This window comes from Pristiophorus japonicus, chromosome 15, assembly GCF_044704955.1.
Source record: "Pristiophorus japonicus isolate sPriJap1 chromosome 15, sPriJap1.hap1, whole genome shotgun sequence".
In the NCBI taxonomy this organism is placed as follows: domain Eukaryota; kingdom Metazoa; phylum Chordata; class Chondrichthyes; family Pristiophoridae; genus Pristiophorus; species Pristiophorus japonicus.
The window spans coordinates 4,358,748-4,647,105 of record NC_091991.1 but is presented as its reverse complement, the minus strand read 5'-3'; the positions used below and the strand labels follow the sequence as shown (position 1 = coordinate 4,647,105).

General features: G+C 49.3%; 2 protein-coding genes across 6 annotated transcripts; one reads left to right on the top strand and one right to left on the bottom strand.

The window, feature by feature from the left end:
- Positions 1 to 73,513: 73,513 nt before the first annotated feature.
- Positions 73,514 to 242,114, bottom strand: kitlga (kit ligand a). Of its 5 annotated transcripts, none has more exons than XM_070901528.1 (10): positions 241,886 to 242,114; positions 172,044 to 172,157; positions 167,059 to 167,121; positions 163,980 to 164,138; positions 160,593 to 160,755; positions 104,936 to 105,061; positions 86,716 to 86,867; positions 85,554 to 85,615; positions 77,597 to 77,674; positions 73,514 to 74,808 (listed from the first exon to the last, which is right to left on the bottom strand). In XM_070901528.1, exons 1-9 carry the CDS (start codon positions 241,898 to 241,900, stop codon positions 77,617 to 77,619), a joined length of 912 nt encoding a protein of 303 aa, XP_070757629.1. In that variant the 5' UTR covers positions 241,901 to 242,114; the 3' UTR covers positions 73,514 to 74,808; positions 77,597 to 77,616. The 5 variants fall into 5 exon arrangements, with proteins under 5 accessions (XP_070757629.1, XP_070757628.1, XP_070757631.1 ...); XM_070901527.1 differs by lacking the exon at positions 241,886 to 242,114 and adding an exon at positions 174,218 to 174,262; XM_070901530.1 differs by lacking the exons at positions 104,936 to 105,061; positions 241,886 to 242,114 and adding an exon at positions 174,218 to 174,262.
- LOC139280548 (protein TsetseEP-like) lies at positions 199,604 to 200,215 on the top strand (the record flags this gene model as incomplete). Its single annotated transcript, XM_070900033.1, has 2 exons — positions 199,604 to 199,684; positions 200,123 to 200,215. Coding segments are annotated over 2 exons (174 nt in total), but the record flags the coding sequence as incomplete, so codon positions are not given.
- Positions 242,115 to 288,358: the final 46,244 nt, after the last annotated feature.

The following is a 288,358-nucleotide window of genomic DNA, read 5'->3' as shown; positions in this document are numbered from 1 at the left end:
TAGTTCACTATGACATATCTAAGGAGATTAAGCTAGCATGTGATGCCTCTCCATATGGAGTTGGGGCAGTGATCTCTCATGTATTAAGTAGTGGGGAGGAGAGACCAATTGCTTTTGCTTCACGCACTCTCAGTGCCAGTGAGAGTAATTATGCTCAAATTGAAAGGGAAGCTTTGGCATTAATTTTTGGGGTCAAGAAGTTTCACAAATACTTGTATGGTCGTAAATTTACCATCGTTATGGACCATAAGCCCCTAACAGCAATCCTCCATCCAAAGTCCCCAGTTCCAACATTAGCTGCAGCCCGAATGCAGAGATGGGCTTTGATTTTGTCAGCATATACATATGATATTGAATACAGACGATCAGCTGGTCACAGTAATGCTGATTGTTGTAGGAGGTAGGCACCTTTAGAATATACCAGAATACTAGGCATTAGGCACCTGCTAGATATATCTAAACACATATAAGTTTAAAGTGGACACACACATAAAATGGCTGCCCAGGCATGATGGGAAATCAGGTAGTCAAGCTGTGAACTGTTGAACGTTCAATGACCGAGCAATAACCCTGTGAGGCCCACTGTAGGAATGCCTGGGATGCGGGAAGACAGAGATAAGAAGGAAACCATCTCCTGTGAACAAGGTCATAAACCAATTAATTCCCCAGGAAGAAAGATAAGAGGGAAACCATCTCCTGTAAACAAGGTCATAAACCAATTAATTCCCCAGGAAGAAAGAAATAGGGAGAGAACCTATAAAGTCATCGATCAGCCCAAGCTGACAATAACCGAACATATGGTTCCCTGGATACTGGGGGAATTCTATTGGGTTAAAAGAACCTATATATAATCTATAATCGTTGTGATTGGCTTGTGTCCAGCCGTGATGGGCTGTGTAGCTGTAGTAAACTGTTTTGTAACTGTTGTGAAACATATAAAGGTTCATGTAACCCTTTGTTCGGTGGAGATAAACCTGGATACGGTCCTGAGTTTTTCCTCCCCGCTGAGCGTAATAAAAGCCGCATCAGCATTGGAACCGACTCTGAGTGTTGAGTGATTCTTCTGAGAAAACACTAACGCTAACAATGGCGTAGTCGACGGGATTTCCCGGAGTCGCTGGGCGCCCTTGGAAAAAAAACCCGGGTGAGTATAAAAAACAATTTTTAAGTATAAAGGGTGCGGAAGGTGGAAGCTGGTTGATCGACATGAGGAGACGGTCTAATATCTCAAACGCCTAGCCTGAGCCTGAATTAAGAGGACTTTTGTCCCACGTGACGGCCAGGAACCAAGTAGGCGTAGGGAACACATTTAGATCGTGGGATCGTGATACCGAGAGACATCTTCCGGACCCAGTAGTGTAATTTGAAATACCCCGGGGTAGCGGCTAACGGAATCCAAACCTGTGAACAGGGTCGGACCAACGGGCTGAGCAGTGGTAGGTAGTCGTTAAGGATACGTAGAGCACTGCGGGAATTGCTTAAACGCGTTTTTAAGAATTGTATAAGTTTGTGTAACAGCAGAACTTGTGACCTGACAGTAGCCAAGAGACAGTTTACTACAAGTCGCGCTATAGAGAAAGCGGACCTCTGAGAGTAGATTCCTAACGGTACTAGTCCTACCCAGGAATGGCCATGAAAGCAAGTAAACTCGAGTGGGGACCAGAAGGGTCGCTTACCCGCCACCTGGCGGAAAAACAAAAGAGGCTAATTGAAAAAATGATTAAAGCAGGGTGGAATCCTCAGGAACTAGTTATGTGAGGAATTATTTAGATAAAACTACGAATTCCCTGAAAGGTCATGGATCCAAAAATAGAGCCGGCCAAAACAAGAAGCGAGACTGTTGTAAATGTCTGATCGTTGAGTGAGAAGTGTCTGTGTGATTTTTGACTGCAGAATGAATTTTTTTATGTTTTCATGTTCCGAAAGCCTGGTTGGAAGAGGAATGCAAGTGTCTGTTTATTTTAGAAACAGAGTGAAAGTCTTTTTTTAACTCTTTGTAATGTTGTCCTGTATGTGGGAAGTTTTAAGACATTTAAGTTAGAAACGCAGGTGTGGATTTATTCGGATGATAAGTTACGGAGCTAGGAAAATAAACAAATAAAGGATAGGTTTGTTGAGCAAAATATTTATTTGACACGCTCACTTACTTGCCGAAAGAAAACATGCAATGATTGATTGGGTTGAAAGACATAAATTTAGTCTTGGAATGAGATAAAGAATGCTTTAAAAAAAAGAGCTTCTAAAAAAAAAGTTTTAAATAAAGATTGAAATTACAAAGTTTGAATTGGGATTTTGAGATATTCAGAGAAGGCACAGGAAATACTGAGGTGGATTTAAAAAAAAGAAAAAGATTAAATTAAATCTGATCAGGTCAAACTCCTGGGCAAGTGGCGAGCTATCTGCGAAGGTGTAAAAGGAACTTTTGGAAAATGTTAAAAAACAGCAAGCTTTTAACGACTTTGAAACTGGAGCATTTTGAGATAACGAAAGGCAGCCCTCAAACTCTCAAAGCTGGACTCCATTCCAGTTATGAAAAAAAAGAAAAAGATAAAGACGCCACTTTGAAAGTAAACAAATGATTTTAAATTAACAACTTTATGGAGTTACGAACCCTCCGTGTAAAATACAAAACCTAATTTGAAGAAAGAAAAAAAAGATGTAACGGACTAAATGGAAAAAGACATAACTTACTAAATACTAGTTGATGTTTGCTGTGAAAAAGATATTGGTTTAATTAGAAGGAAAAAAAAAAAAATTGGAATAAGTAAAAAACACTCTACATGGATTCGAATTTTCAATTATGAAAAAGTTTCAATGCAGTTTGAAAAGATTTCCAAAATGGACAGTGTTTATCAAAAATGTCCCGAACAGTCTAAACAAGCAGGAGGGTTTTGAAGATAACGAGGAGAAAGAGAGAAATAAAAAAAAAACAGAATTGAATTTCAGTAAACAAAATTGCTATTGTATGTGTGGTCTTGTTTTAAAACAATTAAAAAAAAAAAAATTCTTTGGCAAGTACTTGAATTAGAAGTTAAGAAAACATTGGAGTTTACTCTAATGATTTATGCTGTTTTTAACGGATTCCTAATTTCGAAGCCAGTTTTGAAGGCACAAAGACTTTTTTTTTTCAGATGATTACGTGAAGTCACGTAATGACATCAGGTCTTCTTACAAACCTGGAAAGGAGTTAACCCTTTCCATTGACAGCCGTTTTATACTGAACATTATTAATTTGGATTTCTTAATAGGAAAAAAAAGACTCACCTAACAGAGGAAACAAAAATAAAAACAGAACTAGCTTATGTAATAATACTTGCCTGATACAATAAAGAAATAGATATTCAATAAAACAAATTGAAGAGTTAAAAGCTAAGATAAACAGGCTGGAAGAGATAACGGGACTAGACGGATAGTGCAGTGCGCAGCCATAGCACCATCACCTCTGGCAATAGAGCCAATGTACCCCACGGTGAGTAGGTGTAGTCCACAAACCCAACCTAACGGTAAAGCAGACAGCGATGTTTGGAGGAATAGCTTTGGCCTTGGTCATAGGAGTTTGGGTAATATTTAAGTGGGTAAAGACACGGGCGCACGCCTTACAGATTCAGCTCGAAATGGTTCGATTATAACCTTGTGCTTCTGATTTTGCAGGGTGACAGGGACACTCGTAGAGCAAAAAAACTTAACCCCTGGTGACGACCAGGCCGTCTGTTTAAAATTACAGATAATACTTACTGGAATGGGAATACGAAAAGCGCTACTCGTAATATGGATAGCCCTGCGACATGCACGTACCCTGGGCAACACCGACGGACAGCAGAGCACGCTGGAAATAAACAACTACCTGAACTATGGAGTCTTGTTTAATTTAACGGACGGAATGTGCATCCCAGCAGCCAAGGACTGGAGCAAGGACAGGACTTATTTTAATGCATGGTTACAAGTGAATCCTAATAAGAATCCTAATAAGAATAAGAGTATGTGTACAGTGCTCCACGGGTATAAGAAGCAGATGCATTAAACGGAGGGATGTCAAAGGGCCTGATGAATGTACTTTCGGCATAATTTGCGCGCCTCCGGGACAATCCCAGCAATCAGTCATCCGCAAGAAGGGAATGGGGCTGTGTGGGTATTACGAGGAGGCAGGGGCGGCTGCAATATCATTGTATGTATGTTTCTCACCCCCTCCGACACCGCGCCCCATAAGAATCACTACATTGCCCGAGGAACTGCCTTGCCCCATAACTACGAAGGGACCAGAGAATGGGATTGTAATGTACAACGAGGGGGAACTGTTGTATGATAATGTTAAACATGAAATTGTGCCTGTTCTGATCAATATTTCAGGCATCCAGATGCCGGAATACTGTACAGAACAGTCAAGGAAGATGTACAATGTATTAAGTAAAGTTGTAATGCAGCAGGCTGCCGATGCAATGGGTGTCAGTAGGTTCCAGGGACAGGGGTTAGCCCCCAGGATGAAGAGGGAAATAGTTAACGATGTTGCTACCGTTTTCAATACAGGGACCTCCGTAGTGAACTCGATAGACATACAAGGATTAAATGAGAGGGTGGAACAGCTTAGAGGGGTAATGAAGGGGTTATTGGAGAGGGTGGAGCAAAACCAGGAAGACCAAGCCAACCTAGGAAAGGAGGGTGCCAAAATCCAGCTGGATGGCATCTCAGTCCTGGAAGCTCACGCCAGAACCATCAATCACCTCATTGATAGAGAACAGGAAGATACAGGGAAAGCAAAGACAGGGGAAACTCTGTCACGCTTATGGTCTGTGGATGGTGGGACAGATCCGCCACAATCTCGACCAGATCCAACGCGGGGAAGTACCCGATTGGATAGACAGTTCACATTTAGCTCAGTTGGCTAACCAAAGGGGGACACTGGATAATTGTACTCTGAAGGGACTGACCAGAGTATACCCAGCAATTCCAGATTGCCAGATGGGTAGGACTACCGGGATAGGGATAGTCCTGATGATCCCTATAGCCACGCCGGACTCAGGGCCGTTCCCCCTATACCAACGAGAGAATATCGGAATAATACGGGAAAATGTCTCCATACGCTACTACCTGACCACCACCTCTGCCGTTCGTCGAAACAACATACTTACCGGGATTTCCCTAGCAGATTGCAAGCAAAAGGGGGAAATCACAGTATGCCCTCACCCGGTGGGCAGAGGGGAGCGAGACGAGTGCGGGTTTAACCGAACAGACGGGTGTGTACTAGAAATAGTGCCCGCACACATGCACTTCGCGAGGGCAGGCTACGGAGGGAAGGGAAGATACTGCGTCTCTACTACTGAGCGTTCATTCCAGTATAATGACCTGCAGTGCCCTATACCACAGCCAAACGTTTGCTTTACACCACTACGACCTGTCGCGATCGGGCAAGCGCATATCACCCAGGTTAGGCGCCGGAAGTCCGAAGTTATTGAGGTAACCGATCAGCTCCATGATCATTTACAGGCTTATGATGAACCAGATCAGGTCCTTATCCCACATCTAACCGAAGTATTACGAGAGTTGAGGCTCAGAGTGGGTCAATCCGTAAAGCTCTACCACCAACTACAAACTAAAATCAAAGTACTGGAAGAAGATACCGAGGTAGACTTACAAAGTCAGAGTTGGTGGAGAAAGGTCTGGGACTGGGGAATAAATGTGAACATCCACCCATGGATTCGAATAATTTCACATATACTGGTCGGGATACAATTGATCTTAGCAATAACATGGGGCGTAATGGCCTGCCAGGCATGCAGACACCACGCACAACGAAGACGGACAAATCACCGTTCCCCGGATACTAAACAAGCCTGTTTTATAAGGGGGCAGGAGGATTTGGCCTTTGTCAATTCGATTTAAGCAACCGGGACTCCTGAAACCGCGTGACTGGCCAGCACGTTGAGGCAGGGAGTACCGGGCCGTGCACAAAATCTAATAAAGGTCGAATGGTCGGTTAAAAGGGGACTAGGACTAGTCCCTTTACCGAAAGGGGGAGTTGTTGTAGGAGGTAGGCACCTTTAGAATATACCAGAATACTAGGCATTAGGCACCTGCTAGATATATCTAAACGCATATAAGTTTAAAGTGGACACACACATAAAATGGCTGCCCAGGCATGATGGGAAATCAGGTAGTCAAGCTGTGAACTGTTGAACGTTCAATGACCAAGCAATAACCCTGTGAGGCCCACTGTAGGAATGCCTGGGATGCGGGAAGACAGAGATAAGAAGGAAACCATCTCCTGTGAACAAGGTCATAAACCAATTAATTCCCCAGGAAGAAAGATAAGAGGGAAACCATCTCCTGTGAACAAGGTCATAAACCAATTAATTCCCCAGGAAGAAAGATAAGAAGGAAACCATCTCCTGTGAACAAGGTCATAAACCAATTAATTCCCCAGGAAGAAAGATAAGAAGGAAACCATCTCCTGTAAACAAGGTCATAAACCAATTATTTCTCCCAGATGAAAGAACTAGGGAGAGAACTTATAAAGTCATCGATCAGCTCAAGCTGACAATAACCGAACATATGGTTCCCGGGATACTAGGGGAATTCTATTCGGTTAAAAGAACCTATATGTAATCTATAATCGTTGTGATTGGCTTGTGTCCAGCCGTGATGGGCTGTGTAGCTGTAGTAAACTGTTTTGTAACTGTTGTGAAACATATAAAGGTGCATGTAACCCTTTGTTCGGTGGAGAGAAACCTGGATACGGTCCTGAGTTTTTCCTCCCCGCTGAGCGTAATAAAAGCCGCATCAGCATTGGAACCGACTCTGAGTGTTGAGTGATTCTTCTGAGAAAACACTAACGCTAACACTGATGCAATGTCTAGATTGCCTTCCCCATCACAAGTTACACCCGATAGGGAGGAAAATGTTCCTCAGGATGAGCCTCAAATGAGTGTGAAATCAACACCATGTTTGGAAGGTTCTGTTCGAGAGCGAAGGTATCCTCTTTGAAACAGAAAACAAGTGGTAAAGTTACATTTGTAAATATGGAAAAAATAATACGTTTTTATCCTGTGTTGTGTATAAACATGAAGATTATTTATGATGTTTGTTATGATGGCTTTTTCATTAAGGAGGGAGAAGTGTAATGTCTGTAAGCTTGTAATGCTTGTAGCTCCACACTGTGGATGTGGACGTATTGTGTACTGCAACTGCATAGTTAATCATTAAACAACAGGCAGCTTTCCGGAGAGTTCCGAAAGAGCAGCCTGCATGTTAGGAAGCTGTGTGTGCTGTGCTCTGTGAAGATATCACACAGGAGACCACAGATCTCTGCTGCTTTTCCTTGTTTCGTGCCATGGGACCTTTTACATCCACCTGCACAGCTAGAGGGGGTCCCGCTTTAACATCGCCTCCAAAAGACGGCAGCCTAGAAATTTAAATGACTGACTTAAAACGGGCACAAAAGCAGGCTGTGGAGGCTGAGTCGTTTAGTATATTCAAGACAGAAATCGATAGATTTTAGGGCTCTAAGGGAATCAGGGGATTGTGTGGGAAAGTGGTGTTTTTAAAAATTTGGTCAAGGGATGTGGTCATCATAGGCAAGGCCAGCATTTATTGCCCATCCCTAACTGACCTTGAGTTACAACAGTGACTACACTTCAAAATACTCCATTGGCTGTAAAGCGCTTTGAGACATCTGTTGGTCGTGAAAGGTGATTTATAAATATAAGTCTTTCTTTCTTTGAGTTGAAGTAGAAGTTCAGACATGATCTTATTGAAACATAGAAACATAGAAAATAGGTGCAGGAGCAGGCCATTCAGCCCTTCTAGCCTGCACCGCCATTCAATGAGTTCATGGCTGAACATGAAACTTCAGTACCCCCTTCCTGCTTTCTCGCCATAACCCTTGATCCCCCTAGTAGTAAGGACTTCATCTAACTCCCTTTTGAATATATTTAGTGAATTGGCCTCAACTACTTTCTGTGGTAGAGAATTCCACAGGTTCACCACTCTCTGGGTGAAGAAGTTTCTCCTCATCTCGGTCCTAAATGGCTTACCCCTTATCCTCAGACTGTGACCCCTGGTTCTGGACTTCCCCAACATTGGGAACATTCTTCCTGCATCTAACCTGTCTAAACCCGTCAGAATTTTAAACGTTTCTATGAGATCCCCTCTCATTCTTCTGAACTCCAGTGAATACAAGCCCAGTTGATCCAGTCTTTCTTGATAGGTCAGTCCCGCCATCCCGGGAATCAGTCTGGTGAATCTTCGCTGCACTCCCTCAATAGCAAGAATGTCCTTCCTCAAGTTAGGAGACCAAAACTGTACACAATACTCCAGGTGTGGCCTCACCAAGGCCCTGTAGAACTGTAGCAACACCTCCCTGCCCCTGTACTCAAATCCCCTTGCTACGAAGGCCAACATGCCATTTGCTTTCTTAACTGCCTGCTGTACCTGCATGCCAACCTTCAATGACTGATGTACCATGACACCCAGGTCTCTTTGCACCTCCCCTTTTCCAAATCTGTCACCATTCAGATAATAGTCTGTCTCTCTGTTTTTACCACCAAAGTGGATAACCTCACATTTATCCACATTATACTTCATCTGCCACGCATTTGCCCACTCACCTAACCTATCCAAGTCACTCTGCAGCCTCATAGCATCCTCCTCGCAGCTCACACTGCCACCCAACTTAGTGTCATCCGCAAATTTGGAGATACTGCATTTAATCCCCTCGTCTAAATCATTAATGTACAATGTAAACAGCTGGGGCCCCAGCACAGAACCTTGCGGTACCCCACTAGTCACTGCCTGCCATTCTGAAAAATACCCATTTACTCCTACTCTTTGCTTCCTGTCTGACAACCAGTTCTCAATCCACGTCAGCACACTACCCCCAATCCCATGTGCTCTTAATTCCCTTGCTCTTCTTGAAAGTAGTGGTCATGGGATCTTTTATGTCCGCGTAAGAAAACAGACGAAGCCTCAGTTTAACGTCACATCTGAAAGACGGCACCTCCGACAGTGCGGCACTCCCTCAGTACTGCATTGGGAGTGTCAGCCTAGATTTTTGTGCTCAAGTTTCTGGAGTGGGACTGTTGCATACGTAAATAACAGACTAACTGAAACAGGAGAAGTGTAACTACTAACTGTGTCCTTTATAGCAACTCTCAAAATGGTGTCCCCAAAACCAGCATGAACCAGAATGTTTACAGCAGTGTGTGAATAGCTCCCGCAGGGTCCTAATGCCTGTCCAGTGTCCTGTAACAAACAAATAGGACATGAACACAATATATTTCCCCCCCTCTGAAACCACAGTCTATGTACAGATAAAGTCCTTGAGATAGCCAGCCCGTGTTCTGATACCCTGAGATCGGCGTGGAGCTTGGGGTGTTTGATCGAGGTTTTCAGTTGGGAAACAGAATGGTGTCTCTATCCCATCCTGCTGGTCTGTCGGCCTGTGAGTTGGGGTCAGTCTACGAGTGTTCCATCGAGTTCCATCATTGAGCTCATAGTTGTGAGGGCTGAACTTTCGCCCGATCTGTTGTGGAGGTGAAAGTGAAGATGCGAGCTTGTGACTCCGGTTTGGGCGCTTAACTCTGACCCAATCTCCGTTCTTCAGTTGGGGCTTTTGAGCACGTCGTTTTGTGTCAGTGTGTGACTTCGCTTTTCGTTGGCGTTCTGAAATCTGGGATGTGAGTGTGGTTATCTTGGTGCTAGGTTTGGCCGGGGGTTTGAGGATGTCCAGCGAAGATTCCGCCCGATCAGGAGCTCAGCGGGTGTCTTCCCCGTTAGCGAGTGCTTTGTCGAACGGTATGTGCGGAGAATGGTTTGAATCGCTTCGTCGAATGTTTGGCCCACTGCGAGGTTGGCTCTTTGATGACGCGGTTAAATCGCTCAACACCTCCGTTGCTTTGAGGATTGTACCGAGCAGGAAGGCGATGCTCGATAGCATGAGTGAGGAAATCTGCAAACTGGTCGGACACAAACTGTCACATTGTCCGTGATTGTGACCTCTGGGAGGCCCCACTTCGTGAACATACGCTGCAGAATAGTGACAATCGTTGATGAGGTCACTGAACTTGTAGCGATTTCTGGCCCTTTGGAATGCAGGTCATGTACTGCAACAAGGAAACGCTGGTGCTGTGGAGCTGCGTCAACTGGACCGAAGGTATCCAGCTGAAGTTGTTGCCAGGTCTCTGTGGCCATGGAATGGGCTTCATTGGTGCTGGTCGGATGTTTGTGGCCTTTTCGCTCAGACTGCATGCTTCACAGTGTGAGACAGACTCCTCGATGCAAGTGTCAATCCCAGGCCACCATACTGAATCACAACATCTCTGCTTCATGCAGACAATGCCAGGGTGTCCATCGTGCGCCAATAAGAGAACACGCTGTTGAAGCGACTTGGGAATTACTGCTCTACCACCATGAGCTAGGCAGCCATCGTTCCAAATGGAAAATTCATCGCAAAGTAGGTGGAAGGTTTTCAGCTCTTCCGGAAATTGTTTAGGCCCCTCCGTCTGGAGGAAGTGACACATGTTCTGGAGCGTAGCATCACGCTGTGATTGGTTTTGAGTTTGTCGCAGGAGACAAGGTTTCCATTGCGAGAGCACAGCACCCATGGCAGTGCCTGATGCATCTGTGGTGACGTACGTCGTAGCATTGGATCAAAGTGCGCGAGGATAGGAGGGGATGTGATTTTCCCGTTGAGCGTGGTGAATGCCTGAGCCTGGGGATCGGTCCATTCCCAAGGGACGTCCTTGCCCAGCAACTTGCGAAGTGGTTCGACAATGTTTGCGTAGTACGGGACGAACTTCAGATAGAAGTTGCAAGTGGCGAGGAATGATGAAAGTTCTTTGATGTTGGTAGCCTCCTGCAGTCGCTGGATCGTGTCAATGTTGTCAAGTGTCAGCTTGACACCTTGTGCTGTGAATATAGACCAGAAAGTTTATTTCTCCAGCAGTGAATGTATACTTATCGGCATTAAGTGTAATGTTATGTGTAGCAAGTCTAGCCATAACTGCATGAAGTCGCTGGTCATGTTCTTCCATTGTCCATCCATGGATGACGATATCGTCAAGCAGATTGAGGGCTCCCTCTATGCCTGCTAGCATAGTAGTGACAATCTTCTGAAATGCACTTGGTGCAGAAGATAGTCCGTAGGGCATGCATCAGTCGATACTGATACAGACCATCATGCGTCGTGAATCCCATGAGCGGTTTGCTGTTCTCCGCTAGGGGTCTTTGCAGGTAACTGCGGCGCATGTCAAGTTTCGTAAAAACTATTGAGCCGTGGAATTCTGAAGACAGTTCGTCGATGGTAGGAAGAGGGTACTTGTCGGGGATGATGGCCTTGTTGACCTCTTTCAGGTCGATGCACAGGCGGATCTCCCCATTTTTACGCCAAGCAATGACTGAGTTTGAGATCCAGGGTGAGGAGGTGATGCTCTCAATAATTCCCTGAGATTCGAGCCGCGTTAATTCTGCGGATACTCGGTCGCGAACCGTGAGTGGGAGACGGCGAAGTCACTGCGTAACCGGTCTGACAGAAGGGTCAACGCGGGGACGATGACAGAATTTTGTTGTCACTCCAAACCCTGTGAAGATTGAGGGATACTGCTTGTCAAAGTCCACCGTGTACACAGGTGTGCCGGTTGGGTCGTAAACTTTGAACCCAAACTTGTCAAAAAGGTCAACACCCATGAGGCTTCGTCCCATCGCGACATAAAAGGAAAAGTTCTCCAATGTTATGTCCTTGTCGCATATCGGGACAGGTATGACCCCAAGTCCCACAATTGTGGAGTCGGAGTACACAGGCAGAGTGGAAGTTGCGGGCTGCAGTTGACGGTGCGTGAAGTGGGTTTTGTACACAGCCTTGCTCAATATGGAGACTTTGGCTCCAAGGTCAATGAGGAGGCAGCAGGGCGTGCCGTCAATGTTTACATCACAGTCCTTGAATTTGTCCAAACCGATGTATGAAATGTCACTAACGGTGCAAACCATGTTGGGTTCATCGCTATCGGGGTTGTCCACATGTTGAATATGCTGCGATGAGCGACAGACACGAGCAAAATGGTTCATTTTATCACATGTAGACCATTTCTTCCCATGTGCAGGGCAGTGAGGACTCTTTGCTGAGTGTGATTTGTCCCCACAGTTAAAGCAGTGGGAGTTAGGCCCGCGATCTGTCGTGGGTGGCTAATTACTAGTCCTGGGTCTCTGCTGTGATTTCCGCTTTAGACAAATGCCTTGCACATGGGCTGTAGCTGCAGTCTGCTGCACGGGGAGCAGGGGATCTGATCGCTTTTGAATTGGAAAGCACTGATTCGATTCGGATTGTCAAAGTAGTTGCTTTGTCCAATGTCAATTTGTCATCCTCCATTAACAAACGTTCCCGAATGTGGGGGATCATTGTTTTCTCAATAATTTGATCCCTGATCATTTCATCTCTGAGTGCTTCAAAGCTACACGTAGCAGCCAGTTCAGTTAATGAAATGATGTACTGTTTGATTGGTTCACAGTTCCCTTGCCCCCTTTGATGAAATTTGTAGCTCTCCATCATTGTTGGGGTACAAAGAAGACTTCACTTCCTCAAGATGGACTTCCTGATGTAAGGAATCGACGCCCGCCCATCCGTATAGCGACCACGGAATCATTCAGACGAAACCTCGGTTAACCGGTTTTTATTCAAGCATGCTCGGGAAGGATCCGATGAACTTAGCCGAACAAAGGTTTTACAATTACAATTATACATTTTTCGAGGTGTGAGACGCTCCTACAAAGCCACCGATTGGCCGACTGCTATCAGCGAAGTTACATTGATTCATCGCCCCTCATCAGACGGGCTCCGAGTGGCTCTCTCCCACCTGTCCATCTCCCATCACACGTCACCCTCCCGCAATGTGTTATTGAGTGGTGTCACCTTTTGCCTCAGTTCCTCATGACGTGTGAAGTAACCTTGCTTCCCAGGGTTTGCTATGTTTCTAGACTGCCATTGGTGGATATGTTATTCAGTACTGATTATATGTTTTCAGCCTCTATCAGTCTGTGCTAAGGGTCAATGCATTGTTGGCTAGTTATAAGCCCTGCAATCTGGACCTTGTGTCAGATCAATTCACTACCTTCAGTATCCACTTTAGTGACCATCTGTCTGTCTGTCTCCCACTTTAGTCACCGTATTTTATCCCCTTACAATGACGATACTTTTCTTTGGCCCAAAATATTTCTCTAGGGTGCTTACCGCTTTGTTGTATGACTCCGTGTCTTTGATTTGGCCAAAAAGGCATTGGCCTTTGGTGCCGAGGCATTGAATAAGTATTGCACGGCGCTGAGCTTGTGTTATATTGTCGCCGTCTAATCCACTCACCGTGATGTACGTAGAAAAACTTTGTATCCATCTCGGCCACGGAATTGGAGGGTCCCGGGTGTGGAGAGGAAAGTCGGGGGGGGGCGCGGTACGGAGGTTAGTTTGATTCATCCCCGTTACCAAATTATGTTGTGTATGTAAATAAACAGACTAACTGAAATGGGAGAAGTGTAACTAACTGTGTCCTTTATAGCAACTCCCAAAATGGTGTCCCCAAAACCAGCATGAACCAGCATGTTTACAGCAGTGTGTGAATAGCTCCCGCAGGGTCCTAATGCCTGTCTAGTGTCCTGTAATAAGAAATAAGAGAAGAACAGGCATCAGAAAGAATTAAAAAGACGGTTCAGGAATGGGAGAAGATGTTTGAAATGAGTCAGGATAAGAACCTGTATCACAATCTCTGTACCATCCTTTCCCTACCGTGCATGATGATGATGAAGTGAAACCTGGGGTCTTACTGATGCTTTTTGGAGCAGTTCCAAAAACGACCTTGGAGCACGCTTCTCTGCATGGTGATATTAATGTTTGTATTGTTGGAGATCCAAGCACGGCTAAGAGCCAGTTCCTTAAGCATGTGGAGGAATTCAGCCCTTGGGCTGTGTACACAAGTGACAAAGCTAGTACTGCCGCGGAACTGACAGCTGCAGTTGTAAGAGATGAATTAGTCCTTGAAGCTGGAGCATTGATGCTTGCTGATAATGGTGTTTGCTGTATTGACGAATTTGCTAAAATGGATACAAGAGATCAAGTAGCTATCCATGAAGCCATGGAGCAGCAGACCATTTCCATCATGAAAGCTGGAGTCAAAGTTGTCATGTATGTAACCACAATGTAACATCACTGTATTACTGTATACACTCAACCTAGAGGCACACCTTGACCACAAGGGGTGAACTTGTGGGAGACACTCCTTACCTGATCACACAGGTATAAAAAGGGAGGTCCCACACAGGGTCATCGTCTTTGGAGTCCTGTGAATAAAGAGCTAAGGTCACAGAGTGACCTTGTCCCCAGAATGAGCCTCGTGTGGTTTCATGCTGTAGCGTAAGGACTTTACATTGGTGACGAGAAACGGGAATTCACGACCCACGAGTATGGCCACCGGTAGCACAGAGGAACGGTACTGTGTTGGGGAAGACTGGGGCGATTTTGTCGAGAGGCTTCAGCAAAGCTTCGTTATGAAAGAATGTCTGGGGGATGCAGCGGCCGACAAGCGAAGGGCTCATCTCCTGACCAGCTGCGGACCAAAGACTTACGCGCTCATGAAGGACTTACTAGCACCCGAAAAGCTGGCGGACAAAACCTTTGAAGAACTTAGCAAATTGATCGGGGAGCACCTCAAACCAGCGAGTAGCAAACATATGGCCCGACACAGATTCTACACCCACCAACATCGTGAAGGACAGAGCATACCGGACTTCGTAGCGGACCTCCGGCGTTTGGCCAGCCTCTGTAAGTTCACAGACGCCTGCAGGGGGGAGATGCTAAAGGACTTCTTTATCGAGGACATTGGTCATGCGGGAATTTTTTGCAAATTAATTGAGATCAAGGATTTGACCTTGGAAGCGACGGCGTTGATAGCTCAAACTTTCATGGCGGGGGAGGAAGAGACGAAAACAATATACACGCGCAATTCTGCCTTTAACGCGACGATGGATCAGGGAGTCAACATCATCAATGTGCCTCAGAGCCCCGCAGGCAGGCAAAGGCAGTCCGACCCTCCCCAGGCAGCAATAGACCCCAGAGTAGGACTTCAACAGAGACAATGGCAGGCTGAACAGACATTCACGCCATCACAGTGGACAATGCGGCCTGGGATGGGGCCATTGACACCAACCAATAGGGTACTTAAGAGCAGTCAATGGGACAGTCAGCGCGGAGTGCCTGGCCATAGTTCCTTTGTTCCCAACAATGGAAACTTTAACTCATGCTGGAGGTGTGGGGGAAAACACTCAGCCAGATCTTGCAGATTTCAACAGTTTGTCTGCAGAAACTGCAATCTCAGTGGCCACTTAGCTCGAATGTGCAGGAAGTCTGCAACCAGACTAATATATGAGGCGGATGGACCAGAAGAGGGTTCTTTGAGGCAGGATGACTTTTGGGGCAAATCGATGGACGCCGAGGTTCAGCGGGTCCATGTGGCGAATATTCACAGTTCATACACCAGAACGCCAACAATGATGATGAGGGTTTTATTAAAGGGTATCCCTGTACGCATGGAGCTGGACACTGGGGCCAGCCAGTCACTCATGGGCATTCAGCAATTTGAGAAGCTATGGCCACTTAAAGCCAGTAGACTCAAATTAGAACATATTGAGACACAATTACGGACTTACACTAAAGAAATCATTCCGGTGCTAGGCAGTGCAATGTTGGCTGTCGTACACACAATGGGTTAGTGAATCGACTGCCGCTCTGGATTGTCCCGGGCAATGGTCCCACACTGTTGGGGAGGAGCTGGTTAGCCGAGATGAACTGGAAATGGGGGGGATGTTCACGCAATGTCATCTGTAGAGTGAAGTTCGTGCTCACAAGTCCTACAACAATTCGATTCACTATTCAAACCTGGCGTCGGGTCTTTCAATGGCACTAAAGTAGTGATACACATCACCCCGGACGCCAGGCCAGTGCACCACAAAGCCAGGGCGGTGCCGTATGTGATGCGGGAAAAGATCGAGAGCGAATTGGACCGGCTGTTGAGAGAGGGCATCATCTCGCCTGTTGAATTCAGTGACTGGGCGAGTCCCATCATTCCCGTCCTAAAAACGGATGGCTCTGTCAGGATCTGTGACGACTACAAGGCCACCATCAATCGGGTGTCCCTACAAGATCAATACCCGCTCCCGAGAGCGGAGGACCTCTTCGCCACGCTGGCAGGCGGCAAGCTGTTCACCAAGTTGGACCTCACTTCAGCCTATATGACCCAGGAACTGACCGACGAATCCAAACTACTGACCACCATCACCACGCACAAGGGACTGTTCATTTACAGCAGGTGCCCGTTTGGCATTCGATCAGCGGCCGCGATTTTTCAATGAAACATGGAAAGCCTGCTTAAATCCATTCCTGGAACGATCGTATTCCAGGACGACATCCTCATCACGGGTCGAGACACCGAGGAACACCTCCACAACCTGGAGGAGGTGCTATGCCGACTGGACCGGGTAGGCCTGCGACTCAAGAAGTCTAAATGTGTGTTCTTAGCTCCTGAGGTTGAGTTTCTGGGCAGGAGGGTTGCTGCAGATGGGATTCGGCCCACCGAATCCAAAACAGAGGCGATTCGACGAGCACCCAGGCCCTGCAACACATCGGAGTTGCGTTCAATCCTGGGACTGTTGAACTATTTCGGGAACTTTCTGCTGAACTTGAGCACGTTGTTGGAGCCGCTACACGTGCTCCTGCGTAAGGGTTGCGATTGGTTTTGGGGGGACTGTCAGGAACGGGCTTTTGATCGGGCGCGAAACCTACTTTGTTCAAACAAGTTGTTGACCCTGTACGACCCCTGTAAAAAATTGGTTCTGACATGTGATGCATTGTCCTATGGGGTTGGGTGCGTGTTGCAGCAGGGCAGTGCTGAGGGTTAACTACAACCTGTGGCTTATGCCTCCAGGTCGCTCTCACAAGCAGAACGGGGATATGGGATGGTCGAGAAGGAAGCGCTTGCATGTGTCTATGGTGTAAAAAAAATGCATCAGTACCTCTTTGGTAGGAAGTTTGAATTAGAGACGGACCACAAGCCATTAACATCCCTGTTGTCAGACAGCAAGGCTGTCAATGTCAACGCATCAGCTCACATACAGCGATGGGCTCTCACGCTGGTTGCTTATGACTACTCCATCCGGCACCGGCCTGGCACTGAAAATTGCGCTGACGCGCTCAGCAGACTTCCACTGGCCACCACTGTGGGGCAGCGGAGCAAAGCGCCGAGATGGTCATGGCTGTCGATGCCTTTGACAGCGCAGGCTCCCCCATCACAGCCCGACAGATCAAAATCTGGACAAACAGAGATCCCCTCCTATCCCTGATTAAGAAATGTGTCCTGACTGGGAATTGGGCGCCTGCACACGGAGCATGCCCTGAGGAGGTCAGACCGTTCCACAGACGGATGGATGAGCTCTCCATCCAAGCTAACTGCTTACTATGGGGCAGCTGGGTAGTTATGCCCCAGAAGGGCAGGGAGGCATTCATCAGGGAACTCCACACTGAGCACCCAGGCATTGTGCTGATGAAGGCCATTGCCTGGTCACACGTTTGGTGGCCTGGAATTGATTCAGACCTGGAACACTGTGTTCGCAGGTGCACGACCTGTGCCCAGCTGGGTAATGCCCCCAGGGAGGCCCCGCTCAGCCCGTGGCCCTGGCCCACCAGGCCATGGTCACTCATTCATGTTGACTACACGGGCCCGTTCATCGGTAAGATGTTCCTTATTGTGGTAGATGCGTACTCGAAATAGATCGAGTGCATCATTCTGAATTCATGCACATCATCCACCACCGTGGAAAGCCTACGTGCGATTTTTGCAACCCATGGCTTGCCGGACATCCTGGTTAGTGATAATGGCCCATGTTTCACAAGCTACGAATTCCGAGAGTGTATGTCGGGCAATGGCATCAACCATGTCAGGACTGCGCCGTTCAAGCCGGCCTCCAATGGCCAGACGGAACGTGCGGTCCAAATCATTAAGCAGGGTATGCTCAGGATTCAAGGACCCTCCCTACAATGCCGCCTATCGCGTCTCCTGCTGGCCTATAGATCCCGACCACACTCGCTCACGGGGGTCCCACCCGCAGAGCTACTCATGAAACGGACACTCAAAACTCGGTTGTCCCTCATTCACCCAGTCCTGGCCAATATAGTTGAGGGCAAGTGCAAGTCACAAAACGAGTACCATGACCGTAATTCGAGGGGGAGATGTATAGAAATAAATGATCCTGTATTTGTCCTCAAATCACGCCATGGGGCCCAAATGGCTTGAGGGCACTGTAATTGACAAAGAGGGGAATAGGGTCATCGTGGTAAAACTCAACAATGGTCAGATATGCCGTAAGCATCTGGACCAAGTAAAAAAAAAAGGTTCAGCATGGACACGGAGGAACCTGAAGAAGACCATGAGATGGAGCTCACAACACCGCCAGTGAACGAGCAACAAGAGCAATCAGAAGAATGCACAGTCCCTGCGGTCAGCCCGGACAGGCCGGAATCACCACAGGTGACAGACACTCACGTCAGCGTCCAACAACCAGAGCCCCAACTGCGGCGCTCCACGAGGGAGCGTAGACCACCCGAAAGACTAAACCTATGATCCCAATAAGACTTTGGGGTGGTGGGGGGAGGTGATGTCATGTATGTAACCACAATGTAACACCATTGTATTACCGTGTACACTCAACTTAGATGCACACCTTGACCACAAGGGGTGAACTTGTGGGAGACACTCCTTACCTGATCACACAGGTATAAAAAGGGAGGTCCCTCGCAGGGTCAACGTCTTTGGAGTCCTGTGACTAAAGAGTTAAGGTCACAGAGTGACCTTGTCCCCAGAATGTGCCTCGCCTGGTTTCACACTGTAGAGTAAGGACTTTACAAAAGTAACTTGTTTAAATGATATTGAACTACTTATGGGTGTTTACTGTGAACTAGGGCGTGGCAGTCCCGACCTGCGAGAGACCATCAGCGGCAGGTCGGGGCCATAAAAGGAGCGGCGAGCGGCGGCCATGGGCAGCGTGGCGGTGTACCACAGCGCGAGCTGGTGCAGGAGGGCGACGGCAGCGAAGAGGGATGTCATCAAGGTCCAGGTCGCTGATTGGAGCGTAAGCAGATACAACAGGAGCGGCGAGGTCGGGGCAAAGGAGTGGCGAGAGATTGCAGAGCGACGTGATCGGAACCCGGGAGAGGCGTGAGTTCAGGGTCAGAAGAGGCGAGGGGCCCAGGGGCAGCACGGGCCCAGCCCACACTGTGCGATATGTGTGTGCACTAGGTCCGTGCAGCAGAGCTGGTCTCCAGTCGTCCTGGTTAACCCTTGCCACTGGACCAAGACCTCGCTCTGTCAAGCCCGTGTGGTGGCTGGTGTGCAACGGTCACCCCACGTTAAAAAAATCCACCCACAGGCATCTTCCACCCTTCAGGATGTAGTTCGCGACCTGGAATGTTAGGTCCCATGAAATACAAAAGGATAGTATGCAGATACAGCAAGTGATCAGGTAGGCCAATGGAATCTTGGCTTTTATTGCAAAGGGGATGGAGTATAAAAGCAGGGAAGTCTTGCTACAACTATATAAGGTATTGGTGAGACCACATCTGGAATACTGCGTGCAGTTTTGGTTTCCATATTTACGAAAGGATACACTTGCTTTGGAGGCAGTTCACAGAAGGTTCACTCGGTTGGTTCCGGGGATGAGGGGGTTGACTTATGAGGAAAGGTTGAGTAGGTTGGGCCTCTACTCATTAGAATTCAGAAGAATGAGAGGTGATCTTATCGAAACGTATAAGATTATGAGGGGGCTTGACAAGGTGGATGCACAGAGGATGTTTCCACTGATGGGGGAGACTAGAACTAGAGGGCATGATCTTAGAATAAGGGACACCCATTTAAAACAGAGATGAGGAGAAATTTCTTCTCTGAGGGTTGTAAATCTGTGGAATTCGCTGCCCCAGAGAGCTGTGGAAGCTGGGACATTGAATAAATTTAAGGCGGAGATGGATAGATTTTTGAGCGATAAGAGAGTAAAGGGTTATGGGGAGCGGGCGTGGAAATGGAGCTGAGTCTATGATCAGATCAGCCATGATCTTATTGAATGGCGAAGCAGGCTCGAGGGGCCATATGGCCCACTCCTGCTCCTATTTCTTCTGTTCTTATGTCCTTCAATGAAACACTTGTGAACTTATCCCTTTTTGGCGTGGAAGCAAGTCATCCTCGCTTCGAGGTACTGCCTATAATGATGAGTGTCCTGTAACAAACAAATAGAGTATGAACACAACGGGGACAAAGAACCCACAGCCTTCTGGCTCAGGAGAGAGTGCTACCCACTGAGTCAAGGGCTCAGAGCAGTAGCTCAGGTTGCCATGGAAATGCAGCATTCCGATGACTCTGCGGCGTCTCAGGCCCCGAGACTTTGTGCATTACTAATATTTCCTGTTATTGTGGCAAAGGAGCAACCTGCCAGCTTTGACCGAGTAAGGGATAAGCAGCTTGTGAGGGAACACTACAATGAAACTATTCTTAGCAGTGGGGTGACGAGCTGCCCGGGGGCAGTTGTGATATTACACTAACAGTAGCAAAAGTCCAAGGTTAATCACCTGCTCGGTCCCTGAGTCAGGGCGAGGTATGTCAGTCTGGCACACAATCACACAATGATCTCAGCTTCCTATATGCAAAATAGTCCTGGTTGCCCATGGGTACGCACAACGTTCTGGCCTTAAACAAAAGAAATTGCAATCACAGATCCAGAGAACGATCAAAATCAGAGAGAGAAAGAAAGAGGAAAAAGATAGAGAGAAAGAGAGCGGGAGAGAAAGTAAGAAAAAAAGATAGAAAGAGAGAGAAAGAAAGAAAGATCGAGGGAGAGCGAGGAAGGGAGAGAAAAAGAAAGAGAAAAAGATAGAAAGAGAGAGAGAAACAAAGAAAGAAAGAACAAGGGAGAGAAAGAAAGATAGGAAGAAAGAGAGAATGATAAAAAGAGAGAAAGACAAAAAGAAAGAGAGAATGAGAGAGAGAGATAAAAAGAGAGATAGATAGAAAGAAAGAGAATTTCTTACTTACTTACTTACTTTATATTTCTTGGATTATATTTCTGTCCGGATCAGTTGGATTGCAATCTGGCTAGGTGGTGATTGGAGAAAGGTGAGTTTTGTTTCAAATTAGATGATGTAGCAGGAATGTGACTGATGTAGTCGGAGAGGACCAGCTGTGTTGAGGGTGGTGTAGGGGGGCTGACCATAACAAGGACCATGTAGTGGGAGCGATTGTAATGAGAGTAAGTGTGTCACCAATTTGACCCTATTGTTTGCTGGGAGTGTGGAAGCAATTGACAATACTGGCTGGGAAAGAGTTCCACAGGCGGGGAAAATGGCATCGGGAGCTTTGCCACTCATAATCCATCTGGAATTTCAGGATTCGAACCATTAGCACAAGATGAAGCCTTTAAAAAAATTGTTCTCAGGATGTGGGCAACCTGAATGTAAGGCTACACTTATTGCGCATCCTTAGTTGCCTTGTGAACATAAGAAATAGGAGTGTCATGGTACATCAGTCATTGAAAGTTGGCATACAGGTACAGCAAACAGTGAAGAAGGCAAATGGCATGTTGGCCTTCATAGCGAGGGAATTTGAGTATAGGAGCAGGGAGGTCTTACTGCAGTTGTACAGGGCCTTGATGAGACCACACCTTGAATATTGTGTGCCGTTTTGGTCTCCTATTCTGAGGAAGGACATTCTTGCTATTGAGGGAGTGCAGCGAAGGTTCACCAGACTGATTCCCGGGATGGCAGGACTGACATATGAAGAAAGATTGGATCGACTAGGCTTATATTCACTGGAATTTAGAGGAATGACAGGGGATCTCATTGAAACATATCAAATTCTGACAGGACTGGACAGGTTAGATGCAGGAAGAATGTTCCCGATGTTGGGGAAGTCCAGAACCAGGGGTCACAGTCTAAGGATAAGGGGTAGGCCATTTAGGACCGAGACGAGGAAAAACTTCTTCACTCAGAGAATTGGGAACCTGTATCACAGAAAGTTGTTGAGACCAGTTCATCAAAAGGGAGTTAGATGTGGCCCTTATGGCTAAAGGGATCAAGGGGTATGGAGAGAAAACAGGAATGGGATACTGAAGTTGAATGATCAGCCATTATCATATTGAATGGTGGTGCAGGCTCGAAGGGCCGAATGGCCTACTCCTGCACCTATTTTCTATGTTTCTAGGAGCAGGAGTAGGCCATACAGCCCTTCGAGTCTGCTCCGCCAAGATCTTGGATGAACTTCTATATCAACTCCACTTTCCAGCCCCATCCCCATATCCCTTGATTCCATTAGTGCTCAAAATCTATTGATCTCTGTCTCAAATATACCATTGACCACCCACAGCCCTCTGGGGCTGCCCCTCTCTCCAAACCACAGTCCCCTCTTGCCGACCCCTATTTCCCCTTCTCCTCTCCCTGACCCCATTCCCGTTCTCTCTGTGATCCCCATTCCGCAATCTCCCCATGGCCCATCTCTTTCCCCGAGCCCCTGGTCTCCCCCTCCAATCCCATCCTCCGGCCTTCCTTCCCCCCCGACTCCTGAGGCTGTCACTGAACTGCTCGCCCTTTTGTGAAGCCTACAGTGGGCCTTGTTCTTGAATGTTGGAGCCATTGTCTTACACCTGAATGTCTAAACCTTTTCAGAGTGCACGAGGAGTCAATTGCACAGTGTGGTGGTTTCCCGACCTTGAAAAAGAAAGACTTGCATTTATATAGCGCCTTTCACGACCACCGGACGTCTCAAAGCGCTTTACAGCCAATGAAGTCCAATCACTGTTGTAATGTGGGAAACGCGGCAGCCAATTTGCACACAGCAAGCTCCCACAAACAGCAATGTGATAATGACCAGATAATCTGTTTTTGTTATGTTGATTGAGGGATAAATATTGGCCAGGGCACCGGGGATAACTCCCCTGCTCTTTTTCGAAATAGTCCACCTGAGAGGGCAGATGGGGCCTCAGTTTAATGTCTCATCTGAAAGACAGCACCTCCGACAGTGCAGCACTCCCTCAGCACTGCACTGGGAGTGTTCACCTAGATTTTTGTGCTCAAGCCCCTGGAGTGGAACTTGAACCCACGACCTTCTGACTCCAGGGCGAGAGTGCTGCCCACTGAGCTACGGCTGACAACAGCCTTGAAAGATATTAGAGAACCAGTTAGGTTTTTTAAATGGTCATTTTTATTCCTGGTACCAGCCCAGAACTCACAATTGCAGGGTTACTCATCTATTATAACCACTAGACTACCATAGGCACCATTTGGTTGTCCTTGTCTGAATAGAACCCAGGAGAGGCGTGAGTTTGGGAGCCCAGAAGAGGCGAGGGCCCAGGGGCAGCACGGGCCCAGCCCACACTGTGCGATATGTGTGAGCACTAGGTCCATGCAGCAGAGCAGGTCTCCAGTCGTCCTGGTTAACCCTTGCCACTGGATCAAGACCTCGCTCTGTCAAGCCCGTGTGGTGGCTGGTGTGCAACGGTCACCCCACGTTAAAAAAATCCACACACAGGCATCTTCCACCCTTCAGGATGTAGTTCGGGATCTGGAATATTAGGTCCTTCATTGAAACACCTGTGAACTCATCCCTTTTTGACGTGGAAGCAAGTCATCCTCGCTTCGAGGGACCGCATATGATGATGATTTACTTTGTACGGGCGCCAAATGGCAAGGCGTTGGTACTGCTGGAAAAGCGGAGGAAACATCGCAGTGCTCGGGCAGAATCGTCTAGAGAGCAAGGTCAGTTTTTTTCTTTATTTATTTCATCTTCTTTTCATTCATTGGCACAGTGGGGAAGTTTGTGTGTGTGGGTCAGGGAAGTTTGTGTGTGTGTGGGTCGGGGAAGTTTGTGTGTGTGTGGGTCGGGGAAGTTTGTGTGTGTGGGGGTCAGGGAAGTTTGTGTGTGTGTGTGGGTCGGGGAAGTTTGTGTGTGTGGGGGTCAGGGAAGTGTGTGTGTGTGGGGGTCGGGGAAGTTTGTGTGTGTGGGGGTCGGGGAAGTTTGTGTGTGTGTGTGTGTGGGGGTCGGGGAAGTTTGTGTGTGTGTGGGGGGGTCGGGGAAGTTTGTGTGTGTGGGTCAGGGAAGTTTGTGTGTGTGTGTGGGGGTCGGGGAAGTTTGTGTGTGTGGGGGTCGGGGAAGTTTGTGTGTGTGTGGGGGGGTCGGGGAAGTTTGTGTGTGTGGGTCAGGGAAGTTTGTGTGTGTGTGGGGGTCGGGGAAGTTTGTGTGTGTGTGGGTCGGGGAAGTTTGTGTGTGGGGGGGTCGGGGAAGTTTGTGTGTGTGGGGGTCGGGGAAGTTTGTGTGTGTGTGGGGGTCGGGGAAGTTTGTGTGTGGGGGGGTCGGGGAAGTTTGTGTGTGTGTGGGTCGGGGAAGTTTGTGTGTGTGGGGGGGTCGGGGAAGTTTGTGTGTGTGTGTGTGGGGGGGGTCGGGGAAGTTTGTGTGTGTGGGGGGGTCGGGGAAGTTTGTGTGTGGGGGGTCGGGGAAGTTTGTGTGTGTGTGGGGGTCGGGGAAGTTTGTGTGTGTGTGGGGGTCGGGGAAGTTTGTGTGTGTGTGGGGGTCGGGGAAGTTTGTGTGTGTGGGGGGGTCGGGGAAGTTTGTGTGTGTGGGGGGGTCGGGGAAGTTTGTGTGTGTGGGGGGGGGTCGGGGAAGTGTGTGTGTGGGGGTCGGGGAAGTTTGTGTGTGTGGGGGGTCGGGGAAGTTTGTGTGTGTGGGGGTCGGGGAAGTTTGTGTGTGGGGGGTCGGGGAAGTTTGTGTGTGTGTGGGGGGGGTCAGGGAAGTTTGTGTGTGGGGGGGTCGGGGAAGTTTGTGTGTGTGGGGGGGTCGAGGAAGTTTGTGTGTGTGGGGGGTCGGGGAAGTTTGTGTGTGTGGGGGGTCGGGGAAGTTTGTGTGTGTGGGGGGGTCGGGGAAGTTTGTGTGTGTGGGGGGGTCGGGGAAGTTTGTGTGTGTGGGGGGGTCGGGGAAGTTTGTGTGTGTGGGGGGTCGGGGAAGTTTGTGTGTGTGGGGGGGTCGGGGAAGTTTGTGTGTGGGGGGTCGGGGAAGTTTGTGTGTGTGGGGGGGTCGGGGAAGTTTGTGTGTGGGGGGGTCGGGGAAGTTTGTGTGTGTGGGGGGGTCGGGGAAGTTTGTGTGTGGGGGGGTCGGGGAAGTTTGTGTGTGTGGGGGGGTCGGGGAAGTTTGTGTGTGTGTGTGGGGTCGGGGAAGTTTGTGTGTGTGGGGGTCGGGGAAGTTTGTGTGTGTGGGGGTCGGGGAAGTTTGTGTGTGTGTGGGGGTCGGGGAAGTTTGTGTGTGTGGGGGTCGGGGAAGTTTGTGTGTGTGGGGGGGGTCGGGGAAGTTTGTGTGTGGGGGGGGGTCGGGGAAGTTTGTGTGTGGGGGGTCGGGGAAGTTTGTGTGTGTGTGGAGGTCGGGGAAGTTTGTGTGTGTGGGGGGGGGTCGGGGAAGTTTGTGTGTGTGGGGGGGGGTCGGGGAAGTTTGTGTGTGGGGGGTCGGGGAAGTTTGTGTGTGTGTGGGGGTCGGGGAAGTTTGTGTGTGGGGGGGTCGGGGAAGTTTGTGTGTGTGGGGGGGTCGGGGAAGTTTGTGTGTGTGGGGGGGGGTCGGGGAAGTTTGTGTGTGTGTGGGGGTCGGGGAAGTTTGTGTGTGGGGGGGTCGGGGAAGTTTGTGTGTGGGGGGGTCGGGGAAGTTTGTGTGTGTGGGGGGTCGGGGAAGTTTGTGTGTGTGTGGGTTGGGGAAGTTTGTGTGTGTGTGGGGGGTCGGGGAAGTTTGTGTGTGTGGGGGGGTCGGGGAAGTTTGTGTGTGTGGGGGGGTCAGGGAAGTTTGTGTGTGTGTGGGGGTCGGGGAAGTTTGTGTGTGTGGGGGGGGGTCGGGGAAGTTTGTGTGTGTGTGGGGGTCGGGGAAGTTTGTGTGTGGGGGGGTCGGGGAAGTTTGTGTGTGTGGGGGGTCGGGGAAGTTTGTGTGTGTGTGGGTTGGGGAAGTTTGTGTGTGTGTGTGGGGGTCGGGGAAGTTTGTGTGTGTGGGGGGTCGGGGAAGTTTGTGTGTGTGTGGGGGTCGGGGAAGTTTGTGTGTGGGGGGTCGGGGAAGTTTGTGTGTGTGTGTGGGGGTCGGGGAAGTTTGTGTGTGTGGGGGGTCGGGGAAGTTTGTGTGTGTGGGGGGGGGTCGGGGAAGTTTGTGTGTGGGGGGTCGGGGAAGTTTGTGTGTGTGGGGGGTCGGGGAAGTTTGTGTGTGTGTGTGGGGGGGGTCGGGGGAGTGTGTGTGTGAGTGGGGGTCGGGGAAGTTTGTGTGTGGGGGGGTCGGGGAAGTTTGTGTGTGGGGGGGTCGGGGAAGTTTGTGTGTGTGTGGGGGGTCGGGGAAGTTTGTGTGTGTGGGGGGTCGGGGAAGTTTGTGTGTGTGGGGGGGTCGGGGAAGTTTGTGTGTGTGGGGGTCGGGGAAGTTTGTGTGTGTGGGGGTCGGGGAAGTTTGTGTGTGTGGGGGGTCGGGGAAGTTTGTGTGTGTGGGGGGGTCGGGGAAGTTTGTGTGTGTGGGGGGTCGGGGAAGTTTGTGTGTGTGGGGGGGTCGGGGAAGTTTGTGTGTGTGGGGGGTCGGGGAAGTTTGTGTGTGTGGGGGGGTCGGGGAAGTTTGTGTGTGTGGGGGGGTCGGGGAAGTGTGTGTGTGTGTGTGGGGGGTCGGGGAAGTTTGTGTGTGTGGGGGGTCGGGGAAGTTTGTGTGTGTGGGGGGGTCGGGGAAGTTTGTGTGTGTGGGGGTCGGGGAAGTTTGTGTGTGGGGGGGTCGGGGAAGTTTGTGTGTGTGGGGGGTCGGGGAAGTTTGTGTGTGTGGGGGGTCGGGGAAGTTTGTGTGTGGGGGGGTCGGGGAAGTTTGTGTGTGTGGGGGTCGGGGAAGTTTGTGTGTGTGGGGGTCGGGGAAGTTTGTGTGTGTGTGGGGGTCGGGGAAGTTTGTGTGTGTGGGGGTCGGGGAAGTTTGTGTGTGTGGGGGGGGTCGGGGAAGTTTGTGTGTGGGGGGGGGTCGGGGAAGTTTGTGTGTGGGGGGTCGGGGAAGTTTGTGTGTGTGTGGAGGTCGGGGAAGTTTGTGTGTGTGGGGGGGTCGGGGAAGTTTGTGTGTGGGGGGTCGGGGAAGTTTGTGTGTGGGGGGGTCGGGGAAGTTTGTGTGTGGGGGGGTCGGGGAAGTTTGTGTGTGTGGGGGGTCGGGGAAGTTTGTGTGTGTGTGGGTTGGGGAAGTTTGTGTGTGTGTGGGGGGTCGGGGAAGTTTGTGTGTGTGGGGGGGTCGGGGAAGTTTGTGTGTGTGGGGGGGTCAGGGAAGTTTGTGTGTGTGTGGGGGTCGGGGAAGTTTGTGTGTGTGGGGGGGGGTCGGGGAAGTTTGTGTGTGTGTGGGGGTCGGGGAAGTTTGTGTGTGGGGGGGTCGGGGAAGTTTGTGTGTGTGGGGGGTCGGGGAAGTTTGTGTGTGTGTGGGTTGGGGAAGTTTGTGTGTGTGTGTGGGGGTCGGGGAAGTTTGTGTGTGTGTGGGGGTCGGGGAAGTTTGTGTGTGTGGGGGTCGGGGAAGTTTGTGTGTGTGGGGGGTCGGGGAAGTTTGTGTGTGTGGGGGGGGGTCGGGGAAGTTTGTGTGTGGGGGGTCGGGGAAGTTTGTGTGTGTGGGGGGTCGGGGAAGTTTGTGTGTGTGTGTGGGGGGGGTCGGGGGAGTGTGTGTGTGAGTGGGGGTCGGGGAAGTTTGTGTGTGGGGGGGTCGGGGAAGTTTGTGTGTGGGGGGGTCGGGGAAGTTTGTGTGTGTGTGGGTCGGGGAAGTTTGTGTGTGTGGGGGGGTCGGGGAAGTTTGTGTGTGTGTGTGGGGGTCGGGGAAGTTTGTGTGTGTGGGGGGGTCGAGGAAGTTTGTGTGTGTGGGGGGTCGGGGAAGTTTGTGTGTGTGGGGGGGTCGGGGAAGTTTGTGTGTGGGGGGGTCGGGGAAGTTTGTGTGTGTGGGGGGGTCGAGGAAGTTTGTGTGTGTGGGGGGTCGGGGAAGTTTGTGTGTGTGTGGGGGGGTCGGGGAAGTTTGTGTGTGTGGGGGGGTCGGGGAAGTTTGTGTGTGTGTGGGGGGGTCGGGGAAGTTTGTGTGTGGGGGGGGTCGGGGAAGTTTGTGTGTGTGGGGGGTCGGGGAAGTTTGTGTGTGTGTGTGGGTCGGGGAAGTTTGTGTGTGGGGGGGGTCGGGGAAGTTTGTGTGTGTGGGGGGTCGGGGAAGTTTGTGTGTGGGGGGGTCGGGGAAGTTTGTGTGTGGGGGGGTCGGGGAAGTTTGTGTGTGTGGGGGGGTCGGGGAAGTTTGTGTGTGTGGGGGGGTCGGGGAAGTTTGTGTGTGGGGGGGGTCGGGGAAGTTTGTGTGTGTGGGGGGTCGGGGAAGTTTGTGTGTGTGTGGGGGGTCGGGGAAGTTTGTGTGTGTGGGGGGTCGGGGAAGTTTGTGTGTGTGGGGGTCGGGGAAGTTTGTGTGTGTGGGGGGGTCGGGTAAGTTTGTGTGTGGGGGGGGGTCGGGGAAGTTTGTGTGTGTGGGGGGGTCGGGGAAGTTTGTGTGTGTGTGTGTGGGTCGGGGAAGTTTGTGTGTGTGGGGGGGTCGGGGAAGTTTGTGTGTGGGGGGGTCGGGGAAGTTTGTGTGTGTGTGGGGGTCGGGGAAGTTTGTGTGTGTGGGGGTCGGGGAAGTTTGTGTGTGTGGGGGGGTCGGGGAAGTTTGTGTGTGTGTGTGGGGGTCGGGGAAGTTTGTGTGTGTGGGGGTCGGGGAAGTTTGTGTGTGTGGGGGGGTCGGGGAAGTTTGTGTGTGTGTGTGTGGGTCGGGGAAGTTTGTGTGTGGGGGGGTCGGGGAAGTTTGTGTGTGTGGGGGTCGGGGAAGTTTGTGTGTGGGGGGTCGGGGAAGTTTGTGTGTGTGTGTGGGTCGGGGAAGTTTGTGTGTGTGGGGGGGTCGGGGAGGTTTGTGTGTGTGGGGGTCGGGGAAGTTTGTGTGTGTGTGTGGGGGTCGGGGAAGTTTGTGTGTGTGTGGGGGTCGGGGAAGTTTGTGTGTGTGTGGGGGGGGGTCGGGGAAGTTTGTGTGTGTGTGGGAGGGTCGGGGAGGTTTGTGTGTGTGTGGGGGTCGGGGAAGTTTGTGTGTGTGTGGGGGGGTCAGGGAAGTTTGTGTGTGTGTGGGTCGGGGAAGTGTGTGTGTGTGTGGGAGGGTCGGGGAAGTTTGTGTGTGTGTGGGGGGGTCGGGGAAGTTTGTGTGTGTGGGGGGGGGTCGGGGAAGTTTGTGTGTGTGTGGGGGTCGGGGAAGTTTGTGTGTGTGTGGGGGGGTCAGGGAAGTTTGTGTGTGTGGGGGGTCGGGGAAGTTTGTGTGTGTGTGGGTCGGGGAAGTTTGTGTGTGTGGGGGGTCGGGGAAGTTTGTGTGTGTGGGGGTCGGGGAAGTTTGTGTGTGTGTGGGGGTCGGGGAAGTTTGTGTGTGTGTGGGGGGGTCAGGGAAGTTTGTGTGTGTGGGGGGTCGGGGAAGTTTGTGTGTGTGTGGGGGGGTCAGGGAAGTTTGTGTGTGTGTGGGTCGGGGAAGTTTGTGTGTGTGTGGGTCGGGGAAGTTTGTGTGTGTGTGGGTCGGGGAAGTTTGTGTGTGTGTGGGGGGGTCGGGGAAGTTTGTGTGTGTGGGGGTCGGGGAAGTTTGTGTGTGTGGGTCGGGGAAGTTTGTGTGTGTGGGGGTCGGGGAAGTTTGAGTGTGTGGGGGTCGGGGAAGTTTGAGTGTGGGGGTCAGTGCAGTCTGAGGGTTTTTCTTCTTTCTCCCCGTTTCCCAGCGGGCTTGGCGGCCTCCTCCCGATGCGAGATTCAGTCGGCCTCCTGAGCTCCCGCCCGAGAGTGAGTGTGCAGTGCCACTTTAAGTGCTGCTCTCTCAACTTTGGCCGTAACTTTGGGCATTGGGGCCTGTATCTAATGCCCGGAGCTAAAATCAGCCCCAAAGCGGCGGGACCGAATTTTGACCCCTAAAGATCACATTTTAAGTAATTTGGTACACAAGGTGAGAGAACCTCCCTCTGACCTCCCACTGGCCTCCGAAACAAGAGGTTAAAAAGCCGAGTAAGTGCCTTGAGGTGGCCCCACCTCTTCCAGCCTTCAGCAAGAAAGAAGGAAAGAACTTGCATTAAGATAGCACCTTATCATCTCCTCAGGGCAAACAATGGATCACTTTTGAATGCAGTCACTGTCGGCAAGCGTAACAACAACAGGGAATTCAAGGACATCTCCTGATCCCTGAGCTGATGTGATTCTTCCCAGTTTGACGGTTGCCTTGGAAGATTTCCTTAACCTTCTATGAGGCAGTGCTGGACCTCCTGCACAGGCGTATGTTGGACATCTTGGGGAGTTAAGGGTTAACAGTCAATCTTCTTTGTATCTCGGAGCAACAGGCTTTCCAATATGAGCAGGGTGACTTTGAAGTGTCCTGACCAGAATGCATGGCTTGTCCTCTGATAGGTAAAGTGTGCTTGTGTAAGGAAATAAGTGTTAGTAATGACGGCAGCTATGAGTGATTAAAATGTAACTTTAGCAGCTAGGGTACTAAACCATAGTTAGAGGTATTTATTAGCTATAGTATAGAAAGTTAACGGTTGATAAAGCTTATTCTTCGAAGATGTTAGTAATTGTTATGTCAGGAAGTCTTGTTTAGGGGAAGTAGCTTTGAGATAAACAGCTAGCAGTGTTTACATGAATAGGCTGTCTTCAAGGGATTTGGGAACAGGTACTTCATGCAGTCTAATCGATGATATTTTCCTGTCTGCCACAGCTGACAACTGATGGGGAGGCTTTAATCTTCCACCTATGGAGAAGGTGGCAGCATCGACCGTGACCGGTTCTGAGACGGCCAATGGTTGTCCATGATTTGCGAGGAAGGTTGTACTATAAGAATATAACAACATAAGAAATAGGAACAGGAGTAGGCCATACGAGCCTGTTCCGCCATTTAATAATGTTATAGATGTAAACTTGTATTTACTCTTTACAGCCACCAGAGGGCTCATCCCCTGGAGTCCCAAGGGATCCCATAATCCCTTGGGAGCACAGGTATTTAAGGAGGCCTCACAGGTTGGAGAGGCACTCTGGAGACCTGCAATAAAAGACTACGGTCACACTTTACTTTGAGCTCACAGTGTTCAGTCTGACTCTTTCTCCATACATAATAACATAAGATCGCAAACCCAAAGATGCAGAGAACAGTGAGCATCCTGGAGAAATTCTCGGAGGGAGATGATTGGGAAAATTTTGAGGAGCGACTCGACCAATACTTTGTGGCCAACGAGCTAGATGGGGAAGAGAGCGCTACCAAACGAAGGGCAATCCTCCTCACCGTCTGTGGGGCACCAACGTATGGCCTCATGAAGAATCTGCTCACTCCAGCGAAACCCACGGAGAAATCGTACGACGATTTGTGCACACTGGTCCGAGAGCATTTGAACCTGAAGGAAAGCGTTCTGATGGCGAGGTATCGGTTCTACACCTACAAAAGGTCTGAAGGCCAGGAAGTGGCGAGTTATGTCGCCGAGCTAAGACGCCTTGCAGGACATTGCAAATTTGAAGGACATTTGGAGCACATGCTCAGAGACTTTTTCGTACTTGACATTGGCCACGAAACCATACTTCGCAAACTTTTGACTGTAGAGACCCCAACCTTGAGTAAGGCCATAGCGATAGCCCAGGCGTTCACTGCCACCGGTGACAATACTAAGTAAATCTTTCAGCACACAAGCGCTGCTACAAGTACTGTGAACAAAGTGATGTTGTTTTCGAATCGTAACATACAGGGCAGGTCACACATACCTGCAGCTGCATGTCCGCAGATGTCTCAGAGTCCACCATCAAGGGTGATGAATGCAAGGCCATTAACACCTTATTGGCGCTGCGAGGGTGATCATCGTTTCCATTCATGCTGCTTCAAAGGATACGTTTGTAAGGGTTGTGGAACAATGGGACACCTCCAACGAGTGTGCAGGCGGGCTACAAATCCTGCTAAACATGCAAACCACCATGTTGCAGAGGAGGACAGGTCCTGCTTAGCTACCGCACGAGACCCCACTCGCTCACTGGGATCCCACCTGCTGAACTATTCATGAAAAGAGCACTTAAGACAAGGCTCTCGTTAGTTCACCCTGATCTGCAGGTAGAGAGCAGGTGGTTTCAACAAAGTGCATACCATGACAGCCCAAATGTGTCACGCGAGATTGAAGTCAATGATCCTGTATTTGTATTGAATTATGGACAAGGTCCCAAGTGGCTTCCCGGCACTGTCGTGGCCAAAGAGGGGAGCAGGGTGTTTCGGGTCAAACTTTCAAATGGACAAATTCACCGAAAACACTTGGACCAAATCAAACTCAGATTTATGGACCACCCTGAGCAACCCACCTTGGATCCTACCTTTCTTGATCCCCAACATACACACCGGTGGCAACCGGCACCACAGTTGACCACGAAGCAGAACCCATCATCTACAGCAGTCCAGCAGGACCCAACACACCAGGCAGCCCAGCAAGGCCAGCTGCACAGCAGCCCAGCGAGGACCCAACAAATGATTCAACAACACCAGCTTTCACACCGACACGATCAACCAGGGCAAGAAGGGCCCCAGATCGACTCACATTGTAAATAGTTACACTATTGACTTTGGTGGGGGGGAGTGTTGTTAGATATGTGGACTTGTATTTACTCTGTACAGCCACCAGAGCGCTCATCCCCTGGAGTCCTAAGGGATCCCTAATCCCTTGGGAGCACAGGTATTTAAGGAGGCCTCACAGGTTGGAGAGGCACTCTGGGGACCTGCAATAAAAGACTAAGGTCACACTTTACTTTGAGCTCACAGTGTTCAGCCTGACTCTTTCTCTCTTTCTCCATACATAACAAATAAGATCATGGCTGATCTGATAATGGACTCAGCTCCACTTCCCTACCCGCTCCCCATAACCTCTTATCCCCTGAAGAAACTGTCTATTTCTGTCTTAAATTTATTCAATGTCCCAGCCTCCACAGCTCTCTGAGGCAGCGAATTCCACAGATTTACAATCCTCTGAGAGAAGAAATTTCTCCTCATCTCAGTTTTAAATGGGCGGCCCCAGATTCTAAGTTCGTGCCCTCTAGTTCTAGTCTCCCCCATCAGTGGAAACATCATCTCTGCATCCACCTTGTCGAGCCCCCTCATAATCCTATATGTTTCGATAAGATCACCTCTCATTCTTCTGAATTCCAATGAGTAGAGGTCCAACCTACTCAACCTTTCCTCATAAGTCAACCCCCTCATCCCCGGAAACAACCGAGTGAACCTTCTCTGAACTGCCTCCAAAGCAAGTATATCTTTTCGTAAAAATGGAAAACAAAACTGCACGCAGTATTCCAGGTGTGGCCTCACCAATACCCTGCATAACTGTAGCAAGACTTCCCTGCTTTTATACTCCATCCCCTTTGCAATAAAGGCCAAGATACCATTGGCCTTCCTGATCACTTGCTGTACTTGCATACTAACCTTTTGTGTTTCATGCACAAATACCCCCAGGTCCCACTGTACTGCAGCACTTTGCAATCTTTCTCCATTTAAATAATAACTTGCTCTTTGATTTATTCTGCCAAAGTGCATGACCTCACATTATACTCCATCTGCCAAATTTTTGCCCACTCACTTAGCCTGGCTGCTGAAACTGACTGCAAAAGCTTCAATAGATATGTGAAGAGAAAAAGATTAGTGAAAACAAATGTAGGTCCCTTGCAGTCAGATTCAGGTGAATTTATAATGGGGAACAAAGAAATAGTGGACCAGTTAAACAAATACTTTGGTTCTGTCTTCACAAAGGAAGACACAAATAACCTTCTGGAAATACTAGGGGACTGAGGGTCTAGTGGGAAGGAGGAACTGAAGAAAATCCTTATTAGGTGGGAAATTGTCTTAGGGAAATTGATGGGATTGAAGGCCGATAATTCCCTGGGGCCTGATAATCTGCATCCCAGAGTACGTAAGAAAGTAGCCCTAGAAATAGTGGATGCATTGATGATCATTTTCCAACAGTCTATCGACTCTGGATTGGTTCCGATGGCCTGGAGGGTAGCTAATGTAACATCACTTTTTAAGAAAGGAGGGAGAGAGAAAATGGGTAATTATAGACCGGTTAGTCTGACATCAGTAGAGGGAAAAATGTTGGAATCAATTATTAAAGATGAAATAGCTGCACATTTGGAAAGCAGTGACGGGATCGGTCCAAGTCAGCATGGATTTATGAAAGGGAAGTCCTGCTTGACAAATCTTCTAGAATGTTTTGAGGATGTAACCAGTAGAGTGGACAGGGGAGAACCAGTGGATGTGGTATATTTGGACTGTCGAAAGGCTTTAGACAAGGTTCCACACAAGAGATCGGTGTGCAAAATTAAAGCACATGGTATTGGGGGTAATGTACTGATGTGGATAGAGAACTGGTTGGCAGACAGGAAGCAGAGAGTCGGGATAAATGGTTCCTTTTCAGAATGGCAGGCAGTGACTAGTGGGGTGCCGCAGGGCTCAGTGCTGGATTACAATATACATTAATGATTTGGATGAGGGAATTGAGTGTAATATCTCCAAGTTTGCAGATGACACTAAGCTGGGTGGCGGTGTGAGCTGTGAGGAGGATGCTAAAAGGCTGCAGGGTGACTTGGACAGATTAGGTTAGTGGGGAAATGCAAGGCAGATGCAGTATAATGTGGATAAATGTGAAGTTATCCACTTTGGTGGCAAAAACACGAAGGCAGAATATTATCTGAATGGCGGCAGATTAGGAAAGGGGGAGGTGCAACGAGACCTGGGTGTCATGGTACATCAGTCATTGAAAGTTGGCATGCAGGTACAGCAGGCGGTGAAGAAGGCAAATAGTATGTTGGCCTTCATAGATAGGGGGTTTGAGTATAGGAGCAGGGAGGTCTTACTGTGGTTGTACAGGGCCTTAGTGAGGTCTCACCTGGAATATTGTGTTCAGTTTAGGTCTCTTAATCTGAGGAAGGACGTTCTTGCTATTGAGGGAGTGCAGTGAAGGTTCACCAGATTGATTCCCGGGATGGCAGGACTAACATATGAGGAGAGACTGGATCGACTGGGCCTGTATTCACTGGAGTTTAGAAAGACGAGAGGGGATCTCATAGAAACATATAAAATTCTGACGGGACTGGACAGGTTAGATGCAGGAAGAATGTTCCCGATGTTGGGGAAGTCCAGAACCAGGAGACATAGTCTAAGGATAAGGGGTAAGCCATTTAGGACTGAGATGAGGAGAAACTTCTTCACTCAGAGAGTTGTTACCCTGTGGAATTCCCTACCACAGAAAGTTGTTGATGCCAGTTCATTGGATATATTCAAGAGGGAGTTAGATATGGCCCTTACGGCTAAAGGGATCAAGGGGTATGGAGAGAAAACAGGAAAGGGGTACGGAGGTGAATGATCAGCCATGATCTTATTGAATGGTGGTGCAGGCTCGAAGGGCCAAATGGCCTACTCCTGCACCTATTTTCTATGTTTCTATGTTTCTATGTCTATGTCCTTTTGCAGATTTTTTTGTGTCCTCCTCACACATTGCTTTTCCTTCCATCTTTGTATCATCAGCAAACTTGGCTACGTTACACTCAGTCCCTTCTTCCAAGTCGTTAATATAGATTGTGTGTACCGTGGGGTCCTCTGTAAGGAATCCATTCCGTATGTCGCAGTTCTTCCAAGCATTTCACCATCGGCCATCAAGGCTGAAAGGAGATCGCTGAAGGATACAAGCTTCTGGCAGAATAAAGAAAGGGCTGAAATTTCTATTGTCCTGAAAAACGGGATAAATGTTTGTTTTTGGTCAACATTGAAGGAGATCACAGGGATTTGCAAAACTGAGAGTCCGAGTTTAAAAGTGGCAAAAAAAAAGTCAGGCAATCCCGATTACCAGTAGCAAAGTTAACGAGCCAAGTAATCAGTGGGATTTACTCTGTAAAGTCCATCTTAATGTGACACTCTTTGAACTAAGTGTTGCAGAATGAAACCACATTGTACAATCGCCTAATAGTCATAAGTCGCTTGAAAGAAGGAAAGACTTGCATTTATATAGCGACTTTCTCGATCTCAGACCTCCCAAAGCTCTTCCAATGAAGTACTTTTTTGAACTGCAGCCGTTGTTGTAATGTGGGAAACGCAGCAGGCTCCCACAAACAACAATGTATTGCTTCTTTTACTGGCCTTTGTGGTTCCGATCTTGCCCTGAAATTAGTCTCATCTTCATAGACGATCCCTCGAACGAGGATCACTTGCTTCCACGAGAGTTCACAGATGTTTCGATGAAGGACCTGATGTTCCAGTCCTGAACTCCAATTGAGGGGGTGGAAGATGTCTGTGGGTGGATTTTTTTTAACGTGTGGTGACCGTTGCACACCAGCCACCACACGGGCTTGACAGAGCGAGGCCTTTATCCAGTGGCAAGGGTTAACCAGGACGACTGGAGACCTGCTCTGCTGCATGGACCGGGTGCACACACATATCGCACAGTGTGGGCTGGGCCCGTGCTGCCCCTGGGCCCTCGCCTCTCCTGGGCCCAGTACCCTCATTCGCCGCACCCCCGCCACAATGTTCCAGGGCCCAGCGCTCCAGCTCTATTTATAGCCCCGACCTGCGGTGGTGTTCTGCTGTGGCACGAGCCGCAGGTTATCTTTCCATATGCTACTGGATCATCTACAAAGATCAAAAGGTGCCGGCTCTGACTTAATGCTGAGTGCTGCTCCACAAGTTTAAAAGTACCACAGGTAGGTGAGTTTGCTTTGATATTCAATAGGTAGATGGATGTTATATTACTGTCTGCAATCGTTTACTGCTACCACATGTTTTAACCAGTGCAGTCATTTTACAGATCGAAATATTGACCAAGGTGTCAGCTGTGGCTCATAGAATCACAGAAATTTACAGCATGGAAGGAGGCCATTCGGCCCATCGTGTCCGTGCCGGCCGACAAAGAGCTATCCAGCCTAATCCCACTTTCCAGCTCTCGGTCCATAGCCCTGTAGGTTACGGCACTTCAGATACACATCCAGGTACTTTTTAAATGTGAGGAGGGTTTCTGCCTCTACCTCCTTTCAGGCCGTGAGTTCCAGACCCCCACCACCCTCTGGGTGTAAAAATTACTCCCCAACTCCCTCTAAACCTCCTACCACTCACTTTAAATCTAACTCCGAGTCAGAAGGTTGTGGGTTCAAGTACAATTTGGAGGTGTCGCATTTTTAGATAAAACGATAAACCTCTCAGGTGGACATAAAAGATCCAATGGCACCACACAAAGAAATGCAGTGGCATTCTGCCGAGTGTCCTGGCAACTCCTTTTGTCCCTCAACCAATGTTACGAAAAAAAGGATTATCTGGTCATTACCTCAATGTTGTTTGTGGGACCTTGCTGTGCGCAGATTGGAGCCACAGATTCCTTCTACACTTCAGAAGTACTTCGCTGGCTGTTAAGCACCTGGGCATGTTCTCAGATTGTGAAATAAATGCAAGTTCTTCCTTTTACCGGCTCTGATATATAAAACAACAAATCCGTTTTGTCCCTAATCTCAGACCTTTAGATGGAAGTTAATGTGCTGTTAGCTTAGAGTGGCCTAGCGAAAGCTAAGTCAGCTTCAAAATTGTGATCCTCAAACACTCTGGCTGGCTCCTGACTGCCTTTAGCTTCCAATATCCTGTGAGCTGAAGTCTCTGTCCATCAAGCTGTCAATTGCAGAGGGCTCTGGCCAATCCAGACCCTTCCTCTTCCCACTAGTCTTAGTCCAGTTCCCTGGTTGACGGGGGCAGATAATGGAGAGTGGAGCTGTTCTACCCGTTCCCCGTCACCCTTTTGCTAATTTGGGGATTTCCCATTGTTAACGATGACAGGTGCTCAAGACATCTACCCAGACATGGCCAGGTATATTGGAATGATATGGAAAGGACAGGAAAGTGATATGACAGCAATTGTGCTATACTCACACTGGTCATACCTGGTGTGCTAGGGTACATGGTGCTTTTTACATTTTAAGTATCCCAATGGAGGGTGATCTGAGTCGGATTGAATTTGGTTAACTGGCCTCTTTATTACGCATTGTCGGAGGTGCCGTCTTTTGGATGAGACGTTAAACCGAGGCTCCGTCTGCCCTCTCAGGTGTAAAAGATCCCACGGCATTATTCAAAAAATATCAGGGGGGTTCTTCCCCGTGTTCTGGCCAATATTTATCTTTCAACCAACACCTCAAAACGGATTGCTGTTTGAGGGAGCTTGCTGTGCGCAAATTGGCTGCCAGGTTTCCTCCATTTCAAAAGTGACTGCACTTCAATGGCTGTGAAGCACGTTGGGATGTCCTGCGGTAGTGAAAGGCACTATATAAATGCAAGTTATCTCTTTTAATCCACACCTGGTCTTAATGGGTTTGGCAAGTTGACGGCAGTTTTTCGGTCTATGCATTCTCACAGCTCCGTGACCATGTACAAACCGGCTGTATAATGTAAACACACATACTTTGCTCACAGTCCACATTCAGTCACTTGCAACTGCTTGATTCTACTTGATAAAAATGATCAAAGGCTTTAGATGAATGTGAGGTGAAGCACTTCCAAAGAATTGAAACACTAAACTTATCCAACATCTTTAACAGTCCAAGTAAACTATACGCCTCCCAACAGATGTGAATGACATATACATCCATTGGTAGTCCGGGCACTTTGAATGAATCATTCTGTTGTCATTTCCTCTTGACTTGAACAATGTACAGCTGAATCTTTTTCCCAAATTTCATTCACTCCAGGTTGTAAGGAAATAAAAGATCGAGAAATGATCTCATTGAAACACATGAAATTCATAAGGGGCTTGTCAGGGCAGATGCTGAGAGGATGTTTCCCTGGCTAGAACTAGGGGATACAGTCTCAGGATAAGGGGCCATTTCTTCACTCAGAGGGAGGTGAATCTTTGGAATTCTCTTCGCCGAGGGCTGTGGAGGCTCAGTCTTTGAGTATATTCAAGGCAGAGATCGATAGATTTTTAGCCTGACATCGGTGGTGGGTAAAATGATGGAATCAATTATTAAGGATGTCATAGCAGCGCATTTGGAAAGAGGTGACATGATAAGTCCAAGTCAGCATGGATTTGTGAAAGGGAAATCATGCTTGACAAATCTTCTGGAATTTTTTGAGGATGTTTCCAGTCGAGTGGACAAGGGAGAACCAGTTGATGTGGTGTATTTGGACTTTCAGAAGGCTTTCGACAAGGTCCCACACAAGAGATTAATGTGCAAAGTTAAAGCACATGGGATTGGGGGTAGTGTGCTGACGTGGATTGAGAACTGGTTGTCAGACAGGAAGCAAAGAGTAGGAGTAAATGGGGACTTTTCAGAATGGCAGGCAGTGACTAGTGGGGTACCGCAAGGTTCTGTGCTGGGGCCCCAGCTGTTTACATTGTACATTAATGATTTAGACGATGGGATTAAATGTAGTATCTCCAAATTTGTGGATGACACTAAGTTGGGTGGCAGTGTGAGCTGCGAGGAGGATGCTATGAGGCTGCAGAGTGACTTGGATAGGTTAGGTGAGTGGGCAAATGCATGGCAGATGAAGTATAATGTGGATAAATGTGAGGTTATCCACTTTGGTGGTAAAAACAGAGAGACAGACTATTATCTGAATGGTGACAGATTAGGAAAAGGGGAGGTGCAACGAGACCTGGATGTCATGGTACATCAGTCATTTAAGGTTGGCATGCAGGTACAGCAGGCGGTTAAGAAAGCAAATGGCATGTTGGCCTTCATAGCGAGGGGATTTGAGTACAGGGGCAGGGAGGTGTTACTACAGTTGTACAGGGCCTTGGTGAGGCCACACCTGGAGTATTGTGTACAGTTTTGGTCTCCTAACTTGAGGAAGGACATTCTTGCTATTGAGGGAGTGCAGCGAAGGTTCACCAGACTGATTCCCGGGATGGCGGGACTGACATATCAAGAAAGACTGGATCAACTGGGCTTGTATTCACTGGAGTTCAGAAGAATGAGAGGGGATCTCATAGAAACGTTTCAAATTCTGGCGGGTTTAGACAGATTAGATGCAGGAAGAATGTTCCCAATGTTGGGGAAGTCCAGAACCAGGGGTCACAGTCTAAGGATAAGGGGTAAGCCATTTAGGACCGAGATGAGGAGAAACTTCTTCACCCAGAGAGTGGTGAACCTGTGGAATTCTCTACCACAGAAAGTTGTTGAGGCCAATTCACTAAATATATTCAAAAGGGAGTTAGATGAAGTCCTTACTACTCGGGGGATCAAGGGGTATGGCGAGAAAGCAGGAATGGGGTACTGAAGTTTCATGTTCAGCCATGAACTCATTGAATGGCGGTGCAGGCTCGAAGGGCCGAATGGCCTACTCCTGCACCTATTTTCTATGTTTCTATGTTTCTATAAATACTCAGGGAATCAAGGGATAGTGCGGGAAGCTGGAGTTAAGATAGAAGATCAGCCATGATCTTATTGAATGGCGGAGCAGGCTCGAGGGGCCGAATGTCCGACTCCTGCTCCTATTTCTCATGTTCCGAATATTGGCCAGGACACCGGGGTTAACACCCCTGCGCTGCTTCGAAATATTGCCAAGGGATCTTTGACGTCCAGCTGAGAGAGCAGACGTGGCCTCAGTTTAACGTCTTATTGAAAGACGGCACCTCTGACAGTGCAGCACTCCCTCAGTAATGCATGTTGGCTGAACAACGATTGAATTGGGAGTCCACCGACAAAAAGAGGAGTTACCTCTACATTTAATCATTGCCCACTCTGAATGTGCTCATTCATGATTTGTCACTAGCTGAGGGGCAAACATTTGAGCAGAAGGAATGTAATTATTTGTGTGAGAGCCGTGGGCTGATAATTAATTACACCTCATCGTTGTTGTGTGCCAATCGTCGTGAATACAAAAGGCAAGAAAAAATACTTGCATTTAAATAGCCTCTTTCATGTCTTCCCAAAACAAAGCCACAGAATTATTTTTGAAATGAAAGAAAGGGAAAGTTCTATATAGTGTCTTTCAGGACCACCGAACGTCACAAAGCCCTTTACAGCCAATGAAGTACTTTGGGAGTGCAGTCACTGTTGTAATGTAGGAAACGCAGCAGCCAATTTGCGCACAGCAAGCTCCCACACACAGCAATGTGATAATGACCAGATAATCTGTTTTTTTTAGTGATGTTGATTGAGGGATAAATATTGGCCAGGACACCGGGGATAACTTCCCTGCTCTTCTTCAAAATAGTGCCATGGGATCTTTTATATCCACCTGAGAGAGCAGACAGGGCCTCGGTTTAACGTCTCATCCGAAAAACGGCACCTCCGACAGTGCAGCACTCCCTCAGTATTGCACTGGAGTGTCAGCCTAGATTTTTTCCTGTTTTCAAGTCTCTGGAGTGGAACTTGAACCCATACCCTTCTGACCCAGAGGCAAGAGTGCTACCCACTGAGCCACGGCTGACACTTAAGTAACTACTGTTGCTATATATAGACAGAACTCAGGTCACAGTCTCAGGATAAGGGGTCGGTCATTTAGGACTGAGATGAGGAGAAACTTCTTCAGTCAGAGGGTGGTGAATCTTTGGAATTCTCTACCCCAGAGGGCTGTGGAGGCTCAGTCGTTGAGTATATTCAAGACAGAGATCGATAGATTTCTGGATATTAAGGGAACCAATGTTACTAAGGGGATAGTGTGGGAAGTGGAGTTGAGGTCGAAGATCAGCCATGATCTCATTGAATGGCGCCGCAGGCTCGAGGGGCCGAATGGCCGACTCCTATTTCTTATGTTCCTGTGGCCTGACACAGGGTGGTGTCAGGTGATGTTACAGAGGTGGAATTAGGCAGTTTTCCAGATGGAGTGGATATGTAGTCGGAAGTTTATCCTGAACTCTTTATTGGGTTTATTAGTGACTATCTTTTATTCATGACATCTCGTTCTGGTCTCCCCCACAACTGGAAACAGTTTCTCTATGTCTACCCGATCAAACCCCTTAATTAATCCTTGTAAATCTTTGTTGCACCTTCTCCAGTGCCTCTATATCCTTTTCGTTACATGGAGACCAGAACTGTGCACAGTACTCATAAGTGTGGAGCTTGGTCGCAGATCAGCCCTGATCTGCTTAAATGGCAGAACAGGCTCGAGGGGATGAATGGCCTACTCCTGTTCCTATGTGTGGTCTAACCAAGGCTCTGGACAAATTTAACATGTCTTCCCTGCTTTTCAATTTAATTCCTTTAGAAGTTAGTGCACTGGAATCTTTTATAGCCAGTTGGCCGATGGGGCATCTAAAAGGTGATATTTACCACACTGCAGCTCCCTCTCAATCCTGGACTGAAGTGTCAGGCGAGATTATCAGCTCAAGTCCTGGTGTGGGGTCTGTACCTAGAACTTTCATGACTCAGGTGAGAGTGCTATTCTGAGCCAGACTGACACTGATGCCTAATGATGTGAAATGTATTTGCTTCGTGGGGACTTTGCTTAAGAATTCATAGCAACACATTGCTATTAAGAACTAGTTGGTTTATTTGCAAAGATTTAACAATCACACTACACATTTCATAAGAACATAAGAAATAGGAGCAGGAGTCGGCCATTTGGCCCCTCGAGCCTGCTCCGCCATTCAATAAGGTCATGGCTGATCTGATCATGGACTCAGCTCCACTTCCCTTCCTGCTCCCCATAACCCTTCACTCCCTTATCGCTCAAAAATCTGTCTATCTCCACCTTAAATATATTCAATGACCCAGCCTCCACAGCTCTCTGGGGCAGAGAATTCCACAGATTTACAACCCTCTGAGAGAAGAAATTCCTCCTCATCTCAGATTTAAATGGGCAGCCCCTCATTCTGAGACTATGCCCCCAGTTCTAGTTTCCCCTATGAGTGGAAATATCCTCTCTGCAGCCACCTTGTCGACCCCCCCTCATTATCTTATATGTTTCGATCAGATCACCTCTCATTCTTCTGAACTCCAATGAGTACAGGCCCAACCTATTCAACCTATCTTCATAAGTCAATCCACTCATCATCCGGTTTATCCACCAGGCTCACAACCACCTGCCTCATCATGGAACCACCGAACCCAACTGGTTGGGGTTTTATTGAGTCTTGTGAACATCACGTTACTGGCTAAGCCACTCCCAATTCAATAGCTCTACAACTATTTTAATTATAACATTAAACCAAGTGCCCCATTTTGTAAAGGCAGCAAAACCCACAAATTATCAAATAGACATTAGAGGGAATTTTGCCAAATCAAATTCAAATTTGGTTGCCAGGGGTGATGATGCACTCCAGTCCCTCCGGCGCCTACCTCTTGCGGAAGGCCGCGAGCGTACCGGTGGACACCGCATGCTCCATCTCCAGGGACACCCTGGCTCGGATGTAACCGCGTTAAAGAGGCAGGCAGTCGGACTGAACGACGTCCGCTGCCTGGACCGGCTGATGGCCACCTTGGCCGTGCCCAGGAGCAGTCCTACGAGGAGGCCTTCCGACCTGCCCGCTCCCCTCTGCACAGGATACCCAAGGATCAGGAGCTTGGGACTGAAGAATTTGAGGAGCAGCCCCTTCAAGTATTGGAAGAGGGGCTGCACCAATAGCTCTACAAACCTGTGAGCATTCTCACAGGTACATACATTACATGGTGGTTGATAAATTTAAGATACACATAGTCACAAAAATTACATTTACTGCTCAGTTGTATGCAAGGAGTATGAATGATCAAAAGAAAACTCAACGATGAACATTGTTTATCTTCTGAACATTCCAAAAAGCTAACTTTTCAGTGGATCATTCCCATGTCTTATGAAGAGTTTGGAATTAGGATCCAAGAGAGTGAGGCTCTGAAGGACTTTACACACTAAAACCAATTTCTGGCTTGTAGCCCGGTAGGATTATCATTGCACTGTAGACGTATGCTTGTGATCCGGTTATTAATGAGATTCGTCGAAAGCCTCAATAAACACTAAACTGTAAAACACTCGATTAGAGGTGTTGTTGCACAAAACATGCAACAATTATCCATAATTCCACATCGTATGAGTCAATCAAATAAAATGATGCTGAAAAAAGTATTTGCCAACACATGAGATTAATCTATTAAACAGCTGTTTTTTTTATTATTTAAGTCTCTCAGCATTTACACAGCTTCCTACCAGCTCTTGCAGTTTAAGTTCTTGCTTAATTTTTAGAGTCACTTGTCCTGCTCTCTCCTGCATGAAAGTCTCTGGGGATGTTGCATCTTGGAGGTGTTTTAGAATCATAAGGGGTTGTGTCTAACTATAAGCAGAAATTGGCAGAAGGGTGGAGAACCAGAGGACACAGATTTAAGGTGATTGGCAAAAGGCGACATGAGGAAAAACGTTTTTACGCAGCGAGTGGTTAGGATCTGGAATGCGCTGCCTGAGAGGGTGGTGGAGGCAGACTCAATCCTGGTTTTCAAACGGGAATTGGCTAAGTCCCTGAAGGAAGAAAATTTGCAGGGCTACGGGGAAAGGGCCGGGGTGTGGGACTGGCTGAGAGTCGGCACGGGATCGACGGGCAGAATGGCCTCCTTCCGTGCTGTGACCGTTCTATGATTTTATGAAATGGAGAGAGCGGTTTCAGCAGTAAATTTTAAAGTCAGGAAGCTGTGCTTCCGTGAGATTGGCATAATACAACCTTCGGTATCTGCGCGCCTTGTGTAACTCTCACACTGAGTATTATTGGGAGTTGCTGTCTGCCTTCCGAGTGGAAGGGGCAGTTTGTCTATAAAGCCATCGGGGGTTTCACTGCATTTGCAAGGGTCGACAGGTTAGGTAAACAGATTAGCAATTGACAGTTCTTGGTTAAGGAGTTGACTTGCATGAACCAGCAGTTCGGGAGGCCCGACACACACTTCGGGGGCGAAATGGCGCTTTCTTTATAGACCCGTGAGCGCCTCCAGGGGGCCTCCCGGGAAATTGCCACGGAGGTTTGGGAGGCCATGGCTGGGGGCGCGGGGCGCGGGGCTGCCAGGACAGCGCCCCCCAAACCTCCGTGGCAATGGCGGCCCTCGTGTCGACTAAGCGTGGCTGTTTGTGGGAGCTTGCTTTGCGCAAATTGGCGTTTCCCACATTACAACAGTGGCTATACTCCAAAAGTACTTCATTGGCTGTAAAGCGGTTTGAGACGTCCAGTGGGTGTGAAAGGCGCTATATAAATGTAAGTCTTTTTTAAAATTCCAGCTGGGTTCTATACTTAAAAGGGACACTGATATCTGAGTCAAGAACCTTGCCTTTTCCCAGAAGAGCATCAAGTCCGTGCACCTTCTAATTGCCCTTGCTTTCAGTTGAACGGGCTGCACACAAGGCTTACAGCATTGAACCACGTACTTCTGAGAGCAGGTGTATTGGATTTGGGTGTCTGACACCGTGCTTCACCCAACAGGTGTCGGGAATGGGAATTTGGGCACAGAAGGCGCAGGATTTTCCATCCATTCTGCCTGAATTCTTACCAGCAACCTTTGGGAGCAACTTCGCCACACGGACTGCAGCGGTTCAAGAAGACGGCTCACCACCACCTTCTCAAAGACAATTAGGGATGGGCAATAAATGCCGGCGGTGCTCACATCCCGTGCTCGAATACATTGTTTTTAAAAGCCACTCCGATAGGCCCCGCGCTGTGTCTGAATTCCTCAGATGCCTCTCCCGCTGAGTGCGGTACCAAGCTGGGTCACCTACCCACCAATTAGCAAATTGGCAGCACAAGTGCTTCCTCGAGTCTTTGCAGGCTATGTAACTGGGACACAATGAGAATCGGAGAACTTGTTTTGGTGCAGATAGAACTTGTCTGGTGAATCACAAAGAGCGTGAGTCGGGAGATTGGGTCTCAGCAGTTGTTGTGGAACGTACACAATACTCGACAGGACTCACCGTAAACTAAAACAACGGACGGTCTGGAAAGGAACCATTTCCGATTGAATGCAAAGAGACAACTTCCAAGACCAAGATCAGAGCCACATTTAGAAACATAGAAACATAGAAAATAGGTGCAGGAGCAGGCCATCCGGCCCTTCGATAAGATCATGGCTGATCATTCCCTCAGTACCCCTTTCCTGCTTTCTCTCCATACCCCTTGATCCCTTTAGCTGCAAGGGCCATATCTAACTCCCTTTTGAATATATCTAACGAACTGGCCTCAACAACTCTCTGCAGTAGGGAATTCCACAGGTTAACAACTCTCTGAGTGAAGAAGTTTCTCCTCATCTCCGTCCTAAATGGCTTACCCCTTATCCTAAGACTATGTCCCCTGGTTCTGGACTTCCCCAACATCAGTAACATTCTTCCTGCATCTAACGTGTCCAGTCCCATCAGAATTTTATATATTTCTATGAGATCCCCTCTCATCCTTCTAAACTCCAGTGAATACAGGCCCAGTCGATCCAGTCTCTCCTCGTATGAAAGTCCTGCCATCCTGGGAATCAGTCTGGTGAACCTCCGCTGCACTCCCTCAATAGCAAGAATGTCCTTCCTCAGATTAGGAGACCAAAACTGAACACAATATTCCAGGTGGGGCCTCACCAAGGCCCTGTACAACTGCAGTAAGACTTCCCTGCTCCTATACTCAAATCCCCTAGCTATGAAGGCCAACATACCATTTGCCTTCTTCACCGCCTGCTGTACCCTGCATGCCAACCTTCAATGACTGATGAACCATGACATCCAGGTCTCGCTGCACCTCCCCTTTTCCCAATCTGCCGCCATTCAGATAATATTCTGCCTTCGTGTTTTTGCCCCCAAAGTGGATAACCTCACATTTATCCACATTAAACTGCATCTGTCACACATTTGCCCACTCACCTAACTTGTCCAAATCACCCTGCAGCCTCTTAGCGTCCTTGGAAATATTACACTCAATTCCATCATCCAAATCATTAATATATATTGTAAATAGCTGGGGTCCCAGCACTGAGCCCTGAGGCACTCCACTAGTCACTGCCTGCCATTCTGAAAAGGACCCGTTTATCCCGACTCTCTGCTTCCTGTCTGCCAACCAGTTCTCTATCCACGTCAGTACATTACCCCCAATACCATGTGCTTTGATTTTGATTGATTACCACCAATCTCTTGTGTGGGACCTTGTCAAAAGCCTTTTGAAAGTCCAAATACACCACATCCACTGGTTCTCCCTTGTCCACTCTACTAGTTACATCCTCAAAAAATTCCAGAAGATTTGTCAAGCATGATTTCCCTTTCATAAATCCATGCTGACTTGGACCAATCCTATCACTGTTTTCCAAATGTGCTGCTATTTCATCCTTAATGATTGATTCCAACATTTTCCCCACTACTGATGTCAGGCTAACCGGTCTATAATTACCCGTTTTCTCTCTCCCTTCTTTTTTAAAGGTTTGCCATTGCCTATCCACCATCAACCCTTTAAGTATCATTTGCTAGTTTAATCTAGCCAATTCGCACCTCTTACCATCAAAGTTAGCTTTCCTTAAGTTCAGGATCCTAGTTTCTGAATTAACTTTGTCACTCTCCATCTTAATAAAGAATTCAACCATATTATGGTCACTCTTCCCCAAGGGGCCTTGCACAACAAGATTGCTAATTAGTCCCTTCTCGTTACACATCACCCTGTCGAGGATGGCCAACTCTCTGATTGGTTCCTCGACATATTGGTCTAGAAAACCATCCCTAATACACTCCAGGAAATCCTCCTCCACCGCATTGCTACCAGTTTGGTTAGCCCAATCAATATGTAGATTAAAGTCAACCATGATAACTGCTGTACCTTTATTGCACACATCCCTTATTTCTTGTTTTATGCTGTCCCCAACCTCACTACTACTATTTGGTGGCCTGTATACAACTCCCACTAGCGTTTTCTGCCCTTTGGTATTCCGTAGCTCCACCCATACTGATTCCCACATCATCCAAGCTAATGTCCTTCCTTACTATTGCATTAATTTCCTCTTTAACCAGCAATGCCACCGCGCCTCCTTTTCCTTTCTGTCTATCCTTCCTAAATGTTGAATACCCCTGGATGTTGAGTTCCTAGCCTTGGTCACCCTGGAGCCATTTCTCCGTGATGCCAATCACATCATACCCGTTAACTGCTATCTGCGCAGTTAATTCATCCACCTTATTCCGAATACTCCTCACATTGAGGCACAGAGCCTTCAGGCTTGTCTTTTTAACACACTTTGACCCTTTAGAATTCTGCTGTAATGTGGCCCTTTTTGTTTTTTGCCTTGCGTTTCTCTGCCCTCCACTTTTACTATTCTCCTTTCTATCGTTTGCTTTTGTCTCTATTTTATTCCCCTCTGTCTCCCTGCATAGGTTCCCACCCCCCTGCCATATTAGTTTAACTCCTCCCAAATAGCACTAGCAAACACTCCCCCTAGGACATTGGTTCCGGTCCTGCCCAGGTGCAGACCGTCCAGTTTATACTGGTCCCACCTCCCCCAGAACCGATTCCAATGTCCCAGGAATTTGAATCCCTCCCTTCTGCTCAGGCCATGTATTCATCTGAGCTATCCTGCGATTCCTACACTGACTAGCACGTGGCACTGGTAGCAATCCTGAAATTGCTACTTTTGAGGTCCTACTTTTTAATTTAGCTCCGAGCTCCCTAAATTCAGCTCGTAGGACCTCATCCCGTTTTTTACCTATGTCGTTGGTACCTATATGCACCACAACAACTGGCTGTTCACCCTCCCTTTTCAGAATATCCTGCACCCGCTCCGAGACATCCTTGACCCTTGCACTTGGGAGGCAACATACCATCCTGGAGTCTCGGTTGCGGCCGCAGAAACGCCTGTCTATTCCCCTTACAATCGAATCCCCTATCACTATCGCTCTCCCACTCTTTTTCCTGCCCTCCTGTGCAGCAGAGCCAGCCACGGTGCCATGAACTTGGCTGCTGCTGCCCTCCCCTGATGAGTCATCCCCCCCAACAGTACTCAAAGCGGTGTATCTGTTTTGCAGGGGGATGACCGCAGGGGACCCCTGCACTACCTTCCTTGCACTGCTCTTCCTGTTGGTCTTCCATTCCCTGTCTGGCTGTGGACCTTAACCTGCGGTAAGACCAACTCACTAACTGTGCTATTCACGTCATTCTCAGCATTGTGCATGCTCCAGAGTGAATCCACCCGCAGTTCCAGTTCCGACATTTGTTGGTATTATGCTCATAATAAAGGATGAAGCTGAGTACTGTATGCAATGAGTAAGTGTGACCTTAGCCCCTTTAATTGAATTCCAGAGTGTTGGTACAGTGTGGGAGGCCAGCTTATATACAGTGCTCCCAGGGAATGCTGGGATCCCTTGGGACTCCAACAGGTAGGCCCTCTGGTAGTGGTGTGATACCGGTGGCCAGTCGGTACATTAAAGATTGCGTGACATATTGGTGAAGAGGAGTAGTGAGTTCTCCCCGGTGTCCTGACCAACATTTCTCCCTCAACCAAAACCACCAAGAACAAATTGACTGTGTGGGCAAGAGGAGGCTGGTGAGGCAAGTGGCTCGTTATTCATTTCTTCAAATGGGCGGCATGTGCCGGCAGCCTGCCTGAATGATGAGGCCCGAGGCCCAATATGAGGCTGACCTCGGGCCTCCCAGGCTGGGCCTGCACGGCGCCGATTCTGAGCGACAAAACAGGTCCAGGCGAATTTCTACCCCTCAATGCCGGAAATGGAAAGTCAGCACAAGCCAACACCCTGATGAGCATAAACTCCGTGTTGTATGAAGGCATCAATCAGACCTCTAGACTTGACTATTCCAACACACTCCTGGATGGCCTCCCACGTTCTACCCTACGTAAACTAGAGGTGATCCAAAACTCAGCTGCCCGTGTCCTAACTCGCACCAAGTCCCACTCACCCATCACCCCCTGTGCTCACTGACCTACATTGGCTTCCGCTTAAGCAACGCCTCGATTTCAAAATTCTCATCCTTATTTACAAATCCCTCTGTGGTCTCGCCCCTCCCTATCTCTGTAATCTCCTCCAGCCCCACAACCCCCCGAGATATCTGCGCTCCTCTAATTCTGCCCTCTTGAGCATCCCTGATTATAATCTCTCAACCATCGGTGGCCGTGCCTTCTGTTGTCTGGGCCCCAAGCTCTGGAACTCTCTCCCTAAACCTCTCCGCCTCTCCACCTCTCTTTCCTCCTTCAAGACGCTCCTTAAAACCCCCCTCTTTGACCAAGCCTGCGCTAATTTCTCCTGGTGCGGCTCGGTGTCAAATTTTAAAATGTCATAATGCTCCTGTGAAGCGCCTTGGGACATTTTACTGCATTAAAGGCGCTATATAAATACAAGTTGTTGTTGTTGTTGATCATGAAAGGCACTATATAAATGCAACTCTTTTATGTTAAAATATTAAGATATTGACATAAAAACACAGTGTGGAAGGTTTGGTGCTACAGAGGTTTACAGAGTTCTCCCTCGTGGCCTACCTGACCATATCTGTCGCACAGCCTGACTCTAGCAGGAGCAAGGTGCAGGTGTCACTGGCAAGGCTGTATTTATTGCCCATCCCTAGTTGCTCTGAGGAGGTGGCTCAGTCACGATTGGCTGTGGAACTGAGTGTATTTACATGACTGGAGGCCCCAGACCAAATAAGGATGGCAGGTTCCCTCTCAGAAGGACATTAATCAACTAGTTCGGTTTTTATAACAATCTGGGTGCTTTCATGATCATTTTCTGGTGCTTGGCCACAAATCAGCAGATTTATTGAGTTCGATTCCAGAACTTGCCAAGGTGGGAACTGAACTCACAAACCCACAATAACCACGGCACGACAACGCCCGACTGAGGAACCCATATGTACCTACAGCATCTGTGCCCATGGGAAAAGAGAGAAAGACTGAGAGAGAGAAAGAAAGCGAAAGAGAGAAAGAAAGAGAGAAAGGAGAGAGAGAGAAAGAATGAGAGAGAGTAAGAAAGAGAAAGAAAGAGAGAAAGGAGAGAGAGAAAGAAGGAGAAAGAGAGAGAGAGAGAAAGAAAGAGAAAGAGAGAAAAAGAAAGCGAGAAAGAGGAAGAGAGGGAAAGAAAGAGAAATATAGAAAGAGAAAGAAGGAGAGAGAGAGAAAGAGAGAGAGAAAGTGAGAGAGAGCGAAAAAGAGAGAGAGAACGAAAAAGAGAGAGGAAGAGAAAAATATAGAACGAGAGAAAGAGAAAGAAAAAGAGAGAGAAATAGAAAGAGAGAGAGAGAGAGAGAGAAAGAGAAATAGAGAGAGAGAAAGTGAGAGAGAATGAGAAAGAGAAATAAAGAAAGACATCACAAAGTGCATTTCAGCCAATGAAGTACTTTAGAAGTGTGGTCACTGTTGTAATGTAGGAACATTGATTAAAGGCCAATTGTTTAACAAAATGATTCACCAACTAAAGAACAATTTTAAGACATGAAATGTTTTGCCAGTAAAACTGGCAGCTGTGCAATTTGGTTCTTTTCATAGGAGACTGCCTATGGGCCTCAGCGGTGACACACATACCACTGACTGTGCAACATTTGCTCTTTTATTGCTAAAGAAAATAAACAGTATACTTCAATCAGTAAACTGGAGATTGCTCAGTATACTTCTCAATTCATCTGATTTCGAGGCTGCAACTTGTGATGAAATTCATTAAATTACAGGTAAATAATTAAGAAAGCAGGTAAGTAAATCTGATTTGGTCACGCTGCAACATGTTTTATTTCTCGATGAAACTCACTTTTAGCTACAGTTTGAGATTTTTTTGAACAGTTTGTGCCCATAGGCACTTACCATACGCAGACCGACCGTCCGATGCATGCTGTGTAACACAACACAGGACTAACGATGAATGAAGCTCGTTCTGATACAACACTCTGGGCTCCATTATGGATACCTCTGGCTACTTCAGCAGAGAGACCCGCATTTCTAAAGCGCCTTTCACGACCATTGGATGTCCCAATGAAGCACTGTTACTGTTGTAATGTGGGACACACAGCAGGCAATTTGCGCACAGCAAGCTCCCACAAACAGCAATGTGCTAACGACCAGATAACCTGTTTGTTATGTTGATTGAGGGATAAATATTGGCCCCAGGACACCGGGGATAACTTCCCTGCTGTTCTTCGAAATAGTGCCATGGGATCTTTTTTGTCTACTCGAGATAGCCAGAGGGTTAAAAGTGTAGATTATATGGAAAGGCTGCAGTGTTAAAAGAGACAAAATGGATACCTTCCCCCAAATTCACATCAGCGCGGCTTTGAAACTGACCAAACTAGAAAAGATGTTTATTGGAAAGCCATGAACTTAATCAAGGAATGGCACCAGCTATGTATGAGGAGAAGCCAATCAGGAATGGCCTTGGAAATAATACCCAATGCTGAGGCTTTCTGAGAAACAATGGCCGCAAGACGTATAAAAACTCAAGCCAAAGATTGCTGTCTCTTTTCTTAAGCACACGGCAAAAGGCAGGACCTCTCTCTACGGACAAAGGAGCAGGCGGTGTTCTGTGCTGGAGGGATGTGACACATACCTTTTTTATTGCAACACCATTGTATCTGCTGTGACTAAGTAGATCTGTAGGATAGCTGAGGATTGCTGATAGACATGCATGTGTGTGTGTTTAATAAACTATTCAAAGAATCGATCTCGCTGTCAATTTAATGCCAGATATTTAGAAATCTTACAGGCTTCCTTATTTGGAGACCTAAGGCTCGATGATTATTTGGTCTGCGCCTGTTAGCACCCTGGAGGGACAGTAAAGGGTCTCAAAATCTTTTAAAAATTAATTCACGGGATGTGGGCGTCGCCGGCAAGGTCGGCATTTATTGCCCATCCCTAATTACCCTCAAGAAGGTGGTGGCTGTAATGTGTTTGCTTCAGGGATTCTTTGCTTAAGAATTCATAGCAACACATTGCTAGTAAGAACTAGTTGGTTTATTAGCAAAGGTTTAACAATCACACGACACATTACCAGTTCATCCACCAGGCTCACAACCACCTGCCTCATCGTGGATCCCCCGAACCCAACTGGCTGGGGTTTTATTGAGTCTTGTGAACATCACGTGACTGGCTGAGCCACTCACAATGCAACAAGCTCTACAAACCTCTGAGCATACTCGTGAGCCATCTTCCTGAATCGCTGCAGTCCGTGTGGTGAAGGTGCTCCCACAGTGACTTTTGTTGTAACGGTTTGGTACAACGGAGTGTCTCGCTGGGCCATTTGCCAGACCGGGTAAGGGCGGCAGATTTCCTTCCCTAAAGGACATTACTGAACCAGATAAGTTTTTACGACAATCCGATAGTTTCATGGTGACTATTATTGATACCAGCTTTTTAAATTCCACTGATGGGATTTGAACTCACGTCTCTGGATTGATAGTCCAAGAACATAACCACTATGCTACTGTAGCCCTGTTAACCAAAGGTAATGAGGGATATGGACCAAAGGTGGGTATATGGAGTTAGGTCGCAGATCAGTAACAAGCTCACTGAATGGCAGAACAGGCTCGAGGGGCTGAATGGCCTCCTCCTACTCCTGCTCCTATGTTCCTACGGCAGTGACTTTACATAAAGGAATACAAAATCCACGCCTTTACAATAAGAGGCATGAAAATTGAGCAGAAAGAAAATAAGAGAGGAACAATTTATGTTTATATAACACCTTTCACAACTTCCAGACACCCCCAAAACACTTCATAACCAATGAAATAGTCTTGAAATACGGTCACTTGTAATAGAATCATAGAAATTTATAGCAGAGAAGGAGGCCATTCGGCCTATTGTATCCGCGCCGGCCGACAAAGAGCTACCCAGCCTAATCCCACTTTCCGGCTCTTGGTCCGTAGCCCTGTAGGTTACGGCACTTCAGGTGCACATCAAAGTACTTTATAAATGTGGTGAGGGTTTCAGGCAGTGAGTTCCAGACCCCCACCACCCTCTCAGTGAAGAACATTCCCCTCAAATTCTCTCTAAACCCCCCCCCATTTACTTTAAATCTATGGCACCCTGGTTGTTGACCCCTCTGCTAATGAAACAGGTCCTTCCTATCCACTCTATCCAGGCCCCTCATAAATTTATGCACGTCAATAAGGTCTCCCCTCAGCCTCCTTTGTTCCAAAGAAAACAACCCCAGCTATCCAATCTTTCCCCATTGCTAAAATTCTCCAGTCCTGGCAACATCCTCATAAATCTCCTCTGTACCCTCGCTAGTGCAATCACATCTTTCCTGTAATGTGACCAGAACTGCACGCAGTACTCTAGCTGTGGCCTAACTAGGAATGTGGGAAACATGGCAGCCAATTTGTGCACAGCAAGCTCCCACAAACAGCAATGTGATAGTGACCAGATAATCTGTTTCAGTGACGGTGAATGAGGGATAAATATTGACCAGGACACCAGGCGGGGTTGGGGGGAACTCCCTGCTCTTCTTCGAAATCGTGCCCTGCAATGTTCCCGTTCATTTTATTTTGGGTGCGCGGCCCCTTTAAGGGGTTACGCGGCCCGTGTTAAATGCTGTGCACGCGCTAACTGCGGGGGAGCTCCAGAGCGCTGCACAGCTTAAAGGGAACATTGGTGCCATGGGATCTTTTACATCAGATTACACGGGATATACGGCACAGAAACCGTCCATTCGGCCCAACCAGTCCATGCCGGCGTTTATGTTCCACTCGAGATTCCTCCCGTCCTTCCTCATCTAAATCTATCAGCATAACTCTCTATTCCCTTCTCCCCCATATACTTGTCCAGCCTCCCTTAAATACATCGATACTATTCGCCTCAACCCCTCCCTGTGGCAGCGAGTTCCACATTCTCACCGCTCTCTGGGTAAAGAAATTTCTCCTCAATTCCCTATTGGATTTTTTGGTGACTATCTTATATTGATGGCCTCTAGTTATGCTCTTCCCCACAAGTGGAAACATTCTCCCTGTATCCATTCTATCAAAACCTTTCATCGTTTTAAAGACCTCTATTAAATCACCCCTCAGCCTTTTTTTTTTCAAGAGGAAAGAGAGCCAGCCTGTTCATCCTTTTCTGATATGTATACCCTCGCATTTCTGGTATCATCCTTGTAAATCTTCTCTGCACCCTCTCCAGTGCCTCTATATTCGTTTTATATTATGGCGACCAGAACTGTACACAGTACTCTCAGTGTGGTCTAACCAAGGTTCGATACAGCATAACTTCTCAATTCTATCCCTCTAGAAATAAACCCTAGTGCTTGGTTTGCTTTTTATGGCCTTGCTAACCTGCGTCACAACTGTGTGTATTTGTATCTGAGATCCCTTTGTTCCTCTACCCCACCCAAACTCACACCCTCCAAGACCTCTCTATTCTTTCTACCAAAATGCAATATCTCACATTTATCTCACATTTGCGGATGACACTAAGTTGGGTGGCAGTGTGAGCTGCGAGGAGGATGCTTTGAGGCTGCAGAGTGACTTGGATAGGTTAGGTGAGTGGGCAAATGCATGGCAGATGAAGTATAATGTGGATAAATGTGAGGTTATCCACTTTGGTGGTAAAAACAGAGAGACAGACTATTATCTGAATGGTGACAGATTAGGAAAAGGGGAGGTGCAACGAGACCTGGGTGTCATGGTACATCAGTCATTGAAGGTTGGCATGCAGGTACAGCAGGCAGTTAAGAAAGCAAATGGCATGTTGGCTTTCAAAGCGAGGGGATTTGATTACAGGGGCAGGGAGGTATTGCTACAGTTGTACAGGGCCTTGGTGAGGCCACAGCTGGAGTATTGTGTACAGTTTTGGTCTCCTAACTTGAGGAAGGACATTCTTGCTATTGAGGGAGTGCAGCGAAGATTCACCAGACTGATTCCCGGGATGGTGGGACTGACCTATCAAGAAAGACTGGATCAACTGGGCTTGTATTCACTGGAGTTCAGAAGAATGAGAGGGGACCTCATAGAAACGTTTAAAATTCTGACGGGTTCAGACAGGTTAGATGCAGGAAGAATGTTCCCAATGTTGGGGAAGTCCAGAACCAGGGGTCACAGTCTAAGGATAAGGGGTAAGCCATTTAGGACCGAGATGAGGAGGAACTTCTTCACCCAGAGAGTGGTGAACCTGTGGAATTCTCTACCACAGAAAGTAGTTGAGGCCAATTCACTAAATATATTCAAAAGGGAGTTAGATGAAGTCCTTACTACTCGGGGGATCAAGGGGTATGGCGAGAAAGCAGGAATGGGGTACTGAAGTTGCATGTTCAGCCATTAACTCATTGAATGGCGGTGCAGGCTAGAAGGGCCGAATGGCCTACTCCTGCACCTATTTTCTATGTTTCTATGTTTCTATCTGTGTTGAACTTCATTTGCCAATTATATGCCCATTCTGCAAGTTTATTAATGTCCCCCTGTAATTTGTGGCAATCCTCTTCAGTATTGACTGCGTCCACCTGAAAGAGCAGACGGGGCATCAGTTTAATGTCTCATCTGAAAGACGGCAACTCCGACAGTGCAGCACTCCCTCAGCACTGCACTGGGAGTGTCAGCCTAGACTTGTGCTCAATGTGACTGCAAACCAGACCCTTCTGATTCAGAGGCGAGAGTTGCTACCACTGAGCCACGACTGAGATCTAAGTGAAATTGAGAGAGTAGAAGGAATTTCCCCATTGGACAGGGGATTATGTACGGCATGAAGTTGGATGACAGATACCCTGCGTTTTGTTGGTTGACAGAGATGTTTACACGTATTCCATGGGTTATTCTATGTTTCTAGTTTCTAAGGGGGCCGATTTTGGTCAAGGCCTCCGCCGCCCAAAGTGCCGCCAATGGCTGCCGAGGCACCAGACGGTACTTTCAGCGGGGTTTTCATCGGCGAGGTCCCTCGAAGGTCGGCAAATCAACGACGTGCGCCGCCAATCTGGGTGGCAGCGGCCGGGAGCTCTCATTCTCGGCGGCAGAGTCGCTTGCCGCCCAAGTTGATCAATTCCGGCCCCTAACTAGTCCTGTTGAAACCATGTAAATGTCACATGTGGAATCCAACTGCAAGGACTGATTAGTGTTCATTGTTATTTTGGACTCTTATCATGTATTTCCACTCAGTTACCTCTGGGTGTTCAGCCTATTGACACAGTGCTGGCTTTGGCTACTTGCTAAGCACCATTAACAGAGGAATTCCAAACAGCCCATAGGGCTAGTGTTCTGCTTCTGTCCGAGCATATCGCACAATCTTCGCACCAGGAATACATATCGGCAAATCATGCAAAGCACTCCTATAGTTTCCCCAATGTGGGCCAGGAACACGGAGTTAGAAAATCCCCCCTTATACAAGGAGCTGCACACTTTTCCACTCAGTCAGTGCCCACAGGTCAACAAAAACAACTTGCATTTATATAGCACTATTAACATAGAAACATAGAAAATAGGTGCAGGAGTAGGCCATTCAGCCCTTCGAGCCTGCACCACCATTCAATAAGATCATGGCTGATCATTCCCTCAGTACCCCTTTCCTGCTTTCTCTCCATACCCCTTGATCCCTTTGGCCGTAAGGGCCATATCTAACTCCCTCTTGAATATATCTAACAAACTGGCCTCAACAACTCTCTGCGGCAGAGAATTCCACAGGTTAACAACTCTCTGAGTGAAGAAGTTTCTCCTCATCTTAGTCCTAAATGGCTAACCCCTTATCCTTAGACTGTGACCCCTGGTTCTGGACTTCCCCAACATCAGGAACATTCTTCCTGCATCTAACCTGTCCAGTCCCATCAGAATTTTATATGTTTCTATGAGATTCCCTCTCATTCTTCTAAATTCCAATGAATATAAGCCTAGTCGATCAAGTCTTTCTTCATATGTCAGTCTTGCCATCCCGGGAATCAGTCTGGTGAACCTTCGCTGCACTTCCTTAATAGCAAGAACGTCCTTCCTCAGATTAAGAGACCAAAACTGAACACAGTATTCAAGGTGTGGTCTCTCCAAGGCCCTGTAGAACTGCAGTAAGACCTCCCTGCTCCTATACTCAAATCCTCTCGCTATGAAGGCCAACATGCAATTTGCCTTCTTCACCGCCTGCTGTACCTGTAATAAAATGTCCCAAGGTGCTTCACAGGAGCGTTATCAAACAAAATTTGACACCGAGTCACATAAGGAGAGATTAGGACAGGTGACCAAGTGCTTGGGCAAAGAGGGAGGTTTTAATGAGCAGCGCAAAGGAGGAAAGAGAGGTAAAGGGGCGGAGAGGTTTAGGGAGAGAATGTCAGAGCTTAGGGTCTCGCCGGCTGAAGGCATGGCTGCCAATGGTGGAGTGAAGGAAATTGGGGATGTGCAAGAGGCCAGAATCGGAAGGCAGGGGCTGAAGACTCTGGGGTCCCAATGGGCCTGTACGAGGTGCTCATGGGCCTGTAGGGGCCCCGCAAAGTCTGGCTTTAGGCATACGAAGTGCATGCGCCTAAACCCGGAACTTGCGATCGGTCAAGAATCCTCGACAGATCGCACGCATCCGAAAGCAAGGGGCCCCCGTGGGCGGAGAGTTGGGCTATTTGTCCAACTTCTGCCCAGCGAAGGCCCGTGATATTCTTGCGCTTGGTAAAAGGACTTTCAAAGGAGAGAAAAATAATATTTTTTCAATAATTTACACATTTAAAATAAGGTAAGTTTATTTTTAAACCCTTTAACAGATGTAAATTTATTTTTCAAAAAATTAATATTTTGTTTTAAATAATGAATTAAATTAAATTTTGATTATTTTTAAATATGTGATGTTGATTTTAAATGTATTTGAAGTGTTTGTGTGTTTTGGGGGTATTTGCATTCATACCGATGGCAATTCCGTACATACAGGAACTCACCACAAGTCTGAATGGGAGTCCCCCTCCTTTGATTGGTTGGACCAGCCCAGGTGATCCCAGTGATGCGTATGAAGCGCCGGCGCTCCTGGGCTATGTGGGCCTCTCCGCAGGCCTTCGCGCAGAGGACCAAGAGCGTAAGTCTCCCAACCTCCAGGTAAGTTCGTAGAGATTGGTCAGGTCGGAGGCCTTCGCCCATCGGAAGCCTCCGACCGCAATTTCTGGGCCAATGGTTTCAGCCTTTGAATGTTTAGTTGAAGGAAATTGTAGCTTACCCAAGACTGGATGTCGGACAAGGAGCATGGCATCGCAGAGACAGCTGAGGGGTTGAGCGAGGCTGCGGAGAGGTAGCGCTGGGTGATCTCAGTGCCCATGTGGACGCTGACCCCATGTCTGCGGATGATGCTGCCCTAGGGCCGTAGAAGAGGGCCAAAGGTGAATAATTGGGGGGATTCTCACGGTGATGAAGTGCAGTTGGGAAGAGAAGCTATTGGCAGAGATGCTGTGGCTACAACTGGATATTAAACGAGAAAAGGAAGAAAAAGCTTGCATTTATATAGCGCCTTTCACGACTCAGGATGTCCCAAAGTGCTTTACAGCTAATGAAGTACTTTGGAATTTTAGTCACTGTTGTAATGTAGGAAACGCGGCAGATAATTTGTACGCAGCAAGCTCCCACAAACAGCAATGTGATAATCTGTCTTTGTGATGTTGATTGAGGGATAAATATACGCCATCGCACTCCCCTGCTCTTCTTCGAAATAATGCCATGGGATCTTTTATGTCCACCTGCGAGAGCAGACGGGGCCTCGGTTTAACGTCTCATCTGAAAGACAGCACCCCCGACAGTGCAGCACTCTCTCAGTAACGCACGTTTGATGAAGCAACGATTGAATTGGGCGTCCACAGGCAAAAAGAGGAGTTACCTCGACAGTTACTCATTGCCCACTCTGAATGTGCTCATTCATGATTTGTCACTAGCTGAGGGGCAAACAGTTGAGCAGAAGGAATGTAATTATTTGTGTGAGAGCTGTGGGCTGATAATTATTCACACCTCATCGTTGTTGTGTGTCAATATCTAGCACCATGAATACAAAAGAGAAGGAAAAAAATACTTGCATTTAAATAGCGTCTATCATGTCCTCCCAAAACAAAGCCACTGAATTATTTTTGAAAGGTAATTTCTGTTGCTATATACAGACAGGTGTGGTAGACAATTTGCACACACGAGGTCTCTCAAACAGCAAAAAGAATAAAGGACCGAGTAGAATAAAAGACTTGGGGGATAAATGATGTCCAGAAGACCACAGATCACAGGCACAAAGCAGGCTGTGGAGGCTCAGTGGTTTAGTATATTCAACCACTGAGGGAATCAGGAGATAGTGTGGGAAAGTGGAGTTGAGATGGAGGATCAGACATGAGCTTACTGAATGGCGGAGCAGGCTCGAGGGGTTGATTGGCCGCCTCCTGCTCCTATTCCTTATGTTCTTAATATTGGCCCCAGGACACCGGGCATAACTCCCCTGCTCTTCTTGAAAGTAGTACCATGGGATCTTTTACGTCCACCTGAGAGGGCAGACGGGCCTCAGTTTCATGTCTCATCCGAAATACGGCACCTCCGACAGTGCAGCACTCCCTCAGCACTGCACTGGGAGTGTCAGCCTAGATTTATGTGCTCAAGTCTCTGGAGTGGGACTTGAACCCACGACCTTCTGACTCCGAGACGAGAGTGCTGCCCACTGAGCCACAGCCAATAGGAAGGCAGTGCAATTCCAATTGAACCATACTGGCTATTCTTGAAAGTGGTTTAGGGACAGGAGGAGGCCGTTCAGCCCCTCGAGCCCATTCCGCCTCAAGCAGAACATGGCTGATCTGCATCTTAACTCCATTTACCTGTCTTGGTTCCGAAACCCTTGACAATACTCTCTGACAATGTATTGCTGTTCATTTTTCTTTCTGAACCCTCTTACTAAGGTCAAATCACACAAAGGGTCACGGAAAGCTGGAACTCTCTCTGCCAAAAAGCTGTTGAGGCTGGGCATTTGCAAAATTTCAAAATTGAGATTAATGGGTTTTTTTGGTTAGTGACAAATCTTGATATCCTTCCCTAACCAAAAAAATCCATTCATCTCAGCTTTGAAATTTTGCAAATGAGTCCCCAGCCTCAACAGCTTTTTGGCAGAGAGAGTTCCAGATTTCCGTGACCCTTTGTGTGGTTTGACCTTAGTAAGAGGGTTCAGAAAGAAAAATGAACAGCAGTTCATTGTCAGAGAGTATTTCAGAATAGACATTGGCTTGATTGGGTGTCTGGACAATGCAACCTCACTTCAGGCTAATCTTTCTGGAGAGGACGATGGGCTTGTGGGGATTGGTTCTCTTTTGAATTCTTCCTCATTCTTCTCTCCATTCCCTCCTCTCGTTCTCTCTCTCTCTCTCTCTCTCTCTCTCGCTCTCGCTCTCCGCCTTTCTGGATCCGCAGTCAGAACAGGAGTAAAACTGAGCCAGACGCAGAATTACCAAACTACGTACGTTGGACACTTAACGTTCTGACTGATCAAGTGTCTTGTTGCAAAGTGCCTGTCAAAGCGGCATGGCAGGGGAGGGGGCTGTGAAAACTAACATTACCCAGTTTCCTGGAGCAAGATCGACATCTTTCCCAGTCACTTAAAACAACAAATACGTTGTTTAACTTTGGTGGAAGATTTCTGTCGAAGGCTGCCTAATTTAATTTGAGTAATGCCTGCAAGTTTCTAAAAACAATCCTTTCCTGGGAATTTGTTCATGGGAACTGATAATGACTAATAGTTGGAGATTTCAGTGGAAGCCTGATCACACAATCCAAGAGACATCTGTCCTGAGAGTCAGAGGGTTGTGGGTTCAAGTCCCACACCAGAGACTTGAGCATAAAAATCTAGGCTGACACTCCCAGTGCAGTGCTGAATGGCGGAGAAGGCTCGAGAGGCTGATTGGCCTACTCCTGCCCTTATTTCATACGTTCTTAATATTGGCCAGGATGCTGCACTGTCGGAGGTGCCGTCTTTCGGATGAGATGTTAAACCGAGGCCCTGTCTGCCCCCTCAGGTGGACGTAAAAGATCCCATGGCACTATTTCGAAGAAGAGCAGGGGAGTTATCCCGGTGTCCTGGGGCCAATATTTATCCCTCAATCAGCATATCAAAAACAAATTATCTGGCGTTTATCACATTGCTGTGTGTGGGAGCTTGCTGTGCGCAAATTGGCTGCTGCGTTTCCCACATTACAACAGTGACAACACTCCAAAAGTACTTCATTGGCTGTAAAGCGCTTTGAGATGACTGGTGGTCATGAAAGATGCTATATAAATCCAAGTCTTTCTTTCTGTTATCTGTTTTTGTCCTTGTTACCATGAATTGTCCAATTCTGGGCACCATACTTTAGGAAGGCTTTGTAGAGGGTACAGAGGGGATTTACTGGAGTGGTTCCAGTGATGATCAATTACAGTTACGCTGGGGTTGTTCTCCTTGAAACAGAGAAGGCTAGGAGGAGATTTGATAGAGGAGTTTAAAGTCATGAAAGATTTCGATAGAGTAAATAAAGAGAAATAGTTTCCAATGGCTGAAGGGTCGATTATAATCGCTCAACCATCGGTGGCCGTGCCTTCTGTTGCCTGGGCCCCAAGCTCTGGAACTCCCTCCCTAAACCTCTCCGCCTCTCTTTCCTCCTTGAAGACACTCCTTAAAACCCACCTCTTTGACCAAGCTTTTGGTCACCTGCGCTAATTTCTCTTCATGCGGCTTGGTGTCAATTGTTTTTGCGCCTTGGGATGTTTCACTGAGTTAAAGGCGCTATATAAATACCAGTTGTTGTTGATAATGAGAGGGCACAGATTTAAGGTGATTGGCAAAAGGACCAGATGAGAAAAAACTTTTTTACACAGCGAGTGGTTAGGATTTGGAACGCGCTGCCTGATAGGACGGTGGAGGCAGACTCAATAGTCGTCTTCAAAAGTGAATTGGATAAAAACATTGCCGGGATATGGGGAAAGGGCGGGGGAATGGGACTGACTGAAATGTTCTTCGAAAGAGCCGGCACAGACTGGACGACACCTGCGTCTGCGCACACTCGGAGGCTGAACTCCAAGCCATCGTCAACACCTTCACCGAGGTATACGAGAGCATGGGCCTTACGCTAAACATCTGTAAGACACGGGTCCTCTACCAACCTGCCTCCAACACACAGTACTGCCCCCGATTATCAAGATCCACAGCGCAGCCCTGGACAACGTGGACCACTTCCCATACCTTGGAAGCCTATTGTCAGCAAGGGCAGACATTGATGGCGAAAGTCCAACACCTCCTCCAGTGTGCCAGCAAAGCCTTCAGTCACTTGAGGAAGAGAGTGTTTGAAGACCAGGACCTCAAACCCGGCACTAAGCTCATGGTCTAGAGAGCGGTGATGATACCCGCCCTCCTATATGCCTCAGAGTCATGGACTATGTACAGCAGGCACCTCAAAGCACTGGAGTAGTACCACCAACGCTGCCTCCGCAAGATCCTGCAAATCCATTGGCAGGATAGACGCACCAACATCACTGTTCTCGCTCAGGCCAACATCCCCAGCATCGAAGCACTGACCACACTCAGCTCCGTTGGGTTGGCCACATCGTCCGCATGCCTGACACGAGACTCCCAAAGCAAGCACTCTACTCAGAGCTCCGACACAGCAAGCGAGTCCCAGGTGGGCAGAGGAAACGCTTCAAGGACACCCTCAAAGCCTCCTTGAAAAAACGTGACATCCCCACCGAATACCTGGGAATCCCTGGCCCAAGATTGCTCAAAGTGGAGGAGAAGCATCCTAGAAGGCGGCGAACACCTCGAATCTCTTCGCCGGGAGCACGCGAAAGCCAAATGCAGACAGCGGAAGGAGCGCACGACAACCCAGGCCCCCCACCCACCTGTCCCTCCAACCACCGTCTGCCCCACCTGTGACAGAGACTGTAGGTCCCTCATCGGACTCATCAGTCACCTGAGAACTTGTGTTAGTGTGGGAGCAAGTCATCCTCGACTCTGGGGGACTGCCTAAGGCGAAGAAGGGCTGAACAGTTCTATGACTCTATGAAGTTTGCTTTTAATCTGATGGTTAGCGGTTGAATGCAGGGCCCATACTCCACTGGGGTGTTCTGGCAACAGATAATATGCGAGTCCGAGTTCCTCTCATCTACCTTCATCACTCAGCACTCTGTGAAGTTCAACCTTGTACCTTTTTGATCTACCGATGTGGTGGAATGTTTCCTCTGCCTTGGTGACTGATACCAGCACAGTATTCAAGGTTCATTCTGATCAGAGCACTCTACAGTATCAGCAAAATCTCCTCTGGTCTGTACTTCACTGATGTGCCAGTAGAGATTACCGTTCTGGCTGATTATTGCTATTCCACAAAAGACTTGACATGCTGTGTTATGTGAATTTGCGCATACTTTTGAACCATTATGTTAAATTTAGCCACAAAACATACTTTTTGAAACATTCAGAAAGAGGTGAAGCTTGATCAACACCCCATCCACCACCTTCAACATTCACTCCCTCCACCACCGGCACACCGTGGCTGCAGTGTGTACCATCTACAAGATGCACTGCAGCAACTCGCCAAGGCTTCTTCGGCAGCACCTCCCAAACCCACGACCTCTACCCCCTAGAAGGACAAAGGCAGCAGGCTCATGGGAACACCACCACCTCCACGTTCCCCTCCCAGTCACACACCATCCTGACTTGGAAATATATCGGCCGTTCCTTCATCGTCGCTGGGTCAAAATAAGAACATAAGATATCGGAGCAGGTGTAGGCCATACGGCCCCTCGAGCCTGCTCCGCCATTTAATACGATCTTGGCTGATCCGATCATGGACTCAGGTCTTCTTTCCTGCCCGCTCCCCATAACCCCTATTTTCTTATCGCTTAAGAAACTGTCTATCGCTGTCTTAAATTTATTCAATGTCCCGGCTTCCACAGCTCTCTGAGGCAGCGAATTCCACAGATCCACAACCCTCTGAGAAAAGACATTTCTTCTCATCTTTCGCCCCTAAATGGGCGGCCCCTTATTCTAAGATCATGCCCTCTAGTTCTAGTCTACCCCATCAGTGGAAACATTCTTTCTGCATCCACCTTGTCAAGCCCCCTCATAATCTTATACGTTTCGATAAGATTACCTCTCAATCTTCTGAATTCCAATGAGTAGAGTAAAATCCTGGAACTCTCTCCCTAACAGCACTGTGGGAGCACCTTCACTGTAAAGTCCTGACCCTGCAGTACAGACTTACACGAGGCACATGCTGAAGTCAAGGTCACTCTGGACCTGCACCTTTATTTCACAGCTCTCGAGTGCCACACGTGCCTGAGACCTGTCTTTCTATACCTGTGTGGAACAGGTATGGAGTGTCTCCTGCAAGTGCACCCCTGGTGGTAAAGTATGCTTGTGGTTACAGATCATATCTAGTTACAGTCATGTATAGCATGGTAAGATACAGTTATATACAGTAATGTGAGATACATGACATCACCCTCCCCCAAGGTCTTATTGCCTTTATAGATTCAGTCTCTCAGGTGGTCTACGCTCTCGCGTGGAACGTCTTAGTTGTGGTTCAGTTGTTTGCCTTGGTGCCCTCAAGCCACTTGGGTCCCAAAGCATGGTTAAGAACAAATACCGGGTCATCCATTTCTATACACCTCCCCCTTGAGTTTCGATCGTGGCACTCGGTTTGGGATTGGCGCTTGCCCTCAACAATGTCTGCCAGGCTTGGGTGAATGAGGGACAGCCGCGTTTTAAGCGTGCATTTCAGGAGGAGTTCCGCTGGCGGGACTCCCGTGAGAGAGTGCGGGTGGGACCTGTAGGCCAGCAGGTGGCGCGATAGGCGGTACTGAAGAGAGGGTCCCTGGATACTGAGCATGCCTTGTTTTATGACTTGGACCGCACGTTCCGCCTGGCCACTGGAAGCCGGCTTCAATGGCGCCGTCCGGACGTGTTTAATGCCATTACCCGACATAAACTCCTGGAATTCATGGTTGGTGAAGCACGGGCCATTGGCGCTGACCAGAATGTCTGGCAAGCCGTGGGTCGCGAAAACCGCGCGCAGACTCTCCACGGTGATAGAAACATAGAAACATAGAAAATAGGTGCAGGAGCAGGCCATTCAGCCCTTCTAGCCTGCACCGCCATTCAATGAGTTCATGGCTGAACATGAAACTTCAGTACCCCATTCCTGCTTTCTCGCCATACCCCTTGATCCCCCGAGTAGTAAGGACTTCATCTAACTCCCTTTTGAATATATTTAGTGAATTGGCCTCAACTACTTTCTGTGGTAGAGAATTCCACAGGTTCACCACTCTCTGGGTGAAGAAGTTTCTCCTCATCTCGGTCCTAAATGGCTTACCCCTTATCCTTAGACTGTGACCCCTGGTTCTGGACTTCCCCAACATTGGGAACATTCTTCCTGCATCCAACCTGTCCAAACCCGTCAGAATTTTAAACGTTTCTATGAGGTCCCCTCTCACTCTTCTGAACTCCAGTGAATACAAGCCCAGTTGATGGATGTTGTGCACGAGTTTAATATGATGCACTCGATCCATTTCGAGTATGCATCGACTACAATCAAGAACATTTTTCCCATGAACGGCCCCGCATAGTCCACGTGGATGTGTGACCATGGCCTGGTGGGCCAGGGCCACGGGCTGAGTGGGGCCTCCCTAGGGGCATTGCCCAGCTGGGCACACGTCATGCACCTGCGAACCCAGTGTTCCAGGTCTGAGCCATACATGTGAGCGGGCAATGGCCTTCATTAACATGATGCCAGGGTGCTTGCTGTGGAGTTCCCTGATGAATGCTTCCCTTCCTTTCTGGGGAATGACTACCCGGCTGCCCCATAGCAGGCAGTCGGCTTGGATGGAGAGCTCATCCATCCGTCTCTGAAACGGCCTGACTTCCTCGGGGCACGCCCTGTGTGCGGGCGCCCAATCCCCAGTCAGGACACATTTCTTTATCATGGATAGGAGGGGGTCCCTGTTGGTCCAAAGTTTGATCTGGTGGGCTGTGATGGGGGAGCCTGTGCTGTCAAAAACCTCAATGGCCATGACCATCTCAGCGCTTTGCTCCACTGCCCCCTCGGTGGTGGCCAGTGGAAGCCTGCTGAGCGCGTCAGCGCAATTTTCGGTGCATGGCCGGTGCCGTATGGTGTAGTCATACGTAGCCAGCGTGAGAGCCCATCGCTGTATGCGAGCTGACGCATTGGCATTGACAGCCTTGCTGTCTGACAACAGGGATGTTAACGGCTTGTGATCCGTTTCTAACTCAAACAGTCTACCGAAAAGATACTGGTGCATCTTTTTCACACCGTAAACGCAAGCGAGTGCTTCCTTTTCGACCATGCTGTACCCACGCTCTGCCTGGGAGAGCGACCTGGAGGCATAAGCCACCGGTTGTAATCGGCCGTCGTCATTACCCTGCTGCAACACACACCCAACCCCGCAGGATGATGCATCGCATGTTAAAACTACTTTTTTACAGGGGTCGTACAAAGTCAACAGTTTGTTAGAACAAAGCAGGTTCCGCACCCTGTTGAAAGCCCGTTCCTGACAGTCCCCCCAGAACCAGTTACAAGCCTTACGTAGGAGCACATGTAACGGCTCCAACAATGTGCTTACGTTAGGCACCCTCGCCCACATGAATACGGCATCTCGTTGGGCGGGGGTCCACTTACGCCACTCGGCCGTCCGCTGACGTCAGCGGGCGCTTCCCGGCGGCTCTCCCCTCTCCCGCCCGCTCTCGCCCGAATGGGAAGTGGCGCTGGGCGGAACCCGAGGAGGAGTGTCGGCGGCAGTGGGCGGTGAGTCCGTCAAATTCGGACCCCTTGAGCCTAAAAACAATACACAGCCAGTGCTGGGTGTGGGCGGAGGTAGGGGGGCGGACGGAGCCTGGGTCTAGGAGTCTCCACAGCTCCGGCCTCTCAGTCAGTGGGCAGGGGTGGGCAGTTCACAAAGGAAGAGTGTGGGCCCCATCTGGGGGTCCCAGTCTGGGATTATGGTCTGCAACCCCAGAAATCCTGCTGACAGGCGATGAAATGTTGGTTTCCCCACTTATAAACAATCTGTTCTTAGCTAGTGCAGAGTTGGGTATGGCAGCATAGTAGTTATATTACTGGACCAGTAATCCAGAAGCCCGGACTAATTATCTGGAAACACGAGTTCAAATCCCACGATGGCAGCTGGGGAATTTAAATTCAGTTAATTAACTAAATCTGCAAAAAAGCCAGTATCAGTAACGGTGATCATGAAACTATCGGATTGTCGTAAAAACCCGTCTGGTTCACTGATGCCCTTCGGGGAAGGAAATCTGCCACCCTTACCCGGTCTGGCCGATATGTGACTCCAGACCCACAGCAATGTGGTTGACTCTTAACTGCCCCCTGAAATGGCCCAACGAGACACTCGAACTGCTACAAAGTACAGTGGCCCAAAGTGGCAGCTCATCACCACCTTTTCCAAGGCAATTGGGGATGGGCAATAAATGCCGGTCTGGCAGGCGACGCCCCCATTCCATGGACGAATAAAAAAAAAGACGTTTCGAAGAGAGGTGGCTTTACAGATAATGCTTGGTCTGTGTGATCTCCTGCATGGGTATCGATGACCTGAGCAGGTCGTAGAGGAATTTTCCAGAGGAATTTTTTCCCCTTATTGATCTTGGGTTTCTTCTCTGTTCTGTTTGCCCTTCCCAGGAGGTTACGTGGCTGTGACTGAGTGAATGTCTGATAGCGAGTGAGTGAATGAGTGTGTGTGTGTGTGAGTATGTCTGATAGCGAGTGTGTAAGTGAGTGAGTGTATGTCTGATAGCGAGTGAGTGTGTAAGTGAGTGAGTGTGTCTGATAGCGAGTGAGTGTGTAAGTGAGTGAGTGTATGTCTGATAGCGAGTGTGTAAGTGAGTGAGTGTGAGTGAGAGCATGTGTGAGTGAGTGTCTGATAGCGAGTGAGTGTGTAAGTGAGTGAGTGTATGTCTGAGTGAGTGAGTGTGTGTATGTCTGATAGCGAGTGAGTGAGTGTATGTCTGATAGCAAGTGTGTAAGTGAGTGAGTGTGAGTGAGTGAGTGTATGTCTGATAGTGAGTGAGTGTGTGAGTGACTGAGCGTATGTCTGATAGCGAGCGAGTGTGTAAGTGAGTGAGTGTGAGTGAGAGCATGTGAGTGAGTGAATGTCTGGTAGCGAGTGAGTGTGTAAGTGAGTTAGTGTGTGTGAGTGTGAGTGCGAGTGTGAGTGTGAGTGTGAGTGTGTGGGGGGGGGGTGCAAAGTGTCTAGTCACGATATGCCCGGCATCATAAGTGTGGACCAGCTGGTCATTTCCGCCTGTTGGTACAGGCACAACGTCCGTAATCCGGAATCCTCGGGACCGAGTTCTTTCCGGTTTTTGGCTTTTTCCCTGATTTTAGACAAGAAAATCAATATTCTGAAATCCGGAATCCTCGACTGAATCCGTACCCTGATTTCAGGTTTTGCCTCAAAAATGTCTAGTTTTCGGATAACAATTCCGGATTCTGGACGACTCCATAAGCTATGCGCAAAATGTCCAGTTTCTGGACAATTCTGATTTACGGAGTTCTGGATTCGGGACGTTGCACCTGTATTATGAAAGGGGCTGATGGATGAACTTCTTCAGCTGTTTCCTGGGAGCAGGATGGGACCCCCCAACTTGTGGACTTGCATGGACAATCTAAAGGCAACCGAGAGATGTTTTGAAGAATTTTATTAAAAATGCATTGAATGTGTTAGCAGTTTAAAACATATAAAAAAAAACCTCTTTGTATCTACAGCGTAATGTATGAAGATGGTTTTGCTGAACAACTGTATAAATTAAACATTGTGACATCTTCATTCTCCAATACAGCTCACAAACACAACTGCTGACATTCTGACCACAAATATATCTCTTCTTCACGTGTCCAGGAAGCTTTCAGCCTTCATTCAGAGTCACAGTTCATCCAAGGGGAAAACCACACAAAATTACTTCAGACAAAAAGACTTGCATTTATATAGCGTCCTTCACAACCTCAGGACGTCCCAAAGCGCTTTACGGCCAATGAAGTACTTTTGAAGTCTCGTCACTGTTGTAATGTGGGAAACGCGGCAGCCAATTTGCGCACAGCAAGCTCCCACAAACTGTAATGTGATAATGACCCAGATAATCTGTTTAAATATTCGGTGATTATGTGCACGGATATTTTTGCGTCCTTCTGCGCATGCGTGCAGTAGACCCCGCCCCGAGATGCACGGTACGGTACACGCGGCATGATACACACAGGACGGTACATGCGGTTGATACACGCGGCACGAGGTATGATACATGCGGTACTATACATAGAAAATAGGTGCAGGAGTAAGCCATTCGGCCCTTCGAGCCTGCACCACCATTCAATACGATCATGGCTGATTATTCCCTCGTACCCCTTTCCTGCTTTCTCTCCTTACCCCTTGATCCCTTTAGCCGTAAGGGCCATATCTAACTCCCTCTTGAATATATCCAATGAACTGGCCTCAACAACTCTCTGCGGCAGGGAATTCCACAGGTTAACAACTCTCTGAGTGAAGACGTTTCTCCTCATCTCAGTCCTAAATGGCCTACCCCTTATCCTTAGACTGTGACCCCTGGTTCTGGACTTCCCCAACATCGGGAACATTCTTCCTGCATCTAACCTGTCCAATCCCGTCAGAATTTTATGTTTCTATGAGATCCCCTCTCATCCTTCTAAACTCCAGTGAATGCAGGCCCAGTCAATCCAGTCTCTCCTCATATGTCAGTTCTGCCATCCCGGGAATCAGTCTGGTGAACCTTCACTGCACTCCCTCAGTAGCAAGAATGTCCTTCCTCAGATGGAATGGAACATTGCTAAGCTGGGTGTTGATGCGAGGACTCGGGAAACCACACGGTTGGCAGATCCCTCAGTTTCCTTTTGGTGAAAACCAGGCGAAAAAAAATGGGATACTAATAAAATCCATCAGCAAAAAAAAAAGGGAATTGAGAACCTTGCTTGTGGGAAGATTTTCCATTCTTCCGATCGATCATGACCACCCTGTCAGAAAAAGGAGCTTCGGATTAGAGTGCTCAATACAACAACCACAACTTGCATTTATATAGCACCTTTAACATAGGACAATGACCCAAGGCGCTTCAGACAAAATTTGACACCGAGCTACACATAAGGAGATATTAGGACAGGTAGGTACAGAAGAACATAAGAATTAGGAGCAGGAGTCGGCCATTCGGCCCCTCGAGCCTGCTCCGCCATTCAATAAGATCATGGCTGAACTGATCTTGGGCTCAGCTCCACTTCCCTGCCCGCTCCCCATAACCCTTTACTCCATTATTGCTCAAAACTCTGTCTATCTCACCTTAAATATATTCAATGACCCAGCCTCCACAGCTCTCAGTTTTAAATGGACGGCCCCTTATTCTGAGACTATGTCTCCTAGTTCTAGTTTCCCCTATGAGTGGAAACATCCTCTCTGCATCCACCTTGTCGAGCCCCCTCATTATCTTATATGTTTCAATAAGATCACCTCTCATTCTTCTGAACTCCAATGAGTAGAGGCCCAACCTGCTCAACATATCTTCAGAAGTCAACCCCCTCATCTCTGGAATCAACCTAGTGAACTTTCTCTGAACTGCCTCCAATGCAAGTATATCCTTCCTTAAATACAGAGACCAAAACTGTACGCAGTACTCCAGATGTGGCCTCACCAATACCCTGTACAGTTGTAGCAGGACTTCCCTGCTTTTATACTCCATCCCCCTTGTAATAAAGGCCAACATTCCATTTGCCTTCCTGATTACTTGCTGTACCTGCAGACTAACCTTTTGTGTTTCATGCACAAGGACCCCCAGGTCCCTCTGTACTGCAGCATGTTGCAATTTTTCTCCATTTAAATTATAATTTTCCTTTCTATTTAGGTAGGCTTTAAAGAGCATCTTAAAGGAGGAGAGAGAGGTAGAGAGGTGGAGGGGTTTAGGGAGGGAATTCCAGAGCTTGGGGCCCAGGCAACACAAGGCACGGCCACCGATGATGGAGTGAAGGAAGTCGGGGAGGCTCAAACGACCAGAATTGGAGGACGCAGAGATCTCAGAGGGTGGTAGGGCTTGAGGGGACTACAGAGATAGGGAGGGGTGAGGTCACGGAGATGATTTGAGAATAACGATGAAACACTCAGCTACTTCCACAGATATGTGTAAGCAAGAGAGTTCAAAGTGCATGTTTAATATTTACGGTTTGAAGTGTCTGTCGATGTCTCGCCAGATGCAGTATCGTGCTGGCGATCTACATTTTACGTTTGTTTTTCTGAAACACTTTTGTTTTTTCCCATCAGTATCAGTGCCCCCTTCCCTGTTTTCCACTGCTTGTACTTGGATAACACAACATCACAACATCGCTCATTCCCACTGGATTCCCTTTAAAATCCAGCTATCTTTTTTTAGAGCACGAGTTCAATAGTTTGCACTTGCTGTATTTGGGTTGATTTATGAGATGTTTTTTCCTCACTGGTCCCAAGGTCCAAATGCTGTCAGTCCGATGTACTCTGGACTTAAGAAGATTTGTTCATTGAAGGCCAAAACTGAAATCACTGTTTAGAAAAAAATAGCTTGTGTTTATTAGCTCACGGTAGCACAGTGGTAATGTTACTGGACTGACTAAGATTCAGGGACATGAGTTTAAATCCCATTGTGGCAATTGGGATATTAAATTAATTTAATAACTAAATCTGGAATGAAAAGCTATCGGATTGTTGTAAAAACCCATCGGGTTCACTAATGTCCTTTAGGGAAGGAAATCTGCCGCCCTTACCCGGTCTGGCCGCTATGTGACTCCAGACCCACAGCGATGTGGTTGACTCTGAAATGGCCCAGCGAGACACTCCATTAAGGGCAACTAGGGAGGGGCAATAAATGCTGGTCTTGCCAGCGACACCCAGATCCTGAATTTAGAAAAAATCCTCAGGATGTTCCCAAATCACTTTATAGCCAATGAAGTACTTTTTGAAGTGTTGGAACATAGTCTGTTATAGGTTGAGGGATAAATATTGGCCAGGACATCAGGGAGAGCTCCCCCTGCTCTTCTTCAAAATAGCACCATGGGTTTTTCATACCCACCCAGACGGGGCCTCGGTTCAACATCTCATCCGAAAGACAGCACCTCCGACAGTGCAGCAACTCCCTCAGTACTGCACTGGGAGTGTCAGCCTAGATTTTGTGCTCCAGTCCCTGGAGTGGGACTTGAACCCACAACCTGCTGAACTTAAAGGTGGGAGTGCTGCCCACTGAGCGATGTTTGATACCTGGGATGTTATAAGGACACCCTCAAAGCCTCCCTGATAAAGTGCAACATCCCCACTGACACCTGGGAGTCCCTGGCCAAAGACCGCCCTAAGTGGAGGAAGTGCATCCGGGAGGGCGCTGAGCACCTCGAGTCTCGTCGCCGAGAGCGTGCAGAAATCAAGTACAGGCAGCGGAAGGAGCGTGCGGCAAACCAGTCCCACCCTCCCCTTCCCTCAACGACTATCTGTCCCACCTGTGACAGAGACTGTGGCTCTCGTATTGGACTGTTCAGTCACCTAAGGACTCACTTTAAGAGTGGAAGCAAGTCTTCCTTGATTCTGATGATGACCTGGGATCAGCACCTGCTGGAGTCAGATCTATATAGTGTCTTTCACACCCTTAGGACGTCCCAACATGCTTTGCAGGCAATGGAGCACTCTCGAGGTGTTCTAACATAGGAAACGCCAATTTTTTGCACAGCAAGCTCCCACAAGCAGCAATGAGATTAATGAGCAGATAATCAGAATGTGTGTGTCACGCTGGGCTGGAAGAGGATTTTTTTTCCCTTCTTTGCTAAGAGCTCAGCAATAAAACCATCTTAAAAAGCAGTCGCTGGAATCGCTGCTAGCTGATACCATCTCAGAATCAATGTTCAAACATTCTTTATGGCACTACGCCTTTTCATGAAACAACGTAACCCATTTATTACCTTAATGTTGACTGTAATAAATCGAACAAACCTAACTGGATCCTATTAAGTATCTACAGATTTCAGCCCGTTTGATCAGGGTAGTGCCTGGTAATGCCATAAAAAAATTCTCAGCCAATGCAAACAATTGTGACACGCCCGGACTTCAGCAGTTTCACATCGAGGCTGCTGTGAAATGTTTGGCTAACCCTTTGTTCTGTTTTAATGTAGGAACAGTCTCTACTGCCTTTCGACCTTTCACACCTGTAGCTTTTGCCTCTTCACTTTCTTACTTAATGCCATTTATTGGTGACCATGTCGACAGGACTGGAGACAATCGAGCTAATTTCGGGGACTCGAGCTTCTAGCTTTGACCAGTGTACCCGCTCACAACTCTTCCTGAGTAATTATCTGGCCCAGTAACCTGATGATCACTGTATGTGAGTGGGTTGTGTAATATCCAGCATGGGCACGATGGGCTGAATGGCCTCCTTCCGTGTGGTATCGTTCTACATGAATAAAAAGCCCCGAACCGACATCTCACTCTTTCCCCGAGTTTTCGAACGTGTTTCAGGGTGCCTGGAGATGGATTGCCCAGTGTAACACCCAATCTATGTTTAGCACTATTAGGGAGGGGGTGGAGAAAGGATCTCACACAGGGTATCAATCTCTGCTCGCTTCCGGGCTCCATTTCCTGTTCCAATTCTGACCTCTTGGTGGCGAACAACCTAGCCCACGGATGATGCAGTCCGATGACGATACGTTGTGCGCAGCAAGGTAGGGATGATAGTAAGAGGGCTTCCACGCTGAGAACATACACACGCTCTCTTCAGCCACAGTGTCCATCCAACACTCATGGTGGGGTGGGGGGGGGGGGGGGAACATTCTTGCAAGTAGGACCTCAAAGGGGGGAACACCAGCTGTCCATTGCACCAATCCCGTTCCTTACTTCATATCAAATGGAAAGAATACACAAACGAGGAAAAATTTGCTCCAGCTAAGAAACCAAAACAGAATTGGGTACCTGCAAATTAAAAGGAAAAAAAAAAGAGTTACAAGGTGAGGGAACCATGGTTTGTTATTCTCCATTTTTTAACGGAGTGACAGCTGCCAACGAACCGGAAGCTGCCGGGAGCCGCGCAGAAGCGTTCTGCACATAAATGTCAGGTCCCGAAGATGCAAATGTGACGTTCACCACAACAGACGGAGGAGCTGATCGCGATAAGCACACTCTGACAGCACAATAAAACTCTCGCAGTCGGACAACACCCCAATATCACCTCAGGACACATTTGCTCGTTAATTTGTACTGGAAGTTTAAGCGCTTCATTCTGATGAATTAATCGCACCCCTGCCACTCACTCTATCGTAGAAATTTACAGCACAGGAGGCCATTTGGCCCATCGTGTCCACGCCGGCCGACAAAGAGCTATCCAGCCTAATCCCACTTTCCAGCTCTCGGTCCGTAGCCCTGTAGGTTATGGCACTTCAGGGGCACATCCAGGTACTTTTTAAATGTGGTGAGGGTTTCTGCCTCTACCACCCTTTCAGGCCGTGAGTTCCAGACCCCCACCACCCTCTGGGTAAAGAAATTTCCCCTCAAATCCCCTCTAAACCTCTCCCCAATTACTTTAAATCTATGCCCCCTGGTTGTTGACTCCTCTGCTAAGGGAAACAGGTCCTTCCTATCCACTCTATCCAGGCCTCTCATAATTTTATACACCTCAATCAGGTCTCCCCTCAGCCTCCTCTACTCCAAAGAAAACAACCCCAGCCTATCCAATCTTTCCTCATAGCTAAAATTCTCCAGTCCTGGCAACATCCTCGTAAATCTCCTCTGCACCCTCTCCAGTGTAATCACATCTTTCCTGTAAAGTGGTGACTAGAACTGCACGCAGTACTCTAGCTGTGGCTTAACTGGTGTTTTATACAGTTCAATACAGTTCTATCTCTCTCTCTGTCTTCCCATGTACCTTCTCCACCCTCCCTCTCGTTTTCCTCCTCTCTCTATCTCTCTCTCTATCTCTCCACACTGGCTCTACTCGCTTTCTCAATCATCCTTTTCCCAGCCGATTAATCCCTAACATTCTGCGCCTGCATTCAGCTCACCCGCTGCGTGTTCAAACCACAACAGACGGAGGACCCGATCGCGATAAACACACTCCGTGAGAATGCAATGATCTCACACGCTGACCACATCTAACATCGCCTCCAGGTCACATCACAGACCTCACCAAACCTGAAATCTCCACCCCCCACCCCCCTCCGCCTTTTTCTCTCACCAATCTGTGGGACGTCCGGCGAGAACAAACAAAAATAACACTGGAACTGTGCGTGCAAGTACTTCATGTCATTGGCAGCAGTCGCGTCCATTTCTAGCTCTGTGCTTTCAGTCTGCGATGTAGGCATCTGTGAGTATGCTCACGGGTTTGTAGAGCTGTTGCCCAATGGAGTGCACTCCGTGCGGGAGTCCTCCCTCTATTTATTGGGGACTTGGCCTGGAGGGTGTTGCACGGAGCAGTCCCGTGCAATCGTTTTTTAAGTTGGTTCACGGACTCCCAGGCCGCCTGCAATTTCTGCGGCCTGGAGGAGTCCGTGTTCCACGTGTATGTTCAATGTGTCAGGTTGCAGCCCCTCTTCCATTATTTGAAGGGGCTGCTCCTCAAATTCTGGCTGCACTTCAGTCCCACACTCCTGACCTTTGGGCACCCTGTGCGGAGGGGAGCGGGTAGGTCCGAAGGCCTCCTTGTAGGACTGCTCCTGGGCACGGCCAAGGGGGCCATCAACCGGTCCAGGCAGCGGGCGGTCGAGGGGGTCGTTCAGCCCGACTGCCTGCCTGTCTTCCGCGGTTACATCCGAGCCAGGGTGTCCCTGGAGATGGAGCACGCGGTGTCCACCGGTACGCTCGCGGCCTTCCGCGAGAGGTGGGCGCCGGAGGGACTGGAGTGCATCATCACCCCCGGCAACCAGTTTTAATTTGATCGTTTAAAGTTTAATTTGCCGGTTTTAGTGCTGAAATTTATAGGTTCACAAAAATAATTGTGGAACTGTTCCAGGCACTTGATTTAAAGTTGCTACTCAACTAGTTGTAATTATGAACCTTACATTTGTCATAAGCCTCTTTTCTGTGTTTCTATTAATAAAGATAAGGATCCAAAATGCTTTTTAACAGCCGCCTCAACTTGTCCTGCTACCTTCAAAGATTTGCATGAATACCCCCTCCTATTTCCCAACTTATCTGTACTCTATTGCTAGTTGTCTCTCCCAGTCCTCTGTGCACTCCTCTCGAATGTTTCATTCTGATGCTCACCCCCTGCCAAATTAATTTAAAATACAGAGCAAGATAAGGTCCACATGCTTTCCAATGGCCAAATGACCTCATCCTGCATTGTATTAACACTCTTGTCAATATCAAGTGGCATATTCTCCAACCATGAGCAGTCGCACGGGAGATCTGTCATTTGCCTATTCAGAAGTTTCCACTTGTACACGGGGCCATACATTTCAGATAGTCACTAATAAATCCAATAATGAATTCAGGGGAACTTCTTTACCCAGAGAGTGGTGAGAATGTGGAACTCATTCCCACAGGGAGTGGTTGAGATGAATAGTATCGATGCATTTAAGGGGAGGCTGGATAAACACAATAGGGAGAAAGGAATAGAGGGATATGTTGATGGGGTGAGATGAAGAGGCTCGTGTGGACTATAAACCCCGGCACAGACCCGCTGGGCTGAATGGCCTGTTTCTGGGCTGCATGTTCCATGTAATTCTATGCAAATTGATACATTTAATAAACAAAATTTACCTACCACATTATCAGCTGGTAACTTTATGTTAAAGAATCTTGATTTTCATGGATGAATTGTCCTTCTTGTTCATTGCCTTCCCTGTGTGTCATCAAACTCAGCATTAATTACTGCAATTAACCCAGATGCTTTTGTAAAATGTATTGTAAATGGCAAATGCTCTTGTGTCTGATATAAGTTTAAAAAAAAAACTGAATTCAGTGACATTTGCACACAGTCTAGTGTTGTGGCGTGTTGCAGGTACACGGGGGGGGGGGGAAATTGGTGCATTAGCGCCTCCCATTAGCGCCCCCGGGGGGCGGTGTCTAATGGGGCACGGCGCTGACCTTGACTCCCGCTATATTGGGCAGGGGTTTAGCGGCGGCACTCCCGCGTTGTGTCCAGATCTGCTGTGCCCGGAGATAGGAACATAGGAAATAGGATCAGGAGTCGGCCAGTCGGCCCCTCGAGCCTGCTCCGCCATTCAAAAAGATCATGGGCTCAGCTCCACTTCCCTGCCCGCTCTCCGTAACCATTCACTCCCTTATCATTCAAAAATCTGTCTAGCTCCACCTTAAATATATTCAGTGACCCAGCCTCCACAGCTCTCTGGGGCAGATCATGACGTCATCGTCTTACGCAGCACCCCAGACCAGAAATTCACTTCCGTCCCCTGCAGCAGTGGTGGACGGAAACAGTGGCAGCTACAGGAGGCGTGAATCGGGTGGCCATTCGGCCCCTCAAGCCTGCTCCGCCATTCCCCACAACCCTTGATTCCCTGAATATCCAAAAATCTATCGATCTCTGTCTTGAATATACTCAAAGACTGAGCCTCCACAGCCCTCTGGGGCAGAGAATTCCAAAGACTCACCACCCTCTGAGTGAAGAAGTTTCTCCTCATCTCAGTCCTAAATGGCCGACCCCTTATCCTGAGACTGTGACCCCTGGTTCTAGACTCCCCAGCCCGGGGGGAAACAACCTCCCTGCATCTACCCTGTCAAGCCCTGTGAGAATTTTGTATGTTTCAATGAGATCACCTCTCATTCTTCTAAACTATAGAAAATATAGGCCTACTCTACTCAATCTCTTCTCATAGGACAATCCCCCCATCCCAGGAATCAGTCTGGTGAACCTTCGTTGCACTCCCTCTATGGCAAGTATATCCTTTCTTAGGTAAGGAGACCAGAACTGTGCACAATACTCCAGGCAGTGTGAGCTGTGCGGAGGATGCTATGAGGCTGCAGAGTGACTTGGATAGGTTAGGTGAGTGGGCAAATGCATGGCAGATGAAGTATAATGTGGATAAATGTGAGGTTATCCACTTTGGTGGTAAAAACAGAGAGACAGACTATTATCTGAATGGTGACAGATTAGGAAAAGGGGAGGTGCAACGAGACCTGGGTGTCATGGTACATCAGTCATTGAAGGTTGGCATACAGGTACAGCAGGCGGTGAAGAAAGCAAATGGCATGTTGGCCTTCATAGCGAGGGGATTTGAGTACAGGGGCAGGGAGGTGTTACTACAGTTGTACAGGGCCTTGGTGAGGACACACCTGGAGTATTGTGTACAGTTTTGGTCTCCTAATTTGAGGAAGGACATTCTTGCTATTGAGGGAATGCAGCGAAGGTTCACCAGACTGATTCCCGGGATGGCTGGACTGACCTATCAAGAAAGACTGGATCAACTGGGCTTGTATTCACTGGAGTTCAGAAGAATGAGAGGGGATCTCATAGAAATGTTTAAAATTCTGGCGGGTTTAGACAGGTTAGATGCAGGAAGAATGTTCCCAATGTTGGGGAAGTCCAGAACCAGGGGTCACAGTCTAAGGATAAGGGTAAGCCATTTAGGACCGAGATGAGGAGGAACTTCTTCACCCAGAGAGTGGTGAACCTGTGGAATTCTCTACCACAGAAAGTTGTTGAGGCCAATTCACTAAATATATTCAAAAAGGAGTTAGATGTAGTCCTTACTACTAGGGGGATCAAGGGGTATGGTGAGAAAGCAGGAATGGGGTACTGAAGTTGCATGTTCAGCCATGAACTCATTGAATGGCGGTGCAGGTTAGAAAGGCCGAATGGCCTACTCCTGCACCTATTTTCTATGTTTCTATGTCTCACCAGTGCCCTATATAATTGCAGTAAGATGTCTTTACTCTTATTTTCAAATCCTCTTGTAATGAAGGCCAACATACCATTTGCTTTCTTAATCACTTGTTGTACCTGCCCGTTAACTTTCAGTGATTGGTGTACAAGGACCCTCAGGTCCCTCTGAACACCAACATTTCCCAATCGCTCACCATTTAAAAAAATACTCAGCTTTTCTATTTTTCCTACCAAAGTGGATAACTTCACATTTCTCCACATTATATCCCATTTGCCATGTTCTTGCAACTGACAGTGACACACCCCAAGATTGTATCAGCTGCTAGGTTACTAATATCACTGACAGTAACGGCAGGGCTAGTAACAACAACAACTTTTATTTATTATAACGCCTTTAATGTAGTAAAACATCCCAAGAAGCTTCACAGCAATGTTATAAGACAAATTTGATGCTAAGCCACATAAGAAGAAATTACAGCAGATGAAAAGCTTGGTCAAAGAGGTAGGTTTTAAGGAGCGTCTTAAAGGAGGAAAGAGGGGTAGAGAGGTAGGGAGTTTTAGGCTGGGAGTTCCAGAGCTTGGGGCCCAGGCAACAGAAGGCACGCCCACCAATGGTGGAGCGATTATAATTAGGGATGCTCAGGAGGGCAGGATTAGAGTTGCCCAGATATCTTGTGGGGTTGTGAGGCTGGAAGAGATTAAAGATAGGGAGGGGTAAGGCCATGGAGGGATTTGAAAACAAGGATGAGAATTTTGAATTCGAGGCGTTGCTTAACTGGGAACCTGTTAAGTCCTGACTCTAATGTACTGACTTACACGAGACACATGCTGAAGTCAGGGTCACTCAGGACCTGCACCTTTAATTCCAGCTCTCCAGTGCCGCACTTGCCTGAGACCCCCCTTTATATACCTCAGTGGGACAGGTATGGAGTGTCTCCTGCAAGTGCACCCCTGGTGGTAAGGTATGCTTATTGTTACAGGTCATATCCAGTTATAGTCATGTATAGCATGGTAAGATAGTTACATACAGTAATGTGAGATACATGATATCACCCTCCCCCAAGGTCTTATTGCCTTTATAGATTCAGTCTCTCAGGTGGTCTGCGCTCTCGCGTGGAGCGTCTTAGTTGTGGTTCAGTTGTTTGTCTTGGTGCCTGTTTTTCGTTCGGTGTGATTGCTGGTATCTCGCCTGGGCTGTCTGTTTCATTCGGTGTGATTGCTGGTATCTCGCCTGGGCTGTCTGTTGAGACTGCCCTTTCCTTAGGTTGTTCCACCTGTCTGTCCACCAGGTGTGTGAGTTCCACATTGTAGTCTGCCTCTGGTTCTTCAGTGTTATCAGTGAATCTACTGTTTACTTGGTCTACATGCCTCCGGCAGGACTGGCCATTGTCCATTTGTACAACCAGTAGCCTGTTTCCTTCCTTACCTGTTACTGTCCCTGCAAGCCATTTGGGACCCCTGCCATAGTTTAGCACAAACACTTTGTCCACTATCTCATTCCATCTCCCCCTTGAATTTTGGTCATAGTACTCAGTTAACTTCCGGCGCTTTGCCTCAACAATTTCATGCATGTCTGGGAGGACTAGCGAGAGCCTAGTCTTTAAGGTCCGTTTCATCAACAGTTGCGCGGGGGGAACCCCAGTCAACGAATGCGGACGAGATCTGTATGCCAGCAGCAGTCGCGACAGGCGGCTCTGCAGCGTGGGACCTTGGATTCTGAGCATGCCTTGTTTAATGATCTGCACTGCTCTCTCCGCCTGGCCATTGGAGGCCGGCTTGAACGGTGCCATCTTAACGTGATTTATATCGTGGTCAACTATAAAATCATGAAATTCTGCACTGGTGAAGCATGGACCATTATCACTGACCAATATGTCAGGAATGCCGTGCGTTGCAAACATGGTTCTAAGGCTCTCCACAGTGGTGGAGGTGGTGCTTGAGTTTAAAATGGTGCATCGATCCATTTTGAAAATGCATCAACGACTACGAGGAACATTTTGCCCATGAATGGGCTCGCATAGTCTACATGCACCCGTGACCACTGAGGGGGGCCTCCCTGGGGATTACTGAGTTGGGCACAAATGGTGCACCGTCGGACGCAGAGCTCCAAGTCCGCGTCAATGCCAGGCCACCAGACATGAGATCTGGCTATGGCCTTCATAAGGACGATCCCCGGGTGCTCGCGATGGAACTCCCGGACAAACGCCTCCCTGTCTCGTAAGGGCATAACTACTCGGCTGCCCCACATCAGGCAGTCTGCCTGTAGTGATAGCTCATGCATGCGCCTATGGAAGGGTTTGACCTGCTCGGGGCAGGCATCGCGAGCCTCTGCCCAGTCACCGGTTAAAATGCATCTTTTAACTAGAGATAACGTGGGGTCGCTGGCCGTCCAGGCTCTGATTTAGCGAGCTGTCATGGACGAACCTGTGGATTCAAAGGCATTGATTGCCATGACTATCTCACAGTCCTGTTCGTCGGACCCTTCTGTGGTCGCCAGGGGTAGCCTGCTAAGCGCGTTGGCACAGTTGTCTGTGCCTGGTCTGTGCCTTATCGTGTAGTCGTAAGCCGCCAGCATGAGTGCCCACCGCTGAATGCGCGCCGAGGCGTTGGCATTGATTGCCTTGCACTCGGATAGGAGGGACGTGAGGGGTTTGTGGTCTGCTCCCATCACAAACTTGGCCCTGAAAAGGTATTGGTGCATCTTTTTGACACCGTACACGCACGCGAACGCCTCCTTCTCAACCACACCGTACCCGCGCTCCGCCCGCGAAAGTGACCTGGAGGCATAAGCAACGGGCTGCAATTTACCCGCATCATTGACGTGCTGTAAAACGCACCGACCCCGTACACTGACGCATCACACTAAGGACTAACTTTTTACCTGGGTCAAAAAAGGCTAAAACATTCTTGGAACACAGAAGATTGCGTGCCTTATTGAAGGCACGTTCTTGGGCATCCCCCCCAAAACCAATCGCACCCCTTTCTGAGTAGCACGTGGAGAGGCTCCAGCAGCGTGCTCAAGTTCTGCATAAAGTTCCCAAAGTAATTGAGTAGCCCGAGAAAGGCGCGCAGTTCCAAGACATTCCGGGGCCTGGGTGCCAGGCAAATCGCTTCGGTTTTGGATTCAGTTGGGCGGATTCCATCAGCGGTAATCCTTCTGCCCAAAAATTCAACCTCAGGCGCGAGAAACAGACACTTGGATTTCTTAACTCTTAGGCCTACCCGATCCAATCGACTTAATACTTCCTCAAGAATGCGGAGATGAGAGTCGGTGTCCCTGCCCGTGATGAGTATGTCATCTTGAAACTCAACCGTCCCCGGGATGGACTTGATCAGACTCTCCATGTTGCGCTGGAATATAGCAGCTGCCGACCTGATGCCGAATGGGCATCGATTGTACATGAAAAGGCCTCGAAGTGTGTTGATGGTGGTGAGTAGCTTAGACTCTTCGGTCAGTTCTTGCATCATATACGCAGATGTGAGGTCAAGTTTCGAGAAAAGTTTTCCTCCAGCCAACGTGGCAAATAGGTCCTCCGCTCTGGGCAGCGGGTATTGGTCCTGTAGGGAGACTCTGTTTATGGTAGACTTGTAATCCCCATAGATTTGTACGGATCCATCAGGCTTCATGACTGGGACGATGGGGCTTGCCCAGTCGCTGAATTCCACGGGAGAAATTATGCCTTCCCGCAGAAGCCGGTCCAGTTCATTTTCAATCTTTTCCCTCATCACATAAGGCACAGCTCTAGCCTTGTGATGGACCGGTCTGGCTTCCTGTGTGATGTAAATTCTTACTTTAGCCCCTTTGAAGGTGCCCACACCTGGCTGAAAGAGATGTTCAAAACGACTTAGAACTGGTGAGCAGAAGGTCCGTTCCTCTGTCGACATGGCGTGATCATCATCCCATTTCCAATTAAGTTCTGCTAGCCAGCTTCTCCCCAACAGGGCTGGGAGATCTCCGGGGACAATCCACAGGGAAAGTCGGTTCACCATCCCTTTGTGTGTGACTGAGAGCATGGCGCTGCCAAGGACTGGGATGATTTCTTTAGTATAGGTCCTTAGTTTGGTGTCGATCTTTGTGAGTTTTGGTCTGTTGCTTTTGTGTGGCCACAGCTGTTCAAATTGCTGAACGCTCATGAGGGATTGACTGGCCCCCCATGTCCAGTTCCATGTTGACGGGTATCCCGTTGAGTAGAACCCTCATCATAATTGGAGGCGTCTTGGTGTAAGAACAGTGGACATTGACCGTGTTAACCCGCTGTACCCCGGCGTCCCGTGCACTGTTCCAACCGTCTACTGGTCCGCTTTCTGACCCTTCCGATTCGTATACCATCCGAGCTGCTCTTTTTCTGCACATGCAAGCCAGATGCCTTGTGTAGTTGCAGTTTCTGCAAACGGCACGCTGAAATCGACACACCCTGGTTGAGTGCCTTCCCCCACATCTCCAACACAGATCATTTCCATTGTTTCCGAAGGATGAGCTGTGTCTGGCTGATCTCCCTTGAGCTTCTCTCAATCTGTTGCTGATTGTTCGCATTGTGGGTTGATGAGTTGTGATTGGCTGTTCATGTGGCCCTTGATTTTGATGGCTTCTGGCGCCACTGTCTGCTGTTGAAGGCCTGCTCTCCTGCCTTTGTCTGTGTGTGGGGATAGCGGTTTGTTTCACAATGTGAACCCCTTGTTCCGATGCCTCGTTGGTTGTCGTACCCAAAGTATAGATCAGCCTCGTTTCTTCTTCGCCTGCCAAGAACGTCTGTGTGACCAGTGCTGCTGCCTCTAGAGTCAGGTTCTTAGTCTCTATAAGCTTTCGGAATATGCCTGCGTGCGCCTATTCCTTCAATAAAAAAGTCTCTCAGTACTTCTCTCCTTAGTTCATCGGGGAACTCACATGAACTAGCCAGCCTCCGAAGTTCTGCCACGAAGTCGGGTATGCTCTGGCCCACACAGCGTCTGTAGTTGTAGAACCTGTGTCTGGCCATGTGTAGGCTGCTCGCTGGCTTCAGGTGGTCTCTCACCAGTATGCTCAACTCCTCAAACGATTTGCTTGCTGGTTTCTCGGGTGCCAGCAGGTCTTTCATTAAAGCGTTTGTTTTCGAGCCACAGCTGGTCAAGAGATGGGCTCTTCTCTTGTCTGCCTTATCGTCGCCCAGCCAGTCTTTGGTCACAAAGCTTTGCTGGAGCCTTTCTATAAAGTCATCCCAATTGTCTCCAGCATTTCTCATCTGAGCCGTTGGTAGCCATTCTGTGGATTCTGTGATCCCGTAACTCGTCGCCACTGTTAAGTCCTGACTCTAATGTACTGACTTACATGAGACACATGCTGAAGTAAAGGTCACTCAGGACCTGCACCTTTAATTCCAGCTCTCCAGTGCTGCACTTGCCTGAGACCTCTCTTTATATACCACAGTGGGACAGGTATGGAGTGTCTCCTGCAAGTGCACCCCTGGTGGTAAGGTATGCTTATTGTTACAGGTCATATCCAGTTACAGTCATGTATAGCATGGTAAGATATAGTTATATACAGTAATGTGAGATACATGACAGAACCAATGTAGGTCCGCGAGAACAGGGATGATGGGTGAACGGGACGGTGCGAATTAGGACACAGGCAGCTGAGTTTTGGATCACCTTAAGTTTATGTCAGGTAGAATGTGGGAGGCCAGCCAGGACTGTTTTGGAATAATCAAGTCTGGAGGTAACAAAGGCATGAATGAGGGTTTCAGCAGCAGGTGAGCTGAGGTCGGGATGGATGCGGCGATGTCACGGCAGTGGAAATAGGCGGTTTAGTTATCCCGTGGATGTGTGGCCGGAAGCTCATTTCAGGGTCAAATATGACGCCTAGGTTGCAAACAGTCTGGTTCAGCCAAAATTGATGTCAAACCTTCTCAGTTCCTGCTCTACATCTGTCTGGTAACTTGTATTCCTTCTGTTTCTTCGCCAGATCTGTGGAGACAGGTGTCTATGGTTTAATAGACTGCAGGCAAATTGAATTTTCAACAATGAACAATTATACATCGCTTTCATAAGAACATAAGAAATAGGAGCAGGAGTAGGCCATTTGGCCCCTTGGGCCTGCTCCACCATTCAATACGATCATGGCTGATCTGATCATGGACTCAGCTCCACTTCCCCGCCACTCCCCATAACCCTTTACTCCCTTATCGCTCAAAAATCTGTCTATCTCGCCTTAAATATATTCAATGACCCAGCCTCCACAGCTCTCTGGGGCAGAGAATTCCACAGATTCAGGACCCTCTGAGAGAAAAAATTCCTCCTCATCTCCGTTTTAAATGGGCGGCCCCTTATTCTGAGACTATGTCCCCTAGTTTTAGTTTCCCCTATGAGTGGAAATATCCTCACTGCATCCACCTTGTCGAGCCCCCTCATTATCTTATGTTTCAATAAGATCACCTCTCATTCTTCTGAACTCCAATGTGTATAGGCCCAACCTGCTCAACCTATCTTCATAAGTCAACCCCCTCATCTCCGGAATCAACCTAGTGAACCTTCTCTGAACAACCTCCAATGCAAGTATATCCTTCCTTAAATACGTAGACCAAAACTGTACGCAATACTCCAGATGTGGCCTCACCAATACCCTGTACAGTTGTAGCAGGATTTCCCTGCTTTTATACTCTATCCCCCTTGCAATAAAGGCCAACATTCCATTTGCCTTCCTGATTACTTGATGAACCTGCATATTCACTTTTTGTGTTCCATGCACAAGATCCCTCTGTACTGCAGCACTTTGCAATTTTTCTCCATTTAAATTATAATTTGCTTTTCTATTATTTCTGCCAAAGTGGATAACCTCACACTTCCCCACATTATACTCCATCTGCCAAAATTTTACCCACTCACTTAGCCTGTCTATATCCTTTTGCAGATTGTTTGTGTCCTCCTCACAATTTGTTTTCCCACCCAGTTTTGTTTCATCAGCAAACTTGGCTACATTACACTCGGTCCCTTGATCCAAGTCATTAATACAGATTGTAAATAGTTGAGGCCCCAGCACTGATCCCTGCGGCACCCCGCAAACATACCTTTTGTACCAGGCATGTGAGAATCACAGTGATAGTCAGAGTGCAAACGATGGTGATTCCAATCGCAGGTAAATACTCCACCGATGTGACACACTCAGCACAATGTCCTGTCACACTATTGGGTTCATTTGTTTCCGGACTTGGCTGTTCTGCTGAGAGAAACAATTTTTCTTTGTTAATCTGCCATGAAAGTTCTGAATAAAACACTTCCGCGCGACATTGACTGAGAAGTGGAACGTCTAAGGCCGTGTTAAACGCAGCAATATCGGAGAGGTTAAATCTATCAGGACGGATTGAACAGGCTGGGTTTGATTCTCTAGAAAAGGGAGGACTAAGGGGTGAGCTGGTCAAAGTATTTAAGATTAGGAAAGGGTTTTGATTGGGTAGATATAGAAAAGGTGTTTCCACTTGTGAGGCAAGACCGGAACTTGCGGCTATCAATACAAGATAGTCACTAATAAACCCAACCGGGAATTCAGGAGAAAACTCTTTACCCAGAGAGCGGTGAGAATGTGGAACTCGCTGCCACAGGGAGCGGGGTGTTGAGGCGAATAGCATCGATGCATTTAAGGGGAGGCTAGAAGCTAAAAGTAAGCGCACTTACCGATCTTGGAGCTGTTTCTGTGCCCCAACCGTGGGGCGGATCTTAGAAACATAGAAACATAGAAAATAGGTGCAGGAGCAGGCCATTCAGCCCTTCTAGCCTGCACCGCCATTCAATGAGTTCATGGCTGAACATGAAATTTCAGTACCCCCTTCCTGCTTTCTCGCCATAACCCTTGATCCCCCGAGTAGTAAGGACTTCATCTAACTCCCTTTTGAATATATTTAGTGAATTGGCCTCAACTACTTTCTGTGGTAGAGAATTCCACAGGTTCACCACTCTCTGGGTGAAGAAGTTTCTCCTCATCTCGGTCCTAAATGGCTTACCCCTTATCCTCAGACTGTGACCCCTGGTTCTGGACTTCCCCAACATTGGGAACATTCTTTCTGCATCTAACCTGTCTAAACCCGTCAGAATTTTAAACGTTTCTATGAGGTCCCCTCTCATTCTTCTGAACTCCAGTGAATATAAGCCCAATTGATCCAATCTTTCTTGATAGGTCAGTCCCGCCATCCCGGGAATCAGTCTGGTGAACCTTCGCTGCACTCCCTCAATAGCAAGAATGTCCTTCCTCAAGTTAGGAGACCAAAACTGTACACAATACTCCAGGTGTGGCCTCACCAAGGCCCTGTACAACTGTAGCAACACCTCCCTGCCCCTGTATTCAAATCCCCTCGCTATGAAGGCCAACATGCCATTTGCTTTCTTTACCGCCTGCTGTACCTGCATGCCAACCTTCAATGACTGATGTACCATGACACCCAGGTCTCGTTGCACCTTCCCTTTTCCTAATCTGTCACCATTCAGATAATAGTGATATTCAGCTCTTTGTTCTGCATTTCTGGTCGGGGCGATGTTGAGGGCGGAAGTGCCCTTGAAGCGGGTCATCGGCGCTGCGCTGACGTGTCACCACGCCCCTCCCCTTCAGTTAAAGGGGAGGGCCGCTGCTAACTCTGTATGGGGTTTAGTTAGACCCACTGGGCCAGCAGGGAGGGTTTCGGCCGGGCCAGCGGCCTGGCCCCCAAGAGGGGGGTGACGGGGCTGGCAGCTGTAGCCTGGCCGAACCCATGGCCGCCATTGTCGGCTCGACAATTAAAATAAAATGGAGGCGCCCTCCCCTTTAAGGGCGGATTCGCTGCCCGGCCACACAAAGCTTCCCGCCGGGAGAAGCTGTCGGGGACTGTGAGCGGCGATGGATCAGCTCCCGTGGGACAATTTCCTGTGGGGATCGGCGCGTGCCCGGGGGCAATCCGTCTGCCCCCAGTCGGTGAGGCCGATCCACTCCATTACCGCCTGCCTAAAGGAAATCCTTATTCGGCGGGAAATTGATGGGATTGAAGTCCGATAAATCCCCGGGGCCTGATAGTCTGCATCCCAGACTACTTAAGGAAGTGGCCCTGGAAATAGTGGATGCATTGGTGATCATTTTCCAACAGTCTATCGACTCTGGATCAGTTCCTATGGACTGGAGGGTAACTAATGTAACACCACTTTTTAAAAAAGGAGGGAGAGAGAAAACAGGTAATTATAGACCGGTTAGCCTGACATCGGTGGTGGGAAAATGTTGGAATCAATTATTAAAGATGAAATAGCAGTGCATTTGAAAAGCAGTGACAGGATCGGTCCAAGTCAGCATGGATTTATGAAAGCGAAATCATGCTTGACAAATCTTCTAGAATTTTTTGAGGATGTAACTAATAGAGTAGACAAGGGAGAACCAGTGGATGTGGTGTATTTGGACTTTCAAAAGGTCCCACACAAGAGATTGGTGCGCAAAATTAAAGCACATAGTATTGGGGGTAATGTATTGACGTGGATAGAGAACTGGTTGGCAGACAGGAAGCAGAGAGTCGGAATAAACGGGTCCTTTTCAGAATGGCAGGCAGTGACCAGTGGGGTGCCGCAGGGCTCAGTGCTGGGACCCCAGCTATTTACAATATACATCAATGATTTAGATTAAGGAATTGAATGTAATATCTCCAAGTTTGCAGATGACACTAAGCTGGGTGGTGGTGTGAGCTGTGAGGAGGATGCTAGGAGGCTGCAGGGTGACTTGGACAAGTTAGGTGAGTAGGAAAATGCATGGCAGATGCAGTATAATGTGGATAAATGTGAGGTTATCAACTTTGATGGCAAAAACAGGAAGACAGAATATTATCTGAATGGTGACAGATTAGGAAAAGAGGAAATGCAATGAGACCTGGGTGTCGTGGTACATCAGTCATTAAAGTTTGGCATGCAGGTATTGCAGGCGGTGAAGAAAGCAAATGGTATGTTGGCCTTCATAGCTAGGGGATTTGAGTATAGGAGCAGGAAGGTCTTACTGCAGTTGTACAGAGCCTTGGTGAGCCTCACCTGGAATATTGTGTTCAGTTTTGGTCTCCTAATCTGAGGAAGGACGTTCTTGCTATTGAGGGAGTACAGCGAAGGTTCATCAGACTGATTCCTGGGATGGCAGGACTGACATATGAGGAGAGACTGGATCAACTGGGCTTGTATCCACTGGAGTTTAGAAGAATGAGAGGGGATCTCATAGAAACATATAAAATTCTGACGGGATTGGACAGGTTAGAGGCAGGAAGAATGTTCCCTTTGCTGGGGAAGTCCAGAACCAAGGGTCACAGTGCAAGAATAAGGGGTAAGCCATTTAGGACTGAGATGAGGAGAAACTTCTTCACTCAGAGAGTGGTTAATCTGTGGAATTCCCTACCACAGAAAGTTATTGATGCCAGTTCGTTAGATATATTCAAAAGGCAGTTAGATATGGCCCTTACGGCCAAAGGGATCAAGGGGTAGGGAGAGAAAGCAGGAAAGGGGTACTGAGGTGAATGATCAGCCATGATCTTATTGAATGGTGGTGCAGGCTCGAAGGGCCGAATGGCCTACTCCTGCACCTATTTTCTATGTTTCTATGTTTCTATGCCTGATGAGTGAAAACTTTATTACGCAGCGAGTGGTTAGGATCTGGAATGCACTGCCTGATAGGGCGGTGGATACAGATTCATAGGAGCTTTCAAACGGGAATTGCATAAATACTTGAAGGAGAAAATATTACCGGGATTTGAGGAAAGAGCGGGGGAGTGGGACTGACTGGATCGCTCTTCGAGAGAGCCGGCACAGACTCGATGGGCCCAATGGCCTCCTCCTGTGCCGTACTGTTCTGGTACCGATCCACATCACTGACCCCATTGAGCATTATAAAACCTGGATCTGATCCCAACCCTTCTGTTTGTGCACCAGTGAGAATGGAATGGAAACTTTCTATCTCAAATTGTATGAAGCTGTCCTTCAGGCAAGACAAGATTTCGAGAATCGCATCACTGGTTCACCAGAAGATTAGAACATGTCATTTGCGTGCACGAACCCCTACAATCCAATCTTCACTCTGCACTCCCCTTCACAAAGACTCCACACTTTGAGCAGAATTTTAGCAAAAGTTACAGTCAGTGACCTGAATAATAATTGTTATTTATATAGCGCCTTTAACGTAGTGAAACATCCCAAGACGCTTCATTCACAACAGTGTTACAGACAAACAGACAAATTTCACACCGAGCCACAGAAGAAGAAATTAAATCGGATGATCAAAAGCTTGTTTAAAGAGATATGTTTTAAGGAATGTCTTAAAGGAGGAAAGAGAGGTAGAGAGGCGGAGAGGTTTAAGGAGGGAGTTCCAGAGCTTGGGGCCCAGGCAACAGAAGGCACGGCCACCGATGGTTGAGCGATTATAATCAGGGATGCTCAGGAGGGCAGAATTAGAGGAGCGCAGACATCTCGGGGGGGGGGGGGGGCGGTTTTGGGGCTGGAGGTGATTACAGAGATAGGGAGGGGCGAGGGCCATGGAAGGATTTGTAAGCAAGGATGAGAATTTTGAAATCGAGGCGTTGTTTAACTTGGAGCCAACATAGGTCAGAAAGCACAGGGGGTGATGGGTGATCTTGACTTGGTGCGGGTTAGTAGCTGCTGAGTTTTCGATGACTTCAAGTTTACGTAGTGTGGAATGAGAGAAGCCAGCCAGGAGTGAGTTGGAATAGTCAACTCTGAAGGTAACAAAGGCATGGATGAGGGTTTCAGCAGCAGAAGAGCTGAGGAAGGGGCTGAGGCGGGCGATGTTACGGAGGTGGAAAAAGGCGGTTTTAGTTATGCTGCAGATATGTGGCTGGAAACTCATTCAGCGTCAAATATGACACCTGGTTTGCGAACAGTCTTGTTCACCCTCATATTGAGGCTAGGGATGGGGATGGAGTCAGTGGTTAGGGAATGCAGTTTGTGGTGGGGACCAAAGATAGTGGCTTCTGTCTTCCCAATATTTAATTGGAGAAAATTTCCGCTCATCCAGCACTGGATGTCGGACAAGCAACCTGACAATTAAGAGACCGTGGAGGGGTCGAGAGAAGTGGTGGCGAGGTAGAGCTGGATGTCATCAGCGTCCATGTGGAAAGCAACTCCGTGTTTTCGGATGATATCGCCAAGGGGCAACGTGTAGATGTGAAATAGGAGGGGGCCAAGGATAGATCCTGGGGGGACACCAGAGGTAACGATGTGGGAACGGGAAGAGAAGCCGTTGCAGGAGATTCTCTGACTACGATTACAGATAAGAATGGAACCAGGCGAGTGCAGCCCCACCCAGCTGGACGTTGGTGGAGAGGCGTTGGAGGAGGAGGGAGTGGTCAACAGTGTCAAAGGCTACGGACAGGTCGAGAAAGGACGAGGAGGGATAGTTTACATTTGTCACAGTCACAAAGGATGTCATTTGTGACTTTGATGAGAGCTGTTTCGGTGCTGTGGCAGGGGCAGGAACCGGATTGAAGGGATTCAAAAATGGCGTTCCGTGAAAGATGGGCAACAACACCTCCAAGGACTTTGGAGAGGAAAGGGAGGTTGGAGATGGCTAGCTAGCAAGCAAAGTGGGGTCACGGGGTGTTTTTTTGAGGAGAGGGGTGATGACGGCAGATTTGAAGGAGAGGGGAACAGTACCCGAGGACAGAGAACCGTTAACAATGTGGGCTAACAAGGGAGTTGGGTGCTCAGCAGTTTAGTGGGAATAGGGTCAAGGGAGCAGGAAGTGGGTCTCGTGGACAGGATGAGTTTGGAGCGATTAAGAGAGGAGATCAAAGAGAAATTAGAGAACGATATGAGTTTAGGGCTAGGGCAGGTGGGAGCCTCAGATGAAGTTTGGCTCTGTGGGCTAGGGGAAGGAAGGGAACACTCAGAGGCGACCGAACGAATGGTCTCAATCTTTGATATAAAGAAGTCCATGAGCTCCTCACACTTGTTGTTGGAGGTGAGTGTGGTGGAGAAAGGGGAGAGGGGTTTAAGAAATAGAGAACAGCAGCCTGGGGTTAATTTTGCAATCCAGAATGATCCTGGAATAGTGAGCAGTTTGTGTAGACAAGATTAGGAACCGATAATGTTTTATGTGTTCGAGCCAGATCTGACAGCGAATGGCTAAACCAGTTGTCCGCCACATCCGTTCAACTCTGTGCTCTTTTGACTTGTGGGAGTAAAGTTGAGGGCTGTACAAGGGGGAATGGCCAGCGTGGGAGACAGTAATCATTTTAATAGGGACTAGGGCATCAAAGATGGTGGTGAGGGTGTGATTCAGCAGATCGGTGGCTGCAGAAATGTCATTGTTAAAAGAGGGCTATAGGTTGGACAGTTTCGAGTTGATAAGTGCAGTGGTAATAGAATTTGGAGCATGCTATCATCGTATTTTCCCTTCTGTGGTTCCTTGGTGCCAGCCGTGACTCAGTGGGCAGCACTCTCGCCTCTCAGTCAGAAGGTTGTGGGTTCAAGTCCCACTCCAGGAGAAACGCTGCACTCCCTCAGCACTGCACTGGAGTGCCAGCCTAGATTATGTGCTCAAGTCTCTGGAATGGGCATTGGACCCACGACCTCCTGACTCCGAGGCCAGAGTGCGACCCACTGAGCCACAGCTGACACCTGGTCGGGGAGATTATGACAGACCTGGTGGCCACAGCACTAGGACTGCGAAGGAATCATTGTGTGCAAGTTCTGGGTACGCCTGCCGCCTGTCCGCCTAGTGCAGGAGTGTCCAAGGTTTTTTGTCTGGCTGGCCTCCCACGTTCTACCCACCGTAAACTTGAGGTCATCCAAAACAAGGCAGCCCGTGTCCTAACTTGCACCAAGTCCCATCACCCCTGTGCTCGCCGACCTACATTGGCTCCCGGTTAAGCGACACCTTGATTTCAAAATTCTCATCCTTGTTTTCAAATCGCTCCCTTTCTCTGTAATCTCCTTCAGCCTCACAACGCTTCGAGATGTCTGCTCTCCTCTAATCCTGGACTGTTGAGCATGTCCAATTTTAATCACTCAACCATTGGTGGCCGTGCCTTCAGCTGCCTGGGCCCCAAGCTCTGAACTCCCTGCCTAAGTCTCTCCGCCTCTCTACCTCTCTTTCCTCCTTTAAGAGGCTCCATAAAACCTACCTCTTTGACCAAACTTCTGCCCTAATATATCCTTATGTATATCCTCAATATATCCTGAGGGAGTGCTGCATTGTCGGAGGTGCCGCCTTTTGGATGAGATGTTAAACCGAGGCCCCGTCTGCTCTCTCAGGTGGATGTAAAAGATCCCAGGGCACTATATCGAAGAAGAGCAGGGGAGTTATCCCCAGTATCCTAGGGACAATATTTATCCCTCAATCAACATAACAAAAAAATAGATTATCTGGTCATTATCACATTGCTGTTTGTGGGAGCTTGCTGTGCACAGTATGGCTGCCGTGTTTCCCTCAGTGACTACTCTCCAAACGTACTCCATTGGTCGTAAAAGATGCTATATAAATGCAAGTCTTTTCTTTCTTTGTGTGGCTCGGTGTTAAATTTTGTCTGATAATCGCTCCTGTGAAGCGCCTTGGGACGTTTTACTGCGTTAAAGGCACTATATAAATGCAGGTAGTTGTTGTCTTTGTAGGTTGCCGAGTTGCCCTATGCGGAAGTCTCAGAACTCCGGAGCCCTATAACTGCGCAGGTATCTCAAGTTGTTGATACAGTCCCCATTGCTTTCACCGCCCATGCTCATCACAGGCAACCGTCTATATGGAACACGTGACTCTAACCATGTCGCACTTTCACTGAAGCCCATTGCAAAGGTGTCGCTTGTAACACATTAACCGCCCGGGCTATTCCACACGCGCGCCTGGGTTTGAGCGGGATATTACTAAGTTAGGTTTGGTAGTCGGTCGCGGATGTGGAGTTTATTCGTCGGACGGTAGATGTCAGAGGGGGGGGGGCTGATTTCCACCCCCCCCCCCCCCCCAGCACCACGCTCCGATGTTGGAGACCATCAGTTCCCGGAAGGATGTCATCAAACACGGCGGGGCAGTGGGGGTACATTCGGGAGAGAATATCACCCTCCGCAAAAGCCAAGCTGTTCCCTGTGGCCAAACAAACTCGCGAGGCGCCTTCCCCTTGTTGGGGGAAAGCGCGGGCATGGCTGAGATATGGCGGCACAGCCTATAGCAGGCGAGGGGTGGGGTCTGGCTGTTCTCAGTCCTCCGTTACCCAGGACGTTGGGACACAACCGTCCAATCTCGTTGACCACCAACAGTAAGCCGCGGGGTCTGTACCAATAGATCTGGCCGTCAGTGAGGCAACATTCATTCAATTCCCCGCTCCACTCCCACTCTGACCTCTCCATCCTCGGCCTCTTACACTGTTCCAATGAAGCCCAACGCAAGCTCGAGGAACAGCACCTCATCTTTCGTTTAGGCACTTTACAGCCTTCGGGACCCAACATCACGTTCAACAATTTCAGACCAGAACCTCGGCCCTTGTTCCCTTTCCTTGCTTTTTTTTTTAAACAAAAACTCACCCCCTCCCCCATCTTTTTTTATTTTGTTTCTCTCCGTTTCCCGCGGCAGCTGGTAATCATTCTGCCATTCACACCCTCTCTAGACTCATCTTTTGTTTCCTAACTTGTCCCAGTACCATCTCCTTTTGCCCATCATCCCTGATGTCTCTCTGATCTCTCCTGCCTTCCACCCTAGCACCGACCTTCCCTTTTGTTCTTTCCTCCCTGCCCCCTCTCAGTGGCCACTTCCTTAAGAATCTGTTACATTTTAAACTATTGCCAGTTCTGACGAAGGGTCTGGACTCAACATCGAGTTCAACAATTTCAGAACATAACCCCTGCCCATTTTTGGCTCCTTTCCCCCTGCCCCCCACCCCCCCGATCTTATGTTTTTTTTCTCTTTGTCTCCAATGGCAGCTTGTCATTATCCCACCATTCACACCCGATCTCGACTAATCTTTTTCTAACTCCTGCTATTACCATCTCAATGTGGCCCATCATCCCTCTCGTCTCTCTAATCTCTCCTGTCCTCCACCCTATCACCGACCTTCCCTTTTGTTCTTTCCTCTCCTCCCCTCCCCTTTTCAGTGCTGGTTAAGAATCTGTTCTTTCTGAACACTCTCCAGTTCTGACGAAGGGTCATCGACCTGAAACGTTAACTCTGTTTCTCCCTCCACAGACGCTGCCTGACCCGCTGAGATTTCCAGCATGTTCTGTTTTTATTCCAGATTCCAGCATCTGCGGTATTTTGCTTTTGTAGGCAACATTTGTTGGTGGTCCACAGGGCAGATCAGCAACTAGGAACGACAAGGACTGAGTTGCCACGACATGGCGGACCAGACTGGGAAGGCTCAAGGACTGCATGTTGCTCACTCGCCATGATTCCAACGCACGGGAGCAGGGCGCACTACATCTGCACCTGGGGCAGTCTCTCTCTCTCTCTCTGAGAGTGTGGCAACTTGCACAGCAGTGAGGCAGCAGCGCCATCTTGGAAACGTACCCTATATCGCTTCAACTTTACAGATTCTTTTCTCCTCCACAAAGAATCATACAGTCCCTATCTCTGTAATCTCCTCCAGCTCCACAGCCCCACAAATCCCTCCATGGCCCTCGCCCCTCCCTATCTCTGTAATCTCCTCCAGCCCCACAACCCCCGAGATCTCTGCACTCCTCTAATTCTGCCCTCCTGAGCATCCCTGATTATAATCGCTCCACCATCGGTGGCCGTGCCTTCTGTTGCCTGGGCCCCAAGCTCTGGAACTCCCTCCCTAAACCTCTCCGCCTCTCCGCCTCTCTACCTCTCTCTCCTCCTTTAAGACATTCCTTAAAACTTACCTTTTTTATCAACAGCCATGACAAAAAGCAGGAAACTATAGACCAGTTAGCCTAACATCTGTGGTTGGGAAAATGTTGGAGTCCATTATTAAAGAAGCAGTAGCGGAACATTTGGATAAGCAATTTGGTCACCTGCCGTAATTTCTTCTTATGTGGTTCGGTGTCAAAATTATTTGTTTTGTCTTATAACACTGCATTAAAGGCACTATATAAATACAAGTTGTTGTTGTTGTACAGCACAGAAGGAGGCCATTCAACCCATCGGCCTGTGCCAGCTCTTTGGCAGAGCAATTCAATTAGTCCCACTCCCCCTGCTCTTTCCCTGTTGCCTTACAATTCTTTTCCCCTTCGAGTATTTATCCAATTACCCATTTATAAATTATTATTGAATCTGCTTCCATTGCCCTTTCAGGCAGCGTGTTCCAAATCACAACAAGTGTAAAAAAATGTCTCCTCGTCTTCCCCTCTGGTTCTTTTGCCAATTAACTTAAATCTATGTCCTCTGGTTACCGACCCTCCTGTCAGTGGAAATAGTTACACTATCAAAACTCTTCATGGTTTTCAACACCTCTATTAAATGGACAGGGAAGTGGAGCTGAGGCCAAGATCAGATCAGCCATGAAACTTAACCATGACAAACAGCCATGACAAAAAGCAGGAAACTATAGACCAGTTAGCCTAACACCTGTGGTTGGGAAAATGTTGGAGTCCATTATTAAAGAAGCAGGATATTTGGAAAAGCAACATTTGGTCAGGCAGAGTCAGCATGGATTTATGAAAGGGAAATCATGTTTGACAAATTTGCTGGAGTTCTTTGATGATGTAACGAACAGGATGGATAAGGGGGAACCAGTGGATGTGGTGTATTTGGACTTCCAGAAGGCATTTGACAAGGAGCCACACAAAAGGTTACTGCACAAGATAAAAGTTCCCGGGGGTGGGATTAATATATTAGCATGGATAGAGGATTGGCTAACTAACAGAGAACAGAGAGTCGGGATAAATGGTTCATTCTCGGGTTGGCAATCAGTAACTAGTGGGGTGCCGCAGGGATCAGTGCTGGGACCCCAACTATTTACAATCTATATTAACGACTTGGAAGAAGGGACTGAGTGTAATGTAGTTTGCTGACGATACAAAGATGGGAGGAAAAGCAATGTGTGAGGAGGACACAAAAAATCTGCAAAAGGATATAGACAGGCTAAGTGAGTGGGCAAAAATTTGGCAGATGGAGTATAATGTTGGAAAGTGTGAGGTCATGCACTTTGGCAGAAAAAATCAAAGAGCAAATTATTATTTAAATGGAGAAAGATTGCAAAGTGTTGCAGTACAGCGGGACCTGGGGGTACTTGTGCATGAAACACAAAAGGATAGTATGCAGGTACAGCAAGTGATCAGGAAGGCCAATAGAGTATAAAAGCAGGGATGGAGTATAAAAGCAGGGAAGTCTTGCTACAGCTATATAAGGTATTGGTGAGGCCACACCTGGAATACTGTGTGCAGTTTTGGTTTCCATATTTATGAAAGGATATACTTGCTTTGGAGGCAGTTCAGAGAAGGTTCACTGGGCTTGTTCCGGGGATGAGGGGGTTGACTTATGAGGAAAGGTTGAGCAGGTTGGGTCTCTACTCATTGGAATTCAGCAGAATGAGAGGTGATCTTATCGAAACGTATAAGATTATGAGCGGGCTTGACAAGGTGGATGCAGAGAGGATGTTTCCACTGATGGGGGAGACTAGAACTAGAGGGCATGATCTTAGAATAAGGGCCCGCCCATTTAAAACTGAGATGAGGAGAAATTTCTTCTCTCAGAGGGTTGTAAATCTGTGGAATTCGCTGCCTCAGAGAGCTGTGGAAGCTGGGACATTGAGTAAATTTCAGACAGACATAAACAGTTTCTTGAATGATAAGGGGATAAGGGGATAAGGGGTTATGGGGAGCGGGTGGGGAAGTGGAGCTGAGTCCATGATCGGATCAGCCATGATCTTATTGAATGGCGGAGCAGACTCGAGGGGCCGTATGGCCTACTCCTGCTCCTATTTCTTATGTTCTTATGTTGTAAATCGCCCCTTAACGATCTCTGCTCCAAGGAGAACAATCCCAGCTTTTCTAGTCTCTCTACAGGAAACAATTGAAAATTAAGTGGAAGATAAGTCAGTGTAATTAGGGCAGAGTCTCGGTAAGAGCCTAAAGTTCCATTTACTGTAGGAGCCATATTCTAAGAAACAATTAGCAATGCAAGCTCCTTTGTAAGATGTCTAAATGGGTTTTCTTTTGAAACTATAATTACCGCAACCATCAGCTCCTAATAGCTAAGCAAGCCCAATCTTGTAAACCTGCATGGTAGCTTTACACACATTCACCAAGAATCTTCAAGAGTCTCGATTCAAAGGCCTTTCTGATCTGGACATTGTACCTCCCACTCTGACCTCTCCGTCCTCGGTCTCCTGCACTGTTCCAATAAAGCCCAATGCGAGCTCGAGGAACAGCACCTCATCTTTCATCGAGGCACTTTACAGCCTCTGGACTCGATATCGAGTTCAACAATTTCTGACCAGAACCTCGGCCCAGATTTTGCTCTGATGTATTTTCTCTCTGTGTTTCCCATGGCAGCTGGTAATTATCCCACCATTCACACCATACCTAAACTAATCTTTTTTTAACGCCGGCCATTACCCTTCTAAAGTCGGCCCATCATCCCCTTTGTCTCTCTAATCTCTCCTGTCCTCCACCCTATCACAGACCTTCCCTTTTGTTCTTTCCTCCTCTCCCCCTTTCAGTGCTCCTGAAGAATCTGTTCTTTTTGAACATTCGCCAGTTCTGGTGAAGGGTCATCGACCCGAAACATTAACTCTGTTTCTCTCCACAGATGCTGCCTTGACCCGCTGAGATTTCCAGCATGTTCTGTTTTTATTAAGGATAAAAGGGAGGGGGGGGGGGGGGAGTACAAATTCACCAGAATGATACCGGGGCTAAATGGGTTCAATTATGAGGACAGGTTGCATAGACTCGGCTTGCTTTCCCAGGTGTAGAGAAGGTTAAGGGGTGATCTAATTGAGGTGTTTAAGATGATTAAACGATTCAATAGGGGTCGATAGAGGGAAACTATTTCCTCAGAACAAGTGGGCATAACCTTAAAATTAGAGCCTGGCCGTTGAGGGGTGATATCAGGAAACACTTCACACACAGGGCAGTGGGAGTCTGGAACTCTCTCCCCCAAAAAGCTGTTGAGGTTGAAAGAAAGACAGACTTGCATTTATATAGCGCCTTTCACGGTCACCGGACATCTCAAAGCGCTTTACAGCCAATGAAGTAATTTTGGAGTGTAGTCACTGTTGTAATGTGGGAAACACTCAAGCCAAACAGCAATGTGATAATGACCATATAATCCGTTTTATTATGTTGGTTGAGGAATAAATATTGGCCAGGACACTGGGGATAATTCCCCTGCCCTTCTTTGAAATAGTGCCACGAGATCTTTTACGTCCACCTGAGAGAGCAGACGGGGCCTTGGTTTAACGTCTCATCCAAAAGATGGCACCTCCGACAGTGCAGCACTCCCTCGGTACAGCACTGGGAGTGTCGGCCTGGATTTATGTGCTCAAGTTTCTGGCATGGGACTTGAACCCACGACCTTCTGACTCAGAGGCGAGAGTGCTGCCCACTGAGCCACAGCTGACAGGTTGGGGGCCAATTGCAAATTTCAAGAATAAGACTGATAGATTTTTGTTAGGCAAGGGTCTCAAGGGTTACGGAACCAAGGAGGCTGAATGGAGTTAAGATACAGATCAGCAACGATCTAATTGAAAGGCAGAACAGGCTCGAGGGGCTGAATGGCCTCCTCCTGTTCCTATGCTCCTCTGTTCCTCCCCAGGGAAGTGGTTCAGTGGATTGGCTAGGTTTTGCTTGGAACAGAGGAGGCTGAGGGGAGTCCTTATTGAGGTGTATAAAATTATGAGGGGCCTAGATAGAGTGGATAGGAAGGACCTATTTCTCTTAGCAACTGAGTCAATAACCAGGGGGCATAGATTTAAAGTAACTGGTAGGAGGTTTAGAGAGGATTTGAGGGGAAATGTTTTCACCCAGAGGGTGGTGGGGTCTGGAACTCACGGCCTGAAAGGGTGGTAAAGGCAGAAACCCTCACCACATTTAAACAGTACTTGAGTGTGTGTCTGAAGTGCCGTAACCTGCAGGGCTACGGACCGAGCTGGAAAGTGGGATTAGGCTGGGGAGCTCTTGGTCGGCCGGCGCGGACACGATGGGCCGAATGGCCTCCTTCCGTGCTGTAAATATCTGTGATTCTAGCTGTCACTAACCTTCCCTCCCGGCCTCAGCCAGTCTCGTACACTTTCAGGCCTGTGATTTACCTGCCTCTATCAGGAAGTAGTGTATTTCACTGGGAGGGAGAGGAAGTGACATATCCTTCAAAGGGAGGGCGGGAGTAAAGCACAGAGCGAAGCAACGTTCCCTTTCGGCCGTGTGGCCGCGCAGTGCTCCAGCGATCCCGCACACCTGGCCTTTCGATGTAGAAACTGCGCATGCGCAGCATTTAGACTGGCCCGCTTAAAGGGACCGCGCTGCGCCAGAGAACAATTGGAGTAAAGTATTCGCAGAATTTACTTTTGTAACATGTCTGGCTGACTTAACCTGGACAGTTTCAGACTCTCCTCGTTGCTGCTGCTTTTTACAGTGGTGTTCTATCTTTATTTTATATTAGTGTCAGCCGTGGCTCAGTGGGCAGCACCCCTGCCTTGGAGGCAGAAGGTTGTGGGTTCGAGTTCCACTCCAGGGACTTGAGCGCAAAAAGAATCTAGGCTGACACTCCCAGTGCAGTGCTGAGGGAGTGCTGCACTGTCAGAGGTTGTTCAGATGAGACGTTAAACCGAGGCCCTGTCTGCTCTCTCAGGTGGATAATGAAAGATCCCACGGCACTATTTTGAAGAAGAGCAGGGGAGTTATCCCCAGTGTCCTGGCCAATATTTACCACTGAACCAGACTATCCAATCATCATCACATTGCTGTGTGTGGGAGCTTGCTGTGCACAAATTGGCTGCCGTGTATCCCACTTAACAACAGTGACTACACTTCAATAATGCCTCGGTGATTGTGAAAGGCGCTATATAAATGCTTTACAAGAGTGACGACACTCCAAAAGTGCTTCATTGGCTGTAAAGTGCTTTGAGACGTCCGTTGGTCGTGAAAGGCTCTATCTATTTATCTTTCACATTCTGTAGGCTCACTGATGCATGCCCACTTCCTTTGCCAACCATGAAGGTGTGCTACAGTCCAGCTCCTAGGTTTCCCTGGTGCTCATGTCACTGTGCCACTCTTTGATTTGTTCCCGGGATGTGGGCATCGCTGGCAAGGCCAGCTTCTATTGCCCATCCATAACTGCCCTTCAGAAGCTGGTGAACCGCCTTCTTGAACCACAGAGGGCAGTTAAGGGTCAACCACATTGCTGTGAGTCTGGAGTCACATTTCATTCCTGATTGATTTAATTAACTGAATTTGAATTTCCCCAGTTGCCATGGTGGGATTTGAACTTATGTTTCCGGATTACTATTACAGTCACATAACCGGTCTGCTACCGATCACCCAAATCTGTCAACTGTTGCAACTGGGGATCTCTGAGAACAAGGAATATTTTGCTGAAAGCATGCACACTCAAACCTTCAATCTGTCATGTTCTCTCCACAGATTCTATCTGATCTGCTGAATTCAGCAGTTTTCTGCCAACACCTCAGACCCCTCTGCCTGTACTATCCAGTCCCGCACTCTACTGGAAAAATCTGCAGGGCTATGAGGAAAGGGCAGGGGGAGTGGGACTAATTGGACAACAACAACTTGGGTTTATATAGCGTGTTTAACGTAGTGAAATGTCCCAAGGTGCTTCACAGGAGTGGTATGAGATAAAAGAAATTGGCACCGAGCTGCATAAGGAGAAATTAGCTCAGGTGACCAAAAGCTTGGTCAAACAGGGAGGTTTTAAGGAGCGTCTTGAAGGAGGAAAGAGAGGTGGAGAGGTTTAGGGAGGGAGTTCCAGAGCTTGGGGCCCAGGCAACAGAAGGCACGGCCACCGATGGTGGAGCGATTATAATCAGGGATGCTCAGGAGGGCAGAATTAGAGGAGTGCAGATATCTCGGAAGGGGGGTGGGGCTGGAGGAGATTACAGAGATCTCGTCTCAAACCCATTAGCCTATGCTGTCTCATATGGAGTGAGTTCCATAAGGTCTGGGGTCAACCTGTTGCTGCCTGCTGTGCCCCATCCCTTCCTATTGTGTAGTCCTTTTGCCTTTAAACATAAGGGATCAAGAGGGTGGTTTGGCTCATGGATATGCTTATCTCCATATTCTCTCTCCCTGTCACAGCATGAGAAATATAATTTGCATTACCATATCCATCACCTTACTTGCTTCATGCTTGATAAACTTCTCAACAGTAGCATAATTTTATTGCATATATCTTTATTGGAACAAATATGCAAAGATATATACTTATACTGCTCTAATGAAAACCTTTCTGCCCTTCGTTATCCATTCTCAAAGTTACTCTGAATTAGTAACACTTTCAGGTTTAGCCTTTCCTGCCGAACTTTGTCAAAAAGCCTTTTGGAAGTTTACAGTCAGCCGTGGCTCAGTGGGCAGCACCCGCGCCTCAGAGTCAGAAGGTTGTGGGTTCAAGTCCCACTCTAAAGACTTGAGCACAAAAATCCAGGCTGACACTCGCAGTGCTGAGGGAGTGCTGCACTGTCGGAGGTGCCGTCTTTTGGAGGAGACGTTAAACCGAGGCCCCGTCTGCTCTCTCAAGTGGACGTAAAAGATCCCACGGCACTATTTCAAGAAAGAGCAGGGAAGTTCTCCCTGGTGTCCTGGGGCCAATATTTATCCCTCAATTCACATCACTAAAAAACAAATATCTGGTCATTATCACATTGCTGTTTGTGGGAGCTTGCTGTGCGAAAATTGGTTGCCGCGTTTCGCACATTACAACAGTGACCACACTCCAAAGGTACTTCATTAGCTGTAAAACGCTCTGGGATGTCCGGTGGTTGTGAAAGGCACTATATAAATGCAAGTCTTTCATACTCTTCTACATTTTTCTTTTGAAATGTATATGAGCAAATCTTGAGCCATTAGCTGACGGACGGATATCAGAATCACATCAGCACATCCTCGAGGGACATCATTCACCAACGCCGTGCTCAGAGTAATGACTCAGTCAAGTAGCTATCACTTTGCCACCGTTATCATCAGCTGCATTGCGACAAGCCATTGTATAATCTATCTGTAAATCATAATACCTCCAGTCTATTAACTTTGGAGGCAGGGGGGTAATTTCAACTTTGGGTGATAGATTAAAACGGGGGATATTTTGATCAGGCACCCGTCACGCATCTCTCCCAATTTTTTTTTGGGGGGGAGGGGGGGAGGGGGGAGATGAAAATTGGGAGAGATGGCTGATCCGATAAACCCCCACTTTACACTCTCGTCCAAAGTCTAAATGGACCCCTGACCCCTCGTGTCCCTCGGAATGCTTCACCTCAGCTCATTCAATATTCGCTTGCACGCTGAGTGGGGAGAAGAGTTGGCAAAAATGAAATGCCATTGGCTTCCCGTGGACCTGATGACCATAAGGGTACTGTCACCACCCAACTCCCAACATGCCATGTGGGATCATTCCATGCTTTCGCATTCCCAAATCGTTGGGCCTGAGGTGAGGATTTTTGCACTGGGCAGAAGAAAAATGCTCGACTTGTAAAGAGTTAGGCCGGATTTTCGGATCCTCTCCGCTCCGTTTTGCGCCCCGGTGCGGTGGCAGTGGCGGGGGTGAGGTGTTCTGGGCGGGCGGTCAGCCTCCAGCGCCCCGCGGCGATCCTCGGCTCCGGTTTAGCGCCCGGAAGAGCTGCGCCCGGTGTGCAACGCCCCTGGTCGCGACACCGGCGCGCGTTTTGACTTTTGACCGACCCGTACACCCCCCGCAGCGTGCCCCACACTGACCGCCTGGGAAATCAGGGCGGTCCCACCATCCCGACAGCGGAGAGGTGAGTAATGGACTCCTGAGGTAAGCGAGATTGTTGTATCTTTTAAGTTTTTTTGCGATTTTTGTTGTGGTGTGGGCAATGTATTGTTATTTTTTTAAAACAGGTTTTTATTTCACCCCCCCGCCCCCCAAACCCCAGGCGTCTCTGGGAGCGCTCCCGGCCCGGCTCTTTAACTCGCGAGTTTCCCACGCTAGCACCCGAGAGAGGTGTACAACGCCTCCCTTAACGCTGTGCCCCCCGATTCAGGGCCCAGCTGCCCAATGTTACTGATTGAGGCGAAAACTGTTCCCAGGCGCTAACTTTATCAACTCGCCCCAAGAACATCAAAACCAAAAACCCAGCCCTTAATATATACACACACAGACACACACAGGCCTTGGGTCATTCTACACCTTTCCTCGTGCAGCAATTAGTAAATACTTACTGGCTGTGAGAGAGTGTCTTTTAGCACGGACCAGCCTACCCAGCTCCGGAGCTGTGTGTTGACACTTGCGTGCACGGGTTTTATTTGTCTGCTCCAGAGTATGTGCAGTGGAGTTGGAGCCATGCCCTGGGTAGAAAAGGGTGGGGTGCTGTCAGTGTGTTACATGAAAGACACGTAGCAAATTATGTGATTCTTTCACTGAACGTCCCACAACTTACATGGAGTCCACAGCACAGAGGCAGGCCATTGTGGCCCAATGGTCTGTGCCAGCGTTTCTGCTCCACACGAGCCTCCTCCCACCCCCGCTTCATAAAACACTGTCAGCAGATCCTTCCGTTCCTTTCTCCTCCATGTGTTCATCTGGCTTCCCCTTAAATGCATCCATGCAATTCGCCTCGGTTACTCCCTGTGGTCACGAGTTCTACTTTTTTGCTCCCCATTGTTTCCCACCCAGGACAAGGGAGCAATACAGGGATTTCCCTTTAGCTGTTCCCAATGACTGACCAAAGACACGCATGTGCAACTGGCCGTCTTAGTCGAATCAAACAGACCGTCTTATCATCGAGCTGGAAGGAGCATTATCGAGAGCTTAGCGCGCACACATTTCAATCTTTTGTACATCGACACGGAAAACACCCAGTACAGGTACAACCTCACAAATCCGGTAACCTCGGGACCCAGACCGTGATGGTTTCTGGATTTCGGACAAGAAAATCAAGAACGTGCGTGTGCTACCGAGACACCGAGTGGAAATGAATGCAATAGTAAGAAAGGACATTAGCTTGGATGATGTGGAATCGGAATGGGTGAAGCTATGGAATACCAAGGGGCAGAAAACGTTAGTGGGAGTTGTGTACAGACCACCAAATAGTATTAGTAAGGTTGGGGACAGCATCAAACAAGAAATTAGGGATGCATGCAACAAAGGTACAACAGTTATCATGGGTGACTTTAATCTACATATTGATTGGGCTAACCAAACTGGTAGCAATGCGGTGGAGGAGGATTTCCTGGAGTGTATTAGGGATGGTTTTCTAGACCAATATGTCGAGGAACCAACTAGGGAGCTGGCCATCCAAGACTGGGTGATGTGTAATGAGAAAGGACTAATTAGCAATCTTGTTGTGCGAGGCCCCTTGGGGAAGAATGACCATAACATGGTAGAATTCTTTATTAAGATGGAGAGTGACACAGTTAATTCAGAAACTAGGGTTCTGAACTTAAGGAAAGATAACTGCGATGGTTTGAGGCGTGAATTGGCGAGAATAGACTGGCAAATGATACTTAAAGGGTTGACAGTGGATAGGCAATGGCAAACATTTAAAGATCACATGGATGAACTTCAGCAATTGTACATTCCTGTCTGGAGTAAAAATAAAACGGGGAAGGTGGCTCAACCGTGGCTAACAAGGGAAATTAAAGCTAGTGTTAAATCCAAGGAAGAGGCATATAAATTAGCCAGAAAAAGCAATAACTCTGCGGTGAGGACTGGGAGAAATTTAGAATTTAGCAGAGGAGGACAAAGGGTTTAATTAAGAGATGGAATATAGAGTACGAGAGGAAGCTTGCCGGAAACATAAAAACTGACTGTACAAGCTTCTATAGATATGTGAAGAGAAAAAGTTTAGTGAAGACAAACGTAGGTCCCTTGCAGTCGGATTCAGATGAATTTATAATGGGGAACAAAGAAATGGGAGACCAATTGAACAAATATTTTGGTTCTGTCTTCACGAAGGAAGACACAAATAACCTTCTGGAAGTATTAGGGGACCGAGGGTCTAGTGAGAAGGAGGAACTGAAGGATATCCTTATTGGGCGGGAAATTGTGTTAGGAAAATTGATGGGATTGAAGGCCGATAAATCCCCGGGGCCTGATAGTCTGCATCCCAGAGTACCAGGAAGTGGCCCTAGAAATAGTGGATGCATTGATGATCATTTTCCAACAGTCGATCGACTCTGGATCAGTTCCTATGGACTGGAGGGTAGCTAATGTAACACCACTTTTTAAAAAGGGAGGGAGAGAGAAAGCGGGTAATTATAGACTGGTTAGCCTGACATCAGTAGTGGGGAAAATGTTGGAATCAATTATTAAAGATGAAATAACAGCGCATTTGGAAAGCAGTGTCAGGATCAGTCCAAGTCAGCATGGATTTATGAAGGGGAAATCATGCTTGACCAATCTCCTGGAATTTTTTGAGGATGTAACTAGGAGAGTAGACAAGGGAGAACCAGTGGATGTGGTGCATTTGGACTTTCAAAAGGCTTTTGACAAGGTCCCACACAAGAGATTGGTGTGCAAAATTAAAGCACATGGTATTGGGGGTAATGTACTGACGTGGATAGAGAACTGGTTGACAGACAAGAAGCAGAGAGTCGGGATAAATGGGTCCTTTTCAGAATGGCAGGCAGTGACTAGTGGAGTGCCGCAGGGCTCAGTGCTGGGACCCCAGCTTTACAATATACATCAATGATTTAGATGAAGGAATAGAGTGTAATATCTCCAAGTTTGCAGATGACACTAAATTGGGTGGCGGTGTGAGCTGTGAGGGGGACACTAAGAGGCTGCAGGGTGACTTGGACAGGTTAGGTGAGTGGGCAAATGCATGGCAGATGCAGTATAATGTGGATAAATGTGAGGTTATCCACTTTGGGGACAAAAACACGAAGGCAGAATATTATCTGAATGGTGGCAGATTAGGAGAAGGGGAGGTGCATCGAGACCTGGGTGTCATGGTTCATCAGTTATTGAAAATTGGCATACATGTATAGCAGGTGGTGAAGAAGGCAAATGGTATGTTGGCCTTCATAGCTAGGGGATTTGAGTATAGGAGCAGAGAGGTCTTACTGCAGTTGTACAGGGCCTTGGTGAGGCCTTACCTGGAATATTGTGATCAGTTTTGGTCTCCTAATCTGAGGAAGGACGTTCTTGCTATTGAGGGAGTGCAGCGAAGGTTCACCAGACTGATTCCTGGGATGGCAGGACTGACATATGAGGAGAGACTGGATCAACTGGGCCTTTATACATTGGAGTTTAGAAGAATGAGAGGGGATCTCATAGAAACATATAAGATTCTGACGGGACGGGACAGGTTAGATGCGGGTAGAATGTTCCCGATGTTGGGGAAGTCCAGAACCAGGGGACACAGTCTTAGGATAAGGGGCAGGCCATTTAGAACTGAGATGAGGAGAAACTTCTTCACTCAGAGTTGTTAACTTGTGGAATTCCCTGCCGCAGAGAGGTGTTGATGTCAGTTCATTGCATATATTCAAGAGGGAGTTAGATGTGGCCCTTATGGCTAAAGGGGTCAAGGAGGATGGAGAGAAAGCAGGAAAGGGGTACTGAGGTGAATGATCAGCCATGATCTTATTGAATGGTGGTGCAGGCTCGAAGGGCCGAATGGCCTACTCCTGCACCTATTTTCTATGTTTCTACACAGAGTACGTGGGTCAGGTGGGGTCGGGCCGGGTCCAGGGTCATTCGGCAAGGCTCGGACCGATGGCAGGCCATTTAAAACATCGCGGCGAAGCCGATAACTCGTCAGGTCCCTGCCGGTTTCTGGACAATAATTCCGAATTTTATTTTTACTGAACATCCAATGGGATCTTCTCAAAAATGTCCGGTTTTCGGACAACTCTGATTTTCAGACGGCCGGATTTGAGACGGTGTGCCTGGAATGAAGGCCATCACACCATTTTCAAACATCTAGGAAGACTGGGACTGGAGTTGGCCATTCACTGCGATCATGGCTGATCAGCAGCCTAACTCCATCTCCCTTGCTATCCTTTACCCAACAAACATTTCTCCACCTGGAAACGTTTCAGAGTTGTGTTGGAAAAGAGTCCGAAGCCGTTCTTTAACGTTTGATACCTGGCATGGTGCACAATATACGCTTAACCCACGTTTAGTCATTGTGAGCTTGTAGATCACACAGTGCGTACTACTTAGCAAGATATGGACAGAGATAAGATTTAGCTGTGCATCTAGGACGGCCTGGCACCCAAACTATTACTGTAACGTGGCTGAATGACTGTTGTCTATCTAAATATTGGCCAGAATTTCCCCAGAAGTGCTCCCGCTCTGTTGCCACAGCAACACTGGAGGTGTGGTGGAAGACGGCACACCCTGTCTCGGTGCGTTAACGATGCACTTCTGGCAAAATTACACTTGGGTAACGCAAACAATTCCAGGGAAATTTATGGCCATTATCTTCCTAAAGCCTGAACTCTCTGATCATTGTCACCAGACTTTGCAGTCTCCTCTGTCGGTTGTTTCTCATCTAAAACTCTGCGTAGACCCCAGGCTGGAGTATTGTGTCCAATTCTGGGCACCACGCTTCAGGAACAATGTAAGGCTTTCGAGAGGGTGCAACAGAGCTTTACTAGAATAGTTCCAGAAACGAGCGATTACAGTTACGTGGCTAGACCGGAGTAGCTGGGGCTGTGGTCTTGGGAGCAGAGGAGGCCAAGTGGAGATTTGGTGGAGGTGTTCAAAATCGTGAAAGGTTTAGTTAAGAGTAAATAAAGAGAGACTGTCTCCGATGGCTGAAGGGTTGATAACCAGAGGGCGCAGATTTAAGGCGATTGGCAAAAGGGGCGACATGAGAAAAAGCTTTTTTATGCAGCGAGTGTTTAGGATTTGGGAGGTGCTGCCTGAGAGGGCTGTGGGTACAGATTCAATAGTAGCCTTCAAACAGGAGTTGGGTAAATACTTGTAACAGAAACAATTTACAGGGCTGTGGGAAAGAGCGGGGGAGCGGGACTGACAGGATGGCTCTTCGAAAGAGCCAGCGCAGATTCGATGGGCCGAATGGCCTCCTCCTGTGCCATGCTGTTCTAGGATTGTATGATACCTAGTGCTGGAAGAATGCGATACGCAGTAGGAAATTCCTTTTGAATCCAATGATCTTTGCGATTAAAAAAAACCCCATCCTAACACTGAACAGCCAACATGACTCATTGGGTCTGGGATTCTTCCAGAATGAGAACCAGATATTCCATGAGTAAGCTTCCTCCGACTGGACAAGCAGCAGCAACATTCCTAGTGCTCGTTGACTGTGCAGTTTTAGCTGGTTACCGCCGCACACACTAGGGAGGGGAGTCACAACGCCTGCATCCTTGCTAACAAGTGTCAGCCGTGGCTCAGTGGGTAAGCACTCTCGCCTCTGAGTCAGAAGGTCGTGGGTTCAAGTCCCACTCTTGGGATGAGCACATAAATTTAGGCCGACACTCCCAGCACAGTGCTGAGCGCCCTCAAAGCCTCCCTGATAAAGTGCAACAACCCCACCGACACCTGGGAGTCCCTGGCCAAAGACCGCCCTAAGTGGAGGAAGTGCATCCGGGAGGGCGCTGAGCACCTCGAGTCTTGTCACCGAGAGCGTGCAGAAACCAAGCACAGGCAGCGGAAGGAGCGTGCGGCAAACCAGTCCCACCCACACTTTCCCTCAAAGACTATCTGTCCCACCTGTGACAGGGACCGTGGCTCTCGTATTGGACTGTTCAGCCACCTGAGAACTCATGTTAAGAGTAGAAGCAAGTCTTCCTCGATTCTGAGGGACTGCCTATGAGATGGGTACTGAGGGAGTGCTGCACTGTTGGAGGGGCTGTCTTTCAGATGAGATGTTAAACCGAGGCCCCGTCTGCCCTCTCAGACGGACGTAAAAGATCCCAGGGCACTATTTCGAAGAAGAGCAGGGGAGTTAACCCCAGTGTCCTGGGGCCAATATTTATCCCTCAATCAACATCACAAAAACAGATTATCTGGTCGTTATCACATTGCTGTTTATGGGAGCTTGCTGTGCGCAAATTGCCTACCACGTTTCCCACATTACAACAGTGACGACACTCCAAAAGTACTTCATTGGCTGTAAAGTGCTTTGAGACGTCCGGTGGTCACGAAAGGCGCTATATATATAATATACATTCATTCATTCTCTCTCTCTCTCTCTCTCTCTCTCTCTCTCGTTTCCATTGGAGACTCTAAGTGATGAGTTCCCGTAACTTTCCGTCAACTGGCTGACCCAGAAAAAACCTAACCAAAAAAAATGTGCGAGTACAACGTTTTTTTGTTACAAAGAGTTACTTCATGTTTTTTGATGTCCAGGCTGAGTGAGACTGAAACTCTGTGACTTGCTTCAGGTTTCCGCCGTGTCCTCGATCAGACCTGATTGAGGCTGCATTTGATATGTATGCACATTGTTACAAATCTAAGGCTTCCACAAACCTTACTTCCTCTCGTCACAAATTTAGGTCACTTCTTTGTGTCAGCGTTTACCCTCGTCCATTGCTGGGAAGAATTTTCACCTTCACCACATGGGCGGTACCCTGGCCCATTGCCGATGAAAGTCGGGCAGATTCTACCGTGGCGGGACAACGCGGGTGGGCGGCGAAGGTGAATATGACCCACTCTCGGCCAACATTCGCCCCGTTCAATGTCAACCGATCACGGTGCAGTTGCATGCTCTGGCCTCTAGGCGTCTCGGTCAAGTGTTTATCTCCCACCCATCGTCAGCCTGTGTGTAAACAAATCCACGTTGACCAACTGACCACGGGTAATGCTGGGGGCAATTTGCTAGAACAGTCTCGACCGCGGACAGCGGGTGCGCTCGTGCCGACACGATTCACCGCTGGGCGCGCTGGACGCTTGAAACTAACGCAATGAAATAACTCCCGAAACTTCCCGAAGTCACCGCTTTCCGACTGCTGGGAAACTGACCAACTGGGGCGCTTGGAACTTGGTGTAATTTCATAGAACAACAAAAACTTGTATTTATATAATGCCTTGAACGTAGTGAAACGTCCTGAGGCTCTTCACAAGAAATGTGACACCAAGCCACGTAAGTAGAAATTAGCGCAGGTGACCAAAGGCTTGGTCAAAGAGGTAGGTTTTAAGGAGCGCCTTGAAGGAGGAAAGAGAGATAGAGAGGTGGAGAGGTTTAGGGAGGGAGTTCCAGAGCTTGGGGCCCAGGCAACAGAAGGCACGGCCACCGATGATGGAGCGATTATAATCAGGGATGCTCAAGGGGGCAGAATTAGAGGAGTGCAGACAAGCGGATGTTAATGGTTCACGGTGCCCTCCGGGCCTCCTCAATTAGCAGTTCGCGCTGTTAACCATTACGGGGGTCATCGAAGTGACAACTAGCCCAGAGCCCCGACTTTACCTGAAACCGGCGGTGGCTTTTAAAGGGGCAAGTACCCATTCAACTGCCGGAAAATTTACCTCTCCGAAGATTGAGGGTTCAATCCCACGCCAGAGACTTGAGCACATAAATCTAGGCTGACACTCTCAGTGCAGTGCTGAGGGAGTGCTGCACTGTCGGGAGTGCTGTCTTTCGGATGAGACGTTAAACCGTGGCCCCGTCTGCTCTCTCAGGTGGACATAAAAGATCCCATGGCACTATTTCGAAGAAGAGCAGGGGAGTTATCCCCGGTGTCCTGGGCCAATATTTATCCCTCAATCAACACAACAAAAACAGATTATCTGGGTCATTATCACATTGCTGTTTGTGGGAGCTTGCTGTGCGCAAATTGGCTGCCGCGTTTCCCACATTACAACAGTGACTACACTTCAAAAGTACTTCATTGGCTGTAAAGTGCTATGGGACGTCAGGTGGTCGTGAAAGGCGCTATATAAATGCAAGTCTTTCTTTTTTTATAGTAATCTTTGAGGTGATTCTATGCCATTCATTATCACATTTCTAAGATGATAAGATTGCACCTTAACTTCCAGTTGCATGTTGATATTACAAGCCCCTTTCGTGGAGTGCTGTTAAACAAACGACTGAAGTTCATGACACCGGCACACTGAAGGGGAGTCTTTTATGAGTTTACAACCGGAACATTTGAGTACAGGTGCATTGTAAAGCCCACAATAAACACAGAGCCACTGTCCAGGATGCCCCCCACTGATAGCACGTCCTGTTGTTTGTGTCCTTTTCCCCTTTCATTAATTTCTCTCATTACAGAATCAGAACCTCACAGCACTGACGGAGGCCAGTCGGCCTAGTCCTGCCTGCGCCGGCACTTTCAGAGTTCCCAATTTAGTCCCAACCCCCAGCACTGCTCCCCCCATAACCCTCCTCAAATACTCGTCCAATTGCCTTTTCAGAGTTCCTGTGGAATTTGATCGCACCCCCCTTTCAGGCAGTGCGTTCCAGATCACGACACACCCTCTGTGTGAACATTTCCCCTCATCTCTCCTCTCGTTCTTTGGCCAATGAATTTAAATCTCCTGGCCTCTGGTGACCCACCCACTTGCCGGAGGAAACAATTTTTCCCGACTTGCTCTCCCAAAGCCCCCTCGGGCCCGAATTTGACGGACTCACCGCCCACTGCCGCCGACACTCCTCCTCGGGTTCCGCCCAGCGCCACTTTCCATTTGGGCGAGAGCGGGCGGGGGAGGGGAGGGCCGCCGGGGAGCGCCCGCTGACGTCAGCGGACGGCCGAGTGGCGTAAGTGGACCCCCGCCCGCCGAGATGCCAGATTGGTGCGGGCGGGAGAACGGGGCTGGGCCGCCGCGAGGAGGCCGGTCTGTCCCCGACGGTCGGGATGAAGATCCCGAGAAAAAGCTTAGTACACTTACAAAAAAAAATATGTTCACAGCTACTTACCTCGATGGGGTCCCCCGAAGGTCGTCCGATGGATTTTATTTTTGCTGTTGTTGTTTTTTTTCAGCTGCTCGACCCTCCGTGGGCCCGACTCCATCCTCGGTGAAACTTGGGCGGCAAGCGCCTCTGCCGCCGAGAATGATACCTCCCGCCCGGTGCTGCTCAGATTGGCCGCGTACGTCATCCATTTGCCGCCTGCTGACCTTCGAGGGACCTCGGCGATGAAAACCTCATCCAAAGAACCGTCAGGCACCTCAGCGGCCACCGGTGGTCCTTTGGGCGGGCGGGGGCCTTCACCAAATTCGAGCCCCTCATCACTTTGAACACCTCTATTAGGTCTCCCTTTATCCTTCTCTGTTCTAAGGAGAACAACCCCAGCTTCTCCAATCTCCCTCATCCCCCTGGTATCATCCTCGTAAACCTCCTCCGCACCCTCTCGCAAGGCCTTGACATCCTTCCTAAAGTGTGGTGCCCAGAATTGGACACACTACTCCAGCTGGGGCCTCACCAGAGATTTGTAAATGTTCAACATAACTTCCTTGCCTGTGTATTCAATGCCCCTATTTACAAAGCCATTCTATTGCAATTAAAAACATCTATATAAAAATGACAAATCAAATAAGGAGAAATTTCTTTACCTAACAAGAGAGAGGTTAGGCGAATAGCTTAGATGCTTTCAAAAGAAACGAGTGAGTGTGTGAGAGAAAGCGGAATCGAAGGACATAGTGAAAGGCTGAGATGGGGTAGATGGAATGGGTGGAGAGTCGTGTGGAGTATTAACACCAGCACAGACTAGTTGGGCCTGTTTCTGTGCTGTAAATACTATAGGGCTAGAAATTCGTTACCGCCCGCTTTGAGGCGGTGCCGGGGCGTTACCTTTAGCGCCGGGCAATGTCTATCGCCTCGAAGTGCGATATTCGGTTGTATCGCCCCCAAGAGGGGAGGGGAGCACTGAGGGAAGCGATCCACAATCGTCTTGGGGCGCTAACGGTCCATCGCGGGGCGGTATCGCGGGAACCTTTCTCAAGTTGAGGCGCGAGGATACCAGCATGCCCAGCGCCGAAAGGGGGGTGGGTGAGTTCGGCCATGTGAACCCTGCAGAACAATGGAAGGGAGGCTCCCCACAGGGAAGAGAGGTAAGTAATTGGCTCTCGACACTTGGCTCTTCACTCCCTGCGCTATGGCCTCAGGATCCGCTGTACACCGTCTGCTTCCCGCTGTCGGGAGCAGCGCCGGTCGCTACGGCAGGCCAAAGCAGCCAATTTCAGAAACGCGTCGCTTAGTGCGTGACACATTCAGTGACATCACCAAGTGGGCGGAGCTAGAGTGCGCAGCGCTAAATGACAGTGCCGTCGCTAAATCACCAGTGAAGTTCTCGGCGGGCTGTCACACTGCGGCGTGTGGGCCGGAGGCGCTTAGTGGCCCCTTAGCGCCCCTTTCTGGCGCTAATGGTGGCACTAAGTAACCGAATTTTGCCTCCCATGACCTGACGTGTGCAGATCACTTTTAACCAGGCTGGTGATTATAGTGTTATGTGAATCACTGGTGTGGAAAAATTCCCATTACAGACATGCCTTGTCATTCATTATTGCTTCATTATTACCAGGCCAAGAACTAGATGTAACAATTTTATATCACTCAACATCACCGTCAGACAAAACCAACCCAAACCTTCCCACCCTATCCCCAGTTACCTTGATTCCCTTAAATCTAATCGCTCTCAGCCGTGAATATACTCAACGACTCAATATCCACAGCCCTGAGTGAAGAAATGCCTCCTCACCTCAGTCCTAAATGGCCCCTTTTCCTGAAACTGTGACTCACAGTCCTCGACTCTGTAACCAGGGAAACATCCTCCCAGCATCTACCCTGCTGAACCCCCTCAGCATCCTGTATGTTTCGATGAGATCCCCTCTCATCGTTCTACACAACATTGAGTATCAGCCCAATCTACTCCATCTCATTCGCTCAAATCATCGACACATACAGCACAGAAGGACCCCATTCGTCCCGTGAAAACTCTGCCCAGTTAGCCCCACCCATCTTGTGCTTTCTCCATAGTCCTGTCAAGTGATCAGTGCTTTCAATAAAGAATTATTGGGGCATATTTTATCGTTCTTCCAACTGGCCATATTAGATCACCTTGGCACTGTGGATAGAAGGGTGTGGGAAGGCAGGAGAGAACAAACCTGAATCTCCATCCATTTTACCCGCTAATATAGAACTGACCAGTGGTGTCTTGATGGTTAAAAGACATTGAACAGCGGCAATACCTTTCACGGACAAAAAAGGATGCTCTTAATTCAAACCGCTGCTGTTCACAGATTCTTTGTTTACAAATCCCTCCATGGCCCTCGCCCCCTCCCTATCTCTGTAATCTCCTCCAGCCCCACAACCTCCCGAGATGTCTGCGCTCCTCTAATTCTGCCCTCCTGAGCATCGCTGATTATAATCACTCCACCATCGGTGGCCGTGTCTTCTGTTGCCTGGGCCCCAAGCTCTGGAACTCCCTCCCTAAACCTCTCCGCCTCTCTACCTCTCTTTCCTCCTTCAAGACACTTCTTAAAACCTACCCCTGCCCTAATTTCTACTTATGTGGCCTGGTGTGAATTAAAAAAAAAAATCTCGTAATACTCCTGTGAAGCGCCTCGGGACATTTCAGTAGGTTAAAGGCGCTATATAAATACACGTTGTTGCTGTTAACAATTGACTTCTCTAATAAACATAAGAACATAAGAAATAGGAGCAGGAGTCGGCCATTTGGCCCCTCGAGCCTGCTCCGCCATTCAATAAGATCATGGCTGATCTGATCAGCTCCACTTCCCTGCCCGCTCCCCATAACCCTTTACTCCCTTATCGCTCAAAAATCCATCTATCTCCACCTTAAATATATTCAATGACCCAGCCTCCACAGCTCTCTGGGGCAGAGAATTCCACAGATTTACAACCCTCAGAGAAGAAATTTCTCCTCATCTCAGTTTTAAATGGACGGCCCCTTATTCTAAGACTATGTCCCCTAGTTTTAGTTCCCACTATGAGTGGAAATATCCTCTCTGCATCCACCTTGTCGAGCCCCCTCATTATCTTATATGTTTCGATAAGATTACCCCTCATTCTTCTGAACTCCGATGTGTATTGGCCCAACCTACTCAACCTTTCCTCATAAGATAATGGCACAAACTGACCCAAGTTTGGTACTTAGTCATGAAGCTATTTACTGTGGAGTCTGTGATCAGTTAAGATGGGATAGTCCAGCCCGTATACAACCTTACAGATGCTATCGATGCATTTCCTTGGTTGACTGCCACTGACCCTTTCTCCTCCCTCCCACAGGAAAGCCCAACAGCTGTGGCAAACCGTGGGAGACCGGGAATGTAAGAAGTGACCAGAACTTGAACTGCTGTGTGATGCTTTGTTCAGTAGCTTTGGGTCAGTTTGTGCCATTATCTTATGAGGAAAGGTTGAGTAGGTTGGGCCAATACACATCGGAGTTCAGAAGAATGAGGGGTAATCTTATCGAAACATATAAGATAATGAGGGGGCTCGACAAGGTGGATGCAGAGAGGATATTTCCACTCATAGTGGGAACTAAAACTAGGGGACATAGTCTTAGAATAAGGGGCCGTCCATTTAAAACTGAGATGAGGAGAAATTCCCCATTCAGTGCCCTGGGTTTCCTGGAATATTTTCCATCACTTTGATGAGGAGAAATTTCTTCATTCAGAGAATTGTGAACCTGTGGAATTCTCTGCCGCAGAAAGTTGTCAATGCCAGTTCATTGCATATATTCAAGAGGGAGTTAGATATGGCCCTTACGACTAAAGGGATCAAGGGGTATGGAGAGAAAGCAGGAAAGAGGTACTGAGGTGAATGATCAGCCATGATCATATTGAATGGTAGTGCAGGCTCAAAGGGCTGAATGGCCTATTCCTGCACCTATTTTCTATATTTCTATGTCCTATTCAAGCCTTTTTAAATGACTGAGCATTTTGCATTGTTTTTAATTGACCCATAATCTCGCTCTTTAATCCATTTCCTGTTTTGAACCCCAAACAGCCAAGCTATTTGGTCATACATTTATTGTAGGCCCACGTGGCTATTGATAAAGAACATAAGAATTAGGAGCAGGAGTCGGCCATTCGGCCCCTCGAACCTGCTCCGCCATTCAATAAGATCACGGCTGATCTTCGACCTCAACTCCACTTTCCCGCCTGATCCCCATATCTCTCAATTTCCCCAGAGTCTAAAAATCTATCTGTGCTCGCTGACCTCCATTGGCTCCCGGTAAAGCAATGCCTCGATTTCAAAATTCTGATTCTGTTTTCCAATCCCTCCATGACCTTGCCCCTCCCTATCTCTGTAATAGAAACATAGAAACATAGAAATTAGGTGCAGGAGTAGGCCATTCGGCCCTTCGAGCCTGCACCGCCATTCAATAAGATCATGGCTGATCATTCCCTCAGTACCCCTTTCCCACTTTCTCTCCATACCCCTTGATCCCTTTAGCCGTAAGGGCCACATCTAACTCTGTTTTGAATATATCTAACGAACTGACCTCAACAACTTTCTGCGGTAGAGAATTCCACGGGTTAACCATTCTCTGAGTGAAGAAGTTTCTCCTCATCTCAGTTCTAATTAGCTTACCCCTTATTCTTCGACTGTGACCTGTGGTTCTGGAACTCCCCAGCAACAGGAACATTCTTCCTGCCTCTAACCTGTCCAATCCCATCAGAATTTTATATGTTTCTATGAGATCCCCTCTCATTATTCTAATTTCCAGTGGATACAAGCCCAGTTGATTCAGTGTCTCCTCATATGTCAGTCCTGCCATCCCGGGAATCAGTCTGGTGAACCTTCGCTGTACTCTCTTCCTGTAGCAAGAACTTCCTTCCTCAGATTAGCAGAGCAAAACTGAACACAATATTCTAGGTGTGGCCTCACCAAGGCTCTGTGCAACTGCAGTAAGACCTCCCTGCTTCTATACTCAAATCCTCTAGCTATGAAGGCCAACATGCCATTTGCCTTCTTCACCACCCGCTGTACCTGCATACCAACCTTCAGTGACTGATGTACCATGACACCCAGGTCTCGTTGCACCTCCCCTTTTCCTAATCTGACACCATTCAGATAATATTCTGTCTTCCTGTTTTTGCCACCAAAGTAGATAACCTCACATTTATCCACATTATACTGTATCTGCCATGCATTTGCCCACTCACCTAACCTGTCCAAGTCACCCTGCAGCCAGCCTCTTAGCATCCTCCTCACAGCTTAGTGTCATCTGCAAACTTGGAGATATTACATTCAATTCCTTCATCTCTCCTCCAGCTCCACCCCCCTTCCCCCGAGATATCTGCGTTCCTCTAATTCTGCCCTCCTGAGCATCCCTGATTATAATCGCTCCACCATCGGTGGCCGTGCCTTCTGTTGCCTGGGCCCCAAGCTCTGGAACTCCCTCCCTAAACCTCTCCGCCTTTCTACTTCTCTTTCCTCCTTTAAGACGCTCCTTAAAACCGACCTCTTCACCTGCCCTAATTTCTCTATGTGGCTCGGTGTCCAATTTCTGTCTAATAATACTCCTGTGAACCGCCTTGGGACGTTTTACTATGTTAATCATCATCATCATCATCATAGGCAGTCCCTCGGAATCGAGGAAGACTTGCTTCCACTCTTAAAATGAGTCCTTAGGTGGCTGAACAGTCCAATACAGGAACCACAGTCCCTGTCACAGGTGGGACAGACAGTGGTTGAGGGTAAGGGTGGGTGGGGAGCCTGGTTTACCGCACGCTCCTTCCGCTGCCTGCGCTTGGTTTCTGCACGCTCTCGGCGACGAGACTCGAGATGCTCAGCGCCCTCCCACTTGCACTTTCTCCACTTTGGGCGGTCTTTGGCCAGGGACTCCCAGGTGTCGGTGGGGATGTTGCACTTTATCAGGGAGGCTTTGATAGGCACTACATAAATACAAGTTGTTGTTGTTGAATATACTCAATGACTGAGCATCCACAGCCCTTTGAGGTGGAGAATTCCAAAGATTCACAATTACCCTGAGACTATGCCCCCAGTTCTTGGCTCTCCGGCCAGGGGAAACAACCTCTCCGTATCGAAGGTTATTGGAGAAAGAGAATCAGCTGTTGGAAAATATGCGAAAGGGTGCTTGACCCAACCCTTCAGCTCAAAGGAGATTTGGCTTCACCACGTTAATGGCCGATTTAGCAATTGGACTGCTGGGAGCTGGACAGAAAATCAAGAGTTGCACACCCACAATTCCCTGATCATTATCCCTGGAATTGCCAACCCATTCAGTGAAGCAAAGAAAGATTTGAAAGAACTTGCATTTATATAGCACCTTTCACGACTTCAGAATATCCCAAAGTGCTTTACAGCCAATGAAGTACTTTTGGAGTGTGGTCACTGTTGTAATGTAGGAAATGCAGCAGCCAATTTGCGCACAGCAAGCTCCCACAAACGGCAATGTGATAATTAGACCAGATAATCTGTTTTAGTGATGTTGATTGAGGGATAAATATTGGCCAGGACTCCGGGGATAACTCCCCTGCTCTTCTTTGAAATAGTGCCATGGGATCTTTTACATCCGCTCCCTCAGCACTGCACTGGGAGTCTCTGCTGTGTTCATGGTCTTTGTCCAGTGCTTTGTTTATTTGACGCAGTCTATATTTAGTCTACATCCTATGTCCTTTTCCCCTCTGACTTAAATAAATAAACAAAGCTGAAAGAAATTATTTTCTACGACCAACTTGTCCAGGAAACGTGCCTTGTTTCTTTTTGGAAAATTGCAGCACGGAAGGAGGTTATTTTGGCACATCGGGTCAAACACGCAGTCTAAGCTCTGCCAGTCACAAAGTACACAACACTAAGGATGACAAGGCTTTCTGCTGGAGGACACGTTGCCCGGCACAAGCTGCACCAAGATACCTCTCCTTCGAGACTTCTGCCACGAATGCTGGGCCAAGGTCTGCTCACAATTGTTGGGCCAGGAGCCAATGCCTGCCGACACTGAACTGTGCGGATCCCAAGTTATTCCCCGCAGTCCCACAGGCCACCCTTACGCAGTATCTTTATGGCTGCTTCTTTGGGAAATGAGAAACGAGGTTGGAGAGCCATGACATCGTACGGGATACCAGCAAGGTTGGAAGGTGTGGCCAGAAAAGTAGGTAATTGAGAAGCGGCAATTAGTTGACACCAAGCTCAGATCATAAGTATTGTAGGTTGTCGGAGGAAGAAATGACTGAGGGCGGTGAGGAGTTTAAAAAAAAATTTGTTCCTGGGACGTGGGCATCGCTGGCAAGGCCGGCATTTATGGCCCATCCCTAATTGCCCCTTGAGAAGGTGGTGGTGAGCCGCCTTCTTGAACCGCTGCAGTCCGTGTGGTGAAGGTGCTCCCACAGTGCTGTTAGGGAGGGAATTCCAGGATTGTGACCCAGCGACGATGAAGGAACATGGAAACATAGAAAATAGGTGCAGGAGTAGGCCATTCGGCCCTTCGAGCCTGCACCGCCATTCAATAAGATCATGGCTGATCATTCCCTCAGTACCCCCTTTCCCCCTTTCTCTCCAATACCCCTTGATCCCTTTAGCCGTAAGAACGGCGATATATTTCCAAGTCAGGATGGTGTGTGACTGGGAGGGGAACGTGGAGGTGGTGGTGGTCCCATGCGCCTGCTGCCCTTGTCCTTCTAGGTGGTAGAGGTCGTGGGTTTGGGAGGTGCTGCCGAAGAAGCCTTGGCGAGTTGCTGCAGTGCATCTTGTAGATGGTGCACTCTGCAGCCAGGGGGAGCCGGTGGTGGAGGGAGTGAATGTTGAAGGTGGTGGATGGGGGGCCAATCAAGCGGCTGCTTTGTCCTGGATGGTGTCGAGCTTCTTGAGTGTTGTTGGAGCTGCGCTCATCCAGGCAAGTGGAGAGTATTCCATCACACTCCTGACTTGTGCCTTGTAGATGGTGGAAAGGCTTTGGGGAGTCAGGAGGTGAGACACTCGCCCCAGAATACCCAGCCTCTGACCCGCTCTTGTAGCCACAGTATTTATGTGGCTGGTCCAGTTAAGTGCCACAGTTTAGTGGTCTTGGGGTGGGGAATCAGAGCTACAGTTCATGGTGAGCACTGACCATCACAGAGCGTGTAAGCAGAGGCCTGTGAATGCATTAACTACCTGGCTCAGTGGGCAGCACTCTCGCCTCTGAGTCAGAAGGTTGTGGCTTGAAGTCCCACTCGAGACTTGAGCACGAAATCTAGGCTGACATTTTAGTGCAGTGCTGAGGTGGTGCCGCACTGGCGGAGGTGCTGTCTTTCATATCAGACATTAAACCGAGGCCCCGTCTGCCCGTTCAGGTGGATGCAAAAGATCCTAAGGCAGTATTTGAGAAAGAGCAGTGGAGTAATCCTGATGTCCTGCCCAATATTTGTCCCTCCAGAGTAAAACAGATGATCTGGTCATCTATCTCATTGCTGTACTTGGGATCTTGCTGTGTAAAAATATTGCTACCTCGTTTATAAACATAGAAAATAGGAGCAGTAGTAGGCCATTCGGCCCTTCGAGCCTGCACCACCATTCAATATGATCATGGCTGATCCTCTATCTCAACACCATATTCCCGCTTTCTCCCCATACCCCTTGATACCTTTTGTTTCTAGAAATCTATCTATCTCCCTCTTAAATATATTCAGTGACTTGGCCTCCACAGCCTTCTGTGGTCGAGAATTCCACAGGTTCACCACCCTCTGAGTGAAAACATTTCTCCTCATCTCCGTCCTAAATTTCCCTACCCCGTATCCTGAGACTGTGACCCCTTGTTCTAGACTTCCCAGCCCCGGGGAAACATCCTCCCCCCATTCAGTCTGTCCAACCCCGTCAGAATTTTATATGTTTCAATGAGACCCCCTCTCGTTCTTCTAAACTCTAATGAATACAGGCCCAGTCAACCCAATCTCTCCTCATACGACAGTCCTGCCATCCCAGGAACCAGTCTGGTGAACCTTCGCTGCACTCCCTCTATGGCAAGTATAGCCTTCCTTAGGTAAGGAGACCAAACCTGCCCACAATACTCCAGGTGCGGTTTCACCAGGGCCCTAAATTACACCAGTGACTACACTTTGAAAGTACTTCAGTGGCTGTGAAACGCTTTGGGATGTCCTGAGGTTATGCAAGACGTTATATAAATGCAAATTCCTTCTTTACCTGATTGTTATGGACCAACTTAGGTAGAGGTCGAGGAGTAGACTGATTTGCTGATAGATCTGTGCCTTTACAATGCATTGGTCACAGGCCAATATACTGTAAAGGTCTGACATATCTGACCTTCAATTTTATGTCTCACCTGTATATTGGTGACCATGGCAACACATCGCAGAATGTCTTAGTGCAAAAACAAAATAATAGTGGTACAAACTGCAGTTTCATGCAATCAAACAGATTCAAATTGGATGATGTTAATATTCCTGAATTGGTCGTGGGTTCAAGTCCCACTCCAGGGACTCGAGCACATAAATCCAGGCTCGCACTCCCAGTGCAGTGCTGAGGGAGTGCCGCACTGTCGGAGGTGCCGTCTTTTGGATGAGACGTTAAACCGAAGTACATCATTGAGCATAGCGCTCAATTCGCAGGCAGCCGATAGATATCCACGCTGATATACAGGAAGCTTTGGTCTGGATATCCAACGTAGATATTGACATTTGGTTTGCTTTGCTACTAAAGAAGTAGAAGACGGCCTAGTTTTAACCGTGCAGCGGGATTCTCTGCAAACGCTTCCAAGCCTTGTTCTTTGCAGAGAGCTATTAATGCAGCATTTCAGCTCTCCTCCTTCCCACAGCGTCTCAATTGCTGGGTTTCGTAGGACTCAATGGCGGTCTGCCCAACTCGCTGTTGGCCCGTGCTACACTGCTCCTGGGCCATTGGCAGGATAGTCGCACCAACGTCAGTGTTCTCGCTCAGGCCAACATCCCCAGCATCGAAGCACTGACCACACTCGACCAGCTCCGTTGGGCGGGCCACATCGTCCACATGCCTGACACGAGACTCCCAAAACAAGTGCTCGACTCGGAACTCCGACACGGCAAGCGAGCCCCAGGTGGGCAGAGGAAACGCTTCAAGTACACCCTTTAAGCCTCCTTGAAAAAAAAATGTAACATCCCCACCGACACCTGAGAATCCCTGGCCCAAGACCGCCCAAAGTGGAGGAAGAGCATCCGGGAAGGCGCTGAACACCTCGAGTCTCCTCGCCGAGAGTAAGCTGAAGCCAAGCGTAGACAGCGGAAGGAGCGCACGACAACCCAAGCCCCCCACCCACCCACCCACCCGTCCCTCCAACCACTGTCTGCCCCACCTGTGACAGAGACTGTAGGTCCCGCATTGGGCTCTTCAGTCACCTGAGAACTGGTGTTAGTGTGGGAGCAAGTCATCCTCGGCTCCGAGGGACTGCCTACGATGATGATTTCAGCGTGAACATTGCCGTTCTGTGACAGCGATTCGTTTGGACTGCTGAGTTCCGAGATCATGTTATTCACCGCAGTTAGTGATACATATGCAAAGATTTTTCAAACACTGAGGGGCACCGGTGACGTTGGTTTAAGTCGGCTGCTGAGCACAGAGCTAGACGATACAGCTTTAAAAAATGACACAGCAGGAGACTGGCTCGGGGCAGAGTTTGGCCTACACTGCCTGGATGCAAAGTCGTACCTGGTCAGAGAGGCAAATCGGGTGAGGACGATTGCAATGGAGCCTGGCCAATTTTTCCTTCATTTATCAAATGGCCTTAGGTTGTGGGTGACCCTGTGGAGGCAGAGTTACTGCCAATCTGTCTGGCTGAATAACATGATACAACTGGGGAAAAGCAGCACTTCCTCAGCCGTTCCAACTCGTTATCATCCTTTAAGGCGTTCCTTGAAACCGACCTCTTTGACCAAGATTGCTCACCTGTGCTAATATTTCATTGTGGCTCGCTGGGAAATTCTCATAACGCCCGTGAAGCGACTTTAGACAGTTTACTTTGGTAGGATAAGTTTGAAACATATAAGATAATGTGGGGGCTCGACAAGGTGGATGCAGAGAGGATGTTTCCACTCATAGGGGAAATTAAAACTAGGGGGCATAGTCTCAGAATGAGGGGCCGCCCATTTAAAACTGAGAGGAGGAGGAATTTCTTCTCTCAGAGGGTTGTAAATCTGTGGAATTCTCTGCCCCAGAGAGCTGTGGAGGCTGGGTCATTGAATATATTTAAGGTGGAGATGGACAGATTTTTGAGCGATAAGGGAGTAAAGGGTTATGGGAAGCGGGCGGGGAAGTGGAGCTGAGCTCATGATCAGATCAGCCATGATCGTACTGAATGGTGGAGCAGGCTCGAGGGGCCAAATGGCCGACTCCTGCTCCTATTTCTTATGTTCTTATGTGAAAGGCACTATATAAATTCGATTTGTTGTTGAGTTGATCAAATATTCCAGGATCTGTCGATGGTCCCTGTTCTGTGAATAGGGAGAGGGGGAATGTTGCCTCATGTCGCCCCCTTGGCGACATCATCCGGAAACTCAGCGTCAGTTTCCACATGTACTTGACAACTCCCAGCTCTACATCACCACCTCTTCTCTCGACCCCTCCACAGTCTCTAAATTGTCAGATTGTTTGTCCGACATCCAGTTCTGGATGAGCAGAAATTTTCTCCAATTGAATATTGGGACAACCGAAGCCATTGTTTTCGGTCCCCACCACAAACTCCATTCCCTCACCACCGACTCCATCCCTCTCCCCAACTCCTGACATTTGAATAACTCGCCATCAATCTTTCACCAATATATGTCACGCGCAATCAGCAAATTCTCCAAGCCACCCCTCCTCCCATACGGTGATGACCTCCTCCTGGCCACAGAGACACTGGTTGAACATTTGTTACTCTTGAATGAACTTACAGGAAACAGGATTGAAGATAAATCCAAAAAAGGCTCTGCTGTTGCAGGACAAAGTTACCTTTTTAGGGGTAAAAATTTCAGCCCAGGACTCAGCCTAGATCAAACGTCATAGAAAAATAGAAACATAGAAAATAGGTGCAGGAGTAGGCCATTCAACCCTTCGAGCCTGCACCACCATTCAATATGATCATGGCTGATCATGCAACTTCAGTACCCCATTCCTGCTTTCTCTCCATACCCCTTTAGCCATAAGGGCCCCTTTTGAATATATCTAACGAACTGGCCTCAACAACTTTCTGTGGTAGAGAATTCCACAGGTTCACCACTCTCTGGATGAAGAAGTTTCTCCTCATCTCGGTCCTAAATGGCTTACCCGTAATCCTTAGACTGTGACCCCTGGTTCTGGACTTCCCCAACATCGGGAACATTCTTCCTGCATCTAACCTGTCCAATCCTGTCGGAATGTTATATGTTTCTATGAGATTCCCTCTCTTCTAAATTAGTGAATATAAGCCTAGTCGATCCAATCTTTCTTCATATGTCGGTCTTGCCATCCCGGGCATCAGTCTGGTGAACCTTCGCTGCACTCCCTCAATAGCAAGAATGTCCTTCCTCAGGTTAGGAGACCAAAACTGTGCACAATACTCCAGGTGTGGCCTCACCAAGGCCCTGTACAAGTGCAGTAAGACCTCCCTGCTCTATTCAGAGCCATCCGTTGCCTGTGTCAAAGGCAGCGCTGCAATCCTTCTTGGGACTGGTAGGATACCAAAGGAATTTCATTCCGAATGTTGCAGACAAACCTCTGCATGAACTGCTGAAAAATTATTATGAGGAAGATATTCGGCTGGCCTGGGGAGATAGCCAGACAAAATCAGTAAATGCTTTAAAACAGGCCATGAAACAGGCTACTGCCCTTATCTCGCCAGATTTCACCCAACCGTTCCATTTGGAAGTTGGCCCCACCCCTTCCAGCCTGTCTGCTGTTTTAAGTCAAGAGCAACAGATAAACGAATCTCTGCATCCTGTTGTTTATACTTCACCAATTTTAAGGGGAGCAGAAAATATATACACGGTGTGCGAACGGCAACTTTTGGCCACTCTCTGGCGGTTAGTCATTTCACCGATATCACGGGTTACAAAAGGTATTCCTCCATTCACTGCACACACCCCTCAACCTCCTGTGGAAACCGCGAGCTACCAAGGTGTCCTCCCAGCGGATCAGTAAATGGACACTGGAATTATTGCAACGCGATTTGGATATCGCTCCCAAACGAACGACGCTTTTACCACTCATGTTGGCTTATGAAGGGAGCCCACATCAGTGCCCGTCACCTACAAAGTCGACATGGAAATAAACCCGATGAACGTCTGTGCCATTTCACAAGCACGGAATGTGTTTGTGGACGGGTCATCATATTACGTATCAGCCCACCCCCAGACAGTGTGCCCTCGTTGAAATAAATAATCCCGATTGGTCAATGGGATTCAGAGTGAGCACCCACTCGGCTCAGCAAGCACAATTGATGGCCGTTATTCTCACCGCCCACTATATGGCATCTGATGCAACAAGCGTTTGGTCAGACAGCAGCTATATATGCAATGCAGTTATGGCCTTGCCCCTCTACCAAAAAGCTGCGTACTAGTCGTCAGATGGTAACATTCTATAACGTTCTGGTCTCCTCCGTAAACTTTGGGAAGTGCTCCAGAAACAACTCGGCCCTCGTCACATCGGTAAAGTGTGTGCCCACCAGAGAGCTTCCTCACCCCATACTAGTGCAATAATGCAACCGATCAGTTGGCAAAGAATCCGCAATAAGCAGATTAGATGCACCAGGCTGGGCTTTTGAAACTCTCCAGATAGCTGCTGTAGCAGCTGCCACTAAAACACAAGCCATCGACTTGCATCAACTTCAGTCCGAATACGACCCCAATGCACAAGTCATGGAATGGTATAACCAAGGTCATCCGCTACCACAACCCATCTCATGGGCACACTCCACTGAGCTCCAAACTTACCATCAGAAGGGTGATTCCCTGCTTATGTGTAAAAATAAACCGGATTACCTTGTGGTGAGAGTTCCTCCGCAACTTAAAAGACAATATGTTAAGTTTGTTTCATTCCCACCCTACTGCAGGACATTATTCCGCCCCGACCACAATACAAAAATTAGATCAAGTCTGTTGGTGGCCTGGGTTGAAAAATGATGTCACAGAATATGTTAATAGATGCCGACCATGTTTACAGACGAACCCTTCTGCCTGATCTAATCGAGCTCTACTCAGATCCCAACCCCCTCCTGAAGGTCCATGGACACACCTACAAATTGATTTTATTGGACCTTTTAACAAATCCCAGGATAATTAGGAACACGCTCTGGTAGTAAATGATCAGTTCACAAACTGGATCGAGGCCTTTCCAAGTAAGGATACTAATGCACGTACGGCCGCGTGAATCCTTCTGAGTGAGGTGTTCTATAGGTGGGGGAGACCGATACAGGTCAACAGTGATCAGGGGCCACATTTTACCGCAGTTTTTACTATTCTGCAGGACATGCTTCAAATAAGGCAAAAGTTGCATGTTGCACGTTATCCTAGTGTAGTCAGTTGGTCTTACCGCAGGAGAAGGGTCCACAGCCAGATAGGGAATGGAAGACCAACAGGAAGAGCAGTGCAAGAAAGATAGTGCAGGGATCCCCTGTGGTCATCCCCTGCAAAACAGATACACTGCTTTGGGTATTGTTGAGGGGGATGACTCATCAGGGGAGGGCAGCAGCAGCCAAGTTCATGGCACCGTGGCTGGCTCTGCTGCACAGGAGGGCAGAAAAAAGATTGGGAGTGCGATAGTGATAGGGGATTCGATGGTGAGGGGAATAGATAGGCATTTCTGCAGCCGCAACCGAGACTCCAGGATGGTATGTTGCCTCCCTGGTGCAAGGGTCAAGGATGTCTCGGAGCGAGTGCAGGACATTCTGAAATGGGAGGGAGAACAGCCAGTTGTCGTGGTGCACATTGGTACCAACGACAAAGGTAAAAAAAGGGATGAGGTCCTACGAAAAGAATTTAAGGAGCTAGGAGCTAAATTTAAAAGTAGGACCTCAAAAGTAGTAATCTCGGGATTGCTACCAGTGCCACGTGCTAGTCAGAGTAGGAATCGCAGGATAGCGCAGATGAATACGTGGCTTGAGCAGTGGTGCAGCAGGGAGGGATTCAAATTCCTGGGGCATTGGAACCGGTTCTGGGGGAGGTGGGACCTGTACAAACCGGACGGTCTGCACCTGGGCAGGACCGGAACCAATGTCTTAGGGGGAGTGTTTGCTAGTGCTGTTGGGGAGGATTTAAACTAATATGGCAGGGGGATGGGAACCTATGCAGGGAGACAGAGGGAGACAAAAATGAGGCAAAAGCAAAAGACAGAAAGGAGATGAGGAAAAGTGGAGGGCAGAGAAACCCAAGGCAAAGAACAAAAAGGGCCACTGTACAGCAAAATTCTAAAAGGACAAAGGGTGTTAAAAAAAACAAGCCTGAAGGCTTTGTGTCTTAATGCAAGGAGTATCCGCAATAAGGTGGATGAATTAACTGTGCAAATAGATGTTAACAAATATGATGTGATTGGGATTACAGAGACGTGGCTCCAGGATGATCAGGGCTGGGAACTCAACATCCAGGGGTATTCAACATTCAGGAAGGATAGAATAAAAGGAAAAGGAGGTGGGGTAGCATTGCTGGTTAAAGAGGAGATTAATGCAATAGTTAGGAAAGACATTAGCTTGGATGATGTGGAATCTATATGGGTAGAGCTGCAGAACACCAAAGGGCAAAAAACGTTAGTGGGAGTTGTGTACAGACCTCCAAACAGTACTAGTGATGTTGGGGAGGGCATCAAACAGGAAATTAGGAGTGCATGCAATAAAGGTGCAGCAGTTATAATGGGTGACTTTAATATGCACATAGATTGGGCTAGCCAAACTGGAAGTAATACGGTGGAGGAGGATTTCCTGGAGTGCATAAGGGATGGTTTTCTAGACCAATATGTCGAGGAACCAACTAGGGGGGAGGCCATCTTAGACTGGGTGTTGTGTAATGAGAGAGGATTAATTAGCAATCTCTTTGTGTAAGGCCCCTTGGGGAAGAGTGACCATAATATGGTGGAATTCTACATTAGGATGGAGAATGAAACAGTTAATTCAGAGACCATGGTCCAGAACTTAAAGAAGAGTAACTTTGAAGGTATGAGGCGTGAATTGGCTAAGATAGATTGGCGAATGATACTTAAGGGGTTGACTGTGGATGGGCAATGGCAGACATTTAGAGACCGCATGGATGAATTACAACAATTGTACATTCCTGTCTGGCGTAAAAATAAAAAAGGGAAGGTGGCTCAACCGTGGCTATCAAGGGAAATCAGGGATAGTATTAAAGCCAAGGAAGTGGCATACAAATTGGCCAGAAATAGCAGCGAACCTGGGGACTGGGAGAAATTTAGAACTCAGCAGAGGAGGACAAAGGGTTTGATTAGGGCAGGGAAAATGGAGTACGAGAAGAAGCTTGCAGGGAACATTAAGGCGGATTGCAAAAGTTTCTATAGGTATGTAAAGAGAAAAAGGTTAGTAAAGACAAACATAGGTCCCCTGCAGTCAGAATCAGGGGAAGTCATAACGGGGAACAAAGAAATGGCAGACCAATTGAACAAGTACTTTGGTTCAGTATTCACTAAGGAGGACACAAATAACCTTCCGGATATAAAAGGGGTCAGAGGGTCTAGTAAGAAGGAGGAACTGAGGGAAATCTTTATTAGTCGGGAAATTGTGTTGGGGAAATTGATGGGATTGAAGGCCGATAAATCCCCAGGGCCTGATGGACTGCATCCCAGAGTACTTAAGGAGGTGGCCTTGGAAATAGCGGATGCATTGACAGTCATTTTCCAACATTCCATTGACTCTGGATCAGTTCCTATCGAGTGGAGGGTAGCCAATGTAACCCCACTTTTTAAAAAAGGAGGGAGAGAGAAAGCAGGGAATTATAGACCGGTCAGCCTGACCTCAGTAGTGGGTAAAATGATGGAATCAATTATTAAGGATGTCATAGCAGCGTATTTGGAAAATGGTGACATGATAGGTCCAAGTCAGCATGGATTTGTGAAAGGGAGATCATGCTTGACAAATCTTCTGGAATTATTTGAGGATGTTTCCAGTAAAGTGGACAAAGGAGAACCAGTTGATGTGGTATATTTGGACTTTCAGAATGCTTTCGACAAGGTCCCACACAAGAGATTAATGTGCAAAGTTAAAGCACATGGGATTGGGGGTAGTGTGCTGACGTGGATTGAGAACTGGTTGTCAGACAGGAAGCAAAGAGTAGGAGTAAATGGGTACTTTTCAGAATGGCAGGCAGTGACTAGTGGGGTACCACAAGGTTGTGTGCTGGGGCCCCAGCTGTTTACATTGTACATTAATGATTTAGACGAGGGGATTAAATGTAGTATCTCCAAATTTGCGGATGACACTAAGTTGGGTGGCAGTGTGAGCTGCGAGGAGGATGCTATGAGGCTGCAGAGTGACTTGGATAGGTTAGGTGAGTGGGCAAATGCGTGGCAGATGAAGTATAATGTGGATAAATGTGAGGTTATCCACTTTGGTGGTAAAAACAGAGAGACAGACTATTATCTGAATGGTGACAGATTAGGAAAAGGGAAGGTGCAACGAGACCTGGGTGTCATGGTACATCAGTCATTGAAGGTTGGCATGCAGGTACAGCAGGCGGTTAAGAAAGCAAATGGCATGTTGGCCTTTATAGCGAGGGGATTTGAGTACAGGGGCAGGGAGGTGTTGCTACAGTTGTACAGGGCCTTGGTGAGGCCACACCTGGAGTATTGTGTACAGTTTTGGTCTCCTAACTTGAGGAAGGACATTCTTGCTATTGAGGGAGTGCAGTGAAGATTCACCAGACTGATTCCCGGGATGGTGGGACTGACCTATCAAGAGAGACTGGATCAACTGGGCTTGCATTCACTGGAGTTCAGAAGAGTGAGAGGGGACCTCATAGAAACGTTTAAAATTCTGCCGGGTTTGGACAGGTTGGATGCAGGAAAAATGTTCCCAATGTTGGGGAAGTCCAGAACCAGGGGTCACAGTCTAAGGATAAGGGGTAAGCCATTTAGGACCGAGATGAGGAGAAACTTCTTCACCCAGAGAGTGGTGAACCTGTGGAATTCTCTACCACAGAAAGTAGTTGAGGCCAATTCACTAAATATATTCAAAAGGGAGTTAGATGAAGTCCTTACTACTCGGGGGATCAAGGGGTATGGCGTGAAAGCAGGAAGGGGGTACTGAAGTTTCATGTTCAGCCATGAACTCATTGAATGGCGGTGCAGGCTAGAAGGGCTGAATGGCCTGCTCCTGCACCTATTTTCTATGTCTATGTTTCTATCCTCTCTCACTCTCTTCATCTCTATCGCCTTCTTTCTCTCACCTTCTCTTTCTCTCTTTCTATCTCGCCCCTTCTTTCTATCTCGCCCCTTCTCTCTCTCTCTCCCCGTCTCTCTCTCTCTCCCCGTCTCTCTCTCTCTCCCCCCCTTCTCACTCTCTCTCTCTCTCCCCTTCTCTCTCTCTCTCTCTCCCCTTCTCTTTCTTTCTCTCTCTCTCTCTCGCCATCTCTCTCTCTCACTCTCCTGACTTCTCTTGCTCACGCTCTCTCTCTCTCTCTCTCTCTCTCGCCTTCAAGCGAGAGCAATCATCAGGAATTGTAGAAAGGGGTAATGGGACATTGAAAACAATGTTAGGTAAATTATGTACAGAATACCCCGCTCAATGGGCTAACATGATGTCTTTATGTTTAATGTGATGACGAGGGTAAGTACATATGAGGCTTTGACTGGGAGACAAATGCGGATACCAGGACACATAATCTTGGGGAATAACACAGCACTCAAGTTACAGCTTTGTAGCCAGAAATGGTTGCAGACACTGACAGACCACGTGGACACAGTAAACAGACTGGTTGCCCAGAACACTGGAAAGTCACGAAACCAAATTAAACACAACTTTGACAAAAGGGTCTGACCATTCGAATATGATGTTGGGGACACAGTGATTTTGCAGAATTTCGCCCCAAAGAAACATTCTTTTGATGTAAACTGGACGGATCCACATCAAATAATTGATAAATGGAACTCCGCTGTGTACCTATTGAATGTTCCGCATGGCCTAAAGGGAGAACCAAAACTGAAATGGTTCCACATCAATCAGATGAAAACTGTTAAGAATGAAAAGATATTATGTTTGGTTTTCTTGCAGGTGAATGATGTGGATCGATACGCTTCTATTGATACTCGGAAGTGTGGGAAAGGCAACGAATGAAGAGCAGGACTGTAGAGCAGTCTCAGAGGATAAATGTACTCAACTCCTCTTTTTTGGAACAGAACCACTGGTTCTTGGTGGACATAATAAAACACAGACTTATAATGAACCCTATGGATGGCATTTCCCACTGTGGATGAAGCAGGATAATAATGTACCAACAGAATATACGACAGGTTGTGCTGCTATAACGGAAGTGGGAAATAAAAGGATATGGAGTATGTAGGAGATGTCCGTTAAGAGATAGGAAAGGCCCAAAGTTACGGAGATTTCTGAAAAAGAGTGAGGGATTGTGGGGAGAAAAACAAAGCAAGGCCCAATAGCATCAGAAAGTGAAGCGTACATCCAATTGTGCTGGTCTAGAGGATGGAAAAAACATGAAGGGCAGTATTCATGCATTGGGACACAGACTAAAACCTACCCACTGGGAAAATGAACCTGTCACGCGTACCGTTAAGGCTTGGGGAGAATATACCTACCCCAAACCTGACGGAAGTGGGATAGGTGTACTGATGGTGAAATTTGAAGATGTGGCAGAAGGATGTTATAATGATAGAGGGGAATTTGCTAGTATTCGGTTTGAATCATATACAAAGATAATGACACCGGTCAGGATCAAGGAAACAATGTCCTCAGTTAAAACCAGGACCTGGAAACGGTCTTGTAATCATTCCCACACATAGAGCGGCATATCATCAAATTATAGCAGAAGTGGTTCCTGTTATTTTAAATTTAACAGATTTGATATTATCTAATTGGTGTCCTAATAAAACTTTACAATTAGCTCAAGGAATGATACAACAGGTGTTCAAACAATACTGGGAAAACGCTACTCTTGCTACAAACCGTGAAAAGGCACAGGAAGCATTCTGCCACAAAGTGATAATGATTGTGACCTGGAAGAAAGTCAAGAACAGAATCGGCAAAAGAGAGGTCTGATCAATGATGGACTCACAGGGTGTAATACCGCTACATCAGTAATCAATTCCATGGACCTGGCAGGTACACAGGCTCAATTCAATGATATATGAGAAAGACTAAGGGATATACTTAGTAGGGAAAACAACATAGAAAGGGAAGAGTTGAGAGAAGATCAAATAATGATTATACACCTAAGGGATATCGTACACACAATAGAATGTCATGCACGTAAGATTAACGATATCATTAGAGAAGACAGAAACGCCTCTGATCAAGCTGCCATTAATGACGCCTGTGTCATGTATGGGAACTGGTTAATGGAACAATTCTGGGAAAATCTAGAAAGCATTAACAAGGGACGTCTGCCTTTGTGGGTAACAAGTGCACATTTGTCAGGACTGTCTCATTACTATGACGATGCGGAACTGTGTAAAATTAGAAGTTTGATTCAAATTCCTAGTTTAATGAACCGAACTAGACCCAACCTCTTGTTTAGAATAGAGAACATAGGGGTGGCGAAAACAAACGCCATTAGCCGATTCCTAATGGCTCCACAATGGTTAGTTCAGTTAGAAGAATTAACATGGATTGAACCAAACCTTGAAGGATGTAGTATAAACGAGGACGCCCTCATTTGTCATGATTTATATGAGCACTCAAAAAAGACATGTGGTTTCGATTGGAATCAGGAAGATCTAAATTGTACTATGGAAGTGATAGAGCCAGCAGGTGTGAGAACTAGGACGGCTTACGTATGGGAGGGAAAATATTGTTTCACCACCCGAGAAGATCATTATCATTAGGGATTCTCTAAATGCTCAATTAGTCCTGGTAACTACTGTCTGATGCCTACAAAACTACCATTATTGGGGGAAGAACTCTTCTTGTAGTGGCCACACCTGAATAACAAGTTTTACAGATGGGAGATAGTTAAGGCATTAACCTCAAGATTTATGTTCGTAAATTTGGATATGATATCCTGAAATTTCCTGAAGCATCAACAGCCTTAATGTACACCCGCTATTTAAAATACCTAATACACCAGACACAAACACGACTTAATGTTATAACCGCACAAAGTCTATTAGACACGAGTAAAGATGAATACTTTAGATATTCAAGACTTGAAGGGAAGATATAGACAGATGGTCACTAGAGTGGGCACTGAAGGTAGTGAGTTGATCCAACATGTAAAATGGTCCAGATTAAAAGGGCTGGTCAGTATTAGGAGGTTCTGAGGGATCAGGAGTTCCTCCACCTCAAGGTAGGGATTGTAAGATATCGCCTTGTGACAGATATTAGAAGTTAGAACTAAAAAGCTTATTTTCCATGTCTCTAATTCATAACCTTTATGTTTGGAACTTCCTGTATACACATTGATTGTCTGTAAAACTCGCTTATAAATGATAGAAAATGGCCGGAGAACATAAAATGGGTTTTAAACTGGAGAAAGGCTGAATAGCAAAGCTCGATGGTAAATGAACCAAGGTCATTGCGATGTGCGGGGGTTAGTACAGAATAACAAAGAACATCAGGTTCTGCACAGCTTGGCATACCCTATCAATAGAAAGGCAGTAAATATCGTGAGAATGTTTAGGCTGGTGGGAGGTATGGAGATTAACGGGACTGCCTAGGAGATGGAACGTACCCTTTTCAAGGTTTCAAAAGCTCGGACATTGAAAACATGAGATATACCAGGACTGATTTTGCTAACTTGCCACGTTGGAACAAAAAGGGTATAAAGAAAGCAACTCTTCTACTCAGAAGGCAGTGCGACTCAAGGCAACAGGAAGAAAGAATCTTCAAAAGGAAAAGAGGATGAGGAGTCAGCACCATGGTCGCTCGAGAGGACGCTATCAAGAATCAGGTTGTGACTATCATTTGTTAAGTATTACTTTTTGTAACAGAATGTAATTTACTTGATAATTCTCTGTTGTTTTTACTCAATATACCTGTATTAAAAGCATTTGTTATAATCTGAACAAGAGTCTCCTAGTTTGAATTAAATATAAACCCTGAGAATAGTTGAATTGCTATAATTAGCAAAGTGGCAAAAAGCTGTGAAGTGGTTAAAAACTACAGTGGAGCTGAGTCCATGATTGGAGCAGCCATGATCTTATTGAATGGCGGAGCAGGCTCGAGGAGCTGAATGGCCGACTCCTGCTCCTATTCCTTATGTTCTTATGTTAAAGGCACTATATAAATGTGAGTTGTTGTTGAGTTGATCAAATATTCCAGGATCCGTCGATGGTCCCTGTTCTGTGAATAGGGGGAGGGGGAATGTTGCCTCATGTCGCCCCCTTGGCGACATCATCCGGAAACACAGCGTCAGTTTCCACATGTACGCTGATGACACCCAGCTCTACATCACTACCACTTCTCTCGACCCCTCCACAGTCTCTAAATTGTCAGACTGCTTGTCTGAGATCCAGTACTGGATGAGCAGAAATTTTCTCCAATTGAATATTGGGAAGACCGAAGCCATTGTTTTCGGTCTCTGCCACAAACTCTGTTCCCTCACCACCGACTCCATCCCTCTCCCCAACACACTGTTCACAACCTTGGTGTCATATTTGACCCTAAAATTATCTTTTGACTACATACCCGCAACATAACTAAGACCGCCTATTTCCACCTCTGTAACATCGCCCGTCTCCGCAGCTGAAGCACTCATCCATGCCTTTGTTATCCTAGACTTGATGACTGGAATGCACTCCTGGCTGGCCTCCCACATGCTAATCTACATAAACTGGAGGTGATCCAAAACTCGGTCGCCCGTGTCCTAACTCGCACCAAGTTCCGCTCAGCCATTACCCCCTGTGCTCACTGATCCCCATTGGCTCCCGGTTAAGCAACGCCTCGATTTCAAAATTCGCATCCATAATTTCAAATCCCTCCATAGCCTCGCCCCTCCCTATTTCTGTAACCTCCTCCAGCCCCACCTTCCGCCCCCCCCCCCCCCCCCCAGAAATATCTGTGCTCCTCTAATTTTGCCCTCCTGAGCATCCCTGATTATAATCGCTCAACCACTGGTGGCCGTGCCTTCTGCTGCCTGGGCCCCAAGCTCTGGAACTCCCTCCCTAAACCTCTCCGCCTCTCTACCTCTCTTTCCTCCTTCAAGGCGCTCCTTAAAACCCACCTCTTTGACCAAGCTTTGGGTCACCTGCCCTAATTTCTCCTTATGCAGCTTGGTGTCAAATTTTCTTTATCTCATCATACTCCTGTGAAGCACCTTGGGACGTTTCACTACATTAAAGGCGCTATATAAATACAAGCTGTTGTTGTTGTCGAATATGGGGAAATGCAGACTCTAACACTAGGTAATTTCTGAAGGGAGCTTTATCAGCACAAAGATGGAGATGGATTGCAAACCCTCTGCAGCAACGGGTGAAGCTTAGGCAGATAAATGTCTTCCAGTTAGCCTGATTAACTCTGGTGATAAGGGAGTGTTTATGTTGAACCTGCTATCGAGAGACAGACTTCATGGAGAAGTGCCCATGATAAGGTATGTGGAAGAAGTGGGACTGGCAGGCCTTATCACACTCTGTGCGTCCTTGTTCAAATGCGTAGGGAAAACAAGGGATTTAACTTAACTGCTTCAATGAAAAACTTTCGAAGTCTCTCCAATAAAAGTGTTAAGTTGCATCAGAATGATACAGGGGCTAAAAGGGTTCAATTGCCCTTTTTAGCATCAGCCCTAGCTCAGTGGGCAGCACTCTCACCTCTGAGTCAGAAGGTCGTGGGTTCAAGTCCCACTCCAGAGACTTGAGCACAAAATTCTAGGCTGACACTCCCAGTGCAGTGCTGAGGGAGCGCTGCACTGTTGGAGGTGCTGTCTTTCGGATGAGACATTAAACCGAGGTTCCGTCTGCTCTCTCAGGTGGATGTAAAAGATCCCATAGCACCATTTCGAAGAAGGGCAGGGGAGTTATCCTCCGTGTCCCGAGTCCCGCTCACCCATCACCCCCTGTGCTCATTGCCCCGTGTCCTAACTCGCACCGAGTCCCGCTCACCCATCATCCCCTGTGCTCACTGCCCCGTGTCCTAACTCGCACCAAGTCCCGCTCACCCATCACCCCCTGTGCTCATTGCCCCCGTGTCCTAACTCGCACCAAGTCCCGCTCACCCATCACCCCCTGTGCTCATTGCCCCCGTGTCCTAACTCGCACCGAGTCCCGCTCACCCATCACCCCCTGTGCTCGCTGCCCCGTGTCCTAACTCGCACCGAGTCCCGCTCACCCATCACCCCCTGTGCTCGCTGACCTACATTGGCTTCCGGTTAAGCAACGCCTTGATTTCAAAATTCTCATCCTTGTTTCCAAATCCTTCCATGGCCCTTGCCCCCTCCCTATCTCTGTAATCTCCTCCAGCCCCACAACCCCCGAGATGTCTGCGCTCCTCTAATTCTGCCCTCCTGAGCATCCCTGATCATAATTGCTCAACCATCGGTGGCCGTGTCTTCTGTTGCCTGGGCCCCAAGCTCTGGAACTCCCTCCCGAAACTTCTCCACCTCTCCACCTCTCTTTCCTCCTTCAAGATGCACCTTAAAACCGACCTCTTTGACCAAGCTTTTGGTCACCTGCCCTCATTTCTACTTATGCGGCTCATTGTCAAATTTTTAAAATCTCTCAATACTCCTGTGAAGCACCGTGGGATGTTTCACTACGTTAAAGGTGCTATATAAATATAAGTTGTTGTTGTTTGATCTGGTATATTCTTGGCAGACAGTTTTGATGCCGCTCCAGGTTCAGTAGACTGAATATCAGAAAAGTTTGAAAGTTCCAGGAATCACTGGTAGAGAAAACTCCTCAGAACCCCCCCCAAAAAAAGAAATGACAGACCCTGGCAGGATTTATTACGGAATATTTGTTCATCACGACAGACCATTCAGTTAAGAAATAGATGGTTATAAATCCACTGGTTCCCCCCCACAATCGGCCTTATCTAGAACTCCGCCTCATCAATCAGTCAGAACCTTTCCAATGCACCATTTGTTCCTGATATCTATAACTATAAATTACGTTAGCTGTCCCTACCACAGGCTCCAGACACATGCCACAAGACCCCAATGCAGCAGATGTACAAATGATCCCACGGTAACTAGATTGGGAAGGCCCAGACACAGAAGCTTTCCAATGTGAGTACTGCCCCCACTGCTTATAGCAAGCGTGTTAGTGTTGATGCGATTCGCCTCTCTGCCTATCTCTCCTCCTTCAAGTCACTCCCATGCTTGCTTTGGAGGCAGTTCAGAGAAGGTTCACTCGGTTGATTCCGGAGATGAGGGGGTTGACTTATGAGGAAAGGTTGAGTAGGTTGGGCCTCTACTCATTGGAGTTCAGAAGAATGAGAGGTGATCTTATCGAAACGTATAAGATTATGAGGGGGCTTGACAAGGTGGATGCAGAGAGGATGTTCCCACTGATGGGGGAGACTAGAACTAGGGGGCATGATCTTAGAATAAGGGCCGCCCTTTTAAAACTGAAATGAGGAGAAATTTCTTCTCTTAGAGGGTTGTAAATCTGTGGAATTCGCTGCCCCAGAGAGCTGTGGAAGCTGGGACATTGAATAAATTTAAGATGGAGATAGACAGATTTTTGAGCGATAAGGGAGTAAGGGGTTATGAGGAGCGGGCAGGGAAGTGGAGCCAAGTCCATGATCGGATCAGCCATGATCTTATTGAATGGCGGAGCAGGCTCGAGAGGCCGTATGGCCGACTCCTGCTCCTATTTCTTATGTTCTTTTGTTCCCTAAAATCTACCTCTTTGACCAAGCATTCGGTCACTTGCTCTAATCCCTCCGTAGGTGGCTCGGTGCCAAATTTTGATTAATAACATTCCTGTGAAGACCCTTGGAATGTTTTACTGTGTTATAGATGCTGAATTAATGCAAGTAGCTGTTGCTGTTGTAATTAAAGGCCACACAGGCAAGACTGAGCCTTTCTTCCCACTCTCCTTGGAACAAACTTTGCGCAGGAGTCCTTCAACGGGCATTAGGCCCCACATTAACATGCTTAAGGGGCCGAACACTTGTGTGGAAGACCTTAAAAAACGGGTCCCCACAAATTTAGTACTGGGAACATCGTCTGCATGGATTGGGCGCTGGGACTCCCAGTGCTACATGGGTATGCTTCATCCGAAAAACAGGTGCATCACACAGCAATTTCCACCCCAACTTGTCTTTGCATATAAATAGAATATATACAATATACCCGTCAATCTCGCAAGGCATTGTGATAGTAAACAGTAACCTTCAGGTGAAGCCAGGTTTGGGGGCAGGGGATAATTGAACCAGGGCCCTTACAGAATTCAATCCCGATTTAATGGGCAGATTTTCCCCGGCAGGGTGCAGGGGAACCCGGCACTCTGTGGGATTTTCACTGATCGACAAGGCTGGTCTTCAGGGGTTGGGAGGGTTCGATCTCTGACCCCAGGGCTGAACCCCAATCCCGGGGGAGGGTCCGATCTCTGACCCCAGGGCTGAACCCCGATCCCGGGGGAGGGTCCGATCTCTGACCCCAGGGCTGAACCCTGATCCCGGGGGAGGGTCCGATCTCTGACCCCAGGGCTGAACCCTGATCCCGGGGGAGGGTCCGATCTCTGACCCCAGGGCTGAACCCTGATCCCGGGGGAGGGTCCGATCTCTGACCCCAGGGCTGAACCCTGATCCCGGGGGGAGGGTCCGATCTCTGACCCCAGGGCTGAACCCTGATCCCGGGGGAGGGACCGATCTCTGACCCCAGGGCTGAACCCTGATCCCGGGGGAGGGTCCGATCTCTGACCCCAGGGCTGAACCCTGATCCCGGGGGGAGGGTCCTATCTCTGACCTCAGGGCTGAACCCTGATCCCGGGGAAGGGTCCGATCTCTGACCCCAGGGCTGAACCTTGATCCCGGGGGAGGGTCCGATCTCTGACCCCAGGGCTGAACCCTGATCCCGGGGAAGGGTCCGATCTCTGACCCCAGGGCTGAACCCTGATCCCGGGGGAGGGTCCGATCTCTGACCCCAGGGTTGAACCCTGATCCCGGGGGAGGGTCCGATCTCTGACCCCAGGGCTGAACCCTGATCCTGGGGGAGGGTCCGATCTCTGACCCCAGGGCTGAACCGCGATCCCGGAGGAGGGGGATGTTCCAGGCCTGGGGTGGTGGGGTCCGATCCCCAACCCCGGGGCCGAATCACGATCCCTGGGGGTGGGGATTCTGCGGCCGTCTCGTTACTGCCACCAGGACCCTGATCCCTGCAGGTTAATGTAGAGGCTTCAGGCCTTAATATAATATTTAAATTGCCCCCCCCCCTGCCCCCCCGGGTGGAAGTGGTTGGAGTCCAGTCTTTCATTTCCCACCCGCTCTTACCTCACAAACAGCCGGCCACACATTCTGACCTTCTCTTTATGTTTGTACTCTACGAGCTAAAAATTGGTTATAGCCGGGTTTGGGGCAGTGACACCGCCTGGTCGCTAACTTTAGCGCCGGACGATGTCTTACCGCCTGCGACCGGGATATTCACGTTTAGCGCCCCAGGAGGGGAGTGGGGTGCAAAGGGAAGCGTTCCCCACCCCTCCCTGGGCGCTAACCCTGATTCCTGGGGTGACATCGCGGGAGCGCTGCTGAAAATCTGGGGCTCGGAAACAGGCATCCCAGCGCCTAAAGGGGAGGTCGGCCAGACCACCCGAAAAATTACAGAAAACGCACGGGACATTAGCGGCAGTGCTGAAGATCTGAGAGATAAATTAGTACAAATAAAAATACCATTCTAGCTGCCCAGTTGCTCCCCCTTGGACATATCGCCATGACGTCACCCAGTGGGCGGCGCTAACTGTTGGCGCAGTCGGTAAACCTCCGCTGAAGATCGTGGAGACGCTGCCAGCGCGGCGCTCGGGCGGTAAACACTTAGCGGCCAGTTACCGTCCCTCTCGGGCGATTGGCTGGAGCAGCTGTCAGTCAGTGAATGTGTGTGTGTGTTCGTCGATTGGCTGGAGCGGCTGTCAGTCAGTGAGTCTGTTCAGCGATTGGCTGGAGCGCCTGTCAGTCAGTAAGTGTGCGTTCGGCGATTGGCTGGAGCGGCTGTCAGTCAGTAAGTGTGCGTTCGGCGATTGGCTGGAGCGGCTGTCAGTCAGTGAGTCTGTTCAGCGATTGGCTGGAGCGCCTGTCAGTCAGTAAGTGTGCGTTCGGCGATTGGCTGGAGCGGCTGTCAGTCAGTAAGTGTGTGTTCGGCGATTGGCTGAGGGAGCCGCCCACAGGCTGCCAGCACGCGCACACACACACTCAGGGGCCCGGGCGCCGTCGACGGGTACCGGTAAGCGTGACCTCCCGCGTTTTGGAAAATTCTCTGTTCTGGCACCGGTCGGGTCCCGAGGGTGCCGGACCAGAGAGGCCCATGCGAACTCGTGCACTGTAACTGCACCCTCCTGCCAGCAGAGGCACTGCACTCCTGCCACAGCGAGGAGGGGGCAACCAATGCGCGACAATGTTAGCTTGTAAAATTCACACACCGTGTCGGAGACCCGATGTCAAAGAATAATGACAGCGCCTCACTGAGGATTTTCCTCCCTTTAAGCTTTGAAGTTGCTATCTGCCAGGCTCCAACACATGCAGTCTTTGCAATCCAGCATCTGGTATTCATCACCATGACAGCAAAATACTTCATAATGAATTGCTAAATATTACAACACACTACTTGGAGACCGGGGACCTGGCAATATTCACAAAGGCCTGTAGGACTTGTCTGAAAAAAATCGCCAGTGCTGTTAAGTCATTGAATGAGACAGTTTTTAAAAATAGATGTAAGACGGTGCAACTTTGTTTACTATTGCAGGTTGAACCTCCGTTCTCCGGCACCCTCGGGACCTGGCCTGTGCCGAATAAGGGATTTTGCCGGATGATGGGAGGTCAACGGCCTGAGGGGGGGGGGGCGGGGGAGGTGGCCCGGGAAGGCCCAAATTGTCGGCGCGGCCCCAAAGTCGGGGTGGAGGTCGGCCGCGTTCTGAGCCTGTGCCCACGGCTGCCGGAATCATGCCGGACGAGGGGTGGTGCCGGATAAGGGAGTCCCGGATAAGGGAGGTTGAACCTGTATCTAGTTTAGACCATTACACATACTTACGATTTTTCTGAGGTAAATGTCATGTCTGGACAGAGTAGATCGATAGAAACTGTTCCCATTGGCGGAAGGGTGGAGAACCAGAGGACACAGATTTAAGGTGATTGGCAGATGAACCAAAGGCGACATGAGGGAACACGTTTTTCTGGATCTGGAATGCGCTGCCCGAGAGGGTGGTGGAGGCAGACTCAATCGTGGCTTTCAAAGGGGAATTGGATAAGTGCCTGAAAGAAAAAAGTATTGCAGGGCTACGGGGAAAGGGCGGGGTTAGTGGGACTAGTTGGGAGCTAGCCTGGGCTCGACGGGCCAAATGGCCTCCTTCAATGCTGTAACCGTTCTATGATTCTGTCTGTCTGATGTAGAACCCCCACCAGCCCAATTTTCATTTCATTGAAAGCAAAGGAACAAAAATGGGGCGGGTTCTACAAAGCAACAGGCGATCCGTTCTGACAGGTACCAAGTTGTAAATTACCCCCACAATCCAGGCTGCACTCCCAGTGCAGTACTGAGGGAGTGCTGCACTGTCAGAGGTGCTGTCTTTCAGAAGTAACATTAAACCGAGGCCCCATCTGCTCTCTCAGGTGGACGTAAAAGATCCCATGGCATTATTTCGAAGAAAAGCAGCAGAGTTATCCCCATGTCCTGGCCAATATTTATCCCTCAATCAACATCACAAAAATAGATTATCTGGTTATTATCACATTACTGTTTGTGGGAGTTTGCTGTGCACAAATTGGCTGCCATGTTTTTCTGCATTACAGCAATGACAACACTTCAAAAAAGCGCTTTACAGCCAATGAAGTACTTTTTGAAGTGTAGTTACAGTTGTAATGTCAGAAGTGTGGCAGACGATTTGCGCACAGCAAGCTCCCGCAGACAGCAATGTGATCATGGTATTGGTTGAGTGAAAAATATTGGCCAGGACACCATGGAGAACTCTACTCTTCTGTCCAAATAGTTCAGAAGGATGAGGGGTGATCTTATAGAAACATTTAAAATAATGAAAGGGATAGACAAGATAGAGGCAGAGAGGTTGTTTCCACTGGTCGGGGAGACTAGATCTAGGGGGCACAGCCTCAAAATACGGGGGAGCCAATTTAAAACCGAGTTGAGAAGGGATTTCTTCTCCCAGAGGGTTGTGAATCTGTGGAATTCTCTACCCAAGGAAGCAGTTGAGGCTAGCTCATTGAATGTATTCAAATCACAGATAGATAGATTTTTAACCAATAAGGGAATTAAGGGTTACGTGGAACGGGCGGGTAAGTGGAGCTGAGTCCACGGCCAGATCAGCCGTGATCTTGTTGAATGGCGGAGCATGCTCGAGGGGCTAGATGGCCTACTCCTGTTCCTAATTCTTATGTTCTTATGTTCTAATCGTCCTGTGTGATTTTTACCTAGAGTGCCTAGAACTAGGAGTTTATACTCTCAGGATAAGGGCTTGGCCTTTTAAGACTGAGAAGAGGCGGAATTTCTTCACTCAAAAGGTTGTCAATCTTTGGAATTTTCTGCCCCGAAGAGCTGAAGACACTTGGTCGTTGAGCATATTCAAGGCCGAGATCGCTAGATCTTTGTGTTCCAAGGGAATCAAGGGATATGGAGATCGGACGGGAAAGTGGAGTTGAGGTTGAGGAACAGCCATGATCTTATTAAATGGTGGAGCAGGCTCAAAGGGCCGCATGGCCTACTCCTGCTCCTAATTGTTATGTTCTTAAAACCCAGCTCTTTGACTAATCTTTTGATCACCTTCCTAATATCTCCTTCTTTGCCATGGAGTCCATTGTTGACTTGTTGGACTTCTGTGAAGCAGCTCGGGGTATTTTTCTACGTCAATGGCACTATATAAATGTAAGTTGGTGTTGTTATCAAAATAAAAAAGCTTCATCTATTAGGAGGCAGCTCACTTAAAAAGCATTATTCAATAAATTAACCTTTTGACGGAGGCAGTACAATATTTACACCCTAATAAATTAGAAGCATAATTGTAATGTATTTGCTTCATGTGTCCTTTGCTTAAGAATTCATAGCAACACATTGCTATTACGAACTAGTTGGTTTATTAACAAAGGTTTAACAATCACACGACACATTACCAAGTTCATCCACCAGGCTCACAACCACCTGCCTCATCGTGGATCCCCTGAACCCAACTGGCTGGGGTTTTATTGAGTCTTGTGAACATCACATGACTGGCTAAGCCACTCCCAACTCAACAGCTCTACAAACCTGTGAACATATTCAGAGTTGCACACATTACATGTACCAACTGAGCCATGGCTGGCAAATTGCACACGGGAGGTTTCCATTATACAGGTGGACCTAGGGGATTTATATTGGGGAAGGTTGAGAGAGATACATTGGGACATTTTACTACATTAAAGGTGCTATATAAATAAAAGTTATTATTATTGTAGAATGCAGGTGTAAGGTTTCAAATACAATCCCTTTTACCATCATAATCAATCTCACAACTTTCAGCTAAAGATTTAAACAGAGAGTGGGAGATTTCTTCCGGCTTCCAAACCTGCCCAACCAAGGCAAATTAGTTCAGGCAACGGGCCACCCTAGAGGTATACCCGATTTTCCAATCCCTCCATGGCCTCGTCCCTCCCTATCTCTGTAACCTCCTCCAGCCCCACAACCTCCCAAGATGTCTGCACTCCTCTAATTCTGGTCTCTTGAGTATACCTGATTATAATCGCTCCACCATCGGTGGCAGTGCCTTCTGTTGCCTGGGCCCCAAGCTCTGGAACTCCCTCCCTAAACCTCTCCGCCTCTTTCCTCCTTCAAGACGGTCCTTAAAACTGACCTCTTTGACCAAGCTTTTGGTCAACTGCGCAGATTTCTATTTATGCGGCTCGCTGTCAAATTTATTTGTCTCATAATACTCCTGTGAAGCGCCTTGGGACGTTAAAGGCGCTATATAAATACAAGTTGTTGTTGTTTTATGCAACCCTAGAGATATACCTGATGGCTACGAGAGTGGGTGTAATGGTAAGCAGCCACTTGAGCTTCCAGAGCACCCCAAGAATGACATGACTGTTCACAGAACCATAGAAATTTACAGCACAGGAAGCCATTCGGCCCATCGTGTCCACGCCGGCCGACCAAGAGCTACCCAGCCTAATCCCACTTTCCAGCTCTCGGTCCGTAGTCCTGTAGGTTACGGCACTTCAAGTGCACATCCAAGTACTTTTTAAATGTGGTGAGGGTTTCTGCCTCTACCACCCTTTCAGGCAGTGAGTTCCAGACCCCCACCACCCTCTGGGTGAAAAAATTTCTCCTCAAATCTCCTCTAAACCCCCCTCCCCAATTACTTTAAATCTATGACTGTTCTCACGCCAAGATCTGTAGCCTGTCCTGGATTGTATAAGACAGAACCGTTTACTGGTGGAACACTTATCTCCACTTGGGGAAACATCTGGAATAGTTGTATAACTCACAAGACTCCGTTTAAACAAGCAGGAATGGATAAATTGCAGTTGTCAAGAAGTCATGACCGTTTTATTCTGTGTTTGTTTAAAGTACTGGGTTTGACATATGGGAGGCCAAAATAGATCTTGTTTCCCAAAGTAATCTTAGCTAAGAGGGGAAATTCATGCAAGATCTGTCCTTTTGCAAATTACTTTCTCACAGCATGGTTCTGATGAGTCACTGTGGCTCAGTACTCAGTAATATAACAGGATCCTCTCGCTCCCGATCCGACAACACCTTGATTTTAAAACTTGTTTTCAAATTCCTCCATGGCATCTCGCCCCCGCAATCGCTCTCACCTCCTCCAGCCCTACAACCCTCCTCCAATTCTGGCCTCTTGCAGACCGGTGATTTTCCTCGCCCCACCATTGGCGGCCGTGCCTTCTGTTGCCTCGGCCCCAAGCTCTGGAACTCCCTGCCTCAAGCTCTCCGCATCTCCCTCGTCCTTGAAGTGCTGAATGATCTGTTGAAGCCCTCATCCTTGCCTTTGTTCGAAGCACTGACCACACTCAATCAGCTCCGTTGGGCAGACCACATTGTCCGCATGCCCGACACAAGCAAGCGCTCTACTCGGAGCTCCTTCATGGCAAGCGAGCCAAAAGTGGGCAGAGGAAACGTTACAGGGACACCCTCAAAGCCTCCCTGATAAAGTGCAACATCCCCACTGACACCTGGGAGTCCCTGGCCAAAGACCGCCCTAAGTGGAGGAAGTGCACCCGGGAGGGCACTGAGCACCTCGAGTCTCATCGCCGAGAGCATGCAGAAATCAAGCGCAGGCAGCGGAAGGAGCGTGCGGCAAACCAGTCCCACCCTCCCTTTCCTTAAACCACTGTCTGTCCCACCTGTGACAGGGACTGTTCAGTCGCCTGAGAACTCATTTTTGGAGCGGAAGCAAGTCTTCCTCGATTTCGAGGGACTGCCTGTGATGATGATGATCTCTAGACGTGACTATTCCAACACACTCCTGGCTGGCCTCCCACATTCTACCCCACGTAAACTAGAGGTGATCCTAAACTCAGCTGCCCCGTGTCCTAATTTGCACCAAGTCCCGTTCACCCATCACCCCTGTGCTCGCTGATTGACATTGGCTCTCGGTTAAGCAACACCTCGATTTGAAAATTCTCGTACTTGTTTTCAAATCCCTCCACGGCCCTCGCCCCCTCCCTATCTCTGTAATCTCCTCCAGCCCCCCCCCCCCCCCCCCCCCCAAGAGATGTCTGTGCTCCTCTAATTCTGTCCTCTTGAGTATCCCTGATTATAATCGCTCCACCATCGGTGGCCGTGCCTTCTGTTGCCTGGGCCCCAAGCTCTGGAACTCCCTCCCTAAACCTCTCCCTCCTTCAAGACACTCCTTAAAACCTACCTCTTTGACCCAGCTTTTGGTCATCTGCCCAAATTTCTACTTATGCGGCTCGGTGCCAAATTTAAAAAAAAAATCTCATGATACTCCTGTGAAGCACCTTGAGACGTTTCACTACGTTAGAGGCGCTAGATAAATATAAGTTGTTGCTGCTGTTTAAGCCACTCCTTAAAACCTACCTCTTTGACCAAGCTTTTGGTCACCAGTCTTAATACCTCCTTGTGTCTTATGTTAACACACCTGTGCATCACTCAGAGAGGTTTTACTACATTAAAGGTGCTATATAAATGCAAGTTGTTGATATAACAGCACCTCAACAAATGCAGTCTGTCAGAGACGCCCCTTTTCACAAATGCTACCTGCATGGACCGAGCTGAAACTTGCCGATCGTGCAGTCAGCGAGCTGCGACTGGTTTTAACTGCCCGGGCTCCATGTGTGCAGAGTCATGCCAACAGGTCAAAGGCTGGCGCTTATCTGTTCCTTTACTTCAACGGACCAAAAATCAGGCACTGGGAGCTCGTGTTTTTCTGATCAGTGCGCTTTTGAGAGTCATCAGCATGGGCGGTCCCGTGAACGAGGATGACTTGTTTCCACGAGAGTTCACAGATGTTTCGATGAAGAACCCGATGGTCCAGATCCTGAACTCCATCCTGAAGGGTGGAAGATGCCTGTGTGTGGATTTTTTTAACGTGGGGTGACCGTTGCACACCAGCCACCACACGGGCTTGACAGAATGGTTGACAATGGAATGTCCCCCTTATCATTATTATAATAAGAAAAAAGACTTACATTTATATAACGCCCTTCACAATCAAAGCTTTACAGCCAATGAAGTACTTTTTGAAGTATCGTCATTGTTGTAATGTGGGAAACGCAGCAGCCAATTTGCGCACAGCAAGCTCCCACACACAGCAATGTGATAATGATCCAGATCATGTGTTTTAGTGATGTTGATTGAGGGATAAATATTTGCCCCAGGACACCGGGGAGAACTCCCCTGCTCTTCTTCGAAATAGTGCCATGGGATCTTTTACATCCACCTGAGAGAGCAGACGGGGCCTCGGTTTAACGTCTCATCCAAAAGACGGCACTTCCAACAGTGCAGCACTCCCTCAGCACTGCACTGGGAGTGTCAATCTCTTTTTTTTTTGTGCTCAAGTCCCTGGAGTGGGACTTGAACCCATGACCTTCTGATTCAGAGGCGAGTGTGCTGACCACTGAGCAATGGCTGACACTTTGTCTTAAATAAGTGCGAAGCTGGGCTCGGTTGGTAGTAATCTTGGCTCTGAGTCAGAAGGCCATGGGTTCAAGCCACACACCAGAGGCTTGAGTGCAGAATCTAAGCTGGCAGTGCAATACTGAGGGAGTGCTGCACTGTTGGGGGTGCCATTTTTCAAAAGTGGTGTTAAACCAAGGCATCAGCTCCCTGTTAAGTTGGGGGTACAAGATCCCACGGCCACTATTTCAAAGAAGGAAAGAAATTTCTCCAGATACCTTGGCCAACATTCTTCATTCAACGTCAACAAAGCATTTTAACTCACCAGTCATCACACTGCTGTCTGTGGGGCCCGGTGATCTGTGAATTGCCTGCGGTGTTTACCTACGAAACAACAGTGACTACACTTGAAAAAGTAATTCCTTGGCAGCAAAACTCTTTGGGACAGCCTGAGAACATGAAAAGTATTGTATGAATGCAAGTTTGTGATTCTTTCTTCCACAGGGGAACATAATGCCCTTTAGTCCAACATTGCTCAATGTATCTGAATGCTAGGCGCATAATTTAATCCGTCATTATATCTCTCTCCCGGGGGCAGCCGTACCATCTGCACATTCCTTTCTCTGAACTGGTAGATGCCAGGTTTCCATTAGAAAATTTCACTTCCCCTATATCACGCTCACATCCAATGACCTTCTCACCCGTGCAGTCAAAGCCAGCCACTTCTTTTTTAAATGAACAGAGTCAAAGAGGAAGAGAAAAACACCTCGCCAGCATCAGACAAAAGAGCGAAGAGCGAGGGAAGATCTTTGCACGAATACGAGAGCTCCTACTCTATGTAGAGCGAACATACACCCTCAATACTAGGTTTGTATCAACCAATCACCACTTCAATATCTGCATTTCTACTCTTGGCGTCCGTTACTTTAGATCAGAGGTATAACAAATTTGAAAGAACGTTAGGAACGGGAGGAGGGCACTCAGGCCCTCCAGCCTGCTTTGCAATTCAATCAGATCAGAGTCATCTGTGGCTCAGTGGGTAGCACACTCGCCTCTGAGGCAGAAGGTTGTGGGTTCAAGTCCCACTCCAGGGACCCGAGCACAAAAAATATCCAGGCTGACACTCCCAGTGCAGTGCTGAGGGAGTGCTGCACTGTCGGAGGTGCAGCCTTTCTGTTGTAATGTTTATCCGAGGTCCCGTCTGCTCTCTCAAGTGGACGTAAAAGATCCCATGGCACTATTTTGAAGAAGAGCAGGGGAGTTCTCCCCGGTGTCCTGAGGCCAATATTATCTCTCAATCAAATAACAAAAACAGATTATCTGGTCATTATCACATTCCTGTTTGTGGGAGCTTGCTGTGCGCAAATTGGCTGCTGTGTTTCCCACATTACAACAGTGACTACATGCCAAAAAGTACTTTATTGGTTGTAAAGCGCTTTGAGACGTCCGGTGGTTGTGAAAGGCGCTATATAAATGCAAGTCTTTTTAGATCAACGAAGACTGAAAGCAACCTTTACTGAGTCCAGGAGGTTTATGGGATAAGCTGTCAAATTCCATCAACATTTTTCAACATTGAACATTCGTCACATAAACTCAATCATATCTTTTTCCTCAGTTGATAATTAATGAGACTCTGCTGATTCCGCATTACGAACGCAGGAGTGGATTCTCAATGCAAAGCTGACATTATGGACAAAAATCATGGAAACCGCTCTAAAATAGAACAATAGGTCACACTGATTGTACAGTTAACTGGTGATAGGCTGGCTGATTGCAACATGCAGGGATTGCGCTACGTGAAAGAACCGGCTTCGAGCTAAAGCATTAGTGAAGGAACGTTGTACGTAGCTAGAGGAACAGCAGGATGAGGGGGTTATCTAACCCCAAGGCACTGGGCCTCCCAAACCTTTCGGCTGATCACCGATGTGGGGACGGCAGACCCAAGGCAGATAGTTAGCATAGTTGGTCAGCTTGGGTAGGGTAGCCAAGATCACCAAAAGGGGGGACTGAAGTGGGCCAATAGGTCACACTGGACATATCAGACATGGAATAAAGGGCTAAAGCGAGTACGTGCAAGTAAAATCAAAAGCAGCCTTTACAAACTAAACACGTAGAAACAAGAATTAGGTTGAGAACTGTACATCTGTATTGAATGTCTCAAGGCCCCGCATTGCAGACCTTCTGTCCTAACACAAGAGATAACATGGGGATGGTATGTCTCAAACCGACACATCAGCAAAAACGGTACTCAGTACGAGCAAAGGTCAAATCAGAGCCAGGCACAGGGGGATAAGATAAACACCCAAAGATACAATAGGGGAACGGTATCAGGAATAGGTGGGACAGAGAAATCGTCTTCGCCTTGAGTGACAAGGGCCTGTGTCCATTCAAATCAATGTATGTCTCATATATTGAATGTCCGGCCATTACAGGCTGAGTAACTGTATAAAAACCCTGTGTGTTCTTTGTTCGGGGAGAGTGAGTGTGAGGAGCTCAGCAGGGGCTGACCTTCCCTTGCAATAAAATAAACCTGCTTGTGTTTCATTCCTAACAGACTGTGTCAAGGTTAATTATTTTAATCTCCACTTCATTTGGTGTAGTCGGGGGACAAGACACCGATGGTAACCGGACCATCACTGAGTGAGTATTTTAAAATTACCACTCTCAATCCGATGTTTTCCAGGCGATAGGTGCAAGTCAAAACGGGACTTCCGAGCAATAAAGTGTCTGTTAGCGATCAAAATAAGTAAGTTTGGGGTAAGAAAATAATTTGGGTAGAATGTCGACTAACGTGCGATGTTTGACGAATGGGGTAAGCACAAGATAAAACTGACAAAGCCGGAGTTTGTTAATGTGGCAATGTCTGTGCTATTGTAAGAAAACAACCCAATGGGAATCCAGTGGCTTGACAACCACGCCCATGTCGGTAATGTGCAGGTTCTGGCCAGGGATTGGACCAAGGATAGCCAGTGGAGGGAATGTGCCAGCCTGCCTGAAGCATGGACCAGAACGAAAGAAGACTGTGGTCTTGTGATGGAACCCATTAAAGTCCCGGGGCCAGAACACAAAGTGCCCAGACAGTACCCAATATGCCCTGAGGCATGAGACGCAGTGGCCCAGATAGTACAGGAGTTGGTAACGGACGGGGTTCTGAAGGAGGTTGTAGCCATGACCCATTCTCCTGTGTGGCTGGTAAAGAAGCCAGGCGGGTCACACCATCGACTACACGGCACTGAACATGGTGACTCTCCGGGAACATCCCACAGTTGCTAGTCCCCCTTTATTTTGTTTCATAAGTTCCTGAAAAAAGAAACTCGTAAAATAAGATCAAATAAAACTGACTCAGAAGCTTCAAGTTTTTGTGGCAGGGTAAAAGAGAAAAATAATGTAGAATGTTTGGGATGGGAGTTAATTAATTTTTCATTTGTCTGAAAGCCTGACTTTTAAAAAGAAATAAACATAGAACATAGAAAATAGGTGCAGGAGTAGGCCATTCGGCCCTTCGAGCCTGCACCACCATTCAATAAGATCATGTCCGATCATTCACCTCAGTACCCCTTTCCTGCTTTCTCTCCATACCCTTTGATCCCATTAGCCATATCCAACTCACTCTTGAATATACCCAATGAACTGGCATCAACAACTCTCTGCGGTAGAGAATTCCACAGGTTTGAGTAAAGAAGTTTCTCCTCATCTCAGTCCTAATTGGCTTTCCCCTTATCCTTAGACTGTGTCCCCTGGTTCTGGACTTCCCTAACATCGGGAACATTCTTCCTGCATCTAACCTGTCCAGTCTGGTCAGAATTTTATATGTTTCTATGAGATCCCCTCTCATCCTTCTAAACTCCAGTGAACACAGGCCCAGTCGATCCAGTCTCTCCTCATATGTCAGTCCTGCCATCCCGGGAATCAGTCTGGTGAACCTTCGCTGCACTCCCTCTATAGCAAGAACGTCCTTCCTCAGATTAGGAGACCAAAACTGAACATAATATTCCAGGTAAGGCCTCACCAAGGCCCTGTACAACTGCAATAAGACCTCTCTGCTCCTATACTCAAATCCCCTAGCTATGAAGGCCAACTTGCTATTTGTCTTCTTCACCGCCTGCTGTACCTGCATGCCAACTTTCAATGACTGATGTACCATGACACCCAGGTCTCGTTGCACCTCCCCTTTTCCTAATCTGCCGTCATTCAGATAATATTCTGCCTTCGTGTTTTTGCCACCAAAGTGGATAACCTCACATTTTATCCACATTATACTGCATCTGCCATGCATTTGCCCACTCACCTAACCTGTCCAAGTCATCCTGCAGCCTCTTAGCATCCTCCTCACAGCTCACACTGCCACCCAGCTTAGTGTCATCTGCAAACTTGGAGATATTACACTCAATTCCTTCATCTAAATCATTGGTGTATATTGTAAATAGCTGGGGTCCCAGCACTGAGCCCTGTGGCACTCCACTAGTCACTGCCTGCCATTCTGAAAAGGACCCGTTTATCCCGACTCTCTGCTTCCTGTCTGCCAACCAGTTCTCTATCCACGTCAGTACATTACACCCAATAACATGTGCTTTAATTTTGCACACCAATCTCTTGTGTGGGACCTTGTCAAAAGCCTTTTCAAAGTCCAAAAACACCACATCCACTGGTTCTCCCTTGTCCACTCTACTAGTTACATCCTCAAAAAATTCTAGAAGATTTGTCAAGCATGATTTCCCTTTCATAAATCCATGCTGACTTGTACCGATCCTGTCACTGCTTTCTAAATGCGCTGCTATTTCATCTTTAATAACTGATTCCAACATTTTCCCCCATTACTGATGTCAGGCTAACCGGTCTATAATAACCCGCTTTTTCTACCTCCTTTTTTAAAAAGTAGTGTTACACTTAGCTCCCCTCCAGTCCATAGGGACTGATCCAGAGTCAATCGACTGTTGGAAAATGATCACCAATGTATCCACTATTTCTAGGGCCACTTCCTTAAGTACTCTGGGATGCAGACTATCAGGCCCCGGTGATTTATCGGCCTTCAATCCCATCAATTTCCCTAACACTATTTCCCGCCTAATAAGGATTTCCTTCAGTTCCTCCTTCTCACTAGGCCCTCGGTCCCCTAGTACTTCCGGAAGGTTATTTGTATACTTGTTTTAGTTGCCCCACTTTTCGGACATGGAGCTGAAAGCTTTTTTAGCCCTTTGTAAAGTTGTCATCATCATAGGCAGTCCCTCAGAATCGAGGAAGACTTGCTTCCACTCTTAACATGAGTTCTTAGGTGGCTGAAATGCTGTTCTGTATCTGGAAAAGTATGAATAAATGTTCATTGTGTACCTAGAATTGAATTAGCTTTTAAGTTAGAAACAAAGGTGTGGATTTATTTTGATTTACGGAACTATGAAACGTACAAAAGACGGGTTGTTTAACAAAAGATAAAACTTCAGCCTTGAAGTTACAGTTGCTAAAAAAAAACCAAATTAAACATTTTCATTGGATTACCAAAAAAATGCGTGGTCTTGTTTTAAATCAATTTGAATCATAACAAAGCACAGTCCTTTGAATTTGGTTATTGCAAGCAAATCAATTTGAATGTTTAAAAAGCACCATCTTCTTTAGTGTTCCTTTTTTTAAAAGCCTGCATAAGAGCTACGCTAAGGGAAGCTCCGTCCTCTTTTCCCCTTTGTGTAAAATGTGTGAAGTTTGTTAAATACAAAAACTAATTCAGTATTTTTACAGCTCATTGGAAAGGCATCCGAAAAAATACAGACACTGATGTAACTTACTGTGTTATTTTGTTTTATTTTATCTGCTCTGTATTGTAATTAGTTAATAACATATTGGCTATGGGAAAAAATATTGGTCTGAATTTAATTGGAATTATTAAGGTTAATTAACCAATTAAAACCAGACTTTCATTGTGGCCATGATGAAATTCTGGTTATTTCAAAGTGTGAATGTCCCTAGTTCCGGATATGAGACTTTCACCAAATTGAAAAGAAAATAATAAAAGACAAGTCCCTCAAAATAGTGCGAGACACTGGGGAAAACCCTGCAGAAGGATTTCTGGAGCAAGGAGAACCCCACAATTGTAGTGTGCCGGAATGGGAGGACTCCCCAGGCAATTAAACATGAAGGAAGAATTAAACTACTGCGAGACGCCTCTATGAAACCTGCCCAAGCGGCGGTGAAGGTGAAAGCTCACCAGAAAGTGGTTAATGAAGTACAGAAAGGGAATGAGGCTGTGGACACAGCTGTTCGCGAAGCAGCTGAGCACCTGGACCCAGACGCAGAATCCGTTTGTGCGCTAGCGCTCAGGGACATTAAACAGTTACACGCCGATACAGATGAAAAGGTAAAAGCAGAATGGGAGTGCCTGTGAGGAATCTTGGGTGCAGACGATGTATGGAGGCGTGATGATCCAGTCATAGCCCAGCCCCCGAGTGTATTAGAACAATGCTGATGGAACTACACGACGGCATAGACCACCGGGGGTGCAATGCCATGATCGCGAGCTTACAGAAAGAATGGTGGTAGCCAGTGTCATGTATTCAACTATCATTGTAACCCATGTATAAGCTGACCTAAGTTGTACACTTTGAGAACATTGACCACAAGGGGGTGAACTTGTGGGAGACACTCCTAACCTGGACTTTCAGTTAATAAAAGGGGAAGCTTCTTGAGGTCTTAGTAATAAAGGTAACTGGTCACAGAGTGACCTTCTCTTAAGTATGGGCCTCGTGTGCATTTATACTGTATAGTAAGGACATATTAGCCAGCACTGGGATGCCAGGTGGCCAAGTACTGTCAGAAATGTATTACATGCACGCAGCACAACCCAGGAAGGGCAGTAAAGATAAGAATGAGCCACCAGCCCCGACCATGGGGCCCGTGGGAAAACATTCAGATTGACTTCACTGGGCCACTCGTTACAGCACGGAATGGTGAGAAATACTGTCTAGTTATAGTGGATCAGTTCACTAGGTGGGTGGAGGCATTTGCCACTCACGACTGTACAGCAACGATTGGCCGAGGAAGTCATTCCCCGGTGGGGAATACCGATCCAGGTAGATTCAGATCAGGGTACACACTTCACGTGGTGTGTAAGGTAATGGGCATCCAGCAGAAGTTCCACATACCATACCACCCGCAGAGTTCGGGAATGGTGGAACGAATGAATAGAACCCTGAAAGTAGCTCTGGCGATGGCGATCCAACCGACCGGTCGATCCTGGGCAGACCTGTTGCCAACAATCTCGATGCGGCTGGGAGCCACCCCGAACCGAAGTGCCGGACTCACACCGTACGAGTTGGTGACTGGTGGAGCCATGAGGTTACCGGAGGGGATTGTGACCGGTGGGGTCGATCTCGGACCCCTCCGGGACAGGGTCAGGCGGTATGTCATGGAGCTCAGTGAGCAGCTCAAGGGGGTACGGCAATTGGTTAGGGACCAACAAGATTGCTTGGATAAACAGCAGGACCTGGGATCACCAGCAGAGGTGATGGTTAGGTTGATTAATAAGGAGTCAGGGTTCGCCCCCAGATGGGAGAGGCCGTACGAAATATTACTCACGAGCGATACATGGACAAGGACGGTGGAAACACTGGTCACAGTTGAAGAAACTCACTAATCAATAAGCGGACAGCCCCAGGGCAATTGCTCTTTATGACCCACAGGTAACAATGATAAGCTATGCGAGGATGTGGATGACCCTGGTGGGAATCACGATCACAATGGCTTACTACACTCCGCTCGCGAGGGATGGAGAAGTAAAATCGTGTACACAAACAGCTGTGCAGGCCAACCGAAAGAAGCAACAAGGCCTGTATTACAGCAACTCGGGCGACATTGACTGTGATGGTTGGGAAAACTGTGCATTTAAATTGTAGCTCCGGAATGATGGATTTCAGTTTTCTGGGAAACAACACGAGGGAAAGGATGGCTGGGGGGGGGCTATACAACGGGAATAACTTATGTGGATGAATGCGCACACAGTATAGAAACATAGAAAATAGGTGCAGGAGTCGGCCATTCGGCCCTTCGAGCCTGCACCACCATTCAATAAGATCATGGCTGATCATTCACCTCAGTACCCCTTTCCTGCTTTCTCTCCATATCCCATGATCCCTTTAGCCGTAAGGGCCATATCTAACTCCCTCTTGAATATATCCAACGAACTGGCATCAACAACTCTCTGCGGCAGGGAATTCCACAGGTTAACAACTCTCTGACTGAAGAAGTTTCTCATCTCAGTCCTAAATGGCTTACCCCTTATCCTAAGACTGTGTCCCCTGGTTCTGGATTTCCCCAACATCGGGAACAATCTACCCGAACCTAACCTGTCCCGTCCCGTCAGAATCTTGTATGTTTCTATGAGATCCCCTCTCATTCTTCTAAATTCCAGTGAATACAGGCCCAGTTGATCCAGTCTCTCCTCATATGTCAATCCAGCCATCCCGGGAATCAGTCTGGTGAACCTTCGCTGCACTCCCTCAATAGCAAGAATTGTTTCAATTAGCTTGTTTCAATTAGCTTGTGTGCAAGAACAATTCTCTGAAATACCCCAACAAGGGGAGGATGAGCGAGCAAGGGAAGGTTCCCGATTGGGTAAACAGCACACACTTGCTTTCCCTCGCCCAGCATATCGGAAAGCTAGAGGCATGTACGTTGAAGGGGATGACCCGAGTCTTCCTGGTAATGGGGGGGGGGGGGGGTGGAATCCCATTCAACATTGATGGGGCTGGTATTTGTGATCCCAATATTGACTGGAATGGAAGGCCCATACCCGCAGTATGACATAGAAAACTTGTGACTAATCCGGGGAAACAAATACCTCCGGTATTACCCCAGGGACCAGTACGCCACCAAAATGAATGGGAGCAAGCGAGGCGTCTCCTGCTCTAGCTGTCACCGGGTAGGGAGTATGACCATATGTCCACACCCAGTAGGAAGGGATCGCATGAACGGGTGTGGGTTCAACCGGACCGTAGGCTGTGTACTAGAATCTAGCCCAGTCTGGACTGAGCCAACACACTCCATATACAGGGGCAGAGGCGAGTACTGTGTGGTGACTAACCAACAGGCTTACAACTACAGGGACCTGATTTGCCCCAACCCAAAACCTAACTTCTGCTTCACCTCACGGGTACCAGTTAGCATTGGCTGGACCAGATTGATCAATTTCCACACAAGGAAGGTGATGACTCGAAATGTAACTGATTTAAAGGCAGACCTGGAGTTATATGAGGAGGACATGGTGGCCCCACTCCCACATCTTGTGGAGGATTTAAGTGATATTAAAGATCCCCTGCGGGAAAATGTGATACCACTTCCTAGAACTAGAATTAAAGAAATTAGGAGACAAGGTGAACTGGGGCCTTCAGAAGGTCCCGTGGTATATGTCAGCCTGGGATTGGGGAATGAACGTTAACCAACACCCCTGGATTGGCATAATATCACACGTACTGGTGATTGTACAGTTAACTGGTGATAGGCTGGCTGATTGCAACATGCAGGGATTGCGCTACGTGAAAGAACCGGCTTCGAGCTAAAGCATTAGTGAAGGAACGTTGTACGTAGCTAGAGGAACAGCAGGATGAGGGGGTTATCTAACCCCAAGGCACTGGGCCTCCAAAACCTTTCGGCTGATCACCGATGTGGGGACGGCAGACCCAAGGCAGATAGTTAGCATAGTTGGTCAGCTTGGGTAGGGTAGCCAAAATCACCAAAAGGGGGGACTGAAGTGGGCCAATAGGTCACACTGGACATATCAGACATGGAATAAAGGACTAAAGCGAGTACGTGCAAGTAAAATCAAAAGCAGCCTTTACAAACTAAACACGTAGAAACAAGAATTAGGTTGAGAACTGTACATCTGTATTGAATGTCTCAAGGCCCCGCATTGCGGACCTTCTGTCCTAACACAAGAGATAACATGGGGATGGTATGTCTCAAACCGACACATCAGCAAAAACGGTACTCAGTACGAGCAAAGGTCAAATCAGAGCCAGGCACAGGGGGATAAGATAAACACCCAAAGATACAATAGGGGAACGGTATCAGGAATAGGTGGGATAGAAACCATTTTCACCTTGAGTGACAAGGGCCTGTGTCCATTCAAATCAATGTATATCTCATGTATTGAATGTCCGGTCATTACAGGCTGAGTAACCGTATAAAAACCCTGTGTGTTCTTTGTTCGGGGAGAGCGAGTGTGAGGAGCTCAGCAGGGGCTGACCCTCCCTTGCAATAAAATAAACCTGCTTGTGTTTCATTCCTAACAAACTGCGTCGAGGTTAATTATTTTTAATCTCTACTTCACGCTAGATTTAAATTTCCACGGAATGGGAATGAGTGTCAGACAATTTGTATAACAGGTGTTACAACGATTCGCAGTGTCACCTGCATGCCTGGGCTGTAGGTTGGAAATCTACCCAGAGTGTCGGTGTGGGGTGGGGCCGTTTCTCTTGGAACCAACCAATGCTGCAGTTATGGTGTATGGGCCTGACTGGGTCTGTAAAACGCGGTCTGTAAAACGCGGTCTGAAGGGACTGGGTGTAACGTTGATGGAGACCCATTTCGCATGAACGCGAACCTAGCAATGCAAATGCACATTTGTTTATCTCTCGTTACCTCACAGCTATCGGAACAGGAAGGGGCCATTCAGCCCCTCAAGCATGTTCCACCACTCAATTAGATCAAGGCTGATCTGTAGATTAACTCTGTCTACCCACATTGGTTCCGTAACCCTTAACGCCCCTTCCCTAACTAAAATCGATCAATCTCAGTTTTGAAATTTTCAATTGACCCTCCTGGCCTCAGCAGCTTTTTGGGGGGGAGAGAGTTCCAGATTTTCACTACCATTTCCGTGAAGAAGTGCTTCCTGACATCGATCCTGAGCGGCCGAGCCGAATTTTAAGGTTATACCCGCTGGTTCTGGACTCCTCCACTGGAGGAAATAGTTTTTGTCTATCTGCCCCTATCAACTCGAGTAATCATCAGATATCAGCCGTGGCTCAGTGGGCAGCACTCTTACCTCTGAGTCAGAAGGTTGTGGGTTCAAGTCCCACTCCAGAGATTTGAGCACATAATCAATTAGGCTGACACTCCCAGGGCAGTGCTGAGGGAGTGCTGCACTGTCGGAGGTGCTGTCCCTCGGACGAGACGTTAAACTGAGGCCCCGTCTGCTCTCTCAGGTGGATGCAAAAGATCCCATGGCACTATTTCGACAAAGAGCAGGGGAGTTATCCCCGGTGTCCTGGTCAATATTTATCCCTAAATTTGTGGGAGTTTGCTGCGTGCAAATTGGCAGTTGCATTTCCTACATTCCAACAGTGACTGCACTTGAAATAAAGTACTTCATTGGCTGTAAAGCACTTTGGGATGTCCTCCTGAGGTCGTGATTGGCACTATGTAAATGAAAGTTTTACTGTTATCTGAAACACCTCAGTGAGATCACCTATACTGAAAGGAACATAAGCCTAGTCTGTGCATTCTATCCTCATAATTTCAGTCTTCTATCCCGGTATTGCTCTGCATTGCACCTCCCTCCTAGACCAATATACCCTTCCTGCAGCTTGCATACCTCCTATTGAAAAATTAAGTGCTTTAAGTGCAGCACCAATCGATCTCTGCTGTGATTCCCCCACCCGCCTGCCCTCCTCCATGTCTTGCGTTGAAGCTGACCGTAAGGCTTGCCGAGAGCCAGCAGTGTTAGTGCAATGTCTGAAACTCTACCTGCGTCTGGCTGCTCCGTCATCTTGCAGATCGCCTCAGAATCGCAGGGGCTGTTGTCCTCTGCTGATTGGAACGCACTAATGATTTCACTGAAGTAACTGAAGTACTGTTTAGGCTCCAGGTCGGATTTTTCACAACTGAACTCAGATTCATCCACATTGTCCTAGACAGAAACAGCGAGGGAGTTAGTCTGCAGCCAGGATGCCGGGATTTCAACTTTTTGCTCAATGAGATGGGATTCACGAGGCTGTTTCGACGCCCGATGTCAAAAGATTTACAGGTTCTGAAGGGCATATGGGAGTTAGGAGCAGGAGTCGGCCATTCGGCCCCTCGAGCCTGCTCCGTCATTCAATAAGATCACGGCCGATCATCTATCTCAACTCCACTTTCCCGCCCGATCCCCATATCCCTTGATTCCCCTCGAGTCCAATAATCTATCAATCTCTGTCTTGAATATACTCAATGACTGAGCCTCCACAGCTCTCTGGGGCAGAGAATCCCAAAGATTCACCACCCTCTGAGTGAAGAAATTCCTCCTCATCTCAGTCCTAAATGTTCGACCCCTTCTCCTGAGACTGAGCCCCCTGGTTCTACACTCTCCATCTCAGCATCTACCCTGTCAATCCCCCTCAGAATCTTATATGTCTCAATGAGATCACCTCTCATTCGTCCAAACTTTAGGCCCAATCTACTCAAATCTTTCCTCAAGGACAACCCTGTCATCCCAGGAATCAATCTGGAACGGGATCATGCAATACTCCCAAAGAAAAAGTTGACGCGAACTGATACTGAGGGTAATGTTTCTGATGGCCCACTCCCAGTGAGGCTTGCCAACTTTCCCGGACTGTCCCGGAGTCCCCAGGAATGAAGGATGAATCTGCAGGACATGGCTGCGAGGGATCAACTGAGAGATCGATAGATTTTTGGATATGTCGGGAATCGAGGGACGTGGGGACAGTGTAGGACAGATGTTGAGGTAGAAGATCAGCCATGATCTGATTGAATGGCGGAGCAGGTTCGAAGGACCAAATGGCTGACTCCTGCTCCTAATTCTCGTCTTCTTAAACCCGGGAGAAAGATCATCGGGGCATTAAAAAAATCAATGGCCCAGAAATCCCGGCCTCCCCGGATCCGTACGCCATTTCTAAGGACCCGGGAAGGCATCGGAAAAGCCGATTTTGAAACGCACAATGCGCATGCGCTGAAAACCAGCTTTTGCGATCTGTCGAGTTTCTGGCTTGACAGATCCTCCGCAGATCGGGAGCGAGGACAGTTGCAAGGGAGAGATTGCGGGATTTACCCATATCCTGCCCAGCAAATGTTCTCAAAACTCTTGTGCCTGATAAAAGCATAGCTTACTTTTACAGGCGTAAGAGTTTTAAAACATACAAAAATATAATTAAATTAAATTTAAAAAAACACATTATTTTTAAAAATCCTGCCCACTACCTTACATTTATTTTTAACCATTATTAAACTTTTAAAAAAAACGGCAATTTTATTTTTTTCTATAAAAAACATTTCTATCAACTTTAATTTCTGTAATGTATTTATGCGAGGTGTTTTTTAAAATATTTTATATGGCGTTTGTGTGTTTGGGGTGTTTCTCATTCATAGTAATAGGACGTTCGGAGATTTACGAAACTGCCATTACTACGAATGAGAAAATACTTGACCGTGATTGGGTGTCCAGGCCCACGTGCCTCCTGCGGATGTCCCAACGTGAACGCGCTCCGTAGCGCAAGAAGAGGAGGCCTCGAGTCCGGGATCTCGGGCGGGCATTCGGCCACGGGAAGAAGAAACAGGGATTTCTGGGCCAATATGATTTTTTTCATTTTCTTTTGTTGATTGGACAAATAAAGATTGGAGATGGGGTGGGTGGGGGCGTGGACATTGACTGTTTGCTGGGGGGAGCGGTGAGAGGCAAGAGGTCATGTGATGAGACACATCAGGCACACACCCTACCAGAGTTGGTGAGCCGCGGTCCCAGCCCAGAGGCCTGCTTGGCGAGGAGCCCCTGATTCCCAGCCCTCCCGCCAATACGTTTAATGACTGGAAACCTGTCGTGGTTACTGCAGCGCCCGCGATCGCATCTCTGACAAGCGAGGTGTGGGCACTGAGAACATAAGAACATAAGAAATAGGAGCAGGAGTAGGCCATATGGTCCCTGGAGCCTTCACTTAATCCGATCATGGCTGATCCGATCCTGGACTCAGGTCCACTTCCCCGCCCGCTCCCCATAACCCCTTAATCCCTTATCGGTTAAAAAAACTGTCTATCTCTGTCTTAAATATATTCAAAGACCCAGCTCTCTGAGGCAGCGAATTCCACAGATTTCCGACCCTCTGAGAGAAGAAATTTCTCCTCGTCTCAGTTTTAAATGGGCGGCCCCTTATTCTAAGATCATGCCCCCTAGTTCTAGTCTCCCCCATCAGTGGAAACATCCTCTCTGCATCCACCTTGTCAAGCCCCCTCATAATCTTGATCGGGAAAAATCATTTCTGCTGTTTGAGTGGGAAATATAAAAGTTTAATATGAAAGGGAGTTGCTTCTAACGAACTTTCAAGAATAGTTCGCTGCGCAGCCCAGACACCGAGGCCGAGAACTTCTCTTGCACGCAATAGTCGGCCAACGTGCAGCAGGGGTGGGACTACTGCCTGTCCCGGTGACCTGCCACTCACCCCGGAACACAGTTCCAGGTTGTTCCTTGGACTCCCCACCCCCCACTCTCCCCCCGCAACCACCCCCGCCCTCCCCCCTCCACCCCCCCCTCCCTCCCCTCCCATCGCCGGGGGAGGCGGGAAGTGGTCGAGGGAAGGAGTGCAACACCTGCGGCGGCTTAAAGGGGCCGAGGCAGCGAGCTGGGTCGCCGTCTCCGCTGGAGACGCGGAGTTCGAGCAGTTAGGAAGCGTCCGATGACCAGCCTCTCTCCGCTCATTCAGCCTTTCCCCGTCACCGTCCGACACGGCACTCCTGCCCGTTACCGGGAAGTGTCGTGTGGGGGACCCAGGCCCACTTTCCATCCCCGCTCCTGCCCGTGACTGGGAGACACCAGTCAGTGAGCAGCTATACCAGGCTCCGTGCCACCTGAGAACGGGTGGAGACACGAAAATCCTGCCACGTGACCTGGGGAGGGGGGTCGAGCTGGGGGTCAAGGTGCCGACGGTTTCAGCTAACATCAGCACGTGGGTGCTTCACATCCAACTCGGTGAATCGGCATCGGGAGCAGTCGTCTCCGGTGGTCTTCCCTCTCCCAGGGGGGGCTCCAAAGTCTGTGGCACAACCCCCCCCCCCCACCATCCGCTGAGACCAGCTAACTCCCTACAGCTGGAGGAAGACACTGTCAGGCTAGACATGCAAAGCAAAGAGACACCAGGCATTATGTACCTCCCTGTCTTCGGCCAGACAGTTGTGAATACCATCCAGAACCCGGTGGAGATTTTTGATAATTAAATAATTTGATGAATTCTTGGCAAACTTTTCGAGAAGGGCATCCAAGCTGAAGGACATTTCAGGGACGGTTAAATGCAGCCAACATGTGTCAGTCTACAGGGAAAAAAAAGAAATGAGCCAGTGTGAAGAGGACTTAATGCAATCTTGATAGTGAGAGGAGGACATAAACCAGAATAAACAGGACTCCAGAGATTAACGGGTGCGGCGTGATTTTTACCTGATACATAAGTATGATAAGATTAGCAAGTGAATGAGGTCATCCCTATGTTGAACAAAAGCAGCTAAACTACACGCCTCAGTATCTAGGGGTCCCTTTACAAGGAAAGGACAACTTGCATTTATATAGCGCCTTTCAGAACCTCGGGCAATGCCAGGCAATGACTATCTCTAACCAGCGAGAGTCTAACCACCGCCCCTTGACATTCAACGGCATTACCATCGCTGAATCCCCCATCATCAACATCCTGGGGGTCACCATTGACCAGAAACTTAACTGGACCAGCCACATATATACTGTGGCAACAAGAGCAGGTCAGAGGCTGGGTATTCTGCGGCGAGTGTCTCACCTCCTGACTCCCTATATCTCCTGACCATTATATGCTTGCAATATGCACAGACTTAGAGAAATCCTTGATTGACAGCAGCAGTGTGAGATGGTTAGAAGCACAATGCAACCCTGCATCCAGTGTTCAACTGTCTATTTTCATTCTACTTCATTGCGCCATCTACAAGGCACAAGTCAGGAGTGTGATGGAATACTCTCCACTTGCCTGGATGAGTGCAGCTCCAACAATACTCAAGAAGCTCGACACCATCCAGGACAAAGCAGCCGCTTGATCGGCTCCCCATCCGCCACCTTCAACACTCACTCCCTCCACCACCGGCGCACCGTGGCTGCAGTGTGCACCATCTACAAGATGCACTGCAGCAACTCGCCAAGGCTTCTTCGGCAGCACCTCCCAAACCCGCGACCTCTACCACCTAGAAGGACAAGGGCAGCAGGTGCATGGGAACACCACCACCTCCACGTTCCCCTCCCAGTCACACACCATCCTGACTTGGAAATATATCGGCCGTTCCTTCATCGTCGCTGGGTCACAATTCTGGAACTCCCTCCCTAACAGCACTGTGGGAGCACCTTCACCACACGGACTGCAGCGGTTCAAGAAGGCGGCTCACCACCACCTTCTCAAGGGGCAATTAGGGACGGGCAATAAATGCCGGCCTTGCCAGCGACGCCCACATCCCAGGAACAAATTTTTAAAAAGGATGTTTCAAAGCACTTTACAGCCAATGAAGTACTTTTTGAAGTGTGGTCACTGTTGTATAGTGGGAAACGTGGCAGCCAATTTGCGCACAGCAAGCTCCCACAAACAATGACCAGATAATCGGTTTTGGTGATGTTGATTGAGGGATAAGTATTGGCCAGGACACCTGCTCCTCTTCGAAATAGTCATAGAACCATAGAAATTTACAGCACAGAAGGAGGCCATTGTGGCCCATTGTGTCCGTGCCGGCCGACCAAGAGGTACCCAGCCTAATCCCACTTTCCAGCTCTCGGTCCGTAGCCCTGCAGGTTACGGCACTTCAAGTGCACATCCAAGTACTTTTTAAATATGGTGAGGGTTTCTGCCTCTACCTCCCTTTCAGGCCGTGAGTTCCAGACCCCCATCCCCTCTGGGTGAAAACATTTCTCCTCAAATCCCCTCTAAACCTCCCCCCAATTACTTTAAATCTATGTCCCCTGGTTGTTGACCCCTCTGCTAAGGAAAATAGGTCCTTCCTGTACAATCCATCTCGGCCCCTCATAATTTTACACATCTCAATAATGTCTACCCTCAGCCTCCCCTGTTCCAAGCAAAACAACCCCAGCCTATCAAATCTTTCCTCACAGCTAAAATTCTCCAGTCCTGGCAACATCCTCGTAAATCTCCTCTGTACCCTCTCTCGTGCAATCACATCTTTCCTGTAATGTGGTGACCAGAACTGTGAAACATTCTCTTCCTCAGGCGACCGAAGGCTGCACTGGCGCACTGGAGGCAGTGTTGGGCCTCGTCATTGATGTCTGCTCTTGTTGATAATAGACTCCCGAGGTATGGAAAGTGGTCCGTGTTGTCCAAGGTCGCGCCGTGGATTACAAACTACAGAGGAATCTCCCTGATGTCGGCCACTGGGAAAGTCATCGCAAGAATCCTCCTCAACCGTCTTCACCCCGTGGCTGAAGAGCTCCTCCCAATAATGTTGCTGCAGAACATTTGTCCTTCAATGAACAGCCAATCCCAGCCTTTGCCTCCAGTAGGGAGCAGTGTATAACAATAAATTAGTGTCAGGGTTAATCTTGTTACCTCACACGCGGGCTTCATATTCTGACTCCGCGCTGCAGGCCGCATTGCCTCCCAGTGTTTGGAATTAGGGGTTGCCAACCCTCCTGGATTTTCCTGGAGCCTCCAGGAATCGAAGATTAATCTCCGAACCACGACTGCGAGCAAACCCAGCGAGAAACATCACAGGGGCAGTCAAAAAACGTTATGAGTTATTTTCAATTTGTTCGACCACTTTCATTTATTCGTTATGAAAATTTTGGAGAAGATGGGCTAATTGTCCGGGCAGGGCGGGAGGTCATGTGATGGAACCTCCAGCAATACGTCCAATCAGAGTTGGCAATTCTAGTCTTGGGTCAGCCATTTTGTGAAGTTGCCATAGTAACCATGGAGCTGCAGCTAGTTTGAGTTATTACCGTTGGGATAGGAGGGACGGAGGGACGGAGGGACGGAGGAACAGAGGGACGGAGGGAAGGAGGGACGGAGGGAAGGAGGGACGGAGGGAAGGAGGGAAGGAGGGACGGAGGCCACGGGGAAAGAATTAGGAGCATTATTTTTTTAAACTGATGCTCAGGAGAGCCTCTGGTAAGTTATAATGTGAGACTCAACCTCTCATCAAACAAGCTTCGATGATTCAAATACATGTGCAATTTATTAAGGCCAACACATAAAATACAGCGGAATATACATACCACATTAGGGATTTTAGAAATATATTTTATCTGGATTTTATAATCGCTTGGCAAGTTTCCAACCTAAAAAAAAGAAGAAAGATTTTAAAAGGTGTAAAAAGTCCTGACATTATATAAACAGTGAAGTCCCCTTTCGGGGCATTTTAAATGGGGTAGAGGAGGATTTCCTGGAGTGTATTAGGGATGGCTTTCTTGACCAATATGTCGAAGAACCAACGAGAGAGCTGGCCATCCTAGACTGGGTGATGTGTAATGAGAAGGGACTAATTAGCAATCTTGTTGTGCGAGGCCCCTTGGGGAAGAGTGACCATAATATGGTCGAATTCTTTATTAAGATGGAGAGTGACACAGTTAATTCAGAAACTCGGGTCCTAAACTTAAGGAAAGCTAACTTCAACGGCATGAGGCGTGAATTGGCTAGAATAGACTGGCAAATGATACTTAAAGGGTTGACGGTGGATAGGCAATGGCAAACATTTATAGATCATATGGATGAACTTCAACAGTTGTACATCCCTGTCTGGAGTAAAAATAAAATAGGGAAGGTGGCTCAACCGTGGCTAACAAGGGAAATTAAGGATAGTGTTAAATCCAAGGAAGAGGCATATAAATTGGCCAGAAAAAGCAGCAAACCTGAGGACTGGGAGAAATTTAGAATTCAGCAGAGGAGGACAAAGGGTTTAATTAGGAGGGGGAAAATAGAGTACGAGAGGAAGCTTGTTGGGAACATAAAAACTGACTGCAAAAGCTTCTATAAATATGTGAAGAGAAAAAGATTAGTGAAGACAAACGTAAGTCCCTTGCAGTCGGACTCAGGTGAATTAATAATGGGGAACAAAAAAATGGCAGACCAATTGAACAAATACTTTGGTTCTATCTTCACAAAGGAAGACACAAATGACCTTCCAGATGTACTAGGGGACCGAGGGTCTAGTGAGAAGGAGGAGCTGAAGGATATCCTTATTAGGCAGGAAATTGTGTTGGAGAAATTGATGGGATTGAAGGCCGATAAATCCGTGGGGCCTGATTGTCTGCATCCCAGAGTACTTAAGGAGGTAGCCCTAGAAATAGTGGATGCATTGGTGATCATTTTCCAATAGTCCATCGAATCTGGATCAGTCCCTATGGACTGGAGGGTAGCTAATTTAACACCACTTTTTAAAAAAGGAGGGAGAGAGAAAACGGGTAATTTTAGATCGGTTAGTCTGACATCAGTAGTGGGGAAAATGTTGGAATCAATCATTAAGGATGAAATAGCAGCACATTTGGAAAGTGGTGACAGGATCGGTCCAAGTCAGCATGGATTTATGAAAGGGAAATCATGCTTGACCAATCTTCTGGAATATTTTGAGGACGTAACTAGGAGAGTGAACAAGGGAGAACCAGTGGATGTGGTGTATTTGGACTTTCAAAAGGCCTTTGACAAGGTCCCACATAAGAGATTGATGTACAAGATCAAGGCACATGGTACTGGGGGTAATGTACTGGCATGGATAGAGAATTGGTTGGCAGGCAGGAAGCAGAGAGTAGAGATAAACGGGTCCTTTTCAGAATGGGAGGCAGTAACTAGTGGAGTACCGCAGGGCTCAGTGCTGGGACCCCAGCTCTTCACAATATACATTAATGATTTGGATGAAGGAATTGAGTGTAATATCTCCAAGTTTGCAGATGACACTAAACTGGGTGGCGGTGTGAGCTGTGAGGAGGATGCTAAGAGGCTACAGGGTGATTTGGACAGGTTAGGTGAGTGGGCAAATGCATGGCAGATGCAGTATAATGTGGATAAATGTGAGGTTATTCACTTTGGTGGCAAAAACACGAAGGCAGACTATTATCTGAATGGTGGCAGATTAGGAAAATGGGAGGTGCAACGAGACCTGGGTGTCATGGTTCATCAGTCATTGAAAGTTGGCATGCAGGTACAGCAGGCGGTAAAGAAGGCAAATGGTATGTTGACCTTCATAGCTAGGATTTGAGTATAGGATCAGGGAGGTCTTACTGCAATCGTACAGGGCCTTGGTGAGGCCTCACCTGGAATATTGTGTTCAGTTTTGGTCTCCTAATCTGAGGAAGGACGTTCTTGCTATTGAGTTAGTGCAGCGAAGGTTCATCAGACTGATTCTAGAGATGGCTGGATTGACATATGAGGAGAGACTGGATTAACTGGGCCTTTATACGCTGGAGTTTAGAAGGATGAGAGGGGATCTCATAGAAACGTAAGATTCTGATGGGACGGGATAGGTTAGATGCGGGAAGAATGTTCCCGATGTTGAGGAAGTCCAGAACCAGGAGACACAGTCTTAGGATAAGGGGTGGGCCATTTAGGACTGAGATGAGGAGAAACTTCTTCACTCAGAGTTGTTAACATGTGGAATTCCCTACCGCAGAGAGTTGTTGATGCCAGTTCATTGGATATATTCAAGAGGGAGTTAGATGTGGCCCTTACGGCTAAAGGGATCAAGGGGTATGGAGAGAAACCGGGAAAGGGGTAATGAGGTGAATGATCAGCCATGATCATATTGAATGGTGGTGCAGGCTCGAAGGGCCGAATGGCCAACTCCTGCACCTATTTTCTATGTTTTTATGTTGAACCCACAACCTTCTAACTCAAGTAGCGAGAGTGCTACCAATGAGCCAGAAGGTAGGATATCTATTTATTAAAAATCTTACATGTGCATGGACTCCCTGGCTACAAAACCTTACTTCCTATTGTCATGTTTTTGTCAGTCTTTCCCATTATTAATTTCGATGTCCACATTTAAAATGGAAACGGCCTAAGCAAACTTGACATGCTGTAATTACATCCTCCTGCCAGTGGAGGTGCTGTGTATCGCAGATTTGAGTCCCCCATGATCATCAACCTGCCGTCCTTACCCTTTCTGGGCCTATATGTGACTCCAGTCCCACTGCAATGTGGCTGACTCTTAACTGCCCTCTGAAGTGGTATAGCAAGCCACTCGGGTATATGAAACCACCGGCGGGTCAAGATGATGGCCATCACCACCATCTCGGGGCAACTCGGGATGGGCAATAAATGCCGGCCTTGCCAGCGACACCCTCATCCCGAGAATGAAAAAGCAACATTCCTGTACTGGGGATAAACTCCTCTGCTCCACCTCGCTCTACTTCTCTTGTTTCCCAACTTGCCTAAGTTTTGCTCTTTAACTTCTAACTCTTTAAGCGCTTTGAGTCGTCCTGAGGCCATGAAAGGCGCTATATAAATGCCAGTCTTTCTCCTTTTTGTAAATAAGATAAAATCAAAATATTTTACAAAAATAAAGGACGGAATCTACCACTTGGCAATGGGGGACTAAATTAAACCTGTGTGCCCTGGTCCCAACTTAACCAACACCATACAAAACGGGACTACCTGGCCATTATTCACACTGCTGTTTGTAGGGACCTGCTGAGCACGATTGGCTGCCACTTTTAACCATGTGACTGTGCTTCAAAGAAATCTATTGTATGGGAAGCACTTTGGAACATTCCAAAGAGAGGAGCTGCATTGTTTATTTGGCAAGAATTAATGATCTAGACTTGAATATAGGGGTTATGATTAAGAAGTTTGCAGATACTAAGATCGGCTGTGTGGTTGATAATGAAGAAGAAAGCTGTAGACTGCAGGAAGATATCGATGAACTGGTCAGGTGGGCAGAACAGTGGCAAATGGAATTTAATCCGGAGAAGTGTGAGGTAATGTATTTGTGGGGGGTTAACAAGGGAATATACATTAAATGGTAGGATACTGAGAAGTGTAGAGGAACAAAGGGATCTTAGAGTGCATGTCCACAGATCCCTGAAAGTAGCAGGCCAGGTAGATAAGGTGGTTAAGAAGGCATATGGAATGCTTGCCTTTTTTAGCCGAGGCATAGAATATAAGAGTAGGAAGGTTATGCTTGACCTGTATAAAACACTGGTTAGACCACAGCTGGAGTACTGCGTGCAGTTCTGGTCACCACATTACAGGAAGGACGTGATTGCACTAGAGAGGGTGCAGAGGAGATTTATGAAGAGGTTGCCGGGAATGGAGAATCTAAGCTATGAGGACAGATTGGATAGGCTGGATTTGTTTTCCTTGGAACAGAGGAGACTGAGGGGTGTCCTCGTTGAGGTGTATAAAATTATGAGGGGCCTATATATAGTGGATAGAAAGGGCCCATTTCCCTTAGCAGAGGGGTCAACAACTAGGGGGCATAAATTTAAAGTAATTGGTAGAAGATTTAGAGGGGATTTGAGGGGAAATGTCTTCACCCAGAGGGCGGTGGGGGTCTGGAACTCACTGCAGAAACCCTCACCACATTTAAGAAGTACTTGGATGTGCCCCTGAAGTGCCATAACCTACAGGGCTACGGACCAAGAGCTGGAAAGTGGGATTAGGCTGGGTAGTCAATTGTCGGCCGGCACGGACACGATGGGCCGAATGGCCTCCTCCTGTGCCGTAAATTTCTAGGATTTTATGGACAGTCATTTTTCTCGTGCGTGATCCCTTTAACCGACTGCGCATGTGCGATTTCTCCCGTGTAAGAGCCGGCGAGCAGCTTAGTGGTACGTTGGTCACGAGGGTTTACACGATTCCTGTGCTTTCAAAATTCTCATCCTCGTTTACAAATCCCTCCATGGCCTCGCCCCTCCCTATCTCTGTAATCTCCTCCAGCCCCCTCCCCCCAGAGATATCTGCGCTCCTCTAATTCTGCCCTCCTGAGCATGCCTGATTATAATCGCTCCACCATCGGTGGCCATGCCTTCTGTTGCCTGGGCCCCAAGCTCTGGAACTCCCTCCCTAAACCTCTCCACCTCTCTTTCCTACTTGAAGACACTCCTTAAAACCCACCTCTTTGACCAAGCTTTTGGTCACCTGCGCTAATTTCCCCTTATGCGGCTTGGTGTCAAACTTTGTGTTACATAACACTCCTGTGAAGCACCTTGGGACGTTTCACTACGTTAAAGGCGCTAGATAAATACAAGTTGTTGTTGTTCTTACTCACCAACTCATCAATACGTTTTATATCATCAGTCACTGGGTTTCCTGTTTTGCACATAGGTCCTCCAAATATGTTGGGCAGAAACAACTGCAGGTAAATCACGCTGTTTATTAAAGTCTGCATTGAAAGAAAATTGTAACTAAATTAAAATTTAGTAAATCATCAACTGACTTTTATTATGTGTGCGCAGTTATAAAATGTTTCAGATTTTGTACACGCCTCTGTGTCAAAATTTTTTTTTAAAAAGACAGAAAAAACCCAATAATTTCCTGTTAGTTTGTTCTGATCTTGGTGAAGAATGGGGAATTTACAAGCAACCACCAAGCTATGGAGAAATTTCCATTGCGTCAGAAAGCACCCACTAATAGAGCTTCCGAGACCAATAGCCTCTAATTTATTTCATGACGTGTGTTTTTGGAACAATTAATTCATGTCGGGGCGTTAGAGGGACAAACAGGTTTCTACACGGCTGCACATTGGCAGCGGAATAATACATCGCGAGTTACAGGTACGAAGTCCCCAACCCTTATAAAACAGTATTGGGATGTTATTCATCTCCAGTGCCAGGCCAGCATGGAACACTCCACCTGCATTCACACCCACAAAATCTGCTACTTAAGAACATAAGAAATAGGAGCAGGAGTCGGCCATTTGGCCCCTCGAGCCTGCTCCGCCATTCAATAAGATCATGGCTGATCTGATCATGGACTCAGCTCCACTTCCCTGCCCGCTCCCCATAACCCTTTACTCCCTTATCGCTCAAAAATCTGTCTATCTCCGCCTTAAATACATTCAATGACCCAGCCTCCACAGCTCTCTGGGGTAGAGAATTCCACGGATTCACGACCCTCTGAGAGAAGAAATTTCTCCTCGTCTCAGTTTTAAATGGGCGACCCCTTATTCTGAGACTATGTCCCCTAGTTTTAGTTTCCCCTATGAGTGGAAATATCCTCTCTGCATCCACCTTGTCGAGCCCCTTCAGTATCTTATAAGTTTCAATAAGATCACCTCTCATTCTTCTGAACTCCAATGTGTATAGTCCCAACCTACTCAACCCATCTTCATAAGTCAACCCCCTCATCTCGGGAATCAACCGAGTGAACCTTCTCTGAACTGCCTCTAATGCAAGTATATCCTTCCTTAAATACGGAGATCAAAACTGTACGCAGTACTCCAGATGTGGCCTCACCAATACCCTGTACAGTTGTAGCAGGACTTCCCTGCTTTTATACTCTATCCCCCTTGCAATAAAGGCCAATATTCCATTTGCCTTCCTGATTACTTGCTGTACCTGCATAATAACCTTTTGTGTTTCATGCACAAGGACCCCCAGGTCCCTCTGTACTTTTTGCAATTTTTCTCCATTTAAATTATAATTTGCTTTTCTATTTTTTCTGCCAAGTGGATAACCTCACATTTTCCCACATTATACTCCAACTGCCCAATGTTTTCCCACTCACTTAGCCTGTCTATATCCCTTTGCAGATTGTTTGTGTCCTCCTCACAATTTGCTTTCCCACCCAGCTTTGTATCATCAGCAATCTTGGCTATATTACACTCAGTCCCTTCATCCAAGTCATTAATACAGATTGTAAATAGTTGAGGACCCAGCACCGATCCCTGTGGCACCCCACTAGTTACTGTTTTCCAACCGGAAAATGATCCATTTATCCCAACTCTCTGTTTTCTGTTAGTTAGCCAGTCCTCTATCCACGCTAATATATTACCCCCAACCCTGTGAACTTTTATCTTGTGCAGTAACCTTTTATGTGGCACCTTATCGAATGCCTTCTGGAAATCCAAATACACCACATCCACTGGTTCCCCTTTATCCACCCTGCTCGTTACTCCATCCTCCAAGAACTCCAGCAAATTTGTCAAACATGATTTCCCTTTCACTTGCTCCCTGCTTGGCCGCATGTGCTGCTTCTTCCTGCCATCATACACACTGCCTGAAGCTGCCTCATACATCTTGAAAATCCGTTAAACAGGGCACATATTAACGTACAGTCGGCAGAGGCAGGAAAACCAACAGTAAGTCACGGCTTCAATTCCGCTCGCGATATAGATCCCGCCGCCACCGCAGTTTTAAACGCCATGAGAATCGTGCCGACTTTCTTTAAACATAATGAGAGGTCCACTAATAGTATCACAAAAAACATTATCATGCAACTTACTGTGTGCATAGGATATACCAGACACTGCATATTGTACAGGAGGTAGACAATCGGACCAACAGATATTGAATTCCGACAGGATCAAATTCTTGGCAGTAATGACTTGCATTTATATAGCGCCTTTAATGTCGTAAAAGCTCCCAAGGCGCTTCGCAGGAGAGATTATGAAACAAATATTTGACACCGAATCGCACAAGGACAGGCAACCAGAAGCTTGGTCAAAGAGGTGTGTTTTAACGAGCGTTCTGAAGGAGGAGCGTGGGGTAGAGAGGCGGAGAGGTTTAGGGAGGGAATTCCAGAGCTTGGGGCCCAGGCAGCTAAAAGCAGGTTTGCTAATGGTGGAGCGATTAAGATCAGGAAAGGCCACCACAACAACTGGCTTAGCACTTTGGTTGACAATCCATCCAAAAATTGGCAAAACCTGCCCAGTGTGCTAATATCTGCGGTTGGGAATCTAATGATTCACTGATAACATTGGGAAAGATAAATGTAAGCCCACTGCTGCTTGCATTTGCTGTCCATTAGCCATACATTACTTCGCAATGTCTTGTGATAACTTAATGTAAGAGCATGACTTGCACTAAGTGGGCTCTGAAGGGGTTTACAGCCAGCGCGCCAATCTTCCTCCAGAATCTAGTTCCCAGCACCATCCACTTTATCATTTTTGACAGTTAAAAACAAGTTTCGGTTTGAGTATTTCCCACTCTTGCTTGGCAGCACCGTGTGTTTTGGAGAGGATGTCAGCAGCTTAGTGTCACCAGATCATGTAACAAACCAGGCAGTGGAGGAATTGTTTTAACTTATATACAACCCACAGACCGAATACCAGCAAAGCTGGCCTTCAAGAGCAATCTACACACAAACCATGATCCTGTCTTTTCTCTTCTGAGATGCATATTTCCAGCACTTTCTGCATTACAGCTAACAACAACAACTTGTGTTTATATAATCGCCTTTAACGTAGTGAAACATCCCAAGGCACTTCACAGGAGCGTTATAAGACAAAAATTGGACACCGAACCACATAAGAAGAAATTAGAGCAGGTAACCAAAAGCTTGGTCAAAGAGGTGGGTTTTGTAATGCATGCAACGGTGAGAATGCTCACAGGTTTATTGAGCTGTGAGTGGCTTAGCCAGTCACATGATGTTCACAAGACTCAATAAAACCCCAGCCAGTTGTGTTCGGGGGATCCACGATGGGGCAGGTGATTGTGAGCCCTGGTGGGTGAACCGGTAATGTGTAGTGTGATTGTTAAACCTTTGCTAATAAACCAACTAGTTCGAATAGCAATGTGTTGCTATGGATTCTTAAGCAAAGGATCCATGAAGCAAATACATGACTTGTTTTAAAGAGCCTCGTAAAGGACGAGAGAGAGGTGGAGAGGCGGAGAGGTTTAGGGAGGGAGTTCCAGAGCTTGGGGCCCAGGCAACAGAAGGCACGGCCACTGATGGTGGAGCGATTATAATCAGGGATGCTCAGGTGGGCAGAATTAGAGGAGCGCAGACATCTCGGCGGGTTGTGGGGTTGGAGGAGATTACAGAGATAGGGAGGGGCGAGGCCATGGAGGGATTTATAAACAAGGATAAAAATTTTGAAATCGAGGCGTTGCTTAACTGGGAGCCCATGTAGGTAATTACAGAAGCAAGAACTACAGAGGAGTGATAATGGAGGAATTCAATGATCCAAATATAGACTGGGATATTAACAGTGTAAGGGGCAAAGTGGGGGAGGGAATCTTGAAATGTGTACAAGAGAACTTTCTTGATCAGTGTCTTTCCAGCCCAATGAGGAAGGAATAAAAACAGAAAGTGCAAGAAATACTCAGCGGGTCAGGCAGCATCTGTGGCGAGAGAAACAGAGTTAATGTTCCAGATCGACGGCCCTTTGTCAGAACTGGAAAATGTTAGAGGCAGGGAAAGGGGGAGGGGAAGAAGGAACAAAAGGGAAGGCCTGTGATAGGGTGGAGGGCAGCAGAGATTAGAGAGACAAAAGGGATGATGGTGCGAGGCAAAAGGAGATGGTGATGGGACAAGTGAAGAAACCAAAGATGAGTCTAGAGAGGGTGTAAATGGGAATGGCAGGATCAACAACTGCCGTGTGAAAAGATAGGGGCAAAGGTTATGGTCTGAAATTGTTGAACTCGATGTTGAGTCCAGATGGCTGAAAAGTGACCCAATCGAAAGATAAGGTGCAGTTCCTCGAGCTTATATAGAGCGTTGTTGGAACAGTGTAGGAGACCGAGGACGGAGAGGTCAGAGTGGGAGTGGGGCGGAGAATTAAAGTGACAGGCAACCGGAAGCTCAGGGTCACACTTGCGGTCTGAACAGAGGTGCTCCGCAAAGCGCTCACCCAATCTACACTTGGTCTCCCCAGTGTAGAGGAGACCACACTGTGAGCAGCGAATACAGTATACTACATTGCAAGAAGTACAGGTAACTCGCTGTTTCACCTGGAAGGAGTGTTTGGGGCCTTGGACAGTGGGAAGGGAGGAGGTAAAAGGGCAGGTGTTGCATCTCCTGCGCTTGCACGGGAAGGTGCTGTGGGAAGGGGAGGGGTTGCTGGGGGTGACTGCAGAATGGACCAGGGTGTCACGGAGTGTCGCAGGGGATGGGAGGGGATGATGTGTTTGGTTCTGAGATCACACTGGAGGTGGCGGAAATGGCGGAGGATGATCCGTTGAATGTGGAGGCTGGTGGGCTGAAAGGTGAGGACAAGTGGAACCTGCAGCCATCTAGGTCCCAAGTGGAAGGAAGGAGCTGTTGTGGGGAATGACGTGGGCCAAGTGGAGCAGGTTTCAGTGGGGGAGCATTTAGGGAACAGTGATCATAGTATCGTCAGGTTTAGAATAGTTAACGGAAGAGGACAACAAAAATAACAACAACTTGTATTTATATAGCGCCTTTAACGTAGTGAAATGTCCCAAGATGCTTCACAGGAGTGTTATAAGACAAAACAAATAAATTTGACACGAAACCATGTAAAAAGAAATTACAGCAGGTGACCAAAAGCTTGGTCAAAGAGGTAGGTTTTAAGGAGCGTCTTAAAGGAGGAAAGAGAGGTAGAGAGGTTTAGGGAGGGAGTTCCAGAGCTTGGGGCCCAGGCAGCTGAAGGCACGGCCACTGATGGTGGAGTGATTATAATCAGGGATGCTCAAGGGCAGAATTAGAGGAGCGCAGACATCTCACGGAGGCTGGAGGAGATTACAGAGATAGGGAGGGGCGAGGGCCATGGAGGGATTTGAAAACAAGGATGAGAATTTTGAAATCGTGGCGTTGCTTAACCGGGAACCAATGTAGGTCAGCGAGCACGGGGGTGATGGGTGAGCGGGACTTGGTGCGAGTTAGGATATGGGCTGCCGAGTTTTGGATCACCTCTAGGTTACGTAGGGTAGAATGTGGGAGGCCAGCCAGGAGTGCGTTGGAATAGTCCAGTCTAGAGTAACAATCAAACGTAAAATACTTAATTGGAGGGCGGAAAATTTCAGTGAGTTAGAAAGGGCCCTGGCCCAGGTGGATTGGAATCAAACATTGGTGGGCAAAACTGTAATTGAACAATGAGGGGCCTTCAAAGAGGAGACTGTTTGGGTACAGAATAGATACATTCTCACCAGGGCGAAAGGAATGGCATCTAAAGCTAGAGCTGCCTGGATAACTAAAGATATAGAGCTTAAAATGAAACAGAAAAAGGAGGCTTAAGACAAATGTAAGGTTCATCCTACAGGAGAGAAGCAAACTGAAGACAGAAAGTACAGAGGGGATCTAAGAAAGGGAATAGAGGAGGAAAAGAGAATCAATTATTGGCCAACATAAAGTGGAACCCAAAAGTCTTTTATGAACATGTAAATAGTAAAAGCGTAGTCAAAGGCAGGTTGGAGCCGATTTGGGACCAAAATGGTCTTCTTATAAGAACATAAGAAATAGGAGCAGGAGTCGGCCATTTGGCCCCTCGAGCCTGCTCCACCATTCAATAAGATCATGGCTGATCTGATCCTGGACTCAGCTCCACTTCCCTGCCCGCTCCCCATAACCCCTTATCGTTTAAGAAGCTGTCTATCTCTGTCTTAAATTTATTCAATGACCCAGCCTCCACAGCTCTCTGAGGCAGCAAATTCCACAGATTTCCATTCCACAGAGAGAAGAAATTCCTCCTCATCTCTGTATTAAATGGGCGGCCCCTTATTCTAAGATTATGCCTATTACGATTGTGGAGGCAGCGGGTGTGGCAGAGGTACTAAATGAGTATCTGTCTTCACTAGAAAAGAGATGAGAGGCAGCATGGATTTGTTAAAGGCAAATTATGTTTGACTAACTTGATGGAGCTCTATGATTAATTTAAAGAGGTGTTTGATGACGGCTGACGTGGCTTCAAAATACTTCAAAGGAAAAAAATATTGCAGGGCTATGGGAAAAGAGCGGGCGGAGTGTGACTAATGGGATCGCTCTGTCACAGAGCCGGCACAGGCACGATGGGCCGAATGGCCTCCTTCTGTGCGCTAAGGTGTTATGGTGCATCGCGTCGGATTGGGCTTGACTTTGTACCTACATGTTAACAATAAGAGGCAGCCAACTATTCTCCAGCCCGACAACCCTCAAGAGATCTGTGTTCCTCCAACTCTGGCATCTTGTGCCCCCCCCTGCTTCCCCCGCTCCGCCATTGACGGCCGAGCCTTCAGCCGTCCTGGCTCCAGAATCCTCCCCTCCCCCCTCCGAGACCTCTCCTGCGCCTCTCTCCTTTTTTAAGAAGCTGCTGGGAACCTAGACCTTTGACCCAGTGTTTGGTCACCCGTCCTGATGAAAGTTTTTGTCTGATTACGCTCCTGTGTTGAAAACGCTACGTAAATTCAAGTTGTTGCTAAGTTGCAAACATCGCTCGGTGAGCAGTCCCAGTGCAGAATTGGGCAAGAGCCCCTTGCACCTGGGCATATGCACAGTGAGAATAAACATTCAGAGAACAATCACTGGCGAAGTGCATGTGTACAACGAGGGGGTGAAACTGCGCTGTGCCCGGATTGGGGGGCAGTAACCATTTGTGGCCGGAGGTGTTAACGGGCCTCTGAAAGGGGAAATTTCGCCCATTTATCTCTCAATCAACATCACTAACACAGATAACCTGCTCATTTATCTCATTGCTGTTTGTGGGACCTTACTGTGTGCAACGTGGCTGCCATGTTTCCAACAAAGAAGGAAAGACTTGCATTTATATAGCACCTTTCACAACCACCAGAGGTCTCAAAGCGCTTTACAGCCAATTAAGTATTTTTTGAAGTGCTGTCACTGTTGTAATGTGGGAAGCGTGGCCATATCGTGGCCCCCCCGACCTGCGAGAGAATACCTCCGCAGGTCGCGAAGTACAAGAGCTGGAGCAGCATCTCACGACAACTTCCAGCGTGAGCTGCTCCAAGTGTGCGACGGCTTCGAGGTGAGCGACTGGGTGACGTCATCAGGACCCAGGTCGCTGTTTGGAGCGTGGGCAGGAACGTCAGTGGGGCCCAGGCACAGCGGAGGAGCGGCGAGTGATCGAGGCGGAGGTGCGGCGAATGTTTGTGGCAGAGGTGCGGCGGGAGATCATGGCGGAGGAGCAGTGGGTTATCGTGGCAGAGGAGCGGCGAGAGATCGTGGCGGAGGGAGGAGCGGCGAGGGATCGTGGCGGAGGGAGGTGCGGCGAGAGATCGTGGCGGAGGGAGGTGCGGCGAGGGATCGTGGCGGAGGGAGGTGCGGCGAGGGATCGTGGCGGAGGGAGGTGCGGCGAGGGATCGTGGCGGAGGGAGGAGCGGCGAGGGATCGTGGCGGAGGGAGGTGCGGCGAGGGATCGTGGCGGAGGGAGGTGCGGCGAGGGATCGTGGCGGAGGGAGGTGCGGCGAGGGATCGTGGCGGAGGGAGGTGCGGCGAGGGATCGTGGCGGAGGGAGGTGCGGCGAGGGATCGTGGCGGAGGGAGGTGCGGCGAGGGATCGTGGCGGAGGGAGGTGCGGCGAGGGATCGTGGCGGAGGGAGGTGCGGCGAGGGATCGTGGCGGAGGGAGGTGCGGCGAGGGATCGTGGCGGAGGGAGGTGCGGCGAGGGATCGTGGCGGAGGGAGGTGCGGCGAGGGATCGTGGCGGAGGGAGGTGCGGCGAGGGATCGTGGCGGAGGGAGGTGCGGCGAGGGATCGTGGCGGAGGGAGGTGCGGCGAGGGATCGTGGCGGAGGGAGGTGCGGCGAGGGATCGTGGCGGAGGGAGGAGCGGCGAGGGATCGTGGCGGAGGGAGGAGCGGCGAGGGATCGTGGCGGAGGGAGGTGCGGCGAGGGATCGTGGAGGAGGGAGGAGCGGCGAGGGATCGTGGCGGAGGGAGGAGCGGCGAGGGATCGTGGCGGAGGGAGGAGCGGCGAGGGATCGTGGAGGAGGGAGGAGCGGCGAGGGATCGTGGCGGAGGGAGGAGCGGCGAGGGATTGTGGCGGAGGGAGGTGCGGCGAGGGATCGTGGAGGAGGGAGGAGCGGCAAGGGATTGTGGCGGAGGGAGGAGCGGCGAGGGATTGTGGCGGAGGAGCGATGGGTGATTGTGGCGGAGGTGCGGCTAATGAGGGTACGGGGCCCAGAAGAGTCGAGGGCCGAGGGGCAGCACGGGCCCAGCCCACACTGCGATATGTGTGTGCACTGGGTCCGTGCAGCAGAGCAGGTCTCCCGTCGTCCTGGTTAACCCTTGCCCCTGGACCAAGACCCAGCTCTGTCAAGCCCGTGTGGTGGCTGGTGTGCAACGGAAACCACATGTTAAAAAAATCCACATACACAGGCATCTTCCACCCTTCAATTGGAGTTCAGGACTGGAACATTGGGTCCTTCATTGAAACATCTGTGAACCCATGCGGAAGCAAGTCATCCTCATTCGAGACACCGTCTATGATGATGGGAAACGTGGCAGAAATTTGCGCACAGCAAGCTCCCACAAACAGCAACGTGATAATGACCAGATAATCTGTTTTAGTGACGTTGATTGAGGGATAATTATTGGCCCCAGAACACTGGGAATAACTCCCCTGCTCTTCGCAACAGTGCCATGGGATTTTTTTATGTCCACCTGAGAGACGGGACTCAGTTAAACGTCTCACCCGAAAGACGGCACCTCCGACAGTGCAGAGCTCCCTCGGTACTGCACTGGGAGTGTCAGCCTAGGTTTTTGTGCTCAAGTCCCTGGATTGGGACTTGAACCCAGAACCTTCTGAAGTTCAGCCACCCACTAAGCCACAGCTGACATGATGAAACAACAGTGACTACACTTCACAAGTACTTCATGTTCTGTAAAGCATTTTGGGCGGTCCGGAGATCATGAAAGGCGCTATATGTAAGTTTGTTCGTTACGTACAGCAATGTGGCATTCTCACCTCCGAGTCAGAAGCTTATGGGTTTTAAGCCCCACCCCAGAGAGTTACACACAAATTCTAGGTAACAATGCAGTACCGATAGAGTGTTGCACTGTCTTTCGGATGAGACGTTAATCCGAGGTCCCTTCTGCTCTCTCAGGTGGATTTAAAAGATCCCATAAGAACATAAGAACATAAGAATTAGGAACAGGAGTAGGCCATCTAGCCCCTCGAGCCTGCTCTGCCATTCAACAAGATCATGGCTGATCTGGCCGTGGACTCAGCTCCACTTACCCGCCCGCTCCCCGTAACCCTTAATTCCCTTATTGGTTAAAAATCTATCTATCTGTGATTTGAATACATTCAATGGGCTAGCCTCAACTGCTTCCCTGGGCAGAGAATTCCAGATTCACAACCCTCTGGGAGAAGAAATTCCTTCTCAACTCGGTTTGAAATTGGCTCCCCCGTATTTTGAGGCTGTGCCCCCTAGTTCTAGTCTCCCCGACCAGTGGAAACAACCTCTCTGCCTCTATCTTGTCTAACTGGAGTGCATAAGGGATGGTTTTCTAGACCAATATGTTGAGGAACCAACTAGGGGGGAGGCCATCTTAGACTGGGTGTTGTGTAATGAGAGAGGATTAATTAGCAATCTCATTGTGCGAGGCCCCTTGGGGAAGAGTGACCATAATATGGTGGAATTCTGCATTAGGATGGAGAATGAAACAGTAATTTCAGAGACCATGGTCCAGAACTTAAAGAAGGGTAACTTTGAAGGTATGAGGCGTGAATTGGCTAGGATAGATTGGCGAATGATACTTAAGGGGTTGACTGTGGATGGGCAATGGCAGACATTTAGAGACCGCATGGATGAATTACAACAATTGTACATTCCTGTCTGGCGTAAAAATAAAAAAGGGAAGGTGGCTCAACCGTGGCTATCTAGGGAAATCAGGGATAGTATTAAAGCCAAGGAAGTGGCATACAAATTGGCCAGAAATAGCAGCGAACCTGGGGACTGGGAGAAATTTAGAACTCAGCAGAGGAGGACAAAGGGTTTGATTAGGGCAGGGAAAATGGAGTACGAGAAGAAGCTTGCAGGGAACATTAAGACGGATTGCAAAAGTTTCTATAGGTATGTAAAGAGAAAAAGGTTGGTGAAGACAAACGTAGGTCCCCTGCAGTCAGAATCAGGGGAAGTCATAACGGGGAACAAAGAAATGGCAGACCAATTGAACAAGTACTTTGGTTCGGTATTCACTAAGGAGGACACAAACAACCTTCCGGATATAAAAGGGGTCAGAGGGTCTAGTAAGGAGGGGGAACTGAGGGAAATCTTTATTAATCGGGAAATTGTGTTGGGGAAATTGATGGGATTGAAGGCCGATAAATCCCCAGGGCCTGATGGACTGCATCCTAGAGTACTTAAGGAGGTGGCCTTGGAAATAGCGGATGCATTGACAGTCATTTTCCAACATTCCATTGACTCTGGATCAATTCCTATGGAGTGAAGGGTAGCCAATGTAACCCCACTTTTTAAAAAAGGAGGGAGAGAGAAAACAGGGAATTATAGACCGGTCAGCCTGACCTCAGTAGTGGGTAAAATGATGGAATCAATTATTAAGGATGTCATAGCAGTGCATCTGGAAAATGGTGACATGATAGGTCCAAGTCAGCATGGATTTGTGAAAGGGAAATCATGCTCGACAAATCTTCTGGAATTTTTTGAGGATGTTTCCAGTAAAGTGGACAAAGGAGAACCAGTTGATGTGGTATATTTGGACTTTCAGAATGCTTTCGACAAGGTCCCACACAAGAGATTAATGTGCAAAGTTAAAGCACATGGGATTGGGGGTAGTGTGCTGACGTGGATTGAGAACTGGTTGTCAGACAGGAAGCAAAGAGTAGGAGTAAATGGGTACTTTTCAGAATGGCAGGCAGTGACTAGTGGGGTACCGCAAGGTTCTGTGCTGGGGCCCCAGCTGTTTACATTGTACATTAATGATTTAGACGAGGGGATTAAATGCAGTATCTCCAAATTTGCGGATGATACTAAGTTGGGTGGCAGTGTGAGCTGCGAGGAGGATGCTATTAGGCTGCAGAGTGACTTGGATAGGTTAGGTGAGTGGGCAAATGCATGGCAGATGAAGTATAATGTGGATAAATGTGAGGTTATCCACTTTGGTGGTAAAAACAGAGAGACAGACTATTATCTGAATGGTGACAGATTAGGAAAAGGGAAGGTGCAACGAGACCTGGGTGTCATGGTACATCAGTCATTGAAGGTTGGCATGCAGGTACAGCAGGCGGTTAAGAAAGCAAATGGCATGTTGGCCTTCATAGCGAGGGGATTTGAGTACAGGGGCAGGGAGGTGTTGCTACAGTTGTACAGGGCCTTGGTGAGGCCACACCTGGAGTATTGTGTACAGTTTTGGTCTCCTAACCTGAGGAAGGACATTCTTGCTATTGAGGGAGTGCAGCGAAGGTTCATCAGACTGATTCCCGGGATGGTGGGACTGACATATCAAGGAAGACTGGATCAACTGGGCTTGTATTCACTGGAGTTCAGAAGAATGAGAGGGGACCTCATAGAAACGTTTAAAATTCTGACGGGTTTAGACAGGTTAGATGCAGAAAGAATGTTCCCAATGTTGGGGAAGTCCAGAACCAGGGGTCACAGTCTGAGGATAAGGGGTAAGCCATTTAGGACCGAGATGAGGAGAAACTTTTTCACCCAGAGAGTGGTGAACCTGTGGAATTCTCTGCCACAGAAAGTAGTCGAGGCCAATTCACTAAATATATTCAAAAGGGAGTTAGATGAAGTCCTTACTACTCGGGGGATCAAGGGTTATGGCGAGAAAGCAGGAAGGGGGTACTGAAGTTTCATGTTCAGCCATGAACTCATTGAATGGCGGTGCAGGCTAGAAGGGCTGAATGGCCTACTCCTGCACCTATTTTCTATGTTTCTATGTTTCTATCCCTTTCATTATTTTAAATGTTTCTATAAGATCACCCCTCATCCTTCTGAACTCCAACGAGTAAAGACCCAGTCTACTCAATCTATCATCATAAGGTAACCCCTTCATCTCCGGAATCAGCCTAGTGAATCGCCTCTGTACCCCCTCCAAAGCAAGTATATCCTTCCTTAAGTAAGGTGACCAAAACTGCACGCAGTACTCCAGGTGCGGCCTCACCAATACCCTATACAGTTGCAGCAGGACCTCCCTGCATTTGTACTCCATCCCTCTCCCAATGAAGGCCAACATTCCATTCGCCTTCCTGATTACCTGCTGCACCTGCAAACTAACTTTTAAGTGCGGGTCATAAGCTCGCGTTGATTAAGTCCCTGCCCTTTGTACACACCGCCCGTCGCTACTACCGATTGGATGGTTTAGTGAGGTCCTCGGATTGGCCCCGCCGGAGTCGGCAACGGCCCTGGCGGAGCGCCGAGAAGACGATCAAACTTGACTATCTAGAGGAAGTAAAAGTCGTAACAAGGTTTCCGTCGGTGAACCTGCGGAAGGAGCATTATTGGCCGGGGGCCCGCACGTGGCGGCCTGTCACACCCGTTTTACACTTCAGCCTGAGGCGTGAAGGCCAGCAGGAGTGCTTCCCGGGATGCTGCAGGCCCGGAGCCTTGGTCGACCGCGTCCGGCGCCTCTTGCGCGGGCGAGAGGCTCGTTCCGAAAAAAAAGCACAACGAAGAACCGAACTCCATGTGCGAACAGGCAAATGTCGCACCCAACCGGCTCGGCCCGGATGCGAAACGAGCGAGATGTGGGTCAGCAGATGAGAGTCGTGTTACAGAGAGAGAGAGAGCAAGAAGAGAGTTGAACGTTCGCGCACACACACAGAAGACGTTTCGGTCGGCTTGAGACAGGGACGGCCCTGGCATGCTTGGTCTTTTCGGTCAGCTGGTCTGCGGTTGCATGACGGGCAGAGCAAGGTAGAGGTGTCCTGGCTTTTGATACAAATGCCTCGCCCTCGTCTTTCTGCTGCCTACTGCCGCTCCACACCGCACGACCCCCGCTGTTCATTGGTCCTGTGTGACCTTGGCCTGCGGCCCTTCTTTCGACTTCCGTCTCGTCCAGTCTTGTGCATGTGGCTGTCTCTCTCTCTCTCTCTCGCCATTGCTCCCGCTGTTTTCCCCGCACCGCACACTGCTCATCCGGACCGGCAATGGACTTGCCACCGTCTTGCAACATTACACCGCAGTCGAATTGAAGGGAGCTTCTGCGGGCTCGAATGTTGCCTGGCGGCTCGTCGTCAGGACCTCGGCGAACGGCCACTGTGAGCTCCGCAGGGACTGAACCGGTGATGCAGGCCCGGCTTTCTTTCCCCCACGCGGTGACACTTCAGTCGCACTAGTCACTCTCCCTTTACTGGTACAGGGTACCTAAACGCTCCCCCTCCGGCTCCCGCGAGCTGGTGCTGTCTGGGGGCGGCGGTTTAAAGACTCAAGTGTCTGTTGGTCGGTTGTCGAGACGTGTTGTTGTTGTTGCCAGCTTGCAAGTCAACGTTCGAGAGAATGTACCTGCCACCCCGCGGTCATCTGCACCCCACACCCTAAAAGAGTTTCATGCACAAGGACCCCCAGGTCCCTCTGCACCGCAGCATGTTGTAATTTCTCCCCATTCAAAGAATATTCCATTTTACCTTTTTTTTTCCCCAAGGTGGATGACCTCACATTTTCCGACATTGTATTCCATCTGCCAAACCTTAGCCCATTCGCTTAACCTATCTAAATCACTTTGCAGCCTCTCTGTGTCCTCTACACAACCCGCTCTCCCACTAATCTTTGTGCCATCTGCAAATTTTGTTACACTACACTCTGTCCCCTCTTCCAGGTCATCTATGTATATTGTGGTCCCAGCACTGATCCCTGTGGCACACCACTAACCATCGATTTCCAACCCGAAAAGGACTCATTTATCCCGACTCTCTGCTTTCTGTTCGCCAGCCAATTCCTGAATCCATGCTGTTATTCAAAAGAGCAAGGGAGTTCTCCCCAGTGTCCTGACCAATATTTATCTCTCAACCAACAGCTAACGCCTAAACCATTGATTTTATTGCTGTTTGTGGGCATTTGCTATGTGCAAACTGGCTGCTGAGTTTCCTACATTACAACACTACTTCATTGGCTGTAAAGCGATTTGGGACACCTGCAGGTCATGAAAGGCGCTATATAAATGTAAGTTTTTTCTTTTGTTCTTTGAACAATTACCAAATATTCCACGCGAGGAGTTACCAATTGCACAAATTCACGTTTTTTTGTTCTGCATTCCACTTGACTGGAGACATTTCCTTCTCCAGCTCAGTGGATAGGACCAAAGACTCAGCACTCTGGTGAAATTGCATTTTGCCAGTGGGTATGAAAATATCCCCTCAACACCTTAATTTTCTTATTAAATTCTTAGCGGAGGTCTATCAGCTTTTCATGAACCAGTTTAATTGCAAATTGCAGCTTGCACAGTTATCTGATTCCAGCCCACACAGCAAGTTTGTTTGTTTGTTTGCTTGCCTTCAGGGATAGGCGAACATTTCAAACTTTTCTTGCCAAACTTGTTCACTGACTGGGAAGTGAAATGACTGTGTCGATTTTGCATCCACATGGGCTCATCCAACTGTTCCTCAGCGCTCCGACGCAGCAAGGTGGAATGGCCTGCTCTGGCTCCGATTTCTTATGTTCGGCTCATTAGTGATAATTACTTTGTTGTAATTTAGGAGTGAAGAGGTGGAAATTCGGTCTCTACCGCCCCACTTAGTGCCACGGAGGGGGCGGCAATGGCGGCGGTAAGCACTTGAGCCCGGACGGCCAGTTTCCAGTACCCCGGCCGGGACATTCGACAGGGGGAGGGGGCGCGGAGCGTTACCGCCCGGGAGAGAGCACATGGGATTGGAGGTAGTGTACTGACATGGATTGAGAACTGGTTGTCAGACAGGAAGCAAAGAGTAGGAGTAAATGGGTACTTTTCAGAATGGCAGGCAGTGACTAGTGGGGTACCGCAAGGTTCTGTGCTGGGGCCCCAGCTGTTTACACTGTACATTAATGATTTAGATGAGGGGATTAAATGTAGTATCTCCAAATTTGCGGATGACACTAAGTTGGGTGGCAGTGTGAGCTGCGAGGAGGATGCTATGAGGCTGCAGAGCGACTTGGATAGGTTAGGTGAGTGGGCAAATGCATGGCAGATGAAGTATAATGTGGATAAATGTGAGGTTATCCACTTTGGTGGTAAAAACAGAGAGACAGACTATTATCTGAATGGTGACAGATTAGGAAAAGGGGAGGTGCAAAGAGACCTGGGTGTCATGGTACATCAGTCATTGAAGGTTGGCATGCAGGTGCAGCAGGCGGTTAAGAAAGCAAATGGCATGTTGGCCTTCATAGCAAGGGGATTTGAGTACAGGGGCAGGGAGGTGTTGCTACAGTTGTACAGGGCATTGGTGAGGCCACACCTGGAGTATTGTGTACAGTTTTGGTCTCCTAACCTGAGGAAGGACATTCTTGCTATTGAGCGAGTGCAGCGAAGGTTCACCAGACTGATTCCCGGGATGGCGGGACTGACCTATCAAGAAAGACTGGATCAACTGGGCTTGTATTCACTGGAGTTCAGAAGAATGAGAGGGGACCTCATAGAAACATATAAAATTCTGACGGGGTTAGACAGGTTAGATGCAGGAAGAATGTTCCCAATGTTGGGGAAGTCCAGAACCAGGGGTCACAGTCTAAGGATAAGGGGTAAGCCATTTAGGACCGAGATGCGGAGGAACTTCTTCACCCAGAGAGTGGTGAACCTGTGGAATTCTCTACCACAGAAAGTTGTTGAGGCCAATTCACTAAATATATTCAAAAAGGAGTTAGATGAGGTCCTTACTGCTAGGGGGATCAAGGGGTATGGCGAGAAAGCAGGAATGGGGTACTGAAGTTGAATGTTCAGCCATGAACTCATTGAATGGCGGTGCAGGCTAGAAGGGCCGAATGGCCTACTCCTGCACCTATTTTCTATGTTTCTATGTTTCTATGCCCCCTGGTTGTGACACTGGCTCGATTTTTGTCTCTCGCCCGACCCGTCCGACCTGCAGCGCCCCCTGCTGGGACCGCCTGTGACAGCGGGGGTTCTGACCTGCAGCGCCCCCTGCTGGGACCGCCTGTGACAGCGGGCATTCCAACCTGCAGCGCCCCCTGCTGGGACCGCCTGTGACAGCGGGGGTGCCGACCCGCAGCGCCCCCTGCTGGGACCGCCTGTGACAGCGGGCGTTCCGACCTGCAGCGCCCCCTGCTGGGATCGCCTGTGACAGCGGGTGGTCCGACCTATACCGGCCGCAGTGAGGTCAGTAATGGCCACCTCAGGTCAGTGCGATTGGTTTACAGATGATTTTTTTTTTGCGATTTATGTTGTGGTGGCGTGGGCTGTGGATTGGGAATGTTTTGGGTGGGTTTTTTCAGGGTCCCCCCCCCCGACCCCTGTTATGGCACTCCCGGGCCAGCTATTTATCTGGGGATTTCCCCTTGCTCAGCCGGCCTAGCGCCCTCGATGAGGTGTGCAACGCCTCCCTTAGCGCCCGCCCCACACTCCGGGCCCAGCTGGTGAATTTTGCGGTGGCAGACGCAAACCATTTGCCGGCATAAAATGTACCGCTCGGCCCGGGACCCCGCCCCAACTGAGGCCCGACCGGATTTTCTACCCCCCCCTCCCACCCGCCCCTCCCACAAAACGTTTGGTTGCTGCGCCCTTTCTAAAACTCAACTCGCTGAGTGAAAGGAATGGTTGGTCTTCGAGGTGGTTCAGTTGGCGGGAGACATGCGCTGGGTAAGTGAAAGCGCATCGAACACTCAGTAAAACACAACCGTCATCGGAATGTGCACCATTCCTCATGCCACTGCTCACCGAGCCGATCAAAACCAAATAATCAACAATGGGTAGATAAAGAACAAGGAAGTGTAAATTTTAACTCGAGTCCAATGATTGATTCTTCAGTGTAATAATACATGAGTCACACATTTGATATCACTGCAATTGGTAACTCCCGAATCGGGAACGCTGATTGGAGGAGGGGTGGGCAGTGAGGGTGGGGGAGGGGTGGTGTGAGGGTGGGGGAGGGGTGGGTGTGAGGGTGGGGGAGGGGTGGGTGTGAGGGTGGGGGAGGGGTGGGTGTGAGGGTGGGGGAGGGGTTATAGTTCAGTCCACGTTCTCATTGTTTTACAAAGTCTCCTGGCACGGGTGTTATTTATTAAAAGGCAACGGTTTACACCGTTAAAAGCACAATGAAGGCCCACCCATAGTTATAGACTGAAGGCAGAAGCTTATGCCTGATCTGTGAATGGCTGTTTTTACACACAGTGAATACAATTTGAACTTATTCCCCCCATCTATCTAAAGAAAGACTTGCATTTATATAGCGCCTTTCATGACCACCAGATGTCTCAATGTGCTTTACAGGCAATGAAACACTTTCGAAGTGTAGTCACTGTTGTAATGTGGGAAACACAGCAGCCAATTTGTGCACAGCAAGCTCCCAGTAACAGCAATGTGATAATGACCAGTTTTTGTAATATTGATTGAGGGATAAATATTGGCCCAGGACACCAGGGTTAACTCCCCTGCTCTTCTTCGAAATAGTGCCATGGGATTTTTACAACCGCCTGAGAGAGCAGACAGGGCCCCAGTTTAACGTCTGATCTGACAGTGCAGCACTCCTTCAGTACTGCACTGGGAGCATCAGCCTAGATTTTTGTGCTCAAGTTCCTGGAGTGGGATTTGAACCCACAACTTTCTGACTCTGAGGCGAGAGTGCTGCCCACTGAGACACGGCTGATACCTCCATCCATCACTCAGTCTGTGTGGCCAGCCCACACTGCGATATGTGTGCGCACTAGGTCCGTGCAGCAGAGCAGGTCTCCAGTCGTCCTGGTTAACCCTTGCCACTGGACCAAGACCTCGCTCTGTCAAGCCCGTGTGGTGGCTGGTGTACAACGGTCACCCCACGTTAAAAAAATCCACGCACAGGCATCTTCCACCCTTCAATACGTAGTTCTGGTTCTTCTTTCGAAACACCTGTGAACTCATCCTTTTTTTTGGCGTGGAAGCAAGTCATCCTCGTTTTGCGAGACCGCCTATGATGATGGGTATCTGTGTGTGTGTGTGTCTCTGTGTCTGTGTCTGTGTGTGTGACTGTGTGTGTGACTGTGCGCGTGTGACTGTGTGTGTGACTGTGTGCGCGTGTGTGTCTGTGTGTGTGTGCATCTGTCTATCTATCTATCTTCCATGGTTCAGTGGGCAGCACTCTCACCTCCAAGTCAAACGGTCGTTGGATTCAAGTCCCACTCCAGAGACTTGAGCACAAAATCTGACACTCGGGTGCAGTGCTGAGGGAGTGCTACACTGTCGGAGGTGCCGTCTTTTGGATGAGACGTTAAAACGGAGCGCCTCTGGTGTTCTCTCTGGTGGATGTGAGGGATCCCAATGTCGCTCCTGGGTTCTCCCCGGTGTCCCGGACCAACATTAATCACTCAATTATCACTACAACAGATTATCTGGGAGCTTACTGTGCACAAATTGGCTGCCACGTTTCCTACATTACGGAATGACCACACTCCAAAAGTACTTCATTGGCTGTAAAGCGCTTTGGGACGTCCTGAGATTGTGACAGGCGCTATAGAAATGCAAGTCTTTCTTTGCTTGGGTGGAAATAATTGCCTCAGATGGATCGCAAAGAAGGAAATCAAACAGGAAGGATCACATGTCTGTATTGGTGCTGGTCTAATGCGATTGTTCGTGCGATTCCCCATGTGAATTCCTGTCACGCGATTACTTCACTCTAATATCTACTTAAATTAGCTTTTAACAGTGCAAAAAAACGATAATTAAATTGCTTTGTGACAGTAGGGCTGATTATCTGAGAAACTTTATCAGTTCCTGATCTGATTCAGTCAGCGAGCTTCTCTGACCTTGTTATATACCGTAAATGCTTGATGTGCATTCCAAGACAGTAACAGATATCGGTCCTGTCACCATCAATAAGCTTCGAGTTTCATTCTTAAGAACAGAAGAAATAGGAGTAGGAGTTGGCCATTCGGCCCCTCGAGCCTGCTCTGCCATACAATAAGACCATGGCTGATCCGATCATGGACTCAGCTCCACTTCCCTGCCCGCTCCCCATAATCCTTCACTCCCTTATCGCTCAAAAACCTGATGCAGTGTGCATAATCTCATGTCTTTTATGTCTGTTGCCACGCAATGTGAATCAAACTGTGTGCTACCCTATACGGTATATGCAGGTAGTATTCCTGCAAATCCCCTGGGAGGACAGACGCACCAACATTAGCGTCCTTGACCAGGTCAACATACCCAGCATTGAAGCACTGACCACACTTGATCAGCTCCGCTGGGCAGGCCACATTGTCCGCATGCCTGACACGAGACTCCCAAAGCAAGCGCTCTACTCGGAACTCCTTCACAGCAAGCGAGCCCCAGGTGGGCAGAGGAAACGTTACAAGGACACCCTCAAAGCCTCCCTGATAAAGTGCAACATCCCCACTGACACCTGGGAGTCCCTGGCCAAAGACCGCCCAAAGTGGAGGAAGTGCATCCAGGAGGGCGCTGAGCACCTCGAGTCTCGTCGCCGAGAGCATGCAGAAAGCAAGCGCAGGCAGCGGAAGGAGCGTGCGGCAAACCAGTCCCACCCTCCCCTTCCCTCAACCACTATCTGTTCCACCTGTGACAGACTGTAATTCCCGTATTGGACTGTTCAGTCACCTGAGAACTCACTTTTAGAGTGGAAGCAAGTCTTCCTCGATTCCGAGGGACTGCCTATGATGATGATGATGATGATGCAGGTAATGCAACCTGACAACCACAACTTGCATTTATATAGCACCTTTAACGCAGTAAGACATCCTAAGGTGCTTCACAGGAGCGCTAACAAACATGGTTTGACACCGAGGTACATAGGGAGATATTAGGGCAGGTGACCATAAGCTTGGTCAAAGAGGTAGGTTATAAGGAGCGTCTCAAAGTAAGACAGAGAAGTAGAGAGAGGTTGAGGGAAGGAATTCCAGAGCTTAGCGCCTAGCTGGCTGAAGACACGGCTGTCAAATTAATGATGTCATTAATTTCGGCGGGGGTTCTCCTGAATGTCCGCTGTACCTTTGCCGGTAGATCCGCGGAAACCCTGGGGAAACGACGTGAATAGGGTTAATTTGATGGATGGGCATTAACAATCCAATGGCAGTGGCAGCTGTGGCTCAGTGGGGGGCACTCGCGCGCCTCTGTCAGAAGGTTCGGGGGGAGGGCGGTTCAAGGGGTCAAGTCCCAGTGTAGTGCTGAGGGAGCACCGCACTGTCGGAGGGGCAGTGCTGAGGGAGCGCCGCACTGTCGGAGGGGCAGTGCTGAGGGAGCGCCGCACTGTCGGAGGGGCAGTGCTGAGGGAGCGCCGCACTGTCGGAGGGGCAGTGCTGAGGGAGCGCCGCACTGTCGGAGGGGCAGTGCTGAGGGAGCGCCGCACTGTCGGAGGGGCAGTGCTGAGGGAGCGCCGCACTGTCGGAGGGGCAGTGCTGAGGGAGCGCCGCACTGTCGGAGGGGCAGTGCTGAGGGAGCGCCGCACTGCCAGAGATGCCGTCTTTCAGATGAGACGTTAAACCGAGGCCCCGTCTGCTCTCTCAGGTGGACGTAAAAGATCCCACGGCATTATTCCGAAGAAGAGCAGGGGAGTTCTCCCCGGTGTCCTGGGGCCAATATTTATCCCTCAACCAACATCAATAAAAGAGATTATCTGGTCATTATCACATTACCGTTTGTGGGAGCTTGCTGTGCACAAATTAGCTGCTGCGTTTCCTATATTACAGCAGCGACTACACTCCAAAAAGTACTTCATTGGCCGTAAAGATCTTTGAGACGTCCAGTGGTCATGGAAGGCGCTATATAAATGCAAGTATTTTTTTTTCTTTAGATCTCATGGGTCCTATTCTCCACTGCTAAAAGGAGGTGTGCAAACTGGGTGCAAGGCCAGTCGAACGTATGTAGTCAGGGGCACTATTCTGCTGCTCTTTAGTGATGAATCCATTCGAAGACCGGTTCTCAAAAAAGAGCAAATAGATTAAAAAAAAGAGAGACGTTTTTGGCTTGTTAGGGTCTTGCTAAAAGCCCATATTGAGAAACCCCTGGCGATTAGCATGGGGGAGGGTTGCCGTGATGTCACTTGGTCCATGTCACAGGACCATCAGCAACAATGAGTGGGAACGTGCTGCCCCTGGGGTTCTCCAGCAACCGCACTGCAGGAGAACGTGTCCTCGCGATGGCCACTGAGCACTGACTGCTGCTTCCCCACCAGTCCCCTGCACCTCTCCTTCCCCCGGCACCCAGCACCGGTGGGGAAGGGGTCGTACTCCCTACTCTCCAAACGCAGCGAGCTGCTGTAACTGGGAACACGCTGCCTGAAAAGGTGGGTGGAAGCACATTCAATAGTTACTTTCAAAAGGGAATTAGGGAACAGAAAACATTTTCAAGGCTATGCTGGGGGGCGGGGGGGGGAAGCAGGGATGTGGGACTAATTGAGTATCTCTTTCAAAGAGGCAGCACCGGCACGATGGGCTGAATGGCCTCCTTCTGTGCTGTATTCCAGGCTAAAAATAAATAGGAGCAGGAGTAGGCCATTCGGCCCCTCGAGCCTGCTCCGCCATTCAATGAGATCATGGCTGATCTTCTACCTCAACACTTTCCTGCACTATCCCCAGGTCTCTTGAGATCCAAAAATCTATTGATCTCTGTCTTGAATATACTCAAAGACTGAGCCTCCACAGCCCTCTGGGGCAGAGAATTCCAAAGATTCACCACCCTCTGAGTGAAGAAGTTTCTCCTCATCTCAGTCCTAAATGGCCGACCCCTTATCCTGAGACTGTGACCCCTAGTTCTAGATGCCCCAGCCCGGGGGAAACATCCTCCCTTGCATCTACCCTGTCAAAATTGTGTATATTTCAATGAGATCACCTCTCATTCTTCTAAACGCGAGAGAATAACTGAGTTTAAATTCCTGAGCTGGCATAGTGGGATTTGAACCCAGAGCTCCAGATTACTAGTCCAGTAACATAACCACTATGCTACCATTGCCTTGTCACAATAAGTGACACCAGGATCAATTGCACAGAATTACGCTCCTGTGGATGGAGCCGAACCCACCAGGGTTCCTTGAGTTCCGACCAAACGGAGCACGATTGTGTTAAGTAATCCCTCGCAAGGTTACACAATTCACAGGAACATTAGGAACAGGAGATGTGCAAACAAGGTCGCGTGGCACCACAGGCACACCGTCTCAAGTCCAGCTGTCCGAAAATCAGCATTGTCCCAAAACCGGACATTTTTGGGAAAATCCCATTAGATATTCAGTAAAATAAAATCCAGAATTATTGTCCAGAAACCGATGGGCCGGACTAGTTATTGGCTTCGTCGCAATGTTTTAAATGTCGTGTGATTGGTCCGAGCCTCGCCCAATGACCCTCGACCCGGTCTGACCTGACCCACGCCACCATTAGTACTCCGCGTGTCTTGGTAGCATACGCACGCTCTTGATTTTCTTGTCTGAAATCCGGAAAAATCCAAAAAGTGGAACAGTCTCGGTCCCGAGGTTGCCGAATTTGAGGCTTTGTACCTGTATTTCGAAGAAGAGCAGGCGAGTTCTCCCCGGTGTCCTGGGCCAATATTTATCCCTCAGCCAACATCACAAACAGATTATCTGGTCATTACCATGTTGCTGTTTGTGGGAGCTTGCTGTGCTCAAATTGGCCGCCATGTTTCGTACATTACAACAGTGACTACACGTCAAATTGTACAGCATCGGCTGTAAAGCCCTTTGGGATGTCCTGAGGTTGTGAACAGTAAGCTCTTTCTCTCAATTCTATGCCAGGAGGCCAGGGCTTCAAACCCCACTTCGGGCAGATACTGACAGTCTAGGCTGCCACTTTATGGGAGATGAGATGTTAAACCTGTTCAGGTGGATAAATCAAGGCCCCATCTACCGGTTCAGATAAAAGACTTGCATTTATATACCAGACATCCCAATGCAATTTTACAGCCAATGAAGTGTAGTCTCTGTTGTAACGTAGGAAACGTGGTCGGAAATCTGCGCACAGCAAGCTCCCACAAACAGCAATGTGATAATAATCAGATAATCTGTTTTAGTGATGGTGACTGAGGAATAAATATTGGCCCCAGGACACCGGGGATAACTGCCCTGCTCTTCTAATTGGCCAGAAGAAGCAGCAAACCTGAGGACTGGGAGAAATTTAGAATTCAGCAGAGGAGGACAAGGGGTTTAATTAAGAGGGGGGAAATAGAGTATGAGAGGAAGCTTGCCAGAGAACATAAAAACTGACTGCAAAAGCTTCTATAGATATGTGAAGAGAAAAAGATTAGTGAAGACAAACGTAGGTCCCTTGCGGTCAGAATCAGGTGAATTTATAATGGGGAACAAAGAAATGGCGGACCAGTTGAACAAGTACTTTGGTTCTGTCTTCACGAAGGAAGACACAAATAACCTTCCGGAAATACTAGGGGACCTAGGGTCTAGTGAGAAGGAGGAACTGAAGGAAATCCTTATTAGTCAGGAAAATGTGTTCGGGAAATTGATGGGTTTGAAGGCCAATAAATCCCCGGGGCCTGATAGTCTACATCCCAGAGTACTTAAGGAAGTGGCCCGAGAAACAGTGGAAGCATTGGTGATCATTTTCCAACAGTCTATCGACTCTGGATCAGTTCCTATAGACTGGAGGGTAGCTAATGTAACACCACTTTTTAAAAAAGGAGCGAGAGAGAAAGCGGGTAATTATAGACCGGTTAGCCTGACTTCAGTAGTGGGGAAAATGTTGGAATCAATTATTAAAGATGAAATAACAGCGCATTTAGAAAGCAGTGACAGGATCAGTCTAAGTCAGCATGAATTTATGACGTAGAAATCATGCTTGACAAATCTGCTAAACTTTTTTGAGGATGCAACTAGTAGAGTGGACAAGGGAGCACCAGTGGATGTGGTGTATTTGGACTTTCAAAAGGCTATTGACAAGGTCCCACACAAGAGATTGGTGTGCAATATTAAAGCACATGGTATTGGGTGTAATGTACTGACGTAGATAGAGAACTGGTTGGCAGACAGGAAGCAGAGAGTCGGGATAAATGGGTCCTTTTCAGAATGGCAGGCAGTGACTAGTGGAGTGCCGCAGGGCTCAGTGCTGGGACCCCAGCTATTTACAATATACATCAATGATTTGGATGAAGGAATTGAGTGTAATATCTCCAAGTTTGCAGATGACACTAAATTGGGTGGCGGTGTGAGCTGTGAGGAGGACGCTAAGAGGCTGCAGGGTGACTTGGACAGGTTAGGTGAGTGGGCAAATGCATGGCAGATGCAGTATAATGTGGATAAATGTGAGGTTATCCACTTTGGGGGCAAAAACACAAAGGCAGAATATTATCTGAATGGCGGCAGATTAGGAAAAGGGGAGGTGCAACGAGACCTGGGTGTCATGGGACATCAGTCATTGAAGGTTGGCATGCAGGTACAGCAGGCGGTGAGGAAGGCAAATGGTATGTTGGCCTTTAAAGCTAGGGATTTTGAGTATAGGAGCATGGAGGTATTAGTGCAGTTCTACAGGGCCTTGGTGAGGCCACACCTGGAATATTGTGTTCCGTTTTGGTCTCCTAATCTGAGGAAGGACATTCTTGCTATTGAGGGAGTGCAGCGAAGGTTCACCAGACTGATTCCCGGGATGGCTGGTCTGACATATGAGGAGAGACTGGATCGACTGGGCCTTTATTCACTGGAGTTTAGAAGGATGAGAGGGGATCTCATAGAAACGTATAAAATTCTGATGGGATGGGACAGGTTAGATGCGGGTAGAATGTTCCCGATGTTGGGGAAGTCCAGAACCAGAGGACACAGTCTTAGGATAACGGGTAAGCAATTTAGGACTGAGATGAGGAGAAACTTCTTCACTCAGAGAGTTGTTAACCTGTGGAATTCCCTACCGCAGAGAGCTGTTGATGCCAGTTCGTTAGATATATTCAAGAGGGAGTTAGATATGACACTCACGGCTAAAGGGATCAATTGGTATGGAGAGAAAGCAGGAAAGGGGTACTGAGGGAATGATCAGCCATGATCATATTGAATGGTGGTGCAGGCTCGAAGGGCCGAATGGCCTACTCCTGCACCTATTTTCTATGTTTCTACGAAATAGTGCCATGGGATCTTTTACGCCAACCTGAGAGAGCAGACGGGGCCTCGGTTTAACATCTCATCCGAAAGATGGCACCTCTGACAGTGCAGCACTTGCTCAGTACTGCACGGAGAGTGTCAGCCTGGATTTTTGTGCTCAGGAGCGGTACTTGAACCCATGACCTCAGGGGCATGTGCTACCCACTGAACCACTGGCTGACAGATAATCCCGTGGCACTATTTGAAGAGCAGGGGACTTTGCCCTCTGTCCCAGCCAACAAATATGTCAATCAACACCGGGTGGGGGGGGGGGAAACCAGATTAATAGGTTCGCAATCTAATTGTCGTTTAGGAGTTTGATGTGTGTAAATTGACTACAGCGTTTGCAAAGTATTTTGTAGGTGGTGACATGCTTGGGTACATCTGGGAACATAAAAGGAGCTGTGCAGATGTCCCTAATGATACCCTGCAAATAACAGGAATATCTGGTACTGAACATAGAGCGAGTGAGGAGGAACAAGTGGACTTGGTTGGCACTATGCTGGTTCGCACTATCTTCTTTCAACTGTTGAATAACTGTATGCCCTCACACAAATTCCTCTGGTGAAAGATAAGGAGACCATTGGAAATCTTTCAAAAGGTAATTAAAGTGTTATGAATTGTGAATACCCACAGACATGTAGCTTCAGTAAGGTCTGTCAGGGTTCCAAAAAAAAAAACGTGGCCTGCTTCCATCAAGCCCTGGAATTCCTTCCTTTAAGCTCTTCACTTCACTTTTTCGAACCTAGCTCTTGGACCAAGCATTTAGCCACCTGCCGGCTTGTATCTCCGTCTATGGTTCATGATCAATCATTCTCTGGTGACACTGTGAAGTGCCACGTGATACTTTTCTATGTTCCCGGTTAAGCAACGTTTCGATTTCAAAATTCTCATCCTGGTTTTCAGATACCTCCATGGCTGCGCGCCCCCCCAATCTCTGCAATTTCCTCCCCCCCCTCGAGATGTCTGCGCTCCTCTAATTGTGCCCTCTTGAGTATCACTGATTATAATCACTCAACAATCGCTGTGCCTTCATAATAGACCCTAATATCTGGAATTCTCTCCCTAAACCTCTCCACCTCTCCTCTCTTCTTCAAGATGCTCCTGAAAACCTCTTTGACTAAGATTTTGGCCAAATTGTTTCTTAATTTCTATTTTTGCGGCTCGGTGTCAAATTTTATATTTCACAATACCCCTGTGAAGCGCCTTGGGACGTTTCACTATATGAAAGGCGCGATATAAATACAGGTTGTTATTGTAATATTCGAGCTCCTTACCTACCAAAGATACTTGGGCAATGCTATTTCCTTACCCTGTAATACAACCCTAACCCCAACCCGAAACAAAACCCCAACCCGAAACAAAACCCCAAACAAAACCACAACCCGAAACAAAACCCCAAACAAAACCACAACCCGAAACAAAACCCTAACCCGAAACAAAACCCTAAACAAAACCCCAACCCGAAACAAAACCCTAAACAAAACCCCAACCCGAAACAAAACCCTAAACAAAACCCCAACCCGAAACAAAACCCCAACCCGAAACAAAACCCTAAACAAAACCCCAACCCGAAACAAAACCCTAAACAAAACCCCAACCCGAAACAAAACCCCAACCCGAAACAAAACCCTAAACAAAACCCCAACCCGAAACAAAACCCCAACCCGAAACAAAACCCTAAACAAAACCCCAACCCGAAACAAAACCCCAAACAAAACCACAACCCGAAACAAAACCACAACCCGAAACAAAACCCCAAACAAAACCACAACCCGAAACAAAACCCTAAACAAAACCCCAACCCGAAACAAAACCCCAAACAAAACCACAAACCGAAACAAAACCCCAAACAAAACCACAACCCGAAACAAAACCCCAACCCGAAACAAAACCCTAAACAAAACCCCAACCCGAAACAAAACCCCAAACAAAACCACAACCCGAAACAAAACCCGAAACAAAACCCTAAACAAAACCCCAACCCGAAACAAAACCCTAAACAAAACCCCAACCCGAAACAAAACCCTAAACAAAACCCCAACCCGAAACAAAACCCTAAACAAAACCCCAACCCGAAACAAAACCCCAAACAAAACCACAACCCGAAACAAAACCCCAAACAAAACCACAACCCGAAACAAAACCCTAAACAAAACCCCAACCCGAAACAAAACCCCAAACAAAACCACAACCCGAAACAAAACCCTAAACAAAACCCCAACCCGAAACAAAACCCTAAACAAAACCCCAACCCGAAACAAAACCCCAAACAAAACCACAACCCGAAACAAAACCCCAAACAAAACCACAACCCGAAACAAAACCCCAAACAAAACCACAACCCGAAACAAAACCCGAAACAAAACCACAACCCGAAACAAAACCCCAACCCGAAACAAAACCACAACCAAAACCCTAAACAAAACCCCAACCCTAAACAAAACCCTAACCCTAAACAAAACCCTAACCCTAAACAAAACCCTAACCCTAAACAAAACCCTAAACAAAACCCTAACCCTAAACAAAACCCGAACCCTAAACAAAACCCTAACCCGAAACCAAACCCTAACCAAAACCCCAACCCTAACCAAAACCCTAACCCAAAACAAAACCCCAACCCTAAACAAAACCCTAAACCAAACCCTAAACAAAATCCCAATCCTAAACAAAACCTTAACCCTAAACAAAACCTGAAGCCTAAACAAAACCCCAACCCGAAACAAAACCCCAACCCGAAACAAAACCCCATCCCTAAACAAAACCCTAAACAAAACCCTAAACAAAACCCCAATCCTAAACAAAACCTTAACCCTAAACAAAACCCGAAGCCTAAACAAAACCCGAAGCCTAAACAAAACCCGAAGCCTAAACAAAACCCCAATCCTAAACAATTGACATTTCCAGAAATATTTTGGTATTGACTGTCAGAAATGCATCAGAGTCCCACCGAGAAGATTGTCTTGGTCCTTTTGCAGCTCCGGTTAAATATGTTTTACCCTCTGATTCAACATTACACAGCTAGGCGTGAAAGACCTTTCTTAAACATCTTGCTACATTGTGCTTTTGGCACACCTAAGTTGCAGCTGCAAGTTCTGCTTCAAAAGGAGCATGATTTACGACCAGGAGCTCTGAGGTCAGCAGCGGACCGAAGCCAAGTCCTGGCGCACATTAAAATCTGTTGCTCATTAACAGCAGCCTCCAGGCTGAGTATTAACTTCTAATCTTGCAACCTGTGTGTCTGCAGTTCGCCTGGGGAGGATTGGTGTCTACAGGCCGCTCATTCTCCAGGTGACTTGAAAATCGTCGGGACGTCATATGGACGTCCAAGGCTTGCCTGACGCACTTTTCAGGGAGGGGGGGGGGCCTGTAAATGGGTGGGCAGCTTGGCCGCCAACATGGAGTAACATTCTGTTCCGAGACTGTGTGAAGTATGCAAACAGAGGGTCCTACGCCAGTTCATAGAATCACAGAAATTTACCGCACGGAAGGAGGCCATTCGGCCCATCGTGTCCACGCCGGCCGACAAAGAGCCACCCAGCCGAATCCCACTTTCCAGCTCTAGGTCCGTAGCCCTGCAGGTTACGGCACTTCAGGTGCACATCCAAGTATCTTTTAAATGTGGTGAGGGTTTCTGCCTCTACCACCCTTTCAGGCAGTGAGTTCCAGACCCCCCACCACCCTCTGGGTGAAGACATTTCCCCTCAAATCCCCTCTAAACCTCCCCCCAATTACTTTAAATCTATGCCCCCTGGTTGTTGACCCCTCTATGAAGGGGAACAGGTTCATTCTATCCACTCTATCTAGGCCCCTCATAATTTTATATACCTCAATAAGGTCTCCCCCTCAGCCTCCTCTGTTCCAAAGAAAACAGACCCAGCCTATCCAATCTTTCCTCGTAGCCAAAATTCTCCAGTCCAGGCAACATTCTTGTAAATCTCCTCTGCACCCTCTCCAGTGCAATCACATCTTTCCTGTAATGCGGTGACCAGAACTGCACGCAGTACTCCAGCTGCGGCCTAACCAGTGTTTTATACAGTTCAAGCATAACCTCCTTGCTCTTGTATTCCATGCCTCGACTAATAAAGGCAAGCATTCCGTATGTCTTCTTAACCACCTTATCTACCTGGCCTGCTCCTTTCAGGGATCTGTGGACCTGCACTCCAAGGTCCCTCTGTTCCTCTACACTTCTCAGTGTTGTACCATTTAATGTGTAATCCCTTTCCTCGTTAGCATTCCCGGTTATCGTACAATTGCTAGTTTGGGGTACAAATGGGTGATGCTCGGCCGTTACAGGATCCTCTCCCAGTAAAGGCTCCAACATTTTCTACGGGGGAGAGGGGAAGAATTTCTGTGGGGACCAGGAAGGAGCCTCCTGGCTCACTTCCGGGGCCCACCCTCGACCCCCGCCGGGATTGGCTCCTGGAGGATCTCCCCATCTCCCAATCCCACTCGTCACCCACCCCCCCCCCCCCCCCCACAGGAGCTGGCCAGGGAGTGAGAGGTGTGGTAGTGGCAGAGCCCTGAGCAACATTCCGTGCAGCACTGCCACCTTTGGAGGCTCTATCCCTCACTTTAACGGGAAGGGCCAATGCTGGGGTGACTGAGTTTTCCTTCAGCCTGGGTGTTGGCCCACGGCACCCGTGCTCGGTCCATAGCCGCCCCAAGCGCTCTGAGGGAGTGCAGGGCTGAGCGATCGCGGGGTCCCAAAAAAAGCCAAATACAGCACACTGGGAATATAAATAAACTTGGCCCTCCCTGACCGCCGCTGCCTTCAATTAGCGCTTCCCGAGCGGCCAGCTGAGGTGACTATGTCTCCTGCAGCTGCCGCTGTTGATGCCCGCCGATGCTGCAGGGGGCGGGAGCGAATATCACATCCGGGGCGGTAACGAGGCGCTGCGCACCGGATGATGTCAACATCCACGGGGCGCGAGAGAGCAAGGCAGTAAGTTTCAGCGCCAATGCAAAACCCGCTAGGGAAGTTCGCGAGCGATGGTGATCTCGCCATGCCCAGCCGGTAAGCCCTTAGCGTCCTGTTACCGCCCCCTGCAGGTGCTAATGGGAGGTGCAGGGCAGGCCAATTTCTGTGTGTATCTGGGCTGCAGTTGGGAGTGATTCAGCTCTTGTTTACAACGCTAATCCATGTCGGCAAAAAGTTATTTAAAACACACCTAACAATGGGCAAAGGTTTGCATTCCTTTGATACGCCGCAGTTTGCTAATCAATGTATAATCAGAGACAGGTAGAGCCGCTAACAATCACAATAGGCATGCACGGTAGTGTAGTAGTTACGTTTCTGGATTAATAATCCAATTCCCTCGCTGGGGATTCCTGGAATGGGGTCCAAATTCTGCCCTTAAAAAACATAAGAACATAAGAAATAGGAGCAGGAGTCGGCCATTTGGCCCCTCGAGCCTGCTCCGCCATTTAATACGATCATGGCTGATCTGATCATGGACTCAGCTCCACTTCCCTGCCCGCTCACCATAACCCTTTACTCCCTTAGCACTCAAAAATCTGTCTATCTCCACCTTAAATATATTCAATGACCCAGCCTCCACAGCTCTCTGGGGCAGAGAGTTCCACAGATTTACAACCCTCCGAGAGAAGAAATTCCTCCTCATCTCAGTTTTAAATGGGCGGCCCCTTATTCTGAGACTATGTCCCCTAGTTTTAGTTTCCCCTATGAGTGGAAACATCCTCTCTGCATCCACCTTGTCAAGCCCCCTCATTATCTTATATGTTTCGATAAGATCACCTCTCATTCTTCTGAACTGCAATGATTAGAGGCCCAACCTATCTTCATAAGTCAACTCCCTCATCCTCGGAACCAACCTAGTGAACTTTCTCTGAACACCTCCAATGCAAGTATATCCTTCCTTAAGTACACAGTACTCCAGGTGTGGCCTCACCAATACCCTGTACAGTTGTAACAGGACTTCGCTGCTTTTATACTCCATCCCCCTTGCAATAAAGGCCAACATTCCATTTGCCTTCCTGATCACTTGCTGTACCTGCATAATAACATTTTGTGTTTCATGCACAAGGACCCCCAGGTCCCTCTGTACTGCAGCACTTTGCAATTTTTTTCCATTTAAATTATAATTTGCTTTTGTTTTTTCTGCCAAAGTGGATAACCTCACATTTTCCCACATTATACTCCATCTGCCAAATTTTTGCCCACTCACTTAGCCTGTCTATATCCCTTTGAAGATTTTTTGTGTCCTCCTCACAATTTGCTTTCCCACCCATCTTTATATTATCAGCAAACTTGGCTACATTACACTCGGTCCCTTCATCCAAGTCATTAATATAGATTGTAAATAGTTGAGGACCCAGCACTGATCCCGGATGCACCCCACTAGTTACTGTTTGCCAACCGTAAAATGACCCATTTATCCCGACTCTCTGTTTTCTGTTAATTAGCCAATTCTCTATCTATGCTAATATATTACCCCCAACCCTGTGAACTTTTATCTTGTGCAGTAACCTTTTATGTGGCACCTTATTAAATGCCTTCTGGAAATCCAAATACACCACATCCACTGGTTCCCCCTTATCCACCCTACTCGTTACATTCTCAAAGAACTCCAGCAAATCTGTCAAACATGATTTCCCTTTCATAAAACCATGCTGACTCTGCTTGATTAAATCATGCTTTTCCAAATGTCCCACTATTTCTTCCTTAATAATAGACTCCAGCATTTTCCCAGTGACAGATGTAAGGTTAAATAGTCTATAGTTTCCTGCTTTTTGACTGCTTCTTTTTTTTTTTTAAATAGGCGCGTTACATTTGCGGTTTTCCAATCCACTGGGACTGCCACAGAATCCAAGGAATTTTGGTAGATTACACCCAATGCATCCACTATCTCTGCAGCCACTTCTTTTAAGACCCTATAGGTCAGTCCCGCCATCCCGGGAATCAGTCTGGTGAACCTTCGCTGCACTCCCTCAATAGCAAGAATGTCCTTCCTCAAGTTAGGAGACCAAAACTGTACACAATACTCCAGGTGTGGCCTCACCAAGGCCCTGTACAACTGTAGCAACACCTCCCTGCCCCTGTACTCAAATCCCCTCGCTATGAAGGCCAACATGCCATTTGCTTTCTTAACCGCCTGCTGTACCTGCATGCCAACCTTCAATGACTGATGTACCATGACACCCAGGTCTCGTTGCACCTCCCCTTTTCCTAATCTGTCACCATTCAGATAATAGTCTGTCTCTCGGTTTTTACCACCAAAGTGGATAACCTCACATTTATCTACATTATACTTCATCTGCCATGCATTTGCCCACTCACCTAACCTATCCAAGTCGCTCTGCAGCCTCATAGCATCCTCCTCGCAGCTCACACTGCCACCCAACTTAGTGTCATCTGCAAATTTGGAGATACTACATTTAATCCCCTCGTCTAAATCATTAATGTACAGTGTAAACAGCTGGGGCCCCAGCACAGAACCTTGCGGTACCCCACTAGTCACTGCCTGCCATTCCGAAAAGTCCCCATTTACTCCTACTCTTTGCTTCCTGTCTGACAACCAGTTCTCAATCCATGTCAGCACACTACCTCCAATGCCATGTGCTTTAACTTTGCACATTAATCTCTTGTGTGGGCCTTCTGAAAGTCCAAATATACCACATCAACTGGTTCTCCCTTGTCCACTCTACTGGAAACATCCTCAAAAAATTCCAGAAGATTTGTCAAGCATGATTTCCCTTTCACAAATCCATGCTAACTTGGACCTATCATATCACCTCTTTCCAAATGCACTGCTATGACATCCTTAATAATTGATTCCATCATTTTACCCACTACCAATGTCAGGCTGACCGGTCTATAATTCCCTGTTTTCTCTCTCCCTCCTTTTTTAAAAAGTGGGGTTACATTGGCTACCCTCCACTCCATAGGAATTGATCCAGAGTCAATGGAATGTTGGAAAATGACTGTCAATGCATCCGCTATTTCCAAGGCCACCTCCTTAAGTACTCTGGGATGCAGTCCATCAGGCCCTGGGGATTTATCGGCCTTCAATCCCATCAATTTCCCCAACACAATTTCCCGACTAATAAGGATTTCCCTCAGTTCCTCCTCCTTACTAGACCCTCCGACCCCTTTTATATCCGGAAGGTTGTTTGTGTCCTCCTCAGTGAATACCAAACCAAAGTACTTGTTCAATTGGTCCGCCATTTCTTTGTTCCCCGTTATGACTTCCCCTGATTCTGACTGCAGGGGATCTACGTTTGTCTTTACTAACCTTTTTCTCTTTACATATCTATAGAAACTTTTGCAATCCGTCTTCATGTTCCCTGCAAGCTTCTTCTCGTACTCCATTTTCCCTGCCCTAATCAAACCCTTTGTCCTCCTCTGCTGAGTTCTAAATTTCTCCCAGTCCCCGGGTTCGCTGCTATTTCTGGCCAATTTGTATGCCACTTCCTTGGCTTTAATACTATCCCTGATTTCCCTTGATAGCCACAGTTGAGCCACCTTCCCTTTTTTATTTTTACGCCAGGCAGGAATGTACAATTGTTGTAATTCATCCATGCGGTCTCTAAATGTCTGCCATTGCCCATCCACAGTCAACCCCTTCAGTATCATTCGCCAATCTATCCTAGCCAATTCACGCCTCATACCTTCAAAGTTACCCTTCTTTAAGTTCTGGACCATGGTCTCTTAATTAACTGTTTCATTCTCCATCCTAATGCAGAATTCCACCATATTATGGTCACTCTTCCCCAAGGGGTCCAACACCGACTCTGAAGTGAAGCGGAGTGCGACTTCATCCTCCACGGAGCCTTGATCTCATCATAGAATTACGCAGCAAACGGGAAGGCCATGTCCTGTCTGGGCCTGTTGTCGACTCATTGCGGTCATTATCCTTGTATCATGTGACCGCCAGGCTGATAGAAGCAGATCTAGGTGGACCTTGGTCTTTTCTCATCTCACAATTCCTATCTCTATTTGTTTCCCACATTACAACAGCGACTACAATTCCAAAGTACTTCATTGGCTGTAAAGTGCTTTGGAACGTTCTGAGGTCATGAAAGGCGCTATATAAATGCAAGTTCTTCCTTTAAGTGTAGCAAGCTTGTGAGGGAGTGTGATGTTTGACCCATGGTTCCCGTCATATCTGGGTCTGTTGTAGGCTAATTAATAGAAAGCGATTGTTTAGTTTGGGCAATAACTCCAGTATCATTGTATCGTGTGACTATCAGGATGGTAGGAGGTGACCCTTGGTCTTTTCTTGCCTACAAGTTCCTGTGTGCGTAAGCTTCAGTACGTCTCCAATTCTGTTTCGGAAAATATTTGTCGTCTATGAGCACATTGATGAGAGCCTCCTAGCTTGGGGCCTTGGAGTAGATGTTGGTCTCCATCAGCTAGGCATTAAGCATTGTCTGTGCACATCACAGAAGGAAAAATCTGGCAGGGAAGGTTGCTCAGAAACAGAACCCGCCTTGACTTTGCGTCCATTGAAATGAAAGAAAGACTTGCGTTTGTATAGCGCCTTTCATGACCACAAGTCGTTTCCAAGTGCTTTACAGCCAATGAAGTTGTTTTGGAGTGTAGTCACTGTTGTAATCTGGGAAACGCAGCAGGCAATTTATGCACAGCAAGCTCCCACAAACAGCAATGTGATAATAACTAGATAATCTGTTTTAGCGATGTTTGATTGAGGGATAAATATTGGCCCCAGGACACCTGGGGTACCTCCCCTGCTCTTCTTCGAAATAGTGCCGTGGGATCTTTTATGTGCACCCAATAGGGTAGACGGGGCCTTGGTTTCGACTCTGAACCCACAAGCTTCTGACAAGAGGCGAGGGTGTTGCCCGCTGAGCCACGGATACCAAAAATGAAGTTCACTGGGAAAGTTCTCGATATAAACGCGATGTAAACCTCAGCCTCGACGCTCTTCTGCTCATCTCAGCTGTCCTGGGCTTGCAATGGAACGGGTTTTCCAAACTCAGACTAACTGAGTTCAAGGCTGGAAGCTCCACATAGATCGCTGCCATTTTGTTAAAACAAGAAACTGACACGACAGGTTCTGGAGCATGACCTCGTCACTTGGCAGCTTGCGTTATGCACCTAGCAGCTGGCTGCCCTCTGGCAGGCATTAATTGTTTCATCGAATTCTTTTAAAACACCTTAGGGTCAATTCGACTCCCTCAGTGAGGAGCTGGGCTTGCAGCCGCTCCATCATGGGAAATTCGCCAACGCACAACACGTGGCTCTCCATCCATTTCATCGGGCGGGACACGCACTCACGTGGGGTCCCCGGAGAACATGGACTCCCAGAACTGACCCTCAAGGTCTCCATCAATGAATTGCCAAGTGAAAATAGGAATGGTGTGTGGCTGGGTGCCTATGTACAACAACTTGTATTTATATAGAAACATAGAAATTAGGTGCAGGAGTAGGCCATTCAGCCCTTCGAGCCTGCACCACCATTCAATAAGATCATGGCCGATCATTCAACCTCAGTACCCCATTCCTGCTTTCTCTCCATACCCCTTGATCCCTTTGGCCATAAGGGCCATATCCAACTCCTTTTTGAATATATCTAATGAACTGGCCTCAACAACTTTCTGTGGTACAGAATTCCACAGGTTCACCACTCTCTGGTTGAAGAAGTTTCTCCTCATCTCGGTCCTAAAAGGCTTACCCCTGTGACCCCTGGTTCTGGAACTCCCCAGCAACGGGAACATTCTTCCTGCCTCTAACCTGTCCAGTCCCGTCAAAATTTTATATGTTTGTATGAGATCCCCTCTCATTCTTCTAAACTCCAGTGGCTACAAGCCCAGTCGATCCAGTCTCTCTTCATATGTCAGTCCTGTCATCCCGGGAATCAGCCTGGTGAACCTTCGCTGCACTCCCTCTATAGCAAGAACGTCCTTCCTCAGATTAGCAGACTAAAACTGAACACAATATTCCAGGTGTGGCCTCACCAAGACCCTGTACAACTGCAGTAAGACCTCCCTGCTCCTATACTCAAATCCTCTCGCTATGAAGGCCAACATACCATTTGCCTTCTTCACCGCCTGCTGTACCTGCATGCCAAACTTCAATGACTGATGTATCATGACACCCAGGTCTCGTTGCACCTCCCCTTTTCCTAATGTGTCACATAGAAACATAGAAAATAGGTGCAGGAGTAGGCCATTCAGCCCTTCGAGCCTGCACCGCCATTCAATGAGTTCATGGCTGAACATGCAACTTCAGTACCCCATTCCTGCTTTCTCGCCATACCCCTTGATCCCCCGAGTAGTAAGGACTATATCTAACTCCTTTTTGAATATATTTAGTAAATTGGCCTCAACAACTTTCTGTGGTAGAGAATTCCACAGGTTCACCACTCTCTGGTTGAAGAAGTTTCTCCTCATCTCGGTCCTAAATGGCTTACCCCTTATCCTTAGACTGTGACCCCTGGTTCTGGACTTCCCCAACATTGGGAACATTCTTCCTGCATCTAACCTGTCTAAACACATCAGAATTTTAAACGTTTCTGAGGTCCCCTCTCATTCTTCTGAACTCGTGAATACAAGCCCAGTTGATCCAGTCTTTCTTGATATGTCAGTCCCGCCATCTTGGGAATCTGTCTGGTGAACCTTCGCTGCACTCCCTCAATAGCAAGAATGTCCTTCCTCAGGTTAGGAGACCAAAACTGTACACAATACTCCAGGTGTGGCCTCACCAAGGCCCTGTACAACTGTAGCAACACCTCCCTGCCTCTGTACTCAAATCCCCTCGCTATGAAGGCCAACATGCCATTTGCTTTCTTAACCGCCTGCTGTACCTGCATGCTAACCTTCAATGACTGATGTACCATGACACCAGGTCTCGTTGCACCTCCCCTTTTCCTAATCCGTCACCATTCAGATAATAGTCTGTCTCTCTGTTTTTACCACCAAAGTGGATAACCTCACATTTATCCACATTATACTTTATCTGCCATGCATTTGCCCACTCACCTAACCTATCCAAGTCGCTCTGCAGCCTCATAGCATCCTCCTCGCAGCTCACACTGCCACCCAACTTAGTGTCATCTGCAAATTTGGAGATACTACATTTAATCCCCTCGTCTAAATCATTAATGTACAGTGTAAACAGCTGGGGTCCCAGCACAGAACCTTGCGGTACCCCACTAGTCACCGCCTGCCATTCTGAAAAGTCCCCATTTACTCCTACTCTTTGCTTCCTGTCTGACAACCAGTTCTCAAACCATGTCAGCACACTATCCCCAATCCCATGTGCTTTAACTTTGCACATTAATCTCTTGTGTGGGACCTTGTCGAAAGCCTTCTGAAAGTCCAAATATACCACATCAACTGGTTCTCCCTTATCCACTCTACTGGAAACATCCTCAAAAAATTCCAGAAGATTTGTCAAGCATGATTTCCCTTTCACAAATCCATGCTGACTTGGCCCTATCATGTCACCTCTTTCCAAATGCGCTGCTATGACATCCTTAATAATTGATTCCATCATTTTACCCCACTGCCGATGTCAGGCTGACCGGTCTATAATTCCCTGTTTTCTCTCTCCCTCCTTTTTTAAAAAGTGGGGTTACGTTGGCTACCCTCCACTCGATAGGAACTGATCCAGAGTCAATGGAATGTTGGAAAATGACTGTCAATGCATCCGCTATTTCCAAGGCCACCAGGGATGCAGTCCATCAGGCCCTAGGGATTTATTGGCCTTCAATCCCATCAATTTCCCCAACACAATTTTCCGACTAATAAAGATTTCCCTCAGTTTCTCCTCCTTACTCGACCCTCTGACCCCTTTTATATCCGTAAGGTTGTTAGTGTCCTCCTTAGTGAATACCGAACCAAAGTACTTGTTCAATTGGTTTGCCATTTCTTTGTTCCCCGTTATGACTTCCCCTGATTCTGACTGCAGGGGACCTACGTTTGTCTTTACTAACCTTTTTCTCTTTACATATCTATAGAAACTTTTGCAATCCGTCTTAATGTTCCCTGCAATCTTCTTCTCGTACTCCATTTTCCCTGCCCTAATCAAATCCTTTGTCCTCCTCTGCTGAGTTCTAAATTTCTCCCAGTCTCCGGGTTCGCTGCTATTGCTACCCCACCTCCTTTTCCTTTTATTCTATCCTTCCTGAATGTTGAATACCCCTGGATGTTGAGTTCACAGCCCTGATCATCCTGGAGCCACGTCTCCGTAATCCCAATCACATCATATTTGTTAACATCTATTTGCACAGTTAATTCATCCACCTTATTACGGATACTCCTTGCATTAAGACACAAAGCCTTCAGGCTTGTTTTTTTAACACCCTTTATCCTTTTAGAATTTTGCTGTACAGTGGCCCTTTTTGTTCTTTGCCTTGAGTTTCTCTGCCCTCCACTTTTCCTCATCTCCTTTCTGTCTTTTGATTTTGTCTCCTTTTTGTTTCCCTCTGTCTCCCTGCATTGGTTCCCATCCCCCTGCCATATTAGTTTAACTCCTCCCCAACAGCACTAGCAAACACTCCCCCAAGGACATTGGTTCCGGTCCTGCCCAGGTGCAGACCGTCCGGTTTGTACTGGTCCCACCTCCCCCAGAACCGGTTCCAATGCCCCAGGAATTTGAATCCCTCCCTGCTGCACCACTGCTCAAGCCACGTATTCATCTGCGCTATCCTGCGATTCCTACTCTGACTAGCACGTGGCACTGGTAGCAATCCCGAGATTACTACTTTTGAGGCCCTACTTTTTAATTTAGCTCATAGCTCCTTTAATTCATTTCGGAGGACCTCATCCCTTTTTTTTTACCTATGTCGTTGGTACCAATGTGCACCACGACAACTGGCTGTTCTCCCTCCCTTTTTAGAATGTCCTGCACCCGCTCCGAGACATCCTTGACCCTTGCACCAGGGAGGCAACATACCATCCTGTAGTCTCGGTTGCGGCCGCAGAAACGCCTATCTATTCCCCTGACAATTGAATCCCCTATCACTATTGCTCTCCCACCTGCCCTCCTGTGCAAGAGAGCCAGCCACGATGCCATGAACTTGGCTGCTGATGCTCTCCCCTGATGAGTCATCCCCCCTCAACAGTACTCAAAACGGTGTATCTGTTTTGCAGGGGGATGACCACAGGGGACCCCTGCACTACCTTCCTTGCACTGCTCTTCCTGCTGGTCTTCCATTCCCTATCTGGCTGTGGACCCTTTACCTGCGGTAAGACCAACTCATTAAACGTGCTATTCATGTCATTCTCAGCATCGTGGATGCTCCAGAGTGAATCCACCTTCAGCTCCACGATGCTGAGAATGACATGAATAGCACGGTTCAAGTTTCCTTTATCGTGCAGCAGATCTTTCTTTTGATGTACTGACTCAACGAAGAACAGGTTGCCATCTGTCTTTTCAGACATCCCCTTTAAGGGATGTTGCAACACATTAGGGCGGTGTTCCGATACCGCTCCGATCCCGCTCTGATCCCGCCCCACCCCGATACTGCTCCGCTCCGATACCGCCCCGCTCCCGCTCCGATACCGCCCCGCTCCGATACCGCCCCGCTCCCGCTCCGATACCGCCCCGATACCGCCCCGCTCCGATACCGCCCCGATACCGCCCCGCCCCGATACCGCCCCGCTCCGATACCGCCCCGCCCCGATACCGCCCCGCCCCGATACCGCCCCGATACCGCCCCGCTCCGATACCGCCCCGATACCGCTCCGATACCGCCCCGCTCCGATACCGCCCCGCTCCCGCTCCGATACCGCCCCGATACCGCCCCACCCCGATACCGCTCCGCTCCGAACCCGCTCCGATACCGCCCCGATACCGCCCCGCTCCGATACCGCCCCGATACCGCCCCGATAACGCCTCGCTCCGATACCGCCCCGATACCGCTCCGCTCCGAACCCGCTCCGATACCGCCCCGCTCCGATACCGCCCCGATACCGCCCCGATACTGCCCCGCCCCGATACCGCCCCGCTCCGATACCGCCCCGCCCCGATACCGCCCCGCCCCGATACCGCCCCGCTCCGATACCGCCCCGATACCGCTCCGATACCGCCCCGCTCCGATACCGCCCCGATACCGCCCCGCCCCGATACCGCCCCGCTCCGATACCGCCCCGCCCCGATACCGCCCCGCTCCGATACCGCCCCGATACCGCTCCGATACCGCCCCGCTCCGATACCGCCCCACTCCTGCTCCGATACCGCCCCGCTCCGATACCGCTCCGATACCGCCCCGCTCCGATACCGCCCCGATACCGCCCCGCTCCGATACCGCCCCGATACCGCCCCGCCCCGATACCGCCCCGATACCGCTCCGCTCCGAACCCGCTCCGATACCGCCCCGATACCGCCCCGCTCCGATACCGCTCCGATACCGCCCCGATACCGCCCCGCCCCGATACCGCTCCGATCCCGCTCCAATACCGCCCCGCTCCGATACCGCTCCGATACCGCTCCGATACCGCCCCGATACCGCCCCGCTCCGATACCGCTCCGATACCGCCCCGCTCCCGCCCCGATCCCGCTCCGAATCCGCCCCGCTCCCAACCCGCTCCGATACCGCCCCGATACCGCCCCGATCCCGCCCCGCTCCCAACCCGCTCCGATACCGCCCCGATACCGCCCCGATACCGCTCCGAATCCGCCCCGCTCCCAACCCGCTCCGATACCGCCCCGATACCGCCCCGATACCGCCCCGATACTGCCCCGCTCCCGCCCCGATACCGCCCCGATACCGCCCCGATACCGCCCCGCCCAAATACCGACCCGCTCTGATACTGCCCTGCTCCCAACCCACTCCGATCCCGCTCCAATACCGCCCCGCTCCGATACCGCCCCGATACCGCCCCGATACCGCCCCGCCCCGATACCGCCCCGCTCCGATACCGCCCCGATACCGCCCCGCCCCGATACCGCCCCGCTCCGATACCGCCCCGATACCGCCCCGCCCCGATACCGCCCCGCTCCGATACCGCCCCGATACCGCCCCGCCCCGATACCGCCCCGCCCCGATACCGCCCCGATACCGCCCCGCCCCGCCCCGATACCGCCCCGATACCGCCCCGCCCCGCCCCGATACCGCCCCGCCCCGATACCGCCCCGATACCGCCCCGCCCCGATACCGCCCCGCCCCGATACCGCCCCGCTCCGATACCGCCCCGATACCGCCCCGCCCCGATACCGCCCCGCCCCGATACCGCCCCGATACCGCCCCGCCCCGCCCCGATACCGCCCCGCTCCGATACCGCCCCGATACCGCCCCGCCCCGATACCGACCCGCTCTGATACTGCCCTGCTCCCAACCCACTCCGATCCCGCTCCAATACCGCCCCGCTCCGATACCGCCCCGATACCGCCCCGATACCGCCCCGCCCCGATACCGCCCCGCTCCGATACCGCCCCGATACCGCCCCGCCCCGATACCGCCCCGCCCCGATACCGCCCCGCCCCGATACCGCCCCGCTCCGATACCGCCCCGATACCGCCCCGCCCCGATACCGCCCCGCCCCGATACCGCCCCGATACCGCCCCGCCCCGCCCCGATACCGCCCCGATACCGCCCCGCCCCGCCCCGATACCGCCCCGCCCCGATACCGCCCCGATACCGCCCCGCCCCGATACCGCCCCGCCCCGATACCGCCCCGCTCCGATACCGCCCCGATACCGCCCCGCCCCGATACCGCCCCGATACCGCCCCGCCCCGATACCGCCCCGCTCCGATACCGCCCCGATACCGCCCCGCCCCGATACCGCCCCGCCCCGATACCGCCCCGATACCGCCCCGCCCCGCCCCGATACCGCCCCGCCCCGCTCCGATACCGCCCCGCCCCGATACCGCCCCGAAACCGCCCCGATACCGCCCCGCCCCGATACCGCTCCGATACCGCCCCGATACCGCCCCGATACCGCCCCGATACTGCCCTGCCCCGATACCGCTCCGATACCGCCCCGCCCCGATACCGCTCCGATACCGCCCCGATACTGCCCCGCCCCGATACCGCTCCGATACCGCCCCGATACCGCCCCGATACCGCCCCGCTCCGATACCGCTCCGATCCCGCTCCGATACCGCCCCGATACCGCCCCGATACCGCTCCGATACCGCCCCGCCCCGATACCGCTCCGATACCGCCCCGATACTGCCCCTCCCCGATACCGCCCCGATACCGCCCCGCCCCGATACCGCTCCGATCCCGCTCCAATACCGCCCCAATACCGCCCCGATACCGCCCCGATACCGCCCCGATACCGCCCCGATACCGCCCCGATACCGCCCCGATACCGCCCCGCTCCGATCCCGCTCCGATACCGCCCCGCCCCGATACCGCCCCGATACCGCCCCGCTCCGATACCGCCCCGCCCCGATACCGCCCCGATACCGCCCCGCCCCGATACCGCCCCGATACCGCCCCGATACTGCCCCGCTCCGATACCGCTCCGATCCCGCCCCGATCCCGCTCCGAATCCGCCCCGCTCCCAACCCGCTCTGATACCGCCCCGATACCGCCCCGATACCGCTCCGAATCCGCCCCGCTCCCAACCCGATACCGCCCCGATACCGCCCCGATACTGCCCCGCTCCCGCCCCGATACCGCCCCGCCCAAATACCGACCCGCTCTGATACTGCCCTGCTCCCAACCCACTCCGATCCCGCTCCAATACCGCCCCGCTCCGATACCGCCCCGATACCGCCCCGCTCCGATACCGCCCCGATACCGCCCCGCCCCGATACCGCCCCGCCCCGATACCGCCCCGATACCGCCCCGCCCCGCCCCGATACCGCCCCGCCCCGCCCCGATACCGCCCCGCTCCGAATCCGCTCCGATCCCGCTCCAATACCGCCCCGCTCCGATACCGCCCCGCCCCGATACCGCCCCGAAACCGCCCCGATACCGCCCCGCCCCGATACCGCTCCGATACCGCCCTGATACCGCCCCGATACCGCCCCGATACCGCCCCGATACCGCCCCGGTACTGCCCCGCCCCGATACCGCTCCGATACCGCCCCGCCCCGATACCGCCCCGATACCGCCCCGATACCGCTCCGATACCGCCCCGATACCGCTCCGATACCGCCCCGCCCCGATACCGCTCCGCCCCGATACCGCCCCGATACCGCCCCGATACCGCCCCGCTCCGATACCGCCCCGCCCCGATACCGCCCCGATACCGCTCCGATACCGCCCCGATACTGCCCCGCCCCGATACCGCTCCGATACCGCCCCGCCCCGATACCGCCCCGATACCGCCCCGATACCGCTCCGATACCGCCCCGATACCGCCCCGATACCGCCCCGCCCCGATACCGCCCCGATACCGCCCCGATACCGCTCCGCCCCGATACCGCCCCGATACCGCCCCGATACCGCCCCGATACCGACCCGCTCTGATACTGCCCTGCTCCCAACCCACTCCGATCCCGCTCCGATACCGCCCCGATACCGCCCCGCTCCGATACCGCCCCGATACCGCCCCGATACCGCCCCGCCCCGATACCGCCCCGCCCCGATACCGCCCCGCTCCGATACCGCCCCGCCCCGCCCCGATACCGCCCCGATACCGCCCCGCCCCGCTCCGATACCGCCCCGCCCCGATACCGCCCCGATACCGCCCCGCCCCGATACCGCCCCGCCCCGCCCCGATACCGCCCCGCCCCGATACCGCCCCGATACCGCCCCGCCCCGCCCCGATACCGCCCCGCCCCGATACCGCCCCGCTCCGAATCCGCCCCGATCCCGCTCCGAATCCGCCCCGCTCCCAACCCGCTCCGATACCGCCCCGATACCGCCCCGCTCCCGCCCCGCCCAAATACCGACCCGCTCTGATACTGCCCTGCTCCCAACCCACTCCGATCCCGCTCCAATACCGCCCCGCTCCGATACCGCCCCGATACCGCCCCGATACCGCCCCGATACCGCCCCGCCCCGATACCGCCCCGCTCCGATACCGCCCCGCCCCGCCCCGATACCGCCCCGATACCGCCCCGCCCCGCCCCGATACCGCCCCGCCCCGATACCGCCCCGCCCCGCCCCGATACCGCCCCGCTCCGAATCCGCCCCGATACCGCCCCGCTCCGATACCGCTCCGATACCGCCCCGATACCGCTCCGATACCGCCCCGCCCCGATACCGCCCCGAAACCGCCCCGATACCGCCCCGCCCCGATACCGCTCCGATACCGCCCCGATACCGCCCCGATACCGCCCCGCCCCGATACCGCTCCGATACCGCCCCGCCCCGATACCGCTCCGATACCGCCCCGCCCCGATACCGCCCCGATACCGCCCCGATACCGCCCCGCCCCGATACCGCTCCGATACCGCCCCGCCCCGATACTGCTCCGATACCGCCCCGATACTGCCCCGCCCCGATACCGCTCCGATACCGCCCCGATACTGCCCCGCCCCGATACCGCTCCGATACCGCCCCGATACCGCTCCGATACCGCACCGATACCGCCCCGATACCGCCCCGCCCCGATACTGCCCCGCCCCGATACTGCCCCGCCCCGATACCGCCCCGATACCGCCCCGCCCCGATACCGCCCCGCCCCGATACCGCCCCGATACCGCCCCGCCCCGATACCGCCCCGATACCGCCCCGCCCCGATACCGCCCCGCCCCGATACGGCCCCGCTCCGATACCGCCCCGATACCGCCCCGATACCGCTCTGATACCGCTCCGATACCGCCCCGCCCCGATACCGCTCCGATACCGCCCCGATACCGCCCCGCCCCGATACCGCTCCGATACCGCCCCGATACCGCCCCGATACCGCCCCGCCCCGATACCGCTCCGATACCGCCCCGATACCGCCCCGCCCCGATACTGCCCCGATACCGCCCCGCCCCGATACCGCTCCGCCCCGATACCGCCCCGCCCCGATACCGCTCCGATACCGCCCCGATACCGCCCCGCCCCGATACCGCCCCGCCCCGATACCGCTCCGATACCGCCCCGATACCGCCCCGCCCCGATACCGCCCCGCCCCGATACCGCCCCGATACCGCTCCGATACCGCCCCGCCCCGATACCGCTCCGATACCGCCCCGATACCGCCCCGATACCGCCCCGATACCGCTCCGATACCGCCCCGCTCCGATACCGCTCCGATACCGCCCCGATACCGCCCCGATACCGCCCCGCCCCGATACCGCTCCGATACCGCCCCGATACCGCCCCGCCCCGATACCGCTCCGATACCGCCCCGATACCGCCCCGATACCGCCCCGATACCGCTCCGATACCGCCCCGCTCCGATACCGCCCCGATACCGCCCCGCCCCGATACCGCTCCGATACCGCCCCGCCCCGATACCGCTCCGATACCGCCCCGATACCGCTCCGATACCGCCCCGATACCGCCCCGCTCCGATACCGCCCCGATACCGCCCCGCCCCGATACCGCTCCGATACCGCCCCGATACCGCTCCGATACCGCCCCGATACCGCCCCGATACCGCCCCGCCCCGATACCGCTCCGATACCGCCCCAATACCGCCCCGCCACCGCTCCGATACCGCCCCGATACTGCCCCGCTCCCGCTCCGATACCGCCCCGATACCGCCCCGCCCCGATACCGCTCCGCCCCGATACCGCCCCGCCCCGATACTGCCCCGCCCCGATACCGCTCCGATACTGCCCCGCTCCCGCTCCGATACCGCCCCGATCCCGCCCCGATACCGCCCCGATACCGCTCCGATACCGCCCCGATACCGCCCCGATACCGCTCCGATACCGCCCCGATACCGCCCCGATACCGCTCCGATACCGCCCCGATACCGCCCCGATACCGCCCCGATACCGCCCCGATACCGCCCCGCCCCGATACCGCTCCGATACCGCCCCGATACCGCTCCGATACCGCCCCGATACCGCCCCGATACCGCCCCGATACCGCTCCGATACCGCCCCGATACCGCCCCGATACCGCTCCGATACCGCCCCGATACCGCTCCGATACTGCCCCGCTCCCGCTCCGATACCGCCCCGCTCCCGCCCCGCCCCGATACCGCTCCGATACCGCCCCGCTCCCGCTCTGATACCGCTCCGATACCGCCCCGCTCCCGCCCCGATCCCGCTCCGAATCCGCTCCGATACCGCCCCGCCTCGATACCGCCCCGATACCGCCCCGCTCCCGCCCCGCCCAAATACCGACCCGCTCTGATACTGCCCTGCTCCCAACCCGCTCCGATCCCGCCCCGATACCGCCCCGCCCCGATACCGCTCCGATACCGCTCCGATACCGCCCCTCCCCGATACCGCTCCGATACCGCCCCGCCCCGATACCGCCCCGATACCGCCCCGCCCCGATACCGCCCCGCCCCGATACCGCCCCGATACCGCCCCGCCCCGATACCGCCCCGCCCCGATACCGCCCCGATACCGCCCCGCCCCGATACCGCCCCGATACGATACCGCCCCGCCCCGATACCGCCCCGATACCGCCCCGCCCCGATACCGCCCCGATACCGCCCCGCCCCGATACCGCCCCGATACCGCTCCGATACCGCCCCGATACCGCCCCGCCCCGATACCGCTCCGATACCGCTCCGATACCGCTCCGATACCGCCCCGCCCCGATACCGCCCCGATACCGCTCCGATACCGCCCCGATACCGCCCCGCCCCGATACCGCCCCGATACCTCTCCGATACCGCCCCGCTCCGATACCGCTCCGATACCGCCCCGATACCGCCCCGCCCCGATACCGCCCCGATACCGCCCCGCCCCGATACCGCTCCGATACCGCCCCGCCCCGATACCGCTCCGATACCGCCCCGCTCCTGCTCCGATACCGCTCCGATACCGCCCCGATACCGCTCCGATACCGCCCCGATACCGCCCCAATACCGCTCCGCCCCAATACCGCTCCGCTCCGATACCGCCCCGATACCGCCCCGCCCCGATACCGCTCCGATACCGCCCCGCCCCGATACCTCTCCGATACCGCCCCGCCCCGATACCGCCCCGATACCGCCCCGATACCGCCCCGATACCGCTCCGATACCGCAACGATACCGCCCCACCCCGATACCGCTCCGATACCGCCCCGATACCGCCCCGATACCGCCCCAATACCGCTCCGCTCCGATACCGCCCCGATACCGCCCCGATACCGCTCCGATACTGCCGCGCTCCTGCTCCGATACCGCTCCGCTCCTGCTCTGATACCGCCCCGATACCGCCCCGATACCGCTCCGATACCGCCCCGCTCCGATCCGATACCGCTCTGATACTGCCCCGCTCCTGCTCCGATACCGCTCCGATACCGCCCCGATACCGCCCCGCTCCCAACCCGCTCCGATACCGCCCCGCCCCGATACCGCTCCGATACCGCCCCGCTCCCGCCCCGATACCGCCCCGCTCCCGCCCCGATACCGCCCCGCTCCCGCCCCGATACCGCCCCGATACCGCCCCGATACCGCCCCGCCCCGATACCACTCCGATACCGCCCCGATACCGCCCCGCTCCTGCTCCGATACCGCCCCGATACCGCCCCGATACCGCCCCGCCCCGATACTGCTCCGATACCGCCCCGATACTGCCCCGCTCCCGCTCCGATACCGCCCCGCTCCCGCCCCGCCCCGATACCGCCCCGATACCGCCCCGATACCGCTCCGATACCGCCCCGCCCCGATACCGCTCCGATACCGCCCCGATACCGCCCCGATACCGCTCCGATACCGCCCCGATACCGCCCCGCTCCGATACCGCCCCGATACCGCCCCGATACCGCTCCGCCCCGATACCGCTCCGATACTGCCCCGCTCCCGCTCCGATACCGCCCCGCTCCCGCCCCGATACCGCTCCGATACCGCCCCGCCCCGATACCGCCCCGATACCGCCCCGATACCGCCCCGATACCGCCCCGATACCGCTCCGATACCGCTCCGCCCCGATACCGCTCCGATACTGCCCCGCTCCCGCTCCGATACCGCTCCGATACCGCCCCGCTCCCGCCCCGAATCCGCCCCGATACTGCCCCGCTCCCAACCCGCTCCGATACCGCCCCGCCTCGATACCGCCCCGATACCGCCCCGCTCCCGCCCCGCCCAAATACCGACCCGCTCTGATACTGCCCTGCTCCCAACCCGCTCCGATCCCGCCCCGATACCGCCCCGCCCCGATACCGCTCCGATACCGCTCCGATACCGCCCCTCCCCGATACCGCTCCGATACCGCCCCGCCCCGATACCGCCCCGATACCGCCCCGATACCGCCCCGCCCCGATACCGCTCCGATACCGCTCCGATACCGCCCCTCCCCGATACCGCCCCGATACCGCCCCGCCCCGATACCGCCCCGATACCGCCCCGCCCCGATACCGCCCCGCCCCGATACCGCCCCGATACCGCCCCGCCCCGATACCGCTCCGATACCGCCCCGCCCCGATACCGCTCCGATACCGCCCCGCCCCGATACCGCCCCGATACCGCTCCGATACCGCCCCGATACCTCTCCGATACCGCCCCGCTCCGATACCGCTCCGATACCGCCCCGATACCGCCCCGCCCCGATACCGCTCCGATACCGCTCCGATACCGCCCCGCTCCTGCTCCGATACCGCTCCGATCCGATACCGCTCTGATACTGCCCCGCTCCTGCTCCGATACCGCTCCGATACCGCCCCGATACCGCTCCGATACCGCCCCGATACCGCTCCGCCCCAATACCGCTCCGCTCCGATACCGCCCCGATACCGCCCCGCCCCGATACCGCCCCGATACCGCTCCGATACCGCCCCGATACCGCTCCGATACCGCCCCGATACCACTCCGATACCGCCCCACCCCGATACCGCTCCGATACCGCCCCGATACCGCCCCGATACCGCCCCGCCCCGATACCGCCCCGATACCGCCCCGCCCCGATACCGCCCCGCTCCTGCTCCGATACCGCTCCGATACCGCCCCGCTCCTGCTCCGATACCGCTCCGATACCGCCCCGCTCCTGCTCCGATACCGCTCCGATCCGATACCGCTCTGATACTGCCCCGCTCCTGCTCCGATACCGCTCCGATACCGCCCCGATACCGCTCCGATACCGCCCCAATACCGCTCCGCTCCGATACCGCCCCGATACCGCCCCGCCCCGATACCGCCCCGATACCGCTCCGATACTGCCCCGCTCCTGCTCCGATACCGCCCCGCCCCGATACCGCCCCGCTCCTGCTCTGATACCGCCCCGATACCGCCCCGATACCGCTCTGATACTGCCCCGCTCCTGCTCCGATACCGCTCCGATACCGCCCCGCTCCCAACCCGCTCCGATACCGCCCCGCCCCGATACCGCCCCGCTCTGATACCGCCCTCCTCCCAACCCACTCCGATCCCGCTCCGATACCGCCCCGCTCCCAACCCGCTCCCGCTCCGATACCGCCCCGAATCCGCCCCACTACCGCCCCGCTCCCAACCCGCTCCGATACCGCCCCGCCCCGATACCGCTCCGATACCGCCCCGCTCCCGCCCCGATACCGCCCCGATACCGCCCCGCTCCTGCTCCGATACCGCCCCGCTCCCGCCCCGCTCCCGCCCCGATACCGCCCCGCCTCGATACCGCCCCGATACCGCTCCGATACCGCCCCGCTCCCGCCTCGATACCGCCCCGATACCGCTCCGATACCGCCCCGCTCCCGCTCCGATACCGCCCCGCTCCCGCTCCGATACCGCCCCGCTCCCGCCCCGATACCGCCCCGATACCGCTCCGATACCGCCCCGCTCCCGCCCCGATACCGCCCCGATACCGCTCCGATACCGCCCCGCTCCCGCCCCGCTCCCGCCCCGATACCGCCCCGCCTCGATACCGCCCCGATACCGCTCCGATACCGCCCCGCTCCCGCTCCGATACCGCCCCGCTCCCGCCCCGATACCGCCCCGCTCCCGCCCCGATACCGCCCCGATACCGCTCCGATACCGCCCCGCTCCCGCCCCGATACCGCCCCGCCCCGATACCGCTCCGATACCGCCCCGATACCGCCCCAATACCGCCCCGATACCGCCCCGCCCCGATACCGCTCCGATACCGCCCCGATACCGCCCCGCCCCGATACCGCTCCGATACCGCCCCAATACCGCTCCGCTCCGATACCGCCCCAATACCGCTCCGCCCCGATACCGTCCCGCTCCGATACCGCCCCGATACCGCCCCGCCCCGATACCGCTCCGATACCGCCCCAATACCGCTCCGCTCCGATACCGCCCCAATACCGCCACCGCCCCGATACCGCCCCGATACTGCCCCGCCCCGATACTGCCCCGATACCGCTCCGATACCGCTCCGATACCGCCCCGATACCGCCCCGCCCCGATACCGCTCCGATACCGCCCCGCTCCTGCTCCGATACCGCTCCGATACCGCCCCGATACCGCCCCGCCCCGATACTGCCCCGATACCGCCCCGCCCCGATACTGCCCCGATACCGCCCCGCCCCGATACCGCTCTGATATTGTCCGGCCCCACTCCCGCACCCACCCCCAACACCACCGCCAACAGTGCCTGAAAGTGCCGGGAGGCAGATTTCAAAACCAAGAGCTGAATTTCCTGGCTTTTCCCTCTGGGCGACAATAATTCGAACTACTTGCCTGAAACGGGGCTGAAGGCAATTCCCCCTCCCCCCCTTGTATTTATATAGCGCCTTTCACAACCTCAGGATGTCCCAAAGCGCTTTACAGCCAATGAAGTACTTTTGAAGTGTAGACACTGTTGTAATGTGGGAAACACGGCAGCCAATTTGCGCACAGCAAGCTCCCACACACAGCAATGTGATAATGTGACCAGTCTGTTTTAATGATTTTGGTTGAGGGATAAATATTGGCCCCAAGGGTACTCGGGAGAATGCCCCCTCTCTTCTTCAAATAGTGCCCTGGGATTGGTTTTGTCCACCTGAGAGCGCAGACGGGCTTAACGTCTCATCTGAATGTCAGCACCCCCAACAGTGCGGCACTCCCTCAGCACTGCACTGGGAGTGTTCAAAATAGAGATGTCAGCTGAACACATCAAAGCATATGACCATTGATGAGTTAACACTCCTTCATCAGCATACACCGACTGCATTCAAATAGAATGGAAACCTATATTACAATTTTTATAATGCGCGATTTCTCAGTACGTGTTGGCCATGTTTCAAACAATACAGGTATCAGTGCCAACCACAGTTTTTACACAAGTACTTGTAAAGAATGTTGCCATTTGAAAATTGATTGTTCTCTTCCTCTCTTGCTTGCCAAAATAAAATGATTTATCGCAGCTTTATATAAAAAAAAAAGAGATGTTCATTTTGTAGTGCAGCCTGTGGCATGGGTAATGACAGCGGCCACACTGACTTCTCCCACGACCCTTCGAGAAGATTAAAATGGAGCAGGGCCCCAGCGTCTCTCATCCCCTCCAATCATCACGCCTCAGATCTCCCACCACCTCTCCTGAAGGCGCTGCTCAGTGCCGAGCTTATGGCTCACACCCCACCGTAGGCAATTAGGGCCAGACAGGAGAGCCTGGTCTCCAGTCGTCTTGGACCCCCTTGTCACTGGACCACGACCTTGCTCTGCTAAGCCCGTGTGGTGGCCGGTGTGCAATGGCCGCCCCACGTTAAAAGAACTCACGCACAGGCATCTTCCACCCGTCAAAAATTAATTCCCGTATTGGACTGTATAGTCACCTGAGAACTCATTTTTGGATTTCGAGGGGCTGCCTATGATGATGACTGGAGTGTCAGCCTAGATTTTTGTGCTCATGTCTCTGGAGTGGGACTTGAACCCACAACCTTCTGACTAGCAAGAGTGGTACTGTAGTTCAAACATAGTAATTAGGTTACAGCAACAACTTGCATTTATATTGCGCCTTTAACCTAGTATGGCCCTTCACTGGAGTGTAATCTGACAACTAATGACACAAGTTGATATTAGGGCAGGTGACCAAAAAGAGGAAGGTTTTAAGGCGGGTCTTAAAGGAGGAGAGAGGTTGAGAATTTTAATAGGCAAATTTTCTATTTTTCTGTGGCATGAGAATACAAGTTACCTCTTGTAAAAAAAATCCTTTTCAGAAAAATATGAATTTTGCAACTTGGCTCAACTTCAAGCTGTCTGCACTGGAAACAGAGGAAAAGGTGCCCGGTCCTGCTGTGGTGCAAAATGTTGGGGTATTAAAAAGTTATCACCGTGTACTTGCCCCTTCTGGAGTAATTCACACAACACAGACAGTCACTGAATTACAGAATAATAGCGTCTCAAATCAGCGGAGAATGAAGGAGATGGAAAGTGAAAGTTAAAGAGTGTTCACCAAAACGAATTGGCTTGCTAGTCGTCTATCAACATCTCGAATAACTGTACTGCAGTCCAGGTTTAAGGCATCCGGAGGACCCTCTACAGGGTTTGACAGGGTAGATGCAGGGAGGATGTTTCCCCTGGGCTGGGGAGTCTAGAACCAGGGGTCACAGTCTCAGAATAAGGGGTCGGCCATTTAGGACTGAGATGAGGAGAAATTTCTTCACTCAGAGGGTGGTGAGTCTTTGGAATTCTCTGCCCCAGAGGTCTATGAAGGCTCAATCGTTGAGTATATTCAAGACAGAGACCGATAGATTTTTGGATATTAAAGGAATCAAGGGATATGGGGATAGTGCAGGAAAGTGAAGTTGAGGTAGAAGATCAGCCATGATCTTATTGAATTATGGAGCAGGCTCGAGGGGCCGAATGGCCGACTCCTGCTCCGAATTATTACGTTCTTATGACCCATTATATCTTGTCTCTGAGTCGGTGATTCTGGCAGCAAGAGGCGTTTTGCGAGAAATCCGCGGGTGTGCCCGGAGAGAAGATAAATCACGAGCTACAGGTCCGCCATTTCCCCAGTCGCGCAGCCCAGAAAATAAAAAATAAGAAACGGTTTCCTGTGGCAGGCGGGTCGATAACCAGAGGACACGGATTTAAGGTCATTGGCAAAAGTGCCAGAGGCGACATGAGGAGAATTTTTTTACGGAGCAAGTTATTGTTATTATGTGGGAAATGCGGCAGCTAACTTGCGCACAGCAAGCTCCCACACACAGCACTGTGATAATGACCAGATAATCTGTTTTTGTTATGTTGGTTGAGGGATAAATATTGGCCCCAGGACACTGGGGATAACTCCCCTGCTCTTCTTCGAAATAGTGCCCTGGGATTTTTTACGACCACCTGAGAGAGCAGACGGGGCCTCGGTTTAACGTCTCATCCGAAAGACGGCCCCTCCGACAGTGCAGCACTCCCTCAGCACTGCACTGGGAGAGTCAGCCTGGATTTCTGTTTTCAAGTCTCTGGAGTGGGACTTAAACCCACAACCTTCTGACTCGGAGGCGAGAGTGCGCTGAGCCACAGCTGACACTATTGCGTTTTCTAGCCAATCGGACTAAAACTAAATTGAAGTACTGGATGGTATTTTTCGGTAACAGTAGGCGAGAAGATTTTGCAATGTATTACAATGCACAGAGACAATATCATTCTGCCCAACAGGTCTATGCTCCACACAAGCCTCCTCCCACTCTTCATCTCCTGCCGTCACCACCCCATCAACCTTTTACAACACTTCCATCTCATTTAAACCTCGTTCCTCTGTAAATGTAAATGCCAAAAAACAAATAATGGGGGAACATGTCAGCCAGTAACACTGTTGGACCGCTGCCATTTCTGCAAGCTTTTCCACTCGAGCTTGTTGACGCAAGGCCAACACAGGTGGAATCTCAGAGGAAGGGACTTTCCTGAGCTCACTCAGGATTCCACAGAACACTTGCTGCCGTGGGAAATATTCAATCGCTGAATCACCTCTTTTAAAAAAAATTCCACGCTGATTACGACAAAGTTTGAAAATCCAACATTGTATGAAATCACAGAATCATGTGGCACAGAAAGAGGCCATTCATCCCATCCTGACTGTGCCGGTTCATTGACAGAGCTATCCACGTTTCAGTGTAAATCTTTGCAATCTAATTAAAAGAAAGACTTGCATTTATATAGCGCCTTTCACGACCACCGGGCGTCTCAAAGCGCTTTACAGCCAATGAAGTACTTTTGGAGTGTAGTCACTGTTGTAATGTGGGAAACGCGGCAGCCAATTTGCGCACAGCAAGCTCCCACACACAGCAATGTGATAATGACCAGATAATCTGCTTTTGTTATGTTGATTGAGGGATAAATATTGGTCTCAGGACACCCGGGAATAATTCCCCTGCTCTTCTTCGAAATAGTGACATGGGATCTTTTACGTCGGCTCAAAGGTAGTAATCTCCAGGTTACTACCGGTGCCACGTGCTAATGAGTACAAGAATAGAAGGATAGAAAGGATGAACACGTGGCTGGAGAGTTGGTGTAGGAGGGAGGGCTTTAAATTGCTGAGGCATTGGGACCGCTTCTGGGGGAGATGGGACCTGTACAAACCGAACGGGTTGCACCTCAACAGTGCCGGGACCAATATCCTCGGGGAGAGATTTGCTAGTGCTGTTGGGGAGAGTTTAAACTAGCTTGGCAGGGGGATGTGAACCTGAGATCAAATTCAATAGGGAAGGAAATAAAGCTGAAATTGGAAAGCAAGAATGTGACTCTAAGACAGAGGATCAAGGGTTATAAGTAGTAATCAAGGAGGTTTTCCTGTGCTCAATGGTATATACTTCAATGCAAGGAGTCATCATCATCATAGGCAGTCCCTCGAAATCGAGGAAGACTTGCTTCCACTCTAAAAGTGAGTTCTCAGGTGACTGAACAGTCCAATACTGGAATTACAGTCTCTGTCACAGATAGGACAGACAGTGGTTGAAGGAAAGGGTGGGTGGGGAGTCTGCAATGATCAACTCACACTCAACAGGGCTCCACCCTACTGAAGCGGAACTAAACTATAGAACCTGTTCAGCCTTCGTCGCCTCCAGGCCAGATCTAAGACCGTCCCATCCTCTGTCGTCGAGCTACAGTACGCGGACGACGCTTGAGTCTGCGCACACTCAGAGGCTGAACTCCTAGTCATCGTCAACATCTTCACCGAGGCGTACGAAAGCATGGGCCTTACACTAAACATCTGTAAGACAAAGGTCCTCCACCAACCTGACCCTACCACACAGCACTGCCCCCCAGTCATCAAGATCCACGGCGCGGCCCTGGACAACGTGGACCACTTTCCATACCACGGGAGCCTATTATCAGCAAGGGCAGACATCGGCGAAGAGGTTCAACACCGCCTCCAGTGCACCAGTGCGGCCTTCGGCTGCCTGAGGTAGAGAGTGTTCAAAGATCAGGCCCTCAAATCTGGCACCAAACTTATGGTCTACAGGGCTGTAGTGATACCCACCCTCCTGTATGGCTCAGAAACATGGACCATGTACAGCAGACACCTCAAGTCGCTGGAGAAATACCACCAATGATGTCTCCGCAAGATCCTGCAAATCCCCTGGGAGGACAAACACACCAACGTTAGTGTTCTCGATCAGGCCAACAATCCCAGCATCGAAGCGCTGACCACACTTGATCAGCTCTGTTGGGCAGGCCACATTGTCCACATGCCTGACACAAGACTCCCAAAGCAAACGCTCTACTCAGAACTCCTACACGCAAACGAGCCCCAGGTGAGCAGAGGAAATGTTTCAAGGACACCCTCAAAGCCTCCTTGATAAAATGCAGCATCCCCACCGACACCTGGGAATCCCTGGCAAGGAGTATAGCGAATAAGGCGGATGAGCTGAGAGCACAGGTAGACACTTGGGGGTATGACATTATAGCCATTGGAGACATGGCTGAAAGAGGGGCAAGTTTGGCAGATCAATATTTCTGGTTACAGGATTTTTAGACAAGATAGAGAAGGGGGTAAAAAAAGAGGGGATCGCGGTATTAATTAAAGAAACTATTACAGCAGTGAGGAGGGATGATATGTTATAGGGATTGTCAAATGGGGCCATATGGGTCGAACTAAAAAATATAAAAGGGGCGATCACACTGCTGGGCGTGTATTATAGACCCCCAAACAGTGGGAGGGAGATAGAGGAGAAAATACGTCGGCAAATTGCTGTGAAGTCCAAAAACCATAGGGTAGTAATAGCAGGGGATTTTAACTATCCTAATACTGATTGGGACAAATATAGTGTGAAGGGTATAGAATTCTTAAACTGCATTCAAGAGAACTTTTTTAGTCAGTATGTAACACGCCCAACACGGGAGGGGGCGGTTCTGGATTTAGTTTTGGGGAATGAAGCTGGGCAGGTGGAAGGGGTATCAGTGGGAGAGCACTTGGGAACCAGTGACCATAATTCAGTCAGATTCAAGGTAGTTTTGGATAAGGACAAGGATAGACCAGGAATAAAAGTCCCAAATTGGGGAAATGCTAAGTTAAGGAGTGATTTGGCCACAGTGGGCTGAAACAGCTACTGGTGGGTAAATCAGTGTCGGAACAGTGGGAGGCATTCAAGGAGGAGATCCGGAGGGCTCAGGCCAAACATGTGCCCTTAAAGAAAAAGGGCGGGAATAACAATTCTAGAGCCCCCTGGATATCTTTGGCCTTACAGGGCAGGATAAAGAAAAAAAGGGAAACGTATGTCATATACCGACGGCTAAATACTGTATAATCTCTGGAGGAATATAGAAAGTTTAGAGGTATAATTAAAAAGGATATTAGGAATGCTAAGAGAGAACATGAAAAATTCATGGCAAGTAAAATTAGGGAAAACCCAAAGATGTTCTATAAATATATTAAGAGCAAGAGAATAACTAAAGCGTAGGATGTATGAGAAACCATGAGGGTAATCTGTGTGTAGAGGCTGAAGATATTGGTCGGGTTCTTAATGAATACTTTGCATCTGTTTTCACAAAGGAAAAGGGCAATGCAGATACTGCTATCGAGGAGGAGTGTGAAATTCTGGATGAAATAAATATAGTGAGAGAGGAGGTATTAAGGGGTTGAGCAGCTTTGAAAGTGCATAAGTCCCCAGGCCCGGCTGAAATGCATCCCAGGCTGTTGAGCGAAGCAAAAGAGGAAATAGCAGAGGCCTTGACCATCATTTTCCAGTCCTCTTTGGATCTGGGCATGGTGCCGGAGGACTGGAGGACTGCTAATGTAGTACCCTTGTTTGAGAAGGAAGAAAGGGATAGGCTGAGTAATTACAGGCCTGTCAGCCTAACCTCAGTGGTGGGAAAATTATTGGGAAAAATCCTGAAGGACAGGATAAAGGCAAGGATTAATTAGGGACAATCAGCACGGATTTGTTAAGGGAAGATCGTGCTTGACTAACCTGATTGAATTTTTCGAGGAGGTAACCAGGAGGGTCGATGAGGGTAGTGCGTATGATGTAATGCATATGGACTTTAGCAAGGCTTTTGATAAGGTCCCAAATTTCAGATTGGTCATGACGGTAAAAGCCTTTGGATACAGGGAAAAGTGGCAAGTTGGATCCAAAATTGTCTTAGAGGTAGGAAACAAAGGGTAATGGTTGATGGATGTTTTTGTGACGGGAAGGATGTTTCCAGTGGGGTTCCACAGGGCTCAGTACTGGGTCCCTTACTTTTTGTGGTATACATCAATGATCTAGATTTGAATATAGAATATTTGGATATGATTAAGAAGTTTCATATGACACTAAAACTGGTTATGTGGTTGATAATGAAGAGGGAAGTCATGGACTGCAGGAGGATATCAATCTACTAGTCAGGTGGGCAGAGCAGTGGCAAATTCGGTCAGGCAGAGTCAGCATGAATTTATGAAGGGGAAGGCATGTTTGACAAATTTGCTGGAGTTCTTTGAGGATGTAACGAAGAGGGTGGATAAAGGGGAATCAGTGGATGTGGTGTATTTGGATTTCCAGAAGGCATTTGACAAGGTGCCACATAAAAGGTTACTGCACAAGATAAAAGTTCACGGGGTTGGGGGTAATATATTAGCATGGATAGAGGACTGTCTAACTAACAGAGAGTCAGGATAAATGGTTCATTCTCGGGTTGGCAATCAGTAACTAGTGGGGTGCCACAGGGATCGGTACTGGGGCCTCAACTATTTACAATCTATATTAACGACTTGGAAAAAGGGACTGAGTGCAACATAGCCACATTTGCTGACGATACAAAGATGGGAGGAAAAGCAGGGTGTGAGGAGGACACAAAAAATCTGCAAAAGGACATAGACAAACTAAGTGAGTGGGCAAAAATTTGGAAGATGGAGTGTAATGTTGGAAAGTGTGAGATCACGCACTTTGTCAGAAAAAATCAAGAGCAAGTTATTATTTAAATGGAGAAAGATTGCAAAGTGCTGCAGTACAGCGGGACCTGGGGGTACTTGTACATGAAACACAAAAGGTTAGTAAACAGGTACAGCAAGTAATCAGGAAGGCCAATGGTATCTTGGTCTTTAGTGCAAAGGGGATGGAGTATAAAAGCAGGGAAGTCTTGCTACAGTTGTACAGGGTATTGGTGAGGCCACACCTGGAATACTGCGTGCAGTTTTGGCTTCCATATTTACAAAAGGATATACTTGCTTTGGAGGCAGCTCAGAGAAGGTTCACTTGGTTGATTCCGGGGATGAGGGGGTTGACTTATGAGGAAAGGTTGAGGAGGTTGGGCCTCTACTCATTGGAAGTCTGAAGAATGAGAGGTGATCTTATTGAAACATATAAGATTATGAGGGGGCTTGACAAGGTGGATGCAGGGAGGATGTTTCCACTGATGGGAGAGACTAGAACGAGAGGCATGATCTTAGAATAAGGGCCGCCCATTTAAAACAGAGATGAAGAGAAATTTCTTCTCTCTGAGGGTTGTAAATCTGTGGAATTCAATGCCTCAGAGAGCTGTGGAAGCTGGGACATTGAATAAAGTTGAGACAGAAATAGACAGTTTCTTAAACGATAAGGGGATAAGGGGTTATGGGGAGCGGGCGGAGAAGTGGAGCTGAGTCCATGATCAGATCAGCCATGATCTTATTGAATGGCGGAGCAGGCGAGGGGCCGTATGACCTACTCCTGCTCCTATTTCTTATGTTCTTATGTTCTAAATGGAATTTAATTCGAAGAAGTATGAGGTAATGTATTTAGGGGGGCTAATATGGAAAGCATATACACATTAAAAGATAGGCCACTTACGAGTGTAGATTAACAAAGGGACCTTGGAGTGCTTGTCCACAGATCCCTGAAAGTAGCAGGCCAGGAGGATAAGGTGGTTAAGAAGGCATACGGAATGCTTGCCTTTATTGGCCGAGGCATAGAATACAAGAGCAGGGAGGTTATGCTTAAATTGTATAATACACTGGTTAGGCCACAGCTAGAATAATGCGTGCAGTTCTGGTCACCATATTATAGGAAGGACGTGATTGCACTGGAGAGGGTGCAGAGGAGATTTACGAGGATGCTGTCTGGAATGGAGAATCTTAGTTATGAGGACAAATTGAATAGGCTGGGTTTGTTCTCTTTGGAACAGAGGAGGTTGAGGGGAGACCTCATAGGAGGTGTATAACATTTTGTGGGGCCTGGATATAGTGGCTAGCAAGGGCCTATTTCCCTTGGTGGAGGGGTCAATCACGAGGGGGCATAGTTTTAAGGTGGTTGGTGGAAGGTTCAGAGGAGATTTAAGAGGAAGCTTCTTCACGCAGAGGGTGATGGGGGTCTGGAACTCACTGCCTGGAAGGGTGGTAGAGGCAGAAATCCTGACCACATTTAAAAGGTGCTTGGATGGGCACTTGAAGTGCTGTAACCTGCAGGGTTACAGACCTAGAGCTGGGAAGTGGGATTAGACTGGATAACCTCTTGTTGGCTGGTGCAGATACGATGGTAAGTACTGCAGGGAATAGAATACGGCCAGGGTGATCTCCTGGACTAGTTTCGATCGTCTGGATGGGTCGCAGAGAAATTTTCCCAATTTTTTTCCCCAATTGGTCTTGATTTTTAAATCTGGTTTTTGCCTGTCCCGGGAGATTGCATGACTGTGGTTGGGGTGGAGTGTGAAATGTTGCAGTGCAGGGGGTATCGCAGTTGTGTGGGGTGGACTAGTTGGGCTGGGTGCGCTTTACCTTTCCACCATTGTTCATCGGTTTCTAGTTAACCTTCAGGGCTGCTGACCAAGGGCCGTGCGGCTGTTTGTCGGCCGGCGCGGACACGATGGGCCGAAATGACCTTCTGCGCTGTAAATTTCTATGTTTCTATGTCTGAGAGAGCAGGCGGGTCCTTGGATCAACATTGCATCCGAAAGGCGGCACCACCGACAGTGCAGCACTCCACTGGGAGTGTCAGCCTAGATTTATGTGCTTAAGTCTCTGGAGTGGGACTTGAACCCATAACCTTCTAACTCAGAGGCGAGGGTGCTAACCATTGGGCCACGGCTGACACTAAGTCATTAATTAGTCCCACTTCCTTGTTATTTCCCCATAACCGTGCAAACCTCTCTTTACCAAATCTTTCTTTGAGGAAAATTACTATTGAATCTGCTTCCACCACCCTTTTGGGCAATGCATTTCTAGATTATAATTGCTATCTGCATAAACAAGATTCTCCTCATCTCCCCCTCTGGTTCTTCGGTCAATGGTCTTCAATCTGTGTCCCTCTGGTTACTGACCCTCCTGCCACTGGGAGCACTTTCTCCTTATTTACTCTAGCCAAAGAAAACCTTCCTATTACATAGTAAATGATACAATTAGTACCCTGGCTCCTGTCCACTCTTTCAGGCAGCGCAATCCAGATTGTAACAATGGCCGAGTCATTTTTTTTTTAATTCAATTTGGCCGAGCATCCACAGCATTTTCGGGGGAAGCGAGTTCAGGATTTCCACTAGCCCTTGTGTGAAAAAACTAGAGTCAAAAGGGCTAAGTAAATGGATGACAATCATGATGAGAGGGGGTTAGAAGAGTGACATAACTTTGGCTTAAAAGATGGGTTTTTGAGAAGTTTTTTTCAAGGTGGAGAGAGAAGTGCACAACCACAGGACGTCCCAAAATGCTTTACAGCCAATGAAGTTCTTTTTGGAGCGTAGTCACTGTTATAATATGGGAAACACGGCAGCCAATTTGTGCACAGCAAGCTCCCACACACAGCAATGTGATAATGACCAGATAATCTGTTTTAGTGATGTTGATTGAGAGATAAATATTGGCCAGGACACCGGGGAGAACTTCCCTGCTCTTCTTTGAAATAGTGCCATGGGATCTTTTACATCCGCCTGAGAGAGCAGGCGGGGCTTCGGTTTAACTTCTCATGTAAAAGACGGCACCTCCGACAGTGCAGCACTCCCTCAGCATTGCACGGGGAGTGTCAACCTAGATTTTTGTGCTTAAGTCTCTGAAGCCACAACCTTCTGACTCAGAGGTGAGAGTGCTACCCACTGAGCCACGGCTGACAAAAGGCCAGAATTAGCAGACAAAGGGTGCGATGAGGGATATAAGGCTGGAGGAGGCAGCAGAGATAGGGTGGGTTGAGACCATGGAGGAACTTGCTGAAAACAAAAGCCAGAATTTTAAATTGAATGTGTTGGGGGCTCAATATAGGACAGTGGGCAGAGGGACACCCTCAAAGCCTCCCTGATAAAGTGCACTATCCCCACCGACACCTGGGAGTCTCTAGCCAAAGACCGCCCTAAGTGGAGGAAGTGTATCCAGGAAGGTGCTGAGCACCTCGAGTCTCGTCGCCGAGAGCATGCAGAAATCAAGCGCAGGCAGCGGAAGGAGCGTGCGACAAACTTGTCCCACCCACCCTTTCCCTCAACTGCATGGATTTATGAAAGGGAAATCATGCTTGACCAATCTTCTGGAATTTTTTGAGGATGTAACTAGTAGAGTGGACAAGGGAGAACCAGTGGATGTGGTGTATTTGGACTTTCAAAAGGCCTTTGACAAGGTCCCACACAAGAGATTGGTGTACAAGATCAAAGCACATGGTATTGGGGGTAATGTAATGACGTGGATAGAGAATTGGTTGGCAGGCAGGAAGCAGAGAGTCAGGATAAACGGGTCCTTTTCGGAATGGGAGGCAGTAACTAGTGGAGTACCGCAGGGCTCAGTGCTGGGACCCCAGCTCTTCACAATATACATTAATGATTTGGGTGAAGGAATTGAGGGTAATATCTCCAAGTTTGCAGATGACACTAAACTGGGTGGCAGTGTGAGCTGTGAGGAGGACGCTAAGAGGCTGCAGGGTGACTTGGACAGGTTAGGAGAGTGGGGAAATGCATGACAGATGCAGTATAATGTGGATAAATGTGAGGTTATCCACTTTGGTGGCAAAAACACGAAGGCAGAATATTATCTGAATGACGGCAGATTAGGAAAAGGGGAGATGCAACGAGACCTGGGTGTCATGGTTCATCAGTCATTGAAAGTTGGCATGCAGGTACAGTAGGCGGTGAAGGCGGCAAATGGCATGTTGTCCTTCATAGCTAGGGTATTTGAGTATAGGAGCAGGAAGTCTTACTGCAGTTGTACAGGGCCTTGGTGAGGACTCACCTGGAATATTGTGTTCAGTTTTGGTCTCCTAATCTGAGGAAGGACATTCTTGCTATTGAGGGAGTGCAGCGAAGGTTCACCAGACTGATTCCAGGGATGGCTGGACTGACATATGAAGAAAGACTTGATCAACTGGGCCTTTGTACACTGGAGATTAGAACGATGAGAGGGGATCTCATAGAAACGTATAAGATTCTGACGGGACAGGACAAGTTAGATGCGGGAAGAATGTTCCCGATGTTGAGGAAGTCCAGAACCAGGGGACACAGTCTTAGGATAGGGGGTAGGCCATTTAGGACGGAGATGAGGAGAAACTTCTTCACTCAGAGAGTTGTGAACCTGTGGAATTCCCTGCCGCAGAGTCGTTGATGCCAGTTCATTGGATATATTCAAGAGGGAGTTAGATGTGGCCCTTACGGCTAAAGGGATCAAGGGGTATGGAGAAAAAGCAGGAAAGGGGTACTGAGGTGAATGATCAGCCATGATCTTATTGAATGGTGGTGCAGGCTCGAAGGGCCGAATGGCCTACTCCTGCACCTATTTTCTATGTTTCTATGTTTCTATCTGTCACAGGTGGGACTGTCTGTCACTGTGGTTCTCATATTGAACTGTTCAGTCACCTAAGGACTAATTTTTAGAGTGGAAGCAAGTCTTCCTTGATTCCGAGGGACTGTCTATGATGAGTGGGGACAGGGGTGTCCTTGCTGCCCACCATGACCCTTGCATGGCAGGATTTGCGTGAGGGAGTAGATCACAACAATACTCAATGTCGTCAAGTCAAAACTGGTGATGAAAGACTGGACCAATAGTGTGCCATTTCATGCTTGACTTTACAGCCCTCTGACTTCTCGGGATGAAGGTGGTTCTGTACCGGGAAACTGGGTGGGGTAGGAGAACAACAGCAATAGTAACTTGTATTTATATAGCGCCTTTAACATAGTAAAATGTCCCAAGGTGCTTCACAGGAGTAATTTAAGACAAAACAAATAATATTTGACACCGAGCCACATAAGGAGATATTAGGGCAGGTTACCATAAGCTTGGTCAAAGAGATAGATTTTAAGGTAGGTCTTCAAGGAGGAGTGAGAGGTAGAGAGGTTTAGGGAGGGAGTTCCAGAGCTTGGGGCCCAGGCAGCTGAAGTTACGGCCACCGATGGTTGAGCGATTATAATCAGGGATGCTCAAGAGGGCAGAATTAGAGGAACGCAGAGATCTCGGGGGGTTGTGGAGCTGGAGGAGATTACGGAGATAGGGAGGGGCGAGGGCCATGGGGGGATTTGAAATCAAGGATGGGAATTTTGAAATCGAGGCGTTGCTTAACCGGCAGCCGATGTAGGTCAGCGAGCACAGGGGGTGATGGGTGAGCGGGACTTGGAGCGAGTTAGGTCACGGGGCACAGGGGGTGATGGGTAAGTGGGACTCGGTGCGAGTTAGGACACGGGGCACAGGGGGTGATGGGTGAGCAGGACTTGGTGCGAGTTAGGACACAGGGCAGTGAGCACAGGGGGTGATGGGTGAGCGGGACTTGGTGTGAGTTAGGACATGGGGCAGTGAGCACAGGGGGTGATGGGTGAGCGGGACTCGGTGCGAGTTAGGACACGGGGCACAGGGGGTGATGGGTAAGTGGGACTCGGTGCGAGTTAGGACACGGGGCACAGGGGGTGATGGGTGAGCGGGACTTGGTGCGAGTTAGGACACAGGGCAGTGAGCACAGGGGGTGATGGGTGAGCGGGACTTGGTGCGAGTTAGGACACGGGGCAGGGAGCACAGGGGGTGATGGTTGAGCGGGACTTGGTGCGAGTTAGGACACGAGGCAGTGAGCACAGGGGGTGATGGGTAAGCGGGACTCGGTGCGAGTTAGGACACGGGTCACAGGGGGTGATGGGTGAGCGGGACTCGGTGCGAGTTAGGACACGGGGCAGTGAGCACAGGGGGTGATGGGTGAGCGGGACTCGGTGCGAGTTAGGACACGGGGCAGTGAGCACAGGGGGTGATGGGTGAGCGGGACTCGGTACGAGTTAGGACACGGGGCACAGGGGGTGATGGGTGAGCGGGACTTGGTGTGAGAAGGTAAGCAGTGTGATTTGAAGGAGGGCCTTGAAGGTGAAAATTAATCGTGAGCACCATTTTAGGTGAGCGAGTCTTGAGTACAATCTCAAATAGCTCTCAGCATTAACCTGCTCCGTTCCACTTAATGATGTACCAGGAAAAGATCCCCTTTCATTCACCTCCTTTCAAAGAAGAAGTTTCCAAGTATTTTTTCTTTCATTCTCGGGCTGTGGGCGTCACTGGCAAGGCCAGCATTTACGGCCCGTGCCCCGTTGCCCCCGAGAAGCTGGTGAAGGGGCTTGCCTGGTACTTCAGTTCGGAGTTGGTGCTGGATTGGAGTCACATATAGGCCCAGACCTGGCGTGAGCTGGTCATTGGGTTTTCATCAGTTTTCCTGATATCAACTTTTTATTTTCAATTTCTTTTTTAAAACTCCCACGGTGGGACACGGACTCACATTCTCTGGATGATTGGTCCAAGCTTTGGGGTTACTAATCCGGTAACATGATCACTACACTACTGTAGCCTTTCCTCATACCTCAGTTTACTAATAACAGTGATCAGTCACGTACCCTGTCAGCTTCTATGTGGATTGTCAAAGCTTCTAACATTACATTCCTAGCATGATCGGGAGCAGTTCAGTGTTACCGCCCTTATCTTTCTTCATCTTTAGCTGTTAAGCAGAGTGTTCTATTCACAGCTAAAAGGTTTCCAAGAAGTGGAGGCAATAAATACCTTCTGACTGACAAGAGATGATTTCCAAGAGGTGGAGGAATTTCTTCTCTCAGAGGGTTGTAAATCTGTGGAATGTTCTGCCCCAGAGAGCTGTGGAGGTTGGGTCATTGAATATATTTAAGGCGGAGATAGACAAATTTTTGAGCGATAATGGAATAAAGGGTTATGGGGAGCGGGCAGGGAAGTGGACCCGAGTCCACGATCAGATCAGCCATGATCTTATTGAATGGCGGAGCAGGCTCGAGGGGCCAAATGGCCGACTCCTGCTCCTATTTCTTAGGTTCTAAGCAGTAAATAATAGCAATATGCCGTCCAGCCTTGATGAGAACAATAAAAACTACTTGCATTGCTACATTACAACAGTGACTACACTCCAAAAGTACTTAATTGGCTGTAAAGCGCTTTGAGACGTCCAGTGGTCATGAAAGGCACTATATAAATCCAAGATGGAGAAAGATGGCTCTATATAAATCCATTTTGGTGGCAAAAACACGAAGGCAGAATATTAGCTGAATGGCGGCAGATTAGGAAAAGGGGAGGTGCAACGAGGCCCTGGTACATCAGTCATTGAAAGTTGGCATGCAGGTACAGCAGGCGGTGAAGGCGGCAAATGACATGTTGGCCTTCATAGCGAGGGGATTTGAGTATAGGAGCAGGGAGGTCTTACTGCAGTTGTACAGGGCCTTGGTGAGGCCTCACCTGGAGTATTGTGTTCAGTTTTGGTCTCCTAATCTGAGAAAGGATGTTCTTGCTATTGAGGGAGTGCAGCGAAGGTTCACCAGACTGATTCCCGGGATGGCTGGACTGACATATGAGGAGGCACTGGATTGACTGGGCCTGTATTCACTGGAGTTTAGAAGAATGAGAGGGGATCTCATAGAAACATATAAAATTCTGATGGGACTGGACAGGTTAGATGCAGGAAGAATATTCCCGATGTTGGGGAAGTTCAGAACCAGGGGACACAGTCTAAGGATAAGGGGTAAGCCATTTAGGACCAAGATGAGGAGAAACTTCTTCACTCGGAGAGCTGTTAACCTGTGGAATTCCCTGCCGCAGAGAGTTGTTGATGCCAGTTCATTGGATATATTCAAGAGGGAGTTAGATATGGCCCTTACGGCTAAAGGGATCAAAGGGTATGGAGAGAAAGCAGGAAAGGGGTACTGAAGGAATGATCAGCCATGATCTTATTGAATGGTGGTGCAGGCTCGAGGGCCGAATGGCCTACTCCTGCACCTATTTTCTATGTTTCTACAAGTTTTTTTTCTTTATTTCATTTATATAATGACTTTAACATAGTAAAGGTACTTCATAGGAGCATTATTAAAAATAAAATTAACACTGAGCCACACCAGGAACTGTTCAGACAGATGAGTGACATGTTTTAAGGAGCGTCTTAAAGGAGGAGAGAGAGTTGGAGGCGTTTAGGGAGTTCCAGAGCTTAGGGCCAAGGCAGCTGAAGGCACGGCCACCGATGGTAGGGCCTTGAAAATCGGAGATGCACTAGAGCCAAGACCTGGAGGAGTGCAGAGATCTCGGAGGGTTGTAGGGCTGGAGGAAGTTAGAGAGATGGGGGGAGGGGGGAGGCCGTGGAGGGATTTGAACATGAGGATGAGTGTTTTAAATTGGAGGCGTTGTGGGACTGGGAGCCAGTGTCGGTCAGCGGGCACAGGGGGTGAGGGGCGAACGGGACTCGGTGCGAATTAGGACATGGGCAGCAGAGTTTTGGATGAGCTCGAGGGTGGCCAGGAGAGATTTCTCATTCTGTCGTTGGAGGAGCGTTACTCGGACTGCGCACGCTGAACAGCGTTGATTAAAGGAAGAGGGGCTCTAGATCTCTGACCCCCCCCCAACCTCTGCCGAACTGCAAGTCAGCTTGCTCAGCTATGCGGAGGAGCTCTTTATCCTGGTGTAGAATTCCCCAGCTTGTTACAGGTTAGTCCTCGCTCCACAGGAACCTTCATCACTCCAGAGCAGTCCGACCACCCCAGGCTAAACAATGCAAAGGGCGTCTTGATTTTTATCTAGTAACAAAGCAATGCTTCCGGTCAAACCACTTAGCTGCTTTGCCAGACCAGGAATGCTTCAGTGAATTTTTCCATTTGGATTGTAACCTCATAAAAGCTGCACCGCACAGGAAACAATCTCAGTGAGAAGAGAGTGAGCTGTTCAACATTGAGCAGTTTGTGTCAATGCATTTGGCATCATTCAGAAGCCCCACACCACAGTGTTACAATAGCAAAACACCCTTTCATATATAAAAAAATATATAAAAGAAAGGCAATTATTGAGATACAGCCTGAATTTTACAAGCGGTAATTGACCTCAGCAGGTTATAAACAGCTACAATTACTTGGTTGGTCTTATTTAGAGCAACTGCCTTAAAGGGACAGGCCATGTTGGCAGCTGAACATCACACACGCCCTCCCTGACCCCATGCCCTCTCCCCCCATGCACCACCCGTATTGCCCACTGACAATGTCGTGTGATATCAGCGAGTATATTGTAATATCTGCTTCCCTGTGTCCTAACTCACACCGAGTCCAGCTCGCCTATCACCCCCTGTGCTCGCTGACCTACATTGGCTCCCGGTCCAGCAACGCCTCGATTTTAAGATTTTCATCCTCGTGTTCAAAATCCCTCCATGGCCTCGCAGCGCCCGCGTTATCTCTGTAACCTCCTCCGACCCTACAACCCTCCGAGATGTCTGCACCCCTCCAATTCTGCACTCTTGAGCATCCTTGATTATAATCGCTCTACCATCAGTGGCCGTGCCTTCAGGCGTCTGGGCCCCAAGCTCTGGAACTCCCTCCCTAAACCGCTCCGCCTTAAACTCCTTCTTTAAGAAGCTCCTTGAAACCTCCCTCCTTGGCCAAGCGTCCTAATGCCTCTTTTGGCTCAGCGTCAATTTATTTCGCCGGTTGAAGCACCTTGGGACGTGTTTGCTACGTTTCCAGGTGCTGCATAAATGTAAAGCGTTGTTGTTGGAGTTTGGTTGAGCTGACAAGCGTTCTTGCCATTCATGAGGCAATCTCTAGCTCCTCATGGCCGGTTAATGAAAATGCAAAAACTCTGTACTGCTCCCAAACAAATCCAACAGCACACGTGGATCAGACCCCGCTGGGGCTGCTTGTCAAAACTTTATATACCACAGGTGGTTTGCATGTGTGTCTCATTCTGTGCCAACGCTTATATTGTTCTTAAATGAAACCAGCCCACATGCAAAGTGACCTGGTCAAGCACACTCCCCCCCACAAACTGAAAACTTTTTTTGGGGGGGGGTAAATATTAGGTTCTGTTACATTAACCCTTTGAGGTTAAACCTTCTGCCACGTGGACATCATGAGGAAGACGAATAGCACTCAATCTGAACCCAGGGTTAACTTTACAGAGAGACTGAGACACTGCACATTCTGCTTCAGGAGGTTCAGTATCATCTGGTTCCCCCATCGCTGCTAACACAGACACAGACCCAGACACAGGCTCAGACCCAGGCACAGACCCAGACACAGGCACAGACCCAGACTCAGACCCAGACTCAGACCCAGACCCAGACCCAGACTCAGACACAGGCACAGACCCAGACTCAGACCCAGGCACAGACCCAGGCACAGGCACAGACCCAGACTCAGACTCAGACTCAGGCACAGACCCAGACTCAGTGGCTGGCTGGTTCCCGACAACTTCAGTTTATTTCTCTCTCGGTGATGCATGAAAAATCTCAGAGTAGGAAACATTCTCACCTGCAACAGCCCAGACACACAGCCCCAGGAGGCTGTAAGTGCCCCCACTCTCTCTCTGCCCCTTTTGGGACACACACACACACACACACACAGCTCCAATGTGACTGAACAATCCAGAGGACAATTTCTCCAACCCCCCCCCCCCCCAAAACCGGGCTGACATTCCAGCCCCATCCCTGCACGCTTACTCACATTTGCCTCCTTCATAAGGAATCCCGAAGATTTCTCCCTCTCTCTCCTTCACCAAGAACTGAAAGCCGACTGTTCTAGCTGCATGTTGTCTTCCACACGTACTTGCAACAGCAAGGCTCGCTCGCACTGATACCTCTCTCTGTCTCACTCTCTTTCCCCTGCACAAGTGTTTATATATGTTAAAAAAAACAATATAGTCAAGCAGTTTCCTCTCCCAGAACGAGCGGACACGCCTGCTGAAAGTGTTTGGCAGTCATAGGACGCTAGCATCTGGGAGAGAGTGTGTGTGAGAGAGAGAGAGACACACACACAGTCTGCACCAGGAAGGTTTAACACAATGTGCTTGGGGAATGATAGGCAAGGGGATGAACCAGCTTCACACAGATTGCTGTCACCTGCTTGATCTCTCCAAATATCCTCAGTGCCCAAAAGTTTGAATGTGCCGAGTTATCTGTTGGACTTTGTAGCTGTCCCAGAATGCTGACATAGTTAACCCTGCACACACACACACACACAAAAGAGGAAGAGAAGTACATAAAATGATTCAAGAAATAACTTGCATTTATATAGCGCCTGTCAATACCTCAGGACATGCCAAAGCTCGACACAGCCAATGAAATATTGTTTATCCCCAGTCCCCAAGTGTGGTCGCTGTTGTGATGTGGGAAATGCAGCAGTCACTTTGGGCACAGCAAGTCTCCACACACAGCAATGTGATAATAAAAAGGTAATCTGTTTTTATTGATGTTGTTTCAGGGATAAATATTAGCCCCAGGTCACCGGGGATAACTCCCCTGCTCTTCTTCAAAATAGTGGCCGCGGGATCTTTTACATCCACCTGAGTGAGCAGACAGAACCGCAGGAATCATGACATAGGCAACCTCTGACAATTCCGTGGCTCACTTCAGTTCTGTTATATATGTATACTTGCATTTACTCTGTACAGCAAGCAGAGGGCTCATCCCCTGGAGTCCCAAGGGATCCCATAATCCCTTGGAAGCACAGGTATTTAAGGAGGCTTCACAGGTTGGAGAGGCAGTCTGGAGACCTGCAATAAAAGACTAAGGTCACACTTTACTTTGAGCTCACAGTGTTCAGTCTGACTATTTCTCCATACATTACAACTGGCGACGAGATACAGATAGCGAACCCAAAGATGCAGAGAACAGTGGGCATCCTGAAGAAATTTTCGGAGGGAGATGATTGGGAAACTTTTGTGGAGCGACTCGACCAATACTTCGTGGCCAATGAGCTGGATGGGGAAGAGAACGCTGCCAAACGAAGGGCGATCCTCCTCACCATCTGTGGGGCATCAACGTATGGCCTCATGAAGAATCTGCTCACTCCAGCGAAACCCACGGAGAAATCATACGACGATTTGTGCACACTGGTCTGAGAGCATTTGAACCCGAAGGAAAGCGTTCTGATGGCGAGGTACAGGTTCTACACCTACAAAAGGTGTGAAGGCCAGGAAGTGGTGAGTTATGTCACCGAGCTAAGAAGCCTTGCAGGACATTGCGAATTTGAAGGACATTTCGAGCACATGCTCAGAAACTTTTTCGTACTTGGCATTGGCCACGAAACTATACTTCGCAAACTTTTGACTGTAGAGACCCCAACCTTGAGTAAGGCCATAGCGATAGCCCAGGTGTTCATTGTCACCAGTGACAATACGAAACAAATCTCTCAGCACACAAGTGCTGTTACAAGTACTGTGAACAAAGTGATGTTGTTTTCGAATCATAACGTACAGGGCAGGTCACACATACCTGCAGCTACACGTCCGCAGATGTCTCAGAGTCCACCATCAAGGGTGATGAATGCAAGGCCGTTAATACCTTGTTGGCGCTGTGGGGGTGATCATCGTTTCCATTCATGCCGCTTCAAAGGATACGTTTACAAGGGCTGTGGAACAATGGGACACCTCCAACGAGTGTGCAGGCGAGCTGCAAAGCCTGTTAAACCTGCAAACCACCACGTTGCAGAGGAGGACAGATCCACGGAGGATCACTATGAACCAGAGCCTCAGATAGAGGAGGCAGAGGTATATGGGGTGCACACATTCACCACAAATTGTCCCCCGATAATGCTGAATGTTGAACTAAATGGACTCCCGGTGTCAATGGAGCTGGACACAGGCGTGAGCCAGTCCATCATGGGCAAAAAGACTTTCGAAAGATTGTGGTGCACAAGGCCTCGAGGCCAGTCTTAACCCCAGTTCGCACAAGACTAAGAACTTACACAAAACAACTGATTCCTGTAATCGGCAGTGCTACCGTAAAGGTCTCCTATGATGGAGCGGTGCACAAACTACCACTATGGGTGGTACCGGGCGATGGTCCCACGCTGCTCGGCAGGAGCTGGCTGGAACTGGGATGACGTCTGAGATCTATCGCCCGCTGACGACACTTTGTGCGCCCAGGTCTTAAACAAATTTCCTTCATTGTTCGAACCAGGCATCGGGAAATTCCAAGGAGCAGAAGTGCAGATCCACCTAATTCTGGGGGCTCGACCCATCCATCACAAGGCGAGAGCAGTACCGTACATGATGAGAGAAAGGGTAGAGACCGAGCTAGACCAGCTGCAAAGAGAGGGCATCATTTCCCCGATCGAGTTCAGCGAGTGGGCCAGTCCTATTGTCCCAGTCCTCAAGGGATACAGCAACATCAGAATCTGTGGCGATTACAAAGTAACTATCAATCGTTTCTCCTTGCAGGACCAATACCCACTACCAAAGGCCGATGACCTCTTTACAACGCTGGCGGGAGGAAAGACGTTCACGACGCTGGATCTGACTTCAGCCTACATGACGCAGGAACTGGAGGAATCATCGAAGGCCCTCACCTGCATCAACACGCACAAAGGTTTATTTGTTTATAACAGGTGCCCGTTTGGAATCCGATCAGTGGCGGCGATATTCCAGAGAAACATGGAAAGCTTAGTGAAGTTGGTCCCGCACACCGTGGTCTTCCAGGACGACATCTTAGTCACAGGTCGGAACACAGTCGAGCACCTGCAGAATCGGGAGGAGGTTCTTAGTCGACTCAACTACGTGGGGCTCAGGTTAAAACGCTTGAAGTGTGTTTTCCTGGCGCCTGAAGTGGAGTTCCTGGGAAGGAGGATTGCGGCGGACGGCCTCAGGCCCACCAACACAACATGATAGCACCGAGGACACAGAACGTGACGGAGCTGCAGTCGTTTCTGGGACTCCTGAACTACTTTGGTAACTTCTTACCGGGTCTCAGCACACTGTTAGAACCATTACATGTCTTACTATGCAAAGGGGATGAATGGGTTTGGGGCTAAAGCCAAGAAAATGCCTTTGTAAAAGCGAGAAAATTGTTATGCTCAAACAATTTGCTTGTATTGTATGATCCATGTAAGCGTTTGGTACTAGTATGTGATGCGTCGTCATATGGCGTGGGGTGTGTATCGCAACAAGCTAATGATTTCGGAAAACTGCAACCGGTTGCTTATGCATCCAGGAGTCTGTCTAAGGCTGAGAGAGCCTACAGCATGATTGAGAAAGAAGCGTTAGCGTGTGTCTATGGGGTAAAGAAAATGCATCAATACCTATTTGGGCTAAAATTCGAATTGAAAACTGACCATAAGCCACTTATATCCCTGTTTTCCGAGAGTAAAGGGATAAATACCAACGCATCGGCCCGCATCCAGAGATGGGTGCTCACGTTGTCCGTATACAACTACGCCATCCGCCACAGGCCAGGAACAGAAAACTGCGCCGATGCTCTCAGTAGGCTGCCATTGCCCACCACGGGGGTGGAAATGGCGCAGCCCGCAGATCTAGCCATGGTTATGGAAGCATTTGAGAGTGAGCAATCACCCGTCACTGCCCGGCAGATCAAAACCTGGACAAGCCAGGACCTCTTATTATCTCTAGTCAAAAGCTGTGTGCTTCACGGGAGCTGGTCCAGTGTCCCAGTGGAAATACAGGAAGAGATAAAGCCGTTCCAGCGGTGCAAAGATGAAATGTCTATACAGACAGACTGCCTTCTGTGGGGCAATCCTGAATAGTGGTCCCCAAGAAGGGCAGAGACACCTTCATCAATGACCTCCACAGTACCCACCCAGGCATCGTAATGATGAAAGTGATAGCCAGATCCCACGTGTGGTGGCCTGGTATCGATGCGGACTTAGAGTCCTGCATTCACAGATGTAATACATGCTCGCAGTTAAGCAATGTACCCAGGGAGGCGCCACTAAGTTTATGGTCTTGGCCCTCCAAACTGTGGTCTAGGGTACACGTCGACTATGCAGGCCCGTTCTTAGGTAAAATGTTCCTCGTGGTTGTAGGCGCGTACTCCAAGTGGATTGAATGCGAGATAATGTCGGCTAGCACGTCCGCTGCCACCACTGAAAGCCTGCGGGCCATGTTTGCCACACACGGCTTACCCGATGTCCTGGTGAGCGACAACGGGCCATGTTTTACCAGTGCTGAGTTCAAAGAATTCATCACCCGCAACGGGATCAAACATGTCACATCTGCCCTGTTTAAACCAGCGTCCAATGGTCAGGCAGAGAGAGCAATGCAAACCATCAAGCAAGGCTTGAAGAGGGTAACTGAAGGCTCACTGCAGACTCGCCTATCCCGAGTCCTGCTTAGCTACCGCACGAGACCGCACTCACTCACTGGGATCCCACCTGCTGAACTGCTCACGAAACGAGCACTTAAGACAAGGCTCTCGTTAGTTCACCCTGATCTACATAAACAAGTAGAGAGCAGGCGGCTTCAACAAAGTGCATACCATGATAGCGCAAATGTGTCACGCGAGATTGAAATCAATGATCCTGTATTTGTTTTAAATTATGGACAAGGTCCCAAATGGCTTCCCGGCACTGTCGTGGCCAAAGAGGGGAGCAGGGTGTTTCGGGTCAAACTTTCAAATGGACTCATTCACCGGAAACACTTGGACCAAATCAAACTCAGATTCACGGACTATCCTGAGCAACCCACCTTGGACCCTACCTTTTTTGATCCCCCAACATACACACCAGTGGCAACCGGCACCCATCAGAACCCATCATCCAGAGCAGTCCAGCAGGGCCCAACACACCAGGCAGCCCAGCAAGGCCAGCTGCACAGCAGCCCAGCAAGGGCCCAACAAATGATTCAACAACACCAGCTTTCACACCGAGACGATCAACCAGGGCAAGCAGGGCCCCAGATCGACTCACATTGTAAATAGTTACACTATTGACTTTTGGCGGGGGGAGGGGAGGGGGGGTGCGGAGGTGGGCGCGCGGGGAGTGTTGTTATATATCTGGACTTGAGTTTACTTAGTGCAGCCACCAGAGGGCTCATCACCTGGAGGCCTCACAGGTTGGAGAGGCACTCTGGAGACCTGCAATAAAAGACTAAGGTCACACTTTACTTTGAGCTCACAGTGTTCAGTCTGACTATTTTTCCATACGCTACAAGTTCCCTGTCCATTTTCCCTCTTGAAACGACTGGCATCTTACTGCAATATAGTCTCTGAGCTTCTCCCGTGCGTAAGAACATAAGAATTAGGAGCAGGAGTCGGCCATTCGGCCCCTCGAGCCTGCTCCGCCATTCAATAAGATCATGGCTGATCTTCGACCTCAACTCCACTTTCCTGCACTATCTTCATATCCCTTGATTCCCTTAACATCCAAAAATCTATCGATCTCTGTCTTGAATATACTCAACGACTGAGCATCCACAGCCCTCTGGGGCAGAGAATTCCAAAGATTTACCAGCCTCTGAGTGAAGAAATTTCTCCCCATCTCAGTCCTAAATGGCCGACCCCTTATTCTGAGACTGTGGCCCCTGGATTTTCAGAAGGCATTGGATAAGGTGTCAAACAAGAGATTATTAAACAAAATTAGAGCTGATGGGATTGGGGGTAATATACTAGCATGGATTGAAGATTGGTTAATGGACAGAAAACAGAGAGTAGGAATAAACGGGTCATTTTTGGGTCGGCAGGCTGTAACTAGTGGGGTACCGCAGGGATCAGTGCTGGGGCCCCAGCTAGTCACAATATATATCAATGATTTGGATGAGGGGACCAAATGTAATATATCCAAGTTTGCTGATGATACAAAGCTAGGTGGGAATGTAAGTTGTGAGGAGGTTGCAAAGAGGCCTCAAGGGGATACAGACAGGCTCAGTGAGTGGGCAAGAACATGGCAAATGGAATATAATGTGGGAAAATGTGAAGTTATCCAATTTGGTAGGAAAAATAGAAAAGCAGAGTATTTTTTAAATGGTGAGAGATTGGAAAGATATACTTGTCATTGAGGGAGTGCAACGAAGGTTCACCAGACTGATTCCTGGGATGTGGGGATTGTCCTATGAGGAGAGATTGAGTAGACTGGAACTATATTCTCCAGAGTTTAGAAGAATGAGAGGCGATCTCATCGAAACGTACAAACTTCTTACAGGACTTGACAGGGTAGATGCAGGGAAGATGTTTCCCCCGGGCTGGGGAGTCGAGAACCAGGGGTCACACAGTCTCAGAATAAGGGGTCGGCCAGTTGGGATGGAGATGAGGAGAAACTTCTTCACTCAGAGAGTGTTGAATCTTTGGAATTCTCTACCCCATCTCTCTCTCTCTCTCAGGCAGTTCCCCGGAGGCGAGGATGACTTGCTCCCACACTAACCTGAGTTCTCAGGATGACTGAAGAGTCCAATGCGGGACCTACAGTCTCTGTCACAGGTGGGGCAGACAGTGGTTGGAGGGATGGGTGGGGGGGGGGTGGGCTTGGGTTGTCGTACCCTCCTTCCACCGTTTGCGCTTGGCTCCCGCGTGCTCCCGGTGACGAGACTCGAGGTGTTCGGTGCCTTCCCGGATGCTCCTCCTCCACGTTGAACGGTTTTGGGCCAAGGATTCCCAAGAGTCGGTGGAGATGTTGCAGTTTTTCAAGGAGATTTTAAGGGTGTCCTTGAAGCGTTTTCTCTGCCCTTCTGGGGCTCATCTACCGTGACAGAGCTCCGAGTAGAGCTCTTGTTTTGGGAGTCTAGTGTCGGCCATGCGGATGATGTGGTCCATCCGTCGGAGCTGATTAAACGTGGCCAGTGCTTCGATGCTGGGGACGTTGGCCTGAGAGAGAACGCTGACATTAGTGCGTCTGTCCTGCCAATGAATTTGCAGGATCTTGCGAAGGGAGCGTTGGTGATACTTCTCCAGTTCTTTGAGGTGCTTGCTGTACATAATCCATGTCTCTGAGGCATACAGGAGAGCAGGTATCACCACTGCTCTGTAGACCATGAGCTTGGTGCCGGGTTTGAGGTCGTAGTCTTCAAACACTCTTTTCCTCAGGCAGCCAAAGGCTGCACTGGCACACTGAAGGCGGTGTTGGACTTAGTCATCGATGTCTGCCCTTGTTGACAGTAGGCTCCCGAGGTATGGGAAGTGGTTCACATTGTCCAAGGTCTTATCGTGGATCTTGATAACCGGGGAGCAGTACTGTGCGCCGGGGACAGGTTGGTAAAGGACCTTTGTCTTACCGATGTTTAATGTGAGGCCCAATCTCTCGTACGCTTCAGTGAAGCTGTCAACGATGGTTGGAGCTCGGACTCCACGTATGCACAAAGGCAAGCGTCGTCTGCATGTTGTAATTCAATGTCTTCATCATAGGCAGTCCCTCGGAATCGAGGAAGACTTGCTTCCGCTCTTAGAATGAGTCCTTAGGTGTCTGAATAGTCCAATACGAGAACCACAGTCTCTGTCACAGGTGGGACAGACAGTGGTTGAGGGAAGGGGTGGGTGGGACTGGTTTGCCGCACGCTCCTTCCGCTGCCTGCGCTTGCTTTCTGCATGCTCTCGACGACGAGACTCGAGGTACTCAGCATCCTCCCGGATGCACTTCCTCCACTTAGGGCAGTCTTTGGCCAGGGACTCCCAGGTGTCAGTTTATCAGGAAGGCTTTAAGGGTGTCCTTGTAACGTTTCCTCTGCCCGCCTTTGGCTCGTTTGCCGTGAAGGAGTTCTGAGCAGAGCGCTTGCTTTGGGAGTCTCGTGTCTGGGCAATGTGGACAATGTGGCCTGCCCAGCGGAGCTGATTGAATGTGGTCCGTGCTTCAATGCTAGGATGTTGGCCTGGTCGAGGACGCTAGTGTTGATGCGTCTGTCCTCCCAGGGGATTTGTAGGATCTTGCGGAGGCATCGTTGGTGGTATTTCTCCAGCGACTTGAGGTGTCTTCTGTACACGGTCCATGTTTCTGAGCCACACAGGAGGGCAGGCAATTACTACAGGCCTGTAGACCATGAGCTTGCTGGTAGATTTGAGGGCCTGGGTCACTTTTTTCCTCAGGCGGCCGACACTCGACACAACAGGTGAGACCAAAGAGGGTTTTTACTCCAACCTAGAAAAATCCCTGTCCCGCGTCCCCGCGGGCGACAAATTGATCCTCCTGGGTGACTTTATTGCCAGGGTCGGCAGGGGCACAGCCCTCTGGGCAGGCGTGATTGGCAGAGAGGGGGTAGGGAAAGCCAACTCCAGTGGTACCCTACTCCTGACAAAATGTCTAGAACATGAACTCCTCATCACCAACACCCTGTTCTGCCAGAGGGACAAATACAAGGCATCGTGGCAACACCCTCGCTCCAAACACTGGCACCTGCTCGACTATGTCATCATCCGAGCCAGGGAGCGCAAGGATGTGCGCATCACCCGCGCCATGACAGGAGCTGTCAACTGCTGGATGGACCACCGCCTGATCCGATCCATCATCAACATTAACATTGCCCCAAAGTGAAGGGGACAGCAGAAGCAATGCCGCAAAGAAGTCAATGCCGGGGCACTTAGAGACCCAGCTAAGAGAGCCCTATACAGCCAGCGCCTCACAGCTAATCTGGCGTGCCTTGATGACTCTGAGATGCAGAATGCCCACAGCGTTTGGTCTGTCCTCCAGGCCTCCATAACCAGTGTCTGTGAAGAGACACTTGGTCACTCAACCAGAAACCACCAGGACTGGCTTGATGAGAATGATCAGGAGACCCAAGTACTAATAGATCGCAAGCGCAGAGCATTTCTGAGCCTTAAGCAACAACCCAACTTGGGAGTTACAAAGCAATGTTACAGATGGCTCAGGGCTGAGGTCCAACAAAAAATCCGGGACCTAAAGAACAGGTGGTGGATGGAGAAAGCACAGGAGATACAACAACTGGCCGACAGCCATGATGTGCAAGGATTCTTCATTGCAGTCAAGGCCACCGACGGTCCAAACTCCCAAGGCCCCACCCCACTGCTGGCCAAGAACGGGGAAACACTCATCAAGGACACCGAGGCTGTCAGGGCCCGCTGGAAGGAGCACTTCGAAGATTTCCTCAATCGAGACTCTGCCTTTGACTCGAGTGTCCTCGACTCCATCCCGCAGCATGTAATTCAATGGCCGAGGTTGGAGCAATCTTGGATCTGGCCTGGAGGCGTCGGAGGTTGAACAATTTCCCGCTTGTCCTGTAGATTAACTCCACTCCAGCAGGGGGCTTGTTAAGGGGGGCATGAAGCATTGCAGTGAGGAAGATTGAGAAGAGCGTTTGTGCGATGACACAGCCTTGCTTGACCCCGGTCTGCACTTGTATTGGGCCTGTGATGGATCCGTTGGTGAGAATCACGGTTTGCATGTCATCAAGGAGCAGGCAGAGGATGGTGACAAATTTTTGAGGACAGCTGAATTTGAGAAGGACACTCCATAATCCCTCGTGGTTGACAAAGTCGAAGGCCTTTGTGAGGTCAAAGAAAGCTATGTACTGGGGTTGATGCTGCTCCCTACATTTGTCTTGCATTTGTCACACGGTGAAGATAATGTCCTTTGTGCCCCTTAGTGGGCGGAATCGCATTGCGACTCTGGGAGGAGCTCTTCAGCCGATTGAGGAGGATTCTTGTGATGATTTTCCCTGTGGCAGACAGCTAGGACGCTCCTCTGTAAATTACTGCAATCGGACTTGTCCCCTTTCTTGATGATGGTCACGATTACAGTGACTCTGAGATCCCCCAGCATGCTCTTCTCCTTCCAGATCAGAGAAATTAGTTCATGGATTCAGGCCGAGTACTTCTCCGCCATGCTTCAGTACTTTGGGAATTCCATCTGCTCCTGAGGCCTTGTTGTTCTTCAGTGGTCGGATGGCCTTTTCAACCTCATGCCGGGCCTCGATTCTGCTGAGGTAGTGGCGGGTAGCGTGCTGCGGGATGGAGTCGAGGATACTCGTGTCAAAGACAGAGTCTTGGTTGAGAAGATCCTCGAAGTGCTCCTTCCAGCGGGCACTGACTGCCTCTCTGTCCTTGATGAGCACCTCTCCGTTCTTGGCTCTCAGTGGAATAGAACCTTGCGTGTTTGGGCCGTAGGTGGACTTGACTGCGCTAAAAAATCCACGCACATTGTGATTGTCGGCTAGAAAGCATACGGAATGCTTGCCTTTATTGGACGAGGCATAGAATATAAGAGCAGGGAGGGTATGCTTAAATTGTATAATACTTCGGTTAGGCCACAGCTGGAGTACTGCGTGCAGTTCTGGTCGCCGTATTATAGGAAGGGCGTGATTGCACTAGAGAGGGTGCAGAGGAGATTTACTAGGATGCTGCCTGGAATGGAGAATCTTAGTTATGAGGACAGATTGGATATGCTGGGTTTGTTCTCATTGGAACAGAGGAGGTTGAAAGGAGATATAGAAACATAGAAAATAGGTGCAGGAGTAGGCTATTCGGCCCTTCGAGCCTGCACCACCATTCAATATGATCATGGCTGAGCATGCATTTCAGTACCCCATTCCTGCTTTCTCTCCATACCCCTTGATCCCTTTAGCCGTAAGGGCCACATCTAACTCCCTTTTGAATCTATCTAATGAACTGGCCCCAACAACTTTCTGTTGTAGAGAATTCCATATGCCCACAACTCTGAGTGAAGAAGTTTCTCCTCATCTCGGTCCTAAATGGCCTACCCCTTATCCTTGGACTGTGACCCCTGGTCCTGGACTTCCCCAACATCGGGAACATTCTTCCTGCATCTAACCTGTCCAATCCCTTCAGAAGTTTATATGTTTCTATGAGATCCCCTCTCATTCTTCTAAATTCCATTGAATACAAGCCTAGTCGATCCACTCTTTCTTCATATGTCAGTCCTATCATCCCGGGAATCAGTCTGGTGAACCTTCGCTGCACTCCCTCAATAGCAAGAATGTCCTTCCTCAGATTAGGAGACCAAAACTGTACACAATATTCCAGGTGTGGCCTCACCAAGGCCTTGTACAACTGCAGTAAGACCTCCCTGCTCCTGTACTCAAATCCTCTCGCTATGAAGGCCAACATGCCATTTGCCTTCTTCACCACCTGCTGCACCTTCAATGACTGATGTACCATGACACCCAGGTCTTGTTGCACCCCCTCCTTTACCAATCTGTCACCACTCAGATAATAATCAGCCCTCCTGTTTTTACCACCAAAGTGGATAACCTCACATTTACCCACATTATACTGCATCTGCCATGTATTTGCCCACTCACCTAACCTATCCAAGTCACTCTGCAGCCTCTTAGTGTCCTCCTCACAGCTCACACTGTTACCCAGGTTAGTGTCATCTGCAAATTTGGAGACATTAATTCCTTCGTCTAAATCATTGATGTATATTGTAAATAGCTGGGGTCCCAGCACTGAACCTTGCGGTACCCCACGAGTCACTGCCTGTCATTCTGAAAAGGACCCGTTATCCCTACTCTCTGTTTCCTGTGTGCCAACCAGTCCTCTATCCATGTTAGTATAGTATTAGGCAGTCCCTCGTATCGAGGGTGACTTGTTTCTACACCAAAAAGGGATGAGTTCACAGGTGTTTCAATGAGAGACCTGACAATCTAGGTCCCGAACTGCATACTAAAGGGTGGAAGATGCCTGTGCATGGATTCTTTTAACGTGGGGTGACCGTTGTACACCAGCCACTGCACAGGTTTGACAGAGCTAGGTCTTGATCCAGTGGCAAGGGTTAACCAAGACGATTGGAGACCAAACTCTGCTGCACGGACCTAGTGCGCACGCATGCTCCTACTATCCATCGATCGCAGTGCGGGCTGGCCTGTGCTGCCACTGGGCCCTTGCCTCTCCTGGGCCCCGAACACTCGCCTTTCCTGGGCCCCGATCTCTCACTGCTCCTCCGCCCCGATCAAAAATGGAGCAGTCAGAAACAGTTCATCAATTAGTCTCCTCTTATCTCGGAGACATCAAATATCAACACTGTTATTTGAAATATCAAAATATTAAACTCCAGCCTAGTTGAAGGGTTATTAACATCAGCAGAAATAAATGTCAACTAACAGAATGAACACGATTCAGTAGGATGTGAATAACAGCAGCAGCAACAACAGCAGAATCCAAACCCTGCAGTCACTTGTGAGCTCACTCTTCCAGCCTGCTGGGACACCACGTCAGTACATTACCCCCAATACCATGTGCTTTAATTTTGCACACTAATCTCTTATGTGGGACATTGTCAAAAGCCTTTTGAAAGTCCAAATACACCACATCCACTGGCTCCCCCTTGTCCACTCTACTAGTTACATCCTCAAAAAATTCTAGAAGATTTATCAAGCATGATTTCCCTTTCATAAATCCATGCTGACTTGGACCGATCCTGTCACTGCTTTCCAAATGCGCTATTATTACATCTTTAATAATTGATTCCAACATTTTCCCCACTACTGATGTCAGGCTGACCGGTCTATAATTCCCTGTTTTCTCTCTCCCTCCTTTTTTAAAAAGTGGGGTTACATTAGCTATCCTCCACTCCATAGGAACTGATCCAGAGTCTATAGAATGTTGGAAAATGACCACCAATGCATCTATTATTTCTAGGGCCACTTCCTTAAGTACTCTGGGATGCAAACTATCAGGCCCTGGGTATTTATCGGCCTTCAATCCCATCAATTTCCCCAACACAATTTGCTGACTAATAATGATTTCCTTTAGTTCCTCCTTCTTGCTAGATTCTCATTCCCCTAGTATTTCCAGGTGGTTATTTGTGTCTTCCTTAGTGAAGACAGAACCAAAGTATTTGTTCAATTGGTCTGCCATTTCTTTGTTCCCCATTATGACTTCACCTGATTCTGACTGTAAGAGACCTACATTTGTCTTCACTAATCTCATTGAGGTGTACCAAATATTGAGGGGCTTGGACATAGTGGATAGTAAGAGCCTATTTCCATTGGTGGAGAGGTCTATTACGAGGGGGCATAGTTTTAAGGTGGTTGGTTGAAGTTTCAGAGGGGATTTGAGGAGGGGCTTTTTTTGGCAGAGGGTTGTGGGGATCGCTGCTTGGAAGAGTGTTGGATGTGGAAACTCTTAAAGTGCAGTAACCTGCAGGGTTACGGGCCTAGAGCTGGTAATTGGGATTAGACTGGATGACCTTTTGTTGGACGGTGCAGATATAATGGTAAGTACTGCAGGGAATCGAATACGGCCAGGGTGATCTCCTGGACTAGTGTTGATCGCCTGGATGGGTCGGAGAGGAATTTTCCCCAATTTTTTCCTCCCTAATTGACCTGGGTTTTTATCTGGTTTTTGCCTCTCCCAGGAGATCACATGGCTCCGGTTGGGGTGGAGTGTAGAATGTTTCAGTATAAGGGGTGTCGCAGTTGTGTGAGGCGGACTGGTTGGGCTGGGTGCTCTTTGCCTTTCCGCCATTGTTCATAGGTTTATATGTAACCTTCAGGGCTGCTGACCGAGGGCCGTGTGGCTCTTTGTCGGCCGGCGCGGACACGATGGGCCGGAATGGCCTCCTTCTGCGCTGTAAATTTCTATGCAGGATCTCCTGTACTTTTTCGCCCCACCATTTGTTTTTTAGGTCACGAGTTTTTCGTCGGACCTCAGCCTTCAGTTGTCTGTAGGCCTGCTTTCTATCACTTGAGTTGTGCAGTTGTTTCCAATTCAGAAATGTCTTGAGTTTGCGGTTTATTAGCTCCTGGATCTCCTGGTCGTTCTCATCGAACAGGTCTTGATGTTTTGTGGTAGAGTAACCAAAAGTCTCTTCACGGGTGCTAATTATGGTGTGTTTGAGGGCAGACCAGGCACTGTGGACACTCTGTGGCTTCGGTTCATTGGAGGGCATCAGGTTGGCTGTGAGGCGTTGGCTGAGTAGGGCTTTCTTTGCCGGGTCTTTGAGTGCTTCAGCGTTGATCTTTTTGCGGCAGCATTTCTGTTGCCCCCGGCGTTTTGAGGCTACGTTGATGGACATGACAAAGCGGATTAGGCGGTGGTCCATCTAGCAGTCGTCAGCTCCTGTCCTGGCGTGAGTGATGCGGACATCCTTGCGGTCCCTCGCTCGGGCGATGACGTAGTCTAGCAGATGCCTAGAGCGAGGGTGTTGCCAGGAGGCCTTGTACTTGTCTTTCTGACGAAACAAGGTGTTGGTTATGACAGGATCGTCAGGAGGAGGGTACTATTGGAGTTGGCTTTCCCTACCCCTTCCCTGCCAATCACCCCTCTCCATAGGTCAGTGTCCTTCCCAACTCTGGCATTAAAGTCGCCAAAGAGAACCAGCTTGTCACCCGTTGGAACTCGGGACAGGGATTGTTTATAGCTGGAGCAGAATTCCTCTTTGATCTCGTCTGTAGCTTCCAATGTTGGGGTGTACGCACTGATGACCGTAGCACACTGGTTCCGGGCTTGGGTGAGCCATAGGATCATGAGGCCACACACGCATGCAGTGTCCTTCTCGCTGTCTCTCGCTCTGTCCCTACAGACGCTGCCTGACCTGCTGAGTATTTCCAACATTTTCAGTTTGTATAATCATTACCATATCAGCATGTCATTATCATCAGTGTCAATTATCATTATCACCACTCACTTTGGACAGTAGCTGTTGATGATTCTGCCATTCCCATTCCCGGGGTCAAACGGGGCTGCATCAGCGCACCAATCCTCTTCTCAATCTTCCTCGCTGCAATGCTCCACCTCACGCTGAACAAGCTCCCCGCTGGAGTGGAACTAAACTATAGAACCAGTGAGAACCTGTTCAACCTTCGCCGTCTCCAGGCCAGGTCCAAGACCGTGTCATCCTCTGTTGTCGAACTACAATACGCGGATGACGCCTGCGCCTGCGCACATTCATAGACCGAACTCCAGGACATAGTCAACATCTTCACCGAGGCGTACGAAAGCATGGGCCTTACGCTAAACATCTGTAAGACAAAGGTCCTCCACCAACCTGACCCCACCACACAGCACTGCCCCCCGGTCATCAAGAACCACGGTGCGACCCTGGACAATGTGGACCACTTTCCATACCTCGGGAGTCTATTATTCCCATTTACACCTCCTCTAGACCTCTCCTTTGTTTCTTCACTTGTCTCATTACCATCTCTTTTTATCTTGTACATTCATCCCTTTTGTCATTCTGATGTAAGCTCATCGACCTGAAACGTTAACTCTGTTTCTCTCTCCACAGATGTTGCCTGACCCGCTGAGATTTCCAGCATTTTCTGTTTTTATTTCAGGTTTCCAGCCTCCGCAGTGTTTTGCTTTTGTGGTAGTATTTAATTCACCGCCACTTCTCTCCCAGGAATGCCCACCTTGAAGTTCTGCTCTTCTCTCCGATGGGATCTCCGATTGTCTTTTGACCCTGCTCATTGCTTTCTGTTTTCCTCCTCGTGTTTGATCAGCTATCAACAAAACTCGCTTTCCTCAGGAACTGTCTCCGGTTCGGACTCAATCCACGTGGATTCCAACTGAAATTCCACCCGTGATGTTTGAGATCCACCCGGGACTACAGATATCTCCGAGATATTCAGCACTCCTCGAAACACTGCTCTCGCTGCATCCTGAGATTCACGCTCAACGCTATGTGCCACTGCATGCATGCTCTCAACCTCTCTCTTCAGCAGCACCAACTCTCTCTCTCTCTCTCTCTCTCTCTCTCGCTGGGCTGTCCTGGTCCACAGTTCCATTTCATCCTTCACCTCATCCGGCTCTTCAATAAAAAACATTTTTCTTCCTTTTCAGGTGTCAAGGATCGCAAGCTTCAACAACTCTTGGACACCAATGCCCCTCCAGAACCTTCTTCCCCATCACTTTCCTCTGATTCCTTCCCTTCTTCCAATATCACCCCCTGCCGTGTTTTCACATCTGACCTTCCCCTCTCTGACCCTGAATGATCAGTCCTCAGTAAAGGCCCGAGTCTCCACCTTAATGAACTTCGAGCTCGGCACGACACTGAGCACCGCCCCGGTAGACCCATCGTGTCAGCCTGTTCTTGCCGCACGGACCTAATTTCTTTCTATCTCGACTCTTTCTTTCTCCCCGTGTCCTGTCTCTCCCCACCTACATCCGCGACTCCTCCCACACCCTCCGCCACTAACAAGTTCCAGTTTCCTGGCCCCAACCATCTCCTTTGCACCATAGACATCCAAGCCCCCGACACTTCCATCCCCCACCAGGACGGCCTGAGGGCGCTCCGCTTCTTCCTGGAGCAGAGGCCCAACCAGTCCCCATCCCCCACCCCCTCCTCCGCCCGGCTGAACTCGTTCTCACATTGAGCAACTTCTCCTTTGACTCCACTCATTTCCTCCAAATAAAAGCTGCTGTTAAGCGAAACTGCATGGGTCACAGATGATTATATTGGTGACATTTCCTGCTCTGGCCCAGAACTAGAAAATTTCATTCACTTTCACATTCAAAACATCCCAATAGTGGATAATCAAGGGGCTATAGGGAGGGAGAAAATGAATACAATCACTAAAGAAGTAGTACTCAGTAAAATAATGGGACTAAAGGCGGACAAGTCCCCTGGACCTGCTGGCTTACATCCTTGGGTCTTAAAAGAAGTGGCTGCAGAAATAGTGGATGCATTGGTTATAATCTACCAAATTTCCCTGGATTCTGGGGAGGTCCCAGCGGATTGGAAAACCGCAAATGTATCGCCACTATTTAAAAAAGGAGGCAGACAGAAAGCAGGAAACGATAGACCAGTTAACCTAACATCTGTCGTTGGGAAAATGCTGGAGTCCATTATTAAGGAAGCAGTAGCTGGATATTTGGAAAAGCATAATTCAATCAAGCAGAGTCAGCATGGTTTTATGAAAGGGAAATCATGTTTGACAAATTTGTTGGAGTTCTTTGAGGATGTAACGAGTAGGGTAGATAAGGGGGAACCAGTGGATGTGGTGTATTTGGATTTCCAGAAGGCATTCGATAAGGTGCCACATAAAAGGTTACTGCACAAGATAAAAGTTCATGGGGTTGGGGGTAATATATTAGCATGGATAGAAGATTGGCTAATTAACAGAAAACAGAGAGTCGGGATAAATGGGCCATTTTCTGGTTGGCAAACGGTAACTAGTGGGGTGCCACAGGGATCGGTACTGGGGCCTCAACTATTTACAATCTATATTAATGACTTGGATGAAGGGACCGAGTGTAATATAGCCAAGATTGCTGATGATACAAAGCTGGGTGGGAGAGCAAATTGTGAGGAGGACACAAGAAATCTGCAAAGGGATATAGATAGGCTAAGTGAGTGGGCAAAGATTTGGCAGTTGGAGTATAATGTGGGAAAGTGTGAGGTTATCCACTTTGGCAGGGAAAGTAAAAAAGCAAATTATTATTTAAATAGAGAGATATTACGTAATGCTGCAGTACAGAGGGACCTGGGGGTCCTTGTGCATGAAACACAAAAAGCAAGTAAGCAGGAAGGCAAATGGAATGTTGGCCTTTATTGCAAGGGGGATGGAGTATAAAAGCGGGGAAGTCCTGCTACAACTGTACAGGGTATTGGTGAAGCTACACCTGGAGTACTGCGTACAGTTTTGGTCTCCTTATTTAAGGAAGGATATACTTGCATTGGAGACAGTTCAGAGAAGGTTCACTAGGTTGATTCCGGAGATGAGGGGGTTGACTTATGAAAATAGGTTGAGTAGGTTGGGCCTATACACATTGGAGTTCAAAAGAATGAGAGGTGATCTTATCGAAACATATAAGATTATGAGGGAGCTTGACAGGGTGGCTGCAGAGAGGATATTTCCACTCATAGGGGAAACTAAAACTAGGGAACATAGTCTTAGAATAAGGGGCCGCCCATTTAAAACTGAGATGAGGAGGAATTTCTTCTCTCAGAGGGTCGTGAATCTATGGAATTCTCTGCCCCAGAGAGCTGTGGAGGCTGGGTCATTGAATATATTTAAGGCGGAGACAGACAAATTTTTGAACGATAAGGGAGTAAAGGGTTATGGGGAGTGGGCAGGGAAGTGGAGCTGAGTCCATGATCGGATCAGCCATGATCTTATTGAATGGCGGAGCAGGCTCGAGGGGCCGTATGGCCGACTGATGCTCCTATTTCTTATGTTCTTATGTTCCAATTTCCACTCTCACCTTCACATGGTCCATCTCTGAAACTTCCCTTCCCTTCCTCGAGATCCATGTCTCCATTTCTGGGGATAGACTATCAACCAACGTCCACTATAAGCCCACTGATTCCCACAGCTACCTGCACTACATTTCCTCCCATCCCGCTTCCTGCAAGGACTCCATTCCATTCTCCCAGTTTTTCCGTCTCTGCTGCGTATGTTCTGACAACGCCGGTGCTTGCGATATGTCTTTCTTTTTCCTCTACCATGGTTGACATGGCCCTCGACTGTGTCTGTTCTATTCCCCGCACTTCTGCTCTCACCCCTTCCCCTCCCTCCCAGAACCACGATAGGGTTCCCCTTGTCCTCACATTCCATCCCACCAACATTCACCGGGATGGCGGGACTGACATATCAAGAAAGACTGGATCAACTGGGCTTGTATTCACTGAAGTTCAGATGAATGAGAGGGGACCTCATAGAAACATTGACGGGTTTAGACAGGTTAGATGCAGGAAGAATGTTCCCAATGTTGGGGAAGTCCAGAACCAGGGGTCACAGCCTAAGGATAAGGGGTAAGCCATTTAGGACCGAGATGAGGAGAAACTTCTTCACCCAGAGAGTGGTGAACCTGTGGAATTCTCTACCACAGAAAGTTGTTGAGGCCAATTCACTAAATATATTCAAAAAGGAGTTAAATGTAGTCCTTGCTACTAGGGGGATCAAGGGGTATGGCGACAAAGCAGGAATGGGGTACTGAAGTTGCATGTTCAGCCATGAACTCATTGAATGGTGGTGCAGGCTAGAAGGGCCGAATGGCCTACTCCTGCACCTATTTTCTATGTTTCTATGTTTCTGTCCTCCGCCACTTCCGGCACTTCCAGAGTGATACCACCACCAAACACATCTGCCCCTCCCCTCCCCTTTTAGCATTCCAAATCGACCTTACCCTAGGCAACAATCTCTCATTGTCATCCCCTTGCCCCTCCACATTGCCTCCAATGCGATGATTTATTCCTTTATCATCTTCAATGCCTGTCCTCTTCCTGAGCTCCACCTTCCATACACTCCCAACATAACCAGAACTCCAGTGCTCACATTCAGTCATGTCCCATCTATCACCCCTTTCCTTGTCGTGCACCAACGCTTCCCGGCTCCTCAGTGTCACCGTCAAAATTCTTTCCTCCGCTATAAACCCCCCCATACGTCTCTTCATCATTCACTGCAAACAACTTTAGTGTCATCCATGGCTCAGTGGGCAGCATCTTTCCCTCTGAGTTAGAAGGTCGTGGGTTCAAGTCCCACTCCAGAGATTGGTACACAAAAATCTAGGCTGACGCTCCCGGTGCAGTGCTGAGGGAGTGCTGCACTGTCGAAGGTGCCGTCTTTCAGATGAGACATTAAACCTAGGCCCATCTGATCTGTCAGGTGGTCGTAAAAGATCCCATGGCACTGTTTAGAAGAAGAGCAGGGGAGTTATCCCCGGTGTCCTGGTCCGATATTTATCCTCAATCAACATCACAAAAACAGATTATCTGGGTCACTATTACATTGCTGTGTGTGGGAGCTTGCTGTGCGCAAATTGGCTGCCGCGCTTCCCACATTACAACAGTGACTACACTTCAAAAGTACTTCATTGGCTGTAAAGTGCTTTGAGACGTCCAGTGGTCATGAAAGTCACTATATAAATGCAAGTCTTTCTATCTCTCAAACATCTTCCAGCCCTTTGAGCTTATTTGGATGCCTTGCTGTTCTGATTGATTGGCCTGGATTTGCCCCACGAGTTCTGGGTTTCCGCGTTCGATGCACACGGGCGAAAGCCCAGAACCTGCGATCGGTCAAGTATCTGCTCGGCAGAGTATACGAATCCGCCGGCAATTTGCCGGCACAGGGTGGGGTTATTTGCTATTTGCCCCACCACTGCCCAGCGAATGCCCACAAAACTCTTACGCCTGGTAAAAGCAGGCATAGGGCTTGCTGTTAGCAGCATAAGGGTTTCATAAATATTAATTGAAAAAAATAATAATTTCGCCATACAAAATTAGTTCTGGTTATTTTTGGCCCCTTGAAAAATGTTTAAATTTATTTTTATCAAAAATGTTTATTTTTTGTGTGAAATGTTGAATTGATTTGTATTTTAATTAATTTGGACCATGTGATGATTTATTTCAGTGTTGTGACCGTGTGTTTTTTTTAGGTGATTCCTTTTATGCTTATGGGGATTCCCTACATTAATGGAATTCCCGTTAGTATAATCGGGACTCCCCATTTTCCATTGGTTGGCCTGGCCCATGTGATCCTGGGGAGCTGCCTGCACCCCTGGGGGACGTGGACCTTCACACACGCGTACGCCCGCCGTCCCAGGACCACGAGGGTCTTCGCAGGTAGGTGCGGAGTTTACTGGTAGTTCGAGGCAGTCGCCTGTGGGAAGCCTCCGACCATGATTTCCAGTCCGTTATATCTTTCCCGAAGGCCAATGTACGGCTCATCCCGCTACCCAAAGGTTGAGCAGGTTGGGCCGATACTCATTCGAATTTAGAAGAATGAGAGGCGATCTTATTGAAAGATATAAGATTCTGAGGGGGCTGGACAGGGTTGATGCAGAGAGAATGTTTCCCCTCGTGGGGGAATCTAGAACTAGGGGGCATAGTTTCAGAATAAGGGGCCGCCCATTTAAAACGGAGATGAGGAGGAATTTCTTCTCTCAGAGGGTCATGGAGGCTGTGTCATTGAATATATTTAAGGTGGAGATAGACAGATTTTTGAGCGATAAGGGAGTAAAGGATTATGGGGAGCAGGCAGGGAAGTGGAGCTGAGTCCATGATCAGATCAGCCATGATCTTATTGAATGGCGGAGCAGGCTCGAGGGGCCGAATGGCCGACTCCTGTTCCTATTTCTTATGTTCTTATGTACCCCAGCTCGCTCGGTATTCGTTCCGGATTGATCTGGGACCAGTCCTTTGTCTATATGGCTCGGGGAACAGTACAATGGCATAGTGCTAGTCCAGAGGCTCAGAGAACATGAGTTCAAATCCCACTCTAGCAGTTTGGGTGTTTGAATTCCGTTTACAAAATAAATCTGGAAATGAAAAAGCTGGTTTCAGTAAAAAGTGACGGATGGTCATTAAAAACCCAACTGGTTCATTATTGCCCTCCAGGGAAGGAAAGCTGTGGTCCATCCATACCCGGGCTGGGCCTATACGTGACTCCTTGTATCGCCACCTTCTCAGCACGACTCGGGAAAGGCAACAAACACCAGCCTCTCCTGTGATGCTCACATTCCCAGAATGAATTAAAAAAAAGATGCTACATACTGAACAAACTGGCTCTGTCATTGACACTTGCTATTAATTTGCAAAGCCATTGTTAAGATCTTGCACGATGTCAAATTGGCAATAACTTTGTGTATATTCAAAATTGGCTTTGCATTTGCATTTTACATGAAGTTGGTTACACAGACACGAACTCGGTCTAAATATTTAGGGGGCGGAATACGGTGCATTTGCACCTCCCATGGGCGCTAACGGGGCGCAAACGACCTTGCGGCGCTGCTAACGCCTCTCGTTAAATTCGGCGGGAGTTTAGCGCCGGTACTACAGCGTTGCGCCCCAACCTCCTGCGCCCGGTGATCGTGATGTCATCATCCCGTTATCGCCCCAGACCAGAGATTGGATTTCGCCTTCCCCCCCCCCCCGCACCCCGAAGTTGCGCGGGGCGATAACAGCGGCAGCTCCAGGGGACACGTAGCGGGCGGGCGGCCGCTAGTGGGGGTGAAATGTAAAGGGGAGGCGGCCGGCTGCCCCGGAGGAAATAAATTGCTGTTTTCGTTGCCTGCTTCGGTCGCGGTTTGTTGGCGGGCTTGGTGCCGCGATCGCTCAGCCCGACGCTCAGCTTGATCGCGCAGCGCCCCCGTTCCCCGGTGGGACCAATCCAGGGACGGGACCCTGGTACGCGGCAGCACCCACGTGGCCCAGTGCGCAGAGCGGGCGTGTGTCCTGTTGCCGCCCCAGGGAGGAAGTGGCGAGTTTAGCGCTCCACCTCCCTCCGGGGGGCGCTAACCCGAATTTATCGTGAGGGGCGGGACTCCCGTGCCCGGCGCCTCCCGAGTGTTACCGGCCCCAAACGGGGCGGTGTGCAATCTCTGGGCCGTAATTTCCTGAGGGTTCCTCACATTTTTACTCAAAACTCCACAATCACCTTTCAGCATGACATTCTCGATCTGAGACACCTCCGCTCCTTTTATGGCCCCGACCTGCCGCTGGTGTTCTCACGCTCGGGAGCAGCGTGGGGGCGTACCTCAGGGAGCAGCGCGAGCTGGTGCAGGAAGGCGACGGCAGCGAAGAGTGACGTCATCAAGGTCCAGGTCGGTGGTTGGAGCGTGGGCAGGTACTGCAGGAGCAGTGAGAGACTGTGGAGCGATGTGATCGGGGCCCAGGAGAGGCGTGAGTTTGGGGCCCAGAAGAGGCGAGGGTCCAGGGGCAGCACGGGCCCAGCCCACACTGCGATATGTGTGTGCACTGGGTCTGTGCAGCAGAGCTGGTCTCCAGTCGTCTTGGTTAACCCTTGCCCCTGGACCAAGACCTCGCTCTGTCGAGCCCGTGTGGTGGCTGGTGTGCAACGGTCACCCCACGTTAAAAAAATCCACGCACAGGCATCTTCCACCCTTCAGGATGTAGTTCGGGATCCGGAACATCGGGTCCTTCATTGAAACACCTGTGAACTCATCCCTTTTTGGCGTGGAAGCAAGTCATCCTCGATACGAGGGACCGCCTATGATGATGATGATGACTACATCTGGGACCAGGCCTGGAAATTCGCCTCGGGCACTGATTGCAGTCAATGTAACGGAATATCAGGCGCAGCCTATAATGGCCAGCCGACCAGATACTGCCAGCATTGCCCCACTGCCCGTGACAAACCTCGCGGCCCAGTTATCTTCCTGGACACAGGAGTTCCATTTCACACCAAGAATTCCCAGGAGTGGGAATCACACAGATATCCTCCTTCACCTGTAGCTTGTCAGTCCATGATCGGATCAGCCGGGATCTGATTGAATGGCGGAGCAGGCTCGAGGGGCCAAATGCCCGACTCCTGCTCCTATTTCTTATGTTCTTATGTCTCCAGCTGAGGTAAAACCAGAGATCTGTAAAGGTTTGACATGCCTTCCGTGTCTGTGTATTGAATGTCCCTATTTACAAAGTCAAGGATCCCATACGTTTTCTTAAACCACCTTCAACTTGCCCTGCCACCTTGAAAGATTGGTGAATGTGCCCCCCACCCCAGGTCCCCCTTCTTGCACCTCCTTCAAAATAGGACCATTTAGATTATACCGACTCTCTGTGTTGTTTCTCCCACAGTGCATCACTTCACACTTATCTGCATTAAATTGCATCTGCCACGTGCCTGCCCATGTGCTACTATCATGCTCACTATTACCTCCCTTGCCAGGTTTTTGTTTCATCCACAAACTTCGAAATTGCACTCCCTGTATCCAAGTCCAGGTCATTTATATATAACATGAAAAGCAATGGTCCCAGTACAGACCCCTGGGAGACCCACAGCATACTTCTCTCCCGTCAGAAAAGCATCCATTCACCACAACTCCCTAACTCCTTTAATACCGTGCTTCTATTTTCCAAAATAAGCCTGTTGCATGGTACTTTATGAAATGCCTTTTGAAAGTCCAGATATACATCTCCGCACTACCCTCATCAACCCTCTCTGTTGATTCATCAAAGAACGCAATCAGGTTGGTCAGACGCGATTTGCCTTCAACAACCCCGTGCTGGATCTCCTTTATTATCTCGTGTTTCTCCAAGTGAGAATTAATTTTGTCCTCGACACTGGCCTCTGGTCGTCTTCCCACCACCAACGTTACACTGACTTACATTTTTCTAACTTTCCACATACCACGGACGCGAGGGATGGGACCGAGTAGATAGAAACAGACTGTTTCTAGTGATTGGGGGATCTATACTGGAATGGGAGCTGGTAGCTATGAGATTAAGTTATTTTTTTTATTCGTTCCTGGGATGTGGGTGTCACTGGCCAGGCTGGCATTTATTGCCCATCCCCCATTGCCTCCCAAGAAGGTACTGGGCCTCCTTCTTGAACCGCTGCAGTCCGTGTGGTGAAGGTGCTCCCACAGTGCTGTTAGGGAGGGAGGTACAGGGCTTTGACCAGCGTAGGTGATAGAGGTCACAGTAATCCAGAGGCCGGACTAATGATCCAGAGCACTTGAGTTCAAATCCCACCGGCTGACAGCTGTGGAATTCAAATTCAATTAAATAAATCTGGAACAAGAAGTTAGTATAAGTCATGGTGACTGTGTCACTTACAGGTTGTTGTAAATGTGCCACCCTTACCCGGCCTGGCCTGGAGGGTATTCCAGGCACACAGCAACGTGCTCGAGTCTTAACTGCCTTCGGAAAACCACTCAGTTGTATTCGAGAAGGCGGCTCACCAGCCCCTTCTCGAGGGCAACTAGGAATGGGCAATAACTGCTGACCCCAACAGCAACGCCCGTATCCTGCAAATGAGTTAAAAAAAATTATTGAGTGAAGCCTGTTATGTATGTAACCCTGGGCAACCTGTATCATACCACCACCAGAGGGCCTATCTGTTGGAGTCCCAAGGGATCCCAGCATCCCTTGGGAGCACTGTATATAAGCAGGCCTCCCACACTGTACCGGCACTCTGGAGTTTAAATAAAGGTCACACTTACTCATTGCATACAGTACTCAGTTGCATCACTTTATCATGAGCATAACAAAGCCGAGATCATGACAACATTGAAAAAAAGATTAAATAGGCGGTTGAGGACAAAGGAGCATAAAGGGACAGTGGGACAGGAGATTAGGACCCCTGCTCATGTCTAGAGTCCAATGGCCTGTTCCCATGTTGAAATCTCTATTAATAAGTTTCAAGGGTGTTCCGTGCAGCAATTGCACAGTCTGGAGAGTTCCCTTGTGCTTCAGCCAGGGGCCAGCACTCAAGGTTATACAAGGAGAAATTCAGGAGCTCTCATTTATGGTAAATGAGAGTGATTCTGGGGGGCGGGGCGGGAGGGGGGGATATGGTGCTGGGAGCCGTGGATTACAGCTCAGTAACTCTTATATTTAGAAGAATGAGAGGTGATCCCATTGAAACATACAACATTCTTACAGGGCTTGACAGGGTAGATGCTGCAAGGCTTTTCCCCCGCAGAACCAGGGTCATAATCTCAGGATAAGGAGTCGGCCACAAGACTGAGCTGAGGAGAAATCTCTTCACTCCGAGGGTGGTGAATCATTAGAATTCTCTGCCCCAGAGGACTGTGGTTGCTGAGCCATTGAGTATATTCAAGACGGAGATCGATAGATTTTTGGATGCTCGGGAAATCAAGGGATATCATCATCATCACAGGCAGTCCCTCGAAATCGAGGAAGACTTGCTTCCACTCTAAATATGAGTTCTCAGGTGACGGAACAGTCCAATACTGGAATTACAGTCTCTGTCACAGGTGGGACAGACAGTGGTTGAAGGAAAGGGAGGGTGGGGAGTCTGGTTTGCCGCACGCTCCTTCCGCTGCCTGAGCTTGATTTCTGCATGCTCTCAGCAACGAGACTCGAGGTGCTCAGCGCCCTCCCGGATGCACTTGCTCCACTTAGGGTGGTCTTTGGCCAGGGACTCCCAGCTGTCGGTGAAGATGTTGCACTTTATCAGGGAGGCTTTGAGGGTGTCCTTGTAACATTTCCACTACCCACCTTTGGCTCGTTTGCCGTGTAGGAGTTCCGAGTAGAGTGCTTGCTTTGGGAGTCTCGTGTCTGGCATGAGGACAATGTGACCCACCCAGCGGAGCTGGTTGAGTGTGGCCAGTGCTTCAATGCTGGGGATGTTGGCCTGATCGAGAACACTAATGTTGGTGCGTCTGTCCTCCCAGGGGATTTGTAGGATCTTGCGGAGACATTGTTAGTGGTATTTCTCCAGCAACTTGAGGTGTCTACTGTACATGGTCCATGGTTCTGAGCCATACAGGAGGGCGGGTATTACTACAGGCCTGTAGACCATGAGCTTGGTGGCAGATTTGAGGGCCTGGTCTTCGAACACTCTTTTCCTCAGGCGGCTGAAGGCTGCGCTGGCGCACTGGAGGCGGTGTTGGATCTCGATGTCGATGTCTGCTCTTGTGGGGATCGGGTGGGAAAGTGGAGTGAGGTAAAAGATCAGCCATGGTAATTGTCAGCCGTGGCTCAGTGGGTAGCACTCTCGCCCCTGAGTCTGAAGGTTGTGGGTTCAAGTCCCACTTCCAAGGAATTGAGCACAAAAATCTAGTCTTTCACTCCCAGTGCAGTGCTGAGGGAGTGCTGCACTGTCGAGGGGCTGTCTTTCGGATGAGATGTTAAACCTGATCTCTCAGGTGGATGTAAAAGATCCCATGACACTATTTTGAAGAAGAGCAGGGGAGTTATCCCCGGTGTCCTGGGGCCAATATTTATCCCTCAATCAACATAACAAAAACAGATTATCTGGTCATTATCACATTGCTGTGTGTGGGAGCTTGCTGTGCGCAAATTGGCTGCTGTGTTTCCCACATTACAACAGTGACTACACTCCAAAAGTACTTCATGGGCTGTAAAGCGCTTTGAGATGTCGAGTGGTCGTGAAAGGCGCTAGATAAATGCAAGACTTTCTTATTGAATGGCGGAGCAGGCTCGAGGGGCCACATGGTCTACTCCTGCTCCTATTTCTTATGTTCTTATGTTCGTTTTCTCTGCAGGTGATCCCTGGGGCTGGTTTCTGCCGAGTGCAGCTCGCGATGGGATTGGTCGTCTCGGGGCAAACCAATGATGCAGCGGGGCGGGGGGGGGGGGGGAGGGGTAACTGAAGCTGGTGTTCGGCCCCTTTAGTTGCATTTTGCAAAGGATCTAACATAGAAACATAGAATTTTACAGCACAGAAGGAGGCCATTTCGGCCCATTGTGTCCGCGCCGGCCGACAAAGAGCCGCACGGCCCTCGGTCAGCAGCCCTGGCACCGCAACATTTTACACTCCACCCCAACTGGAGCCTGCTCTGAGAGTGGGTAAAGGTGCTGGTGGGTGTCCTTGCCCGACATGGTGGGCAGCAGCTTTATACTCTGCTGGTAGGCCACTGCAGCTCCGCATTTTATTTACATTTGTTGATTGTGGCTTGGCAATCGTTGGCCCTTGTGAGTCTGTTATTATTCATAGCTCTCTGGTTTGTTTTGGTAACATTCGGTGAGTTAGTGGGGCCAAAACTTGCGGTCGTTGGCTTGCTTCGTACAAACGCCTCCGACCCGGAAATAATCTATGAAACTACCTGTTGGTCCTGGAGGAACGTAGGATTCCGGTCGGAGATCGTCACTCGATGAGCAGTCATCACCGTACAGACACACGTGTTGGAGTCACATGGCCTGGACCGCCAATCGCGATGGCGGTATTCTCATCGATAATAATTGGAACTCAGTAATGGGAGCCCGTACAAACAATCAACGAGAAAACCCCCTGAACCAAAACACAGCACAATAAATAAAAAAAAGCACTGCACATAATTCAAATTAATTGAAATTAAATATTTTAGCAAAAAAAATATTTTTTGGAATTTTTTTTTTAAATGTGCTTTAATCGGGTTAAAAATAAACTTACCTTAATGGACAGGGGTTTGAATGAATGATTGAATTAAACTGTTCTACGTTTTAAAAGTGTTACGCTGGTAAAAATAGGCTATACACCAGGCGTAAAGGTTTGAAGGAGATTCGCTGGGCACGAGTTGGGCAAATGGCCCAATTTCTCCCGAGGGATGTGTAGAATCTGTCTAAAGAAATGTCGATAGATCGGAAACGCTGGTTCTGGGCACGTGCACATTGCCCGCCGAGAATCGGCTTGTGCGCGAGCTCGCCAAGTCCATGTGCACTCCGTATACACCCAGCGATTCCACCATTTTCGGCCCACAGTATGTCCCCCATTGTTTTTCTTCCAATGTTTATCCTCTCCCTCTCCCTCCTAACCTGAGGCGGCGGGGGAGGGGGGGTGGGGGCAGGGGTGTGGGAACGCGGGAGCACCTGCAGAATCTCCGGGTCCATAAATCTTGAACCAGTTGAAACTTTGGCACCGAAAGTGGCTGCAAACGTTCCCTAAAAATCACGAATCATTTGACAGAGAAGAAAACTTTGCAAAAACATGAAGTTTCCGTTCCTGTCCCCGAAAGCCCCAATTGTTCAGCGAACGGTTCAGGAGTTCTGTAATCGGCAGCACCATCCATCGCTGACACTGATATACCAGGTCCCATGACCAGGAACCGCTGTAACAATTCGTGGATTGGAAGAAAAAACTGGAGACTGAAAAGTCTCTTCAGACTGGTGCTGGAATTGAAGATACGCTCCATGGTACAATCACTAATGCGACTCGAACAGCGTGAACATCAATAACTGATAACAGGTGGCTCCAAACATCTGAAGGCCAAGAACGGCCTGTCTGACTCCAACCCTGGGAGGGTAAATGTAAAGGGGAGGGTTTCACCCAAGAGTTGAGACAGAGAACTCGACATATCATTAGGTTAAATGGTTCTGTCCGTTTCCTACACCAGGCCCACCCCTAAAAAGACAATAAGAGGGATATCTAAAGTGCTTTTCAGGGCAGATGGTGAAGATAAGAACTGTTCATGCCAGCAGCCGTCTATCTGATCGGGACTAGTACCAACTACTTGTTATGGTCGTATGTCTATTCTGATTATTGTTGTGTCTGACTATATTTGAACTATCGCTCCCTGAATAAAATGCCTTATAACCGCTAAGACCCTTTGGGTATCTGTGTGTGATCTGTGATCCGAATTCTTGCACTGCAGCCTATGACTAAATGGTTGACATCCATGGCTGGCCCTTCCAGGCACTGAACATGCCACCAACGATCAGCTGGGCAAGATGTCTAATCGTGCGTGCGTTCCTATATGCACACCCCGTGCGTGCGTTCCTATTGGCACGTGGAGAATATGTGCAGGGAGAATGGCTTGCCGCTGCCTCCTAATGTTTTTTTAACAGTAGGCACTATTATCAGTTGCATTTTCTCCTCTCGAGTCAGAAGGTTCCGGGTTCAAGTCCCACACCGGTGACATCATCTAGGCTGATGCTCCTAGCATAGTACTGAGGGAGTGCTGCACTGTCAGAGGTGCCATTTTTTGGATGTGTCAGCCGTGGCTCAGTGGGTAGCACTCTCGCCTCGGAGTCAGAAGATCGTGGGTTCAAGTCCCACTCCAGGGACCTGAGCACATAAGTCCAGGCTGACATTCCAGTGGCGTACTGCACTGTCGGAGGTGCTGTCTTTCGGATGAGACATTAAACTGAGGCCCTGTCTACCCTCTCAGGTTTATGTAAAAGATTGCATGTGCTATTTCGAAGAAGAACAGGGGAGTTATCCCCGGTGTCCTGGGGTCAATATTTATCCCACAATCAACATCACTAAAAAAACAGAATATCTGGTCAGTATCACATTGCTGTGTGTGGGAGCTTGCTGTGTGCAAATTGGCTGCTGTGTTTCCCACATTACAACAATGACTACACTCCAAAAGTATTTCATTGGCTGTAAAGTTCTTGGAGTTGTCTGGTGGTTGTGAAAGGCGCTATATAAATGCAAGTCTTTCTTTCTACCTCTCTCGTACTCTTTGACCAAGCCTGGTCCTTGTGGCTCTGTCTGATAGCTCTCTCGGGATGTTTCACTATGTTAAAGGCGCTATATAAATGCAAATTATTGTTGATGAAGGAGCAGCGAGGAGGTTGAGACCCAGCTCAGTTTGCTGACCTTTGCCCAATGTGCGATGAGAGAAAGTATTGTCATGAATTAGAGAATCAGCTTTTCGCTCCGCTGTCAGAGGCTGGAGTCGATGTTTGCGAGAGGAGGAAGAGGGAATACGATGGGCTTTGCCGTCCCGATGCTGTGTGACAGCGGTATAATATTCTGCTACTGCTGTCAGTGGTGGGCCAGTTGGAATGTCCTGGACGTATTCAACACTCCCGCGTCACTTGTCGGTATGATAGAGCAGGGGTTTGCAGCCCCTGACATCTTAGACCTGTGTACGTATACCCCCAGGTCTCTCTGTTCCTCACCCGCTTTAAAATGATAACGTTTAGTTTATATTGCCTCTCCTCATTCTTCCCACCTAAATGAATCACTTCACACTTCTCTGCGTTAAATTACATCTGCCCTGTGTCTGCCCATTTCACCCGTCTGTCCACATTCTCCTGACTCAGCTATGTTCCTCCTCACTGGTTATTACATTTCATACCTTCTGCAAACTTTGAAATTATGCCCTGTCCAGGCCATTCATGTATATCAAAAAGAGCAGTGGTCTGTAATGTATTTGCTTCATGGGTTCTTTGCTTAAGAATTCACAGCAACACATTGCTATTAAGAACTAGTTGGTTTATTAGCAAAGGTTTAACAATCACACGACACATTACCGGTTCATCCACCAGGCTCACAACCACCTGCTCCATCGTGGATCCCCTCCCAACTGGCTGGGGTTTTATTGAGCCTTGTGAACATCACGTGACTGGCTAAGCCACTCACAGTGCAACAGCTCCACAACTATTTTGTCGTTCCTGTAAATCAACTTTAAATTTAAATCAAGTGCCCCCTTATTAAAGAGGCACTAAGACCGACACATTAAACAAATGTACTTTTAACAATATGGTTCAAATTAAAATTTGGTTGCCGGGGGTGATGATGCACTCCAGTTCCTCCGGCGCCCACCTCTCGCGGAAGGCCGTGAGCGTACCGGTGGACACCGCGAGCTCCATCTCCAGGGACACCCTGGCTCGGGTGTAACCGTGGAAGAGAGGCAGGCAGTCGGGCTGAACGACCCCCTCGACCGCCCGCTGCCTGGACCGGCTGATGGCACCCTTGGCCGTGCCCAGGGCAACACAGCTCTACAAACCCGTGAACATACGGACAGGGGCAGATATTACATGGTCCGAATACTGACCCCTGGGGAACATCACTGAACACCTCGCTCCCTTAGCCAATTTTGTATCCATGCTGCCACTGTCATGGGCTTTAATTTCGCTAACAAGTCTATTATGTGGTACTTAATGGATAGGGAGGGGAGCTCCGTCAGACTGACATTCCACCCGGCTGAGGTCGGAGGGCCAGCGCCCCCTGCAGGAGAGTGGGTGCAAAGCAGTGCCAGAACCAGCTGCAGCATTTAAAGGGCTGAGGTAGCATTGGGTCACAGAACTGTCTCGATCTCGTCACTCACTCTGGGTGCTGCACACCCATTCGTACTGCTGGCTCTAATTCTGCAGGTCCAGCACAGCCAGGGGGAGCAGGCGTGAACGTGGAGGAAGTTAATGAGGAAGGCAACAGTATGAAAGATTCTTGGATCCAATGGCCATCCGGCTCCAATCTTCACACAAAGGATTGTGGGAATCTGAACCTCTCTCCCCAAAAGGCTGGGGGTCAAAACTGAGATTGATAGATCTTTGTTAGGTAAGGAATCTGCATTTATATAACATCTTATAACAACAACTTGTATTTATATAGCGCCTTTAACGTAGTGAAACATCTCACGGCGCTTCACAGGAGTATTATCAGATAAAAAATTTAACAATGATCCACATAAGGAGAAATTAGCGCAGGTGACCAAAAGCTTGGTCAAAGAGGTCGGTTTTAAGGAGCGTCTTGAAGGAGGAGAGAGAGGTGGAGAGGTAGAGAGGTTTAAGGAGGGAGTTCCAGAGCTTGGGGCCCAGGCATCAGAAGGCACGGCCACCGATGGTTGAACGATTATGATCAGGGATGTTCAAGAGGGCAGAATTAGAGGAGCGCAGACATCTCGGGGGGGTTGTGGGGCTGGAGGAGATTACAGAGATAGGGAGGGGGCGAGGACCATGGAGGGATTTTTAAATAAGGATGAGAATTTTGAAATCGAGGCGTTGCTTAACTGGGAGCCAATGTAGGTCAGTGAGCACAGGGTGTGATGGGTGAGCAGGACTTGGTGCGAGTTTGGACACGGGGCACAGGGGGTGATGGGTGAGCGGGACTCGATGTGAGTTAGGACACGGGGCAGTGAGCACAGGGGGTGATGGGTGAGCGGGACCTGGTGTGAGTTAGGACACGGGCAACCGAGTTTTGGATCACCACTAGTTTATGTAGGGTAGAATGTGGGAGGCCAGCCGGAGTGTGTTGGAATAGTCAAGTCCGGAGGTAACAAAGGCACGGACGAGGACTTCAACAGAGGATGACAGGATGTTCCAAAGTGCTTCACTGCCAGTTAAGTGCTTTCTGTCAATGTTATAATGCAGGAAATGCGGCAGCCAATTTGCACACAGCAAGGACACAGAATTATATAGAACATACAGCCCAGAAACAGACCATTCGGCCCATCGCTCCGTGCCGGGGTTTATGCTCCACACCAGCCCCATCTCCATCTCACCCCCATCAACATAACCCGATAAAAGATCCCACAAATAGCAATGGGATAAAAGACCAGATAACGTAGGTGTTGTTTGAGGGACAAGTGTTGGCCGGGACACCAGGAATAACTCCCCTTTGCTCATCTTCGAAATAGTGGCCATGGGATCTTTTACGCCCAGCTGGGATAGCAGACGGGGCCTCGGTTTAACGTCTCATCTGAAAGAGGTAAACGTAAATGGGGTTGAGGTATAGAGCAGCCGTGATCTAAGTGAATGGCGGAACAGGCTCGAGCGGCTGAATGGCCTCCTCCTGTCTATTGTCTTCACCAATTTAAACAGGTGAACTCGCTGGTTTCCCATGTGTTAACACTGCCACTTGTCCACGGCAGATGGTATTGCAGCACTCTGACAGTTTTGCCTCAAAGAGCTGAACTTACACATTCAAAAGTTGGGAATAAAAAGGTATGATGACTTCAGCCCCTCTGGGAATCGTACCTTTACACAACGGGTTCCATCGGCTACCCACGTTCCAGGATAGTATCTTCTCTTTATTACTGAGCAAAGTTTAATGTCCCATGACTCCAACTTTTTTATCAGCACATCATCCTGAACATAAACCGGCAGGTTTAAGAATGAACCTATCACCTCTTCGGAACACAGCAGAGATACATCCATCGACCGTCAGGCTCAGTAAAAGTCTTTCCACCTCCTCTCGGCCACTGACCGTCACTTCGAACCCAACATTCGGCTTTGGTCGGCAGGCAAAGCACCTTCCCTCCCCGCAGTCCTCATGTACCACCTGGATAATATCCCAAGCTCGCATCTCCTTATCCTGGCACTGAACCACCACCGTGTTTTCATTTCCAAACCTCCTGGGGCCCCAGCCCAAATCTTTGGGCCTTTTATTCTCCCCTCCCCCAACATTCTCTCCCCTGATTAAATTCACACTGGGAGCATTGTCCCCTGGGGGGCCCAGCACTCCAGGCCCCCCAGCAGCATCTGGCTGATGTTTATGGGCCAAAAAGACCCGAAATTTGGCAAAAGACCCCCCCCAAAAACCTACCACCAACTTTTTACAAACTCACTCCAACTCCTACAATAATCAGCAGCACCTGCTCACTCCTGGCCCCTCCCACCCAGAGAGTGCTCACCCCTGGCCCCTCCCACCCAGAGAAAGCTTACTCCTGGCCCCTCCCACCCAGTGAGTGCTCATTCCTGGCCCCGCCCACTGAGCTGCGGCTGACATATGCAGCACAGAGTGGATTTGTTAAGTCGCTCTACAAACCTGTCTTCAAATACTGCCCCCTCAGCCCACCAGGATTGGGATACAGGAACACAGCTTCATACTTCTTTGCAGTGAGTGATGGTGAAGGTTCAGTGCGGGGCGGGGGGAAATCCGGTCGGGCCTCAGTTGGGGCGGGGTCCCGGGCCGAGCGGTACATTTTGCGCTGGCAAATGGTTTGTGTCTGCTGCCCCAAAATTCACCAGCTGGGCCCGGAGTGTGAGGCGGGGTGCTATGGGAGGCGTTACACACCTGTCAGGGCCGAGCGAGGGAGAAACCCCGAGATAAACAGCCGGCCTCGGAGCGCCGTAACAGTGGCCTGCAACGTCTCCCCGCTCCAAAAAACCTGGAGAAAACCCACCCAATACATTGCCAATACACAGCCCACGCCACCACAACATAAACGCACCAACACTCTCACTCACCTGAGGTGGGCATTACTGACCTCACTGCGCCCGCCACAGCTCAGCCCACCCGCTGCCACAGGCGGTCCCACTAGGGGGCGCCACGCAGCGCTACGGGTCGGGCGGGATTCCAATATCGAGCCAGTGTCGCAACCCGGGGTGTAGCACACCGGCTCGCATTCCCCGGGCGGTAACACTCCGTGCCCTGTCGATAACGGCACCGAATGTCCTGGCAGGCCGCTGGGAGCTGGCACACGTGCTCACCGCCGTCAGTGACAACCCTCCGGGGCGCTAGCGAGGACGGCAGAAAACCAAAAATCCAGCCCCCCTGGGTCTAATCTCAAAGCACTGTGAGCGTAATCCAGAAGGAATTCTTCATTGGGAGGTCTTGGTTATGGTCATGTCGTGGTTATATTACAGGACTCGTAATCCAGAGCACAAGGGTTCATATCCCACCCTGACAGTTTGAGTATTCCAATTCTGTTTAGAATTACATTTTGAAATGAAGTGCTGGTATCAGTAACAGTCAAGATTTTTGTAAAAACCCGTCTGGTTCAGTAATGTCCTTTAGGGAAGGAAATCTGCCGCCCTTACCCGGTCTGGCCGATATGTGACTCCAGACCCACAGCGATGTGGTTGACTCTTAATTTTTTTAAATTTCAAAATATACTTTATTCATATAAAAATTTGTACAGTACATTCAAAAGCAGTTCAGTACGTTTAGCTGCGGCCAGCAATCCCATACACTACATTTGGGTGCTGACGACAGTTCCGTTCGATAGAATTCCTGGCTTTTCATTTCAAGTACAATTCGGTCCAATATGGGATACCTTGTAGTACATTCAACAAATTACATTATATGTGTCACTATACAGTACACGGAATGGGTGACGGAACATTTACATTTTTCTTTTCAACGTGCATTACGAAACAGAGCTTGCATTGTACATGGCACTACATAGGTGTTTACAGATCATGGTGCTCCATGTATAGAAACATAGAAACATAGAAAATAGGTGCAGGAGCAGGCCATTCAGCCCTTCTAGCCTGCACCGCCATTCAATGAGTTCATGGCTGAACATGAAACTTCAGTACCCCATTCCTGCTTTCACGCCATACCCCTTGATCCCCCGAGTAGTAAGGACTTCATCTAACTCCCTTTTGAATATATTTAGTGAATTGGCCTCAACTACTTCCTGTGGTAGAGAATTCCACAGGTTCACCACTCTCTGGGTGAAGAAGTTTCTCCTTATCTCGGTCCTAAATGGCTTACCCCTTATCCTTAGACTGTGACCCCTGGTTCTGGACTTCCCCAACATTGGGAACATTCTTCCTGCATCCAACCTGTCCAAACCCGTCAGAATTTTAAACGTTTCTATGAGGTCCCCTCTCACTCTTCTGAACTCCAGTGAATACAAGCCCAGTTGATCCAGTCTTTCTTGATAGGTCAGTCCCACCATCCCGGGAATCAGTCTGGTGAATCTTCGCTGCACTCCCTCAATAGCAAGTATGTCCTTCCTCAAGTTAGGAGACCAAAACTGTACACAATACTCCAGGTGTGGCCTCACCAAGGCCCTGTACAACTGTAGCAACACCTCCCTGCCCCTGTACTCAAATCCCCTCGCTATGAAGGCCAACATGCCATTTGCTTTCTTAACCGCCTGCTGTACCTGCATGCCAACCTTCAATGACTGATGTACCATGACACCCAGGTCTCGTTGCACCTTCCCTTTTCCTAATCTGTCACCATTCAGATAATAGTCTGTCTCTCTGTTTTTACCACCAAAGTGGATAACCTCACATTTATCCACATTATACTTCATCTGCCATGCATTTGCCCACTCACCTAACCTATCCAAGTCACTCTGTAGCCTCATAGCATCCTCCTCGCAGCTCACACTGCCACCCAACTTAGTGTCATCCGCAAATTTGGAGATACTACATTTAATCCCCTCGTCTAAATCATTAATGTACAATGTAAACAGCTGGGGCCCCAGCACAGAACCCTGCGGTACCCCACTAGTCACTGCCTGCCATTCCGAAAAGTACCCATTTACTCCTACTCTTTGCTTCCTGTCTGACAACCAGTTCTCAATCCACGTCAGCACACTACCCCCAATCCCATGTGCTTTAACTTTGCACATTAATCTCCTGTGTGGGACCTTGTCGAAAGCCTTCTGAAAGTCCAAATATACCACATCAACTGGTACTCCCTTGTCCACTTTATTGGAAACATCCTCAAAAAATTCCAGAAGATTTGTCAAGCATGATCTCCCTTTCACAAATCCATGCTGACTTGGACCTATCATGTCACCATTTTCCAAATGCGCTGCTATGACATCCTTAATAATTGATTCCATCATTTTACCCACTACTGAGGTCAGGCTGACCGGTCTATAATTCCCTGCTTTCTCTCTCCCTCCTTTTTTAAAAAGTGGGGTTACATTGGCTACCCTCCACTCGATAGGAACTGATCCAGAGTCAATGGAATGTTGGAAAATGACTGTCAATGCATCCGCTATTTCCAAGGCCACCTCCTTAAGTACTCTGGGATGCAGTCCATCAGGCCCTGGGGATTTATCGGCCTTCAATCCCATCAATTTCCCCAACACAATTTCCCGACTAATAAAGATTTCCCTCAGTTCCTCCTCCTTAATAGACCCTCTGACCACTTTTATATCCGGAAGGTTGTTTGTTTCCTCCTTAGTGAATACTGAACCAAAAAAGAAGTTACAAGTACGGCCCGAGGGGGGTTTTGTACTGATTCCTGCCCCTGGGTTTACCGTGGGGAAGGGCTTTAAACTGTGGCCCTTCCCCACCGTGCCTTTGCGGCGACTGCACCAATTTTAAGTGCGTCTCTCAGCACGTAATCCTGGACCTTGGATTGCGCCAGTCTGCAACACGCAGACGTGGACATCTTGCTCTGGAAGACCAGCAAGTTTCGGCAAGACCAAAGAGTGTCTTTGACCGAGTTGATGCCCTTCCAGCAGCAGGTGATGTCTGTCTCGGTGTGTGTCCCTGGGAACAGCCCGTAGAGCACAGAGTCCTGTGTTACGGAGCTGCTCGGGATGAACCTCGACAGCAACCACTGCATCTCCTTCCAAACCTGCCTTGCGAAGGGGCAATCCTGAAGGAGATGGGTGACAGTCTCGCCCGCCCCGCAGCCGGCTCAGGGGCACCGTGCCGTGTCTCCGAAACCCCGGCTGTGCCTGAAGGCTCTGACGGGTAAGGCCCTTCTCACCGCCAACCAAGCTACATCTTGGTGCTTGTGTGAAAGCTCTGGCGATGAGACGTTCTGCCAAATAAGTTCGACAGTCCGCTCAGGGAACCACCCGACAGGGTCCACCCTCTCCTTTCGTAGGGCGTCCAGGACGTTACGTGCTGACCACTGTTTCATGGCCTTGTGGTCAAAGGGGTTTTTTGTGAAGGACAGGTGGACAGGCATGGTCCAGCTGGTGGGGGCGTTTCGCGGCAGCGTGGCCAGACCCATCCTTCGCAATACCGGGGACAGGTAGAACCTCAGCACGTAGTGACACTTGGTGTTTGCGTACCGGGGGTCTGTGCATAGCTTGATGCAGCCGCACACAAAGGTGGCCATCAGGATGAGGGTCACGTTCGGAACATCCTTTCCTCCACTGTCCAGAGATTTGTACATCGTGTCTCTGTGGACACGTTCCATTTTGGACCTCCAGACAAAGTGGAAGACGGCCCGGGTGACTGCCGCAGCACAGGAGCGAGGGATGGGCCAGACCTGTGCCACGTGCAGCAACCCCGAGAGCACCTCACTCCTGATGACCAGGTTCTTTCCTGCCATGGAGAGGGAGCGCAGCTTCCACCATCCCAGTTTTTGCTTCACTTTGGCGATACGCTCTTCCCAGTTTTTGGCGCACGCCCCGTCCGCTCTGAACCATATTCCCAACACCTTCAGGTAATCTGGCTTAACGGTGAAGGGAATAAAGGATCGGTCGGCCCAGTTGCCAAAGAGCATGGCCTCGCTCTTGGTGCGATTGATCTTCGCTCCCGAGGCCAGTTCAAACTGGTCGCAGATTGTGAGCAATCTGCGGACCGACTGCGGATCCGAGCAAAAGATGGCCACGTCGTCCATGTACAGGGAGGTCTTGACCTGAGCGCCTCCGCTGCCTGGGATCGTCACCCCTCTAATGCCCACATCCTTCTTGATGGACTCGGCAAAGGGCTCGATACAACACACAAACAAGACAGACGAGAGGGGACAGCCTTGCCTGACTCCAGACCTGATTGGAAAGCTTTCAGTTTCCCACCCGTTGATTAGAACTGCGCTACTGATGTCTCTGTAGAGCAGTTGGATCCAATTGCGGATGCCCTCCCCAAACCCCATTTTGGAGAGCACGTCCATCAGGTACGTGTGCGATATCCTGTCAAAGGCCTTCTCCTGGTCTAAGCTGATTAAGCAGGTGTCCACCCCCCTGTCCCACACGTAGGCGATCCTATCCCTGAGTAGCGCCAGGCTATCAGAGATTTTCCTGCCGGGGACAGCGCAGGTCTGGTCCGGGTGGATCACCAGCTCAAGAGCAGACTTGACCTTGTTGGTGATGACCTTTGACAGGATCTTGTAGTCCACATTGAGCAGCGAAATGGGCTGGCAGTTTTTGATTTCCTCCCTCTTCCCCCTTCTGCTTGTAGATGAGGGTGATGATGCCTTTCCTCATTGATTCTGACATGCTGCTGGCCAGAAGCATACCCCCGTACACTTCCAGCAGGTCTGGGCCCATCCAGTCCCACAGAGCCGAATACAACTCAACCGGTAAGCCATCGCTTCCGGGAGTTTTACTCGTCGCAAGGGACCGGACGGCCTTTGTCATCTTGTCCAGAGTTAACGGGTGGTCCAGACTCTCCCGCTCGCTGTCATTTAGGACCTCCGTGATAGACGACAGGAACGACTGGGAGGCCGCACGGTCTGTGGGCTTGACATCATACAGCCTGGCATAGAAGGATTTGCTGATCCTCAGCATGTCAGGCTGCGAAAACGTCACAGAACCGTCTTCTTCCTTTAGGCTGGTGATCACAGAGCTCCCCCTGTGTACCTTTTGGAAGAAGAAACGCGAACACGTCTCATCCTGCTCGACGGAGCGGACTCTGGAGCAGAAGATAATCTTGGAGGACTCTGAGGCAAAGAGCGAGGCTTGCTGGCCCTTCACTTCTTCGAGTTCCTCCGCGACATCGACCCCCATCGACTGCAGCAGGAGCAGGTTTTGTATATTCGTCTGGAGTTGGGACAATTCCCTCTGTCTCCCTCTCGCCTCCTGAACACCTTTGAGGATGAAGAACCTCTTGATGTTTGTCTTGATTGTTTCCCACCAGTGCATCGGGGAATCGCAGAGGGGTATTACGGTTCTCCAACCTTTGTAATCCCTCTTGAGTTCCTTCACGTTTTCCGGAATCAACAGTTTCACGTTCAGCTTCCATATCCCCCTGCCAACTTTCTGGTTTTCCTGTGGGCGACAGTCGGCCAGTAGGAGGCAGTGGTCAGAGAAGAACACCGGCGTGACGTCTGTGGATCTGACCTTGAGCGTGTGGGACACAAACAGGAAGTCTATTCTGGAACGGACGGACCCGTCTGGTCTCGAGCAGGTGTATCTGCGCGGTGCTCCGTCTGCAGGGTTGCTGAAGATGTCGCACAGCTTGGCGTCTTTTACCGCGTCCATCAGGAGTCTGGACGTGGCGCCCAGTTTGCTGTCGGCTCTGCTGGATCGTCCAGCCGCATCGATGATGCAGTTGAAGTCACCGCCCAGAATGACCGGCCTGGACGTTGCCAGCAGCAGTGGGAGCTGCTGGAAAAGGGCCAGCCGCTCGTACTTGTGAGCTGGGGCGTAAACATTAATTAACCTGAGAGGGGAGTTTTTGTACCTTATGTCTGCTACAAGGAGGCGGCCGCTCACCACCTCCTTAACTTCGGTGATGAAGTGGTCTCCCCGCAGCAGAATGCCCAGGCCGGAAGCCCGGCAGTCGTTGCCTCCTGACCAGACGGATGGTCCATGGGCCCACCATCGTGACCACTGCCGGTAACTGCTGGAGTGCGGCAGACCGCACTCCTGCAAGAACAGCAGGTCCGCTTTGACCTTGGCGAGGTACGCCAAGGTGGAAACACATCGCGTAGTGGATTTTACGCTACGCACGTTAATACTAGCAATTTTTAAATCCATTTTACAGCTATTTTTTACAGTTACAAACATTACGCTTCACATAAATTGTCCTTTAACTCCGAGAACTGCTCAATGGCCAGTTCCAGCATGTGTAAGTTATTACTATGATATTCTACTGCACCTGGGCTGGCGTGGTCGTCGCCCTCTGCCCTGGGGGTGTTTCGACCAGGGGACTGCTGCAGTTCTGTCATTAAGTCCGATATGTCCTCTGCACTGTCCTCGCCTGGTGTTGGTGGTTCCCTCTTTTCCTCAGTCGCGGTGGTCTCGAGCTGGTGTGCATCGATGGCTGCGTCGCTCCCGGTATTGGTTGACTCTTAATGGCCCTCTGAAATGGCCCAGCAAGGCACTTCGTTGTAACAAACCCGCTATGCAGCGGTTCAGAAGGCGGCTCACTACCATCTTCTCAGAGCGACTAGGGACGGGCAATTAATGCCAGCCTTGCCCGTGATGCCCACATCCCAAAGGTGAATTAAAAAGGTGAAGATATGCATTTTCACAATGCCTATTATAACAAGTTGAGGTAATTAACAACAACTCTAGTGTTCATCACAGGCCACCAATCAGAGGTGCTGACAGAGAGGGTTGGGATCTGCAGACAGTTCCAAGCAGGGTGGCCAACTCTGGTTGGATGTATTGCTGGAGGTTTCATCACATGACCTCCCGCCTCCAACTGCCCCGCCCCCACACTCGCACCATTGGCTGCCTGACATGACCATCCTTCCCTTAGCTAATTGGAAAGCGAACAAATTCCTCATTACCTCCAAACCAATTTTGGATGCAACTTGCCACTTTGCCCTGTATCCCGTGGGCTTGAACCTTCATGACCAGTCTACCATGTGGGACCTTATCAACAGTCTTGCTAAAGTCCATATATACTACATTGTACGCACTACCCTCATCAACCCTCCTGGTTACCTCCTCAAAAAATTCAACCAGGTTAGTCAAACATGATCTTCCCTTAACAAATCCGAGCTGACTGTCCTAATTAATTCTTGCATTTCCAAATGTAGATTTATCCTGTCTGTCAGGATTTTTTCCAATAATTTTCCCACCACTGAGGTTAGGCTGACAGGCCTGCAATTACTCGGCCCATCCCTTTTTCCCTTCTTAAACAAGGGTACTACATTAGCAGTCCTCCAATCCTCCGGCACCATGTCCAGATCCAAAAAGGACCGGAAAATGATGGTCAAGGCCTCTGCTATTTCCTCTTTTACTTCGCTCAACAGCCTGGGATGCATTTCATCCGGGCCTGGGGACTTATCCACTTGCAAAGCTGCTAAACCCCTTAATACCTCCTCTCTCACTATGTTTATTTCATCCAGAATATCACACTCCTCCTCGATAGCAGTATCTGCATTACCCCTTTCCTTTGTGAAAACAGATGCAAAGTATTCGTTAAGAACCCTACCAACATCTTCCGCCTCCACACAGAGATTACCCTCATGGTCTCTAATAGACCCTACCCTTTCTTAGTTACCCTTTTACTCTTAATATATTTATGGAACATCTTTGGGTTTTCTTAATTTTACTTGCCAAGAATATTTCATTCTCTCTCTTAGCATTCCTAATATCCTTTTTAATTTTACCTCTGTACTTTCTATATTCCTCCAAAGATTCTACAGTATTTAGCCGTCGGTATATGACATAAGCGTCCCTTTTTTTCTTTATCCACCCCTGTAAGTTCCAAGGCATCCAGGGGGCTCTAGAATTAGTTTTCTCAGCCTTTTTCATATGTTTAGCCTGAGCCTTCCAGATCTCCTCCTTGAATGCCTCCCACTGTTCCGACACTGATTTACCCACAAGTAGCTGTTTCCAGTCCCCTGTGGCCAAATCACTCCTTAACTTAGCATTTCCCCAATTTGGGACTTTTGTTCCTGGTCTAGAGATAATTAGAAAAAAGATAGAAAGAAAGACTTGCATTTATATAGCGCCTTTCAAGACCACCAGACGTCTCAAAGCGCTTTACAGCCAATGAAGTACTTTTGAAGTGTAGTCACTGTTGTAATGTGGGAAACGCAGCAGCCAACTTGCGCACAGCAAGCTCCCACACAAAGTAATGTGATAATGAGCAGATAATCTGTTTTTGTTATGTTGATTGAGGGATAAACATTGGCCCCAGGACACCGGGAAATAGTGCCGTGGGATCTTTTACATCCACCTGAGAGAGCAGACAGGGCTCAGCACTGGTTTATAAACTCGGCCACAGTTATAATCTGACTGACAGCCTTGGAACATCTCCCTGTTCTGGAATGTAGTGCACCTGGTATCCAGCTTATGAGCTTTAAGAGTTTTGTAGTCTGTTTTGAACAAGATATGGGTCTGTCTGGTACTTACCAAACAGTGCCAGAATATTCCATTGTCTCCCAGATATGGTCCGTGAAGAACAATGAGGCCACTGATGGTGGAGATTGGAACTGATTGCCATTGAGGAAATTCAGCACTTCAAACAGCTTTTCAACACCAATATCTGTCGCTTTCCTGCTCCGGCATAGCTTGGACAGTCAAGGCAAGGAGTTAAACGTTTCACAGCACACAAAACGCTTTGCAACTCCCAAAAGGACGTGAATTCTATTGAAACTTTCAAGACTAAGGTCAACAGATAAGGGGTGTCATGTATCTCACACTACTGTATATAACTGTATCTTACCATGCTATACATGACTGTAACGAGATATGACCTGTAACCACAAGCATACTTTACCACCAGGGGTGCACTTGCAGGAGACACTGCATACCTGTCCCACACAGGTATATAAAGGCAGGTCTCAGGCAAGTGTGGCACTCGAGAGCTGTGAAATAAAGGTGCAGGTCCAGAGTGACCTTTACTTCAGCATGTGCCTCATGTAAGTCAGTACATTAGAGTCAGGACTTTACAGTGGCGACGAGTTACGGGATCACAGAATCCACAGATTGGCTACCAACGGCTCAGATGAGAAATACAATGCTGGAGACAATTGGGAGGACTTTATAGAAAGGCTCCAGCAAAGCTTTGTAACCAAAGACTGGTTGGGCGACGCTAAGGCAGACAAGAGAAGAGCCCATCTCTTGACCAGCTGTGGCTCGAAAACATACGCCTTAATGAAGGACCTGCAGGCACCCGAGAAACCAGCAAGCAAGTCATTTGAGGAGTTGAGCACACTGGTGAGAGACCGCCTGAAGCCAGCGAGCAGCCTACAAATGGCCAGACACAGGTTCTACAACTACAGACGCTGTGTGGGCCAGAGCATACCCGACTTTGTGGCGGAACTTCGGAGGCTGGCTAGTTTATGTGAGTTCTCCAATGAACTGAGGAGAGAAGTACTGAGAGACTTTTTTATTGAAGGAATAGGCCATGCAGGCATATGGGGCCCAAGTTTCGAGCCGCGCTAGAACGGCACAGTCCCGACTTGGACGCCCATTTTTCGCGCCACAAAGTGCGCCTAAAAAAACCCTCCAGATTCTCCACCTCCCTGCAGGTCCTCTGGCCCTCGGCGCAGCGCAGCAGGAGCTGTAGGGAGCGGAGCTAGGACCCTGCGCTGAAAACAGTGCCGGGACCTCTGCACATGCGCGCTACAGTGGGCACGCAAGTGCAGTAGCTCCAGGCGCCCGAAACTGTGTGGGAGGGGCCCAAAACACGCAGCCCCAAGCCCTGGCCGAATGGCCTCACTGGGGCTGCGTGAATAAGGCTCCTCCCACGGCCAGCTCCTACTTCCTCCCGACCCGACCCAACGCCACCTACCTGTAAATCTGGTGCTGGGGACGGGCCCTGCCCGAAGTCTCGGGCCCGGCCCATTCAGCCTCCCTCCCCCTTCTCCTTTCCCCCCCCCATCTCCTTCCCCCCATCTCCTTCCCCCCATCTCCTTCCCCCCCATCTCCTTCCCCCCCCATCTCCTTCCCCCCCATCTCCTTCCCCATCTCCTTTCCCCCCCATCTCCTTCCCCCATCTCCTTCCCCCATCTCCTTCCCCCCCCCATCTCCTTTCCCCCCATCTCCTTCTCCCCCCCATCTCCTTTCTCCCCTTCTCCCATTTATCCCCTTCTCTCCCCCTCTCCCTTCTCCCCCTTCCCTCCCCCTTCTCCCCCTTCCCTCCCTCTGCTCCCCCCCTCTCTCCCTCTACCCCACTCCTCCCCCTCCCCTCACTGTCAGAAACACAGACACTGACAGACAGAGAGTGAGAGACACACAGACAGAGAGACAGAGAGATAGAGACACTGACAGAGACACACTGAGGGGGGGAATCCCAGCATGCTGTTGGAGGGCTCCCGGTGTTGCAGTCGGTTAGTAGAAAATGTTTTATTTATTGATTTAAAAAAATATATATTTCTTATTAATTTTTTTTGATTGATTTATTGGTTGATTTATTGATGTATTTATCATTTATTATTGATGATGGCTCTTTATTTGTAAAACTGAAGTGTTTAATGTTTGTAAACTTCCCTTTAAACTCCCCCTCCCCCCCCATTCCCTACGCCTGATTTGTAACCTACGCCTGATTTTCTAAAGTGTAGACAAGAATTTTTCGAGCGTACAAAAATCTTCACTTACTCCATTCTAAGTTAGTTTGGAGTAAGTTTTCACTGACGAAACTTTGAAAACAGGCGTAAGTGGCCGGACACGCCCCCTTTTCAAAAAAAAATTCTGTTCCAAAGTGAAACTGTTCTAACTGACTAGAACTGGAGCAAACTAAATGACAAGAATTCCGATTTCTAAGATACTCCGTTCTACACCAGTTGCTCCTAAAAATCAGGAGCAAATCATGGCGAAACTTGGGGCCATAGAGACCAAGAACTTGACCTTAGAGGCAGCAGCACTGGTCGCACAGACATTCTTGGCAGGAGAAGAAGAAACGAGGTTGATCTACACTGCGAGTACGACAACTAACGAAACATCGGAACAAGGGGTTCACAGCGTGAAACAAGCCGCTACCCCCACACACAGACAAAGGCAGGAGAGCAGGACTTCAATAGCAGGCAGTGGCGCCAGAAGACACCAAGGGCCACATGAACGGCCGTTCACACCTCATCAACCCACAATGTGAGCAATCAACTACAAACTGAGAGAAGCTGAAGAGAGGTCAGCCAGACACAGCTCATCCTTCGGAAATAATGGAAACGGTCTGTGCTGGAGATGTGGGGGAAGGCACTCAACAAGGGGGTGTCGATTTCAGCATGCTGTTTGCAGAAACTGCAACTATACAGGGCATCTGGCTCGCATGTGCAGAAAAACAGCAGCTCGGCTGGTATATGAATCAGAAGGGTCGGAAAGCGGACCAGAAGACGGTGGGGACAGTGCCCGGGACACCGGGGTACAGCGGGTCAACACGGTCAATGTCCACTGTTCTTACAACAAGACACCTCCAATAATGATGGGGGTCCTACTCAACGGGATACCCGTCAACATGGAACTGGACACGGGAGCTAGTCAATCTCTCATGAGCGTCCAACAATTTGAACAGCTGTGGCCGCACAAAAGCAACAGACCAAAACTCACAAGGATCGACATGAAACTAAGGACCTATACCAAAGAAATCGTCCCAGTCCTGGGCAGCGCCATGCTCTCAGTCACACACAAAGGGACAGTGAACTGACTTCCCCTGTGGATTGTCCCCGGAGATCTCCAAGCACTGTTTGGGAGAAGCTGGCTGGCAAAACTAAATTGGAAATGGGATGATGTTCACGTCATGTCGTCAGAGGAACGGACCTCCTGCTCAACAGTTCTAAGTCGTTTTGAACATCTCTTTCAGCCAGGTGTGGGCACCTTCAAAGGGGCTAAAGTTAAAATCTACATCACACAGGATGCCAGACTGGTCCATCACAAGGCCAGAGCTGTGCCCTATGTGATGAGGGAAAAGATTGAACATGAACTGGACCGGCTTCTGCGGGAAGGCATTATCTCACCCGTGGAATTCAGCGACTGGGCA

Coding starts and splice junctions, on each gene's coding strand:
- kitlga (XM_070901527.1), bottom strand. CDS start 174,247: ATGCAGTGTCTGGTATATCCTATGCACACA. Junction 160,756..163,979: donor GTCTGGCCGAAGACAGGGAG/GTACATAATGCC, acceptor GTTTCTGTCTAG/GACAATGTGGATGAATCTGA. Junction 85,616..86,715: donor TCACATGCCTGGTACAAAAG/GTATGTTTGCGG, acceptor CTGTCTCCACAG/ATCTGGCGAAGAAACAGAAG.